This window comes from Delphinapterus leucas, chromosome 11 (assembly GCF_059928025.1).
Source record: "Delphinapterus leucas isolate spDelLeu-1000000601 "Yukka" chromosome 11, BTC_Dleu_Yukka2, whole genome shotgun sequence".
NCBI lineage: Eukaryota > Metazoa > Chordata > Mammalia > Artiodactyla > Monodontidae > Delphinapterus > Delphinapterus leucas.
In genome coordinates, this window is record NC_143139.1 from 28,809,128 (window position 1) to 29,097,485 (window position 288,358).

Below are 288,358 nucleotides of genomic sequence, written 5' to 3' on the forward strand. Positions count from 1 at the left end.
ACTGGTTATTTAGTAGCCTATTTTTTTAGCCTCCATGTGTTTGTGTTTTTATTTTTTTTTTCTATATTTGATTTCTAATCTCATAGAGTTGTGGTCAGAAAAAATGCTTGATATGATTTCAATTTTCTTAAATTTACTGAGGCTTGATTTGTGACCCAAGATGTGATCTACCCTGGAGAATGTTCTGTGTGCAATTGAGAAGAAAGTGTATTCTGCTGCTTTTGGATGGAATGTCTGATAAATATCAATTAAGTCTATGTGATCCAATGTGTCATTTAAGGCCTGTGTTTCCTTATTGATCTTCTGTCTGGATGATATGTCTGTTACTGTAAGTGGGGTGTTACATTTCCTCACTATTATTGTGTTAGTGTCAATTTCTCCCTTTATGGCTGTTAATATTTGCCTTCTATGTTAAAGTGCTTCTATGTTAGGTGCATATATATTTACAATTGTTCTATCTTCTTCTTAGATTGATCCCTTGATCATTATGTAGTGTCCTCTCTTGTCTCTTGTAATAGTGTTTATTTTAAAACTATTTTGTCTGATATGAGTATTGCTACTCCAGCTTTCTTTTGATTTCCGTTTGCATGGGATATCTTTTTACATCTCCTCACTTTCAGTCTGTTTGCCTCCATAGATCTGAAGTGGGTCCCTTGTAATCAGCATATATTGGATCTTGTTTTTGTATCCATTCAGCCAGTCTGTGTCTTTTGGTTGGAGCATTTAATCCATTTACATTTAAGTTAATTATCAATATGTATGTTTCTATTACCATTTTCTTAATTATTTTGGGTTTTTTTTTTTTTTAGGTCTTTTTATTCTCTTGTGTTTCCCTCCTAGAGAAGTTCCTTTAGCATTTATTGTAAAGCTGGTTTGGTGTTGCTGAATTCTCCTAGCTTTTGCTTGTCTGTAAAGCTTTTGATTTTTTCATCAAACCTGAATGAAATCCTTGCTGGGTAGAGTAATCTTTTTTGTAGGTTTTTCCCTTTCATCACTTCAAATATATCCTGCCACTTCCTTCTGATCTGCAGAGTTTCTGCTGAAAAATCAGCTGACAACCTTATGGGGATTCCTTTGTATGCTATTTGTTGCTTTTCTGTTGCTTCTTTTAATATTTTTTCTTTGTATTAATTTTTGTTATTTTGATTAATATGTGTCTTGGCATGTTTCTCCTTTGGTTTATTCTGCATGGGACTCTCTGTGCTTCCTGGACTTGGTTGACTATTTCCTTTCCCACGCTAGGGAAGTTTTTTACTATAATCTCCTCAAATATTTTCTCAGACCCTTTCTCTTTCTCTTCTTCTGCTGGGACCCTTATAATTCGAATATTTGTGTTTTTAATGTTGTCCCAGAGGTCTCTGAGATTGTCCTCATTTCTTTTTATTCGTGTTTCTTTATTTTGCTCCTTGGCAGTTATTTCCTCTGTTATTTCTTCCAGCTCACTTACCTGTTCTTCTGCCTCCATTATTCTGCTATTGATTCCTTCTAGTGTGTTTTTCATTTCAGTTATTGTGTTGTTCATCACTGATTGTTCTTTAGTTCTTCTATGTCCTTGTGAAACATTTTTTGTATCTTCTTGATCCATGCTTCCATTCTCTTTCCAAGATCTTGGATCATCTTTACTACCATTACTCTGCATTATTTTTCAGTAGATTGCCTATTTTCTCTTCCTTTATTTGGTCTTATGGGCTTTTACCTTGCTCCTTCATCTGTAACATATTTCTCTGTTGTTTCATTTTGTCTAACCCTCTGTGTTTATGGTCTCCTTTCCACAGGCTGCAAATTGTAGTTCCTCTTGCTTCTGTTGTTGTCCCCTGGTGTGTGAGGTTGGCCCAGGGGTTTGTGTAGGCTTCCTGTAGTGAGGGACTGGTATCTGCGCCCTGGTCAGTGGAGCCGAGTCTTATCCCCCTCTGACGGGCAGGGCCCCTTCAGGTGGTGTGTTTTGGGTTCTGTGAGCTGTATGACTTTAGGCATCCTGTCTGCTGATGGGTGGAGCTGTGTTTCTGTCTTGCTGATGGTTTTGCATGAGGTGTCCAGGACTGGAGTCTGCAGGGGGTTGGGTGAATCCAGGTTTTGGTGTCAAGATGAATACATCTGGGAGAGCACCTGCCAATTGATATTCCCTGGGCCTGAAAACTATCTGGCAGTCCAGCATCCTGGATTGGTGCTCCCACCCTGGAAGCCCAGGCCTGACCCCTGCCTGGGGCACCAAAAACCCACAAGCCATGCAGCACAGCCAGGGAAAAAAAGAGAAAAATAAAAGGAAAAAAAACAAAGAGACAAACAAAACACAAGACAAATAGCAAAAACAAAAACAAACAAACAGCAACAACCATCACCACAAAACACATGCACAAAAAATAAAGAAAACACAGAGACAAACCAAACCCAAGTCAAATGATAAAAGCAAAACCAAACAGAAACAAAGAAGCAGAAAGTAAAGAAAAAAGAGAGAGAGAGAGAGAGAGAGAAAACAAACAAAAGAACTCAAAAGTGAAAACAATTAATAGGGACTAAACTAACAAAAACAAAAATGAAAAACACAACAAAAACAGAAAGCAAAAAGCAAATAAATACAAAACAAATACATAAAAGTGATGAAAAAGAACAAAACCAAGAAAAAACACAAAACAACAACGAAGTAAAGTAAAAATAGAGAATTTTAAAATACATTAAAAAATTAGAAATTAAAAAAATAAAAACAACAACACCAACAACTGAACAAAATAAAACAAACAGAAAAGAATAATACTAATAAGAATATTTCCTGGTGTCTCTTTTGTCAGTGTCCTTGCCCCCGCAGTGAGCCACAGCCAACCCCCACTTCCCCAGGAGGCCCTCCAATACGTCTCAGTAGGTCTTGGACTCTGACCTGACCCAACTCCTGCATGTAATTGACCCCAAAGTCCACTGCTGCTAGAGCTACACCTTCTCATTGTGGGAACACTTGTCTATTCAGATTCTCCAGACTCAGGATTTACCAAGCTGATCATGGGGATTTAATCCGCAGCTTGTGCACCTGCATAGAGAGATTTCTGTTCCTCTTCCTTAGTTGCACAGTCCCTGGGGCTCAGCTTTGGTTTTCGCCCCATCTCTGTGTGTGTGCCACCCTCAGGCATCTGTTCCCCACCCAGGCGAGAGGAAAGTGAAACCAGCAGCTGATTGGGGCACATTTACTCAGTCTGTGGAGGGGTGTGGCAGCCACAACTGGGGATATGTGTGAAGTGCCTGCAGTGGTGGAGAGCAGTAGGCAGTTACAACAAACTGGGGTGTGCTCACTCTGGTGGGGCTCCCTCACAGTGCCCACAGAGGCAGGGGATGACATGTGGGTGTGAGGTGGCCCTGACCCTTGTGCACCACCCAACAATGGTGCCTCATTTTCTAGGCAGACCATGCTTCCTCTAGGGGCATTTCCTGCCATGGAGCCCCTCACTCTTGTCCCCTCTGTTGTATCTGCACAGCCAACAGCAGTCCTCTCCCCAGATCCTCTCTCTTAATCCCATACTTTAGCACTTAGCCCCTACCAGCACTGGCAGATTCCGATCTCAGACAGGGCTGCTCAGGGCTGACTCCAAAGGAGGCTTTTGGATGGGTGGTGTTAAGGACCCCAGAGCCTACACGGGAGGAGGAGGCCTTGGCTTGAGGGGTGGGCAAGTCTTCTCCTATGGGTGTCTTTCCCAGTGCCTGCAGAGGCCGAAGCTTGTGGGTGGGGAAGGGGGTTGCAATGGCAGCCCCACCCTTGCACACCACTCAACAATGACACCTTCCTTCTATGCTGTTCCAGGCTTTTTCCTCAAACTTTCCCACTTGTGGAGTTCCTTACTCCTGTCCTGTCATTTCACAGCCAACAACTATCCCCTCCCTGGGTCCATGCTCCAAACCCCACTTTCCAGCATCCAGCTCCTCTCCACAACAGGAGACACATGACTCAGGCTGGGGTATGTAGGGTTGTGACACAGACCATGTGCACATTTCTTACTTTGTCCTGCCTTCCACAGACCATGCACTGCATTCTCCTTAAATCCCCCAAAGGTCCCTTTCTGTCCCAGCTGATTTCCCCACCATGAAGGGGTTTTTCTGAGTGTGGGAACCTCTCCTCATCTTCAGCTTCCTGCCATGTTTGCTGGTCCCTTTTTAGATTTCTCTTTTCTTTCTTTTATCTTACCCAGTTGTGCAGGGATTTTTCTTGCCTTTTTAGGTGCCCCAAAATCTTCCACTAATGTTCAGCAGGTGCTCTGTGAGTATTGTTCCATTTGTAGATGTATTCTGGATGTACTTATGAGGAGAGATGCATTCTTTGTCCTCCTATTCTGCCATCTTGACTCCTCTTCTATAGTCCTTGTTAAAGATGATTTAGTTATTCATGAATTTTCATTTTTTCAATCAAATTTTTAACGTGGTTATTAAGTTTTTCAAAACTCCATCTGGAAATTTCATTGCATTAATGTATAGATTTATTTGAGGAAAAGTGTTATATTTATAATATTATGTCATCCCATCCAAGTGCATGGAATGTCACATATTATCCAGATCATCTTCTGTGTCCTTGATTAGAGTTTTAAATTTTTCTGCCTAAGGGACTTTTGTATTTTTAGTTATGTTAATGTCTATATAGTGGTTTCATTGCTATTATACTTATAAAATTAAATTTTATGAATTATATTTAATGCTTTAAAAGAGAGGATTATAAACTTTTAAAAACATGACATTTATCTTCAAGTATGCATTGTTGTTACAGAAAATGTTTATTTCCAAATAACAAAAATCAAAATGTCTATAGACATTATACTTTCTCTTTTTAACATTGTTTTTTTGAATTTCAAGAGATTTTCTGAATTTTGAATAAAAATTTGATCTAATAAACAAAAGGCAAATAATCTGGGAAATATTATTTTTAGATGAATTTGAAGTAATTTTTTCATTCCACAACATTTATTTTTCATTTTTACAATCTGCATTCTTTTTTCTTCTAACTTAAGCTAAAAAACCTTTATGAGTATAGGTTAAACAATATATAAGAATAAAAATAATGTAAATCCTTATAATACTTAAAACTACTCTGAGTGGTAATGTAAAGGAGCACCCAAGTCCTGAGTATGTTCCCTTCATCTCCTCTGACCTTGACTTCCAATTCATCATATATACTCACTCAGTACAGACTTTCACACTGTTTCAATTTTAAAAGAGTACAAAATCATCAGTGGCTTTGTTAGTTTTTATTACTAGAAATTAAACAGATGCTACTGACAACTTTAATTCATGAACCCATGAGAACACCTTTTCACACACCTGGGAATTTATGAGTCACCAGGTGGAAACTCCAGGCTTCCTGAAATTTACAAACCATCACCTGACTGTGGGGTCCCTGAGCCTGCCAAAGACAATCCTTTGGCCTGGGTTACACGTGGGAAATAGTTGTCCTTAATACTTGAGTTTTCCAAACTTGGTATTTTCAATTCAATTCACCAGATTCCACAATAAGTACAATTTAGAATTTGAGTACTATGAAAAAAATATGCATTCACATTAAAAGGATATTGCAAAATGAAAGATTTATATTATTTAGCTTGTGAGATTAGGAATTTTGTATTATTATTAATTATTTTAACAACAGTAATTTTTCAAAAGTCCAGAATGCAATGTAATTAATTCAATACCTATGCTATTTAATCAGTCATGAATATTTATGTAAGACATGATGAAAGGCTCTTATCTGATAAGTAGAAGTGAACATACAGTCAAGTTTATAGTTCTAATCCTACTTTGCAAAATAAGTACTATTAAAATTTGCCAACAAAGAACCAAAAATCTAGACACTTGTTACTTGCCCATATTCTTCAAACAATTTTTCACTGTTATTAAACTTGTGGGTATGTTTTCTTTTCTTGGAAATGTCTGCAAGTCTCCAGGGAAACTTCACAACTAAAAAATATTATAAAAGAAAAGGGAAAACTCTCCCATTCCTTCTTCTTCCCTCCCTTCTTCTCCCCTCCCTCTACTCCCCCCTTATTCCACTCCATCTCACGCCTCCTCTTCCCAGCCTTCCCCAACCCACACTTTCATATAAAGGAAAAAAATTAATTGATCCTTGACTTTACTCCTTACTTTTTCCAGAAATCCTAAAATGAGATTAGGAAAAGTCTTTAAAATGATGGTCTCTGACAATACCAAATGCTGACAAGGATGTGGAGCAACAGAAGCTCTCATTCACTGCTGGTGGAAATGCAAAATGGTACAGCCACTTTGGAAGACAGTTTGGCAGTGTCTTACAAAACTAAGCGTACTCTTACTCTACAGTCCAGCAATCATGATCATTGGTATTTACCCAAAGGAGTTGAAAACGTACATCCACACAAAAACCTGCATATGAATGTTTATAGCAGCTTATTCTTAAGTGACAAAACTTGGAAACAACCAAGGTCATCTTCAATTAGTTATTAGATAAATAAACTGTAGTACATCCATACAATGGAATGCCATTCAATTCTGAAAAGAAATGAGCTATCAAGCCACAAAAAGACCTGGAGAAAGCTTAAATGCATATAACTAAGTGAAAAAAAATGAAATGACTACATACTTTATTATTCCAACTACATGACATTTTGGAAAAGACAAAACTATGGAGACAGTAAAAAGATCAGTGGTTGCCAGAGATTTGAGAGAACAGAGAGATGAATAAACAGAGACAGAGAATTTTTATGGCAGTGAAACTATTCTGTAGGATATACTCTCTAATGATGGATATATATCATTATACATTTGTCAAAATCCATAAAATGTATGAAAGTGAACCCTAATGTAAACTATGGACTTTGACTGATAATAATGTGTCAGTATAGTTTTCATTGAATGTAACAAATGCACCACTCTGGTTTGGGATGTTGATCCCCAGGCAGGTTCTGTTTAATGGGGGAGGAGGAGGAGAAGAGGAGGAAAGGGGGAATGTGAGAACTTTCTGTGTTTTCTGCTAATTTTGTTGTGAACCTAAAACTACTCTTTAAAAATGTCTATTAATGTCTACAAAACTTTAAAGCCTAAAAAGGATATACAGAACATGGTGTGCTTGAACACATTGGCTAATACATCCTACTGACTATGGGGTCTGAGAGCAATGTAAAATATGTTTACACCAGTGATTGAGAGCAAATTAACAGGCAGTAAACACCAATTTTTAATATAATTAAAATATTATATATACACAAACCAAAACCACAAAAAAGTATTTAATGTGTTAACAAGCTATAAATAAAAAACAAAAATAAACTGAGGAAGTGAAAGAGCAAATCACGTTAAATTCAATTTGTAAAATCAATATCTATCATAGAAAAGAGGTTACAGTGATTTTGCATTTTAATGCTAATTTCCATTGGGGAGTCCTTCTGATTCTATTGATTGGGGAAAATATCAAAAAGAAATAGAAATTTTTGATGGCAAGATATGGATCCTGCTTACCTCAACTCGGGACATTTAAAAAATAAAGGTGATGGGGCTTTTTCTTATAAGAAAGAGCAAAATTCATTTTCTTTATAAAACTGTTGACAGCCTTTATTTTTCATGTAGTTGAACTTGATTCAGCCACACCAAACAATGCTGCTGAACTCAACTTTTCCAACCTTCTAGAAAAAGAAGAGTGCATGCTGATTCTTGCATGCTTGAATCCATACTTGTATTCTTCATTTATATCCCCTTGGAGTATAGAGGAAACTTTTCTATTTCTTTGGGAAAAGAAAAATCCATTATCTATTTTGTAAGCCATTGTCATCAAATAGAATTGTGAGGCAGCAAACTGTACTAAATGTATACGGGGACAAAAGAGAGACAAATAAAAAGATAAAATTAATTAAAGAAATTCTAAAGAAAAATGTGGAACATAAAAGCAATCAATGTGACTTAAACAAGCATTTTATTCAAGGCTTAAAAAAAAAAAAGAAAACCCCTTGACTGGCAAAGTTAGACAAAAAAGGGTCCTCTGGCACTAAAGGATAAAAGAAACAATTGTCATTTGCTTTGGGAATTTATAGAACTTTTAAGATTTTGATCCAATACAAGTCAGTTCTTTGAAATTAACAAGGGCTTACTGAGGCCACAGAAGAGTCTTACTACATTTAAAGGAGATGCATAAACAACTTTATTCACTCTGCAAGTGATTTCTTGAGCATCTTATATGTATCAGGCCCTTGGGATTTATCAGTGAACACCTTCCCCCCATAAAATTCCCTGTCATGGTAGAGGTTATGTTCTACTTGGAGGAAGGCAGAAAATGAACCCTAAGCATAACAAATAATTATATGTTAGAAATTGAAAATGCTATAGGAAAAAACATAGTAGACGTAGGATGACCAAGATACAGGTATTGGGATGAGGGAAAAGTGGGTTGCAACTTACATAAATGTGTCCAGTGCAGACCCCCTTGGGAATGGGACATTTGTAACTTTTTTCTTTAATTTATTTAACTTATGGCTGCATTGGGACTTTGTTGTTGTGTGCGGGTTTTCTCTAGTTGCTGCAAGCAGCATCTACTCTTCATTGCAGTGCATGGGCTTCTCATTGCGGTGGCTTCTCTTGTTGTGGAGCATGGGCTGTAGGCACACAGGCTTCGGCAGTTGTGGTGCTCAGGCTCAGTAGCTGTGGCTCACAGGCTTTAGAGAGTAAGCTCAGTCATTGTGGTGCATGGGCTTAGCTACTCCATGGCATAAGAGATATTCCCGGACCAGGGTTCAAACCTGTGTCCCCTGCATTGGCAGGCAGATTCTTAACCACTGCACCAGAAAAGGGGACATTTGAACACAGATCTGAATCAGGGAGGAAAGAAGTTCCTTGTAAACAGCCAGTGCAAGGATCCGAGGTTAGAGCATGCCTGATGTGTACTGAGAGGGTCCCAGTTCAGAAAGACTACAGTTTTTGGGAAGGCTAGACATACACCCTGAATATAAGAGATCAACCAGTAACTAAATACAAAAACAAAAATGATCAATTTCAAAACCAATGAAATAGAGTAAATCTCAGAGGATTTCTGAAAGCACTGAGGAAGAGGTGAGAGTTTAAATGGATCTTGAAATATTTCTGATGTTTTTCTTCCCATGGGAGTGAAGTTGATGATCATAAACACATAAAATTTACAAAGATGAAAGAACCCATCCCACTAAATGCTTAAAAACAAAAATGTTAAGTTATTTTCAAGTCTTTTGCATTCTAAAATGATTCAGCCCTCTTCCATGCAACTTCCTTTATGATTGGCCCAGCCATCTCTTCTGGAAAGTGAATCTAGTTTATTGCTCCTTTCTCACTCTTCCTCTACGTGTTTTAATCCACTGAATCTGGCTTAGGTCCCACAGTTTGACAAAAACTGTTTTTGTCTTGCTTGCATATCCAGTGTACACATTTCATTACTTTATCTTGCTTACTTATTGTAATTATTAGCTACTATTAAACATAGCCACCTTGCAATTTTATTGTCCTTTAGTCTGTCTCTTGCTTCTCTCTTCCTACCATTTTGTTCTTTCTTCCTCCATCAGTTCCATAAATACTGAGCTGTGTTCTCAGCTCTCAGTGTTCTCCAGTACTCACTGTCTCCAATATCTCTTCTCTTCTTTCTTAAAACCACAAAAATCAGGGTTTTGCTCTACTATTTCACCTAACTTACTAGGTAACTAGTAGTTCCCAGTTTCCCCCTATAAGCTGAGTTTGCTCCAGTTGTCACAACAATAATAATAGTGTCCTTTTCATTTTCACATTTTTATCCCTATTTATGCAATACAATATATGGTCTCCTGATCTATGTCTCCCACTGGAAAATCCCGTGGTCATTTCTCAGTATTTCAGTCCTCATACTGTGTTCCAAACTCCCTAAAGCACCACAGCAAACTCGCAAGACCCCAAAGGATATTTTAAATTTTCAAGGGAATGGACTTGAGGACACAGGGAGGGGGAAGGGTAAGCTAGGACAAAGTGAGAGAGTGACTTTGACATATATACACTACTAATGTTAAATAGATAGCTAGTGGGAAGCAGTTGCACAGCACAGGGAGATCAGCTTGGTGCTTTGTGGCCACCTAGAGGGGTTGGATAGGGAAGGTGGGAGGGAGATTCAAAGCAAGAGGGAGAGGATATGGGGATATATGTATACATATAGCTGATTCACTTTGTTATACAGCAGAAACTAACACAACATTGTAAAGCAATTATACTCCAATAAAGATGTTTAAAAAAATTTTTTTAATAAAATTTCAAGGGAAACACATCATCAAATAAAGCAAAAAGTGCATATTTAAGTTAGTTCACAGTTTCAGTGTGAGACTGCACTTCTTTCCTTCCAATGATGTCATATCTTTGCAAAGCTGGGTTTTTGGTGTCTGTTGAGATAAAAAGTAAAGACTTTGCTAAAATCAGAGTGAACCAGTTCATGAGTGTGGTAGTTCCCAAAGACATTCCAAGATTTACAAGCTGTGCAATGCCCAACTGGTACACATATCTGATTAGAAAGTAATTGTGGTTATTTGATAATGAAATTAAATGCTAGCTTTTTCTTTCATTTTAATTTGTGTGTGTTAAGTTTTCAATCACTTCTAAGTTAAAAGAACATAAATATTTATTAAGCAGTTTGGGCAAGACCACTTAATAAACAAAACTGTTAGGTATTTCTTTTGGCCTAGGATGTCCATAAAAGTGTACTGAGACACTAAGGATGGCATGAACCAAGAAAGTCTGGGAGCCTCTGTTTCAGTTCTTGTCATAACTGACCTACAGCAGTACTTGCACGGTTGATCACATCCTCTTCCATTTTTTTTAACATCTTTATTGGAGTATAATTGCTTTTTTATTGAAGCATAGTTGACATACAATATTATGTTAGTTTCAGGTATACAACATAGTGGTTCAACATTTAAATACATTACAAAAATATCACCATGATAAGTCTAGTAACCATACGTCCTTATGCAAATTTATTACAGTCGACCATATCCTTATGCTGTATACTACATCCCTGTGACATTTTTTTTCTTTCTGGAAGTTTGTACCTCTTAATCCCCTTTGCCTATTTTGCCCAGCAACCCCCATGTCCTGCCAACCACTAGTTTGTTTTCTGTATCTATGAGTCTGTTTCTATTTTGTTATGTTTATTTATTTTGTTTTTTAAATTCCACTTGTAAATGAGATCAGATGGCACTTGTCTTTCTCTGGTTTGATTTATTTCACTTAGTATAATGTCTGTAGGTCTATCTATGTTGTCACAAATGGCAAGATTTTATTCTCTTTTATGGCTAAGTAATATCCCAGTGTATACATATAGTACATCATTTTTTAAATTGAAGTATATTTGATTCAGAACTGTGTTAGTTTCAGGTGTACAGCAAAGTCATTCAGTTATATATTTTTCATATTATATTTCATGATAGGCTATTACAAGATATTGAATATCATCCCCTGTTCTATACAGTAAACTCTTGTTGTTTATATCTTGTTTATCCATTCACCTATTGATTGACACCTAGGTGACTTCAATACCTTGGCTATTATAAATAATGCTAGAATGAACACAGAGGTGCATTTGAAAAGAATGTTTTCTTATTGATTTTCTGTCTAGATATAACCATTGATTTAAGCGGGGTGTGAAGTCTCCTAAAATTTTTGTACCACTGTCAATTTATGTATAAGTGCCTGTATGTTGGGTGCATATATATTTACAAGTGTTATATCTTCTTATTGGATTGATCCCTTTATCATTATGTAATGTCTTACTTTGAGTCTTGTTACAGTCTTTGTTTTAAAATCTATTTTTTCTGATAAAAGTATTGCTACTTCAGCTTTCTTTTCATTTCCTTTGGCATGAAATATCTATTCTATCCCTTAATTTCAGTCTGTGTATGTATTTAGATCTGAATCAAGTCTTGTAGAGAGCATATAGTTTGGTCTTGTTATTTTACTCATGCATTCACCCTAGGTATTTTCTTAGTTGAAGTATAGTTGATGTACAATATTATATGTTATAGGTGTATAATATAGTGATTCACAATTTTTAAAGGTTATACTCCACTTATAATTTTAAACTATTGGCTATATTCCCTGTATTGTACAATATATCCTTGTAGCTTATTTTATACTTAATAGTTTCTACCTTTTAATGCCCTACCCCATATTGCGCCTTCCCCCTTCCCTCTCTCCACTAGTAACCACTAGTTTGTTCTCTATATCTGTGTATCTACTTCTTTTTTGTTTTATTCACTAGTTTGTTTTATTTCTTAGATTACACATATATATTATATCATACAGTATTTGTCTTTCTCTGTCTGGATTATTTTACTCAGTATAATACTTTCCAAGTCCAATTTGTTTTTGCAAATGGCAAAATTGTGTTCTTTTTTATGGCTGAGAAGTATTCCATTATATATATTCCATTGTATGTATGTATACATATAGCACATTTCTTTACCCATTCATCTGTTGAGGACACTTAGGTTGCTTCCATATCTTGGCATTTGTACATAGTGCTGCTATGAATATTGGGGTGCATGTATCTTTTCAAATGAGGTGTTTTTTGTTTTTGATTTTTTTTTTCTGATATATACCAAGGGTAGAAATTCTGGGTAATACATTCCTATTTTTGCTTTTGGAGAAACTTCCATACTATTTTCCACAGTGGCTGCACCACTTTGCATTCCCACCAACAGTGTATGAGGATTCCCTTTTACCACATTCTTGCCAATATTTGTTATTTGTTTTCTTTCTGATGACAGATATTCTGGCAGATGTAAGGTGATATCTCATTGTAGTTTTTTTTTTTAATTAATTTATTTTTGCTGTGTTGGGTCTTCGTTTCTGTGCGAGAGCTTTCTCTAGTTGTGGCAAGGGGGGCCACTCTTCATCGTGGTGCATGGGCCTCTCACTATCACGGCCTCTCTTGTTGCAGAGCACAGGCTCCAGACGCGCAGGCTCAGTAGTTGTGGCTCACGGGCCTAGTTGCTCCACGGCATGTGGGATCCTCCCAGACCAGGGCTCAAACCCATGTCCCCTGCATTAGCAGGCAGATTCTCAACCAATGTGCCACCAGGGAAGCCCTCATTGTAGTTTTGACTTGCATTTCCATCATGATTAACAATGTTGGGCATCTATTCATGTGTACATTGCCCACTTGCATTTCCTCTTTGGAAAAATGTATCTTCAGTTTTTCTGCCCATTTTTAAATTGGGTTGTTTGTTTTTCTGATGATGAGTTGTATGTGTTGTTATATATATGTTGGATATAAACTCCTTATCAGTCATATCATTTGAAAATATTTTCTCCCAGTCCATAGGTTGTCTTTTTGTTTTGTCTACGGTTACCTTTGCTGTGCAAAGGCTTTTATGTTTAATTTGGTTCCATTTGTTTATTTTTGTTTTTATTTCCTTTGTTTTAGGAGATGGATCCAAAAAATATTGCTGTGATTTATGTCAAAGAGTGTACTGCCTGTATTTTCCTCTAGGAATTTTATGGTATCTGGTCTTATATTCAGATCTTTAATCCATTTTGAATTTATTTTTGTATACTGTGTTAGAAAATGTTCTAATTTCATTCTTTTCCATGTACCTGTCCAGTTTTTCCAGCGCCACTTATTGAAGAGACAGTCTTTTCTCTATTGTATATTCTTGCTTCCTTTGTCATAGATCAATTGATTGTAAGCACATGGGTTTATTTCTGGGCTCTATTTTGTTCCATTCATCTATTTGTCTGTTTTTGATACTGTATTTCATACTGTTTTGATTATTGTAGCTTTGTAGTGTAGTCTGAAGGCAGGGAACCTGATTCCTCCAGCTCCATTTATCTTTTGCAAGATTGCTTTGGCTATCTGTGGTCTTTTGTGCTTCCATAAAAATTTTTAAATTTTTTGTTCTAGCTCTGTGAAAAATGCCATTGGTAATTTGGTAAGCATTGCATTGAATCTGTATATTGCCTTGGGTAGTATGGTCATTTTAACAATATTAATTCATCTAATGCTAGAACACAGTACATCTTTCCATCTGTTTGTGTTGTCTTCAATTTTTTTTTCATCAGTGTCTTATAGTTTTCTGAGTACAGGTCTTTTACCTCCCTAAGTAGATTTATTTCCAGGTATTTTGTTCTTCTGGATGGAATTTTAAATGGGATTGTTTCTTTAATTTCTCTTTCTGGTCTTTCATTGTTAGTGTATAGAAATGCAACAGACTCAAAAGAATATTAATTTTGTATCCTGCAACTTTACTGGATTCATTGATAAGTTCTAGTAGTTTTCTGGTTCTGTCTTTAGGATTTTCTATGTATAGTATCATGCCATCTGAAAACAGTGACAGTTTTACTTCTCTTCCAATTTTGATTTCATTTATTTCTTTTTCTTGTCTGATTGCTGTGGCTAAAATTTCCAAAGTTATTTTGAGTAAAAGTGGTGAGAGTGAGCATCCTTGTCTTTTTCTTGATCTTAGAGGAACTAGCTTCAGCTTTTCATCATTCATTATGATGTTAGCTTTGTTTTTGCCCTTTGTATGGCCTTTTTTATGTTGAGGTATGTTCCCTCTATTCATACTTTCTGAAGGTTTTTTTTATCATAAATGGATGTTGAATTTTATCATAAGCTTTTTCTACATCTATTGATATGACTGTTAGATTTTTATTCTTCAATTTGTTAGTGTGATATATCATATAGACTGATTTGTGGATATTGAAAAATCCTCAAATCCCTGGAATAATTCCCACTTCATCATGGTGTAACATCATTTTTATGTATTGTTGGATTTGGTTTGCTAATATTTTGTTGAGAATTTTTGCATCTATATTCATCTGTGATATTGACCTGTAATTTTCTTTTTTAATGATATCTTTATCTGGCTTTGGTGTCAGGATGATGCTGACCTCATAGAATAAGTTTGGAAGTGTTCCTTCCATGTAATTTTTTGCAATAATTTAAGAAATATAGCTGTTATCTCCTCTCTAAATGTTTGGTAGAATTTGCCTGTGAAGCCATCTGGTCCTGGACTTTTGTTTGTTGGGAGTTTTAAATTAGTGATTCAATTTTATTACTGATAATTGGTCTGTTAACATGAACAGTCCAATTACCAGTAATGAATCAGATTCCTGGTTCAGTCTCAGGAGGTTGTACATTTCTAAGAATTTCTCCATTTCCTCTAGGTTGTCCATTTTATTGACAGAGTTTTTCATAGTAGTCTCTTATGATCCTTTGTGTTTCTTTGTTGTCAGTTAACTTCTTTTTCATTTCTGATTTTATTGATTTGGATCCTCTCCCTTTTTCTTCTTGATTAGTCAGCTAAAGGTTTATCAATTTGATTTATCTTTTCAAAGAATCTTCTTTTAGTTCCACTGATCTTTTCTATTATTTTTTAGTCTCTATTTCATTTATTTCTGCTCTGATATTTATAATTTCTTTCCTCATCACAACTTTGGTTTTGTGTGTTCTTCTTTTTCTAGTTGCTTTAGATGTAATGTTAGGTTGTTTATTTGAGATTATTCTTGTTTCCTGAGGTCAGTTTGTATCACTATAAACGTTCCTCTTAGAACTGCTTTTGCTATGTCTCGTAAGTTTTGGGTGTAATGTTTTCATTTTCATGTCTCTAGGTATTATTTGATTTCCTCTTTGATTTTTTCAGTGAACCATTTGTTGTTTAGTTGCATATTGCTTAACTTGTTTTTATGTTTTTGCATTTTTTTTCTTGCAGTTGTTTTATTTATTTATGTTTTTGTCTTATAGCGCTATGGTCAGAAAAGATGTTTGATATGATTTCAATTTTCTTAAATTCACTGAGGCTTGCATTATGGCCTAGCATGTGATCTACCCTGGAGAATTTCCCATGTGCACATGAAAAAGAATATGTATTCTGCTGCTTTCCAAAGGAATGCTCTGTCTAGATATCAATTAACTCTATTCTAATGTGCCATTTAAGGTGTTTCCTTATTGATATTTTATCTGGATGATCTCTCCAGTGATGTAAGTGGGGTGTTAAAGTCTCCTACTGTTATTGTGCTACTGTTGATTTCTCCTTTTATGTCTGTTAATATGTGCCTTATATATTTAGGTATTCATATATTGGGTGCTTATATATTTACAATATTATATCTTCTTCTTGGATTGATCCCTTGATCATTATGTAGTGGCCTTCTTTGTCTCTTGTAACAGTCTTTATTTTAAAGTATATTTTGTCTGATATAAGTATTGCTACTCCAATTTTCTTTTGCCTTCCACTTGTGTGGAATATATGTTTCCAGCCACTCACTTTCAGAGTGTGTCCCTAGATCTGAAGTGAGTCTCTTGTTGGCAGAATATATATGGATCTTGTTTTTGTATCCATTCCACCACTCTACATCTTTTGACTAGCACATTTACTCCACTTACATTTAAAGTAATTATTGATATGTATGTTCTTATTGCCATTTTGTTAATTGTTTTGTGTTGTTTTTATAGGTGTTTTTTCCCCTTTCTTCTTTTGTCCCCTTCTCTTGTGATTTGATTACTGTCTTCAGTGTTATGTTTGGAGTCCTTTGTTTGTGTGTGTGTGTGTGTGTGTGCATGCATGTGTGTCTATTATGGATGTTTGGTTTGTGGTTTCCATGAGGTTTTTATATAGCTATCTATATATATACATGATTGTTTTAAGTTGCTGATATCTTCATTTCAAATGCATTTTAAAACCCTGCATTTGTACTCTTCTTCCCTCATGATTATTGTTTTTGATATCATATTTTACATTTCATTGTTTGGGGTATCCCATAACTGTTTATTGTGGATCTAGATAATTTTACTATTTTTGTCTTTTAAGCTGTCTATTAGCTTTGTGCATGGATGACTTCCTACCTTTACTGTATGTTTGTCTTTACCAATGAGCTTTTTCATTTTGTAATTTTCTTGTTTCTTTTTCACCTAGAGAAGTTCCTTTTACATTTGCTGTAAACTGGCTTGGTGGTGCTGAACTCTTTTAGCTTTTGTTTCTCTGTAAAGCTTTTGATCTCCCCATTAAATCTGAACAAGAGCCTTGCTGGATAAAGTATTCTTGGTTGTAGGTTTTCCCTTTTCATCACTTTAAATATATCATGCTAATCCCTCCTGCCTGCAGAGTTTCTGTTGAAAAATCAGCTGATAGCCTTATGGGATTTCCCTTGTATTTTGTTTTTGGTTTGTTTTTTGCTTTTAATATTCTCTTTTTATCTCTAATTTTTTTTCATTTTAAATACAATGTGCCTTGGTGTGTTCCTCTTTGAGTTCATCCTGTATGGGACTCTCTGCACTTCTTGGATTTGGGTGACTCTTTCCTTTCCAAGTTTAGGGAATTATTCAGCTATTATGTCTTCAAGTATTTTCTCAGCTTTTTCTTTGCTCCTTCTGGGACCCCTATAAATGTGAATATTAGTGTTCTTGATGTTGTCTTAAACTGTCCCCATTTCTTTTCATTCTTTTTTCTGTTTAGCATCAGTGATTTCCACTACTCTGTCTTTCAGCTCTCTGATCTGTCCCTCTGTATCTTTTACTCTACTGTTGATTCCTTCTAGTGTATTTTTCATTGCAGTTTTTATTCTTCATCTCTGATTGGTTGTTCTTTATATTTTCTAACCCTGTTAAAAACCTTTAACTTCTCATTCTGTACATTCATTTTTCTCCTAAATTCTTTGATCATCTTTATGATAATTATGCTGAAATCTTTCTCAGGTAGATTGCCTCTCTCCACTTCACTTAGTTCTTCTTCTGGTGTCTTATCTTATTCCTTCTTCTTGGATATGTTCTTCTGCTTCCTCTTCTTGCCTAAGTTGCTGTTTATATTTTTATATATCTCGTAGGTTAGTTATGTTTCCCAACCATGAAGAATTGGTCTTCTGAAGGACACATCTTAATTGTCCCAGCAGCACACTTCCCTCACATCACCCAAACTATATGCTCTAGGGGTTCCCCCTATAAGTGCTGCATGGGTCCTTCTGTTGTGTTGGGCTGACTATGTGGGTGGTCTGGTAGCCTTTTTTGGTCCCTGGTCTGACCCTGCCTTGTGTGGAGGCTGACAGCTGCTGGTCGATGGGGCCCAATCATGAGGCAACTGACTCCAGTACTACAAGGAGCTTCAGGGCTAGTGCTGGCTCACTGGAGGGCTGAGTCAGAAGATTCCATGGAAATTGCCCATCCACTTATGGGAAAAGCCATATCTTGGGGCTAGTGCTGGACTATTAGTAGGCAGAGCCAGGTTCTGGAGGGATCCCAGAGTTACAGTCTGATCACCGGTGGGAGATGGCTGGTTCCTGACACAGTTGGGTATAGGGTTCAGGGTGTCCCAAAGCTTGTTTCAGTCTGAAAGTGGGCAGGGCTGGGGCTCAACTAGTCCCAAGGCAGGGTCTGGCCTGTTGTGGGCAGTCTGGGTCCATGGACTGCAGAATTGTGGTTCTCTTCCATCTGATTTCTGTCTCCTGGTGGGTAAGGTGGGTAAGGTTGGTCCAGAGGCTAGAGAAGGCTTCCTGGAAGGCAGGGCCAGTGCCTGTCCACTGGTAGGTAGAGCTGGTCCTGGCCTTCTGGTATGTAGTGTTGTGTCTAGGGGCATGTGCAGAGGTGACTGTGGTCTCAGGAAGTATTTAGGCAACCTTCCTTCTAGTGGGTGGTCCTATGCGCCCCCACCCCCCGCATTTAGTTTCTTGGCTTGAGGCATCCCAGCACTGTGGCCTACAGGCTTTTAGGTGGGGCCAGGTCTTAGCCCTTGAGCTAGAGGGAGGGTTCCACAATGGCACCCACCAGCACCAGTGTCCGTGCAGTAGAAGAAGTTCTCAAGAATGGTTGCTGCCACAGTCTATGTCCCCAGGCTGAGATGCAGCCACACACTGCCTATCCAAGAGACTCCCTAAAACTAGCAGGTAAGTCTGGCTCAGTCTTCTATTAAATTACTACTTTTGGCCTGGGTCCTGGAGAGTGTAAGATTATGTGTGTGCCCTTTAAGAATGAAGTCTATTTCTCTCAGTCCTATGGACTCTTGAAATTAATCCCCACTAACTTTCAAAGCCAAATGCTCTCAGGGCTCATTTTCCAATTGCAGGACACCCCCACTCCAGCTGGGGAGCTTGAAGGGATGCTCAGAACTCTCACTCCTATGGGAGAATGTCTGCAATATAATTATTCTCCATTTTGTGGGTCACTCACCCAGTGGTATGGGACTTGATTATATCACAAAACCACTCCTCCTACCCATCTTGTTTTGGTTCCTTCTTTATGTCTGAAGTTGTAGAAGATATTTCCTGATAGGTTCTGGTCTTTTTCATTGATGGTCATTCTGCAAATAGTTGTGGTTTTGGTGTGCTTTTGAGAGGAATTGAGCTCAGGGTCTTTCTACTCCACTATTTTGACTGATCTTCATCTTTCTCAGTCACAAAATCACAAAACCAAGTGAGGATCAGGGTCTGAGCCTGAGGAATTTAGCTCCAGAGCCCATGACAGAACTGTATATGGAGGTTTCCAGTAAACTTTCTGCAATGGTGTCCCAGCTAAATAAGTGTAATAGGAAAACTCTCCACCTTATAGTTCTGTATGTCAGATGTCCAACACAGGTTTAATTAGCCTAAAATCAAGATGTTGACAAGGCTTCATTTCCTTCTAGAAGCTGTAGGGAAGAATTTGTTTCCTTGCCTTTTACAGCTTCTGGAGACTGCTGGCATTCTTTTTCTCAAAGACCCTCTCTTCCATTTTCAAATCCAACATCAGGTTGAGTTCCTTTCACATCCTATCATCCTCCACCCTATATCTTTTGATTTGAGCATTTAGTCCATTTACATTTAAGGTAATTATTGATAGACATGGACTTAGCCTTTTTATTAATTGTTTTGGGGTTGTTTTGTAGTTCTTCTCTGTTCCTTTCTTCATCTCTTTTTCTCTTACCTTGTGACTTGAAGGCTATCTCTAGTGTGATATTTAGATTTCTTTCTCTTTAATTTTTGTGTATCTATTATGGGTTTTTGGTTTGTGGTTACCATGAAGTTCATATAGAACAACTTATGTATGAAGGCATTTATTTTAGGTTGATAATCTCTTAATTTAGAAGGCATTTTAAAAGCCGTACATTTTTACTCACCCTCACACATTTTATGTGTTCACCATCATGTATGGTCAGGCCACTCAAGATGGTGGCTGTTTTCTTACTTTCTGTACATCCCCTGCTCAACCAGTGCCTGTTTCACCTATATCCTACTCACACGACTGACCTTCCTACATACTTGCCCCCACTCCTTATCAAAGGGGCAGTGAGTGGTGTGCCACTCTGCTAGTTTCCCTGGTAACCAAGGAGCCAACCTGATGTCAATTCCCCTCAGGAGTATAGACTGCCACCATGTCCTGCCTCACTGTCCACAGCACATGGTGGGGAGTCGCTCCAGGACTTTGCTTTAAATGTGTAAGTTCCCCCCCATCCATTAAGCCATTGATTTCGCTGTTGCTGACTCTGAGCTCTTTCTTCATCTTAAAGTTGGGTTTGTACAGGCCTTGTAGGCCTGCAGGGTGCAGCCCAGCACATCATATTTTACATCTTTTTATTTCATGTATCTTTTAACTACTTATTTTAGATATATGATGATTTTACTACTTTTGCCTTTTAACCTTCCTACTAACTTTATAAGTGGTTGATCCATTACCTTTACTATATGTTTGCCTTTATCCAAAATATTTTCTTTTGTAATTTTCTTATTTCTAGTTTTGGTCTTTTCTTTTCCACTTAGAGAAGTCCCTTCAACATTTCTTGTAAGGCTGGTTTAGTGATGACGAATTCTTTAGACTTTTGTTTGTCTGTGAAACACTTCATCTCTCCTTCAATTCTGAATTATAGTTAACCTTTTTGGGAAGAAGATTTCTGGTTGTAGTTTTTTTCCTTTCAGCACTTTATTTTATTTTATTTTTTGCGGTACACGGGCCTCTCACTGTTGTGGCCTTTCCCGTTGCGGAGCACAGGCTCCAGACGCACAGGCCCAGCGGCTATGGCTCACGGGTCCAGCCGCTCCGTGGCATGTGGGATCTTCCCGGACCGGGGCACGAACCCATGTCCCCTGCATCGGCAGGCGGACTCTCAACCACTGCGCTACCAGGGAAGCCCTCCTTTCAGCACTTTAAATATACCATGCCACTCCCTTCAGACCTGCAAAATTTCTGCTGAAAAGTCAGCTAATAGTCTGATGAAAGTTTCCTTATACAGAACTACTTGCTTTTGTCTTGCTGCTTTTAAGATTCTCTCTTTATGTCTAATTTTTGACATTTTAACTATAATGTGTCTTGGTGTGGACCTGTTTCAATTCATCTTTCTGGGCACTCTCTGTGCTTCCTAGACCTGCAGGTTTGTTTCCTTCTCCAGGTTAGGGAAATTTTCTGCTATTGTTTCTTCAAATTATTTCTCTGCCACTTTCTCTCTCTGTTCTCTTTCTGGGACCTCTATAATGTGAATGTTAGTATGCTTGATGCTCTTCCAGAAGTCCCTTAAACTATCCTCATTTTAAAAAATTCCTTTTTCTTTTATTCTGTTCAGCTTGTGTGATTTATACTATGCTGTCTTCCAGTTTACTATGTATCATTTCTATGTATCATCTAATCTACTTTTGATTTCTTCTTTTGTATTTTTTATTTCAGTTATTATATTCTTCAGCTTTGCTTCATTATTCTTAATATTTTTTAACTCTTTGTTAAGCTCTTTATTAAGTATTCATCCTTTCTTCAATCAAGTTAGTTGAGCATCTTTTTGATTATTATCTTGAACTTTTTATTGGGTAGTTAATTATTTTCCTGAGGTTTTTGTCTTTCTCCTTCATTTGGAACGTATTTCTCTGTGTTCTCATTTTGCTTAATTCTGTTTGTTTATGTTAAGTAGGGCCTTAATCATCTCCTGATCTTGGAGAAGTGGCCTTATGTAAGAAATATCCTATGGGGTCCAGCAGCATACTCCCTCCTGACCACCAGAGCTATATGCTCCTGTTGTCTCCCCTGTATGGGCTGCATGCACATTTCTTATGACATGACTGACTACTGCAGGTGTGTTAGTAGGCAGAGCTGGCCCCCAGTAGGGCTGGCTGTGAGTCCCTGCCTTGTGCATTTGCTGGGTGCAGTCTTTGGCATCACAGGGTCCCACTGTAGCTAGCTCTGTGTCCCAGTGGCATGCTATTGCTGCAGGCATGTTGGTGGGCAGGTTAGGTAGTCCTCCAGCATGGCTGGTTTCAAGGCCTGCTGGTGTCTGACTACTTCAAGGGTGTTAGTGGGTGGGGCATGCCTCTGACTTGGGTTCATACTACCTTACCAGTACTGGCTGCCCTTATCTCTCAGTAAAAGTCCTGTTAGTCCTCCCATGATCAACCCATAATCTATGGAGCATCCTTGTTTTTCCCAAGATGGATCAAATGTTTATTTTTTGTACAAGGCACTTTATACTTGCTCTATTAGAGACATTATTGAATTGTAATTGCTTGTTTGCATATCTTCCTCCCACTGACTTCTTCCAGTGACTTGAGGCCTGGACTCACGTGTTATCGATCTTTGTATTGCCAGTGCCTATTACAGAGCTAGGCCTCAATACAGGTTTATTCAACGACTGAATTAATGAATTGGGTCAGTGAAGTTCACTCTCAAATTTTTCTCCTCTGACAATTATTCTTCCAACAAATCAATAAGTCCTTTATTCTTCTGCCTTATTAAGAATGGAAAGTAAGTAGTATTAAGTATAGTTTCCAGTGTTTTTACTTTTTTAAAAATGTAATAAGAATTACCTAAAATATCAAAACTTTATATTTTCTCAGGACAGCTCAGTGAGTTTTCAAATGGTCACTCATACCAATTAAAAAACTAACCTATGATAATGTGAAACACAGTCATAAAATTTATAAATGTTGACATTCTCAGGTTAAAAATAAATTGAATATATTTCTGAAAATGCATTGGCTTAATATTTTTAAATCAATTTTTGAATGTCCTAAGCATATAATGTTAACCATGCATCACTGATTTTCAACTTAATATACTACATTAAAGAACTTACAAAAATTTGAGCTTCAGAGTGTTTACACATTCAAGCATAAATTGAATGAATTATGGAACATTTACTTAAAGTTTAAAAGTTGTAAGAAGGATAAAAATGGTTAACCTGTAAGAATTCTAAAAAATTAGAACGATTAAAGAAACATTTTAGGAGAGATCAAATAGGCTACCAGACTAAGAGACCCCCAGACTAAACCAATAAAGTACAAATAGAAAAAGAAAAATGATTGCAAATGACAACAAAGCACTGTATGTAGTACATATAAAATAAACATATCAAATTAAAATCAAGAAATAAACTAACCTAATAATATATGTAAACATATAGGAAATGTGCAGAACTAGTGCGTGAGTACTGCAATGAATTGTCACACATTCCCATCACCATATAGTAAACTGTCACACATTCTCATCACCATAATCATACAATTTCAAATGTGTTTTTCATATTAGAAGAAAACTAATTCTTATATATTATTTTTTATATATATTAAGTCACAAGGACAGACTCTGACCAATACTTTTGTACTGGTCAGGGTAAACTTATAAAAACAAGACAAAACAAAACAACCACAACCAAATCTCTGTAGCTTAAGAAATAAAAGTTTATTTCTCTCTCACACATCACAGTTCAATGCAGGTCATACATACACTGGAGTGTTTGACATATAATAGGCAATGAATATGTGTTAAAAGATAAAATAAATAAATAGAAGGAAAGGAAAAAGAAGGAAGGAAAGAAGGAAGGAAGGAAGGAAGGAAAAAATGTTCTGTTTGACCTTGCTTAAACTATTTAATCTGTCCTAGCCTCAGTTCTCCCATCTGTTACATGGGACAATAGTGACCTATATCACCTGGTGGTTACAATGATTAAAGTGTAATAATATAGGTATTATTATGTATAACATAATATAACAATGTATAACATAATAACCTACTATTTTATGTAAGAATTGATTCCTATCGTCAGGATAAGCTTGAGGCACAACTCAAATTTTCCTTAGCTATCCACCTTCCTATTTTCTCTTACTCCCATTTTTCTCTCATTTTCCTCAGATGCTAATGGTACACATGCAGAGTTCCATTAAATCTACTTTCAGTTTGCTTCCAATCAGGAAGACATTTGCATCAGCTGATACTTCATTCCTCAAAAAGTGAAGAAAAATTCAACAAAATAGAATAGAGACAGCAATTGAACTTGCCCTTGATAGAAAAATATCAACAGCTAGAAAATGGGGGTAGGGTGGATTTCCAGATTGAATCATCAACTGCTGAGAGAATGGACAATTGTAGATGTTTTAGTCCATTAGATCTGTCATACCAAAACACCATAGACTGGTTAGCTTAAACAATAAACATCTATTTCTCACAGTTCTGGAGGCTGGGAAGCCCCTGATCAAGGGGCCAGCAGATTCAGTGTCCAGTGAGGGACTGCTTCATATTCATAGATGGCCATCTTCTCACTCTGTCCTCATGTGGTGGAAGAGGCAGGGAGCTCCCTAGGGTCTCTTTTATAAGGGCACTCATGAGGGCTACACCCATATGACAATCACCTCCCAAAGGCCCCACATCCAAATACCATAAAATTGAGGGTTAGGATTTAATGTGTGAATTTTGAGGAGACACAAACATTCAGTCTATGGCAATGGAAAAAGAGAGTATGCATAGTGAGTGAGGGAAATTAGGTGAGAGAAAGATGGAGGTCAAATTACTATTAACAAAAATAATAAGAAATTCATGTGTTTGATAACATTAACATTATTCTATAAATGTATCTTACTGATATTGTCTTATTGATGTTGCTGATTATAGGAGATACTTGGCAATACGTACTGCCAGACTGCCAAATTAGAATGAGTACTGGATTAAGCACTGGAATGAGTTCTGAATTCTAGCTCTGTTACTAACTTACTTGTGTAATTTTCAGTACTCACCTAGTCTTCATTTCTCACATATGTAAGATGAGTAGGTTGGCCTGGGTAAGTTTTTGTTACTTTTTCAACTATGTAATTTTATGAAAGAGAAACTTCATTAAGATCATAGGGCAGAACTAGTCTTTAGGAAACTTACATTGAACAAGGACTAATTCAGAATAACATGGAGTGAGTACCTTTCGCAACTTTATCTGACATTCCAAAACTGAGTTTATCTGACATAATAGGAAAAGGCCTGTCTTAGTCAGCTTGGTCTGGTCAGTTATAATATATTACCGTAGACTGGGTAGCTTAACAAATATTTATTTCTTACAATTCTGGAGCCTGGGAAGCCCAAGATAAAGGTGCTGGTAGATTCAGTGTCTGCTGAGAGCCATTTGCAGATGGCAACCTTCTTGCTGTATTCTCACGTGGCACAGTAAGAGAGAGAGGTGGCTTATCTCTTTCTTTTATCAAGTCACTAATCTCATTGTGAGATCCCCAACCTCATGATGCCGTCTACACCTAATTACCTCCCCAAAGCCCCACCTCCAAATGCCATCACAGTGGGGGGATTAGAGCTTCAACATATGAATTTTGGAGGATATAAACATTCAGCCTATATCAAGGCTCCTTTGAGGTACTCACACAATCTCCACCTCACAGCTCCTTCAGGGTCTTCTTCAACCATTCTGGTGCAGTTCACATACATGACTGACTGACAAGTGGATATAAAATTTATTCAGTTGAATCTAACATGGGACACTGATAAGCAATTCTTTTTCCAGAGCTCCTGGACAGATTCACCAAGGCTTTGCCAGGCCTGAATCACAGTTCAGAACTTCATATTCTGCCTAATTATACTTTGTCTCCTTATCTTTCACAAGTGTTAATCCCTAATAAATATTTTACACCTCAGAGTCTATCTTAGTGTCTAATTCCTCTAAGCCAATTTGCCATAGTTGAATGAGAGACAAGTATAATTAGAGAAAAGTGACCTACAACTCCCCCATGGCATAAGACAAAGTGATTTATACATTTTAGCTCCTCAGAAGAAATGCCATATCCCTATTTCTTTTTCTGGTCTGAAATATAATCTCCATACAGTTTTGTGGGACACAAAGATTTTGCCAATTTAAAAGTCTCACTGAAGCCTGTTGATGTCATCCTCCAGAATTAGCCATATTCAAGAGTTTTTGATACCCTCTTAATTCAATATAAAGTAAGGCAATTTTATTATTCTGTTTGTAACTTCGATTTAGATTACGTTCAAGATCTACATTTGTCATTATAATATTGTTGCACTGTCTTCTGTTGGGTTTTAGTACCAAATCCACCCTGCTGTAACCACTCTGTCACTGTTCCATCCAGCTAATGAATATTCACCATCACCAAATATATAGCAGAGGTAGTACTGCCATCTGGTGGAAATACAGAAGACTATACTGAGACCGTCTCCCAAAGAATGAAATTTTTACGGGTGGGCTCACAATGCAGCTTGAGAAGTAAAACAGTGAATCCAGAAAACTGTACTAATTTCTGGGTCTTGACATTCAGTGTGTTGTGTATTTCCCTAATTCTGCTGCTTCTTATCTTTATCACAAACTAATTCAGCCATCCTCAAATCTTTAAAACTCTGATCCACTAAGACAGAGGCCTCATCATGCAATGTATTTAACAACAAAGCTTCCAATCTCCTTTTCAGATAGGGGTAAAAGAGAGAAAAACAATCCAGAAACAGCAAAACACTAAAAAAATAAGTTGTATGGAAAGATATTCTTACTTTAGTTCTTCATATGAATTCTGTTTTCTGGACATATGCCAATAGACAAATATTTGAATTCTGTTGCCTTTTCTCCTCTCTACTAGATAATTCTATTAAAACAAAGAATAAGAATAAGTCATTTATGTGTCTGTTTTATGTGCCTGCTTTTGGCTGAGAGCACATACTTTCTTCATATGTGGGTGAAATAGCATAGAAGGTCATACAGATAATTAAATTTTTAAGAACTTCTGTCCATTTCTTTTGTCTACTCTGCCTTCTTACTGTACAGAGATAAATGTTAAGCAACCATGTCTTTAATTAAAGAGAGATAGTATACACACATAGTCAAATCAAACTACAGAGTAAGGAGCCAGACAAACTTGGGTTTCAACCTTGACTCTGGTCCTTAATTTCTCTGAGTCTCAATTTCCCCATTTGAAAAATAGGAACAATTGTACTTTAAGGAGTTGTGGTGAGCATTAAATGAGATAGTATATATAGAGCTTAAGCACAGTGCCTGACACATTTTAAATGCTGAGAAATTTGCTATTATTGTTTCTAGTCAGTAAAAGAGATAGCATATATATATATATATTATATATATATATATATATATTTTTTTTTTTTTTTTGGTACATGGGCCTCTCACTGTTGTGGCCTCTCCCGTTGCGGAGCACAGGCTCAGAACGCACAGGCTCAGCAGCCATGGCTCATGGGCCCAGCTGCTCCACGGCATGTGGGATCTTCCCAGACTGGGGCACGAACCCGTGTCCCCTGCATCGGCAGGCAGACTCTCAACCACTGTGCCACCAGGGAAGCCCAAAACCATATATTTTTTATGTGCCCCAAAGCACAGTAAAATTTTTTAAATTGATGTAGAGTTGACTTAAAATATTAGGTTAGTTGCAGGTGTACAACATAGTAATTCAATATTTTATAGGTTATACTCCATACAAAGTTATTACAAAATATTGATTATATTCCCTGTGCCGTATATTAAATCCTTGTAACTTATTTATTTTATACCTAGTAGTTTGCACCTCTTAACTGCCTTCACCTGTTTTACCCCTGTCCCCACCATCTCCCCTCTAGTAACAACTGGTTTGTTCTTTTTCTGTATCTGTGAGTCTGTTTCCATTTTGTTATACTTGTTCATTCCACAGATAATTGAAAACATATGGTATTTGTCTTATTCTGTTTGACTCATTACACCAAGCATAGTACCCTTCAGGTCCATCCATGTTGTCACAAATGGCAAAATTTCATTGTGTGTATGTGTGTGTGTGGGGGTGTGTGTGTGTGTGTGTGTGTGCATATATATTATACATTCATATACATATATTTGTATGCACATATATATGTATATGTATCTCACATCTTCTTTATCTGTTCTTCTGTTGGTAGACACTTAGATTGCTTCCATATCTTGGCAATTGTAAATAATGCTGCTATGAACATAGCAGTGCATAGACCTTTCAAATTTGTGTTTTTGTTTTCTTCAATTAAATACCCAGGAGTGGAATTGCTGAATCATATGATAGTTCTACATTTAATTTTTTTTGAGAAACTCCCATGCTGTTTTCCGTAGTGGCTGTACTAATTTACACTCTCACCAAATGTGCATGAGAGTTCCCTTTTCTCCACATCTTTACCAACACTTGTTATTTCTTGCCTTTTTGATGGTAGCCATTCTGAGAGGTGTGAAGTGATATCTAATAGTGGTTATGATTTGTAATTTGCCTGATGATTAGAGTTGTTGTGCATCTTTTCATGTGCCTGTTGGTCATTTGCATGTCTTCTTTGGAAAAGTGAGTATTCAGGTCCTCTGCACATTTTTAATCAGGTTGATTTGTTTTTGATATTAAGTTGTATGAGTTCTTTATATATTTTGAATATTAACCACTTAACAAACATATTGTTTACAAATATCTTCTCTCATTCAGTAGGTTTCCTTTTAGTTTTGTTGATGGTTTTCTTCTCTGTGAAAAAGTTTTAAGTTTGATTAGGTCTTATTTGTTTATTTTTGCTTTTGTTTCCCTTGCCTGAAGAGGTAGATCCAAACAAATACTGCTAAGACCACTGTCAAAGACCATATTTTCTGTTTTCTTCTAGAAGTTATATGGCTTCAGGTATTACCTTTAGGTCTTCAATTCATTTAGAATTTAATTTTGTACATAGTATGAGAAAAATGTTCTAATTTCATTCTTTTACATGTAGCTGACTAGTTTTCGCAGCACCACTTTTTGAAGAGGCTGTCTTGTATATTCTCTTGTATATTCTTCCCTCCTTTGTCATAGATTAACTGATTATACGTTCATGGGTTTATTTCTGGGCTCTCTATTCTGTTCCATTGATCTATGTGTCTGTTTTTATGGCAGTACAATACTGTTTTGATTGCTGTAGTTTTGTAGTAGTCTGAACTCAGAGAGTGTGATACCTCTAGCTTTGTTATTTTCTCTCAAGATTGTTTTGGCTATTTGGTGTCTTTTGTGGTTCCATATAAATTTTAGGATTATTTGTTCTAGTTCTGTGAGAAATGTCATGGGTATGTTTTAGGATTGCATTAAATCTGTAGATTGCTTTGGGGAGTATGGCCATTTTAACAATATTAATTCTTCCAATACTTGAATAGAGGATATCCTTTTATTTCTTTGTATTATCTTCAATTTCCTTCATCAATGTTTTATAGTTTTCAGAGTATATATCTTTCACTTCCTTGGTTAAATGTACTCCCAAGTATTTTATTTTTATTTGATTATAAATGGGATTGTTTTCTTTTTTCTTTTTTGTGATGTTTTAGTCTGGTTTTAAGATCAGGTTAATGCTGAGCTCCTAGAATGAGTTAGGAAGTATTCCTACCTCTTAAAGTTTTTGGAATAGTTTGAGGAGATTGGGTATTAACTCTTCCTTAAATATTTGGTAAATTCCCTGCTAAAGCCATTTGGTCCTGGACTTCTGTGTGTTGGGAGCATTTTAAATTACTGATTCAATTTCAATACTAATAATCAGTCTGTTCAGATTTTCTATTTCTTCCTCATTCAGTCTTGGAAGGTTATATCTTTCTAAGAATTTGTCCATTTCTTCCAGGTTGTCCATTTTATTGGCATAGAGTTGCTTGTAGTAGTCTCTTAGGATGCTTTGTATTTCTGTGGTATCTGTTGTAACTTCTCCTTTTTCATTTCTAATTTTATTGATTTAAGTCCTCTCCCTCTTTTTCTTGATGAGTCTGGCTAATGGTTTATCAATTTTGTTTATCTTCTCAAAGAACAAACTTTTAGTTTTATTGATCTTTGCTATTGCTTTCTTTGTTTCCATTTCATTTATTTCTGCTCTGATCTTTATATTTCTTTCCTTCTGCTAACTTTGGGTTTTGTTTCTTCTTCTTCCGCTAGTTCCTTTAGGTGTAAGTTTACGTTGTTTACTTGAGATTTTTCTTGTTTCTTGAGGTAGGGTTGCATAGCTATAAACTTCCCTCTTAGAACTGCTTTTGCCACATCCCATAGGTTTTGGATCATCGTGTTTTCATTGTCATTTGTCTCTAGGTATTTTTTGATTTTTTCTCTGATTTCTTCAGTGATCTCTTGGTTATTTAGTAACGTATTGTTTAGCCTCCATGTGTTTGTGTTTTTTACGTTTTTTTCCCTGTAATTCATTTCTAATCTCATAGTGTTGTGGTCAGAAAAGATGCTTGATATGATTTCAATTTTCATAAATTTACTGAAGCTTGATTTGTGACCCAAGACATGATCTTTCCTGGAGAATGTTTCATGTGCACTTGAGAAGAAAGTGTAATCTGCTGGTTTTGGATGGAATGTCCTATAAATATCAATTAAATCTCTCTGGTCCATTTTATCATTTAAAGCTTCTTTTCCTTATTTATTTTCATTTTGGATGGTCTGTCCATTGTTGTAAGTGAGGTGTTAAAGTCCCCCACTATTATTGTGTTACTGTCAATTTCCTCTTTTATAGCTCTTAGCACTTGCCTTATTTATTGAGGTGCTCCCATGTTGGGTGCATATATATTTATAATTGTTATATCTTCTTCTTGGATTGATCCCTTGATCATTATGTAGTGTCCTTCCTTGCCTCTTGTAACATTCTTTATTTTAAAGTCTATTTTATCTGATATGAGTATTGCTACTCCAGCTTTCTTTTGATTTCCATTTGCATGGAATATCTTTTTCTATCCCCTCACTTTCTGTCTGCATGTGTCCCTAGATCTGATGTGGGTCTCTTGTAGACAGCATATAGATGGGTCTTGGTTTTGTATCCATTCAGCAAGCCTGAGTCTTTTGGTTGGAGCATTTAATCCATTCATGTTTAAGGTAATTATCGATATGTATGTTCCTATGACTCTTTTCTTAATTGTTTTGGGTTTGTTTTTGTAGGTCCTTTTCTTCTCTTCTGTTTCCCACTTAGAGAAGCTCCTTTAGCATTTGTTGTAGAGCTGGTTTGGTGGTGCTGAATTTGCTTAGCTTTTGCTTGTCTGTAAAGGTTTTGATTTCTCCATAGAATCTGAATCAGATCCTTGCTGTATAATCTTGGTTGTAGGTTCTTCCCTTTAATCACTTTAAGTATATCATGCCACTCCCTTCTGGCTTGTAGAGTTTCTGCTGAGAAATCAGCTGTTAACCTTATGGGAGTTCCCTTGTATATTATTTGTTATTTTTCCCTTGCTGCTTTCAGTAATTTTTCTTTGTCTTTAATTTTTGCCAATTTGATTACTATGTGTTGGCATGTTTCTTCTTGGGTTTATCCTACCTGGGACTCACTGTACTTCCTGGACTTGGGTGGCTATTTCCTTTCCCATGTTAGGGAAGTTTCCAACTATAATCTCTTCAATATTTTCTCTGGTCTTTTCTCTCTCTCTTCTCCTTCTTGGACCCCTATAATGTGAATGTTGCTCTGTTTAACGTTGTCCCAGAAGTCTGTTAGGCTGTCCTCATTTCTTTTCTTTTTTTTTTTCTTTATTCTGTTCCACAGCCATGAATTACACCATTCTGTCTTCCAGGTCACTTTTTTTTTTTTTTTTTGCAGTACATGGGCCTCTCACTGTTGTGGCCTCTCCCGCTGTGAAGCACAGGCTCTGGACGCACAGGCTCAGCAGCCATGGCTCACGGGCTCAGCCGCTCCACGGCATGTGGGATCTTCCCTGACCGGGGCACGAATCCATGTCCCCTGCATCGGCAGGCAGACTCTCAACCACTGCGCCACCAGGGAAGCCGCAGGTCACTTATCTGTTCTTCTGCCTCAGTTATTCTACTATTGATTCCTTCTAGTGTAGTTTTCATTTCAGTTATTGTATTGTCCATCCCTGTTTGTTTGTTCTTTAATTCTTCTAGGCCTTTGTTAAACATTTCTTGCATTGTCTCAATCTTTGCCTCCATTGTTTTTCCAAGGTCCTGGATCATCCTCACTATCATTATTCTGAATTCTTTTTCTGGAAGGTTGCCTCTCTCCACTTCATTTAGTTGTTTCTCTGTGGTTTTACCTTGTTCCTTCATCTGGTACGTAGCCCTCTGCCTTTTCATTTTGTCTATCTTTCTGTGAATGTGGTTTTTGTTCCACAGGCTCCAGGATTGTAGTTCTTCTTGCTTCTGCTGTCTTCCCTCTGGTGGATGAGGCTATCTAAGAGGCTCTTGCAAGTTTCCTGATGGGCTGGCCTCTTATAAGAGCTCTAATCTCTTTATAGTGGCTCTACCCTCTTGACCTAGTTACATCACAAAGGCCCACCTTCAAATACCATTGCACTGAGAATTATGGTTTCAACATATGTATTTGTGGGGGGCAGGAGGGAGAGAGAGGAAGATGCAGAAACACACAGCCCATAATAGCATGTGTTATGAGCTCTATAATTTAAAATACTTCAGCACAGGCAATGTGATATTCTTTACATATTAGTTTAAGTGACACTCTAGGAGTAGTGTGTTGCCTCATAGTAGGAAGTGACACTCTAGGCCTGAGCTAGCATTTAATCCGAAATATCTACACTTCAGAAGTTGTGACTTTCTGCTATCATTTTGTCTGATCAATACCAATTAACATAGTGAATGCTAGGAACATTATGGTGACAATTTTAGGGCTGTTAATCAGATAACAAATGTTCATAATAGAATTCTCTGTGATAAAACCAAAATATGTGAAATGGCTAAAATAATTTACATTTAAATCAACCCTCAAATGACTGTAAGAATCTAGTGATCCCTTCACTTTTTGGAAAGGTTACCAATGACTGACTCCATAACAGAACTGGTCTCAGTCAATTATTTAAAAGAGTAGGGTTGCCTGATGTGAATTATAAATCTAATTGACTTCTACCTTTATAATGTTGTCACATTTGCCTTGAATAAATATTTCTTCCCCCCAAAATATCAGAACACACAAAGAACACAAAGCTAGGAATTCAGTAAGTGTACAGAATGGATTATATCAGTTGTTTCATATCTACTTGTTAATAGATGTTAACCTATGTCTGTATGCATACCAGCATTTGGTCTGAGATTTGCTTTCTCTATAACTTGATAGGGAGGTTGAAAAGTGAAGGGTGTAGTTAAAACTAACCATCTCTAACTATTGGTATCTATCATTATTTATCATAAGTCCTAGTATCCTATTATCCTAAAGTGGATCTCGTAGTTGTATTTGATCAAATCACTTAGATCAAATCATAGCAAGACTGGAGAGGAATTATGTACATTTCTGGGATACAAAGAGTGTCTAATCCAAACTACCAGCTTCTTTCTTTTCATAGAAGGTCTGATTATCTGTCCTTGGGCTGTAACAAAAGTTATTCTCTATCTTCCATTGGGCTTTCCCAATAGCTTAAAAAAGCAGGGAGGAAAAAACCCCATGAACCTTTAAAGTCAGTGTAGATTCAATTTGCCTTATGGCAATACAGTATGAGATAATATAGTAAGAGTATGTGAAAGGTTTTCATGAAAGAATCATCAATTTCCCCATCTATAATATTTTGTTCAATGTTGTAAATCATTTGTCTTCTTTCTTGTTTGCTCAGAGCTTGTAAACTCTTTATGTTAACATTCCTCCATATTTTATATTTATTTTTAAAAAGGACAGGAAAGGATAAGGAAGGCAAAAAATAAATAAAATCTCTCAGTTGTCCAAACTGATCAATAAAGCCTTACTTAGATGTACAGAGCAAGGTGATTATGAGAAAATCCTGCATTTTCCAGTATTCTTCCTTCAAACATTTCACCCTTTAGAGTATTCCCCATTCCTACAGATCCCCTTTAGAGGGTCAGATAAAGAGTTTAATTATATTTCTGCCTACTCCCTTTAACTCTGTCCTTAAATGGATAAAATCTGGTAAAGCAAAAAAAAAAAAAAATCAAAACAGGTTTGGAAAGGAATGGAGGTCTCCACAGCTACACTACAGTCCAAGTCAGTGAGAGAAGAAGGAGTGCTCTTTGTCTTGCTAACAGAGGACAAGAGGCAGTGCTGAACTCCTCTAGTCCCACCCTTCTTTCTGTCTTTCTTCTTCCTATTTTCAGTGGAGGTTGGGCAAGTTGAGGAGAAGAGTATATCATAGTACAACTATTTTATTAATTCCTGTCACCCTCTTCCCCCTATCCAGAGATGATCACTTACTTATCTGCTGATGACTGCCGCATTAAATGCTGCACCAAACTAGCTGAAGATTTACAATTAACATACCCAGTTAATCCTTGGATGTGTCATTCCTAACTTAGAATCTTTCAATAATTTATCAAGGATCTGCACAGTCTTAAGAAAACCACTTAATTCCTTAATTTAATACTCAAAGCCCTTCATGATCTGACCCCTGACTACCACTCTAGTGGCCTCTACTTCCCCATGTCTTACCTCCTCCCCCACCATAAGATAGTGCCCTTTGGTCCAGCCATGCTGAACAACCTACAGATACTTAAAAACCACAGTGATGCACACTTCTTTGCCTTCATTCATGGGTTTGCCTCCTCTGGTTGGAATGCCTTCTTTTTTTTACAGCCCTTTGTTCTATATTTACAATAGCTATGTGACTCCAGGTAATGGAATTTTGATTCTCAGATCTTATACTTGAATCCATATTTGTGAATAATATGTTAATAACTACATATTGACTCTAATTTTTTTAATCCTTCTTTTATGATGTGATAAAAATGGGGGAAAGACAAAGAAGATGTATGAGCCATCAAACACAGCTTGTTTTCTTTCTGCCATCTTACCCACAAACATGAGAACAAGTAAGTGCCTTGTCACTATCCTAGACACCTGCTTAATGTCACACTATCACCATTCTAGGTTTCACTGATTATGTAATAAAATCTCGAATCCAACTCTCCAGCAGCCTCACTTTAATCACAGAATATGAGACCAAGGGTGACCTTAGAGACTATCTACTCTAACTCCTTAAATTTAATTAAATGTGATTTATCTTCCTTAATACTCTTTTAGAGGAAAAGAATACAAATATAATAAAGATTGTGGTACTCAAAAGTTAGGTAATTTCTAATGAGATAAAACATTTGTGGAAGTCAGATTTTCTTTGGCAAAGGCAAACAATTCACTATTTTCTGAATGATCCAATTTAATAACAAAAGTTTTAGCCTTAGATGATAAGGTGTCTTAGAGTTCACTGCTCTTTACTGATACCGTTTAACAGGAATTAGGCAGAGAAGCCAAGACCAAGGTCAAGTTAGAAAAACTTTCCTTGTTACCCCGGAGAGTTTTGTCATAAAGCTTTTTTAATGAATTGGTTTATAAATAAATATGGGCACTTATACACACAGGCACACGGAGGGCCTCATAATTCCTGGATTGTTGCTGAGATCTTCCAAATATTATAAGTTCTCAGACATTCTCTCTATTCCAGCATCAGGAACATGTTTTCAGGCTGAGTTCTTACTCTAACTGGTCTTCCTGTCAGGTCCATGCAGCAGTTTATTTCCGAATAGTTGTGTGAGGATGGGTTGACAGAGGAGGAAGGGAGAGAAAGAAAACTATCAGATGAAGAGCTAAGACAGGGAAGGAATTTACTTCAAGGCTTTGCAGGTTATGGTCAAAGTAGCTGAAAATTACATATCAAACTTTCTTAGCCACATTCAGTTTCTCCCTTTTGAAATGAGGTTTCTCCATTTTATACCTTGAATTATGTAATGTGTTTGGTAAATATTTTTCATGGAAGGTGTAAAGAAAGGATTGTGTGTGTGTGTGTTTGCACTCGCACACATGCATGCACTTATAGGTAAGCACATATGTAAGTCACTACTTCTGAGCATAAATTATAAACTATGTATATTAAGAGATTTCCAGGACTAGCCTCTGAGAAAGGAGATGCTGACCTATATAAGACCCTTACTTGTGCCTGACCTCATTTATCTTCATTCAGGGTGTTACAGGAGCTGTTTATTCATGGATGTGCAAAGAACAGTGAATGCTTTGAGAGATGAGCTTTCCTATGACTCCACTCATTTCCACCTTCCCACCTTGCCCCGCCCCCACACACAATCACATCCATAATATAAAAACACATGTTTGCATGTGTCAGATTTTATTAGGGTTCTGGAACTGGTATCAGGTACATGAATATTAGAGACTGTGTCTACTTTTTTCACTATTTTACCCCAGATACCTCCCATAATATCCACTGCCCAATGAGGATTTATTGAATAAATGAATGAGTATTGAATACATTGCTGTATCAGGATTCTAATCTTTTGTATTTTATTTCTCCTTTTTTTAAGCTGTGATATTCAAGGATTTATGTCTTTGAGAATTTATTGTTATTTTAAGCTGCATTGTTTTTATAAAAGTAATACACAGTCACTGTAAAAAAATTAAACAAAACAAAAAATAGAGAAGAAAGTTTTAAATAACTTAAAACCCCACAAACCATGTCTATTGGTGAATATTTTTCCAGACATCCCCTATAGAAATACGTTTAAAAAGTAACATATTTTAAATACACATATATATGTATGTCTGTACATTATATTAAGACATTATATGCTAGTGTACATTTTCCTAGATATACCTTTATGAAAATATGTAAATATATAAAATATGAATTGTAAAATATATATAATTTTGCCTAGACATCTATTTATGGAAATATATAAATATGTAAATATTTAAAATAGTATTTTATATTAACAGCTTTACATATTTCTTACATATTTTTTTCTTAACAGTATGTACTTGGTATATTTCCATGTCAATAAACATGATTTGTGCAGCATAATCTTTTTTAGAATACTTCTGTGTCTTAGTCCAGGCTTCTATAACACAATACCATAGACTGGTGGCTTTTAAACAACAGGAATTTGTTCCTCATGGTTCTGGAAGGTGGAAGTCTGAATCAGGGTTCCAGTATGCTCCAGTTCTGGTGAGAGCCCTCTTCCATGTTTCTGACTTCTCATTTTATCCTCACATGGCCAAAGTGAGAGAGCTCTCTGAGATATCTTTCACAAGGGCCTAATCACACCCTAAAGACCCCACCTCTGAATACCATAACATTGGGGATTAGGATTTAAATGTATGAATTTGCAGGGCTCCCAAATATTCAGTCTGCTTTCATAGACTTATTTGCAAAACAGCTAAAGTGCCTGGAGTTGGTTTTAACCTCTCTGAGACTGTGTCTTCACTAGGAAACAGGGCAATAGTAGCATCTACTTTGATTTTTGTGAAAATCATAAATAGTTTCTAACACAATGCTTCACATATAATTTTCACTAAGAAATTGTTAGCCTGTAATTTTTTCAAGGAATTAATGGCATCACATACTCTTCCTGATTGGTTCTCATGTTGAAATGTTAATTTTTACTGATTTGAAATTCCAGCTATCAGTATACACAGGGGAGACTTCAAATCTCATGCCTCATGCTATAGCTAGAAAATGATATTAAAAATATGGAATATGATAGAATTTTGAAATTAAGATTTTTGCTTGAAAATGAGAGACACCCAGTTTGAACTAGAAGATGGGAAGATGAGGAAATTCCTGGTTCATATGACTGGTAACTTCTCCATTTCTATCTTAACTTTCCTCTTTGTTGTCTTCATTCTCAGGAAGAGAAAAGATGGCTACCAACAATTGTAGGTTTATATTATCCTTACAGCTAACCATCCCAGTTAAAAGGGGATTCAGTGTAATGGTAGTTCCAGAAATACTCAAAAGGAGGTGCCTAGTTAGCTTAATTTAACTCACGTGTCAATCTCCTGGAAGGGTGTATATGAGTGCTTGTTGGGCAAAAAACAGCCTAACCTAAACCATGGGAATGACCTAAGAATGGAGGAGAGGTTTTTCCCCAAAGAGATACTGGGCAGACAAAAACCAACCCACTTCATTGGGTCTACCCAATGCTAATATATTGATACTTTAAAACATAGAAATGTGGCTGAGGCATTATGAGACAACTTAATGTATGTGTGTATTATTTTTAATAAAATAAAAATGAACGAGACCTGATAAAAATAAGTAAAAGTTATATGGTATTTGTCATGCATCAGACACTACTCTAAGAGTTTACTTATAGTAACACATTTAAGCCTTTAAACAACAAGAGGCAAGTTTCTATTTTTCAGCGGGGAAAATTGGGACACAGAGATCAAGTGAAGTGACAAAGTTGGGATTTGAATCTAGACAATCTGGCTGCAGATGCATGCCCTTAACGATTGTACTCTTTATTACTCCTTTCCTGAGGTAGATAGGAAATTCTCAGAGGAAATAAAGTTTAGCTATATCTGAATTAATAGTTGTGTTGGTATCTTCCATTTGCCACTCCAAGTACCAGTCTCCATATACCAACTCTCCCTGGGTTCTTCCCACTAATCCCTCCCTCTGCTCCTTCAGGCTTAGAATTAACTTCTTGCTGGTGCTAGCCTTAAGGTATTTTGCTATCCCTTTTCTCTTGTGGATGTCCCATAGCCTTGTAGAGTCCTTTTATAAAATTCCTGAATATTGATCTTGATGGTGTCATCTCCTTCTTTTTATTTCTGGGCTGATACAACAGATACAATTCTGTTATTACTTATTTTAATTTGAAAGAAATATATCCATTATAAAGCTCAAACATAGCTTTTCTCTTTGAATGGGAAGATAAATCATTTTTATGTAAAATGGGAAGAAGTTAATTTTAAGAATTTAAAGTACAAGTTACTTACAAGAGTTATTCTACTATATTTGGATGGGATCCTTGGGATTAGTAAACATCTTTTTCAAAATACAGTTCTTCCTTTGGTGGGATTGCCATATGTACAAAGTAATTTAAACTATATTAATCATATCATACCTAGACCTCTAACATTTTATGGCAATATGAAGAAATTAAATAGGATCTTGCTTCTAAATTTTGTGTTTTGGTAGACCATAAGAATGAACAGTTCTAAGCACAAAACTGGGAACTGACTTAAAGTGGTTGGTCATGCACTATTCTCAGGTTCTGTGGTACAGAGAGATATCTGTCCTCCAAAGATTTGTTCTCCCCTTCCACAGAGTTATTGGTTATTAAGGGAGGTTATTGAAGGCATCTTCCTGGCCATAGACTATATTATTTTAGACCACTTACATCTGGGTAGGACCATATAACTTAATTTTGGCCAATGGTATACAGACAGAGGTAATGTTTGGGACTAAAACCTCTCACATGATTTTTTTCTACTTACTGGATGTTGACAGGGAAACTTTCAAAGCCATACGCTCTCATATCCTGGATGCCTGAAAGACTGTGTGGGGCAGGAGCCTCTCCCACCTCCAGCTATCATTTTTTACCTTATGTGAGTAAGAAATAAAATTCTACTGTGTCAACTTACACTTCTACATTAACGCGTTAAGTCAGTTAATGTTACCCTTAACTCATACAAGTTTTGGGTTTTTTTTTTTAGAAAATAATGGTAGTGGCCTAAAAATGGGCTGCTGCTCCACAACCAGGTTGTAAGCAAAACAATTTTCAGACCAAATTCTGCCACATTTGTTAAACCAACATTCCTTAGCAAGCAAGAACAAAAACAATTCATATAACCTGTTTCGTAATCTCAGTTGAGTCTGAGATGTTTGTCCCTTTACATATTCCAACCACCACATTTCATGAAAGCTTTACTGAAGGCAGTCACAACAATGTTCCAGAGCAGGATTCTTTTTCCCTCAGGGTCAGCATCAGGTAACGAGAAATCCTCTACATCAGTTGCTAGACACAGGACCATGTGGAGTTCAACCTTGCAAAGGTCTATGTTACAGGGCTTGCTAGCTTATTACCCTCTGTTTCATGCATATGCATATTTAAAATATTTTAGCCAATCCTCATATCTTGAATACCCTTAACTTCACCAATTAGAGCCTATTTATAACATTTATCTTGTTAATTATCATCAATTTCAACAATAAAAACCCAATTCTGACATTAGTATGCCAATTAACAAAGCTTCAAATGTCAATCAACCTGCTTGATCAGCACATTAAAATGAGGCTTTTCTGATATCAGGTTAGCTGTCAATCTTGTACTGAGCCTTCACATTTTGAATGGGTTGTAGCTTAGTCCATTCCACACATTATGTTCTTACATAAATTAAAGAATTTCTAAGTAAATGCAGATACACTAACAGTAATGGAGTGTAAGTCTAGATTCAATATATCAGCACACAATCTGAGCACAATGTTTCTGAGACTATACCACAATTGTGTAATTACTATTTTCCATATTAGACTGGAAGGAAAGCAAACATTGTATCTATGGTGTTAATCATTGTTCTTCCCCAGGACCTAACATAACACCTGGCACATACGAGTCACTCAATAAATATTGGCTGAATTTTTAAATGAAATTTCTGTGAACTGAAATAGTGCAGGAATGTCTTCCTGTTAGGGAAGGTAGGGGAGTGTGCACATATCTTTCTCTAAAATGTGTCTTCCCTGTATTTCTCCTTCTTAAAGGGTATATGGTAAAAAGGATACCAGCTCATTATCTAACTATGGTAAGTGTTCGATAAACAGTTAATGGAAGAATGAAATGTGCAAATGTACCTACTTCTATTTTCTGACAGCACTCTCCTTTAACCTTTACTGAAGTGAAGCTGTATATTTTACTCACAGCACACTCAAGTGTGCAAAGAAAATAATGAGGTGGTGTGGCATTGGCCTTTGGTCTTGAAATTCTCACTTCCTCTGGTCTGGGGTCTACACTGCTCCCCTCATTCTCTCAGCAACTCTCCATCCTTTCCACTGGAGTAAAAGGCACTCCTCAATCCCCTGCTTTCCATTTACAGGCCATCAGAGTGGGAGTAGGGCCTCAGGCTCTTATACTTTGTCTCTTTCTTTCTTAAACATTCACTCTCACTCCATTAAAGTTAGATGCAGTGTTGAGCCAAATGAACAAATTCTGCTGAAGGGCTGCAACTCCCCTCAGGCTATGCCTGAGAAAATGTACCATCTTTTCAAGTGTTCCTGATTTCTCAGTGCCTTTTTGAAGTTTCTACCACATCAAAGTCATTCAAAGTGGGACCTGTGAGAGCAAAAAAATGCTGACATGGGATCTGCCCTATTGCCCTCTTAGCTGACTGTTGGAAAAGAAGTTTTTCTCTCTCATAATAATGTACTGAGTTCTCTCTGGTATTCCTTTCTCTTGTACTCATTTTTGGCACCATAGGGAAATTTTTGAAAAGCTGAAGTGGACAAAATATTACCTTGAAGCCCTAACCCCTAGCACTTAAGAAAGTGACTGTAGGGCTTCCCTGGTGGCGCAGTGGTTGAGAGTCTGCCTGCCGATGCAGGGGACCCGGGTTCGTGCCCCGGTCCAGGAAGATCCCACGTGCCGCGGAGCAGCTGGGCCCGTGAGCCATGGCCACTGAGCCTGCTCATCCAGAGCCTGTGCTTCGCAACGGGAGAGGCCAAAACAGTGAGAGGCCCGCATACCGGAAAAAAAAAAAAAAAACAATGTGACTGTATTTGGAGATGAAGCCTTTAAAGAGGTGACTAAGTTAAAATGAGGCTGTTTGGGTGGGCCCTAAACCAATCTGACTGATGTCCTTACAAGAAGAGGATATTTGGACATACAAAGAGACATTCTTTGTGGACATGCTCTCACAGAGAAGAAACCACGTGAGGATACAGTGAGAAGGTGGACGTCCACAAACAAAGGAGAATGGCTCCAGAAGAAACCAAACCTGCCAACACCTTGATGTTGAACTGTGGTCTTCAGAACTATGAGGACAAGGACAAGCACCTACACGTCCCACATCAGAACTACTCCTTTAACCTGGGTTAACATTAGACAGACCGGGAAGCTAAGTGAAGCCACATCAGTTAACTTGTAGTTGCCAACATGTACCAAGAGAATAAATGCTTGCTGTTGTAAAACACATGCACACATAGAGTAGAGCTGTGTGGAATATACTTTTTGCCTGAGTGCCAAAGGGCAAAGAGTTAAAATCAATATTGCACCACAGCCTAACTACAGCTGAATCACCATCACGGAAGGAACCTCTGGAATACAGAAATAAATCTGAAATTTGATATAAATTTTTCATTGTCATTATTACCATTTGATTATTACACATTGTAGTGGTGGCCAAGGTTATGGATTTGACATTACAATACAGGAAAAATGATTTCTCAGCCCTATCAGCTGCCTGACTGCACCCACGGTTACTGAAGGCACTTTAGAAAAACAAAATAGAAGTGCAGTTTCAGTTGCCTTGGGGAGGGGAGCGATTTGGCTGGCTCTGAGGTACAGAGTGCTGCTAATGGTAAGTTGCCACAGAGTGATTAAGCTTTTCTTCCTCTTCATAATAACCAAAATAAATCCTCCATGGGCTCAAAACAATAAGAAATTTTCTAAAAGCATTCTTGTGAAGCCTGTTGTTTTGAAGTTTGAGTTGAGTGAACAAAACGTGTTTTCATATGTGTTTTGTTATAACCCTTTTCCTCTAACACTTGCAAGTTTTACTTTTACAATAATGGATCTATATTTATATATCAATGGACTGTTAGAATTTCAAGAAATAAAGGTTTTCTTCCTGCCTTTGAAATTTTTATTATTTTTGGATCAAAGATATATATCCTAGATGTTTTACAAATGAGTTTGAGGTCTTTCCAACTCTTTTTTTTTTTTTTTTAAACATCTTTATCGGGGTATAATTGCTTTACAATGGTGTGTTAGTTTCTGCTTTATAACAAAGTGAATCAGTTATACATATACATATGTTCCCATATGTCTTCCCTCTTGCGTCTCCCTCCCTCCCACTCTCCCTATCCCACCCCTCCAGGCTGTCACAAAGCACTGAGCTAATATCCCTGTGCCTTGCGGCTGCTTCCCCCTAGCTATCTACCTTACTACGTTTGTTAGTGTGTATATGTCCATGACTCTCTCTCGCCCTGTCAAAGCTCACCCCTCCCCCTCCCCATATCCTCAAGTCCGTTCTCCAGTAGGTCTGCGTCTTTATTCCTGTCTTACCCCTAGGTTCTTCATGACATTTTTTTCCCCTTAAATTCCATATATATGTGTTAGCATATGGTATTTGTCTTTTTCTTTCTGACTTACTTCACTCTGTATGACAGACTCTAGGTCTATCCATCTCATTACAAATAGCTCAATTTCATTTCTTTTTAAGGCTGAGTAATATTCCATTGTATATATGTGCCACATCTTCTTTATCCATTCATCCGATGATGGACGCTTAGGTTGTTTCCATCTCCGGGCTATTGTAAATAGAGCTGCAATGAACATTTTGGTACATGACTCTTTTTGAATTTTGGTTTTCTCAGGGTATATGCCCAGTAGTGGGATTGCTGGGTCATATGGTAATTCTATTTGTAGTTTTTTAAGGAACCTCCATACTGTTCTCCATAGTGGCTGAACCAATTCACATTCCTACCAGCAGTGCAAGAGTGTTCCCTTTTCTCCACACCCTCTCCAGCATTTATTGTTTCTAGATTTTTTGATGATGGCCATTCTGACTGGTGTGAGATGATATCTCATTGTAGTTTTGATTTGCATTTCTCTAATGATTAATGATGTTGAGCATTCTTTCATGTGTTTGTTGGCATTCTGTATATCTTCTTTGGAGAAATGTCTATTTAGGTCTTCTGCCCAGGTCTTTCCAACTCTTAAAAATTTTAGATAGCTAGGTTGATAGTCTATTTTTTTTAACATCTTTATTGGAGTATAATTGCTTTACAATGTTGTGTTCGTTTCTGCTATATAACAAAGTGAATCAGCTATACGTATACATGTATCCCCATATCCCCTCCCTCTTGTGTCTCCCTCCCACCCTCTCTATGCCACCCCTCTAGGTGGTCACAAAGCACCAAGCTGACCTCCCTGTGCTATGCAGCTGCTTCCCACTCGCTATTTTACATTTGGTAGAGCATAAATGTCAATGCCACTCTCTCACTTCATCCTGCTTACCCTTACCCTTCCCCGTGTCCTCAAGTCTATTCTCTATATCTCTGTCTTTATTTCTGTCCTGCCCCTAGGTTCTTCAGAACCATTATTTTTTTTAGATTCGATATATATGTGTTAGCATATGGTATTTGTTTTTCTCTTTCTGACTTCACTCTGTATGACAGACTCCAGGTCCACCCACCCCTCTACAAATAACTCAATTTCATTTCTTTTTATGGCTGAGTAATATTCCATTGAGTATATGTGCCACATCTTCTTTACCCATTCATCTGTCGATGAACACTTAGGTTGCTTCCATGTCCTGGCTATTGTAAACAGAGCTGCAATGAACATTGTGGTACATGACTCTTTTTGAATTATGGTTTTCTCAGGGTATGTGCCCAGTAGTGGGATTGCTAAGTCGTATGGTAGTTCTCTTTTTAGAATTTTAAGGAACCTCCATACTGTTGTCCATAGTGGCTGTATCAATTTACATTCCCACCAACAGTGCAAGAGTGTTCCCTTTTCTCCATACCCTATCCAGCATTTATTGTTTGTAGATTTTTTTTTTTTTTGGCTGTGTTGGGTCTTCGTTTCTGTGCGTGAGCTTTCTCTAGTTGCAACGAGCAGGGGCCACTCTTCATTGTGGTGCATGGGCCTCTCACTGTCACAGCCTCTCCCATTGCAGAGCACAAACTCCAGACGTGCAGGCTCAGTAGTTGTGGCTCAGGGGCCTAGCTGCTCCGCGGCATGTGGGATCTTCGCAGACCAGGGCTCGAACCCGTGTCCCCTGCATTGGCAGGCAGACTCTCAACCACTGCACCACCAGGGAAGCCCTGTTTGTAGATTTCTGGATGATGGCCATCCTGACTGGTGTGAGGTGATACCTCATTGTAGTTTTGATTTGCATTTCCCTAATGATTGGTGACGTTGAGCATCGTTTCATGTGTTTGTTGGCCATCTGTATATCTTCTTTGGAGAAATGTCTGTTTAGGTCTTCTGCCCATTTCTGGATTGGGTTGTTTGTTTTTTTGATATTGACCTCCAAGAGGTGTCTATATATTTTGGAGATTAATCCTTTGACAGTTGCTTTGTTTGCAAATATTTTCTCCCATTCTGAGGGTTCTCTTTTCATCTTGTTTATGGTTTCCTTCGCTGTGCAAAAGCCTTTAAGTTTCATTAGGTCCCATTTGTATATTTTTGTTTTTATATCCATTACTGTAGGAAGTGGGTCAAAAAATATCTTGCTGTGATTTATGTCCAAGAGTGTTCTTGCTATGTTTTCCTCTAAGAGTTTTATACTGTCTGGACTTACATTTAGGTCGTTAATCCAATTTGAGTTTCTTTTTGTGTATGGTGTTAGGAAGTGTCCTAATTTCATTCTTTTACATGTAGCTATCCAGTTTTCCCAGCACCACTTATTGAAGAGGCTGTCTTTTCTCCATTATATATTCTTGCTTCCTTTATCAAAGATAAGGTGACCATATGTGCGTGAGTTTATCTTTGGGATTTCTATCCTGCTCCATTGATCTATATTTCTGTTTTTGTGCCAGTACGATACTGTCTTGATTACTGTAGCTTTGTAATATTGTCTGACGTCACGGGGCCTGATTCCTCCAGCTCCATTTTTCTTTCTCAAGATTGCTTTGGCTATTTGGGGTCTTTTGTGTTTCCATACAAATTGTGAAATTTTTTTTCTAGTCCTGTGAAAAATGCCATTGGTAGTTTGACAGGGATTGCATTGAATCTGTAGATTGCTTTGGGTAGTATAGTCATTTTCACAATGTTGATTCTTCCAATCCAAGAACATGGTATATCTCTCCATCTGTTGGTATCATCTTTAATTTCTTTCATCAATTTCTTATTGTTTTCTTCAAAGAGGTCTTTTGTCACCTTAGGTAGGTTTATCCCTAGGTATTTTATTCTTTTTGTTGCAGTGGTAAAAGGGAGTGTTTCCTTAATTTCCCTTTCAGATTTTTCCTCATTAGTGTATAGGAATGCAAGAGATTTCTGTGCATTAATTTTGTATCCTGCTACTTTACCAAATTCATTGATTAGCTTTAGGAGTTTTCTGGTAGCATCTTTAGGATTCTCTATGTTTAGTATTATGTCATCTGCAAACAGTGACAGTTTTACTTCTTCTTTTCCGATTTGGATTCTTTTCTTTCTTTTCCTTCTCTGATTGCCATGGCTAAAACTTCCAAAACTATGTTGAATAACAGTGGTGAGAGTGGGCAACCTTGTCTTCCTCCTGATCTTAGTGGAAATTGTTGCAGTTTTTCACCATTAAGAACGATGTTGGCCATGAGTTTGTCATATATGGCCTTTATTATGTTGAGGTAAGTTCCTTCTGTGTCTACTTTCTGGAGGGGTTTTATCATAAATTGGTGTTGAATTTTGTCAAAAGCTTTTTCTTCATCTATTGAGATGATCATATGGTTTTTATCCTTCAATTTATTAATATGGTGTATCACAATGATTGATTTGCATATATTGAAGAATGCTTGCATTCAAGTGGGGACAAACCCCACTTAATCATGGTTTATGTTTATGATATCTAGTGTCATAGCATTGTGGTCAGAAAAGATACTTGATATGATTTCAATTTTCTTAAATTTACCAAGGCTTGATTTGTGACCCAAGATATGATCTATCCTGGAGAATGTTCCATGAGCACTTGAGAAGAAAGTGTATTCTGTTCTTTTTGGATGGAATGTCCTATAAATATCAATTAAGTCCATCTTATTTAATGTGTCATTTAAAGCTTGTGTTTCCTTATTTATTTTCATTTTGGATGATCTGTCCATTGGTGAAAGTGGGGTGTTAAACTCCCCTACTACTATGTGTTACTGTTGATTTCCCCTTTTATGGCTGTTAGCATTTGCCTTATGTACTAAGGTGCTCCTATGTTGGGTGCATAAATATTTACAATTGTTATATCTTCTTCTTGGACTGATCCCTTGATCATTATGTAGAGTCCTTCTTTGTCTCTTGTAATAGTCTTTGTTTTAAAGTCTATTTTGTCTGATATGAGAATTGCTACTACAGCTTTTTTTGATTTCTATTTGCATGGAATATCTTTTTCCATCCCCTCACTTTCAGTCTGTATGTGTCCCAAGGTCTGAAGGGGGTCACTTGTAGACAGCATATATACGGGTCTTGTTTTTGTATCCATTCATCCAGTCTATGTCTTTGGGTGGAAGCATTTAATCCATTTACATTTGAGGTAATTATTGATATGTATGTTCCTATTACCATTTTCTTAATTGTTTTGGGTTTGTTACTGTAGGTCTTTTCCTTCTCTTGTGTTTCCTGCCTAGAGAAGTTCCTTTAGCATTTGTTGTAAAGCTGGTTTGGTGGTGCTGAATTCTCTTAACTTTTGCTTGTCTGTAAACATTTTAATTTTTCCATTAAATCTGAATGAGATCCTTGCTGGGTAGACTAATCTTGATTGTAGGTTTATCCCTTTCATCACTTTAAATATGTCCTGACACTCTCACTTCTGGCTTGCAGAGTTTCTGCTAAAAGATCAGCTGTTAACCTTATGGGCATTCCCTTGTATGTTATTTGTTGCTTTTCCCTTGCTGCTTTCAATATTTTTCCTTTGTACTTAATTTTTGATAGTTTGATTAATATGTGTTTTGATGTGTTTCCCCTTGGATTTATCCTGTACGGGACCCTCTGTGCTTCCTGGACTTGATTGACCACTTCCTTCCCCATATTCGGGAAGTTTTCAACTATAATCTCTTCAAATATTTTCTGAGTCCCTTTCTTTTTCTCTTCTTCTGGGACCCCTGTAATTCAACTGTTAGTGCATTTAATGTTGTCCCAGAGGTCTCTGAGACTGTCCTCAATTGTTTTCATTCTTTTTTCTTTTTTCTGCTCTGTGGTAGTTATTTCCACTATTTTATCTTCTAGATCATTTGTTCGTTCTTCTGCCTCAGTTATTCCACTATTGATTCCTTCTAGAGAATTTTAAATTTCATTTATTGTGTTGTTCATCATTGTTTGTTTGCTCTTCAGCTCTTCTAGGTCCTTGTTAAACATTTCTTGTATTTTCTCCATTCTATTTCTAAGATTTTGTATCATCTTTACTCTCATTACTCTGAATTCTTTTTCAGGTACACTGCTTATTTCCCCTTCATTTGTTTGGTCTGGTGGGTTTTTACCTTGCTCCTTCATCTGCTGTGTGTTTCTCTGTCTTCGCATTTTGCTTAATTTACTGTGTTTGGGGTCTCCTTTTCACAACCTGCAGGTTCGTAGTTCCTGTTGTTTTTGGTGTCTGCCCCCAGTGGCTTAGGTTGGTTTAGTGGGTTGTGTAGGCTTCCTGGTGGAGGGGACTAGTGCCTGTGTTCTGGTGAATGAGGCTGGATCTTGTCTTTCTGGTGGACAGGACCACGTCTGGTAGTGTTTTGGGGTGTCTGTGACCTTATTATGATTTTAGGTAGCCTCTCTGCTGATGCGTGGGGTTGTGTTCCTGTCACTAGTTGGAGCTGGGAGGTCTCTTGTGGACCAATGTCCTGAACTCAGCTCTCCCACCTCAGAGACACAGGCCTGACACCCAGGCAGAGCACCAAAACCCATCAGCCACACGGCTCAGAAGAAAAGGGAGAAAAAAAGAAAGAAAAAAATAAGTGAAAAAGTAAGTTATTAAAATAAAAATTATTAAAAATTAAAAAGTAATAAAAAAGAAAGAGTGCAACCAAACCAAAAAACAAATCCACCAATGATAACAAGTGCTAAAAACTATACAAAAAAAAATGGACAGACAGAACCCTAGGACAAATGGTAAAAGCAAACCTATACAGAAAAAATCACACAAAGAAGCATACACATACACACTCACAAAAAGAGAAAAAGGAAAAAAAAAGATATCTTTTGGGAAGTCTGAGGTCTTCTGCCAGCGTTCAGTAGGTGTCCTGTAGGAGTTGTTCCACATGTAGATGTATTTTTGATGTGTTTGTGGGGAGGAAGGTGATCTCCACATCTTACTCATCTGCCATCTTGAAGGTCTCCCTGTAGAACCACTTTTTAAGGTAGGCATTGTTGAATCCCATTTAACAATTAAGAAAAATGAGGTACAGAGGCTGAATAGCTTAGTTAAATCAGCATAAGTCTGCAACTGAGAATTTTAGCTGAGGACTCAACCTCTTAGTTGAGTGCTTTGAAATGTGGTGCGTTAAAATAGAGGCTTGTTCAAAATAGTGGAGATAGAGTTACTAAGGCAAAAGCACAAGTAGAGATGCTAAGGCCCAGGGAAATCAGAAAACTATTGTGCTTGCCTACAGTGTCCTTGAAGTGGAAGCTCATGGGAAAATCGGAGATGCCTCCACATCTGGCCACCAAAGAGTAAAATGGTACTTGCAGAGAAGTCTGAAAATCTACCATTTCTGGTCATCCAAGCCACAAAATAGGAGCTGAAAGAGATGTCTGAGATGCCATCATGAGTGCGAAGTTTCAATAATCTCCTGAGAATAACAGCCTTTTTTTCTCTGTACCTTCCAAGTATTGTTCAAATACCTATCATTGGAAAATCCTAACTCATAACTATCTTGTAAAGAAATCTTGTTCAAATATGCTTCTTGAAAGCAGAGAAAACCTTAGAAAAGAGTGAGCAGTGCAAAGTTGACAACCAAAATCCTGCCCAACTACTTTTTTTAGGGAAAAGTCAGCCCTGGGACCATTGGGACTATATGTGTCCCTGTAATTATAGAATGACACTTGACCTTAATCACACTAGCATATTACATTTCTCCCTATTGAGTTGATGTTCCAAGCAAGGTATAAGAACCCTTCCAGAATTTCTCCTATTATCATGATACGTCTTCCTAAAAAGTTACCTATCCATGGATATATGGTTACCATTGAGTTCAGCATATGTTTAAAAGTTATTCTTGGGCTTCCCTGGTGGCACAGTGGTTGAGAGTCCGCCTGCCGATGCAGGGGACACAGGTTCGTGCCCCGGTCCGGGAGGATCCCACATGCCGCAGAGCGGCTGGGCCCGTGAGCCATGGCCGCTGAGCCTGCGCGTCTGGAGCCTGTGCTTCGCAACGGGAGAGGCCACAACAGTGAGAGGCCCGCGTACAGCAAAAAAAAAAAAAAAGTTATTCTTGCTATATTTTATACAGTGAAGCTCTCTTTCACATTCATGCTTATATTCTGGAGCCTATGAAATACAAAAATAATTTATTAATGGTGCTAGAATATTCAAATAATTGAAAATATAAGTTGTTATTCATAAATAAAAATAAAATAGAGGCCTATTTTAGTGAATAATTCCTTTTTTAACATCTTTATTGGAGTATAATTGCTTTACAATGTTGTGTTAGTTTCTGCTGTATAACAAAGTGAATCCGCTATATGTATACATATATCCCCATATTCTCTCCCTCTTGTGTCTTTCTCCCACCCTCCCTTAAAGTGAATAATTCTTAATACTAAAATTCAAAACTGTGACAGAGACTTTCATTACAAAAATATAGCTTAAATCTGAATTCTTAAATATCTTACTAGTCAAGGGTTCTTGGGCAAATAATTTCATCTCTCTTAGCCTCTACTTCCCCATTTGTAAAATAGTGACAATAACACACCCTTTATTGTGGAGATTAAATGAGATAACCTATGTGAAAGCACCTAGGTGACACATGTAAAATTAGTAATACTAATTAGTAATACTAATTAAATAAATGTGAGATTCTTTTTTAAAATAAAAGGGAAACTATGGTCCATGCTTTAAATAAAACAAATAAGAAGAACACACACACATGCAGAAAACCAAAAAACAAAAACTTTATTTTGGCTTTCGCCCAATCACAATACTAAATCACCCCCATGCTATTACTTAAGTTAATATAATTATGTACAAGGAAAGGAAGAGGCATTTATTAAGCATATAATGCATGAGAACATGACCTCTGCTAATTCATTGGATCCTGAAAGCAATTTAGGTTTGGTTTTACACCATATGCAACCTCTCAGACTTCAGAAGCTTTGAATCAGCACTGTACCACCTTGTCATAGATTAGGCACAAGTATAAAAATAAAGAGAAAAATCAAACCATAACTCTGGACTCTATCCAGGGTCTTGTCTTGAAGTTAAAGTCTTAGAAAATGTCTCTCTTTGGCAAAATAAAGGAGTAATCATATCCTTGCCCATGTGGGACCTCTACAGTCTCTTCAAGGTTGTCCTGCTCTACTGTATCTCCCTGACCCCAAATCGTGACCCCTCTGGTCTTTGTGATGTTCTTCCCCTCTGGCTTCAATAGTATATCCTCACTCCCTTCAGTTTAATCAAACATTTTCATCTCTTCCCTTTTATTCCAATCACCCATCAGCAGCAGTAGCTGTTTCACAAGTGTCTAATATCCAGCATACAAAACAGGACAACTGAACACTATCACAAAGGGAAATATTGAAAATTGAACTTTAGTAAAATTAAGAACTTCTGTTCATCAAAATATATCACTAAGACAGTGAAAAAGCTACAAAAATGTATTTGCATTATATAAATCTGACAAAGAACTTAAATTCAGTTTTTTTTGAAATCTACTTTATATTAATAGGAAAGGACAACCCAAGTTTTTTAAATAGGTAAAAAACTTTGATAGTTCATAAACGAGGAAATCTAAATTCCAATAAGCACATGAAAAGATGCTCAACATCACAAGGCATTAGAGAACTGCTGATTCAAATCACAGTCAAAAAGTTCTACATACCCATTAAAATGGCTAAAATTTAACAGTAACAATGGAATGGATCAGTGTTAGAGAGTATAGGGAACTGGAACTCTCCTTTCTCACTGGTGGGAGTGAAAATTGTCACTACTTTAGAAACTATTCGATGCTATCTACTAAACCTGAAGAGACACACATATTCATTACCCAGCAATTCCTCTCCAGGGTATATTCCTAATAGAAAGGAATGTGTCCACATAAGAGAAAAGGGTATATTTAAGAATATTCAAAGCAGTCATTGTAATAGCCAAAAATGAGAAAACAATGCAAAAGCTCATAAACATTGGAAAATAAAATCATGGTGGTAGATTCATATGATAGAATATCAAACAACAATAAAAAGGAATAAACTACTGCTATACACAATGGCATGGATGAACTTCACAAGCATAATAGTGATCAAAAATACATGTTCCATGATTCCTTTTTTATAAAGTTCAAAGAGGGGGAAAACTAATCTAGGGCAATAGAAGCCAACAGAGTGGTTACCTTTGGTGGAGGAAGGGGCTGACCAGGAGATGCATGGGGATATTCTGTGGTATGGGCAACATTCTCTGTTTTTATCGGGAGTATCACTTGAGTATTACACAAATACGTTCACTTTAGGTAAAAGCTAATCAAGTTGTAACTTAAGATTTGTTCAGTTTACGAAATGTACTTTACACCTCCATAAAAAATACACACAAAAAAATCCACATCCTTCTTCACACCTCTAATTAAGACTCATGGAGTCCATATAACCAACTCTGTGACTTTAGAATAAACATAAGTATGATTGGAATTCACCCATCCACACAGAACATTTTCATACTCCATACCCACAAGACCACCTTTTTCCAAAAAAACACTTATAAATATAAGCTGAACTGTCTGCAGTTCAGCTTTCTCTGGTCAATGCTTTGTGGAAATCATCATGTAAAGAAATGGAAAGCAAGAGGTCAAGAGTTTCTAAAACAGTCATCATAATAGTGGCAAACATGAACAGATTATTTACTCTACATTAAGCAATGTGCTAAGGCCTCTAGGTGTATTATTTCATTTAATCCTCACAATAAACATTTGAAATAAATACCATTAGTACTCCCATTACAGAGGCCAAGGAAAGTGAGATACAGAGATGTTAAGTATCTTATCTAGGTCCACACAGCTGACAAGCAGCTAATCAGGATTTAAACCCAAATATGTCAACTTACCCTGTCAACTCTGTGGACACTGGCCTACTCTGCCCTCCTCCTTGGGAAACAATGAGACAGAGGAGGTGGGAGATAAATTCTCTCCTCCCTCTCTGCCCAGGGAAGAACTTCACAGTTAGGAAACACAAAGAAAATAGTGTAGATATTTCAGCTTCAGAGCTCCACTCTGGCCAGGAGCACATAGTCTGGGACTGGGGGTGTCCTCCTTGTGGGAGGCATTTCTGCACAATGGAATGGAAAGAGAATACCCAGCCTTTGGAGTATGAGAGATCTCAGAGCTCTACCTCTTGTATGCTCTTGAACAAGTCTGTTTCTTTATCCACAAAATGAAGATGATCTATCTTTTTCATAAAGTTATTAAGTGAAAGAAAACATTGGTTATCTTAAACCACTGCAATTTGGGGAGTTTTGTTTGTCTGTTTACCACAATGGAGCAGAGCCTATGTTGTCTAGGACATTTTCCTTTCTGATGTCTCTACTAATCCTCATCACAGTCCTGGAATGTATTGCAGAGAGGTGATTAACTTAAAGACCATGCAGTTTTTAAGCTTAGGTCCTTTCCTATGCTTAGCCACTGTACAAACTGCCCTAAATTCCTTTTCTCCTTCTTTTTATGTGACCTAACCTGGGAAATTTGGAAGAACACTCAAGTATCTTTATTTCTCTCCTTTTAAATTTAGAACCAAAACTAAAATGTTAATTACTGCTTCCTTCAATCCAGATCTTATTTTGATCCTTTTCAGCAAATGAGAATCAAATAATTATAACTACCACTTCAGCATCACCTTCTTTAGGACAGATCTAAACCTCCGATCATTTTTGCCCCAAACTTTGTTGCTCTTTCCACTCCTTTTTTTTCACAGTGTGCTGACATCAACGACACAGGTCCCCAAAATTCATATCCTCAGTTATCTTTCATCCTCTTCTCCCCTTCAACCCATAATACATTGTTTCAAGATAGATTGAGTTTAGCCCCCTGCCTCAAACCTTTCCTACCACTGGTAGTTTCGGAGAGCTGGAACTTTTTACCTTATAATTGTATGTACCATCTTCCCAACTGGTCCCTCTGTTTCTACCTCTCCTTTCTCCTTGTTTAGGGATCTCTCATCTACATTTCCTGTAGAATAAACTCCAAACTCCTTAAATGACACTCTCTTGACCTTCTTTTCCAAGTGCATCTAGCTCACTTCTCTTATCACAGTCTATACTTCTGCCAACCTGACATCAGCACCATTCCTTTCATGATCCTTTGTACAAGCTGCTCTTCCGTCCTCTTCCCAATCCTACTCCATCTGTCAATCTCTTACACATTCTTCAAAATACTGCTAAATGTAACTTCCTCTACAAAAGCTCTTTTTTCCCACTCCCAGCAGCCCAGTTGGTTGATTTCTACTCTGAGTTCCCACAGCACTTGATACATTGAATTGTGATATCTATTTTTCAATTCCTGCCATTCCTCAGGAGTAAAAGTTGTGTTATCTTTATCTTTGTAACCCCAGTGCTTGGCACTTTACCTGGCATACATAACTTTTATGAAGATTAGAAAAGGTATCTGAAGGAAAGTATACATAGCATGAATTAAACAAATGTAAAAGTTGCAAAGGAGAATAAGAATCTGATTTGGAGAAATAGCACTGCATTAATAATCCATACACCTGAGCGTTACTCCATCTATGCCGTTCACTAGCCATGTGGCTATAAAGGTGTAAGTTTACTCCTCAGTACTCTTAAACCTAAGGATCTCTGACATCACTTCCTATTCTAACATACTATAGGGCTTGAAAGAGATCAACAAGCTAACCAATGACGTAAGTCTCTGTGTGCTGCAAGAGTTAATTCACATGCTAATGAAGTTCTAGGGTACAAGAATCCCTTTCCTAACCGAGGCCAGGAGGAAAGAGCCACAGCATTTCTAAGCAACAGCTTTAAAGACATAAGAAAAAGAAATATTGGCTCAGAAACAATATAAAAGGATATTCTCTGGATGTGGGACAAACCACATGAAGTAAGAGGAAATACTTTTTTTATGAGGAGATTCGAGCCAACCCCTCAAAACAAAACAAAACAAAACTCAGACAAAGTAAAAGTCCATTCCAATGCAAAGCAGTTTCATTTAGGGGAAGGCAAATGGTGCAAGGTTCTCGCCAAGTTGGACCCAGAAGCTCCACTCTCAAAATAGACAGGAATTTTAACTTTACATGTGTGGTTTTGCTATTGTCAATTACGATATTTGTAATTAGCCTTTGTTGTCCTTTCTGGCCTGTGTTAGAACATTTTGTGGTTTCAAGAACAGGGACATACTGGTTCATATTTTGGAAAGGGGAAGGGATGGCACTGAAAGGACGCATAGAAGGAAGACTGATGAGGATCTTATCTGTGCTACCAGCATTAGGGAGAGCAAGGAAGAGGGGAAGTCAAGTTTCATGGGAACCCAGGAAGAACCACCATGACGGCCTCACCAAGATCAGGATATACATAGATTTCACTTAGCAACATCTCTAGTAGTCAAGTAAATTGCTTGTATTTTCAGCAGCCCAAGTTTGCTACACCATGCTCTATTAACCACTGTTAGCATGGCTCAATTATATCCTTTGCCCCTTTTTCTGTGTGACTTTCAACTTCTGCAAACTCATTACATTATCTCCTCATGTATCTAGGTCAGATATTTTCCAGGGAGGATCTGAACACTCCAGTGGTAACATCTTGTCTGATTAACAAAGCATTTACACAATGCCACTAAGTAGGCTGCTGGCCAGCCTGAAGATTGCTCACACTTGAGTCTCTACCATGATTCTATCAGCTTTGGCCAGAGTAAACTGGTCAAATGAATCAACATCAATGTTTACAAAAGAAATCCCTGGGAATGATATTTTGGGTGATGCAGGTACTCTCAAATTTGGTCTGTCCAGGACATAATAACAAGGCCCATTTAGACAGTAGGGGATAGCTTTCCTTGTTTTAAATTGGAAGAAGCTGCCAGTAACTCCAGAAACCTCTGAACATATCTTAGTGTTCAGCAGTCACTTGAATGACCCAGTTACTCAGGCCAACAGAAGGCCACTTTTCAATGAGTTTTCTGCATCAATCAGCTGTATTGATTAAACTTCTGTTACCAGTTGGCTGAGCTGTGCTGTAGTAACAATGGACCCCAAAATCCTAGTGACTTACAGAGGGTGATTTCTCTCTCATGTGTGTCCATTACGGGCCGGCTCTGGCCCTGCTCTCTGCCATCTTCTCTCCAGAAACCAAGCTGACAAAGCAGCCTCTAATCTGGACTCCACATTCCAGTTTATCCAACACAGTCCTAGCTTATGTCTATGTCCCAGAGTAATTATTAATAGCTTATCTTTTCACTCTCAGGAGTTCATCTTCTCACTTTCAAAAATGCCTGGTTTGGACAATAAATTATATGTCACTTTTCCTATCTGGGTTATTGATGATTTCCTGGCAAAGAAAAAAAGAGATGTTGCAAAAACACAAGCTGGCTCTTAAAAGTTTCTGTTCAGAAATGATGCATGTCACTTCTGCCCACCTTTCTTTGGCTAAATCAAGGTCTCATATCCACTCCTGAGTTCAGTAGGGTGAGAAAGTATAATTGCCCCCAAGGAGGGGCAGCAAGTATTTTGAATAAAATACAATCTTCCACAGTGGACAACGGCAAACATAAAGAAAAAATAAAATGATATAAATGGTGTGCCTAAGGCATGTGTGTGGAAGAGATAAAAGGGTACAGTTAAAGTTATTATGATTGGGGGCTTCTATAATTTTATCAATTCCCTAGTCTTGCTCAATGCCCTCATTTTTTGAGAGGAAAAGAACTGAAGCCCAGGGAGGAGAAGTAACTTGCTCAAGGTCCTGAAAGTCTGTGGACTGGTACATAATCTGCTAATGTGTCAGTTAAGGAGTGTGGTGAAAAGAAAGGAAGGTCTGGTGTTAATATAAATCATATATGTCTAAATATAAAGCAATCCCAAGCCTGAATTTGCATAGCATTAAGACAGATGTAAAATCAACATCGCACAAAACACAGCAAATGAGAGAGTGGCCAATAACATGAGAAACTTTGTAAGGACTGGAACATAATCCTTCCTCTTTTAGGAGGGATGATTTTGGAGAAACTTCTCCCCTTCTATTCAGACATTTATGGCATATGAGTCTCACTTCCTTCTTGTCACTAGGTGACAAGTCACTGACTACCTCCTTCTACTCCAGGGCCCAGCTGCCCAGAGATCAGTGGTTCCCAACCTCGGCTGTAACCCTCAACCCTGGTCCCCAACCCTCTTCCAAGATTCTGATTCAGTTATTGGGAGAAGAGGTGTTGAGGATTAGTACTACATAAAAGCTCCCAGGTTATTCTAATTTACATCCAAGACTGAGAATCGCTAACATAGGATTTTTTATAATATTCCATGGACCAGGATAATAGACATAATTTTTGGTCTAGCAAACCACCCTGAAAATAAGGAGATTTACATACTATTTGTTATGGACTGAATGTTTTTGCCCCCCGCAAAACTCATATATTGAAGCCCTAACTCCCAACATAATGGTATTTGCAGATGGGGCCTTTGGGTGGTTAATTAGGGTTGCATGAGGTCATGAGGTGGGACCTCCAAGATGGAATTAGTACCTAATTAGATGAGGTCATGAGGGTGAGGCATCCACGATGGGATTACTACCCTTATAAGAGACACCAGAAAGCTTGCTTTCTCTCCCTCTCCACACTCCCACAAATAAAGAGGTCATATGAGCACAGAGAAGGACAATGACCATCTACAAACCAAGAGAAGAGGCCTCAGAATGAAACTACCTGTTTGCACCTTGATCTTGGACTTCCCGGCCTCCAGAACTGTTAGAAATAAATATTTGTTATTTAAGCTACACAATCTATGGTACTTTGTTATGGCAGCCCAAACTGATTAATATACACCAGTTCTCTTCAAAACTTCTCAAGTCCTATTTCTCACTGCTAGTACTTCCCAAATACACACACACACACACACACACACACACATATGCACAAACACAAGCACTTAGTATGTTTTACTTGTTTGCCTATAATGCATTTTTTTAACATATAAGTAACATATAATTTATCACCCAAACCAGACATTTTTGAAAGTGAGGAGGTATACTATTTCATTGGTGTTTTTAGCTTGAAGATCCAGTGTCTCTCTAATGAGTATAATAAGGCTACAGGTTAGGAGACCTTTGGTCTAGAGTTGGTTCTGCTACTTAACTGGCTTGGACACTGGCTGAGTCACTTCACCTCTCTGGATGTCACTTTCCCATCATAAAGGAGAGAAACAACACAGACACTTTTGTAAGGTCCTCTCTTCCAGGGCAGGAGTCACACAGCCAACCATAAGGCAGAAGTTCTGATCCACTTTATAAAATTTATTGAGCTTTCCAAAAATGCCAATACCCAGGACTCTCCTCTTCTCCCCAAACTGATCATTGGTCCAGGGCAGATGAAACCATTCATTGTATTGGTGGTTTTTAAAAAAACTTCTAACGAGCAGCCAGGATTGAAACTATGAGCTATTTTACAAATTTTTAACCACTGAGAATACAGACTCAGGTGAAGTCATTTGCTCAAAAGCACGTATCTTTCAAGTGGCAAAAGCAGAACACAAACTCAAGTTGTCTGGCTGCAAAATTCCACCCACTGCCTGTGGTACAAGAACTCCTGACACATTATCAAGTGCCTGATGCTATTTCCAGAGCTTTGGCTGCTCGTATTTGAAAAGTTGCTTAGCTGACTGATCAGCCACACTCACCTGTCAGCTGCTGCAGGTGTCAAGCACAAAAACTGGTTTCATTGTGAAGCTGGGATAGGGATATTTTTCCATCTGTGCCCAGTTGGATATACTGGTCTTCCATATCTGTGGTTCAAAGGAGAACAAGATGCACAGAGATTAACTGTGAATTATAATTAGGAATGTTTATAGATATAGAAACGCTCTGGCTTGCATTTCCACATAGAAACTTTCTGGTACACTATATGGACCTTTTGATTAATGTTACATTCTTGGCTCGTTCTTCAGTTACTGCAACACACAGATTTCCGTCTACATGTACTATTAACTGTCATCTGAGCTTCCCACTCAATACAGCTGATAATTACACATTCTGGAAGCTGAGTGTCACAACCAATTAACTTGACAGGCTTCACTGATTCGGGTAGAAATGGAGACTGTACAACTCTGTTTTGTAGTATCTCGGTAGATATAAAGAAGTGATTAAGTCCAAGGACTACAATAAAATAATACTGGCTTAAACCCAGGAACATGAGGAGTGAGTAGAACGATTTTGAGCTTTGGAGCCAAAGAGACCAAAGTTCAAATCCCAGTTCTGCGACTTCCCTGTAACTTCAAAAGGTTACAGTCAGCGCCCCGTATCCGCGGTTGCAGAACCAGCAGATAAAGAGCGCCTTCTGTACTGTGTCATTGCATAAAAGGGACTTGAGCATCCTCGGATTTTGGTACCTGTTAAGGGTCCTGAAACCAATCCCCCGCCAGCCAAGGGATGAGTGTACTTAGCCCTACTTTATCTTAAACTATATATTTACCCAAAAATGCGTTTTTAAAGGTGTGTGCTTCTTCCCCGTCCCCGGCGACAGGGTGGGGCAGGTGGGCGGTCAGGCCTGCTGTCAGCGCTCCACTGTCCCCGTCGCCACCACCGCTATGGCGGCCGCCGCCGCCGCGCGCAACCTCTGCGGGAGAAGGGGTCTCCTCGTGGGACAAAATACAGCAGCGCTCAGCCCTTCGCCCGCCGTAGCCCGGGAGGTGGAAGGGGAGGAGGAAGAGCCCTGCTTCTTAAAGGAAATAAATAAATTTCTGTTAAACCTACCAGCTTAAGAAATGGAACTGACCAGTACTCTTTCTTTTGGAGGGGGCAGTCAGTAGTCGTGGCTCGCGGGCTGTAGAGCGCAAGCCCAGTAGTTGTGGCGCACGGACTTAGTTGCTTCGCGGCATGTGGGATCTTCGTGGACCAGGACTCGAACCCGTATCCCCTGCCTCTGCAGACGGATTGTTAACCACTGCGCCACCATGGAAGCCTGTATATAAGGGTTTAAATCACTGATTTAAGAGATAGATTGAGTGATGAAGGAATGATCACACTTCAGACTCTGATTCTGAATTCAGACTTTATGTATTAACGATTCTGTACTATGTGACTGCACTTGAACTACGTGTGTGTAAAGGACAGTTTATCATCCTCTACCAGAAGAGTCTGAAACATGAGATTTGAAATGGTTTGACTCTACCTAAGACTAGAAGAAAGTCCACCTTCTTTTTTAAATTTTTTATTTAATTTTATTTATTTTTGTATACAGCAGGTTCTTATTAGTCATCAATTTTATACACATCAGTGTATACATCTGACCAGTATTCTTGAAGATCCTAGAACTTGACCCATTCTCATATTCCCTTCCTCCGTGGTGGTAACTCCAAGCCTCTCTTAATCATTCCCTTCCCTTCCTCACCCCTGTATGTATCCCTAAATACACTTATAGTCGGCTTACCTGCTCTGAACTGTAGAATAATGTTATGTGTGCCTTATTGCACTTGTTCCACACTGTGTCTAGAATTAGTTCACATTGATGTATGTGGCTGGAGATCACTTCTTTTCACTGCTATCTAGCATTCCACCGACTGAATATAAAACAACATATGTAACCATTCTACTGGTGATGTGGCCATTTGAGATCCTTGTTCTTATGAACAGTATTAAAAGAAGCACTTCTGTACAGCTTCTCCCAGTCAGTTGTTCTAGAGCAGGAGTCAGCAAATTACATCCCAAGGGCCAAATCCAGGCTGCCATCAGTTTTTGTAAATAAAGCTTTATTAGAAAATAGTCACATTCATTGATTTACATATCATCTACGGTTGCTTCCCACCACTGTAACACAGGATCCCATTTGCTCTCCTGAATGGTGCCTCCTTCCCCCAGACCGCAACACAAAATCTCTGTATCCCTCCAAACAGTCTAGTTTTTTCCCTTTTTTGAAAAAAATCACCATCTTTATAGTCTCTTAAAGAACCACCCGGAATTATTAGCAATTGCTTTTAAAAAATAATTCCCTTTTCTTGAAAGCAAGAACATTAAATTTCAAACACTCTGAAAGGTAAAGTGAAATCCTTGTGTTCATCTTGGGGATAGTAATTTAGACATGACTGAGAGGAATGTTTATGCTGTTTAGAAATAAAACGTTGTTCTTTTTACAGATTTCTACCTCCTGCTTCCTATACTTCATACTCATTCTCACTCAGAGGCAATACTTTCTAGGAATAATTCTATTCCATCTCCCTGAAGCAACTTGGTCTAGAAACAATCAAAAGATGATTCTTTAGGAAACCAAATGTGTGGGCTAGTTGCCAAGAATCTCTCACATCATGTGAGCTTTCGGAAGGAAATTCACTGCCTCCCATCTTTGCAAGTGACTCCAATCCCATGCCTCAGAGCTTCACTGGGCAGTCCCAGAGGTAGCTTCATCTTGAAGCCTGTTATTTGCTTCTGGTAGAAATATGTTGCTCCCTAATAAGTAGTAAATGTGGTTTTTGGAAAATCCTTGGAACTTAATGCCATAGAGACTAGACCTTGGGCTATCTTATTTCCCTTGATAGCCAGCCTTCTCAGATGGGTTCAAAGCCTATTTTCTGCTTTGACATGTTTTAATTAAGCAAGTTACTTCACTACTCATTTTCATGGTTTTTTCAACAAGCATTTTAAAATAGGCAGCAACTAGGAGAAAGGCATAGTGCTGGTACAGATAAAGATGAATCTGAAATAGCCCTTCTCCGTATGGACAGCACCACTTACAATATTTGCAGAACTCGGTGCAAAATGAAAATGCAGGACCACTTGTTGGAAAATTCTTAAGATTTTCAAGATGGTGATAACATAACATTCAACTAAGTGTGAGGTCCTTCTAAACACGGGGTACTGTGCAACGCGTGTCCATGGAAGCCAGCCCTCATAATCTAGTGGATGACATAGACACAACTTAGCTACCTGATAAAGCAACAAAGAACTTATGTTAAATATCTGAACAAGTAACAACTTATCGTATAGACATGTAATTCTAAACGATAATCAGGGTAAGCAACTGACAATAGGAAGTAGTTAAACTGGACTTTAAATGAGTGAAGACATTTTTATAGGGAAAGAGGGTGACCAAATGCATACTTGGCTGGGAAACTACACAAGAAAAAATTTGTGATGTGAGAATGTTGGCTTTGATAGAGGAGAGGCAGGAAAGCTACAGTGGTTAGAATGCAGAGTGCTGTAGGTGACGTGGTGGTGATGAACCCAGAAAGGTCATTTAAGGTCAATTGCTGGGGTGTCCTGGGAGCCTGAATTCCTTAAATTTGGACTTTATCTTGATTTGGATATACTAAACATTCCAAGGTTTTTAGGTAGGAGAATTATATAATCAGTTCTAGGATTCCAGAGAGAAAAATAACTCCAATTGTAATGTGGCAAATGGATCAGAGAAGAAAGGGACCAGAGACAGGGAAAACTATCAGGAAATAGTTAATAACGTCCAAGGGTAAGAAGTTGGGGCTCCAGGTTACAGATAGAAAGGAGACAGATGGAAGACACTGCAGTGGCCTTACTTCTTTGAAAATGGAAAAGAATTGCCAAGAGTGCACATATTTCTTTTCTTGTTTTTTTTTTTTTGCTGTACGCGGGCCTCTCACTGTTGTGGCCTCTCCCGTTGCGGAGCACAGGCTCCGGACGCGCAGGCTCAGCGGCCATGGCTCACGGGCCCAAGCGCTCCGTGTCATGTGGGATCCTCCCAGACCGGGGCACGAACCCGTGTCCCCTGCATCAGCAGGCGGACTCTCAACCACTGCGCCACCAGGGAAGCCCACATATTTCTTTTTTTTTAATTTTTAAAAACCACTTTATTGAGAGGTACGATTGACATGTAAAGATCTGTATGTATTTAATTTACACAACATGACGAGTTTGGGGATAAATATATACCCCCGAAAGCATTAAGGCCATAAACACATCCATCACTTCCTGAAGTTCCCTCCTGCCCCTCTTTAGTAGCGCGTGTGTGGTGTGTGTGTGTGTGCACCCGTGCGCTAAGAAAACTTAACAGGATATTTACCCTCTTAGGAAATTGGGTGGATGGCTTATAAATATTCATGCAGCTCTCCTGGAGAATTCAATGCCAAGATTAGAAAGATTGTTCTTGTGCCTTGCCAAGCAATGAACAAACACAGACCCCCACTAACAAGATCCACAGGGGAGCTGTCAGCAAGGTACAATCATGGCTGCCATGGTGGAGAACAGAAGGACCTACCCTGAGCTGCCCATGTTTGTTTCAGTCAAACTGCTGGGCTGCTGAGGTGTAGATGGGTCTGAAACACCTAATCCTTGCCAAGAGCTGGGCAAACTGGGTAAACTCACCCAGAAAATCTTTTTACATAATTTCCATAAAAGACTAAGGAAAGCATCAGTTTTTAAATTGATAGATGGGTAGGAAGCAGGAAAAAAATTTTTAATGCCCTTGCAGGATCTGTTTAAATACCCAAAGCATCATTTGTCTAGGAGGAATTTTTTTTTAAATCATAAAATTTTTGATACAAAAATATATGACAATTATTAAAACACTGGTTTCTGGCCATAATTCAAATCAATATAACTGCAGCATTGGAACAAAGTTGTATAGAAAGATTTTGGTTCAAATCATCATTCTGCAACTTACTATTAATCTGATCTGAGACAAGTAATTTAGCTTCTCTGAGATTTTGTTTCCTTGAAAATGAACATAATTTTATTTGCTTTGCAAACTTCCCAAAATCATTATATGGGGCAGGAGATGAACAAGTACACAGCAAGCCTTGAGGGGCTCCAAAGTGCTCTAAAAATCAAAGATCTTATTAGCAGTGCTACATACCTTAGTGGTCTGTAATTTTTAATCCTACAGAATTAATTTACTTCCTTATAGCAAATATACTCCCAGAAAAATGTGGATTAGAAACCACTTGAATTGTCATCCTTGTGTGTATGTGTTTTGTTGTTGTCAGTTTTTGCACAAACGTATAACAAATATTAGCAGACATCATAACAAGGAGTAAATAGGAAAACCTGCCAGAGCCTTCAGTATGTAACCAAGAAAATATATTCCATGTATGCTGTCTTCTGAGCATATGGGAAATGTTAAAATAAGTGAACCCAACAAATACTTGTAAATCACATTTGTTTTTCTTGCTTCCCTGCCCCCAACAACAAAAAAACACTCATAAATCATCCATTTTATGTATAAGCACAGTGGTTACCTCCTACTAGGCTGCTTCTGATGGTGCAAACTGGCCATGTTAACTCCACCTGTTCTGGCATAAGGAATTCGGCTGGCTCTGGCTTGGATATTCCTTAGGTTCACAAGGTGTATATGTGCCCCTCTCCCACTAGAAAGAAAAGACCTTCAGGGCAGGGACTGACTTCTTCCTTGTTGTATCTTCAGCATCTAGTTCAGCGCTTGACACACAGTAGGTGCTCATTCAATGATGAAGGAATGAATGAGAATTTAAGAGTTCTCGTAACAGGATGCACAGCCAGTTTTCTTCTCCATGTGATTATCCAATTTTCATGGGTAGATTTTTTCCTCTGATGTGGGTATTTTTCCAAAGACCACACACACTAAGGCATCCTTTTGCATTTTTTAATAACCCAATTTCACCTAATGTACAGTTCTTGCAGTGAGTATGAAATGAGTTTACACATGTAGGGAGTTTAGCGTTTACATGATATGTACTCAATAAGCTAAATATTACATTATTTATCTACAAGAGGCAGAAGAGTGACTCTGAAGCCAGATCACCTAGAATCATATCCTAATTCTTTCATCATTGCTATGTGACCCACATGTAACTTAACTGCTCAATGCCTTATTACTTTAGCTCTGTACTAGGAAAACAATACAGCTCACTTTACAGCATTGCTGTGAGGTTCACATGAGATGCTATGTTTGAAGATAATGCACGAAAATGGAACACATGTATGGTGGTGGGAACACAGTAAATAATAAATACTAGAAAATAAAAAAAGCTGAAGAAACAGTTGTTAATCACCTGCTGTATACCAGAAACTCAGCTAGCTGCTGTGGAAGAGAGACAAGACCCAATCCCAACCCTCATAGAATTTAGATTCTAGGCAGAAAGGATCTCAATCTGGGTAACAATGATAACAGGGATAGTTACACTTTCCCTCCATTGTTCCTTCAGAGCTCTGGACCAGCACACAATTGAGAGAAAAAGAATTTTTACAGCAGCCATGTAAATGGACTGTTAAGTGGCTTCTAACTCTTCAGCTCTTGGATGTAATTTGGATACAGATAATAATAGTAATAATAATAACCTTACCATGCTGAAAATTCTATATTTGATCTCATTTAATCCTTACAACAAAATTGCAAAACAAGTATAGTTACCCTCTATTTACAGATTGAAGTTCAGAAAAGATAAATAATTGCCCGAGGTCACATATCAAGTGTATCCCATAACTGCACTAACCATGCCTGGATACTTTCCCTGGCCTTTTGCTGGAACTTGGCAGCTAAGCCAATAAGCTCAGCAGGAGTATACTCTCTCATCATGAACACTTCCTGAATTAGGGACTGCCCTGTTGGCTGGCATGGTTGTTGCTGTGCTTTTGCTTTCCTTTGTGTTAGAAATCAGATGGCATGGGGCCAGCACAGCATCTTCCTCTTTGTTCTCACTTTCCCAGGAATTCCACCTCCTGGCATCCCAGTCAGGCTGTGTCACAAGGGCTCAGACCTTAATCCGAGCAGCTTTCGCCCTCCTAGCTTTGCAAAATGGCACACCAAGGTCTCTGACTTATCAGCCTGTTCCCCCACCTTGTCTGCCAGCCCAAAGCTAGCAGAGCACTGGACACTGCAGGTCCTTCTCCAACCTCAGCTTTTCTTCCAATCTTCTCACAAGATCTTCAGCCTCTAGCTGGGCATCAGTGGCCACAGAACTGCCCACAGTGGAGGTCAGCCCACTGCCCAGCCAGGCATTTCCCTTCTTTGCCTTCCTGCAAAGAAGTTCTTGAAGTTCCTCAAACAAGCACGTCAAACCAGCCAACATTTTTGGGACATCCCAATACCTGCTCAGCGGTCCACAAACATCTGACATACTGGCCACCCCTCTCCACATAGAGGTTGATGGCCAACTCGGGATTTCCCCTGTGGGTGCATCTATCCCAAGACCCATTTCTTGTCTCCTGGCTGAAGGAATTCAATTGCTGGTTCACAACCTCGGGAACTTCTTGGGTAAAATCTGAAAGTGACCCCATATATGGAGGACAAAGGGAGACCAAAGAAAGAGACAGAGCCCTCCAGATTGGTAGGTGGCAGGTGTAATAATCAAGGGAACCTACACACAAGGCTCATCTTGGGTGGCTACAAGACGCGTAGATCTCAGCACCCGCCTTCCAAAATCTTAAAAGTTTATATATATATATATATATATGTATGCAGAGAGAGGCCTTAACCAGTTTCAGTCACATATACCAGGCAGATAGTCCCGATACCTAAATTCTCTCAAGGCTCAGTCCTTGAAATGGCTCCAGTTATGGGAACTATGGGTGGAACGCATATTTCAAGGACAGAGAAGTGAGTGAGGAGCCTCCGATTGCCCGGGTCCAGCTCTCTGGTCAACCAGCAGTCGCATCCTCTTGATAACTTCCTCCAACTTTAAGTGTAACCAAGTTACATATCAAGTGTAACTGCTCTAACAAATAAACTCGAAGTTGTGTAATGTCACAAACACAAGAGAAGTTTCACTCTTGCTTACATAATAATACTGAGTAGGCAAACAGGAAGGCATAGACACAGGTTGCCAGAAGCTCTGTCAACATGTATATTTTAATAAAATAGGGAGGAGAAAGAGGATTTAGACAGGTACATGGGAGATTTAGTGGGCCAGACCTGAAAGTGGTGCACATCCCTTCTGCTAATTTTCCGTAGTCTAGAATTTAGACACGTGGTCACTCTTAACTCCAGGGAGAAATGGGGAATGTAGACCCTGGCTGGGCAGCCACCTCCTGCGCATAATTCTGTCCTATGGAATGAAAGCGCAAATATTTGTGTCTCCAGTCTTCTCTAGACAAAAAGTAAGTACCAAAGACATGATTCCAATCCAGGTCTGTCTGTCTCCAGAGTCCATGCTTCTAAACACTGGTAATCACAAAGCCAGCCAAGAGCTCAGTATTGCCCCTATGCAATGTTTCAAATCACTTCATCCTCAAAACAACTCTATGAAGTGAGTCCTATTATTCGATAGACAAAACATGACCCAGAAGGGTCAAACAGCTTGTTCTGTGTGACCTTGGGCAAGTCACTGAACTTCTCCACTGCTCAACATTCTTATCTTTAAATGGGCTTTATAATAACACCCTTTAGAGTGTGTGTCTGATCAGAACCTGCCCCCCCACCCCCAGTCCCTGATCCTGACAACTTCCCAGGACCCTTCCAACTCTGCGTGCAACCCTAAAGCCAAGTTCTGAGATCAGCCTCAAAGGATATCTTCTACCAGTTATCCCAGTAGCAGAATTGAGCTCTCCCCCAGGATGCCAGTCTTTGCTGGCCAGACAACCTATGGGCTGTTATTTTGGCTTGTATGATGCTGTCTCTAGATTATCTCACTTTCTAGATAATCCTTGCTGTGGGTTATCCAGGAATTCCACAATAAAACACCCTACTGAGAGAAAAAGGTTTTTGGCTTTTGACCCAAAGATTTAATGTCCTTGCAGCTTTTGGAACGCAACATTTCTCCCTAAAAGTTTACCATCAAATGGTGACATCTGTCAAGAATAAAAAGCTATAATTCTATTCATATACTACTTTGAAGTTGAAAACTAAAATTACATTTACTGGACATAGATTTAAAAACTTCTATTTTCAAAGTAACCACAGACCAATTTTTTACAGTGAAGCCTCATATCAGAGTAAATTTCACAGTGGTGGCTGCTTCTGAAAGGATTTCATGGCATTGTGCTTACAAGCCCAGGCATTGGAGCCAAGTTGCATATGCTTAAATTCCAGTTCTGTCATTCCTGCTAGCTGTGCAACAAGGGCAAAGGGATTTACTTTCTCTAAGCCAGTATTTCCCAATCTGTAGAATGGGGACAAATCCAGTGCCTGTTTTAGACTGTTGCTGTGGAGATTAAAGGACTGAGGGTAACCGATGTGATCACTCAGCATAATGCTTGGTAAGCACTCCCTGGATTGTGTAAGGTAAGAAGACATTTTATTTTCCCATTTGTTTTCTTAGATTTAGGGCCTGCATAATGGATCAGACAGAAATTTCCTCTTTCTAATATCTTGAGCCCATCAATCACTACAGTATGATGATCAATCTGTGGGTAGAATCTGCCTCTCATCCTATATCACGAGGGTGGCCCATGGCTCCAGAAAGTATATCCCCCCAAATAGGTTTATCCTGTTCACCCAGCACGTGATTAGTGTGATGCTAATTTGTACCTCCAGAGCTAAAAGAGGGGAAAAGGCTTTATAGTACAGTTGTTAAAAGCTTAGCTTTGGAGCCAGATAGACAAATATTAAGAATCCCACATTCTGTGTGGCCTTGGGCAAGTCACTGAACTTCTCCACTGCTCAGCATTCTTATATTTAAATGAACTTTATAACAATACCACTTTTATAGGATTACTGTGAGGATTAAATCTGATGTGACAGACACTGTGCTAAACATTTTATAAACGTAATAAGTCTTCGGTGAGTACAGAAATCCTTTAAGCCTTGTAACGGATTCTCATTTTTTCTTCAAATAAAGACATGGTCAATGTAAACGTAAAATGATGCAATCACTATGGAAAACAGTTTGGCAGTTCCTCAAAAAGTTAACTATAGGATTGCTATGTGATCCAGCAACTCTACTGCTAGGTAAGTACTCCCTCCAAAATGAAAACGTATGTCCACACAAAAACATGTACACAAATGTCTGTAGGAGCTTGAGTCATAATATCCAAAATGTGAAAACAACCCAAATGTCCATCAACTGATGAATGAACACTATCAAATACTATTCAGCAATAAAAAGAAATGAAGTACTAATACATTCTATAACATGGATGCTAAGTGAAAGAAACCACACACAAAAGACCACATATTGTATGATTCCATTTTCTTTTAACTGAAGAATAGTTGATTTACAATGTCATGTTAGTTTCAGGTGTACAGCACAGCGATTCAGTTATATATATAAAGGTTTTATATACATCCTTTTTCATATTTTTTCCCTTATAGCTCATTACAAAATATTGAGTATAGTTCCCTGTGCTATACAGTAGGTCCTTGTTGGTTATCTATTTTATATGTGGCAGTACGTACATGTGTGATTCCATTTGTATGGAATATCCAGAATAGGCAAGTCTACAGAGATTGGAAGTATCTATAGATTAGTGGTTGCCAAGAACTAGTGGCGGGGAGATGAGGTGTAAACTGGTGCGAGGTTTCTTTTGGGGGTAATGAAAATATTCCAAAATTCTATTGTGATGATGGCTGCGTAACTCTGTAAGCACACTAAAAACCATTGAATTATACACTTAAAACGGGTGAATTGTATGGTATGTAAATTACATCTCAATAAAGCTGTCTACGAAGAATATATAGGCACACTACAGAGATATTTCAAGCTTGGTTCCAGACCACCACAATAAAGTGAATATTACAATAAAGCAAGTCACATGAATTTTTTGGTTTCCCAGTGCATATAAAAGTTACGTTTCCACTATAGTAGTCTGTTAAGTGTGCAATAGCACTGTGTCTAAAAAAAGAATATATGTACCTTAATTAAAAACAATTTATTGCTAAAGAATGTTAACCATCATCTGACAACTCAGGGTTGCCACAAACACTTAATTTGTAAAAAACCGCAATATCTGTGAAACACAATAAAACTAGGTATGTGTGTATTGAATGGTAACTACACCTACTGTAGGTTCCTGGCTGGGATGTTGAATATATTGGTTTGTGTGTTATGAACATTCAAAATGTAGCTATTGAATGAAGAGCAAAATAGAGAAGCCTAACTTTTCCTCTGAAATGTCCTGCCATTGCCAAAGAGTCTTCCTTCCCCTCCTAGCCAGAAATCAAGTTGAATCAAGTGCCAAAGCCAACCTAAAGAAGTTGAAAGTGGGGACATTTTTCTTGCAGTAGGTATTGGTGTAGGAACTAGACCGCTTGCTGGCTGGCTCTTTGGTCTAAATAAGCAATAATCTCTCACCTACAAATACACACACTCTCTTCCATACACAACCAAACAGTCTGAAGATCAGACGTTGTTTTAACAAGGTGACCAGACTAAAAGATTTTAATGATTTATTCAGTCACACCATTGTTTGAATGAATTTTTCCTCTGTGTTTATGGGTTGTTTAAGAAAAGAAACATAACATAACTTATTCATTCATTTAGTTAATATTTTTAGATCACCTACTCAGTGCCAAGCACTAGTCCAAGTGTTGCATATACTCAGATTATTGATCTACTTGGACAACATCAAACAGAAGCATTTTATCTCCTCAAGATGACTCTCATGTGCTCCTGGAGATCAAATAGGAATGCAAATTTAATTAAATTAAGGTCTGGTCAGCTATCCAGGAAAAGTAAAAAGCATACTCTAGTTGCTTAAGATCTTTAAGCAAAGAATGATGACACTTGACTGTCCATTGAGAAACCATTTCTTATTACTCTGGTCCTATGTCTTCTGTACACACTAAAGTATTTATCCAAAGAGAATGTTGAAAGGAATTTATTCTCCAATGAATAACCTGATTCTCCAAACACGAGTTTCACTACAGTTTCCAACACAAGAAAGAGGGAGAAATGGCGCAGAAGGCGATAGCATGACACACTGAGGCACCAAACTTGAGTCCTCCAGCCTCCTCTGTGCTCGAAGTTTTACCTTGGCTGTTCCCCTCAGCTTTCAACTGGCTTCAATTACCTCTAGATTTAGCTTCAACAAACAACCAAGTACTGAAAACTCAATTTTCCATTCTTCAAAGTGCATTACCAGAAAAAGTGAAATGCAAGGCAACAAAGAGCATTTAACCATTAGGATCTTGCCCCTTGCTGTGGTGAAACCACACGGCTTGGCCCACTTCCAAGGCTAGCATTAATGAATGAGCAGGATTCTCAGGGAAAGCCTTTAGCTACAGTCTGCTTAGCCCACAGAGCCTGCCCCTTTATTGCTCTTGGCATGTCTGCCTCTGTTTCTAATGGATCACCTTCCCGGGGTAATACGCACAGGGGGAAAGGTGCAGCCTTATGAATTCCTGTTTCCGTTTCTTTTCTTCTCTTTAGAAACAGATTTAAGGAGATTTAATTATGCTGAAGCAGAAAAATCTTGAGTCTTAAGACTAAGACAGCAATCAACTGTGTTCCCTCTCTGCCATTTCTCAGCTGTGGGGAATTTGACACTTGCTTGCAGCCATGCTCCTAGGCTACAGTATCCCAATATCCAACCTTCCTTCAGCTCGGACCTCATGGGCCTCACAGCATCAGCATCACAGATCCCTGTACCTATACTCTACCTTCTTGAAGAGGCAGTGTGTTGTTGAGTCAGGGTCAAGGGCAATGCTGGCTACATACTAGGGCTGGAACTTCATTAGATAAGCTAGGTTAAGAGCTTTTTGGCTTCTATTCTAGGTCTCCTCTCCTGATTGCTTCTCTCTGTTGGGCCAGCCTAAAGCTAGAGCAGGAAAACAGGCCTGAGGATGCTTTGTGACATTTATTGTATGTAGGCTACCCAATAATCATATCCTTCTTCTTATACGAATGTCACCTCAATAGGCTTTTAAGGAGTTCCATCTACCCTCTCTAGACACAGACTGGCAACTGGCAACGAATCACCCTGCCCACCTCTAACCAATGGGTGAGCACATGACATAAGCTGGGGCCAAATACCCTCCCTCCCCCAAATTTTACTCTTCAGCAGGATGATTAGAAAAACTGAACACAGATTTTTTTCTTGAGGAAGAGGACTGTTTAGGGGAAGACCCATTATCAGTTCCTGCTCTAAAGAGTCCACTTATCCACCTACTGCCCCCAGCACACACAGACGCATGCTGTTGTCCTGTTCATCAGCCTCCCTTCTGTTCCATGAGTAATTCCACATCCTTCCAATAAATTCCTTCTTTGCATCAGTTAACCAGAGTCAGTTTCTGATACTTGAAACCAAGCAGCTGCATAATAGGTTCATTTTTTCTCAGTTTAATAAAGCCAACTCAAGGATGTAACTGGTCTCTAAAGATGGTCTATGCTTCCAATCTTCAAGGAAATCTTTGTAAATGTACATTATATTTGTGTGGTACTTCCCAGGCTTTAAAGTACTCTCTCTCTCTCTACACACACACACACACACACACACACAGCATGTGCATATATATAAGTACGCATTCATATATACACGTGCGTGTGTGTGTGTATGTGTGTGTGTGTGTGTGTGTGTGTGTGGAGAGGGATAGAGAAAGAGAGAATCATTCTCAACTGAGACTAAAATAAAACGAACAGCTCTCCAACTCTGTGACATAAATAGCTATTGAACACAGAAAAAAGTGAAATGAGGTGCTTAGAAAAAGAATGGCATTGTAAATGTCCTCAGATTTTCTGGCTCCAGCCCAGAATGTTTTTAAGTAAACAACACACAAAAGCATAAAACCAAATGCTTTAACACTTACTAATGAAGTATTATAGACCCCTTATCTCATTGAATCCTCTTCATAGCCATCTGGGATACTATTAGGCTTATTTAACACTATGAAGTAAATGAGAATTTCAAGTAAATTGTCTTGTGTCTCAGCTAACAAATTAGAAAAACAAGATGATGCAACACCAGATCGTTTGGAATGCCAAGTCTATGTTCTTTACCCCACATCATATCCATCCTCTGCAATGGGGGAAGAAACATACCCTTAATGGACTTAAATCAGAAAACACTTTTAATAAACATTACTTGATAATAAACGGTTTAACTATGGGAGGGAGGGGTAAATTTCTGCCACTGAACATATATCAACATAAATTCAAGGTAGATTAAAGAGTTCAATGTTTAAAAATGAAGCAATAACCAAGTAGAATAAAATATAGGTAAGATTTTTCTGATCTCAGGGTGGGGAAAACCTTTCTAAGCTAAACAAAGGAAGCATCTTAAAAGACATTATTGATATATTTGACTGCATACCTATTAAAAACATCTGTAGCACAAAAAGTACTATGAATTGAATCCAAAGACAAACAGGAAAAATATTTCCAAAATACATTATGCAAGATAAATAGTTTTAGTATATACATATTTCTTCTGAAATAAAAATATTAATCAACACTTCAATATAAAAATATACTCAACAGTCGTACAGTCAAATCATAGAAGTAATAGATAGGGGAAGAATACATCTAATTTAAAAATACAGGTTCTCTAATAATGAAAGAAATACGAATTAAATAAACTATGAGTTTCTATTTTCACATACCACATTGACAAAAGTTTTTTAGTTGTATCAATATTATTACAACACTGAATGCACTGAGTAATTCTGTAGCAAACACTTTAATAATATGTAACAATCACCTTAAAAAATGTCATTATAACTTGTCTCAGTGGGGAAGTGTTTCAAAAGTACATTACATTTATATGATAAAACTCAAGGCAGTTATTAGGTGATAGGATGATTTTCATCTTCTTTGTTTACATGTATACATGTAAACATGTTTACATGTCTATATTTTCCAAATTTTTACAGTGAGTATCTACAGGACAATGTGTGTGTATGTACATACATATAAACACATATATTGCTATACATACACACATGTATATATATATACATACACATAAATGATTTTTTAAATTTTGCACATTTAAGTTTGTATGTATTCGTGTGTGTGTTTATTGAGAATTTTAAACTCAATGGGGCATAAATAAGAAATCATTTCATTCTTATTTTGTCAAATCTCCCTTTTCCCTCCCATGTTGATACCCTAGGCAGAGTCCATAATTTCTGGATTCTTTCAGTGATTTGGAAACTCAGTCTTTTCATTTTAAAACAGTCTGTTCTCTGCTTTGGGGCTCTCTCCTGCTCCAACCCCAGGCATTGCCCCAGCTTAGAGGCCCTCAGATGGAGAGGGGGCCGTGGTCTGCACTTGCTCTTTCTAGGTTGAGGTGGGGAAGGACGTGGTGGCTCCTGGGATTCCCCCTGCTCTCCTTCTTATGGACGCAGATTTTCCTTTCTGAGGGGCAAGGAGCTCAGGAGGCTCCATTGGTGGAACCCGCAGAGCCCTCTTCACATGACTCCCTGGTTTGCAAGATCCGCCTGTACAGCCACTTCTTCTGCACCCTTTCTCCTCTCCGCCACTCTGATGTTGCCAGAGCCTTTTGTTTCTGAGGCTTCTATCCGAGCAACTAAGCCATTCAGGATAGAGGTCTCCGGGGCTTACCTGTCATGGGGAGTGGAGAAAGAATACAGAGGAGGCAACTAAATGCCTCTGGACACCTCAATTTCTCTTCATTCCTGTCCCCATGAGCTCTCGCCTTCCAGCTCCCTGCCTCCCACTCTCCTCCAACTCATTCTCCACCCTGCAGCCCAAGGACTCCTTCTAAAACCCACACCCAATTGCTTAAAAACCTTTCAGTGATTTCCCGCACCCTGAGGGTAAGCTCTAAAGCTACTCACGGGGCTGTGAAATGGCATCTGGTTTCTCCTTAGTGCCTACCTTCATTTGGTCCTCCACTTCCTCTCCCATCTTAGCTGCACTGAATGTTTACCTATCTCCAACTAGCCGCACTCTCCACATTAGGTCTCCACACACGTGTTCCCTTTTTCCAACATACGCTCCGCCATGCCCAGTCCTATCACATCTGCCTCCCCCTTCACCTAATCAGTGTCTGCCCATTCTTCAGATTGCAGTCTAATCTATTACAATCCCTCAGGGAGGTCCCCCTCCTGAGACAGGGCAAGGGCCCCATGGACCCTTCCATCACCTGTCATACACTCATTATACTATTTTGCGATCACTGATTTAATTTCTGTGCTCTCTCATAGGCCATGGTTCCACTGAGAGTTAGAATTGCATCTGCCATATTTACATGGGTTTATATCCTCAAGACCTAGCACCTAGTCACTTAACCCAGAATAATAAATACATAATGAGGATTTAACTATAAACGAATTCCTAAACTTGGATTGAAGGCTGCTTAAGGGTATCTGCCATGGTCCTCTGCAGGACACAAGCTGAATAATCAAAAAGAACTGAATAAAAGGTGTATTTTTTCCAAACTGTGGGCACAGCCTAAGGAAAGCAGCAAGGGTGGAACAGCATCCTAAGACATGTACCTAAGGAAGCACTTACCACCCCAAGGCACAAAGGGGAACAGAAGGGAGCCTCGGTCAGGATCTACTCAGAGATAGGGCTGCACAGAGAAGGATACCTGAGCAGAAGAAAAGCTGATATGAACCTGCAATTCAGCAGAGAGTCAGGGAATGAATACCTGAACTTCTCCCTCCTCTCCACCCCCATCTCCTGTTGGTGTCTTCCATTGCCTGAAAAAATCCAAAGCCACAGGACAAGGAAGTACAGTGATGTGGTCCATCTAAACCAGGTTTCCAGGGTGCAGAGCAGGGTGGAGAAGAAGGGAGGGTAGATTTGGAGTGGTACCAGCACCAGCAGAGGTTTTCCTAGCTCTACATTTCTTTGCATCCCCCTCAGTGCCCGGCACAGAAACAGTGGGCCATAAACACCCATGAAAATGGATCCACTAAATTGAATTGAATGAAACAGAATGGAATTGAATTGCTTTGAACTGAATGGAGCGAACCAGACTGCTAAGTAGTTTCCAAGTCAAGAGTTGTCTTATCTTTATGGTATAATCATGGATCTTGCACCCCTGAATTCCAGTATGGTCTCTCTAAGCCTCCTAGTTTAGCAGAGTTTGGAATGCACAACATCCCGTGTTCCGAGCAATTCCAGTGAATCCTGCAATTCACTGTTACATGACATTGTATGTAACTTCATATGTTATCTTTAATTCCTGGGTCTCCCTCCCCACTAAGTTTATAAGGCATGGTAAATTGGGCAAAGAAATATTGTTTGTCTTTAGGGTTTCAAACCCTAAGAGGTAGTAGACTGTTAGAGGTTTATACACATGCATTAAAAAATGAAAAAAAGGAAAGTGCCACTTTTACGTGGGATTTCCAACATTTTGCAGCAGCATCTGTACAAGCCTCCAGCTGCTGGTATTGGCTTGTAGAGAGCAGCACCTTGTGAACACGAAGCTGGTAATTTACCTGGTGCAGCGTCTGGGAGCACAGAGCCATTTGAACAGCAGCTGACGCTGGGGCAGGTGGTGTGCCCAAGGCATTACTGGCATCCCTTTAGGAGAGCAGTTAGAGTCCTGGAGTTAGAAGGGTCACACGGGCTGAGTCAGGCTGACTCTAAAATAACCTATCGAAAATCAGTCATTTTAGTGGAAACAATTGCCAAACTCTTAAAGTAACAATCAGATGATTAGATAGTCCCCTGTTTACCCAATCATGTTATTGATATTTTGCCATAGGCCCAGTCTTTTAAAAAGACAATTTAAACCCAGTAATTAAACTTGAACACAATGTGGGACTTCCCTGGTGGCACAGTGGTTAAGAATCTGCCAGCCAATGCAGGGGACACGGGTTCGATCCCTTGTCCGGGAAGATCCCACATGCCGTGGAGCAACTCAGCCCGCAAGCCACAACTACTGAACCTGCATGCCACAACTACTGAAGCCCACACTCCTAGAGCCCATGCTCCACAACAAGAGAAGCCACTGCAACAAGAAGCCCGCGCACCCCAACAAAGAGTAGCCCCCGCTCACCACAACTAGAGAAAGCCTGCGCACAGCAATGAAGACGCAACGCAGCCATAAATTTTAAAATAACTAAATTAAAAATAAAAGAAAACTTGAACACAATGCAAGTCCAAAGTGTCTAGTTGGACTAGAGGGTCTTTTATGACTCTGGTAGTGGAACAGAACCCAACCTAGCTGCTATAGGAAAATTACTCTTTGTCAGATTTTTGGTATAATAATGAAAATCATAATAATTTCACCCACAGTTAAAACAGTCTGTGTAATTAAATCATGGTATAATGGGATTATACGGCTATACACAGGCTGAAAAATCACTGATCTTGATGTCAAGATCTGACAGAACACAAAACAGAAACCCACAAAAACCTCACAAAAGTAGTGTTTATAGAGTCAACTATAAAATAGCACAGTGATGTGATCAGTTGTGTAATATGGAAACAAAAAAAAAAGTTACATCATTCATTAAAACCTACCTAGTCTGTTCATTCCAAAAGACAAGTCATTTTAAATTAGGTTAAAATAGCATAAAGGGAGGTGGAGATTTGAAAATGATAAGGACACACTTTAAGCCAAAAGATTTTACGTCACTTTGCTGTGCAGCAGTGATCGGCACAACGTTGTAAATCAACTCTACCTCAATAAAAAAAGATTTTTAAAATAGCTATCCACTAATGAAAAATCTGAAAGACAAATTAAGGAAACACTCCCATTTACCACTGCAACAAAATGAATAAAATACCTAGGTATAAACCTACCTGGGGAGACAAAAGACCTGTATGCAGAAAACTATAAGACACTGATGAAAGAAATTAAAGATGATACCAACAGATGGAGAGATATACCATGTTCTTGGATTGGAAGAATCAATATTGTGAAAATGACTATACTATCCAAATCAATCTACAGATTCAATGCAATCTCTATCAAGTTACCAATGGCATTTTATACCGAACTAGAACAAAAAATCTTAAAATTTGTATGGAGACACAAAAGACCCCGAATAGCTAAAGCAGTCTTGAGGGAAAAAAAATGGAGCGGGAGGAATCAGACTCCCTGACTTCAAACTATACTACAAAGCTACAGTAATCAGACAATTTGGTACTGCCACAAAAACAGAAACACAGATCAATGGAACAAGATAGAAAGCCCACAGATAAACCCACGCACCTATGGTCAGCTAATCTATGACAAAGCAGGCAAGGATATACAATGGAGAAAAGACGGTCTCTTTAATAAGTGGTGCTGGGAAAACTGGACAGCTACATGTAAAAGAATGAAATTAGGACACTTCCTAACACCATACACAAAAATAAACTCAAAATGGATTCCAGACCTAAATTTAAGACTGGACACTATAAAACTCTTAGAGGAAAACATAGGAAGAACACTCTTTGACATAAATCACAGCAAGATCTTTTTTGATCCACCTCCCAGAGTAATGGAAATAAAAACAAAAATAAACAAATGGGACCTAATGAAACTTAAAAGCTTTTGCACAGCAAAGGAAACCATAAACAAGATGAAAAGACAACCCTCAGAATGGGAGAAAATATTTTCAAATGAATCATCAGACAAAGGATTAATCTCCAAAATATATAAACAGCTCATGTAGCTCAATATTAAAGAAACAAACAACCCAATCCAAAAATGGGCAGAAGACCTAAGTAGACATTTCTCCAAAGAAGACATACAGATGGCCAAGAAGCACATGAACAGCTGCTCAACATCACTAACTATTAGAGAAATGCAAATCAAAACTACAATGAGGTATCACCTCACAGCAGTTAGAATGGGCATCATCAGAAAATCTACAAACAACAAATGCTGGAGAGGGTGCAGAGAAAAGGGAACCCTCTTGCACTGTTGGTGGGAATGTAGATTGATACAGCCACTATGGAGAACAGTATGGAGATTCCTTAAAAAACTAAAAATAGAATTACCATATGATCCAGCAATCCCACTACTGGGCATATACCAAGAGAAAACCATAATTCAAAAAGACACATGCACCCCAATATTCATTGCAGCACTATTTACAATAGCCAGGTCATGGAAGCAACCCAAATGCCCATCAACAGACGAATGGATAAAGAAGATGTGGTACATATATACAATGGAATATTACTCAACCATAAAAAGGAACGAAATTGGGTCATTTGTTGAGAGGTGGATGGATCTAGAGACTGTCATACAGAGTGAAGTAAGTCAGAAAGAGAAAAACAAATATCGTATATTAACACATGTATGTGGAACCTAGGAAAATGGTACAGATGAACTGGTTTGCAGGGCAGAATTTGAGACACAGATGTAGAAAACAAACGTATGGACATCAAGGGGGGAAAGCCATGGGGGGGTTGGGATGGTGGTGGGATGAATTGGGTGATTGGGATTGACATGTATACACAGATGTGTATAAAACTGATGACTAATAAGAACCTGCTATATAAAAAAACAAATAAAAGAAAAAAAATAGCTATCGAAAATCACTGACCACCCTGAAACATTTTGAAACCGAGAGAACAAGGGCAAGATGGGAGAAGCAATTATTAAGGTGCTGAAAAGTCCAGAGACAGGGACTGGACCCCAGAGAACAAAGAACAAGATGGATGAACCCACTTCAGAGACAATTGTATCATGCATTGCTCAAGTCAAGGATCTGAAAACCCAGAGGGCGTCTCTGATAGAGCCATCTTGGGAAGGTCAGTGTGACACCAAGCGTGTGACACCCTCCTGCTCTTCCCCATCTGCTCGTCCTGGACCCAACAACTGGAGAAGAAAGAAGAGAATCTGATAGGCAGCAGAATCGAGGGTGTGGTGCCTCTACCCGTCATATGACCGTGGACCACAGAGCAAGTCTGAGCTTGATGGAGGGGAAAGGGAAACAACTCTGATTAGGATATAAGATTGAAGTCTTGACTTGGACCAGACTATATTTTTCAGTACCTGAAATCAGACTGTTTCTTTCTGTTAAAGTGACTTGGCAGCTATGGGATTTTTTCCAAGCTGTTATCAAGGGACAGGGAAGAAAGACACATCAAAGAAGGCAGCAGTAGGCAGAAAAGAATGTTATTTCCTCTCTGTATTCAATTAATTCAATCAAGAAAACAGTTATAAAAAAAAAAAAAAGAAAACAGTTATTTGTGGAACTAAGTGTTTACAAACCCCAATCACGCTAATATTAATGCCCCCCACCGACACACAAAGTATTTTAAGAGGCATAGAGCCCACACAGAAAAGTTTGTCTGATTAGTCAGTCTGAGTCACTTACACATTCTCAGATTGAAGGAGACCAAGCCCCAGGATTGAGGGTCCTGATGGTCCTACCATAATTATGTAAAAGCGGTAAAGAACATTTCCCCTAAGGAAGGGATGCTGGAAAAGAGAAACAAACAAAAAACAAACAGTGGATGGACATTACAGTACCAAAGTGGAGCATATCACAGCAGCTGACCTACATGTTTTGGTTTTGTCTCAGTTGTCAGTAATCATCTCCTTCTGTCTTTTTCATTAATCTACTTTTAAACTTCTCTCTTGAATATTAGGATTGATTAAAGGAATCAAAGAGCAGGACATCTGTGAGGCAGAGGGAGTGTGGGGTAGACTTCAGGTCAGCGGGTTCTTCCTGGAAGCTGTATGAACTTGGGACAAATGACCTCATAACTTTTAAGCCTTAACACTCCTTTAAAAATTTACAAAATTGACCTAACAAAGGAAAAAAAAAAAAACAGTCAATGGTCACATGAGTGACTTCAGAAGCAACTTAATTAGGTATTGGTTTTCCTTAGAGGAATAAATATATAATCTATATTATGGTGCATCCAGTGGGTTTTAAAGATAAGATCAAGAAACATGAAAGTCACCTTTTATGTTAAACAATAAAGAGATTTATATAATAGACTGCCCCGGTAATAAATAAAGGTCTAAATAGAAGGGAAAAAAAAGAGGATAGAAGAGAAATAGAAACGGAGAACAAAAATTTCAAGGAAAAGGCAGAGGCAGAGACACAAACAAATTACAAAGAAAGAAAAACCAGGCAGGGTGAGCGAAACAAGCTGGGGGTGGGGGGGGGTGGGGAGCGGGAAATACAAGCTAATGTCTGTATGATAGGAGCGCCATCTTGTGGCGTAAAAGCTGTGCAGCTGATGGCTGTGCAGCTGATGGCTCCTGACGCCCTCTTCCTCTCTCTCAACTGCACAGTAACTGCAAACAGTAACTTCACTTTCTTGGTACATTTGCAACGAACCAAGTGAAATTAAATAGCGGGAAAAGCCCAATGTATGGACTGAGGTTTCCCAATTCTTCCGAGGGGAAACAATGGCTCATAGAACATTCCAAACATTACAAAGATGAGATACACCTGAAAACATTCAGAACAAATCTAAAAATAATGACATTTGTAAGTAAAGTTTTCTTAATATTAAGTTTCCTGTGACTTCTGTTTCATTTACCTCAATTAATTCATTTATTCATTCAACAAAGAATATTTATTGAACATACATGATGTGCCCCAAATAGCACTCTGTGGGTGGGAGATACAGCAGCTCCTGACCAATGAAACTTCTGTTTCAGTGGAAGATAAACAATCCAGAAATAAACAAGTAAATATAAAGTGCCAATTGGGATTGGGTGCTACAATGCTAACCAAAGCAGGATGTGGCAGATAGGAAACATGGGGGTGAGAGAGGGCATTACTGTTTTATCTGGGACGGATAGAATGAAAATGAGCAGAGACATGAAATGAGGGAGTTAGTCATGTGGCTTTAGGGGGAAAACAGACCCAAAGGGGACTAAGAGACAGAGGCACTCAGGCTCTGGAGTCAGACACACTTGAGCTAGAACCCCAGCTTATCATTTACCAACTCTGTTACTTGATCTCTCCAAGCTTGCATTTCTTCAACTACAAAATGAGAATTAAAATGCTTTCTTTGTTATACTCTTGGAAGATCAAATGGGGATAAAATGTTGCAAAGGTTATATGCATATAAAGTGTTTTGCACAGTGCCAGGCACGTGGCTTGTATACAAAAGTGGGGGCGGGAGGGATAAATTAGGAGTTTGGGATTAGCATGTACACACTACTATATATAAAATAGATAACCAACGAGGACCTACTGTGTAACACAGGGAACTCTACTCAATATTTTGTAATAACCTATAAGGGAAAAGAATCTGAAAAAGTATGTGTATATATATATATATATTTATTTATTTATTTATTTATTTATTTATTTATATGAATCACTTTGTTGTATACCTGAAGTTGACACACTGTAAATCAACTATCTTTCAATAAATAAAAACCAATAAACATTAGCTATTACCTATGTCAGTTTTTTTTTTTTTTTTGCGGTGTGTGGGCCTCTCACTGTTGTGGCCTATCCCATTGTGGAGCACAGGCTCCGGACGCGCAGGCTCAGCCGCCATGGCTCACGCGCCCAGCCGCTCCGCGGCATGTGGGATCTTCCCGGACCAGGGCACGACCCCATGTCCCCTACATCGGCAGGCGGCCTCTCAACCACTGCGCCACTAGGGAAGCCCCCTATGTCAGTTTTGATCCATGTGACGTTATAGACACAGATTTGAAAACACCTTGATTCTTACGTTTTTATGGGATTGTTCAATAATAATAGCTACTATCGAGTGCTTACTCTCTTCACCTTATGTTAAATCGTCCCAATATGTCAAAAAGGGGTAATATTATTTCCATTTTACAGATGAGGAAACTGAGGCCCAAAGAAGTTAAGTAGCTCGCCCATGTTCATTCATGCAGTCTGTGTGAGCCAGAAGTCAGACCCAGGCAGTCTGACTGCAGAATCTGTGTTCTTAGTCACAACAGGAAACTAGCCCTCAGTTAGCTGTGCACAGAAGGCAAGTGTTGGAAGCCAGAATCCGAACCCAGGCTTCTCATTTCTTCCCCTCCATGTACCTCTCATTCAGAATTACTTGATTTAATCTCTGTGATTCAAATTTGATCATTACACCCAAACTGCACCAATATGATGCCAAAACAATTGATCAGTGAAAAATAAGATTTCAAATCACCTACCCAGTTGTTTTTCATATTAGGGGAAATAGCAACCCATTAGGGAGTTGTAAAACCAATTTGGTCAGTGGTAATCAGCTTCTTTTAAAAAAATGAAATAGGGCTTCCCTGGTGGCGCAGTGGTTGAGAGTCCACCTGCCGATGCAGGGAACACGGGTTCGTGCCCCTGGTCCTGGAAGATCCCACATGCCGCGGAGCGGCTGGGCCCGTGAGCCATGGCCGCTGAGCCTGCACGTCTGGAGCCTGTGCTCCACAACGGGAGAGGCCACAACAGTGAGAGGCCCGCGTACCGCAAAAATAAATAAATAATAAATTAAAAAATTAAATAGATAAAATGTAAAACACCATATAGGTACACATAGTAAGGATATTTTCAAGTAAACCTTTGTTTCACGCGCGCACGCGTCTATTCAAGTCCTCAGCACTCTCTGTATTGTGATGTAAAATGCATTTCTTACAGTGCGCCTCAATCTAAATATCTCATAAAACACTGATTTAGGTGATACTCTTTAATCTTCTCAAAAAGATGATTAGTTGCTCAATTATACTTTTTGGTTTCCAATCTAGCCTGTTGAAATCAGGTATGTACATCATAAGATGAATTACCAGAATGGAATTTTCATGCCTTGTTCAGATATGTTGCTGTCATGGACAAACCAAGTCTTTACCTATATGTTATCAGCAAATCTGGAACAAGAGTACAATTTTTACTCTTTAGTGTTTATTATTCTTCCCAAAGACTTGTTGGATTTTTTTTCTTTCATTGAGGAGACAAGTCATTTTATCCCCCAACACATACTGCCTCATTTTGCTAATCATAAAATTTATGTCACACACTGAAAAAGAATAAACAAATTACAAGCCTTAAAGAGACAGGGTGTATTTTCAACCAGTAGGTGAGCTTATAGACCATATATTCAGCCATCCTCAGGCATTTTTCAAAGTTGGAAATGTCAGGCATTTATATGGTTTATTTGTAAAGCACTAACAATAATTATGGTCTTATTATTTGCCAAAGAAACTTATTTAAGCAATTCAAGTGGTTGAAGGTTAAGGGTGTAGAAAAATGTCATGTGACACCACATAAAATTTTATTACTGTTTTTGCACTTACATAACTTAGAAACACCCACTTAAAATAAATAAATAAATAGCTTCCTCCCTTATGACAAAAGTTTAATCTTAGCTCACACTTTTAGAGACATGACATAGGGCAAATGATGTTTTGATAGCTTTAGAATTTTCTGTACAAAATATGATTTGGAGCCAAAAATATCAATACGCAAAACTAATCAGTAATCAAAATATCAATCAGTTCTCGTAGTATGGACTTCGAGGCAAAAAACAAACAAAAAACAGAAAACCTTCAATGTGTCTGATATTTTAGTTCCATGGTTGGCTTTCCTTGGTGTCCTTCAGTCAGTATCAGAGAAATTTTTGAAATTGAAGAACAGAGATGATCAGAGCTCCTTCTCTACTCACCTTCCATATCACCACCATCTCTATCTAATGCTACCACTTCCACCATTACCAGACCTACAAAGTCTAGAGCCCTCTATGGGGAAAGCAATGAGTTCCTAAGTCTTGTCATCAGCCCACCAGCCTTCACGTAATAATCATTTGCTTCCCTATCTCTCTGCATCTCCACAGTTCTATTCACCAACCACAGAACAACTGATTTCCAAGAAAAGACTTAACACTTCTATGGCCCTGATTTTCCTGATCATCTCTGGTTTTGAATACTTAGTCCTCCAATCCTCAGAAACAGGGTTAAAATTGTGCCACACCTCCATTGTTGCAGCCTCTGTGACAGGTATCACTTATCGCTCTTTCCTGCTGAGCCCAGACACAGCTTCAGAATCCTCCTCAACCCTGCAACTGGGGCAACCACTAGCAGCTAAACAGAGTTGACATGAGATTGAATGCATTTGACCGTCGTGTTACACACCATCATAATGTCTAAAACCAACACTTTAACATTCAAACACTATATCTCAGACCGTCCCTGGCATTTGAGAGGGGAAGAAAAACCAATGTCAGACAACATGTTTGATTTTAAGGTTTGGAGGAAAGGGTTGCAGAATTTTGCATAATAAGGAAACGAATAGCTTCCAGGGAACAAAAATGGCCATGATTAATATGACCAAATAATGGGAAATCTAGTTCATCCCCATGTCTAGCATTTTGCCCCATTGATCAACCCAAAATCAAACCTTTTGTCAAATAAAGAGCTGTTAGTTTTTAGATTTAAACAAAATTGACACTACAGCTATGACAATGTATTCCCATTCTCGAGGACATTTGCAGTAGAAGTCACATCTCAAAGGGGAACCAAAGGACTTCACTTTAAAAGGATTTGACTTTAAAGAATTTCAGCCAGGAGAAAACTGGAAATCTTTGGTTATGGCAAGATAATATATGTAATATATTAATTTATGTCTTATACTAGTCTAAACTAAGGTACTTATCCCACTCTGGACTCAAACAGGAGCCAAGCTTTCACTTTTTTCCCCATGGAAAGTGGGCAAGATCCCCACAAAAGACATAGAGTATCATCTGAAGAAAATATCTGATCTACCCAGACATCAGCATTAAGCTGAGAGGAAATAGTATTTGAGTTTCTTTTAGAAGGGATAGATTTAATTGAAAGAACATATGTTGGAGGCTCGCTTCGGCAGCACATATACTGAAATTGGAACAGTACAGAGAAGATTAGCATGGCCCCTGAGCAAAGATGACACGCACGTTCATGAAGTGTTCCATATTTTTAGAATCTGAAAAATAATATATATACATATGTATAACTGAATCACTTTGCTGTACACCTTAAGCTAACACAACATTGTAAATGAACTAGACTTCAATAAAAGAAAAAAATTGGGTAAGTTGGGTGGGGGGAGCAATTGGATCCCCTTCCCCCAATTAATGACATTAAATGCAGGAAACTGACAGGCTTCTTTAGTAAAATAAACATAACTAAGTTAAATAACAGCTATGCAACATAACACACTGTGTTTGTAGTCAATGCATTTAATCGGAGTTTTTGGAGTCTTCATACTAAAGTGGAATAAAAATTGTTTTGAGGATTAGAGATGGTATACACAAAGTCCTTAGCACATAGTAGGTGCCCATGTAGTGCAGTCAGGGCAGCTTCAGGGGCTGATGTCTTCATGGTCATGACATCCTTTGTTTACTGATATAGCAGGTGACATTATTTGTCCAAAGTAGAGAGAGGAAAAATATATTGGTGACATGTGGGACTGTTGAGGTTGTTTCCTCAGGAATTGGTGGGTATTGATCCTACTCTAGCACCTGCCATGAAGGAAACTTACTGTCTTCAGCTGATATGAGCCCCTAGGGGATATGTTAGCATCCCATTGACACAGGGTTATTCTTCCCAAAGATAATGGGCTCAAAATGCAGAGCTAGAAAATCAAAGCCCAATGTTGATCTACCTGGCACCAATCAGTAGGTACAAATGGTGTTTAGGGAGTTTGCAGCTTTCCTATCACCCTTAAAATGACATCATATAATCAGTAAGTCTTAAGTCTACCCATATTCCAGGGAACAGAAAATCACCCCAGGTCTTTACTTCATCCTGCATTACTACATATCACCATTAGATGACAGCAGTTGGCAAATAACTGCGCAGTCCAGGCTGGGACTGATTTTTTTTTTTTAAGGCAGAGCCGGGTCCACACTTGGGAAAGTAAAGCGTGGAAGGTGAGTCACACGAAACAGTCTTTCAGTAGGCTTCAATTTTCATTTTTCTCCATTGTTCCCCATCTGATAGCCCATTTGGAAAAAAATGCCCCTGGGTATTCAGTATGTGAGGATTCCAAAGAACAATAGAACAATATCCCCTGAAGAACAGAATGCTGTCAAAGTGTTCTTCCATTGCTGTATTACAGGCCTTTGACTATTCAAGTGATACTGGAGGTATAAAGAAAGTACTGTAGCAAATATGGCCTTGCAGTAGACCATGCATCTGATTTAAGATTAGGTAAGTAATGATTTTAGGTAACTCAAGGATACATTGGGTGAAATGTTACCTAAGTAACATTTTGACATGTATAGACTTAACAAGACTTTAAGTTTGCTCCCTTTGAGTGGAACCAAGGACGATGTTACAAGAGGAGAAGGGAGACATTTTCAAAAGTAAAGCTGGAACGAAATAAAATAAGGCCCGCTTGAAGAAGAAAAACAGCCAGTGTAAAAAGAGAAAAAGTGATTTATCCAAAAGATCAAAATCGGTAACTGCTGTTTCACTGATTTGGGCTGAGTTCTCTTAGCCAGCGTTCTGCTCTAATTGACCAATCACAATCGTCCCTCTGAGAGAGAAACTAGTATGCAAATAAAGCCTATGTAAAAACAAGGACACAACCCCTGGCTCCTATTCTCTCTGAATGAAGAGATCCACAAGTTGTCTCTGGCCTTGGGAAAGCTCTGCAGGCATTGGATGTGCTAAACACTTGAATTCCATCAACTCACCTGATACTCCTGAGGACAGCATGTTAGAAGCAGGGGTTATGGGTTGGATCCCTGGTCCGCGGAGCTAAGATCCCATACGCCTCCCAGCCAAAAAACCGAAACATAAAACAGAAGCAATACTGCAACAAATTCAATAAAGACTGTAAAAAACAAGGAAAAAGAAATGCAGGGTCCAAGACCAAGACTCTTTCCTCCTCCAGGGCAAGACGTGGCAAAGTGAGAGGAGATAACACCAGCCACTGAGGGCTCTGAATTCAGCGCAGGCACCTGCCCCTCTCCTCCGATAGGTGGTTCTCCATTCGGTTCCGCTGACGGAAAGAATCAGAAGAGTGGGAGGTGGAGAAACGTGGGTCCTACCCGCTGCCAAACTGAGACCACAGCCTGCAACTGTTCCCTACCACCACCCACGATGATTGGGCAGCTCACGTCTGTGTTTACAGCAGAGACAGCCATTTCTGTGCTACAACCTTGTCTGTTGTAGTAATAAAACTGCTTGCTATTTGTTTTGTTTTGAGCATCACATGGCCACTTCCATCGTAAAGTTTCTCATAGGTCTTCACTTAATGGTTTTGGCAGACATTGATGACTGGGATGGAGTCATCAGAATGGAGGGTCTTTTTTATTTCCAGCTTTATAGAGATTTAATTGACATATAACGTTCTGTAAGTTTAAGGTGGATGCCTGTTGAATTGATACATTTGTATGTTGCAGAATGATTTCCACCAAGAATGGAGATTTTTTAATCCTATCATTCCTCCTGCATTTATTAGCTAGAATTATCCAATAAAGAATGTTCTCTCAACAATTGTTGAATTACCTGAAACAAAAGAGGCGGTGTAGATGCTTCTTTCTTACCGTCTATTTGTCTGTTTTCAGAATAGTGAACTGGTGCCCACACAACCTCCAAACTAACTTGTTGATTTTACATACTTGATGTGTTTCAAAGTGTTGTAATCATTATTTGTTTTTACATTCTTCCCAAATTTGGCCAGTGGGAAGTCCTTCAAGTTGGCTCATATAATCTTGCTCTGAGGCATAATAATATGCCCCTAATTCATCTCAAACACTTTCTTCCCCAGAAGTAAAATTAGGCATTTTTCTAAGGAGCCCTGTTCCCTTTAAGATGGAAGTGGTACTTAGATTTTACATTCTGGGTACCCAGAGTGATCATTTAAACTGAGTTGGTCATGCTTCTAGGCCTTTTCAGTGGACAGGACTGGGAAATTTGTAGTTTTTAGAAAGAGAAAAATAAATCATAAATACTGATATTTCTAATCCAAATCAAAGATTACAGAATTTTTACTTCAATTCTTTTATTTTGTTTGTCTTTTTTTACTCTGAAAACCTTATCTCCTAAGTGTATTAACTTAATTTCTTAGTTGCTTTATCTTGCTCTCTATATAATGGTATTTAAAATAATAATGTGAATATTACCACGAACAACTAGCTGAAAGAATTCAATCTAAAAGATCTTTTTAAAAATTTATTTTATTGAAGTATAGTTGCTTTACAATGTTGTGTTAATTTCTACTGTACAGCAAAATCAGTTATATATACATATGCATTCTTCCATATTATTTTCCATTATGGTTATCACAAGATATTGAATATAGTTCCCTGTGCTATACAGTAGGACCTTGTTGTTTATCCATTCTCTATATAATAGTTTTCATCTACTAACCCCAAACTCCCAATCCATCCCTCCCTCACCTCCCCTCCCCCTTGACAACCACAAGTCTGTTCTCTATGTCTGTGAGTCTGTATCTGTTTCGTAGAAAAGTTCATTTATGTAAGAGATCTTTATACTTTCTTTTTGTCCTTAGGATATATCTCCCTAGGAATGTAAAATCGAAATATGTCTTTTAAAATCAGTTGAAATAATTCTTGAGATGGTTATGCCACAGAATTGATACAAAGTTAAGTTCACTTCTTTCCAGTTTATTTTAAAGTTTTAGGGCTTGCTGTGTTTTGGTTGCTTTTCTCTTTGATTTAACTTTGTTTTTAATTATGTAAAATATTTACATGATTCCAAAGTCAAAAAAACAAAATAAATTTCATAGAGAAGTCTATGTCCCCTCCATATCCTCTAATTCCTTGTTCCCTCCATCCCATTTTTAATTAATTTTTGGTTTATCCAGCTACTGAAATTATAAATAAGTATGTATTTACTATGTCTCCTCCTTTCTTATCTAAACTATAGCATTGTGCAAACACTGTGATGCATTTTGTTTTTGTTACTTAACAATATGTCTCAGCCGTCACTCTATATTACGACGTAGAGGTCTTCCTGATTCCTTTTCACAGCTACATAATATGGTATTGTGTGGATGCTCCAAAGTTTATCTAACTAGCCTCCCTTCAATAGACATTTGGGTTGTTTCTAGCTTTTTGCTAATTGGTTCTCTACATTTGTCTTATTTTGCCCGCCCAAGAGCCCAGCTGGTTTGGCTTAGTCTTATTTTATAGAAAAAGAAACTACTGCATAAGTAGTTAAGGACTTGACCAAAAGTCACAGAGTTAAGTAGGGAGAAGGGAACCAAGGATTCTCCCGCTTCCATAATTTCTGTTCTTTGCACAAATCTATATAATTCATACTTCGGTGTAAATAGCTGGTAACACCTTTGTTTTAGAGTGAGAAGGAAGGGGAGGAAGTGAGAAGCACATGCTTTAGGGTAGATTGTGGAGGAAAATTTAGCCTTAAGTTCAAGGCTGGAATTTCAGGTCTCAGCCAGACTGTGGGAGGAGTATTTGAGGGAAGAGCTGGCCTCTCTGGCATTGTCCCCAGTCAAGGGAATGCCACACATCCACAAGCAGGTGGGTCTATTTTTGGCAGAAGGACCTTCTCAGTGCCTGCTAAAATCACATCATGTCCCCTTCTATCGCAGGGCACTTTGCTGTCCTGGTAAATCCCCTCAAGACTCCCTTTAAAGGATATAAAACAGTCCCTTCTCAACTCTTCCCTCATCTGTGACTACCCCCTTTGTCTTCTTTTGTACTCTACAGACCAGGGGGAAAATGTTACATATACTAAACCACACAGAGCAAGCCCAGTTCTGATAAGTAAACATCATTTTACAGTCTTCTTATGGGAGAAATTAAGCTGATATTTACAGGAAGGCTTAAAGACTTGGAACAGATTCTTTCATTAATTTTCCCTTTTCCCATCACTCTATTTTTTTAAGGGACAGTGTCAATTCTGAAGGAACATAAGCCCATATCATAATGTTATTTTAAAATGAGCATCTCAAGGTAGTGCCTCATCTAAGAATATGTTTAGCTCAATCTCCTCCCACCTTCTCCTCTCTGAAATAATCATATTTAGAATAAAGCACGGAGACCACTGTAAGACAGGAGGATCAGCAGCTTTTCAACTTCAAGACACAAATCATATTCACTGCACAGTCCTTCCCAAGGCGAAACAGTGGCCACTACATCTTATAGAGATTTTCCAAAAGGGTTTAAACAAAGGAGCTTTCATCTCTGCCTGAGTAGTCGGAATACGCCATTCCCTCAGTAGTCTTGTTAATAAAGGTTGTATTGTGCCATTGCTACACTTCTGAAACCAAACAGCACAAGTAAATTAGGCACATTATCATTGTACTGCAGACGAGGCAGCAGGGGGGATCTGATCTGACCACGTGAGGATCTGACCTCATCATGGATCTGACCAGCTTTCAAAGCTAGTCTGGCTCAGGACTCTCCCCAGCTCAGCTGGGTGGACCCACTCAAGTAAAGCCAGTACCCCATAACTCTGACCTTTGTCTTGTCAAGACCCCATAACTCTGACCTCTGTCTTGTCAACTTTGACATGTGAGTCAATGCCTGAAACTTCACTCACTCAGCATACATGAAGTTACTTTCTGCCATGTGTCAGAGATGAGGAAGAAAGTTGTGAGCAAGACACACACACTCCCTGTTATCTGAGAGAAATGGGGAGAAATAGGGATATAGAAAGACAAATCTATACAAGTTAAGTGTTACAGCAGGACCTTGGGTACATTTTTAAGCTCTTTGTGCCTGTTTGTAAAGGAGGATGACAAAAGTAGCTAAATCACAAGGTTGTTATGAAGAGTAAAACACCTAGTATCAGGCACAGGGTAGGTGCTCCATAAATGTTAGAGTTAGTTATTAAGTGAATTTAAAGGTAATGTAAAGCTAGGTCTTCTCCCTATCCTTTCTGAAGTATATCTTTCTCCTCCAGAGTTTCATTTAATGAACCCAACAAGCCTGTAACATAGATGCTACCCACATTTGGAGAAGTTGAGGCCACAGAGATGAATGGGCTTCTCCAAGTCTTACACGTCACATAAAGTAGTGGTGGAACCCAGATCAACTCATATCAATTCAGTCCCCAAATTTCCTTATGCTTTTAATCCATACTTTATGCTACATTCCCTGTGAGAATCAAAACTATGAATAAATACCCAGAAGAGAGAGAGATTAACTCTATCAGGAGGCATCTAGAGAGGCTTCCTGAAGAAAGAAAGTGGAGCATGCACTGCCTTGCTAATCCACCCATGGCTCCTTACTGCTTTACAATAAAGTACAAACCCTTTACCAAAGCCGGAAATCCTCTTTTCCTTTCCTTTTCCTTGAGTCCCCAACAAGTCCTATAAGTTATAGCCACGAATTTTATCCCAATACATAATTTCTTTCTATCTATCTACTGCTACCACCTTAACCCAAAGTACCACCATCTCATGTTCAGTTTGGTTTCCCTACTGATCTCCCTGCACCCCTTTCTGCCAACCTAAAATCCATTCTCTGCACAACAGCAAGGGTAAGCTTAAAATGCAAATCCAACTGTGGCACTCCCCCACTTTAAAGTCCTCCAGTAAATATCATTTGTATTTAGAATTAAATCTAAATTCCTTTCCGTGACTCTACGTATACATGATCTGGTGTTTGCTTATTTTTCCCACTTCATCTAGTCAATGTCTTCTCTCCACTCATTATCCTGCAGCCATAAATGCCTCCTTTATTTTATCCAACAGAAAACATTTTTGATCTCATCTCATGGCTTTGCACTTGCTGTTTTCTCTGCCCAGGATGCCATGGTCTTTTCTTCCAGACTTGTTCCTCCTTATTGTTCAGATCTCAAATATCACCTCCTTAAAGAGATCTTCCCAAGACACTTCATTTAAAATAGGACCCCATTCCTTCTGCCCCTCCCACCCGCCCCGTTTTTTTCTATTACTGCACACTGTTTAATTCCTTTAAGGTGCTAATACACTCTATAATTTTTAATGACATATTTATTTGTTGACTGGATCCCCATTGAAATGTAAAACTCCAAGAAGATGGGGATTTTTGTCTATATTGCTCCGTATGATATCCTGGGCTTATAGTAGACATTCACGACATAGTTATTAAAAGGATGCAAGGAAGGGAGGAAAAGAAGTTTCAACAGCATTTTTTCAGAAGCATAAGACTTGAGCAGGTAAATGTATAAGGAAAGTAGGGAGGCAATTCATAGCAGAAGGAACAGCTTGAACACAAATCTTGAGTCAGATGAGTTCAAGATTTGTTTAAAGAAAGACACGTGTACTAATGTGCCCAGAAAGTAGCTGTATAAGGAAACTAGCATCTTCAATCAGTTTACAAATGCTTGTCAAATGCCTGTGATGTCACAGATACTATGCTGGAGGTTCCCGTTACATACTGCTGCATAGCAGATTATCCTAAAACTTAGTGGCTTAAAACAATCACAATCATTTATCTTCCTCACAAAGCTGCAATTTGAGCAGAGCTCAGCAGGGGCAGCTCATCTCTGATCCACGTGGCATTGGCTTGGTAGACTCAACTAGGGGCTGGAAGATTGACTTCCAGGATGGTTCACTCACATGGCTAGTTAGCACTGGCTATCGCCTGGGAGATTGGCTCCCACTGTGAGCTGGGGCCCATGCTTCCTCTCCCTGTGGGCATTTCTACAGATTGTTTGAGTTTCCCCACAGCACAGTGGTTGGATTCCAACAGCAAGGGTATAAAGGAGAGAAGCAAATGTGCATGGCATTTCTATGACCTACCTTTGGAAATAACATATCATCCCTTCAGCTCTACTGTTTGAGACAGTCACAAAGTTCCATCCAGTTTCAAAGGGAGGAGACAGGGAATCCACCTCTGGATGGGGAAGTGACAAGGTTCTAGAAGAATACTTGAAATAGGAGATATTGTTGCAGCCATCTTTGTGAAATAGCAATACAATCTACTACTCAGGGATACAGCAGTGAGCTCGGAATTACAGTACCTGCCCTCAGGAAGCTCGGACTATAATGAGGAAGACAAACCCATATGGTTTTGTAAAGTGTAAGTTCAGTGATGCAGGAAAAATAAAGTGTTAAGCTGAGACCAAATGACCTGTTGCTCCGCTCAAAATTTAACAGCTTAAGATAATAATCAGTTGGTTTCTCCCAGTTCCAGTGGGTTAGGAATTCAGGAGTGACCTAGGCGGTTCTGGTTCAGAATCTCTCATGAGGCTGCAGTCACCACATCAGACTGGACTGCAGTCGTTTAAACTCTTCCGCTTCCAAGATAGTTGCTGGCAGGAGGCCTCAGTTTTTTGCTACATGGACCCCTCCACAGTGCTGCTTGAGTGTTCTCACAAAATGATAGCTGGCTTCCCCTAGAGTGGGTCATCCAAGAGAGAGGGCAAGGAAGAAACTGCAACTCCTTTTATGGCCTAGTCATGGAAGCCACACACCATCACTTCTGTTATATTCTATTCATTGAGCCCATACTCAAAGCCAGAGAATTAAGCTCCACCTCTTAAAGGGAGAAGAATTTGTGAACATGTTGAAAGCCATCACAGACCTTATCTATTATGCAATGGAAAGAAATTTAGGAAGAAGTAATAATTGGGTCAGACATACTTTAGATAGATCACCCTGCTGGTGATACGCTGGATAGATTTGAGAAAGGTAAGACTGAAGGTCTGCAGACAAATTAGAAGAATCCTGAAATATCCCAAAAAGAGATCAAACAAGTCTAAGTGACTTGTAGCAATAGAGGATGAGATGGGTTTAAAAAATGCTAAGGGGGCAAAATTGTGTTATGAAAGAAATAAAAGCATTCAAAAATTAAATGTCATATTTTAGACTTGAGTGTCTGATTGGAGTAATGGTTACCAATCAAGATGGAAAATCCATGAGACAAAGCAGATTGAGGAGAAAGAGAAAATTCAGCATTAGATATTTTGAGTTTGAGCTTCCAGTTTTAGTGAATGAATAGTAGTAGGTTTTTGCTTTTGTTTTTTTTCTTGCCACTGCAGCATTTATTTTTGTCTTATTTTGTTAACAGCCTCATTTTTACAAGGTGATCCTATCCTCACCCACTCTGCTTGGACAGGGCCGTACCCAGTGATGTGCTGGTAAATGATGTCTCCAAAATAAGTAAACAAATAAAGCCCTAGTTTGTAGTGTGAAGACTCCCACCTTTTCAAATTAATTCTCCCAACAGTTTAACAACCAACTCAGAAAATTACTGGAATGTTATAATCAACTGGCCCTGGTACAATGGGACTATATCTCTGGTTTAGCGATGAATCACATGACACAGATCTAAGCCAGTCAGCACACTGAATTTCTTCTTAACATGGTGACTGGTTCAGAGATGGACATTTTAGCCAATCAGAGCCAATGAGATGCAAAGAGATTCTTGTTATGCATCTGGGAAGATACTTTTATTTTTCCTTGATACTTGTAATTAAGATATAATGCAACAGAACTATTACACCATGTGAAGCTGCAGAATGGAGCCAGCCCGCCCTGTGCAAAACAGAACTGAGAGATGGAAAGAAAGTAAATCTAGATGACATTATTTAAGCCATAAATCTAGCTGTAGCTAAAACTAACTCTATTCATAGACTTTCCAATTAAGTGAGCCAATAAGTTCTATTTTCCTTTTTCTTCTTTCTTTCTTTTTTTTCTTGTGTAAGTAAATTTTGTTTTTCCTTTCCTTTACATTCAGAGTTTCTCAGCTGATATTATGTGTGACATCCAGATCCTTGGTTATATAAATCTGAAGCTCAGCAGACAAGTTCAGGATTGACAGAATTTTGTGAAAATTTAATCGATGAGAAGAAAAAAATTCACCAAGGGAGAGAACAATCTTGCTAATCATAATTTTCTTAAAATTCTATAGAATGAGAGATATGGGAACAACGTTAGAGATCATCCAGTCAAACTCCTTCACTTAACAATTATGAAAACTGTGTCTCTAAAAGGTTCAATACTTTGTCCAAGATTACTTGGCTCTTTAGTCTTTAGAGCCAAGACGAAAACCCTGATTTCCTGACTCCTATGTATCCCTTTTTTCCAATCATGGCAAATTCTGAGTTATAGGATCTAATTTAGCTGAGCAAGTACATATCGTATTTATATTATGAATAAGTAAATGTATCATATACTACTTTTCAGTTTAATGGATAGCACTTTACTATTTCAGAGCACCTTGTATAATTTAACTTTCTTGCCAACACTGTAAAGTAGGTGGGACAAGTATTTTAGAGATAAGAAAATCTAGGCTTGGACTATTTGAATGACTTTTCAAAGGTCAAATAGCCAGTGAATAATAAAGTCAGTAATAGAATCCAGGACACTTGATTCCTTCCTCCAATGCTCTTTCTTCTGCCTCTCTTTCAACTTAGTGATGTTTCATTGCGAATGCTTAAGGTGTAATTTAGATAGCACAACTTCCCTGGATTTGAGATGGCTTCTCATAATCGTCAGAAATATATATTCTAAGATGTTCGCTCTCTGCACTATTTCTGTAATTCTCCAGGCTGCTAAGACTCAATCTGTTTAGTAATCAAGGTGTCAGCACAGATGGTTTCACAAGAAATGTATTTGTTTCCAGGGCTACTGTAACAAATACCACAAACTTGTTGGCTTGCAAAAATGGAAATTTATTCTGTCACAATGCTGGAGGCCAGAAGTCCACAACCAGGGGTCATACTCCCTCCAAAGGCTCTAAGGAAGGATCCATTCCATGTCTCTTCCAGCTTCCAGTGATTGCTGGCATTCTCAGCTTGTGGCCACATATCACACAAATCTCTTCCTCCATCTTCACATAGACTTCTCATTGTGCCTGCCCTCTGCATATCTCCTATAAGGATACTCGGCATTGGATGTAGGGCCCACCCAGATAATCCAGAATGATCTTCTCATCTCAGTATCTTTTACCTTAATTACATCTACAAAGACCCTTTTGCCAAATAAGATAACCTGCCCAGGTTCTGGGGATTAAGACATGGATATATCTTTTGGGGGGTTACCATTGAGCACACTATGAGAGGCAAAGGAGAAGGATTATTTATTTATTTATGTGCTGACAGGAGAAGAGTTATTTACCCAAAGGTCAGAAGGCTTACAAGTGGAGTGAATCAAAGATCTGCTGCACCACCAATGATGACAAAGCACTCTTTTCCAAAGGTGACCTTCAACTCATTTACAAATTTTGAAAAGATCTAAGTGGTCCATAACACATTCTCTGAAAAGATGCCTTGCCATCAGCTTTGTCAGCTAACTGTGGGTCATGGGCTAGAGGGTGAAAATGTATCCAAGTAGTGACTGGCTTACATGCTTAGGCATGTGCCCTGTTTATACGATACCCTCTGCCAGAGTTAGCTTCATGCCAAGAGGCAAACTTGAAAAGCCACTATTGAAATAAAAGCTCCTGTTTTTGTCTGACCAGAATATCAGATTCTTTGCATCATTCACTCTCTTGGAGAATCAACCACTAGACCATCTGTGTTTCTCCCATTGTCCTTTAAATAAAGATTAATATGTGTTTGTTTCCAACTCCAGGGCTATGTCTGTGATGTGTCATAATCTATAGACATCACATATAAGGCACAGTCTTTCAGAGGCTAGTGGCAGCTCTACTGTATGCTTATTCTTCCAACGGAAAGACACCTTCTTGTTTACAGTCTCCGAAAGAGAAAAAGAAAGGAAATACGCTTACTGAGCATGCTGGGCATGTTCCATTTGCCCCCAGATCCACTCTCCATCTCTCTCTACTCTGCTCCCCAGATCACTTCCTGTGACCTTAATGGACTCTCTTACCAAATGGCTTCAAGTTGGGTTTGGCCACTAGATAATTCTGAAGGAATTGGAGGGAGAGAAAGCAAGAGGGAGGAAGGGAAGCTACTCTGTTCATTTCCCAGGCCCCCAGTTGTTGCCAAGGGCTGGCAATATCTCTCACGGAGGTTTCAGCACCTCTCTGGCAGCTCCCTCGGCACAGCTTTCTCCGTCTCCAAGTCCCAGGAAGCACCGCTTTTACCCAGACTTTCAGGCCTGGAGCTGGTATCCCTAGAGTATTGCACTATCTTATTTTTTTATTGAAGTATAGTTGATTTATAATGTTGTGTTTGTTTCAGGTGTACAGCAAAGTGATCCAGTTACACATATACATATATATATTCTTTTTCAAATTATTTTCCATTATAGGTTATTACAAGATATTGAACATAGTTCCCCGTGCTCTACAGTATGTCCTTGTTGTTTGTCTATTTTATATACAGTAGTGTGTATCTGTTCATCCCAAACTCCTAATTTATCCCGCCCATCCCACCCCATCCCACCTCCTGCTTTTCCCCTTTGGTAACAATAAGTTTGTTTTCTGTCTGTGTGTCTGTTTCGGTTTTGTAAATAAGCTGATTTGTATCATTTTTTAGATTCCACATATAAGTGATATAATATGATATTTGTTTTTCTTAGTACAATAATCTCTAGGTCCATCCATGTTGCTGCAAATGGCATTATTACATTCTTTTAAAGGCTGAGTAATAGTCCATTGCATGTATGTGTGTGTGTGTGTGTGTATATATATATACACACACACACACACACACACACACACACTACATCTTTACCCATTCATCTGTAGTATATATATATATATATATATATATATATAAATATACATATACATACTACATCTTTATCCATTCATCTGTTGATGGAAACCTGAGTTGCTTCCATGTCTTGGCTATTGTAAATGGAGTATTGCATTATCTTTTGTGGTTTTCCTACATTTTACGTATACATTTTTAAAATAGTCCTGCTACTACACTTTCCTCAAATTTTCCTACTTTGAATGGACCACCTGTTTCCTAAAGGGACTCAGGCTGATGAAGCCCAATCCTTTCAAGGTTTACTTCCAGATGTCCCTTTATTTCAGTGTTTACAACAGTCCTACAGGGTAGGTACTCTTAACCCCATGTTACGATGAGGAAATTGAAGTTTACTGAGGCAACATAACTTGTCCTAGGAGACAAGCTAGCAAGTGAGGAGTTAGGATTCAAACCCAGATTTGTCTAACTTCAAAGACCTTGGATTTTTAGCTATTTCTCCTCAACACTGAAGAAATGTCTTTTTTATTATTGAGTTATAATTGACATATGATATTAGTTCCAGGTGTACAATATAGTGATTTCATATTTTTACACATTGCAAAATGATCCCCATGGTAAATCTAGTTACCATCTGTCACCATATAGGGATATTACGATATTATTGAGTATATGCTCTATGCTGTACAATACGTCTCGTTACTTATTTATTTAATAGCTGGAAGAAATGTCTTAAAGGATGCCTGGAGAAACAAAGCATTTTAAGGCACAAAAATGCCAGAATGGCTTAAATGCTTTATCAAAGTTAAACTTTATAAAGCCATTCTGAGGACCCATCTCTCCTTAGTATTGCATAAGGAAAAAAAAGAAAAAAGACCGCCCTACCCATCAGCCACAATAATTGGAATGTAATTGACATCTTTACTGTATTCTCCTAAAAAGAGGCCAGGAGTAAATTACATTTTCAATGCAGAGCCATACTTCTTAAAAGCCTCTTTCTTTCCTTCATCATTTTTTCTATGTATTCCATATATGGCAGCTACTCACAAAATCTTTTCCAACCCACCCCAAGCTTTCAAGATTTCTCTCAACAGGCTCCCTGTCTGCATCTTTTCTGGATTCCTTTATCCTTTCTGGATGTTTTCCCTCCTACCAGTAACTCTGCCTTTCCAATGAAAATCCCTGTTGTCTCTTCCAGGCTTTTCCAGATTTCCCTTTGGCACCATGTCCAATTAACACAGCTAAAGAGCTGGATTGATTTATCAATCAGAGCAGCACAAGCATCTTCTGGGGAGAGTGGGAGTTACGTTAAGATTTCAAATAATTTTTTCTCTATATAATATAGATGTACTCAGTTTTCAAGCAGAAAAGATTTTGGTAGCACATATGAAATCTATACTAAGGATGAAGGATAAACTATAAGTACTGGAGCATGGGAAGGGTAATGAGAGGGGTAAAGGGAATATTCAGTTCACATCTTATTCATTCCCTCAACTTCCCAGTGGGCTGCCAATGTAGTACAAATATTTGTTTCAGTTCAATTGTGTGAAACGCCAGACATATTTTATTTGAGAAACAGCATTATGGCTACATATTTTATCCATCATAAATTGTGTTTGCACTTAAAATTATAATTATTAATAATGATATTTATTCCCCTATCAATCGATTTACCATTAGTTCTTCTGTGTCCCAATTTCTTACCAGGTAACTACACAGTCATCCCAGCAATACCCCCAAAGCAACTTCTACCTCCTGGAGAGTGATTGTAAAATCCACTATCTTTCACATCTTTCCTTAAACACCTTAACTGATGGAAATTTAGGAAAAGATAGAATGGGTCTACAGTCAAGACAAGCTATTTGCAGTAGGTGCTTTTAAAAAAAATCATTTATGGGTTGAAAGTAGTTCATCTGGAAGTATTCTCTTCGGCTAGCCAAAAAAAAAAAAAAAAAAGTTGATTAGCTCTGGGACTTAAAACACAGACAGACCCTCACAGGAACATTAGACAATAACCCAATTCATCCTGAATCCACAGTTCATAAGATGACAAGGATCTTCATTTTTCTGGCCTCAAGAAAGGCATCAACCAAACTGAAAAGGAGACAGTTTGTTCTTTTTCTAGAGCCCGGTAGGGTAAGGGAGTAGAGGAGGTGAGAAAGCTATCATTTGCTGAGCCCTGCTGTGTGTGAGACACTATTGCACAAGTTAATAACTTACCCTAGGGCACAAAATAAGAAAAGAAAGCAAATACAGAGGCCAAGAGTTAAGGAGTATTTGTATGTTCATTATCTGGTCTCTCCACCTCCACTGTTCTAGAAGTTGTAACATCTAGGGGAGCAAGCAGTTTTTCAGTCTGTTGCTGAATCCCCAGAGTGTCACATAGCACTTGACACATTAAAAGGAGCTCAATGAACATATGCTAAGTAAATGAGCAAATGAATGAGTTCTTTCTTACTTCATAGCCCAGGGTTATCCTACTCCACCTTACTTGTGGCTAGAAAAACAAAACTCAAAAGGCACTTGCTCTGAGATTTTAAGATGTCTCCCCTGTGGTGTATTGATATCAGGATAGAGTTTCTTCCTTTACAAACCAAACCTCCCCGTCCAGATAAATTATCATGGAAAATGGCACAGTACTATCAAATTGGAAACGAAAACCACAATTCCTGTTTGCAAACAAACACAATACCCTTAATGGTCATGAGAACACCTAACTTCGACTCCCACAGTTAACTTGAGAGCAAATTGGAAAGGTCAGCAGAAAAATTACATTATAATGAAAATTCCCATGAACTAATGTTGCTTTAGGTTTGCTTTGGCTGTATTTGCAGCCAAAACCCAGTCAATCAACCAATTGTTCACCCTACACTATACCAAAAGAGTGGTTTGTCTGATTTTTTTTTTTTGTCATTGAATTGATGAATTGCTTTGGCATCATGTAGCCAGCTTTTATCTTGGGAAATAATAATTTTCTACTGGGAGAGCTATTCAACTGTGTGGTAGTACTTTATCACCAGCTGCGCATAAGTGGTGCTGTTTGCAATTTGATAAACGGGCACAGAGGCTCAGAGGTCCCCAAACACGAGTCTGATATGTAAACATAATCAAATCGTACTATTAACCAGGGGATCGAGTTGTGATTGCTCAGCCTTCTCTTTCTTTTTCAACTTCTCGGTAAAACATCCTCATACCTCATTCTGCACAGGCGAAGGGAGGGATATTTTTCAGTCTTAGATGGCACTAGAATGAGAGTTAAGTATTTTCCACCTGTTCTAAACTGAATTTGTGATTGGAGAAAACCACATCAAAACAATTTCATAAGAAAATGGAGCACTTCCAGAGGCTTTTAAGCTCATTTCAAAATACTGAGCAGTACCTAAGGAATGCAGAATAGATTATTCTTTCAACTTTTCTCTACAAAGACTTTGGAATCATAGAATTTCAGGTTAAGAGGAACTAGAAATGCCAAACACACACACACAAATAATACACACACACACACACACACACACACACCTCCTTTCTAGACAACTAAGAACTAAAGTTAATTATTTAATTTAAGCCTTGCCAACAATTATGCCTTTTCTTCACTTTAAAGATTATGAAACTGAAGCAGAAAAATGAAGCAACTTACTATGTGTCCTATACTTGGTAAGTGCCAAAACTGGAACTCAATTCCATCCCTAAGTCCCAACTAATACACTGCACCACTTTGTTTCTATGATACTGCTGCCAACCTACGCTTGACTTCCTTTTTTGGCCATGAACTCAGTCTATCCAATCCTCAGACATCTCTGTTTGAGTATTCTGCTCTGTGTTAAAAGTTGCCTTTCTATAACTCCTACCTATTGAACCTAGATGTGGCCACACTGAATAAGTGTAATCTATCTTCCAAGTGACAGGGTTTTGAATATTTGAAGCTGACAATCGTGTCACATGGAGCGCTCTTTCTTGTGGGTTAATATTCCCAGATCCTTCAGCCATCCTTCATATAACATGGTTCACTCTCTTAATTGCTTTCTACTTTAAACATGTTCCTCTTCAACTGTCATCTGGCCTCACCAAGAAGACCAGAAATCTCACCATCTTCAATCTATTAATGCAGCAAAAATCGAATTAAGATTTCTCCATTCTGCACCAATCCTATGTTTTGAAACCTCCATTTTATGGGCACCCAAACTTGCCTCAGAGTCTCGCAACCCTCACACAGAGTGTGAAACCTCTAACAATGCTCGTCTGAAAACACTAAGCAAAACCTCTATGAAATTAATCAGAGATCCCAATGGGACTCTGTATTATGCATACTAATCCACTTGAACGTCCTGTCTCTCTCCTCAAAGCCTCATGGTCCAAGGATACCCTATCTCTAAGGAGTTCATAAATTCTTAAGTGTCTGCCACAAACCCAGTCACTCTTCTAGGAAAGTGGTCCCAGGTGGCCTTCCTTGCCAGAGTTGTCATTAATGTCAATAAGGTATAGTCACCTGTCACCCTTGCCATTGCTGACAAGGCTGTCCCAAGGGGCTGTACAAGGTCTGGTTACCTTTGGAGCAACTATCATGAACTACAGGGAAAATGATGAGATTCTTATCAAATGGTGCCAAAAAAACCTCATTATATACTCTCCTTAGAAAATATGTCAGAAAGATAGTCTCCAAGCTCAAATGTGTGAGAAATATGTTTGTTTTAATTTCTTGACTTTATTTCTATTGCAATTTCCCAGATTACTAGAGGTTTAATCTTAAGAAATTGAGGAGTCCCTGTCCTCTGAAAGGGGTTACCTCTAATTTGAGGGGATTTTATGGAGTGCTACTGTATCCTGCATGGTTGGGATGAGGGCATCTGATTTGGTTTATTTAACCTCACAGGCATCAACTGAGCTGTCTCCCTTTTTAGGTTCCCTTTCCTGTCTTCAATCATTGATTCAATCATGTTTGGAATAGATGGTCTCCATTCTTTATTTTTTTAATTTATTTTGGCTGTGCCGGGTCTTAGTTGCGGCACGTGGGATCTCCGTTGCGGCATGCGGGATCTTTTAGTTGCGGATTGTAGACCCTTAGTTGTGGCATGCAGACTTCTTAGTTGCAGCATGCACGTGGGATCTAGTTCCCCAGCCAGGGATCGAACCTGGGCCCCCTGCATTGGGAGCACAGAGTCTTACCCACTGGACCAAACAGGGAAGTCCCTATGGTCTCCATTCTTGACTCTAGGCTTTCTCCTGGCTAACTTCCTAAACACTCAAGGTCATTCTTTGTACTTATGCCAGACAGAACTACAGAAAACTCACTAGGGCTGTTTATGACTCTTTCCTCCTTTGCATTTTCCCAAATCTCTGGGATAGTCTGTTCATACGCATCCTTTCAGATTCCCTCTGAATGCTTAGACTTTTGAAATACAAATATCAAGGAAAAACTCTTTCTTTCACCTTCTGATGTGCCATCATATTCCTGAGACAAAGAGCTCAGAACCTCTTTCCTGTTACATAATAGCAGAACGAAATTCTAGGAATAAAAACGTTTAAAATGACATTCCAAAAAGCATTAGTCTTTTGCAAGTAGAAGATGAGGGCACACAAAATGATGGAAAAATCACTCAAACTCAGTAGCTGCCCCAAATGAGAATACAGGAAGTTTTCTGGTTACCATTACTATCCTTATTTCATAGGTGACCAAACTAAGATTACGAGAGGTTAAGAAACATGTGCACAGTCACCTACCTAGTAAATAGTAGAACCAGGATTTGAGCCCAAAAATCTGACCCCAGAGTAATGCTCTTAACTACTTCTGTGACAAGGAAAAGAGGCAGGAAGGAAAACCATAATGAAGTGCAATAGTGAACTAATGTTATGAAGAAACAGAAAATGTATAGTACCACAGAAGTGTGTAATGAGGGCCAAAGGAAGAATGCGGGGATCTGATCTAACCTGAAGCTTAAGAATAGATCTCTCTGAAGAAGTGACCTTTGGGCTGAGATCTGAAAGGTTGCCCAGGAGCTAACTGGTCACCAGGAAGAAAGAATAGCACGTGCAAAGGCCCTGAGGCAGGATGAGCACAGCTTTATGTAGACCTGAAAGGAGGCCAGGACGCCTGGAGCAGAGGGAGTGTCAGGGAGACTGGCAAGCGATGAGGTTAGAAAAGGAAACAGAAGTCACTTCTGGCTGGGCCTTTTAAACTATGTTAATGAATTTTACTAGAAATGGCCATCCCATCAGAAGAACCTCAAGTCCTGCGTTTATATTATCTCTTCAAGCATTCATCATGAATGAACTAACAAGACTTCGAACTCACAAGGTGTAAAATCTGATTGGTTCAACTTGGCTGACGTAGTCCCCACTTATCCAATCAGCAGGAGGGGCAGGATCACATGGTCTTCAGAGCCAATCATCATGAGGAAGAATGGGCATTCTAATGCAAACAAATATATGTATCTGGGCACAGGTTGCTGCATTGACCAGCATCTCTGAAATTACAAGATCCCCAGACATACTCAGGTTTACCCTGGGCAGTGGGTTTTATTGTAAAGATAAAACGGGACATTAAGTAAAACCTGATGTTCATTCAGAAAACATTAGCTCTAGCAATGCACTGCACACAGCAAAAGCACTAGCCATTCCATCACGTGATCAGCTTCTCAGCAGCAGGCCTCCAGTCTGAATGCGCTGCCATTAAGGTTTCTTGGCATTAAGTCTCAGGGTCTGCTTCTTCTCCTCCTGTTATTATGACATAACTCTCTGTATCTTCTGGTCCACTTCCACAAAAGCGAGGGTCTGACTGAGCCGAGCAGTCACCTTCTAGTATTAGGCTTCCATGTTGAAGAGCATGCTTCCCACGGGTCATTTCTGGGCAAAAGCTAAAGAGACCTGCCATCACCCCAATGACATTTCCTCCCCGGAGAGCAGAAGGCGGCACAGTGGTGCTGTGGGTGGAGCATGAAAACTTACACAGTGTTGTTTTTAAGTTAATTAGAAAGATTAACTTAAAAACATTTTTAAATAGAAAGCTTTCATGTAAAATTCCAGATTTCCAGCTGCCCTTGAAAATTTGGAATATCAGACAACACTAGCCACAGTCAACAGATACTGAGTAGTGAGTGACCCGTGACCCCTTTAGAGACCCATAAGCTCTCAGTTCAACATAGTCTGCAATATCCCTACTGTCAACCAGCTTCACTGATTTACTTACATGCCTGACCCTTGTAGGCATCTGAGTTGGCAAGCACTAAAGTATGTAATTACGTGCACTTTTCTCAAAAGGGAGTTCATGGTGAGGCAGGCACTTAAAGAGTCACTGACTACAGGACTGTCACAATATGAAGTTCAGAAACTCTACCCTAGTATAATTTCACTGCTACTGGCAACCCCCGAAACAATTTTGAGATAGTCTCTGAACACAGTTAACTGGGGTCCCTGCCAACTGCTGCCTATAAGGCAAGTGAACCTTCACTCTACTATGATAGCCTAACCAGACTCGACCTGATGATTTTGAGAAAGGTTAAGGATAGAGGAATGGCTCCTAGACATTGGACCAATTCCATTCCACATCTTAGGTCATCCCGCTCTGCCCTAATAATACCTGTTACAAAACACAGTAATAGGATCTCCTTGCCAAGCTATGTGATCCTCCTGGCTATCAGATGGCCCAGAGGAATGGATATTCATGCTGGTAAAATTGGGCACTTAGCCCCTAAACTAGCACGTTCAGGCTAGCATGTAGCATGTCTCAGTCTTGAGATGCTATGGCTTGTGGTAAAAACGCATCTTACGGGCCAAACTGGTGTCCACCTACCGGCCAACCACGTGACCTTGGCCGAGCCCCCTTCATCTTTTTCAGGTTCAATTTCTTCATCCACAAAATGTAGATAATAATACGGACCTCTGAATATTTTGAGGATTAAAGGCAGTGATGGGTGTCTTCCTTCTTTACCCAGGTAGGGTATAAAATAGCTTCAAACCCAGCTATTTGAATTAAATTAAACCTCTCTAACCACCCCCAGCCCCCTCACCTTATCATCTTAAGAAGTTTCTTCTGGCCTCTTTCAGGTTACCATTCCTCCCAGGGCTTTCCCCAGTTCAAATATTTAGCCCTTGTTTTACAGAGAGAAAAGCTGCTCAGTCCCACAGGTGGCTGCATACTTTCAATGAGGATGCAGCTGCCACTGTTTCAGAGTAAAAGCCGCCTGCCCCCCTTGGCTAATTCACTACCAAAGCATCCCACTGTACTGCCACATGCCCCTGACCACCAAACCCACAAGGCCAAGATGGGGCCCGGCTCAGTGCAGCTGCTGTGGTCAGCAGGTGCGCAGCATGGGTGCAGAAAGAAACTCTGTGGATGATACAGGAGGGACCTGTCTCCCCTGGAGGCATATGTTGCTATGGAAGCTTCATTTGCCTATCCCATCTCTTGGGTCAGTTTTCATATTACTAACGTTTAGGCTATCTGGCTGATGTTTAGGTTATAACTGATGTCTTCTCTCCCCTATCCCTGCCTTAACCAAGAATTGGTTCAGTCAGCACTGATTCTCCTTTGCTTTACTCTAGCATAGAGACAATAAAACTAAGTATTCAATTTTCCTAGCTGCAATCTAGCTAGCAGTGGTGATGTGACACAGTTCTGCCCAATGATATGTAAGTTTAGTGACACACACTCTCAGCCACTTTCCCAAAACAGACCTCCCATCCAGCATGGCTGAGTTGGAAAGCATTTCTGACACAACATCACCCTGTGACAGAACCATTCTTTCTCACGACTCCCTTAGTCTCCCAGGTCCCTGGAGGTAGAGAAAGACCTTCCATGTCACACTCTCCAGCCCGTCTCCTACAACGGGATGAGTTTGTTTCATCCATGAGAAAACATCACAAACGGATAAAAGTCCTGGTCCAGCAGCAGGCACAGAGTGGATGCTCCTCTTGACCTTTTGATACTATTTGAAAATTCAACTATGAGCGTATACTATTTTCCTGACTAAAAATTTACTATCATTAGTGTCTAACTGAGGCTTTTTCATTATGTTATTAGAAAGAAGCAACAGAGCATTTAGAGGGAAATATGTAACTGTCCCAAGCATTTTGTGTCTGAAACAAATACTTCAGGATTTGGATAAGTAGGAGGAAATCTAGATTCTATTTCCAATGAACACAATGCTTGACTAATCCATAGAATCAAGGATGTAAGCTGTCTGGACTTAGAGTACTTTACTCCCATTTTGGACACAATGCCCAGTATGTTTTTGGCCTTCAACCTGGGCAAAAGGCAATGTCTGTGACCCATTTTGAGTCACGACAGCTTATTGGCTCATACTGAACAACATCTCTTCTATTCTTAAAAAGTGGATTAATGTGGAATTTGCTGTCTCTGCTATGATCCCTTAAAAGGGCTACAATTACGGAGCCAAGCAAGGCCATCCGAGGTGGAGGCTCATTCTTGCTGTGTGTGCACTTGACAGTTTTCTCTGAGTGGTTCCCCAGTCCCATGCCTCTAAGGCCACAAGTGTGCTATCCTGCGGGGCCCAGCCAAAGAACTCCGGGTCGTGCCTTTCATCAGTACATTCAAGGCCAACGCCACGCGAAATTTATTTCAGCTGTCTCCCAGCTCAGTTCTCACTTCTACAGAGAGAAGAATCCGCTAATGGAGACATTTGGTTTCAGTGTCAGTATGAGATTGTGCTGAAAGAAGAGACTCTTTAATGTAAAAATAGAGAGAAATTATTTAATTCATCATCAATCAGCAACTTTTCTTTAAGAGTTTGCTGAGTACCCGGAGCAGAGCAACATGTGAGTGCAGTGATAAATAACATGGGCCCCGGAATCAGAAAGACTGGGGTCTGAGTCCTGCTTCTGTCAGATATTTAAGGTTGAGCCACACGATATTTCCAGCATTCAGTCATTCTGAAATGTAACTCTAGGCAATGAGGAGGCACATTCTCTCTTAGCATAGCAAAACCAGATGATTTGTTTATATGAAATGGGTTCTGTGTTATGGTAATAGGAAGAAAACTAATCTCTAATGAAGGATAATAAAAGTTTTTTCCTGAATGAACCTTTCTGCCTGTCCGGTATCATTTAATATCCATTCTACGGTATTGTTGGGGACCAGGCTTTTTCTATCCTCTGGTTCCACCATCCTTATGACATGACTCTCATCCTCATGATGATGGCAGGAGATGTGTTGCACCTTCAGCCATCATGCCTGCTTCCCAATCAAGAAGAAGGTAGGAGGACCACAGGTCTTCTACCTAATGGAAGCCCTTCCCATCAGACTAAATTTACATACCATTGGTCAGAACTGTGTCATATCTCCACCGCTAGCTGGATTGCAGCTCGGAAAATTGAATACTTAGCTTTCTTGTCTCTGTGTTAGAGCAAATCAAAGGAGAATCAGTGTTGAGTGAACCAATTCTTGATTAAAGCAAGGATGGGAGAGAGAAGACATCAGTTATTTAATGAGCTATTCATTTATGTTATGTTTATTTCCACAGTCAGATGAGGGACTAGGGTTCAGGGAAACTGCAACAATTACCCAAAACGTAAAGGTAGGAGTCCAGCCCAAGTCATTCCAACTCCAACATTTTTGCTCTTGAAAAGAACTTTCCTTGCTTTGGACAAGAATGTACAGTTTCCCTTTAAGCACCTCAAGCCAGAGTACTGGTCTCCCCGGGTCCCCACTTCGGGCCGGTGGGGGTGGCCGGGGGCAGCCGAAGACGTGCGTGCGTTCGTGCGTGCGAGCGTGCGAGTCCGCGGGGTGGGCCGCGCGCACCGCGAGTGTTCCAGCCAGGCCCCATGCTCGTTGTGCTCGCCTCACGCCGGCCCGAGTTGGCGGCAGCGCTGGAGGCCCCGGGCCTGTGACCACAAAAAGGGAGCCGAGGTCCGGGTAGGAGCGCGGTGGCGGCAGCTGAGGCCCAGGCCAGGCCCCCTCCCCTCAGCCTCCCGCCTGCCCGTCTGCCACGCCCCCGCCGGCGGCGCCGCGCCCCTCCCCCAACCGCCAGACTAGCGCGGTGCGGGGGCCGCGCGCGAAGACATGGGGGAGAAGCTGGAGCTGAGGCTGGAGTCGCTCTTGGGGACCGAGCCCGCCGTCTACCCGTGGCCGCTGCCGGTCTACGTAAGTGCCGCCCGTTCCCTCCTCCCGGACCCCCGCCCCTCTTCCCCCACGGCGCGCGCTGAGCCCACCGAGAAACGGAGCGACTCGAGTCTCCAGACCCTCTTTGGAGCCCCCCTTCCCGCCCCGCCGTGGTTCTCCGCGGCAGTTTCCAGCCCCCGCGCGCAGGGTGGGCAGAGGGGAGCCGGCGCCGGTCGGGGGCGCAGCCTCGGCCGCGGGGACCCCGCGCTTCCGAGGGGCGCCCGAGCCGGTCTGCGGTTGGCTCTGCAGGGCTGGGGACCCCGGTCCCCCCGGGCCTGGACTGCCGGCGGGCTTGCCCTTCTGTACTTTAGGATCTGACATGTAGGGTTTCTTTTTCCTGGTAGTTTATTCTTAGCGCTGTCAACGTGCTTAGTTTTTTTTTTATTTTTCAGGGCACCCTTTCCTCCCGCACTCCAGTTTTTTTGTGTTTCTGTTTTGTTTTAGTTAGGCATTTTGTCCCTCTGACCTTGAGTGGGTGGGCTGGCAGGACACTTGGAGAGGAGGCGTTCTGTCCCCTGATCTTGAGTGGCCTTTGGAAAATGACAGGCCAGACGGAAATTTACACAGGCGTCCAGTGATTCCAGAAATGCAGTGTGTCCGGCTAGGTGGGCGCTCGGCCTCTCGTCCGCCGTGGCGGCGTGGTGCGCGTGTTCCTTGTCTCAGAGTTTACGCTTGGGCCCCGCAGCCCACCTTCCGGAGGGAAAGCGCAGTGGGCGCCTTGGGCCGGCGCCTTTGGGGCGCCCTTTCGTGCGTTCGGCTTGCGGGGGACCGGCCTCCAGGCGACCCGGCGGGGAAGCCCGCGCGACCCGGCCCTCGCGCGGGCTCCGTGTGTGTCAGTTTGTGGAAAGTGTGTCGCGGCCGGGGTCGGGGTCGGGGTCGGGACGCTGGGACGGCCTGGGAGCCGATGTTGACTCCGGGCCCCGATTCTCCGCAGTTATCTGAGGTCCGAGAGTTTCCAGCCCGCCACCGCGCACTGGCGCTTTCTATTTTTGCCCTTCCTGTGCCCCTCCGGAGGCGCGGCTGAGCCTGGGCTCTCTGGCTTTTCCGGTTGGGTAACTCCGGGTGGCCCAGGTGGGCGGCCTGAGCAGTGGGCAGGGCGGGGAGACATCCCAGGGGAGGGAAACTGAAAGTGGGGAGAACCTTCAGAACTCCAGCTGATCCGCTTGCCTCGCCTCCCCGCCCCTCTTACTGCACTTGTCATGCACGGGTTGGCTGGCCGGCGCAGTTTTCAAAATGTAATCATTTGTTTATCCTTAGTAGCCGTGAAGCATAGTTCACTTGTAGTGCACAGTTGTAGGAGTTTTGATAGATGATCGCCGTCAGGCGGCAGAGCAACCCTGTCATCCCATTTGCTGCCCTTTGGCGCCAGCGCGCCTCTATCCACTTGGACACTAATCTCCTCTTTGTCCCTAAGGTTTTGGCTTTTCCAGAAAGCCAGATAAACGGAACAACAGCATGTAGCTTTTTGATTCTGGCTGCTTTGGCTCAGCAAGACCTATGCGAAATTCATCCCGGGTTTGTTTTTTGTTGTTGTTGTTTTAAACATTGATTTAGCTAGTTATTTACTTGGCTGTGCCGGGTCTTAGTTGCGGCACATGGGATCTTCATTGGCGCGTGCAGTATGTTTTAGTTGCAGCGTGCGGGATCTAGTTCCCTGAGCAGGGATGGACCCCGGGTCCCCTGCATTGGGAGCGTGGAGTCTTAGCCACTGGACCACCAGGGAAGTCCGTCATCCCCGTTGTTGCGGGTATGAGAAGCCACTCCTTTTTCTGTCTGTGTTGTATTCCATGTTCCGTTTGTCCATTCGCCTGCGGGTGGCAGGACTTGTGGGATGTTTCCAGTTTTGAGGGGATCAGGAATAAAGCTGCTGTAAACATCCCAGGGCAGGTTTCCATGTGAACTTGGGTTTGTACCTCACTTGAGAAAATACTCAGGAGTGGGACTGGGATCTGTGCTAAGTGTATGTTTAGCAATGCTTCTGCATCTTAGAAATTGGTATTTTTGAGTATTGGAAGAGTTTAGAAATGCACTGTGACCCAGCACCCAGGCACTTGAAACGAAGTTGAAAGTTCATCTGGAGATGGTCCCGTTGTCCCCGTCTCTGTCTTTTATTCGAGGCAGAGCAAGGCCACAGATTTGTAACCCTTGTAAGGAAGGCCTCGTGTGTCCAGGCCCTGGCAGGACCTGGCTTTCTAGTGGTGGGCGGTTCTGAAGTGGAGAGAGCGTCTTTCCATTGCTGACCAGACCTCGCTTGGCAGGGTGCGGGGTGTGCTGCCTGCCTGGCCGGGCGCTCTTTCTGTTGGTCAGCAGCCGTTCCTGGTGTGTCTGTCCTACTACCAGGCAGGCGGTCAGGGGCCCTAGTGAAGTGCTCAGCGAACCGCCGCCTTCCCAAAGCTTTGTGGGTAATGTCTGCTACCCTCCCATTTCCGTGCTGAGGAATTTTGCGTTCTCATGGGAAGTGAGGGGGCAGTACTTTATAAGAGTTCATATTTTGTGATGACTCGATGCTGAATACGTTAAGAAAATGGGCTCCTTCCAGAAGCTTAACTTCATAGAAGGTCAGATTACTCATGTGACCGCACGTTTGAAATGAGTGAGCTTGTTTGTTCATTGATTCATTCATTCTGCAAGCACCTCCTGGATATTTAGAGTGAGTGTTCCAGGGGGTGCGGAGGACAGTAGACAGTATCCTTTTTTTTTTGATTTTTGAATTTAATTTAATTTATTTTTTTATACAGCACGTTCTTATTAGTCATCAGTTTTATACACATCAGTGTATACATGTCAATCCGACTCGCCCAGTTCGGCACACCACCATCCCCACCCCACCCCACCCCACACCACCCCCGCGGCTTTCCCCCTTGGTGTCCATAAGTTTGTTCTCTACATCTGTGTCTCAACTTCTGCCCTGCAAACCGGTTCATCTGTACCATTTTTGTAAGTTCCACATATATGTGTTAACGTACGATATTTGTTTTTCTCTTTCTGACTTACTTCACTCTGTATGACAGTCTCTAGATCCATCCACGTCTCAACAAATGACTCAATTTCGTTCCTTTTTATGGCTGAGTAATATTCCATTGTGTATATGTACCACCACTTCTTTTTCTATTCATCTGTCGGGCATTTAGGTTGCTTCCATGACCTGGCTATTGTAACTAGTGCTGCAGTGAACATTGGGGTGCGTGTGTCTTTTTGAGTTATGGTTTTCTCTGGGTATATGCCCAGTAGTGGGATTGCTGGATCATATGGTAATTCTATTTTTGGTTTTTTAAGGAACCTCCATACTGTTCTCCATAGTGGCTGTATCAATTTACATTCCCACCAGCAGTGCAAGAGGGTGCAAGAAGCTAACCTTGTAGCTTCTTTTTGTTCCTTGATTGTAGTTAAGCTTCATCTTGCCTCAGGGCCTTTGTATTTGTTTTTCCCATGTTTTGGAAATATTATTTCCAGAAAAATTGTCCATAAATGATTCCTTTCTATTCTTTGGCACTCATCTCTTAAAGATATTTTTTCCTTGATTGTCCTACCGGCCTAACTTAGTCCCAGTTTATCAGATTACCTTACTTCTTTCACAGAATAATCATAAAAACAAATATTATCTTTGGTGTCTCTTTGTATTTAGATGAGCTTCTTCCCAAAGAACACAAGCCCCACAGTGACAGAGGTTGTTACCTTTCTTATCCCTTATTCTGTGTGAACTGTGTCTGGCATTTAGTAATCACTAGAGGTCTGTTGACTGTGTAAAGAATATGTGAGTAGATGAACAGATTTGGAGTTTTTTAAGGTCGCTCTTAATGATGGCTGTTGTTGGTGATTAAATTAAAATTGTAGGTTTTAGAGTTGGAAGTGATCTTGCTGAGTCTCAGAGCTACAGCAAAACTCCCCTACTGTAGCATCCCTGACAGATGATCAAGTCTGAGCTTGAATCACTGTATATGAAAGACCCTAACCAGGGCAACCTCGTAGCTTTCTTCAAACAGATCACAGCCTTCCATGGGAGTTTGCTCCCTATTAGCTGCAATTAGGGGAAAACGGTTTGATTTACCCAGAATCATCTTCTCTCAGTCTCCTCGTTCTAGTTCCTAGAGGATAGACAGGACAGAGTTTCCTCTAAATTACATCCTTTGGGTTTGCACTCCTGCTTGTAACAAAATAAGCACCACGCTATGGCAAAATCCCCCTTGATTGTCTGCCGCTTGTTGCTACATTCCTTGTTAGTGTTTACAAACAATTTGTATTAATGTTCCACATTTATAATTGATGGAGTACAGAAATAAAAGAGGTCTCGGGGTTATGTCAGAAGCAATCAGTTATTTTAACTTACCCTTTTAATGTATTTAATGCTGACACTGTGAGAAATTGAGCAGTATAGTCACTGCGTTATTGCCATTGCGGAGAAAATGCATTTATGGTGAAATTTATGGTCACTTTGAAAGCATTAGCTGATGGGGGGAATTGTCAGCTACATCTTAGAGCTCTGAGCATTTCTCAAAAAGTTGTGATACGAAACACCCCTGCCTTTTCTTGTATTTCTGTTACATTCAACTACTTCACAAAAAGCATTCGTCATATTCTTGAAATAATGATGGGCTTAGTTGAGATTCTTTTGGGTCCTAAGGGACCAACATGTGTGCATAATAGTGTCGAGTTACACAGAGCCTGGATGTTTGGCTCCAGACTGAAAGCCCCATGGAGTCGTTTTTTCACATCTGTTCACCAATGTGTATGAATGGGAGAAAACCAAAGTTCTGGTTTGTTTGATCAAGGGGAGCCACACTCCTTTTACTTTGGCTGTGACAAACAAGTAAAGAGGTGTAAAATATCTGAAAAGAGTCTCTTAAGGTTTGGTAGAACGCTTAAGTGGGATGTAGAGAATATAAAACAAAAAGAAAAGCAAGTGAGTACTGCTGGCAAACTTTTTCAAGGACAGCTAACAAATTAATAATAGTAGCAACAACAATAGTAAGATTGATTTTCAAAGACTTAAGGGTGGCGTGGATTCCTAACCACTCTACATGTATTAACTCCGCGCCACAGTCCTGTAAAATGGGTGAGGTTATTAAGCCCTTCATTTTCAAAGAGGAAGTGGAACACAAGGAAGTGCCACTCCTGAACTCCCACCACTAATAAGTGGTGGAGCTGGGGAAAAAAGATCCAGGCAAATTAATTTTAGAGTTAGTGCTCTTCACCCGTAGGTTATATCCCACAGGTAATATTTGCACATTTTGAAATCACTTTACGAATACTATTTTTACCCCTAAAGTACACAGGGAATACCCAGGGAAATTGGCATTCTAATTATTTTTATATCTTTGCCAATAATCTGTTAACTAAAATGTTCCCTTTTTTTCTGATACTTTTACAAGTCATTAATTAAACGTTGCTCACTTTTAAGGCCAATCTGTGAGACATTATTTAACTTGTCTACTCTAAAGTTTCCAGCATTAACTCAGGTGGGGCTTCACCAAGTTCTGATCATGTGACCTTGGCCTCTCATTGCCTCAGTTTTCTCATTTGTAACATGGGTATAATAATAGGCTTATTTCATACGCCTATGAGGAGGAAAACTATATATATATATGTGTGTGTGTGTGTGTGTGTGTCTATATATATGTATTTAAACAGTGTCTTAGAATAGTGTCTGGCATGTGATAAGCATTATCGAAGTATTGACTGCTGCTACTACTACTGTTATTATGAGAACTAACTGTTGAGAATAATCCTTCATATAGTGGTTTATTCCACTGAAGATAAAGGAAACTCATAGAATATTAGAAATCAGATTAAACACGGAAAGCCAGTAAAATATACCAGGACAGAAGATGATGAGAGTGTGAAAGCATAGAGGAAAAATAATGGTTTTTGTTTTTCTTTTTCTTTTTTAAAGAAGGAAAGAGCCTAGAAATAGGACAAAAACTATTCATTGGCTATACTGACATGGAGATCGCTGGTGACCTTCATAAGTAAAATTTCAGGACAGTGGGCAGAGAGATTACGGTGAGAGAAGTCAGATGGATGTAAATTATAGAGTAAATGGGATGTGAGGAAATGGAAACAATATATGAGGATAACAATTTTGAAAAGTTCAGACATGAATTGGCTAAAGAAGATATGCAGGGATTAGAAGAGGAGGGAGGCTTTCATGTTACACGTATAGTTTTTAACATTTTAAGTTGGAGTTACTAGTCTAGAATGAGGTTGAATTTTGGCAAGAATCATTCATAAGGAGTAGATGGGTTGTAGAAAATGCAGTGCTGTGAAGAACTTGAGAAGATGAGAGAGAATGAAATGCTATCTGTAGTGCACGTGGCCTTTTAACTTTAACTCCTGTAGTGAAAGGGAATACAAAGATCAATGCAAATGCTAATGAATTAACGGATTTGGCAGTGGACTATTTACTGACTTCTGTGTTCCTAATGAGTTATGAAGCGCCTCACCAGCTCAGAGTGAAGGAAGTAGAGAGGATGGAGGAAAATTTGAGGAGAGTAGGTAAAGCTTCTAAGAAAATAGTCCTTAAGGAGAATTAGAAAGAACTTACTGTAAGTCAGAGCAATATTTCCAGTCTTGAAAATCCATTTGAAGTTGGTGATTATTAATTTATTGGAATACCAATTTGCCCTGCCACATGATTTTTCTCCAGCTACCTGGATATAAGTTACACAGAGGCAGAAAGGATGAGAGATAACAATCGAGGGAAAATACAATTAGTATTTTTTTTACCTTTTTCCACTTCCCCGCTCCAACTCTGGGGAGCCTTCATGGACATGGCTGCCCTCCCAGCCTCCAGCAGCACTCTGTTATCAAAGAATTCAAAGAAATGGAACATAGGTTTCCAACTTATTAATTTAGCAAAATCAAAAATTGTATATAATGTTTTCTGTTGGCAAAGATTTTTGCAATATAATTTGGTTCCATCTTTTGACAAGTAATTTGGCAATGTCTCGCAAGATAAAAATGTTAATAGCTTTTTACACATTGATTCTAATTCTGGAAGCTTATGCCGATAAATAATTTATAATCCAGAAAATTATTATATAAAGATGCTCATTGTCATGTCATTTGTAATAACAAAAAATTGGAAACACCTTTAATTGTTAACAATAGGAAAACCGTTTAGGAATTTATATCCACTTAGTAGAAAATGACACAGTTACTATATTATACTTACAAGATGATGGAGCAAAATAAAATAATGCTTAATAAAGAATGAATGAAGAAAGCTGACCTAAAATTGTGACAGTAATTATGTAAACATATCAGTAATTGATATGTTACATTTTACATATCAGTAAAATGTGAACATATCAATATTTATTAAAACTTAAAACCAAAATAAAGTTTTAAAAGCTCTGTACCAGTAATGGGGATTTTATGTTTGTTTCAAAATATTTTTTAACATACCTCTTATAATTTTGTTTTGTCTACTCCTTTTCTTAAGAATTTCTGATTATTACCTCATTTTTCATTTCATAGTTTCAAATAAAGTCAGCAATTTTATCATCAGAGAAGATTAGACTTATTTGACAGTTAATAATTCCAAGTTATTTGGTAAAAAAAGACCGTATACACTTGTAGGTGCTTTCAAAATAAAATTTTGAGAATTTTTTTTTTTTGCCTAGTCTTTCCTAGTATGGAGATTAAGCAAACTACCTAAAATTGCTAGCCATTCTTTTTTCATTTTTCTCATTTTATTGATTTATCTTGCCCTTCACAGAAATGATAACAAATGAGTCTGCAGTTGCATCTGCCAATTTCTTAAATCCTCTATTATCCACATTATGAAATCATACTAGTATGAATGCTTCCAGTATTTTCAGAGCTCTTTAGTTAGTATACTTTAGCATTCTGTATGAAGTATCTTATGTAAGTGTAAAATTTAGACTCAACTTCTGGAAGCTTTTGATTTCTTAGTTCAAAAGTGAGAGATCCTTAGTTCAGCCATATGATTAACAATTACTTGTATAGTAAGAAGCTCCTAAATTATTGTTTTATGGATACCTGGCAGTTTTCTTGCCATTTCTCAGAAGTTCTCTATTAAACACATTCTCTCTCTCTCTCTCTCTCTCTGTCTCTCTCTCTCTCTCTCACTCACACACACACACACACACACACGTTGTGATTAAAAGCACAGATTTTGGCATTATGAAATCTAAGGTTCAATTTCCAGTTCTGTAGTTTCTGGGCCACTTCACCTTAGGCAAGTAACCTAATGTCTCTGAACCTTGTTATTTTCATCTGTAAAATAGAAATTACAATTATATCAGACAATCCTCAAAACATCCGTAATGATTTTAGAGTTTCAGAGTCAGGTAAAAGCAGGCACTCAGTAAATGGCTAGTAATTTTATTACCTTATTATTATTTAGGTCTTGGTTTTCCTTGAGTCTGTGAGTCCCCATAATGAAATGTAATTTCCAGTAGGTTGAGTAACACCTGTTTTCACCAAAAATTTTAACTGAGTTCATTACTTTCTGTGCAACCCAGATTAGTTTTCTGCCTCTTTTTCTGTGCCGTATGTAGGTGTTCAGTAGATTTATTTAATAAATGTGTGAATGCATGAACGCGTAGATGAATTTTTAAATGCTTCTTTTTGAGAAGGTAGAACAAATGTGACACAGTACAACAGATAAGAAAATAATCCATGGAAAAAATGGCAAAGTCATGTATGTGCCCAGGGCCAGCCTAAGAAGAATTGCTTTTTTTTTTTTTTAAGGAAAAATGTGTTGAATAGCTTATTTTAATTATTTTGAAAAGTTAAGTACAGGGACTTCCCTGGCGGTCCAGTGGTTAAGACTTCGCCTTCCAATGCAGGGGGTGTGGGTTCAATCCCTAGTCGGGGAGCTATGGTCCCACATCCCTCGCAGCCAAAAAACCAAAACATAAAACAGAAGCAGTATTGTAAGAAATTCAATAAAGACTTTAAAAAGTGGTCCACATCAAAAAAAAAAGTTAAGTACAAAAATTTGCTGATGATTTACATATTTAGGACCAATAAGATAATGTGAGATTAGCTGTACTAAAACAGAATGTTGAACTACATTCACATTAAGTGACATTATATAGTCTAAATTTATGGAAAACTTCTGAGATGGCTGAAAAAAAGTAAGATGGTGAGTGACCTTTGAGCAGAAAAAGACAGAAGGAGAAATGGCCTTTTCTACATTCTCTTGTGCCTCTAAGTAAAATGCGTGGTAATCTAGCTACAAAGCTATATGTCATTTGGCTTTAGGCACCTACTGTGATTTACCTTGTGAAGATCAGATTTTGCCATGGAGAGGATTTGTAAAAGTATCGCACATTCCAGTACCCTTGGCAACCACAGCTACCCAAAACTCCAATTTAAATTGATGAACCTAATATCAGATGATAGTATCATTTCCTTGTGGGTGTTCTGGGAAAAGGTGGGTAGGAAATGTATAAAAGTGAATACTTTATTGACTGGAACAACAATTCATCATTTTGAAAACATAAAATACATTAAAGTTGTTATAGCATCATACATTAATATTTCGCTGTATTTTAGACATTGCCTACAAGCAATGTTTTCTGCCCTTTGAAAGAGAACCATGCTTGTGGTATGCATTAATCATATAAAAGATTAAACACTGAAAAGCAATTCAGCCTTTAAAGACAATTTGCTTTGATTTATTCAGTGGGTTCTCCTAAAAAGTTAACACCAAGAATTATTGCTTGTTAAATTGGAGTTACAAATTCTTTCAGAGTTACTTAGTATTTTCTTTAATATCAGTATCAAGGAAGGCAAAGCAAATTTACATATTTATTAGAAAATACAGGCACATAATCATAAAACAAGAAAACGCAACGTTTTTATAGACTTTATTTTTTAGAAGTGTTTTAATTTTACAGAAAAATTGAGAAGATAGTATAAAGTGTTTCCATATACACTATACCCATTTCCCTCTATGATGATCAACTTATATTAGTATGCTACATTGTTACAATCAATGAACAAATATTGATACATTATTGTTTACTATAGTCCATACATTAGTCCCGTTCCTTAGTTTTTACCTAATGTCCTTTTTCTATTCGAGGATTTCATCCAAAGCATCACATTACATTTAGTTGCCATGTTTCCTTAGGCTCCTCTTGGGTTTGATAGCTTCTCAGATTTTCCTTGCATGACCTTGGCAATTTTGAGTAGTTAGGTTTGTGTAGGATGCCCACTACTAGAATTTGTTTGATGCATTTTTCATGATAATATTGGGATTATGTGTTTTGGGGAGAAAGACCACAAGAGTAGAAGGGTTATTTTGTCAGATCACATCAAGTGTACAAAGTATCAATATGCATTATGAATGCTGAGGTCGACCTTGATCACCAGGCTGAGGTAGTGTTTTTCAGGTTTCTCCATTGTAAAATTACTGTTTTCCCTTTTCCATATTGTACTTTTTGGAAGGAAGTCAATATGCTCAGCCCACAACTAAGGAATAGAGAGTTATGCTTAAGATGGAGTACTACATAAACTATTTGGAATTCTTTTGCACTGGAGATTTATCTATTCTCCCGCATTTATTTATGTATCCAATTATTTATTTATATCAGAAGAACTCATGGATTTTTATTTTATACTTTGGGTTATAATCTAATTCTACGTTAGTTACTTTGTTCCTCAAATTGCTCTAGTCCTGACCCTTGTGAACTCTTTTCAGTTCAGTGGCTCGTGTGCCACTCTGAGGTATCCCCATCCTATATATTTTTTTGGAACTTCCTTACTTTCTGACACTATAAGATGGTCTTGTATATAAATCTTGTATATTTACTGCCCCAGTCCTAGAATCAGCTATTTCTTCAAGGATAACTAGGTCTTTTTAGTGGAGAACAGTATTAGACGGCAGGATCTGGGTGTGGGGTATGCTAATTGCTGCCCGGATGTCATGGCTTCTAGGTCTTCTCAGCTGACAGAGCAAAGAGATAATATGTGTGTACATTACCCATGTATATGCACATATCTATAAGTATCTCTCTACATAACCATGTGTATTAAGGCAATATGAAGCAATATTAAGCTAAACATGAATGTATATTGATGTTTCCAACTTTAATCTGTTACCACTAGATCATCTTAGCCTCATCTCTTGCTTATCTTTAAATTTCAACTCCAGCAAAACACTTGACTTTTAGAAGTATGAAAATCAAATTGTAGCTACTTTGGGAAGCCACATCATCCAGCAGAATAATTCTTAAAGGGCAAGGTGTATATCATCAAATTTTAATTTACAGTCAGCAGTACTTTGTAACATCCATAGGCCTCCAGACCTCTGCTTCCAAGAAGATGAAGTAGCCCGTTTCTCCCAGGTTCTTCCACTTAAAACTAAAGCCCTGAACATAACAACAAACAAACATAGGAAGACACTGAAAGGTGGAAATGAGAAGGCAGACTTAACTAGGGACTTTGGGACTTGAGGAATAACATGGTGGTGAGTCCCCTGTCTTTCCTGTTGCTTCCCATACATCCTGGAGAGGGTATTACAGGAACCCCCAATCAACAACCACCAACAGAACAACAGACAAAAAAGCTTCAGGAAAGAAAACACAAAAGCCCCGTTCCCCCTAGCCAAGGTATGAGGAAAGGGGTTGCCAAAGACAGAAAACCATTTGAGCAATAATAGACACACTACTCGAGCCAAGTGCCAGTGGAATATTGCACCCATCCCCTATGTCCTGTGGTTTCAGTTGGGCCAAGCTAGGATTTGATCTTCCACACCACCCCACTCCTGCCCTCCAGAAGAGGGAGCGCTGTGATTCCCCACCAGGGCTGTTTCAGTGTGGTGCAGTGGTGAGCTGAGCCTCCACCCCTTTGCATTAGCAAAGAGACTTTCAAAGGTGGTGCCTGACAGGTTAGTTAACACTAGGCTGCCCTCACACAGTCGTGGGGTCCAGTGGTGGGACCTAGCCTCCGTCTCTCCCTGACATCAATAAGAATAGGATGTTACAGGTTGGAGGGAGTAGGCACCCCACTAACCCCCAACACATGGTGTCAGTGAGACCCAATGGAGTGCTGAATCCCCATAACCGTCCTGAGGCAGTAAGACAGAATGAGATGGCACAAGCAGGGCTAGTTGGCAGTTCTCTTCCTCTTACCCTGGTGTCAGTGGGGCCAGCAGGTAGCTGACCCTCTACCCACACCCGGCATCAACAAGAAGGAATGAAGTGGGAGGAAGGACAGCAAACACTTCACTTCTCCCCTGCCCTGGTGTCAAGAAATCTACTGGGGAGATGAACTTGCACTCCTACTAAAAGGCAACACAATGATATTAATGTTCCCACTTTTGGGGGGAAGGTGTCAGAAGGGCCAATAGGATAGCTGAACTTCTACTTGATCTGTCTGCAGTGAGACAATGTAAGTGCCCACTTTTGCTGGGGTATTGACAGTAGGGCCCAATGGAAATCTGTACGTAACCCCCCAGTCCTCATACTACACCTCCAATAGGATGACTTCCTTCTAAAAAGTAATAATAAAATTAAATGGGATACAGAGTCATATAATAACTCACAATGTTTAGAATACAATTGAAAAATACTCATGGCACCAAGAACCAGGAAATCACAGAATAAATGAGAAAAGACAATAAACCTACACCAGCACTGAGAGAAAACATCTATTGAAATTATCAGACAAGGATTTTAAATAAGCTGTCACATAAATGCTTCAATTAGCAATTATGTGTTCCTTGACAGAAATGGGAAAAATAGAAAATGTAAACAAAGAACTAGAAGTTATAAGAATAAAAACATGAGAACAGTAGAACTGAAAAATACAACAATCAAAAGACTGCTCAAGAGTAGAGTGGAGATTACAAAGCATAGAATCATGAACTTAGAAGAGATCACTACAATGCACCAAATGTACAGAGAAAAATAGACTGAGGGGTAGAGATGGGAGAAAGAACAGGATCTCAAGAACCTGTAAACAGTAACAAAAGCACATTCATATCATCAAAGTTCCAGAATGAAAAAAGTGAGCAAGTAGGACTGACAGATTATTCAAAGAAATAATGACTGAAAAGTTGCCAATTTTTTAGAAGACATAAATTCAAGAATGTGAGCAAACCCAAAGAGGAAAAACACAAAGGTATCCTTGTCAAGACGCGTCATAATTAAACTTCTGAAAAGTAGAGACAAAAAAGATCTTGAAAGTGGACAGGCAGAAACAATGCATCACTTATTGAGAAACCAATTCCAATGACAGCATATTTCTTGTCTAAAACTATGGAGTCAGAAGCATTGACATAACATTTTTCAAGTACTAAAAGAAAAGAACTCTCAGCCACAAATTCACACTTTTTATATCCACTTTCTTGTTTGACTTATATTAATGGACTACTAACTCATCTTTCTATGTCCGGGCCTGCCATCACACTTCTCCAAAAATCTAGTCACAGTATTTCCAGAGTGATCTTTCTGAAAAAGAAACAGATTTTCCTTATAAAAATACCTGATTGTGTTATGAAACTTTTCTTTCTTCTAAGTTACCAGGTAAAATCCTTCAATGGATTCCCATCTTTCTTGGAGTAAAATCTCACATCCAAACTCTCTTTGTCCTTTTGGGCTGCTGTAAGATTATACTGCAGGTTGGGTGGCTCATAAACAACAGGAATTTTTTTTCTCACGGTTCCGGAGGCTGCAAGTTCAAGAATAGGGTGCCAGTATGGTCAGATGAGGGCCCTCTTCTGAATCACAGACTTGTCATTGTATCCTCACATGGCAGAAGAGCTTAGGGAGCTCTGTGGGGTCTCTTTTATAAGAGCACTAATACCATAATGATTTACCAAAGGCCCCACCTACTAATACTATCAGCTACGGAAATTAAGATTTCAGCGTATGAATTTGGAGGGGAACACAAAGACTAGACCATAGCACTTACTATACATACATGGACCATGCATGATCTGGCTTCTACCACCCTCTCCATTGTCTTCTTTTCTTACACTCCAGTGAGCATTTCTCTCTTTTTTTTTTTTTTTTTTTTTTTTTTGGTACGCGGGCCTCTCACTGTTGTGGCCTCTCCCGTTGCGGAGCACAGGCTCCGGAGGCGCAGGCTCAGTGTCCATGGCTCACGGGGCCTAGCCGCTCCGCGGCATGTGGGATCTTCCCGGACCGGGACACGAACCCATGTCCCCTGCATCGGCAGGCGGACTCTCAACCACTGCGCCACCAGGGAAGCCCCAGTGAGCATTTCTTATACTGATTATGAATGGAACTCCTTTCTGGACTGATGCTTAACCATTCATTTTCTGGCAACCATGAATTTATCTTCTCTTTTCCTCAAAACTTCACCCTTCCTTCATGTTACATATCCATTTCAATTGCCTTCTACAGGAAGCCCTACTGATATCGCCCATATACTACTGTCCACAGCATGAATTAAGGTCTTACCGTGTCTTCCTATAGCACTCTGTAACATCTTTTACGGTAACTATGGATTTTCTTATTTGAGTGTCACAATACATTGAATTCTAGGTGGCACTATAATGATTTTAGTAACAGTAACACTGGTGCCTAGTTTAACCCATGACATACGTTAGGTGTTCAATAAATGTTTGTTGAATGAGTGAATGAATGAATGGTCAATTTGAAATCTTAATTTCAAAAATCTTTTCAAAAATCTGTTAAAAGATACCACAGTTTTCCAGAAGATTAGGGAGTTAGGACCTTAAACTTGATTTAACAGAGGAAATTTTTACTCATACATCATGCTTAAATACCTCAAAGTAAAACCATAAACCCAGGAATTTAAGGTTATCCATTTGGACTTTCAAGCCAATAATTAATATCTCCTGCCCCGACTGTATTAGATGGTTTCGATGCTCCACTCATATCTCCCCAGCACTCATCATTCCAGTATATGCTGATAGAATCATGCTGCCACCTGCAATTATCCACCTTAGGGCAGGCCAGAAGTGTACAGGAGTTAATGTATCTGGGTGTAGCTTTCAACCAAGGACAGAGGGGACTGGAAGATAAGTACTTGAAGTTTCTCACCGATTCTTGGGATAACTCTGAGACATGTTCTGTAGAGTTTCACAGAACTCCCCTGAAGTACTGGCAGCAGTTCCCTGCAGGAGTAATTTATTCGGTAATGTACCTCTGTTGGCTTCCTTCCATGCCTCCATTCTCAATTCCCACTCCACTTCTGAGTTTTCTGGAAGCACCTCCCAGATGAGCAGTTTGCATTCAAATTATTGCCTCAAGTTCTGCTTCTAGGGGAATTCAATTGATAGCCTCCTAACAATCCAGTGCTCCTTACAGAGCCGTCACTGGTTCAAGTACCAAGGCACGGCACATTACGTATCACTCCTCCTAAATCCTAATATTTTTAAACAGATAGGAAAGAGCATGACCTTGAAGAGAAAAAGAGTTTATATGAGGATGGCCAATGGATAAAGGGAAGGAGAGACAGTGCCATTTGTTTTCCATTAATGACAGTGTGAAATTTATGGGCAGATGGTCTTACAGGTGTGACTGTAATTTGAGGAGCCTGCTCCCTTGGTTACAGAAGACTGGTATTATTATTATGGAACCACAACCTCATGACTTTATTGTTTCACTTGATGTAACCTTCTCCTTTACCGTTAAATCTTTGTACATCACTGAATTGCAGCCAATAGATTTATTTTCTCCCTATGGCTCCATCACAAAAAAAGACACACATGTGCACACACACACACATACACACACACACACAGAGTTTTGTGTATGCCAGTGCTAGAAAAGACAAGCTCATGGTGCGTGTATGCAATGGATATTGTACATTACAGGTCTCTGTGAAATAGTCTTCTGCAGGTTCCTATGTTTATTTTATGAATAATTAACTTTAGTAAAGTTAATTTCCTGAAGATCTTGTTGAAGACTGAAGAAAGGAAGTAAGTTGTAAAGAAAAAGACTTCAAAACTTGCCCTTTTTGCCCTCTCTTTGTGTCTTAATGAACAAAGGATAACTGGGCCTTTTTTGAAGTCTTTGCTTGAGTTGAAGACACAAAATGCAACCTGTACTCTTATCATAATATGTTCAGTTTATGAGTACACAAACTTATAAACCGTGAATTTCCCTAAAGTTATTATACCATTTAGAAGATGCTTGCTTGGACGTTTACTTAAAACCAAACAATTGAGGTCTATATGTCCAAATAATTTCCTTCTCTCTTGCTGTCTCCATTTCAGTTTCCTGAGTTTCTGGGAAGGCCTGGTTTCCCCAAAGGAATGATTTCTGGTAGAAGTTTGAAGGTCTGACCCAAGAAAAAAAAATCCAGTACAGCCAATGAATTGAGGACAAGAAGGTTTCCAATCAGGTAGGAACATTTAATCTCATACATTACGATCACCTTAAGTAAGGTGTGCTGATAGCTGGATATGGTTTAACTGCTTGGAAAAAGATGCATATATATTATATAACCTACCCCACAAGGAAGCTGTTCTCAATTCCCTTAGAGGTTGTGGTGTTTATCAGAGAGTGCCTTGGGGGAAAATGAATACAATAACAGTATGATGCTTTTTTTTTTTTAATTTTTAGCTCATTGTTGCCAAGTACACTTGGTGATCTTGGTGCCTGTGGTTTAATCCCAGGAGGTTAGACACGTGGAACAGCACATTAACCCTCTTTAGTATTTTCTCCGAAGACAAATCATTTTTATAGGTTGTCTCCATGGTCTTCTAGTTGCTTATCAAAATTAAGCATCAAGTCTTCTAAGTGAGCAATAGCCCCAGTCAGTGTGAGGAAATCAGCTTGGTTCTTATTGGGTCACAGCTTCTTGGTCTTGGCACAAAGTGAGTTCACATAGGGAGTTAGAAGGAGGAGAATGGGGCATGCAAAAGGGGAGTTCTGTGTTCTCATTTACCTATGCATGTTGAAACTCCACTAACAGCTTTATTTTCATTAGCAATTTGTGATAAAAACTTAGGGTAAAGGGAATAATGAAGCTGACCCATTATATGGCAGGACAAAAGATAGTAGTGACATCAAAATCAGGGCCTATCCATCTCGTTTGCAGTTATATACTGAGTGTTTAGCATAGCATTTGACCCCTCATCAGTATTCAATAAGAGGATGCGTGTTGAATGACTTAGGGATGAATTAATGAATGAAAAAAGGTAATATGGTAGAAAATGTGTTTTATCCTTGTATTTTCGTGTGTTGACTTCTGTATTTCAAGACCCAGCACTGTAACTGACACACAGAGTATAAGCAATAAAATTTGTTGAAAGAATGAATGAGTCCCCACAATTCTAAGAATAATTTTAAGACCAACCCAGACCGCATATCTGCCAAGGTCTATGACAGAAGTATCCAGAGGTGAAAGCCTGGATCTCAGCTAGTGGTAGAGCTGACAGAATTTATCTAGTTTTAGTAATTTACAGCTCATCCCATTACATTTAGGCATAGTACCTACATGAGCCATACAATTAAATGTTGACTGAATAACAATGCACAACCTAGAAGTTGAGAATTATGTTTTGTGGAGGAAATACTGAGGACTTAAGTCAGGAGACAGCCTCTCAGATAGCTCTGAGGGACTGTTCTGAAGAGGTAAGGGAGGGCACAGGGTATTTAGGGGTTCTTGCCAAAAACAATCCAGGTAGTTGGAACATCAAAAGATTACTGTTAATTAAAGAAACTAGACATCTTAAGTTAATAAATTTAGCACTTTTCTATATATGGTGAGATACAACAATCTGGTCTCATGGAAATCAGTCCCTTGATTTGCGCTTTAATTATCTAGGGCCAGTATCCTGTTTTCTCCATCCTGAATGCCCTCAGGGTGCGGCTTTGGGTGTGGCTTCAGTGGCTGATGGCTTGATGGCTGTAACATCCTGTGTTACCGATAAGGCTGGCTACATTCTTTCTCCACATAAATGACTTGAATATGGATAGTAAATCTGTGGATTTGCAAAACGTAATTCTTGGAGCATTTTTATAAGGACAAAGTTAAGGGCATCTTCAGAATCACTAGCGGCTAAAATTGCTATTTATACTTTTGCACTGGTAGGTAGTAATCTGCTGTTGCTGTCTTCAGTATTCCCAAGGGATAACAAAAGCCATTTAATTCAAGAAAAAAATGTAAAATTTAGCAAGATGCAGCTTTCACAAAACCAAACACACAAACACACACCCAACTCTCATAGATATGAAGTAGTAATCTAAAATAGAATCCTGGAACTAATTGCAAAACAAGAGCAAATGTACTCATATTGGATAATTTTATTCTTTTATTAATGTTTGATATATATATGTATTATTAAAGTTCAAAGTTGCTATATGGAGAAATAGCTTTGTACCAATATTGTCTTTGTATGTGTTTATCAATAATGTATGAGATTGCCTCCTATGCTCCTTTTCCTTTATTGGGGGGGGAGGGGGTGTGTCAGGCTACCTCAAGGTCCGGAGTCGAACCCGCCACGACTGGCCCTGAGGGGTTTACCCAGGTCCCCGCTTTGGCCGGTGGGGGTGGCCAGGGGCAGCCGAAGACGTTCGTGCGTGCGTGATTGCGTGCGAGTCCACAGGGCGGGCCGCGCGCGCCGGGAGTGTTTCAGCCCGGCCCCCCGGCTCATTGTGCTTGCCTCACGCCGGCCGGAGTTCGCAGCAGCGCTGGAGGCCCCGGGCCTGTGACCAGAAAGAGGGAGCTGGGGGCTGGACGGGAGCGCGGCGGCGGCAGCTGAGGCCCAGACCAGGCCCCCCTCAGCCTCCCGCCTGCCCGTCTGCCACGCCCCCGCCGGCGGCGCCGCGCCCTCCCCCAACCGCCAGACTAGCGCGGTGCGGGGGCCGCGCGCGAAGACATGGGGGAGAAGCTGGAGCTGAGGCTGGAGTCGCTCTTGGGGACCGAGCCCGCCGTCTACCCGTGGCCGCTCCTGGTCTACGTAAGTGCCGCCCGTTCCCTCCTCCCGGACCCCCGCCGCTCTTCCCCCACCGCGCGCGCTGAGCCCACTGAGAAACGCAGCGACTCGAGTCGCCAGACCCTCTTTGGAGCCCCCTTCCCGCCCCGCCGTGGTTCTCCGCGGCAGTTTCCAGCCCCCGCGCGCAGGGTGGGCAGAGGGGAGCCGGGGCCGGCCGGCCGGGGCGCCGACTCGGCCGCGGGGACCCCGCGCTTCCGAGGGGCGCCCGAACCGGTCTGCGGTTGGCTCTGCAGGGCTGGGGACCCCGGTTCCCCGGGCCTGTACTGCCGGCGGGCTTGCCCTTCTGTACTTTAGGATCTGACATGTAGGGTTTCTTTTTCCTGGTAGTTTATTCTTAGCGCTGTCAACGTGCTTAGTTTTTTTTTTATTTTTCAGGGCACCCTTTCCTCCCGCACTCCAGTTTTTTTGTGTTTCTGTTTTGTTTTGGTTTGGCATTTTGTCCCTCTGATCTTGAGTGGGTGGGCTGGCAGGACACTTGGAGAGGAGGCGTTCTGTCCCCTGATCTTGAGTGGCCTTTGGAAAATGACAGACCAGACGGAAATTTACACAGGCGTCCAGTGATTCCAGAAATGCAGTGTGTCTGGCTAGGTGGGCGTCCGGCCTCTCGTCCCCCGTGGCGGCGTGGTGCGCGTGTTCCTTGTCTCAGAGTTTACGCTTGGGCCCCGCAGCCCACCTTCCGGAGGGAAAGCGCAGCGGGCGCCTTGGGCCGGCGCCTTTGGGGCGCCCTTTCGTGCGCTCGGCTTGCGGGGGACCGTCCTCCAGGCGACCCGGCCCTCGCGCGGGCTCCGTGTGTGTCAGTTTGTGGAAAGTGTGTCGCGGCCGAGGTCGGGGTCGGGACGCTGGGACCGCCTGGGAGCCGATGTTGACTCCCGGGCCCCGGTACTCCGCAGTTGTCTGAGGTCCGAGGGTTTCCAGCCTACCACCGCGCACTGGCGCTTTCTATTTTTGCACTAACTGTGCCTGGAGGCGCGGCTGAGCCTGGGCTCTGGCTTTTCCGGTTGGGTAACCCCGGGTGGCCCTGGTGGGTGGCCTGAGCAGTGGGCAGGGCGGGGAGACATCCCAGGGGAGGGAAACTGAAAGTGGGGAGAACCTTCAGAAGTCCAGCTGATCCACGTGCCTCGCCTCCCCGCCCCTCTTACTGCACTTGTCATGGACGGGTTGGCTGGCCGGCGCATTTTTCAAAATGTAATCATTTGTTTATCCTTAGTAGCCGTGAAGCATAGTTCACTTGTAGTGCACAGTTGTAGGAGTTTTGACAGATGATCGCCGTCAGGCGGCAGAGCAATCCTGTCTTGCCATTTGCTGCCCTTTGGCGCCAGCGCGCCTCTGGCTTCTTGGCTGCTAATCTCCTGTCTGTCCCTAAGGTTTTGGCTTTTCCAGAAAGCCAGATAAACGGAACAACAGCATGTAGCTTTTTGATTCTGGCTGCTTTGGCTCAGCAAAACCTATGCGAGATTCATCCCGGGTTTGTTTTTTGTTGTTGTTGTTTTAAACATTGATTTAGCTAGTTATTTACTTGGCTGTGCTGGGTCTTAGTTGCGGCACATGAGATCTTCATTGGCGCGTGCAGTATGTTTTCGTTGCAGCGTGCAGGATCTAGTTCTCTGAGCAGGGATGGACCCCGAGCCCCCTGCATTGGGAGCGCGGAGTCTTAGCCACTGGACCACCAGGGAAGTCCGTCGTCCCAGTTGTTGCGGGTATGAGAAGCCACTCCTTTTTCTGTCTGTGTTGTATTCCATGTTCCGTTTGTCCATTCGCCTGCGGGTGGCAGGACTTGTGGGATGTTTCCAGTTTTGAGGGGATCAGGAATAAAACTGCTGTAAACATCCCAGGGCAGGTTTCCATGTGAACTTGAGTTTTTACCTCACTTGAGAAAATACTCAGGAGTGGGACTGGGATCTGTACTAAGTGTATGTTTAACAACCCTTCTGCATCTTAGAAATTGGTATTTTTGAGTATTGGAAGAGTTTAGAAATGCACTGTGACCCAGCAACCAGGCACTTGAAACGAAGTTGAAAGTTTATCTGGAGATGGTCCCGTTGTCCCCGTCTCTGTCTTTTATTCGAGGCAGAGCAAGGCCACAGATTTGTAACCCTTGTAAGGAAGGCCTCGTGTGTCCAGGCCCTGGCAGGACCTGGCTTTCTAGTGGTGGGCGGTTCTGAAGTGGAGAGAGCGTCTTTCCCTTGCTGGCCGGACCTCGCTTGGCAGGGTGCGGGGTGTGCTGCCTGCCTGGCCGGGCGCTCTTTCTGTTGGTCAGCAGCCGTTCCTGGTGTGTCTGTCCTACTACCAGGCAGGCGGTCAGGGGCCCTAGTGAAGTGCTCAGCGAGCCCCAGCCTTCCCAAAGCTTTGCGGGTAATGTCTGCTACCCTCCCATTTCCCTGCTGAGGAATTTTGCGTTCTCATGGGAAGTGAGGGGGCAGTACTTTATAAGAGTTCATATTTTGTGATGACTCGATGCTGAATACGTTAAGAAAATGGGCTCCCTCCAGAAGCTTAACTTTTTAGAAGGTCAGATTACTCATGTGACCGCACGTTTGAAATGAGTGAGCTTGTTTGTTCATTGATTCATTCATTCTGCAAGCACCTCCTGGATATTTAGAGTGAGTGTTCCAGGGGGCGCGGAGGACAGTAGACAGTATTCTTTTTTTTTTTTTTTTTTTGAATTTAATTTAATTTATTTTTTTATACAGCACGTTCTTATTAGTCATCAGTTTTATACACATCAGTGTATACATGTCAATCCGACTCGCCCAGTTCAGCACACAACCATCCCCCCCCGCCCCCCCCCACGGCTTTCCCCACTTGGTGTCCATACGTTTGTTCTCTACATCTGTGTCTCAACTTCTGCCCTGCAAACCGGTTCATCTGTACCATTTTTGTAAGTTCCACATACATGCGTTAACGTACGATATTTCTTTTTCTCTTTCTGACTTACTTCACTCTGTATGACAGTCTCTAGATCCATCCACGTCTCAACAAATGACTTAATTTCGTTCCTTTTTATGGCTGAGTAATATTCCATTGTGTATATGTACCACCACTTCTTTTTCTATTCATCTGTCGATGGGCATTTAGGTTGCTTCCATGACCTGGCTATTGTAACAAGTGCTGCAGTGAACATTGGGGTGCGTGTGTCTTTTTGAGTTATGGTTTTCTCTGGGTATATGCCCAGTAGTGTGATTGCTGGATCATATGGTAATTCTATTTTTGGTTTTTTAAGGAACCTCCATACTGTTCTCCATAGTGGCTGTATCAATTTACATTCCCACCAGCAGTGCAAGAGAGTTCCCTTTTCTCCACGCCCTCACCAGCATTTGTTGTTTGTAGATTTTCTGATGAAGCCCATTCTAACTGGTGTGAGGTGATAACTCATTGTAGTTTTGATTTGCATTTCTCTAATAATTGGTGACGTTGAGCAGATTTTCACGTGTTTCTTGGCCATCTGTATGTCTTCTTTAGAGAAATGGTTATTTAGCTCTTCTCCCCATTTTTGGATTGGGTTGTTTGTTTGTTTTGTATTGAGCTGCGTGATCTGTTTTTATATTTTGGAGATTAATCCTTTGTCCGTTGATTCGTTTGCAAATATTTTCTCCCATTCTGTGGGTGACAGTGTTCTTATTCTCAAGACTTATGAACTAAGGACTGTAGGTGATCTATAAACACAGAAGTTTAGCTGAGGTGTAGTGCCCTGTGTATGGGATCAGCTGAGGTCCCAGAGAGTGGGGCTGCCAGATTTGCCCTGGGGGAGGTATGCATGGCTTCTCTGAGGAGGGGGCACCCGCAGGAGGAAGTGCAAACAGCCACAACCGCCTGTACGTGGAAATGTCCAGCCTCCAAGATGGGCTTTTGCCCAATTGACAAATAGGAGGGCGGGGTGCAGGACGAGTTTTGTTCCTTCTGTGACTGAGAGTTCCCAGATATCTACTTATAGCTCACCGTGGCATTTCTAAAGCAGGATGGTCCTTCTTTTGGTGGGAAAACCGGGTCTCAGCTCAGGAGGAAGCAGGTGGTATCTTCGGCTGCCTGATGGCAGGGCAGGAGCCAGCGAGGGCGTGCAGTGGTCCTTCCCCTCCGTGACTCACTGAGGCTGTGGGCGTGGAGCGGCCCCAGCGTGAGTGTCCCCGCCTGCTTCTGGCTTCCTCCTGAGACCCCATGAGTCTCTGATGAATACCCCCTGAGCAGTCACGCCCTTCACTCCACAGTGGGTAGTAGCTGAAGTGGGCGGCTGAGTGAGCCATCCCTCCCCCTGACTCAGAAAACATTTTCTGATCTGACCTCTGCTGGTGTGAGTCCTGCCTAATCTGAGCTCAGGTGGAAGGCAGGTTAACCCTTTGAGGACTTTCCGTGGGTGAAGTAGCCTCTTTAAAGAGGAAGGGATCACCGGGAAAAGCCTGGTATTCCGTATGCACGTGGCTGTTAGCTTTCATACTTTGGTCCCTAACATCCAAATGCCGCCTGTATGCTCTGTTACTGGTGGGAGGAGATAGAGGCAGCCAGCCGGCCCTTTGGATATTCACTAGGCAGGAGGCTGCTGGGAGCTGCAGGGGACCCGCCCCCAGCCTACCTTTAGGAGCTGCGTCCTTTTTTCCTTAATTAAATTAAACTTTTTATTTTGAGATTATCGTAGATTCTTGCACAGCCGTCAGAAATAGGTCGGACACATCCCACGTTCTCTTTACTCAGTTTCTCCCGATGGTGGCATCTTACAAAGCTGCGCACCGATGTAATGATTTCATTGGCATTGATACAACCAAGATACAGAGTGTTTGGTGTCCTTTTTGGATTCGGGGAGCTGTAGGGTGGGACTGGCTGTGTCTGCGCATCCCTGGGTCCCGGGCCCGGCGCACGTCTCCCAGGAAGCCCCTCTCCTCCCTCTTTCTTTCTGCCATGTCCTCCTCTTGTGGTCCTGGCACTCTTCCCCAGTGCGTGTGCCTTCTCTCCCTGGCTGTGGGATGACAGTCCTGTTTCCTTCTTCCCACTCAGGGTGCTGCCTGGAGGCCTCTTTGGCATCTTCTCTGTCCCCTCAAGCTGTCCCTGCCGTTCCCACCAGCCGGGTCTCCTGCCATGCCCGTGGCGTCGAGCGGTCCCAAGGGTGTTAACAGAGGACGTGCCGGGTGCCTGTCCACGGTCCTCCGCAGCTCACGCATGGCTCTGTACTGCCTCCCTCACCGCCCGCCTTTCTTGTTCCTTCCCAGACTCTCTCTCCCCACCCACGGCCACTGTCGCGGTGCCTAGCCCGGGGCTCTGTTCCTCGGCACCCGTGTTTCAGACCGGGCCCTCTTCCTGTCCAGTGCCTGGCAGGGCTGCCGAGTCACAGGTTCCCGTGAGCTGCAGTTGGGAGTTCGGAGGCTGTGTGCTTCACTGAGTATTGACCTTGGATGACGATGCCTCCTCATCTCTGAGGGACTTCCGTTTGAATCCCCTCAGTCATGGGGTGCACGGCCGATATCGGGAAAGAGCATCAGACTCACAACAGGTGCACGGGCAGCCGGTGTGTGAGAGAGGTTACCTCTGAGAACGCTGGTCCTTTAAAAACCTGACGCGTCTTTTCCTGGGTGGGGAAGGGGTCTCTGCAGGCTGTGTGCCCAGGGGTCGGGGGGGGGGGAGGGGGGAAGGGACCACCACGGGGTGGTGCCCACCGGGACGGCGGGAGTCATGGGGCTTGGGGCAGGGAGCTCTAGGGAAGGATTTGCACGTCCCGTGGTGGTGGTGGCTCACGTTTCCCCTGGTGTGCAGGTGGCTCCCTGGCGTCTGCTCTGTGCTCACCCTGCAGGCTGAGTGAGGCTCCCACCGGGGAGCAGGTGCTGGGGCCGCAGGACACGCTGGGCCCACACTTGGTCTGGGACAGACACCAGATGAAGGGGCAGGAGAAGGGGAGGAGGAGCTGTGCTGGGTCTTGTGGGTTTTGTGTCTTTTTAAATAACAGCTTTGTCGAGATAGCATTCTCACACCACAGAACTCACCCATATGATGTGTACAACTTAATGGCTTTTACTATATTCACAGAGCTGTGCAGCCTTCACCTCTAATTCCAGAACATTCCATCAGCGCAAAGGGCCGGCAGTCCCGTGCCCCAGCCCCTGACACTCTGTGTCTGTGGGTCTGCCTGTTCTGGACGTTTCCCATCAATGGAATTCCACTGTATTCTTCTGTGTCTGGCTTCTCTCACTGAGCATCGTGTTCTCAGGGTCCGTGCACGTTGTGAGTGTCAGGGCTTCACCCCTTTGCATAGCTGAGTGATGCTCCCGTGTGCGTGGCGCAGGTCATGGGGTCTTGAGGCCCCTGGAGAGGCGTTCGTTTGGCTTGGTCCTGGGGTGGGGTGACGCCAGTTGCACTGATACGGTGCTAACAGGATCCCTTGCTGGAGTGGGAGACAGTTGGAAGGCTGGGGGCGCGGCTCGCCTTGGCCTTTGAGACCGCTGGGTGGAGGCCGTGCTGCCGCTTGTTGCTCGGGGAGTGCGGGCGAGTCCCTCTCCAGCCGTTCCCCCTCGGAAGGGCTTCCTCCATCCCTGGACTTTCCCTCCCTTGCCGTCACGGCCTCGGCCTCAGGCCGGACTGCTCTGTGGCAGTAAAGCATTTTCTTTGGTGAGGGCGAGAAAAGTTCTGGTGGTGAACTTTTGGTCGTCGCGTTCCCCCATCCCACCGGGGTCACTCCATGACGGCCCCTCCACGCACACGCCCGGCGTCAGGCCCTCAGCACTTGCAGCGGCTCCTTGGGTGGCTGGGCGGCCTCTTACAGGTGGGCTAGTTTGGATTGAAGCAGCTGAAATGGTCTTGTCACCCCTGGAGCCCCCGTGGTACCCCGTCCTCCTGTGGACACACCCACGCCCGTCCTGCAGAAGGACGGCTGCCCGGACAGCAGGACGTCCAAGCCGGTCCTGGCTCTGCGCAGACTGTCTTCCGTGAGCTGCGGACCCAGGCGTGGAGCTCAGGCTCAGGGTCAGGTCTGGAAATGCTCCCGCAGGTGGGGCGGTAGGTGAGGGGGCACACGAGCCACACGCGTGCCCTCGTGGGAGCCAGGTGATGAGTCAGAAGGAGGAGGCGAAGTATGTTTTCATAGCATTGTACGTAACCGAGTATAGCCCAGACACGACGTTTTCAACGTGCCATTTAAAGCATTACTAAAGGGCAGTTTTACTTTGTGCGTGCGCACGCACTCTGTCTTAGAAATCCGCGTGCATCTTGTGCTCACTGGAGTGGCACCAGCGCGCACCATTGCCCCTCGTCCAGGTGGCCAGGGGCCGCTGTGGGCACAGTGAGGCTCTAGACCCCTCTCCCTCGTGGTGGCTCCTTCCTTGGACCCTGATCTTCGGGGCCCCTGTGTGCACAGCGGGTCCCACCCGCCCTGGTCAGGGCCACGGGTCCACCGTGTCTGTGGCCCGGGAGCCACGGGCCCGCTCCCTCTTCTCTCTTCCTTCTCCAGCTGGACTTTGGCCTCATGGGGTCCCGGCAGCCCCTTCCTGTTTTCCCATGTTGACTGTTCTTGCAGTGCCGGTCTCGCGGGCAGGGTTTTGCGACGCGGCTCAGTCCCGAGACCAGCCTGGTTTGTCAGCCTGGCCCTGTGGGGAGCGGGCCAGGTGCGCGGTGGGAGGAGAGCCTCCTTCCTGGCTCTCTCCTTTGCATCGCTTTACCAGGTGGTTCCCATCCTTGGCCTGCCTTGTCCTCAGGTACGGTCCTGGGACCAGGCAACACCCCCTTGCTGGGGGCCTGCGGACATCCGGGGCTGACTGTGGACGAGACCTATGTGATGCTCCACAGCCAGTCTCTCTGCCACCCCCACCCCTGTGTGAAATGCACTCATTTTCAAGTGAAAACCTGTTCACTTCTTGAGTACTCAGGCCCACCGCAGGCGCTGGCCCTCCCCCTCCCCCTTCACCCCCTGCTCCCTCTCCCTCTCCCTGGCGAGTGGCTGCTCCCCAGCGGGGCTGCAGGCTGAGAGATGCTCCCCAGCGGGGCCGCAGGCTGAGAGGTGAGGCTGAGCGCCTTCGCTGGGCCTCGGGGCCCTCTGCTCACCCGCTTGGCTTGCCTCCCAGATGGAGAGACTTCTGTGGATTTTCCACTCCTCCAGCCGGATCTCTGCTCTCAAAGCCCGGCCACTGGGAGAGGCAGAGAGACAGCCGGCGGACCACCCACCATGTTCCATCTCCCCTGCCTTTGATTCCTCCCACTGTGCTTCTCCACTTTGGGAAGCAGTGCATGCATCCCACCCTGGCCGCTCTGTCCCACTTGCCTTGGCCCCCACCCCAGGGCTCCGGAGGTTGCAGAGCCTTGGGGAAGAAGGCAGCGACCCCCAGCCCGCAGGCAGTGCCCCCTGCAGCCTGCTGGGGAGTGGGGACCACGGGCAGAGTCCCAGGGTGCTACCCCTCGGCACCTGCTGGACACTTGTGCCCTCAGCAGACGGTGATAGAGCAAGAGTCCTTGCTTGCTTCAGGCCGGTGGTTCTCTGAGCGGGGCCCTGGGCCAGCAGCCTCCCCACCAGCCGGAACTGGTTAGGAATGCGGGTTCCTGGGGTCCAGACCTGCTGATTCTGAAACTTTGCGGGTGGGCCCCAGAACTGCACTCTGACCAGGGATTCTGATGCTCGTCCCGGTGTGATGCCCCTTCCTCGGAGGCCCCCTGGGTCCCGGCGTCTTCCTGCTGCAAGTGGGAAGAGGAGGACGGAGTCCACGTCTTGTCTCCTCCCTAGTCTCTGCCCCCTGCCTCTCGCCGGGTCCTCCAGGGACGATGTCTCCAGATATCGTGCCCCTGTCACCATGAACCAGCCTGCGTGCTCAGGGGTGGGCTGTGCCCTGGCAGCGAGCACCCAGGAGGCCTCCTGTCCAGGCTCCTCACGCCGGGCGCAGGGCCTGCGGGGACGAGCAGGGGCAGAGCCAGACCCGCGGGCGTCTGGGTGGAGTTCCTGTTCCCACACCTGTCCTCACGGTCAAGGAGGAGGCAGGGGCCTGCCGAGTGGGACAGCCAGGCTCCCCAGCCCCGTGGGCGGCTCCCGCCCTCACCTGAGCTGGGCAGGGGAGGGGAGCAGACGGGACGGGCTTGGTGGTGTCTCAGGCCTGATGACAGCCCCCGGCTTGCGCACAGCGTGCTTTTTCAGGCAGGAATGGTTGTGCTTATTGCAGCTGTTTTCCCAGGACCCCGGAGTGAGGCCGCCGGCTCTGTGGTGAGCAGCATTCCGCTAAGCCTCTGCGTGGCTTCCTGCGGAGGCTCTGAGGCTGTCAGTGAGAAGAGCCTGGGTTAGTCAGTGACTCAGCAAGCAGCCAGCAGTGGGCCGGGGCTGTGGCTGGGACGGGGAGGCCAGGCGTCCCGTGCAGCGAGACCAGGGCTGGCCTCAAACCCCGGAGTTCCAGGGCTCCCCCGAGGGAGGAGGTGTGGGTGCTCCTAAGCGTGGGCTTCCTCAGGGCTGTTCTCAGTCGGACCTTTCTGGGTCGGCTTCTGGCGTCGCTCTGTTCTGAAGACCTGTGAAGCAGAAGAAGAGGCCACAGCCGAGAAGCTGTGAGAGCTTCTGAATCATCGATGGTGATCGGGGCATCTTAAATCATACGACTCAGGATGGTCGCTGGAAGCTGGCCAGTTCCTAAAGCAGCATCCTGAGACTGTAGGAGGCACATCGTAAACTGTTTCCTTCCTTTCGTTCTGGCTTTAAAGCTTGGGAAAGCTTGAGTTCATCTCATCACGGATGAGACCACATTCCAGGCCCCTGTCTTCCCAGGTCTGTGTGATGCGGCCTGAGATGCGGTGGCTCAGCCAGGGCTGCGGCCCACGTGCCATGAAGGTCCCTGCCGCCCCTGCAGGAGGAGCGTCTCTGGGGCACGTCCAGCCTCCTGAGGGGGCCGAGGGAGGGAGCGCAGTCCAAGCCGGCACGGGGCTGCCACGCGGCGCACGCTCAGGCACACGCGCGTGCTCACGGGGCCCTTTCAGAGCGCGCACGCTGTTTTGTAACTCCACAGTGGTGACCGGAATGAGACTCTTCTGGGTACTGTCACGTCCTCCCGTGGCTCTAAGACTTGTTCTTACGGGCCGTGCTCACAGGGTGTAAGGTATCGGCCTAAACGCAGACATGAATTTAGCAGCTTGAGACGACGCACACTGATGACCTCCCGTGGTTTCTGAGGGCTGGGATTCAGAGCAGGCGGGCCAGGGGATTCCGGCCGAGGGTCCCTCAGGAGGCTGCAGTAGGGGCTTCAGCCGTGGCTGCCCCATCCGAAGGCCGGACCGGGCGGGATGCCTGGCTTCCAGGAGGCCCCACCCGTGGCTCCTCTAAATGTGGGCCCCGCAGGGCTGCTGAGGCTCCTCAGTGCACGGGGGCCGGCTCCCCTCGGGAGGAGTGTGATGCGGGAGAGCGTTGCTGGAAAGTTCTAGACCCTCCTCCTCGTCCTGTGGCTACCTCAGCGCCTTGTACACTGTGCTGTGTGCGTTTGTCTCTGAGCAGACCCTGCGGGAAGTGTGGCGTCTTCTCTGCTTTCAGTGCCCAGGGAATTCAGGGCTGCCAGGGCTGTCTCTCTGGAATCACTGAATGTTGTGGACCAGGAACAGAGTCCAGGAACTATCATACGATCCAGCAATTCCACTAGTTGGTATTTGTATGAAGGAAACAGAAACTATTAATTCATAATGAAATCTGTACCCCCATATTCATTGCAGCATTATTTACAGTAGCCAACACTTGGAAAACCCTGTGTTCGTCGATGGATAAATGGATAAAGGACATTTGGCATATATATATGCCAAATTATTTTTATATATATATATAATTCAGCCATGAGAAAGAAGCAAATCCTGCCATTTGTGACAACATGAATGGACCGTCAGGGTGTTATGCTAGGTAAAATATGTCAGGCAGAGAAAGAAAAATCCTGTATGATCTCACTTTATATGGAATTTTTAAAAAAGCTCATAGAGGCAGGGCGTGGAGGGTGGTTGAAATGGGTAAAGGTGGTCAATATGTACAAACTGCCAGTGATAAATAAGTCCTGGGGATGTGACTATAGTTAATAATACCGTATTGCATATTTAAAATTTGCTAAGAGAGTAGATCTTAAAAGTCCTCATAAGAAAAAAAGATTTCTACCATGTATGGTAATGGATGTTAACTAGACGTACTGTGGTGATCATTTTTTAAATTGAAGTATAGTTGATTTACAGTATTACATTGTAATAACAATATATTAGAAGCCAATGATTCCATATTTTTATAGATTATACTCCATTTAAAGTTATTATAAAACATTGGCTATCCTTATAGCTTATTTTATGCATAGTAGTTTGTGCCTCTTCATCCCCTCCCCTCCCCCTATCTTGCCCCTCCCCCCTTCCCTCTACCCACTGGTAACCACTGCTTTGATGTCTACATCTGTGCGTTCATTTCCTTTCTGTTACATTTATTGTTTATTTTTTAGATTCCACATGCGAGCCGTATGTCTTTCTCTGTTTGACTTATTTCACTAAGCATAATAGTGTTGCAGCAAAAATAGAAATGAAGTTTTTCCTCTCCTGAAAATAAGGAAAGTAAAGGGGACAGTGAACAGGCTAGAGAAGACACATAAACTGGCCTGAAAGGGTTAATCGATCCTAGTTTTATTTAAACTGTTACTAATCTGCAGTGTCTGTAACTAGATGTATGTTTCACAAAGCTAAATTACATCCTGTTCCTATCACTCCCTAGCTGTCAATGTAAATTACATCCTGCATCTGGTGCTTAAGCTCCCTGCACTGTCTTGTAGCAAATCACCCTGTGTAGCTGTTTGCATTTCAGGAAGCAGATGGCAGGCAGATAAGGCAGAGGCAAATGAACCCAATTACCAGTCCGCGGGACCCAGTTACCGGACTGCCTGACGCCAGCGATGCCGGTTTTGAAATAATGCAAGAAGAAGAATGCAGGACCTTTACCACTTTGATCTTGATTACCACTCCCTGGACTGTGATGGCCGCCCGAGGGGCCGGGAGGCCAGCTGGGGCTTCCAGGCGTGTATGGGCATCATGTGTGCAGCCATCATCCCCGAGGCCTCGCTCGGCTCATCATCACTGAGTGAAGGTGCGCCGCGACAGCGCGGCTGACTTTCTTCTGGCGCTGTGAGGACCTGTGTGCATTGCAGGATTCGGTGCCTCTGCCCGCCGTGGGCGCCTCCCTGCGGGAGGGCCTGCTGGACTTCAACGGGCACCGCCTGCGCAGGGTGGACGGGGCGCCGCCCCTGAGCACCCTCTGCCCCCGATCTGTATCCAGAGCTTCTTCGAGCCATGGCTTGGCGAGACGGGTTTGTACTTTCCGCTTCCAGGGGCTCTCGTGTCGGCGCTGCGAAGCGGAGTTTTAGATGGTACAAGGTGGAGGGTGGGCACTAGAACCGGTGCCCAGTGCCCGGGTGTGCGTGCACTAGACGGGGCGTGCGGCCTACGACTCCTGCCGGCTCGGTGACCCCGGCCGAGTGCCTTAAGGCTTCTAGGTCTCTTTTCTCAACTGTAGCATGGGCTTCACAGGACCCACTCTCTGTGGCGGTTACAAAGTCACACTCTGTTAATGCTTGTAGACTCTACAATGTAGAACACTTAGCACAGTTTGGAGCATGGTTCATTGTTCCACAGATATTACCTGGCCTGTTGAATGACTTTGCCTGGTACACGCCAAAGCGATTAGGAAATTGATATATACCAGCTTCATTTCCTTTTCATTAAAACAGGGCTCAGGAAAAAAAAATTTTTTTTCAATAGTCCTATCATATAATGGAAAGAGCACTGGTGTGAAGGCAGCTTAGGGTTTGAATTCCAGAGTTTATGCTCTCCGTGGCCTGGGCAGGTTTCTTTTGCACTACAATCCCTACACTTATAAAATGACATTAAAAACCACCCTTTCTGTGGGTTCTTAGAGTTAATTACGCAGGTTATGTGTGTAAAGTATCCTGGCACTTGAATGAGTGGTCAGAACCAAGGGCTGCTGGAGAGGGTGCTTCTGCCCTAGGTAATCTCCCCTTCTACTGGGCGGCAAGTAAACATAAGCACAGTAGTCCGTGCTCTGGAAGAAGTGGGTTCTGGTGCTACAGAGCACAGAATCTTGTTTTTTTAATTTAATTTTTATTTTATATTGGAGCATAGTTGATTTACAATATTGTGTTAGTTTCAGGTGTACAGCAAAGTGATTCCGTTATACATATATCCATTCTTTTTCAGATTCTTTTCCCATACAGGTTGTTACAGGATATGGAGTAGAGTTCCTTGTGCTATGCAGTAGGTCCTTGTTGATTATTTATTTTATATAGAGTCGTGTGTATATGTTAATCCCAAACTCCTAATGTATCCCTCCCCACTACCTTTCCCCTTTGCAGAGCACAGAATCTTGGAAGGGAAAGTTCAGGGTAGGCTTCTTGGAGGAGGTGCCATCCTTTCTAAGGATATGTAGAAGCTCCTGGGGTGGCAGGAGGGAGCAGTGTGTGTCAGAGTTGGAGAAATATAAGAAAATATGGCAAAACTAAGATACAGGACTGGAACTCAGGGTTTGGGAAAGAAATGAGAGTTGATACTGGAAACCTAGTGGGGCCCAACAGAAAGGGGCCTTGTTTGTCCTGTCAGAAGTTTAGATGTTTACCCTGAAGGCTGTGGGAAACCCTAAAGAACAGTGAGATGGACTTCTGGCTTAGAGACTCACTCAGACCTCCATGTGGAAGGCACTTGATTGGGTGCAGGGTGAATTGTAATCTAAGGGTCCCACTTAAGTTATAAAAGCTTGAACTGGATTTTGCAGATCCGAGAGAGAATGGGTGGGGCCTGGTGACCAGTTAGAAAAGGAAGGGCAGCAAGTGTGGGTGACAGTTTACAGCTGCACCTTTTTGTGAGATACAGAGCACAGTAGGAAGGGATTGGGGGTGGGGAGAGGATCTTACTTCATCTTCAGTGCTTTAGAGGGGCCTGGTAGATGGGTCTGGGCCCAAGGTACAGATCTGGGCTTTTTGGGAGGACAGGTATTTGCAGGCATTGGGGATACTTAGGTTACCCACAAGAAGAGCCAAAGAATCATAGGTCTGAGGGCTTTTTAAGTGGGTATATTGAGGATGTTTATAAGCTGAAGGAAAGTAGCCAGCAGAGAAAGGGTGTTAAGATCTAGGAGAGGAAATGATTGTTCATTTGTTTTCAAAAAGCTGAATACTTATCGTGAGCCTGGCCCTTTTCTAGGATCTGGGGTTCACACCATGTGTTATCTCTTCTGCAAGGACAGTTCAACTCATCCCCTGGTGAAGAGAAATCAGATTTTTCTTTGCATCCCATTCAGGTGTAGGAACTGTTCCGTACCTCTGAAGGGACTTTACTTAACCAGAGTAATAAGTTAGAAATCAAAAGAAATTAGAGCTGGACGGGACCTTAAAGGCCACTGTACTTAATTTTGCCTAATATTTTACATTGATTGTAAGAAAAATTTATTGCAGAGCCCATTCTCTTCAGAGTTCCTTCACTGAACTTTCTTCATGTCTTGCATCCAGGGGGGCTAGCTTGTAGATTTTGGCCTGCTCCTAAATTTGCTTCTTCATCCACATTGCATTTTGCCCAGACTATGGCAGAAGCTCCTGGGTGGTTTCACGGCCCCTGGACTCAGTTCCTCTAAATTCATCTGCCTACTGTGGTTGAGTGATCTTCTAACATGAAAAGATACGCCTAAAATAATGCTGCTAATGGCTTGCCCACACAGAGTTAGTGCATACTAGCCGCCCAGCGTGTGCTCTGCCCAGAGGCGTGTAGTCTGAACTGTGCTCTACCAAGCCTCCTGGGGCTCTTTGGCCCTGAGGAAGGGGAGCTTTTTGTGATCACTCCCTTTATCGAACTGGTCCTTCAGCAGCAGGGTGCCTTTTGCTAATCAGCGGAGGCACCCTTACTCAGCCAGTGGTAGCCCCGGGCCTCATCACCTGTGGGATACAAGCCATGCTCTCTCCCAGGCTTGATTCGACCAACATCTCTATTTTCTGTCCCTTCTCACACTTGGACCCCTGGCCTTTAGTCATCCCCACCTGCAGTATTTACAGTGCCCAGCAGGAGTCAGGCTTGAGTGTCTTTGCACAGGTGCTCACTCTGCAGTTAATGCACCTCCTCCTCCAACTCTGCATAGCCTCATCTTTCTCGATTGTACTTCAGGGTTATCATGAAGCTGTCACTTAGACATAACTTTTTGCCTCCATAGGAACCTCTGTGCATAAAGGTTATGGTTCTTTATCTCATGTGATTGAAATTTTGAGTTTATACATGTCCCTCCTTAATGAGGCTTTAAGGGCAGGAGTCGTTTCTAATCCTTAGCACAGAGCAGATGCTTTTTTTTCTTTTTAGATGCTTTTTAACGGTGATAAATGTATGGTTTAAATCACTCATTTTACAATAATTTTGCTTTAGGTTCTGACAGAAATAAAGTTTCCAGAAGTTGTGTTCCTGCAATAAGAAATAAAGATGTGACCTTCCAGTTGTGTAAAGCTCTTAGACGCTGTGTAAGTGCGTCGGGTGCGCTAAGGAACCTGGAGCTAAGTGGGCTAGTTGTGAGAGAGAGAGACGTAACTATGTTAACAAAGGTAAGCCTTCATTGTGTCCTGCCAACATTTGATAGTTGCTTTTGGGGCAAACTAAAGGGGTAAAATTTTAGACTGTTCCTCCCCATTAAAGGGATTGAATAAATCGGCCACTTTGGGGCACCTGTGTCTTGTGAATTGTCCAATTGGAGATGGAGGTTTAGAAAGTGAGTTTCAGTCTTGTTTAAGTCTCTTCCCATCAGACTGGTCTCATGATTTCCTACACACCATGTTACTTCCTGTCTACCTTTTCTTGGTGTTGTTCATGCCTGGATTGTCTCCTGTACCTGCTCAAACCTTGGTCCATTCTCATTTGTACCATGGATATTGGTATGGATACATGTACCATGGATACATGTCATGCTGGGTATTGTCAGAATTAATATTACTTAAGTTTGTGTTAAGCCACAAACCACATGTTTTGTATATTTTCTGTTTTTTGTGTTTGTTTATATTTTTATGGTTTCTCTTCAAGAAATATTACGGGAAGGGAAATAGCAAGATGTAAAGAGCAAAAAAGTCATCATGATCTTTAAATTGTTAGAACATGTATCTACAATCATAATTATAATGCACTGTGGTATGTGTTAAAATAGGAAATATATGTAATGTCCTGTAGGAGCAGCAAATTCAGTGGTGTTGGTGAGGGTGTGTCATGGAAGTAATCACAAAGCAGGTGACTCTTGATTGGGGTCCTGAAACAGTGTGTGTTCCCTGTGTCCAGTAGTGGTCTGGAGGGGTCAAGAAGCCTGCCTTTCAATTTGAGGGAACAGAGGGTTTGAGGTCCTCTCTCTTCTATTGCTCTAGTATACTGCATAACAGCTAATAAAATACTGGGTTTATAGTTGACATTTAAGTCGCTGATTGATCATCAAGATTGGCATGTATCATTGGAAATGAAAATCGGAAGAGTCTTATGCTTTTTAGGTTTTTCTTTTTTTTCCCTTTGTCTCAAAAGTATGTAGTACTTTACTGAGTGGTTGGGAATAAAGTTTGCAGTATTCAGTGTATTCAATTTTAGTACCTAAATAGAATTAAACTGTTGCTGTAAACTGGAATAACACTTTGTTACTGACAAGTTTTAGAATGCATCAGCTCATCAATTACCTGTTTGGGAAGATTGCAGTTAATGATTTTAAGAATGTGGCTATAAACCTCCAATTGACTGAAGAAAAGCAAATAAATCAAGATTGACAAATGTATAGGCTCTTCATCTTATTGTGTGTGTGGGTTTTTATTTTCCTTTTAGTTATTTGTCAAGGTAAAAAGAACTCTGTCACTCTTAAGACAGTAAACTTCACAGGGTATAATCTGACATGGCAGGGAGCAGATCACATGGCCTAGATCTTAAAGGTGATTTTATGTTTAAACTTTCATGAAAACATGTGATTGAAGCACATTAACATATTGATACAGATGGCAGTTAATTTTTGTCTTTTAATACATGTGAGTGCATCTTCTGTTTTGTTGAAAGAATCTGACCAAATGGTAATGTGAATTGCTGTTGCATAAAGAATAGTGTTGAATCCCCAGTCTTTGCACTTGAGTTTAACAACTCTGTGGTTTTCTATCTTCTTCCTGAGACACTTAATCTCAGGTCCATCCTCGTCACACAGAGTGGTAAATTAGAGAACGATTAATATCACCATTTACAGAAGTGAGACTGAAATCTCAACCATCCTGAACATAGGAACTGAAGGGGCCTCTCAGCAGTTCAGAGAGTTATTACCAAGCTAGTCAGCTGAATTCTGTTCAGTTTTCTCCGTAGCAGAGCCTTCCAGGTCCTTCTTTTGAGCTTATTTATTTTTATACACAATTCTGTATGGATACTGTACACAATAGTAAATAGTTGTATTAACTGGGTTTAACTGGTGATGTATTTACATCAAGACCTAACTTCGTTTTGTTGATATCTTTTTAGGGGCTTTCCATTCATCAAAGCTCGTGATGTATGTAGTCAGTTGCTGGTGTGTAGCTATCATATTTATGATATATAGGGCTTGAACTGGCAAAGGTGGGTGGTCATTCTTCTTGCTTTTTAAACTGACAGAGCCTTACAAGAAGCATTTCCCTCTCTGAAATAAATCCATGTAAAACATGTTTGGTCACTCTCCCAATGCAACTGTGTAGTTGTGTGGATTTGGCACACAACTGGCAGCCTTGTGGTTGTCTGTAAACAAGGAAGCCTGTTCTCCAGTCCACAAATCAGCTGTTAGCCAGTGAAACGAACTTGACTGCCATTTCTGACCCCTCACATGGAGCTGTCATACTCAAGAATGTTCATATGTTTTCAAGAAAAGTTGTTTGTGGGCTATATGTACAAATTCCTGATCTGAAAGCCAATATAAAGCAACATCTCCCAAACCTCTGCTCTCTCACCAAGGCCACACACATTTCCTCGCTTCTGGCCTCATGGCAAGCTAATACTGTCAGTATCAGATTCTCCTTCCCAGTGGTTCTGGGAGACTGCATAGTTGCTCTGTGAAAGGCACCACTGCTGAGGTTGAGAGAAGAGCATCTTGGGTGTCAGTCCTGCCCTTGCATGCCCAGAGAGAAGGGTGTGAGCCTCGTTCTCCTGTTGGGATTTTCCTATGCTGCAGGTTTGCAGCTTGTTGTCAAAATGATGTCCTAGTGACTTGTCTTCTGTGTAGTTACATAATCCCAGCACACTTCTTTATGATCTGTAGACTTTTATGGGCTTGTGGCCAGATCAGGTTTTAAATGTTTGGAAATGTCCAATTGAACAACATTGCAGTGGCAGTGAAGCTTGACAGGAGAATTGTATTACTGTTACCCTAGTTTTGGCTTAAGGGTGATGAGAAGATGAAATTTTTGATGGGTCAGTTTTAGTTATGTATGTGTAAGTGATTTACTTTTTAAAATTCTAACATCTGTTATATACAGCTTAGATATATTGACTTTCTGATTATTCTTCTGATTCTTTATCAGTCCCTTTACTGATGTATTTTCCTCCAAGAAACTACATTTTCTTCCAGACTGTTTTTGTCTGATAGTGAAAAATAAATTTTTCATTTGCAGTCTAAAGTTGATCTGAGAAAAAATGGTTACCTTGGATCTTCCCTTGGCTTCTGTGAATGAAACTTAATAAAATAATATGGGCAATTCCCATTACTAATCCTAACCATGTACAACAGAGGTCTGTACAGTAACATAGCAAAAATAAGTTACTGTACTTTTAATTAGTCATTGCCTGTTTTAGACTAAGGAGCAGGGAGAGACGTTTATAAGTAATGATACCTCAGATCACTTTTGTTAAATGTCCTCTAATATTTGCATATTTGGTATCTGGCTTGTGTTGTCTTTTATACAATCTTGTCTTCTTTCTTTGCACTGTAGTTTAACAACTCTGTGGTTTCCTATCTTCTTGTGACGCTCAGGTCCATCAGAATTTCCTGTGACTGTGACAGTGGAGAGTCCTTCCTCCTCAGAAATCGAAGAGGTCAGTGATTCCTCAGAAAGTGTTCAGGAAGAGCCAGAGAAAATCAGTTTGAAACAAGAAGCATTGCCGGGACAAAGGTATCACTTTAAAGCTATAGAGAAGATTAAAACGGAAGCCTGATTGCAACATGGCACAGCTTGTGTGAGGGTTCTGTTTTCTCCTCCCATCTGCATTGTATCCCCTTGACTGGTTAAGCTTAGACCAAGGTGAATGGTGGACATTTGAACTCTTAAGAAATAAAAATCAAAACATGTCGTTAGTAATATATTTTCCTTTCCTTAGAACCTTAGTATATTAGATTTAGGGAGAACCTTAGTGATCATACGATAAAGAAATTGAGTTCTGAATGAATGTAGTCAGCTGATTCAGTGCTCTTGTTTTACAGATGAGAAAATTGACAGTTCTAGTTGAACTCTCTTTTTACAAGAGGAAAATATGTCCTCATTTTAAATAAAAATAAAGTTGAAAAAGTTTTGATGTTGATATTCTCCTTTCCTAAAAAAAAAAATATCAAGAAGCTACATTCTATTACCAAATAAACCTGACCTCTAATGTCATTCCATACTTTTGTTTGTATGGACAGAAAAGAAAAATTGATTTTCGTAAGAAATTTTTGCATCTCAAAAATAATATATTTATTTTATTTCAACTTTACTGAAGAGCTGAACATTTCTAGTAAATAAAGGAACACCATTTGGGGGGGACCTTGTCTTTGTGCTACAAAGTCCATGTTTAATTTTTAAAAATCATTTAATATGATTTTCTTTTCGTATGAAACATGACCGGTTTCAGAACTAATTATCCCATTATTGCAGGACTATGGGAATTAACTCTTTGATTTTCAAAAGAGAAAGTTAGATTTTTATTTTTTTAATTAAAATTAATGACAATATAGAGAAATTTTAAGAAAAAAACTTAGAAAATTATGAAATGTTAGAGTAGGAGAAATCTATAGTTCATGTAGAGTTACCCTCTTTCATTTTATAAATGAGCACCTACAATTTGTAGCACATAAGTGGTTTATTAGTAAATTGCAGAGTACGACAAGACCCTAGAGCATCTGATCCGCATTCCTTGTCATTTTAGGTGTGTTGTATTCATTTCCTTCATGAGTAGACTAGGAGATTGTATTTCTAATAGTAATGATAGACACTGGGGAAGACCAAGAAGTTTACACACTGGGACCACAGAATAGCAGATTCAAAATGCACTGAGAACCCTTTCAGCTCTTCTCCGTTTTGACAAGACACTACAAGGATGGTATCAAAGCGTTTAAGTATATAAGCCCACAACAATCAAGAGATTTCAACAGTTTTGAAAGACGGAAGACAAGTGGAAGAGTGTGAAACTGAGGCAGTAGAACAGAGGAAAAGCATCAACTAGAATATGCACGGGGACCACCTGCAGCTGAGGAGGATTCTGACCCCACCTGCAGAAGTAGCCCCATGCTCAGATGCACATGTAGGAGAGAGGGTGGAGTTAGTTAAAAGTGTGACTGAAATAGGGGAGCTCATTGAAGGGTTGTGTTTGGAGGAGTGGACTCCCAGACCCGCCCTTACGCTCCTGAAATGAGATGCTTTCATTTTGAAAACAGTGAAACCGGCGAGAACTAGGGCAGCTAGTGTGAGTTTTCACACCCTAGAAAATTGTGTTTGCAGGGGATCCTATTACAGTTACTCCCCGCTTCTTCCTGCATAAGAAACCAATCAATCGTTGACTTCAGGGAGCTTTCTGCACTCATTCTTAAATAGAAAATAACTGTCATTTGCCTGATAGTTGAGTAAAGCTTACAACATGAGAGAGGGGGACAAAGTGTGAAAACATATCCTGGTAGGACCGGGGACAATTTAGGGAACAAAATAATTTAAGAAAAAACCCTAATTAGTATTCTAAGGGAGATTTAAAAAGGGCTAGCAACTATAAAATTAGACTAGGGTGTTAATTAAAAAGAGAATGGTCAGAAAGCAAGAGAGGTCTCTTGGAAATGAAAATATGGTTGCTGAAATAACTTCAGTAGGAATTTAAAAAATTTCTCATTATATAAATAAGAAAGACACAATGGAAAATGTGATAGCAATATGTTAGAGAGGCTGCATCTGGGAGATGCAACATGTAACTATTAGAAATTCCAGACCCAGAAAAAAAATGGAGGGAAGCTGTCAAAGGGCAACAAAATTCCCCACAGCTGAAAGTAGACATCAGGCCTCTGACTGAAAATAGTTACTCAAGTTTTGAGCAAGATGAACAAGAATAGACTCATACCTAGGCACCCTTCATTATGAAACTTTAAAATACTGAAAAAATAAATTAACATAGAATAAAATACTGACAGGATACATCCATTCCAGAGAGAAAAATACTGGTCACCTAAAAAAAAAAAAGTTAAAATCTGACTTTATCATACTTGTCATCAGCACCATGGATCCTGGAAGGCATTAGAAAGATACCTCCAAAGTTTTTCAGGCACATAATTTTCACCCTAGGGGTTTGTATCCAGCCAAACTATCAGTCATAAGTGGAGGCTGAAGAAGATATTTTGTACAGAAAGAAATTTGAAAAATTGACCTCCTGTGCTACACCTTAAGCTATTTATAGAAATAATCCAGCAAAATGAGGCAATAAACCAAGAAGGAAGGTAATAGGGGATTCAGTGCAGAGAGCAGCTAGTCTAGATTGAAGAGGCTGCTATTGATTGTGTGATTGAGAGCTTAGAAACACCTTGAGGCATATCGTACTTACTAGGCATTAGGCACTGTTGGAAGGGAAGAGGGAGAGGAAGAGGAGAAGGAACTTGAACTCCAGAGGAAAAAAGGCTATACTGACATAAACCTGAAGCAAACTAAGCTATGGTTGATTTTTAACCTGCTATTGGTGAGGAAGAGAAGAATCCACTTAAACTTGACACTATAGATGTCCCCCTTTTCAGCGACACACGGGGGTAATGACCACCTATCTAATTTGTTGTCCAAACCAGAACTTGTCCAAACTCCTTACACTTCAATAGTGTAAGGAGGCGCTCTAATGCTGTAACATCAGGACAACAGGTATAAACTGGAACAGCCCAAGGCGGCTTGGGGTATGTGGTCAGCCTGCACAAGGGCAGTGACACTGACACAGTATGGAACGAGGTGTAGTCTATACACAGAGACAGTACATCTGCAGTGGGCAATATTAATTTCATTGTAATAATGGCAGTACTGTCTTGGTTTGCAGCTTTTATTGTCAACTTGCATGTAATAACAAATAACTAACCTAAACTATACTTAGTATGTATTTGCATTAACTTGGTATGTACTGAAATGTGCTAGTATGTACTTAGTATATATTAGGCTCTAAGTGTTTTTGCATATATTAACTCATTTAATCCTCTGAATAGCCTTATGAGGTTGGTGCTAATATCATTCCCACTTTTGTGAAAAGGAAGCTAAAACAGGGAAGGAACTTGCCCAGGCTGTACCTAATTTAGGGTTGGATCGAGGCTTTGAGTTTAGGCTCTCTGCCTGTTGTCTTAAACCTTACTCCTTACTGACTCTCAAATAACAGAAGACTTAACTGCACATAGAACAGAATATAAATTTCAACTTTGACAATGTAAAAGCTAGGTTTGGAAGGTAGACAGGAGGTAGAAAAAAGGGAAGATGGTATGAATGTCCTCATTTTACAAAGCGTGACGTTGAGAGAGTTTATAGTTGATCAACAATGTAGGTTTTTAAGTATATCACTACAAGTCAAAGAGATCACGAGCAGTGGAATAACTAATGATGACATAACTTTACTGAGCAGTGTGGACATAGGAAGAGTGTAAAGGAACTAAATCCTTACTTAGTAAAATAGAAAGTGAACAGATAATGCCTCCAGTTTAGTCAGAAAATGGTCATGTAAGAGTATTACTTGGAGAAGAATTCAAAATAACAATAGTTGGACCTCCCTGGTGTCGCAGTTGTTAATAATCTGCCTGCCAAGGCAGGGGACACGTGCTCGAGCCCTGATCCGGGAAGATCCCACATGCCGCAGAGCAATGAAGCCTGTGCACCACAACTACGGAGCCTGCGCTCTAGAGCCTGTGAGCTGCAACTACTGAGCCCACGTGCCGCAACTACTGAAGCCCACCCGCCTAGATCCTGTGCTCCACAACAAGAGAAGCCACTGCAATGAAGAGTAGCCCCCGCTCACCGCAACTAGAGAAAGCCTGCACGCAGCAACAAAGACCCAACTCAGCCAAAAATAAATAAATAATAATAAAAAATAACAATAGTTGACATAAACCTCATAAAAAAGGAAATCCAAACAGCCAGTAAACACAGAAAAGTGTAGGACTTCATTAAGTAATAAGAGAAAAGTGAGTGAAAACCTATGAAACTACATACCAATCAGTTTGACAAATAAAGTGTGGTAGTATCAGGTATTGTAGACCTGGAGTACTGTGGGAATCTTCTACCCTGCTTATACTGGAGTATAAATCGACACAACTACTTTGGAAAGCATTTAGCACTCTCCATCAACTGAAGGTATATAAATAGCCTGTGACCCAGCAGCCCTCACCCCCGCCCTGTGTAAATGCACCAGAATAACTGGTACAGCAGGATTCCTGTCCATGATTTGCATTAGCACAAACTGAAAACAAACTAAATGTCCATTAAGAGTCAAAAATTAAATAAATTATGTGTATTCGTACAGTGGGAAAACTATCAAGCAATAAAATTGAACGAACTAGAGCTACAGGCTGCAATGTGGATGAATTTTTTAAACCAATGTTGAGTGAAAGAAATACGATAGAAAAGACTTCATATACTATGATCCTGTACATAAAGTTAGATGTTGACAAAACTGAACTCTTTTGTTAGGGATGCATGCAGGTTAAAGGAAAGGATTGTCAAGAAATGAGGATGGTGTTTTAACTGGGAAGAGGGAAGGAGATTGTGATGGGAAAAGGATATGGGGGGTTTTTGAGATGCTGACAAGTATCAATACTTTCAGATTCGAGTACTGGTTATGTAAGTATTCTCTTTTTATTTGTCACATTGACAGTTTTGTTCTGTGCACGTCTCAGTACGCCTATCGTATTTTACAATTAAAAACCTGAGTAAAGAATTGGTCACTTCATGAGTGCCGAATGTGGGAGTGGGATGAGACTATTTCATTTTAAGCCCTTCGCTACTGTTTGCATTCACATGTTATTCATTCAGCATTAATTGAACATACGCTGTGTACCAAGCACTCTTCTAATTTTATATGTGTTTTAACTCATGTAATCCTCACGAGAGCTCTGTGATATGGGAGCTTATCTCCATTTTATAGATGAGGAAGTTGAGGCCTAGAGTTATAGAACTTGTCCAAGATTATATAGCTAATGGGTAGTGCCAGGCCCATTTGCCTCAGAGAATCTGAATTTTTACAATATAATCTAAAAGAGAAATTAAATTGCTAATTATAAGAAAAAAAATTGCACATTAAAGAAAATGACAAGTTTTCATCTATCCAGTTAGAGAAAAACACACAGTCTGTATTTCACACACGTACATCTTGTATTGGCAGGGATTTTCCTTATTAAGCAATTATTTATTGACCGCCCACGTTGTGCTAGGCATAGGTGCTGGGGATAAACACTTAATAAAATACACCCCCTATCTTCAAATAACTTGCACTCTACGTGAGGAAATAAGCCAACAGTTGTAGTAGACGTTATATACCAAGTGATACATCGCTGATGGCAGTATAAAATCTCAGAAATCTTTTGGAAAGAAGTTTGGAGATAGGTACCTCAGAGCCTTAAAAATGTTCATTTGCTTTGACCTCAAACTCATTTTTATGGATTTATTGCAAGAACGTTATTCTCAATATGGAAAAAAGCCTTCATGCATAAAAACGGTTATTTTGTCTTATAATATTGAAAAGTTGGAAAGAATTTAAATGTGTAAAGTGGTTAACCAGTAAACCCAGTCAGTGGAATATTTTGTAGCCCACACAAAAAAAATCAAGGTTATGAATCCCCTGATTATATGAGAAATGATTGATTTCAATGTTAAATGGAGAAAGGGTGAACATAAAATTTGATATCCAATATGATGGGAGCTTTGTCCCAGAAAAATCACCCTAGCCAGTGTACAGAAGGGAGGAAGGGAGAGCAGATGACAGGAAGGAAAATTATTCCAAAGCCTTATCATTAGTCTTAAGTAATAGAATATCAAGCAATTTTACTTTCTAACTTTTTTGGTTCCATATTTCCATGTAAGGGACATGAATTATTAATACTTTGTGGGAGGAGGGTACACTTTTCCACAAAAATTTAACACTGTGTTCTAATTCCCTCCACTAGAGGAAGAAACTATTTCATGTAATTGCACTTTGATGTGCTATTTAGAACCAGTCAGGAAGTTTTACTCTACTTTCCTCTGACTGTGGTGAGAGTTTGTTTATTTGCTTATTTGTTTAGAAATTCTTTGAAATCGGTTTTAGAAGATTTATTAAACCATTATATTGAAAGTAGAGGAAGTTTGCAATTTTTCCCCCTTTTTCCCCATTGAAAATTTGGCTGGCTTTAGTAGTGAAACATTAAAGAATTTGAAGTTCTTAGACTGTCAGTTTTTTAAACATGATCTGAATATAAAAATATATGTTCATTGAGTAAATTTTTGAAAACAGTGAACAACTCATTGAAGGAAATAAAAGCCACTTCTGCATGTACACACACCTGGTCTGCTCTTTTGTCTGAAAAAAGTATGAAAAATATTTTGTCTTATCACTAAATACTCTTCTACATCAGAGAATTTGATTAAGCTTATGCACCATCTCCCAGGTAAAACGCCCAGATATATTTTGAATGTAGAACTCCTGAAGCCCATTCATTAACTCTGGTTGAGACCTGTTGTCATTATTTTCTTAGTGGCTTCATAGTGCATTCCTTCATTCGGTGATCTGTTTTTGTTTAAACCAATCCCAATTTGGAAGCTCTTAGCCTTCTTCTAGGGTTTGGTTATAAACAATCTTATGACATCACGTTGGTAGATAAATCTTTGCCCACATCTTTGATTTCCTTAGGGTAAACCCCTGATGTAGGATTGTTGTTAGGTACCAAGAGCTACTCTCCAGAAAGTGATACCAGCTCCTCTGCCAATGATGGCATATAATAGAGTTCCTCATTCTTTAAGTGATTGTTCAAAGCAGCTAAAATGTATAAATATACCTTACTGTTTCCATAAGTGTAGGTATTCTGATTGTTTATCGCTGCATAGGAAACCACCCTGAAACAGTGGCTTAAAACAATGAAAATCGTTTATTTTGTTCATGAGCCTGGAGGTTGAGTAGAATATTAATTCTTCTACTACACTCTTACTGACTGAAAACAGTACCTATTTGACTACCTCACAGTTCTGTAGGTCAGAAGTCCAGGCACAGCGTGACTGGGTTTCCTGCTCAGATATACACGGGAACATGTGGGTTCTCTCCCGAGAGTGTTAAAGCACGTGAAATTTAAGTGTAAGACATTGAGTCCCAAACGTTGGATGTTCACCATAGTTTGTGTGGGTCACAGAGCTGAACAAGATTTCAGTCTGGCTGTGTTAGCATCCCGAGGCTCTGGGAAAGAATGCCTCCAAGCTTCTTCGGCTTGTTGGCATAATTCAGATTCTGCAGTTGCAGGACAGAGGTCCCCATTTCCTTGCTGACTGTCAGTCGGGGGATAGTCTCAGGTCCTAGAGGCCTCTCGCTTGCCTTCCCTGCCGCAGCATTGGACTTCTTCAGAGCCAGCAATGGAGAGTCTCCCTCTTGTCCCTTTTGTACTTCAATTCAGGAAGAGTTCAGGTCCTTTTCATGGGGTGCCTGAGTAGGTCACATCCACCTAGAATAATCTCCCTATCTTAAAACATCAACTGATTTTGAACCTTAATTCCATCTGCAGAATCCCTTCACTACAGCACCTAGATTTAGAGTTTGATTGGATAAGTGGAAGGTTTGTGTACTTCAGTAAGTAGGAATGTTGGGGCCTCTGTTAGAATTCTGCCTATTGCAAGCAGTGTCCCCACTTCAAGGACCGAAGTGTCTTAGTTCCTAAAACTCCTAAGAGAGTTTATCAGTGTTCATTTTATTTCAGTGACCTTGGTGAATGGGAAGACTACCACCTCCGTGAACAGGAATGGCACCCAGCTTCCTGAGTCCACAGTGTGGCTCTGCTACTTAGTGGTGTGACCTTGGCTGTGCTGCTCTACTTATTCTACTTCTCTGCCTCTGTTTCCCTCATCTGTAAAATAGCGCTTCCCTGGTGGCGCAGTGGTTGAGAGTCCACCTGCCGATGCAGGGGACACGGGTTCGTGCCCCAGTCCGGGAGGATCCCACATGCCGCAGAGCGTCTAGGCCCGAGAGCCATGGCCGCTGAGCCTGCTTGTTCGGAGCCTGCGCTCCGCAATGGGAGAGGCCACAACAGTGAGAGGCCTACGTAACGCAAAAAAACAAACAAAAACCATGGAGTTAGTGATCGTTCTTTCCTCGTAGGGTTTTTTTAAATACATTTATTTATTTATTTTTGGCTGTGTTGGGTCTTCGTTGCTGCTCGCGGGCTTTCTCCAATTGCGTCGAGCGGGGGGCTACTCTTCGTTGCAGCGTGGTGGCTTCTCTTATTGCGGGGCACAGGCTCTAGGCGCACAGGCTTCAGTAGTTGTGGCACGTAGGTTCTAGAGCGTAGGCTCAGTAGTCATGGTACATGGGCTTAGTTGCTCCGCGGCATGTGGGCTCTTCCTGGACTAGGGCTCGAACCCGTGTACCCTGCACTGGCAGGCAGATTCTTAACCACTGTGCCAGCAGGGAAGCCCCCTTTTAGGGTTTTGATGATTAGATTATTTCATACCCAGGGAACTCCAGGAACAGTGCTTGACTGTGAATTGCTTTAGAAGTGAGTACTTCTTAAAAACATGCTTTTGAATCTGCAATTAGGCAATTCAGGTATGTTACGCATGTTCATTAATAGGACTTCCTACTATAAGGAGACCCACAAATAAAAATAGAATTTTTCTTTCTGGGTCTTAACTTCTTATTTCTGACTTACTATGTTATTTATATGCATATACCTTTTATGGTGGGCTACCACAAATTTATGTTGGAAAGAGTGGAATTTAAATAAATCTTACCTATGCTAACTTGATAGATTTTGATAATTCATTTCACTAGCATGGTATGATATTACCAGTAGCAGACTAAAATCTGAGTTCACTTCTGGCTCTGCCCCTAAATCCTGATGAGACCAATAGCTGGAAAGGCTTTGGGATATTATACTATGAATTAGTTATAATATTGACTCTGTTTAGGAAAACCTGGAGGAGTGCCTAAAGCAGTTAAAGGAGGAAAGAGTAATAAGACTGAAGGCTGATAAACGAGTCAGTGAGGTAAACAAGTTTCTTCTTCTGCTTTAGAGAGTGTTTTGGTTTTATTTTGATTTGATTTTAAGCCATATACACATAATTTGTAAGATTTAAAACTGTAATATGTTGCAAATTTGTTGTATCATGTGGACTTTTGCATTTACTGGTATTTAGTGATCATATGATCTATATTCCAGGAAGCATGTTTTTAAAAATGTGAAAATCTGGTTTTGTGTGTGTGTGTGTGTGTGTGCGCTTGCGCGTGCGCGCTTTTATATGACATTAGCTTATTTCCTTTTCATGATTCTTTGATTCAAGAAGGCACTTTTGTGCATATACTGTATATACAGTAACATAAAAGACACGATGAGACTCTCCTGGCAATGAATTAGGAAAGTGAATCGTTTAAATAAATTTAAGATATTGGAAAACTTCTAAGAATGCAATGAAAGATAAAAATATATACTATGAGAATTACATTAGGTAATGTGCATGAAAGCAGGGCATAATCTAAAAAGTTCTGTCTAAATATAATTTATCACAGGATGAGTGTAGGGAGGAATTTTTGAAAGTGCATCCGTTGGATTGGCAGACACTCATTCAATAAATGTTGAGCACCTGCTCATGTAAGGCAAAAGGGGCATCATGAACATTAATGGCCTTTCTGAGAAATACTAGAGTTGAGCTTACAGGGGGTTTTAAGTGCATAGATGATGAGCGGAAGGGGAAGAGTGCATGGGGGGAATATTTTCAAGAAGCCAAAGAAAATATTGGTGATTGTACATTTAATAAATTGGGTTGGGTATGATTTAGGACTTTTAAACGTAAGCATTAGATATTTTGCTCACTAAAGTTAATTCTTAACATTCAGCAGAGTTGTAATATGTTTTATTCAAATCAGATTCTATATTTCATTTTCTAATTTAAGAGAAACTTAAAGCAGGTAATTTTCTAATGTGGAATAAGGCTCCATTATGAATTGACTAGTTATAAATGTGATCTTTTGTGAAAGATCATTAATAAAACGGTAACTTTGGTTTATTTATATACCACCTAAGTGTTATATAGGAAACTTTGTTGGGTGCCTGTGGGTTTTGGTTACTATGTGATATGGTCTCCGTCTTTACTGGTGGAGAGTTAGGTTAATTACAAATTAGTTACATTTTGAGTGTTTTAGTTTTGTTCCTTGAAAATAGGCAAGACTACTTTTGATGACAATGAGAAAAAATCATGTCAGACATTTTTAGTCTTCTTTTATAGCTGGAACATGAAAATGCCCACTTAAGAAATATGAATTTCTCTTCGTCTGAAGCCCTTCATGCCCACTCATTGACAAGCATGATCCTGGACGATGCAGGTGTTTTGGACAGCATTGAGAATTCTATTCAGAAGTTCCATGCTTTCTTGGATCTCCTTAAAGATGCTGGGTTAGTTCATTTCTCTTCATGGCGTTCTTCTCTTTGCGACTGTAATTGTAGTTTGCTGAGGAACTGGAGCAATTTTCATCACTTGCGTGGCCATATTTAGTGTAATTATAGGTAATATAGTTGACTTTTTAAAATGAGGAATTAAATTTTTTAAGAAATGCAAATAGGGAAGCCTGCTTTGGTAGAGTGGGGAGCTCATTATAAAAGAGTAACCTGTAGATAGAGTAATTAGTAGGTGTCGTTTTTTGTAAAGACTAAATTGAAGGCAGTTTTCATTGAAAATATTTGGGAATGCATAAGAATTTTCCTATCTTTCACTTATTTTGCTTGTTTGATAAGTCTGAATTAAAGTTATTTTTGCCTTAGACATAAAAATTATTATTAATCTGCAGAGGAGATATAGGTCAGTGGTTCTCAACTGGGAGCAATTTTGCTGGAAGAGGGAAGTGGAGATTGATAGTTGATGGAGTGGTGTTTAGTCAGTGAATGAATTGGTGTTGGTGTTGGGAAGGAAGGAACAAACACATTCTTGGAGACTGGAGGAAATGTGGTAAAGAAGTGTGGGAATAGAGGTGTGAGAGGTAGTGGACGAGGTGCGTGGTAGATGTTGAAGCTGCTAGTCAGACAGTGTTTAAAATGGAGCGGTAATAGGTAAGGAGATGGGATGTGTCCTAGAGGATGAATCTGGAAAGGGCTGAGAATTTGGGGGAGAGAGAGGCTTGTAGTCTGGCGTAGGATGTTGGCTTTTAAGATTTTAGAAGTATTTCATGATTGTAGGTCTGGGGAAATCTAAACTGCTCTTATGTGATTATAATAACCTTTGTCTTTTCTCCTTTCCTCCTCTGGTCCAGGCTTGGGCAGCTGGCCACAAAGGCTGGTATAGATCAGTCAGGTTTTCATTTACTAGGTCGTCCCCAGATGAATTCTACCGTTAGTAGTCCACGTAAAGAAGAAAAGAAGGCACTTGAAGAAGAAAAGTCAGAATCAAAACAGGGTGCCCCAGGACAAATGAAAAATATCCAAGTAAGTGGACAGAAAGCACTTAATGATTCTAAGAGTGATTAGCAAAAAGGAAATGACCAAGTCAGGGAGAAAACAATAATGATCAGTCTCTAATAGTTCACATGCTCAGGAGCTAGAAGATTCTGGAATCCTTTCCAAATCTGAGATTAGTAAATGTGTGCCCATTTCATGATACTGTATTGTTGTAAATAAGGAGGCTGGAAGTTCTTTAGAAAATTTATGAGTTAAAGCAAACTATCCTTAATGAAGAAAGAAAACATTAGAGAAAATATTCCAGATTTTAAATTGTATAAATGTCTATTCTATTCATATTTTATCTAGGTTTCTATTTGTATGCAGTCAGCTTACAATGAAGGAACACTAATGAAGGTACACATACTGATATAATTTTTAAAATAAGTAATCCAGACATAGCTAATAGGTAACATATTACAGTGAATCACTGGTTATAGGAATGGGAGGGGAAAACCTGTCAGCTTTTCCTCTAGCCTTACTTGGAGCCCCCATCAACCAATCTCAGACTGGTCTTGGGAACTGACAGCTTGAGAACACGGTTTGGTCACAAGCTATATACTGTTTGCATGTGCCTGGAGGATAGGAAAGAAATTAATTATCTTACAGAATAGGGTTTTATTTTTAGTGAGGGAAAGGAAATGGGTAATAACTACCCCAGTCACCAAAGTCTGAAAATGTAGCGGACATAGCCTTGGATATAGCTACGTTAAGCTGAGAATCACTTGGCAAGATATAATTAGAAAAAAACTGGCTCTGAAATCTTCTGAATATTGACTGTTAATAATAAGGTCACAGAGTAACACTGAAGTTTTGAACTCTACTTTTTAATGGTTGGCTTTGTTCATCACTGAATTTTTGTCTTGTCTTTTGTTTTTCCGTCCAGTTTCAGAAAATTACAGGTGATGCTAGGATTCCTTTGCCTCTCGACTCCTTCCATGTCCCAGTGTCTACTCAGGAGGCCTTAGAAACTTCCAAAGACAACCTGGGGGTCCCAGTCACAGAGCAGCGGCAGGAGTCTTTTGAAGAGTTCATTGCTAGAACATGGTCTCCCCTCAGCAGACATCATTTCTGGAACTGGAAGTCAAAGAAAAGAAGAGGAATTATCTAGAAATAGCAGGTCTTCTTCAGAGAAAATGAGCAAAGCAGGTGAATATACCAAAAAATTCTCTGCTAGGAAACAACCTGGGAAGGACCTGCATTCCTGCTCTGACTCACCTGTAAAGCATAAAAGCAAAGGAATTGGGCAAAATAATTCTTTGGTTAATAAACCAATTAAAAGTGAGTCTTCAAAAAAACACATTTCTGTTAAAGAGAGTAGAATAGTGACTGTTTCATCAAAGACAACTAAAAGTAAACTCAATCTGCTAGAACATTCTGAAAGTGATACTCCTGGATCTGATTGTGAATTTCAAGAAAGCATCCATACTCTATCACGCCTAACATAGGTCTAAATCATTTAAAATTAAGTTTTTGCCTTCAAATTTTAATAAATTACTTATGTTTTTATTATAGCTTATGGTGGTTTCAGTTACTTGACTGGAAGCCATTAGAGAAAGATTTACCTATACTTTTTTATTATAATGAAAGTTTTGGTGTACTTTTCCTTGTGACACTTTGCACCATTCATTCAGCTAGTGTTTACTGAGGGCTTCATATGTACAGTACTTTTCTGGGTGCTATTCAGCAGTGAACAAAATAAAGCCTTTGCTCTCCTGGAACTAGCACTCTGTGTTGGGAGAAAACATAAACAACAAAGCAGGGTGTAAGGGTTAAAAAGATATGGGAATAATAAACGGAATAGTTTTACCATTTGGTTAAACATCAAACTATTATAAATCACATGGCCAGAAGCCATTGAGGTATTTTAATTCACAGTAACCAGAGAGCCTCAAACATTTACCAAGGCACTTACCGTGTTTATGGACTACAGCAACGCTCTGAGGTAGGGAACTGTTACCATCCCCGTTTATAGATGAGGAGTCTGAGGAGACATTTTGTGAGTTGCCCAGAATTACACAGCTGTAAGTAAGTGGGAAGCTGCGATGTGACCCGAACCCATGCTCTATTTTTTTTTTAATGTATGGACTTTATTATGTTTCATTTGTTTCTGATTTATGTGAATATTTTCTTTAAAGATTTTTTCTGATGTCGACCATTATTAAAGTGTTTATTGCATTTGTTACAGTTTTGCTTCTGTTTTATATTTTGGTTTTTTGGCCGCAAGGCATGTGGGATCTTAGCTCCCCCACCAGGGATCGAACCCTCACCCCCTCCATTGGAAGGCGAAGTCTTAACCCTGGACCACCAGGGAAGTCCCCCTTATGTGACTATTTTTATGGCAATTTTTTTAAATTTTATTTTTTTATTGACGTATAGTTGAATTACAGTGTTGTGTTAATTACTGCTGTACAGGAAAGTGACTCAGTTACACATTTATATACATTCTTTTCCGTTACGGTTTATCACAGGATATATAGTTCGCTGTGTTCTACAGTAGGACCTTTTTGGTTTTTTAAAATACATCCACTTTTTTTTAAATAAATGTATTTACTTTTAAATTTTTGGCTGCATTGGGCCTTCGTTGCTGCATGCAGGCTTTCTCTAGTTGCGGTGCGTGGGCTTCTCATTGTGGTGGCTTTTGTTGTTGCAGAGCACGGGCTCTAGGTGCATGGACTTAAATAGTTGTGGCATCGGGCTTAGTTGCTCTCTGGCATGTGGGATCTTCCCAGACCAGGGCTCGAACCCGTGTCCCCTGCATTGGCAGGCGTATTCTTAAACACTGCGCCACCAGGGAAGTCCCATGTAGGACCTTTTTGTTTATCCATCCTGTATATACACCAATTTGCATCTGCTAATCCCAAACTCCCAATCCAACCCTCTCCCACCCCCTCCCCCTTGGTAACCACCAGTCTATTCTCTATGTCCTTGGTTATGTTTCTGTTTCACAGATAGGCAGAACCCAGGCTCTTAATTACTTTGTTATCCTGTTTCCTTGTTAAGAGAGGAAGGGTTTAAGGAATGCACTGAGAGAGAAGGCAGTGAGCACTAGAACTGCAAAACAGTGGGACTGTCAGAAAGCACACCTGTCTCCTTCCCCCATCGTGAGCAGAATTTTTAAACGGCAGAGTATGTAAGAGTATGTGATGACACATCTCTGGATTAAATTACGTCTCCCTGGTAAAACATGTACAGATAAGTCTTTAGTTCATTCAGACTGAAAGGTGAGAGCAGAGAACAGCTGGAGTGTCAGATTTCTTCTAGAAGTTCCTGCCTGATTGTTACAAAGAGGGCTACTACAGTACTAGTTAGTTCATTAGTCATGCATTGGGTGTTAGAGCAGTGAAACAATGAGCAAGATGTAGCGTTGGCCCTTTAGCAGTGGGGTGAGAGGGGAAGACGCACAGCAGATGTCTCATCCTGCACATGACATGCTGTGACGGGCATATTCAGGGCGTTTGGTCAGTGTTTGTGGAAGAAGAGGGGGAGCTGTGAGGCAAAGAAAAGTCATCGAAAGAGGCAGTCCCTAAGCTAAGTCTTAAAGGACTCGTGAAAAACTGGTGAGTCAGCCGGTGAAGGGAAAGGACACTCAAGGCAGAGAGGACAGCGGAAGTCCAGAGCTGTGAGTGTGTGAGGGGTGTGTTACGGAGCCACAGGCACAGGCTCTGGAGGATCAGTGCAGTGTCACCAGGCAGTGGCAAGTGCCCCTAAAGGAGGCCGTGAGGAGGAGGAGAGCGGGTCTTAACCACCCATGTGCGTGGAGCTGGTTTCCTCAGAAAACAGCTAAATATGGAAAAGACAAGTTCAGGTGGCATTTTAGACCACTGACGTCAGTATGGATGAGGAATTTGAAGAAGCCTGGAGACAATTATGCCCCACTCTTCTGAGGAGCAGTGTTTTTTATTTTCAAGTGGGACTTTCACGCTGCCACCTGCTCTGCAGTCCCTACTGAAAGGTTTATAGGCCGGCAGAAGGGAGAACCTGGCTTAAGTAAAGTTAATCAGGTTTCTTTACTGTACAGCTTCTCGGAGCTGCTGTAGGCTAGTGTTCATTCTGGATCGTCACAGCAGGTGTATGGTACACAGCCATCCTCAAAGCTATTTGACTCTAGAGTCCTTTTTTAACAGAAGTGTCTTAACAACTGGTTCCACCAAACAGCAATTTGGTAACTTCTAGACCAGGTAATAGCAAGAAGAAAGGGGTCTGAAATAAGGTATAGTTGAAGGGAGGAGATAAGTTCTAATTCTATTTAGGAAATTACAAGCAAGACTTGATCTTGGGAAGTAAGGAAGAAGTAGGAGGTGGAGGCTGAACCCCCATCTGTGTGACTAAGGTTGGGTGGTGGTATCATTGAGTTTGGAAATAGGGGATAAAGAACTGAATTGGGAAAAAGACTTTAGTTCTGGACATGTTGAATTGTAAAGCACCTGTAGAATTCAGGAGACAGACTGGTAGATAACTGGACATGCACGTGAAGACATGGAAAGATAAAAATTTAAATGTCATCAGCACATATCAGCAGTCATTAAAATCATGAAAATGGATGAGATTTCAGAGAATTGTGAGTACTGACAACGCTCAAGTAATAAGCAGAGAAAGAATTCTGGGAAGGAGTGAGGTGATAAAGTTTCAAGAAGGAGGAAGTAGATGACAGTGTCATCCTTCAGAGAATGTGAGTGTCCATTGGATTTGGGCAGTTAGGTCCCCAGTGACCTTAGAGCAGTTCAGTGAGGTGGTGGACAAAAAGCCAGATGGCAATAAATTGAAGGTGTAGGGCTGCCTGTGGGGGCCGGGCGGGGCTAGTGAAGACAGTGGGAATAGGCTACTCTGAAGGAGTTTAGATGAAAAGAGAAAATAATTAGCAAAAAAGAAATTTTTAGAATAAGAAGGACTTAAATTTTATATGTTGAAATGAAGGAACCGATAAAGGAGATCCTGAAGATGTAGATAATAATTTAGAGAATTGGGGAAATATGGACATATGAATAAGAAAAAAACTTTGCACAGTATATAAAAATCACTTGTATCCTTCGAGTTGGATGGATACTGGTAAGTTTGGGAGGAAATAAAGGTAAGAAGAGATAGAAGTTAAATGAGTTTCTACTGATACCCTCAGTTTTCTTTGACACAGATTTTTCAGAGACACATATATACACATACATAATTACAGTTTTAAAATTCTTTCATAGTTACATGTTTTATTAATCACGTCTGAGAAAAGTCATTGATTTTCATTTTGTACCCCATTATCTTGTAAGGACAAGATACAGTGACAGCTTCCAAGCTTTTTGCATATCAGAGCTGAAACGGAAAGTATCTCCATAATTGAATTTTCACTTCTTATTTGTAGTAAGTTTATCCTTAGGAGGATAATTTCATAGTGTTTGATCACAGATGAGTTTGGGCATTGCTGTCACTCAATAATGTTAAGCATCTGTCAGGTTCTCTCCTATACTCTCCTATATTAATTTTTTCCCCGTTAAGCAAATATTTTTTGGCGGCCTGTGGGAATAAGATACACCTAGGTCCTCTTTCCTTGGTATATTCACAAAAGCCTCTGAAACTAAATTTCCAAGTCAGGCCATACTAAGGCCTGGCATAATGTTTTCATCGTTAACAGTTTTTTTGTGTTTGTGGGATTTTTTTGTTTTTATTTTTTTGAAGCAAGGATAAGACACTGTCTTAACTCAGTAGTTGTCCATTGATTAATAAGTCAAAGAAGACATTGATGAAGCATGGTATTTTGAATATCCTTTCCGCAGAATAGGTAATGGGCCATCCTGAAACTCTGGTGAGATGCTTATCATTTTCAGATTTTGGAGTGGCATAGAAAACCCTATTACACCTTGAATTATCACTAGAAATGAATTCAGCCAAATAAAAACAGTGCCTCTGCCTACTGAGGTTGTCAATTTCCATCTCAACAAAAGTGAACATTTCTCCTTTAGATTAAAATCAAGAAAATTCCCTCTGTCCAGGATGCAATAATGGAGTGCACAAAAGAGGAAAACTGAAGCTATTCCCTCTTTACACCTGAACAGTGAATTCATTCTGATATCAAATATTTTTTATGATTCTCTTATGACCAGGTGCTTTATTGTTTAGAGATCAAGTTACTGTTCATTCTTGGTAAGTAAGAAAAATCCATTTTTTAGGACTCTGAATAGTAACTTTATATATTATATATATATATTAAAAATAAATATATATATTATATGTAATATATATTCCACCTATTCAACAAAATTGTAATTTTCATCATCTCTAATGAATGATGAACTGTATTCTCTCTTTGGAAAGGGCTTATAGGGAATTAAATTCTCCATATACATTTTATATAAGAGCATGGAAACCAAATTCTCAACTTGGAGCAAACTTAGGTTTTGCTATGAAGGTTTATGCTTGCCTGGCCTTAGAGTGATAGGCCACGAACTCAAGGTGGAGTATTTTTCCTCTAAGTTACTTTCATTGATGCCACCCTGAAAAAATTTGGAGGGAGTATTTTTTGAAATAGCTTTATCTCAGTAACCCTTTAAAAATGCTTCAGGGTATGGGGAGCATAACTGTCAAAATGTTCAAGCAACTCTTGTTGATTTAAGTGTAATTGATCAGGAGCAATACAGGAAGGAGCTGGGTACAAAAGACCCGAGGCTATTTCATGTATTGTTTTTGGCTTATTGTACAAAACAGAGAAAGCCTCATACACTCAGGCAGCCAAGGTCCCCTACTGTTCTCTCCTTTTAGTAAAAATAAAAGAAAGCTAGTTTCTCAATAGCAGCATTCTATCCTTAAGTGGGTACACAGTGATATTCTAATGGTCTGTGGAGCAGAGGATAATTCCGTGGCAGCTCTGACCTCCAGTCACCGGGTTCTCTGTAACTTAGTCTTTAATGGCCAAGGACTATAATCATTATTTCCATTTGTATTTAGCATCTCAAAATTGAAAGCATTCCATGGACAACAAAATAGGAAGTGATTTCATGAAGTGTTTTAGTATGGATAAAATAATAAACTATAAAAATACAAATCATCACTAAAGCTTTTTCTTTCTGGAGAACTATATTCAGAAATTAAGCATCTAAGGTGCGCATGTGTTTTTTCACCCACGATGTTTGTGTGTGTGCATTCCACTGCTACAGGAGACATGCAAAATAATATCAGATTTGCTACAATATGAAGTTCTGCTTTCTCCCAAGAACTGTGTGCTCGCAAAGTTCGTTCAGGAAGGTGAGTGCCCTACCACCACATCGCAGTCATATCTCATCACCTTCGGCAGGAATAATTCACACTTTAACCTTACATGCTAGTGTATTAAATTAGTATTACTCATCAGAACTTGCTTATTAATAAAACAAGCTGAATTAGCCACTGGCAAATCATATTTGGAAATTCAATGACAATTTTACATTTTTAATACAGGCTCAAATATTATTGCAGAGCAGGTGGTACAGAAAACTGTGGTCAAATTTGACATTCATTAATAATTGAAGTGTGGAACATGACAGGTGAAAATTGCTATTGATTTCTTTCCTCTAGGATTTGGAAGAGTTCTAAAAGGTAAATAAAATGAGATAACAAGACATATCAAGTCTCACTGATTTCTTTGATCAACTCCCCCCCACATATCACTCCTTCGCCTACCATGTTTTGAATAATTCAATGCCCATAGCCTTTCCAGTTCAGTGCATTATAAAACACACTCAAGCTGGGTTTCAATCATATTAGACTGAAAGTTGAACTTTTTGTGGAGGATTGTTTAAAACCAAATGCGTCTTGAGCCCAACAGCCTTTGAAAACAAACGATCCTGGGAGTTCAGTAAGGAAATGTCAACACTGTGGAGAACTTTTAGATTCAGAAAATTCAGTAATCCTATTTGATGTATGTTAACCGTATGAATATTAACAAACTTCTGCTTGATTTCAGCACTGATTGAGAGCTGAGTTACTACTGATCTTGTATTTTAACCAGTTGTGAAAGCACTGAGAGAGCTGTTCTTGGGTTGAACTTGACCTGCCTCTGGGAATGCTGTCTGTTCTATCCATCTTGAAAAGCTTTATGCAAGTGCATTTCTCTGCCTGCCTTCTTCTCATCTGCACCCCTTGGGTAAACGAAAGATGCTCAAATATAGATGTGAACACTGCAGATGCTCTGTTTGGCAATGGTGTCTTTCAGCTTCCCAATAAAATTTATATTGCTGACCACCCATTTGACTGAAAAGTGACTCATTTTACTGACAGATATCTGGCTTGAGATGCCAAAAGAAATAGGTCATTTCAAATTTCCTTTTTAATTTTAAGTCATGGCTTTTTGTTGCAACACTACTTGTTCAAAAGTTAGATCATGAAGGTACCTTCCTATGACCTCCAAATAATTAATCAAAATGTTCTTCAATGGGCTATATAAAAAGCAAGCAGAATATTCCTAATTATCAGTCTTTCTCTTGAGTCATATAGTTCTTGTAATTTCAAGGAAGAGAAACTCAAATGTAAAGTGTTACAATAGCCAAGCCTACCAGCACTGTTATCTAACCATTCAGCAATATTCTCTGCCAAGTCACTCTGAACCTTAGACTACTGAGAATGTGTTTTTAATTAATTTTTAAGGTTCTCCTCTTTTGAGTAAAAAAATGGTCACAATTTTATTAGTAAAATTAAAGAAAAAACACAAAATAGAACATCTGAGATATTTGCATTAGGCATTTTATATATATATATATATACATAATTTTAATATATATACATATATAAATGCACTGGGATAAATCTCCCTCTTCTGTGTCAGTCGGACATAGGTCCATTTTCTTAGGAATAGGGAACTTTCACAATGGAAGTGAGGAAATTGGCTGGACCATCCTTGAATATAATTCCATGAAGCCACCATTTAAGGTCGTCTGGATCTTGGTTCCTTCTAGCAATCTACTACTACAACAGTGTCTACTTCATCAAATTCAGGTCTTTCTGAAGCCAGGCTAGAAATACAAAGTGAGGTGGACGACTAAGGTAACTGACCAAAAAGGAGGAAAGGAAGACGAGCAAAACAATTTCCCAATTTCATTTTTTCCCATATTCTCTGTGCTTGACAAGGGAAGAAATATTCGGGTCTGAGTTCCTCTCATTCTTAGCCATTGTTGGTTCAAAGTCTGAGGAAAAAAAAAAAAAAAGGTAAAAACGAAAATATGGAGTCCAGAATTCCGTTAGCTCTCTTGCATGTAATATCGCAACTTAAAAGGCCTTCCAAAATGGAGGGATAAACTTTTAAAAATATAGCCCAATCTTTTCAATCTAAACAAGTAAACACTAAAAATATATTTTAGAAATCCAGCAAACACACTAACCACAGTCAAAGCAAAGGAAGGCTTATGGCTTACCAAATGACAGTGGCTGTCTACAAGAGAGAGAAAGAATACTCCAAAATTCTATCTGACCTGGCAGAGCTCAGCACAGCTACTATTATTCTTTCCTAAAATCAAGGCATAAAGAAATTGAATAAAACTTGCCAAAATGTCACCCGGTGCCTCCAAAAGCAGATTAAAGAAGGGAGTGTCCAGAAATCAGGATGAAGAAAACTACTTAGAGAAGCCCCTTCTCCTATCAGTGGGCTACCAGGGTTTATCTGGGTAATAAAATGATAATAGGCCTTTCTGTCATCTTCTTTTTATAATTTATACATTTAAATTTCAGTTAATATTTTAAAAATATCCAATCAGAATGACAGGCATTTCCAGAAGTATCAGTTATTTTAATCCTCACCCTTTCACAAATGTGAAAACTGAGGCTCAGTATAGCTGTCAAGGGATTTTCCTAAATCATTGAAGCTGTAAATTTGGGACCTAAGTCTAAATCAGTTTCTCATTTTATCTTGGGTAACTTCTTAAAATTCTGTTTAGGGACATAGGGAGGGGGAAGGGTAAACTGGGACGAAGTGAGAGAGTGGCATGGACATATAGACACTACCAAATGTAAAATAGATAGCTAGTGGGAAGCAGCCAAATAGCACGGGGAGATCAGCTCGGGGCTTTGTGACCACCTAGAGGGGTGGGATAGGGAGGGTGGGAGGGAGACGCAAAAAGGAGGGGACATGGGGATATATACATATGTATAGCTGATGCGCTGTTATACAGCAGAGACTAACACAACATTGTAAATCAATTATACTGCAATAAAGATGTTAAAAATATAAGAAAGCTATACTATAAAATAGATACAGTGATAATATATCTGAGAGGTGGAATTATGGCTGCCTTTTAATCTATTTTTGGATTATTTGATTATATGATTTCTCTATAAAAAATATGAATCTCTTGTGTAATAAAAGTTACTGAAAACCAAAAAAAAAAAATTCTGTTTAGGAAGAGAGGATAGAATGAAGGTTTGAGCATAGAAATCATGTAGAAATCACTGAAGATAGTGGGTCTGTAGTGCAGTTTTATTTGTAGTGGGTTTGGCTGACATTCTTATATTTAGTTTTATTTCTATACAACTATCAAAGAAGGAGAAAGAAGTTGGGTAATATTTGCATTTGCAACTAATCAAAGCGAATTGCTTTTAGCTTTAACAAAAAGATCCTTCTGTGATCTCAGATTAACGTCTTTATTCTTAAATGGAGCATAAATAACATTTATTGGCTAAGATTATTTGCAATAAACAAGACTGTTTACTGTTTACCACCTAGCAGATGACTATTTGTAAGTCTCACTGAGTATGCTAAAACATTATACTGAGCTCTCATTTTACCAGAGTGAATTTAAATTAACTTCAGCAGCCAGAATTAATGAAACCGGGTAAATGATGCAAAGATATTCCACAGGGTATTCTGTTTTAATTAGAGATAGAAAATGTGAGTCATTAGAGGTTTTAAGAAATGTTGCATTCTATTACTTTCTCATATTTTAAATCTAGGAATATAGATGAAAACTGAAAAATGGTAGCCACTTTAGTTCAGTTTTAATGTATATCAGCTCTGAATTTATATTGAGTGAATAGTAAAGAGTCTGAATGAAGAACATAGTCTGGGGGCATTCAGGTACAAGCCCTAAATTTTATTAGAAGTTGAGTATCTGTTAATTAGGCAGCTATATAACTTAACTATAAAGCCACTACAATTCAAACATTGTGTGTAGCATTACTACATGAATGAACACATGTACAAATTAAACAGAAAAAATATCCACAAATAGTTCTTAGTACGTCTGGGAAGTTTGATTGTGATAAAGTCAAGTTATAATCTTTAAAATTGATGCCTAGAAAACTACACACCCATTTAAAACTAAAGTCTGTACCTCACACTACATACCAAAATAAATTACACCAGTTGCACATGTAAGAAGCTTGCAAGTTGCCACTTTACCCTAACAAGATGCGTCTTTTACAAATGTTTTCTCCCACTCTGTGGCTTGTCTTTTCATTATCTTGATAGTGATTTTCACAGAGCAGAAATTTTCTATTTTAATGAAGTCTAGCTTATCAATTCTTTCATGGAGTGTGCCTTTGGTGTTATATTTTAAAAGTCATTGCCATACCCAAGGTCATCTAGGTTTTCTCCTATGTTATCTTCTGGGAGTTTTACAGTTTTGTGTTTTACATTTAGGTCTGTGGTTCATTTTGAGTTAATTTTTATGAAGGATATAAAGTGTGTGTCTCGATTTTTTTTTTTTTTTTTACTATGGACATCCAGTTGTTTCAGCACTATTTGATGAAAAGACTATCTTTCCTCCATTGTATTGTCTTTGTTCTTCTGCCAAAGATCAGGTGATTATATTTATGTGGGTCTATTTTGGGGCTCTTTATTCTGTTCCATTGATCTGTTTGTTCTTTCACCAATATCACCCTTTGATTACTGCACCTTCATAATAAGTCTTCAAGCTGGGTAGTGTCATTCCTTAAACTTTGTCCTTCAGTGAGGTGATAGCTATTCTGGGTCTCTTGCCTCTTCATATGGACTTTAGAATCACTTTGCCAATATCCATAAAATAACTTGCTGGGATTTTGATTGGGATCGCACTGAATTTCTGTAGATTAAGTCGGAAAGAACTGACATTTTGATAATACCGAGTCTTCCTATTCATGAACATGCAATATCTCTCCATTTATTTAGTTATTCTTTGACTTCATTCATCACGGTTTTGTAGTTTTCCTCACATAGAGGTTGTACATATTTTATTAGATTTATACAGAAGTATTACATTTTTGGCAATGCTAATGTAAATAGTGTCGGGTTTTTTTTAAGCCTATTCCACTTGTTCATTATTGGTATATAGGAAAGCAATTGCCTTTTGTATATTAGCCTTGGATCCTGCAACCTTGCTGTAATCACTTATTAGTTACAGGAGTTTTGGGTCAACTCTTTAAGATTTTCTACATAGATGATCCTGTCACCTGTGAACAAAGACAGGTTTATGTCTTCGTTCTCAATCTGTACACCTTTTATTTCCTTTTCTTGCCTTTTTGCATTAGCAAGGACTTGCAGCACAATATTGAAAAGTTATAATAAAGGAGGACATCCTTGCCTTGTGCTTAATCTTACTGGGAAAGCATTGAGTTTCTCTCCAGTAAGTGTGATGTTAGCTATTGGTTTTTTTGTAGATCGTATTTATCAAGTTAAGAAAGTCCCTCTCTATTCCTAGTTTACTGAGAGTTTTTCTCATGAGTGCACTCTGGACTTTGTCAAATGCTTCTTCCGCATGTATTTATATGTTTTTTTCCCTTTATTTGTCTTGGTTGGATTATATTAATTAATTTTCAAATGTTGAACCAGCCTTACATACCTGACACAAATCCCGTTTGGTCCAACAAGAAAAACATCAATTACTGAGCCCTGGCCCCCAAAAAGAGTCTGCTTCCTTTTGATGGAGCATGTGCTTTCTTTCCTAAATCCAGCCTGTTTCATCCATTGGTTTTAGTGACTTGACCCTTGTTGGCATTTGATTTTTCTACCTTTGCTATAAGTCTATTGTGGGAGCTTTGTATTATGTCAGTTTAGCTAAATTGGAACTACAATTCCCAGAATTCCTTTTTCTGCATGTTTCAGAGTCAGGGTTTGGCAATAGAGAAATCTGCCTGAGATTTACAAGGCTGAAATACCCAGCATCTATGTTTACTTTTGAAAGGTGTTGGATCAAGCACTGTTGCAGCTCACTAGCTGGTCTGTTGGCTCACTTTGTTGGACAAGACAGCAGCCAGAACTGCAGCTCTCCCAGATCCTACTACATCTCCTCCTGCAGCTTCTCCAAATCCTGTACGAGGTTCATGTACGGCTGTGGTGACTCATACTACCGCTTGAAATTGTTACTGAGTGACCAATGTAGGTTCCAGTCTGTCCTCATGGGTTGCACCTCATCTTCTCGGGTTTCAGTTAGCTCTCCCAGACTCTCCCTGATCACCAACCCCAGTGACTTCTGTCTGCAGCCCCTGAAACTGAGCTAAGAGACATACTTATACATAAGCTTTTTTTTTTTTTTGTGGTACGCCGGCCTCTCACTGTTGTGGCCTCTCCCATTGCGGAGCACAGGCTCTGGACACGCAGGCTCAGCGGCCATGGCTCACGGGCCTAGCTGCTCCGCGGCATGTGGGATCTTCCCAGACTGGGACACGAACCTGTGTCCCCTGCATTGGCAGGCAGACTCTTAACCACTGCGCCACCAGGGAAGCCCTAATTTTTGTTTTTTGATGTTATGTTATTAGTGTATAATTAAGGGGGCTCTGTATTAGTTTGCTGTGGCTGTCATAACAAAGTACTATAAACTGGGCAGCTTGAACAACAAAAATTTTCTGAAAGCAAGGTACCAGCAGGCTTGGTTCCTTCTGAAGACTGAATGAATGATCTGATCCAGGCCTCTCTTTCTGGTTGTCTTCATGTCAAATGGCATTCCCCTGTGTGTGCCTACATCCAGATTTTCCCTTTTAATAAGGACACTAATCATATTGGATTAAGGGCCCACCCCTACGACCTCACCTTAACTAATTACATCTGCAACTACCCTGTTTCTATATAAGGTCAAATTCTGGGGTGCTGGGGGTTAGGACTTCAATATGTAAATTTTGGAGGGGACATAATTCAATCCATAATAAGTGCTATAACAAGCAGTCATAGGAAATTGGAGTTTATTTCCTGGGTGTATATTTTTAGTATTTTCTCTTATGATGTCTCTCAAGAAAAAACTTTTATTTTTTAATGCCAGTATAAACTTATGTTTCCTCAGCAACTTATCTTGCTGACATTATGAACATTATAACTGATCCCATGTCTCTTTTGCTACAAAATCTTTTTTATATATTTCTGTACATAGCACTATCCTTGCTTCAACTTTTTAATCTTTATCTTGATGTCCTTATCTATTTTTACCCTATTATCGTTTAAAGAACTCAAATCATTTCAATATGAATAGAGAGGAAAAGAAGGAAGGAAGGAAGGAAGGAAGGGAGGGAGGGAGGAAAGGAGGGAGGGAGGGAAAATAGGAAGGCAGCAGTAAAGAACACCAATGTTCAGAATTTAGAGCCCCTAGAATTATATGTATAATAGCATTTTAGAAAACATCAGCATTAATTTTTCAGGTTTAGCAATATTCTACATAACTCTACAGCTTTTCCATTTATTTGTAATAGACATATAGGGTTAAAATATAAAATTTAAGAAAGATTTAGTAAAAATACAATAAACTATTGATTCAGATTAATGGATGAAAATGAAATGAAATGGTGACATTCTAATTGTGGTGTATTCACAAAAGATAGCTCTTTTCCTTTCAAGTCCCTGTAGTATCTTGAAATAGGACAGCAAAGTTTAGCAAGTAGAGATTCCTTGAAGACATGTTTTAATGAATACACAGGAATAGGTTTCAGTTAAAATATCAAACTAATTTATAAGTGAAGGTTAAAGTGTTTGGAAAGTAGATTATTTTAAATTGAAATAACAAGAACCACTAAAATTTACTGAACACTTTCTGTATGCCAGCAAATACATACTAAGTACTTCATAGAAGCCTTAAAACAAGCCTATGATATATGTTTTACCATCATTATCATTTTACAGATAAGGATATAAGGCTCAACTAGTTAAGTTTCTTCCCAAAGTCACTGAGCTAGAAACCAGCAAAGTTGGGAATAGAACCAGGGTCTGTGTGACCCCAAAGCCCATGCTCTTAAAATCATACATTTCTCCCAAATGAAAGGTCATTCTATGGTTTTTACTATTCTCGGTCTCCTTTCTAAATTACGATACATTTTGATTAAGTGCATATTTTATAATATTTTTGGAAGCTCATAATTAAGTAAACTAGAGATGATTTAGGAACATCAAACTTGGTGAAAAACATTCATATTTTCTTCATATTTTAAGAAAAATAATATACAAAATATTAAGGAAAATATTACATATTGAAGTCATACAAAATCTTCAAATAAAATCTTTTCAAATTATGAAATACAAAATGAGTTCACTTCATTAACATATTTTTATAGTAGGTTTATGTCTGATATGGCACTCTGTTTTTTTGTTTGTTTTTATTAACCTATTGCAGCATAGGAAATTACCCCAAAATGTAACTACTTAAAACAACAAACATTTACTCTCTCACAATTTCTATGGTCAGAAATCCAGAATGGGCGAAATTGCACATTTCTGGATTAATGCCTCGCATGAGGTTGCAGTCAAGCTGTCAACCAGGGCTGCGGTCTCATCTAAAGCATCAGCTGGGGGAAGGTCCATTTATAAGCTCACCTATGTGGTTGTTGGTAGGATATAGTCCCTCTCAGGTCGTTGAATTGAGAGCCTCAGTTCTTCTATGGCTACTGGTGAGAAGCTTCCCTAAGCTATTTCCCAGGTGGGCCTCTCCATTGAGCAGCTCACAGTAAGGCAGCCAACTTCCCTCTGAGCAAGCAAACAAGAAAGCAAGAGAGGATGGCAAAGATGCAAACCAGTCTTTTTGCAATGTAATCTCAAAAATGCCGTCTCATCCTGTTTGCCACATTCTATTTTTTAGTAGTGAATCAATGAGTCCAGCCCACACTCTACAAAAGGGGAGTAGATGAAGGTGTGAATACCAGGAAGTGAGGATCACTGGGGGCCATCTTAGAGGCTGCCTAGCACAATGACTCTACACCAGTCATAATCTAAGGCTCACTGATTATAATCTTCTTGAGTCATCACCGACAAAAAAACCTCATTCACCCAAGTAGTAAATAAAACATTTTAAACCAACTTTATAACTGTTCAAAAGTGTATAACAGTTGAAATTACATTTCAAGATTCTAATAGTTGTTTTGATAAATGCCATGTTGAAAAATTGGGGGATACTTCAAAAGAACTTTGACTCCAAACTTTTCCCTCACATTTTTTTTCCCCTCACACCTTTTTAAACAATGAAATATCTTGAACTTGCAAAATGTGCATGAATTTTGCAAATGAGAATGGATGCTAGTAGATGGGCACACTAGCTGCAAATACACAACAGGGGCCAATATATGAGAAGGCAAATATTTGTGGCTGCCTCATGGAGTGTCACCCACCCGGAGCTCCTGCCTGAATTCACATCGCACTTCAGCCAGTCATGCAGCACATATTATCTGTGCACCATATTCGCTGGGCACTTGGGACATGAAATTCTCCAGCAGCTCCAGGATCTCTCATTTATGGTGGCAACTCTGAAGCTTGCTGCTGGAATATGGCCAAGAGGCAAAGCACTTATTTGAGCATGTTCTACACTAGTGTTTCTCTAACTTTATTGTTGATACAAATCACCCAGGCATCTTGTTGAAACCCAGATTCTGATTAAGTAAATACAGCCTGAGGCCTGAGATTCTACATTTCCGTCCAAGTTCCCAGGTGATCTGATGCTGGTGGGTAGCATGTCTCTATACAATAAAGTTGAATACTAGAGACCACATATTGCTCAGCATATTTTTTGCTGCCACTGGGAACAGTGAGGGAGTACCGCCAGACCCCACTCCTCAAGACTACAACCAGAGGATATAATAGAGACTTTAGTTGTCCTACCTTGAAACCCTTAGATCTCTTTTATAGTTCTGTTCCCATCTTCCTACGTCTATGGGCTTTGCTTCTTAGGGCTCACACCCTGCACATTTATTCAGAGGATTACCCCTGAGCTACTGTGCTGTTTTACCCATACTGCCCTCACTTACCAGAGCCAGTGGTGCTTGGTAAATTGTGTCTCTCAGGGGCAGCCTACAGCCAATGACTGACTTTTGCAGGAGTAGGAAAGCTCAGCTTTCTTACTTTAAGGTGGGACAAAATCTGAGCTGTATTTTAAGCTCCAGAGTTCCCAGAAAAATCAAGCTGAGTCTGGCACTTCACTAAGAAATTTCCACCTGCTCAGCTTCTGTCCCTTCTATATCCTGCTTCCCCCACTCTTTTGCAGGTTTCTCCTTACACACAAAAAATCACTTATACACAAATTCTTGTCACAGGTATACACATTGGAGGAGGATGCTTGCTGTTTGAAACAAGGCACCCTGATTAGGCCACCTTAGGCCCTGCCTTCTTCCCCAGGGCCCAAGGATATCAATATCTATCTATAGCACATATATAACTGATACACTTTATGGAAAGCTCTGGGTTAGAGAACCAATTTTGTACATATACACTGTGTGGCAAGAATCATGGAACACAAAAGATATTCACCTGTTTCTAAATTTGTAGACCTCATGTTTTTGACACGAATGTCACAGAACCACCACATCTTCATTTGTAAATTTAGAAAAGAAAAAATGTATGACAGATGTAATACTATTTGTAGACTCTTTCAAGTCACTTTTGCCAATGATTCCTAATTTTTTTCAGGAAACAATTTTAGTTGGCATGTGTCCTCCAGCCTTTGCAGTTTGGACTGCAGTGTGTGAACAAGGATGATGAAAACATTAACAATTTTATTTAAAGTAGTTGTATTTTACTTTAAAGACAAAACAGGAAGTCCTTGATTTTGCTGGCAGACTTTTGGTGTTTGAATTCTGTTTAAAGTGAATTATGAAAAAAATCTTATGTTGGGAAAGAAGCTACAAATAGCTTATAAGCCTTGTATAATAGACCAACATCTCATTATTCTGATAGGAGTTTGTTCCAACTAGTGGATAATTCAAAGCAGCTGCTAGTTCCCTTAAATGCCTTGTTATTCTTTAATAAAAATAGCTAAACCTTAGTTCACTGAGACTCACTTATTTTTAGTTTTTATTCCCTGCTCACCTTATTCATTATTTTTCATCATAAAGTTAAAATAAAGCTAAGGATTATGAAAACCAAAAATCAGTAATAATCTGAGAACTACAGCTTAAATGTAACTATACTTCCCCCTCTTTGAATAAGCAGCTTTGGACCCACTCTGTTCCCTGCTGCAGGTTTTAATAATAGTAGTTAAGTTGGGTGTTTCTTTCTGCAGTTAACCAAAACTACTTCCCAACGAGACTGAATTTAGCTTTTCCATGTTTAAACTGCAGATGTTTTTCATATGTTGGTGTTCCAGGAAGGATCTGCAGTCTCCCACCCCCAGGAGAAGGTGGGCAGAGTATGAGAAAGTTCTGTCTTCCACTGTTTCCTGCCTTTTCTGTTCCTGGAACAGGCAAAACAAAATAAGTAGTTTTGTCCTTAAGAAAGCTCTTCCCTCCATCTTTTTTCTCTGTCTAAGCAGTTTAAACACTCAGCAACCAATTTTTTGGCTACTCATATCTCCTGAGGGGAATAAGTGCTAAGGAATATTTTCTGTTATATTCAAGCTTTTGTTATAATAATGTGACATAGGCAGTGACAGAAAACAATCACTTCTTTCATTCAAAAGATGCTTATCCAATGCCTATCATGAGTCTACAGGCTAGCACAGAGGGAATAGAGATGAGCAAGGCTACTTCCTTCACTTGACAAGTTCATGATTTTGTTGCAGTAACAGACAAATAAGCAAGTATTTTCAAAACAATGAGATTAACTGCTTATAAGAAATATATGGGACTTGAGTATAGAGGTTAAGTAATTTGCCCAAGTCTCATATTTTTAAAAGTGACAAACCATGAACCTGATCCCAGTAACACTCCCAAGCCCATGCTTTACTTTGTTCATCTCTGTATCCTCTGTGTGTCTCAGTTTCCAAATCTGGGAAATAAGGATAAGGCTAGAGTACCTTGATTTTAAAGCATCATTGGTTTTAAAACACGTTGTTTAATAATTCGTTATAAGGAAAGGAAAAAACTACTAATTAAATGTACACATGATTGTAAAACTCCATAATTACTAAAATACTAAAATGTAAAAAATATTAATATAAATACAAAAGAAATATAAGCAGTGCCTCAGGAGATGTTGTCAAGAGCATTTATAAAGTACCTTATTCATTGTCCAGCCCATAACAGGTGTCTTATAAATGGTAGATCTTACTGCCATTAGTGTTACTGAATTAAGAATAGGATAGGGGGCTTCCCTAGTGGCGCAGTGGTTGAGAGTCCGCCTGCTGATGCAGGGGACACGGGTTCGTGTCCCGGTTCGGGAAGATCCCGCATGCCGTGGAGCGGCTAGGCCCGTGAGCCATGGCCGCTGAGCCTGCGCGTCCGGAGCCTGTGCTCCGCAACGGGAGAGGCCACAACAGTGAGAGGTCCGCGTACCGGAAAAAAAAAAAAGAATAGTATAGTACTTAAATGTGAAGAAAGGACTTAACTATCTGACCCTTAACATAGAGTTTTACACTAGAGATAATACTTAAGCTGACTCTTGAAGATTTACTATTCAAGAAGATAAGGAATGGAACTGAATTTGAAGCAAAGGGAACAACAGACACAAAGACACACTAGTATGTTGTTTTCTAGGAATCTAAAATAGTTTGCCAAAGTTAGACTGCAAGGCATGCATGCAAAAGTGATGGCACACACAGCTGGAGCTGTAAAGCAGTGCCAGATCAGGAAGGGCCTTTGATGGACCTTGGATGGCATGACATGGAATTTGGTCTCCCAAATAAAAAAATGAACATAGGGTGAAGAATACTTGAAATAGAACTTTGCTACAAATTTCATTTGTTGCCATTGAGAAAGAAAATTCATTCTTCATTTCATTTCCCAGATGGAGACATCGTAAAAGTTCTATAGTTTCAACACATTTAACAGTATGGTATTCCCACAGCAAACTGATGCCTTCCCCATCTAGTGGGCTTGAGAAATCACAGAGCTCTTTCTTGCCAGAAGCTCATTTGATTCTGTGGGATGGGAAGAACAGAATATATTATAACTTGTTTCTGAAGACTCCGATACTGAGCAGATGACTAAATGACTTGCTCAATATCTCATAGCTAGTGAGTGGCAAAGACTCACATCTGTGTCTTTGGACTTGAGATCAGAAGCCTCTCAGGGCTCTTTGGAAAAACTCTCCTTAAATTTCAGTTATATAGAGTCAGATTAGATTGGGCTGGCCTCTTCCCAGACACAGTTCACCCCTGGACCTTTTCTCATACAGATCCTCCTGCCTAGAATGCCCCTTAGCCCCCTCCTCATGACTTTCTATCTATCCAAAATCTTACCACCAGAAAAGAGCGAACTGAAGTCCTTCCTCATCTGAGAAGACTGCTCTGCTCCCTCCAGCCCGTAGAGGACTTTCTCTGGGGCACCTTCCTGTACTTTTATATAGCAAGACCAAATTCTTATCATATTAAACTTTGAACTTTCTTTTCCTTCATTTTTGTCCCAATAATTTTATCCTGGTCATTCAGAGGCCTCAATCTTACCTTGAGTAAAAGTAGGATTCTAGAACAAGAATGAAGAATTTAAGAAAGACTTATTGTTTCTTCACATTTGTATACTTCAAAATAGGCTTTTGAATCTAAAGAAAGTACTAAATAAAATATAGGCTATTATAAATAAAATTGAAAATAGAATGAAAAAGAATCAGATAATCCACTTCTTAATTCCTGCATCTGTACTCAAGGGAAAATATGGGTGGACCACATGGAGATATCAGCAGAGCCAGCATCTTGGGATTGTTACCCAGCTGAATGGCCAGGACCAAGGTGATATGTGAATATTTTGGGTCATTCAAGGATGTACCATATGTCATCCTAAAGAAGAAGCTAAATTAGAGTGGCTTCATGGTAGTAGGGTATGGACCATCTGTCAACTGCCATCTTAGCTGCCAATGAATCATCGAGAAGAAGGAAATCCACCAGGCCCTGGGGCTTTCCTGCACACCACTAGAACTGATCATCACCCTTCGTCAAGGGTCGAAGACAATATGAGAACTGTAGCTTGGAGTTGCATGATGCTATGAAATTGGCCCAGAAGGAAGGATTCCCTCCCTTCATTCAAATAAATGGAAAAAAATAAAAGGATTTTTTAACCTTAATTCCCAGGAGATGATGTGGAGAGTTGTGCAATGTAAAGTTCAGTTATAGAAACTGGGTGGGACTGGAGAATGGTGAAACCCAATCACATTATAGTTTTTAAATTCCATATGGTTATTAAATATTTGTATATTTATGTCTTCACTCTACAACTGGAGTATGGTTAATACGAGTCATAGTTTTGTGTATCTCTAAAGCACATAGAAACTAGATGTGTAAAAGTATTGATTAATAACAAGGTAACTTTTCCAAAGTCACTTATATAGTAATAGATTACAGTATCAAACTTTAAATTTGGGGACTTCCGGCCTTTTTAAAATAGTTTCTCCTAAAGCCCATATTAACTCATGAGGTAAGTTAAGCACTGGTAGCTATTACACACATTTTACACCACCAGAATTATTATAACTTTTAAAAACATCCACATGCATTTTTGTCCTTAGCATTTACTCCCTCAGGGTTAGAAGTAAATGGGAAAAACACTGGGCAATGAATTTTTGGGATAACACTTTTATGAAGTATTTCTTGACCAGCTACACTCACAGGGAGGAAAAGTCTTTCTTAATGCCCCCATTTTACCCTATTGGTTTTTCGACCATAGCCCCTATTATAACATAACCCTTCCCTAGCTATACATTTCACTCTCCCTCTCTAGAATAGTGGTTCTAAACAAAGACACATTTAGCTATGACTGGAGAATTTTGGTTGTCACAACTGGTGTGTGTGTGTGTGTGTGTGTGTGTGTGTGGCAGGGTCTGGGGGAGGCAGGTGTGGGGGTGATACTGGCATCTAGTAGGTAGATACCAAGGATGCTGTTAAACATCATACAATGCATAGGATAGGCCCCACGACAAAAAATTATCTGGCCCAAAATGTTAGTAAGTCTGAGATGAGACCTTGCTCTAGGATATAAACCTCTTGAAGGCAGGGATCATGGCTTATTTACCTTTAATCTTAAATGCTTGTAATATCAATAGTGTCTTAATAAACGAATGCAATAAACATTGTCATAAAGAGAACTTCCTTCAGGTCTCAAGAACTGTTTCTTCACTTGGGCCAGTTACCTGTTACTCTTTTGCAGACCCCTGAGTTTTATTTATCTTCTAAAGAAGACCAGCAATATGTATTAAGTGCTTAATTATGTGCAAGCAGTGTTCTCAGACCAGGGATAAGGCAAGAACAGAAAAAAAAGAAAATCCCTGCTCAAATCCTCTGCTTTTTAAAACTTATTAATTTAAGGTGTTTTTTTTCCTTCTAATGATTACAGAAAAGAGCAAGCATAGCAAACATACTGTTAAATATAAAAGAATAGTTTTAAAAGATAAATTAGACAAGAACCTTTGCCTGCGTGCTCCTTCTTGCATGCTTTCTCCCTCCTTACACTCAGCCCTAGGCTGAGCTGAATTCTGAGAAACCCTCGGCTTCGCATTCCACCTAGGACCTCCTGCCTGAAGTCACCAGGCCTCCCAGAGATAGTCGGCTTGCGTTCTTGCTGCAATTTAAGTCCCGTTCTTCCTGTGGCACTGCAGGCTTTTGAATAGCGACAGGCCCAGAGGAGCAGCTGCGGCGTTCCCTGGTTGAGGCAGTTCGCTTGATGCAGAACACCCCACTTCGAGAGGATGATACGGGGAAGGAAACACAGGGTAAGCTGTGTCTCTTTGGGCTTGTTAGAAAGCACAGGGGTGTATGCTGAGTGTGCCCATGGAAACGGGGGACTGTTGGAGCTAGCCTTGCTTTCCCATTTTGAAGGCTGCATTCACGCTGCCTTGAAGACACCTTACATTCCCTGCCCTTGAAAGGCCTGTAAACCCTGTAAGAGTGCTTCGGGAAAAAATATGAGTGTGCTCTGTGTAAACCAGGTGCTTCATTGGCCGCGGTTGGGGTCCGCCTGAGCAGCTCTAGAGCTAAAGGCAATCTCAACGTGAAGAGTTGCCTCCAGGTTAGGCCCCTAGTAGCCGTGCAGAAAGGGAGGCAGGCAGCTGTTTCCATGAGTTCTTAGTCGCTTATATGTTTACTTTCAAGGAAGTACTCTTTTCAGGACTCCTAAGCCTCTCTGGTATGCATCAGTTTCCCTCCGAGTTCACTGAGTACCTCCAGATCCCTGTGGGCCGGCTGTGCAGCTTCGAGGCCCATTCGTTGATCCCTCCGAGGCCCTCTGTGCGTGCCGAGTGATGGGCAACACGCTGTACGTTCCTTGAGGAGCGCTACATTTCCAGAGTCCTCGAACAGCCTCAGAACAACACTTCTGGTGAGTCCGACTTTGCCATGGCCCTTGTGTGAGCTGCCATGAGAAAACACTGTGCTTTGAATAGTTCGAGGAACTCTTGGCTGAAGTCACTCTGCTCGAGTAGAAAGTCAGCATCGTACCATGCAGTGTCGCTAACGGCACACCCAGCATGAACACAGGCCTGGAAGTAAGGCCCTGATTTTCCGTGCAGAAGGGGAGGCGTGCAGCTGTTTCCAGTGGGCGGTGGCCTCGGGTCTGGGTACCTTCAACGGTAGCAGAGTCTTCTGGACACCTAGGAGGCTGGCGTGGGCACCCTGCTCCCGGCAGGAACACTGAGTGTCGCCAGGGCCACCTGGGTCTGCTAAGCAACATCCACGCCCGTAGCTCTTTAGAGGCCCTCTGTGTACGCGGAGCGTAGGGAAACGCACTGCACTCTCTTTGGGAGCAGCTTAATTTCCTCAGCACTCGCACACGTTCACGAACACCGTTCTGGCACATCCCACACGGCGTCGAAATCTTTCGCATTGCCCTAGGCTGAGCTGAACTCTGAGAAACCCTCGGCTTCGCAATCCCCCTAGGACCGCCTGCCTGAATTCACCGTGCCTCCCAGAGATAGTCGGCTTGCGTTCTTACTGCAATTTAAGTCCCGTTCTTCCTGTGGCACTGCAGGCTTTTGAATAGCGCCAGGCCCAGAGGAGCAGCTGCAGCGTACCTTGGTTGGGGCAGTTCGCTTGATGCAGAAAACCCCACTTCGAGAAGTTGATTCGGGGAAGGAAACACAGGGTAAGCTGTGTCTCTTTGGGCTTGTTAGAAACCACAGGGGTGTATGCTGATTGTGCCCATGGAAACGGGGGCCTGCTGGAGCTAGCCTTGCTTTCCCATTTTGAAGGCTACACTGACGCTGCATTGAAGACACCTTACACTCCCTGCCCTTGACAGGCCTGTAAGCCCTGAAAGAGTGCTTCGGGAAAAAATATGAGTGTGCTCTGTGTAAAGCAGGTGCTTCATTGGCCGTGCTTGGGGCCCGCCTGACCAGCTCTAGAGCTAAAGTGAATCTCAATGTGAAAAGTTGCCTCCAGGTTAGGTTCCTAGAAGCCGTGCAGAAAGGGAGGCAGGCAGCTGTTTCCATGAGTTCTTAGTCGCTTATATGTTTACTTTCAAGGAAGTACTGTTTTCAGGACTCCTAAGCCTCTCGGGAATGCATCACTTTCCCTCCGAGTTCACTGAGTACCTCCAGACCCCTGTGGGCCGGCTGTGCAACTTCGAGGCCCATTGGTTGATCCCTCGGAGGCCCTCTGTGCGTGCCGAGTGATGGGCAACACTCTGTACGTTCCTTGAGGAGCGCTACATTTCCAGAGTCCTCGAACAGCCTCAGGACAACACTTCTGGTGAGTCCGACTTTGCCATGGCCCTTGTGTGAGCTGCCATGAGAAAACACTGTGCTTTGAAAACTTCGGGGAACTCGTGGCTGAAGTCACTCTGCTCGATGAGGAAGTCAGCATCTTGCCATGCAGTGTTGCTAATGGCACACCCAGCATGAACACAGGCCTGGAAGTACGGCCCTGATTTTACGTGCAGAAGCGGAGGCGTGCAGCTGTTTCCAGGAGGCGGTGGCCTCGGCTCTGGGTACCTTCAACGGCAGCAGAGTTTTCTGGCCACCTAGGAGGCTGGTGTGGGCACCCTGCGCCCGGCAGGAACACTGAGTGTCGCCAGGCCCACCTGGGTCTGCTAAGCAACATCCAGGCCCGTAGCCCTTTAGAGCCGCTCTGTGTACGGCGAGCGTAGGGAAACGCACTGCACTCTCTTTGGGAGCAGCTTAATTTCCTCAGCACTCGCACACGTTCACGAACACAGTTCTGGCACGTCCCACACGGCTTCGAAGCCTTACGCATTGCCCTAGGCTGAGCTGAACTCTGAGAAACCCTCGGATTCGCATTCCACCTAGGGTCTCCTGCCTGAAGTCACCGTGCCTCCCAGAGATAGTCGGCTTGCGTTCTTACTGCAATTTAAGTCCCATTCTTCCTGTGGCACTGCAGGCTTTTGAATAGCGACAGGCCCAGAGGAGCAGCTGCGGCGTTCCCTGGTTGAGGCAGTTCGCTTGATGCACAACACCCCACTTCGAGAAGTTGATTCGGTGAAGGAAACACAGGGTAACCTGTGTCTCTTTGGGCTTGATAGAAAGCACAGGGGTGTATGCTGAGTGTGCCCATGGAAAGGGGGCCTGCTGGAACTAGGCTTGCTTTCCCATTTTGAAGGCTGCATTCACGGTGCCTTGAAGACACCTGACACTCCCTGCCCTTGACAGGCCTGGAAACCCTGTAAGAGTGCTTCGGGAAAAAATATGAGTCTGCTCTGTGTAAAGCACGTGCTTCATTGTCCGCGGTTGGGGTCCGCCTTACCAGCTCTAGAGCTAAAGGGAATCTCAACGTGAAAAGTTGCCTCCAGGTTAGATCCCTAGTAGCCGTGCAGAAAGGGAGGCAGGCAGCTGTTTCCATGAGTTCTTAGTCGCTTATATGTTTACTTTCAAGGAAGTAGACTTTTCAGGACTCCTAAGCCTCTCGGGTATGCATCACTTTCCCTCCAAGTTCACTGAATACCTCCAGACCCCTGTGGGCCGGCTGTGCAACTTCGAGGTCCATTGGTTGATCCCTCGGAGGCCCTCTGTGCGTGCCGAGTGATGGGCAATACACTGTACGTTCCTTGAGGAGTGCTACATTTCCAGACTCGTCGAACATCCTGAGGACTACACTTCTGGTGAGTCCGACTTTGACATGGCCCTTGTGTGAGCTGCAATGAGGAAACACTGTGCTTTGCATACTTCGAGGAACTCGTGGCTGAAGTCACTCTGCTCGATGAGGAAGTCAGCATCTTGCCATGCAGTGTCGCTAACGGCACACCCAGCATGAACACAGGCCTGGAAGTACGGCCCTGATTTTACGAGCAGAAGCGGAGGCGTGCAGCTGTTTCCAGGAGTCGGTGGCCTCGGCTCCGGGTACCTTCAACGGCAGCATGGTTTTCTGGACACCAAGGAGGCTGGCGTGGGCACCCTGCTGCCGGCAGGAACACTAAGTGTCGCCAGGCCCATCTGGGTCTGCTAAGCAACATCCAGGCCCGTAGCTCTTTAGAGCCCCTCTGTGTACGCGGAGCGTAGGGAAAAGCACTGCACTCTCTGTGGGAGCAGCTTAATTTCCTCAGCACTCGCACACGTTCACGAACAACGTTCTGGCACGTCCCACACGGTTTCGAAGTCTTACGCATTGCCCTAGGCTGAGCTGAACTCTGAGAAACCCTCGGCTTCGCATTCCACCTAGGACCTCCTGCCTGAAGTCACCGTGCCTCCCAGAGATAGTCGGCTTGCGTTCTTACTGCAATTTAAGTCCCGTTCTTCCTGTGGCACTGCAGGCTTTTGAATAGCGACAGGCCCAGAGGAGCAGCTGCGGCATTCCCTGGTTGAGGCAGTTCGCTTGATGCAGAACACCCCACTTCGAGAAGTTGATTCGGGGAAGGAAACACAGGGTAACCTTTGTCTCTTTGGGCTTCTTAGAAAGCACAGGGGTGTATGCTGAGTATGCCCATGGAAACGGGGGACTGTTGGAGCTAGCCTTGCTTTCCCATTTTGAAGGCGGCATTGACGCTGCCTTGAAGACACCTTACACTCCCTGCCCTTGACAGGCCTGTAAACCCTGTAAGAGTGCTTCGGGAAAAAATATGAGTCTGCTCTGAGTAAAGCACGTGCTTCATTGGCCGCGGTTGGGGTCCGCCTGACCAGCTCTACAGCTAAAGGGAATCTCAACGTGAAAAGTTGCCTCCAGGTTACGCCCTTAGTAGCCGTGCAGAAAGGGAGGCAGGCAGCTGTTTCTATGAATTCTTAGTCACTTATATGTTTACTTTCAAGGAAGTAGACTTTTCAGGACTCCTAAGCCTCTCGGGTATGCATCACTTTCCCTCCGAGTTCACTGAGTACCTCCAGACCCCTGTGGGCCGGCTGTGCAACTTCGAGGCCCATTGGTTGATCCCTCGGAGGCCCTCTGCTCGTGCCGAGTGATGGGCAACACCCTGTACGTTCCTTGAGGTGCGCTACATTTCCAGGGACCTCGAACAGCCTAAGGACAACACTTCTGGTGAGTCCGACTTTGCCATGGCCCTTGTATGAGCTGCCATGAGAAAACACTGTGCTTTGCATACTTCGAGGAACTCGTGGCTGAAGTCACTCTGCTCGAGGAGGAAGTCAGCATCTTACAATGCAGTGTCGCTAACGGCACACCAGCATGAACACAGGCCTGGAAGTAATGCCCTGATTTTCCGTGCAGAAGCGGAGGCGTGCGGCTGTTTCCAGGAGGCGGTGGCCTCGGCTCTGGGTACCTTCAACGGCAGCAGAGTTTTCTGGCCACCTAGGAGGCTGGTGTGGGCACCCTGCTCCCGGCAGGAACACTGAGTGTCGCCAGGCCCACCTGGGTCTGCTAAGCAACATCCAGGCCCGTAGCCCTTTAGAGCCCCTCTGTGTACGCCGAGCGTAGGGAAACGCACTACACTCTCTTTGGGAGCAGCTTAATTTCCTCAGCACTCGCACACGTTCACGAACACAGTTCTGGCACGTCCAACACGGCTTCGAAGTCTTACGCATTGCCCTAGGCTGAGCTGAACTCTGAGAAACCCTCGGCTTCGCATTCCACCTAGAGTCTCCTGCCTGAAGTCAACGTGCCTCCCAGAGATAGTCGGCTTGCGTTCTTACTTCAATTTAAGTCCCGTTCTTCCTGTGGCACTGCAGGCTTTTGAATAGCGACAGGGGCAGAGGAGCAGCTGCGGCCTTCCCTGGTTGAGGCAGTTCGCTTGATGCAGAACACCCCACTTCGAGAAGTTGATTCGGTGAAGGAAACACAGGGTAACCTGTTTCTCTTTGGGCTTGATAGAAAGCACAGGGGTGTATGCTGAGTGTGCCCATGGAAAGGGGGCCTGCTGGAGCTAGCCTTGCTTTCCCATTTTGAAGGCTGCATTCACGCTGCCTTGAAGACACCTGACACTCCCTGCCCTTGACAGGCCTGGAAACCCTGTAAGAGTGCTTCGGGAAAAAATATGAGTCTGCTCTGTGTAAAGCACGTGCTTCGTTGGCCATGGTTGTGGTCCGCCTGACCAGCTCTAGAGCTAAAGGGAATCTCCACGTGAAAAGTTGCCTCCAGGTTAGGTCCCTAGTAGCCGTGCAGAAAGGGGGGCAGGCATCTGTTTCCGTGAGTTCTTAGTCGCTTATATGTTTACTTTCAAGGAAGTACTCTTTTTAGGACTCCTAAGCCTCTCGGGTATGCATCAGTTTCCCTCCGAGTTCACTGAGTACCTCCAGACCCCTGTGGGCCGGCTGTGCAACTTCGAGGCCCATTGGTTGATCCCTCGGAGGCCCTCTGTGCGTGCCGAGTGATGGGCAACACACTGTACGTTCCTTGAGGAGCGCTACATTTCCAGAGTCCTCGAACAGCCTCAGGACAACACTTCTGGTGAGTCCGACTTTGCCATGGCCCTTGTGTGAGCTGCCATGAGAAAACACTGTGCTTTGAATACTTCGGGGAACTCGTGGCTGAAACTCTGCTCGATGAGGAAGTCAGCATCTTGCCATGCAGTGTCGCTAACGGCACAGCCAGCATGAACACAGGCCTGGAAGTACGGCCCTGATTTTCCGAGCAGAAACGGAGGCGTGAAGCAGTTTCCAGGAGGCGGTGGCCTCGGCTCTGGGTACCGTCAACGGCAGGAGAGTCTTCTGGACACCTAGGAGGCTGTCGTGGGCACCCTGCTCCCGGCACGAACACTGAGTGTCGCCAGGCCCACCTGGGTCTGCTAAGCAGCATCCAGGCCCGTAGCTCTTTAGAGCCCCTCTCTGTACGCGGAACGTAGGGAAACGCACTGCACTCTCTTTGGGAGCAGCTTAATTTCCTCAGCACTCATACACGTTCACGAACACCGTTCTGGCACATCCCACACGGCGTCGAAGTCTTTCGCATTACCCTAGGCTGAGCTGAACTCTGAGAAACCCTCGGCTTCGCATTCCACCTAGGACCTCCTGCCTGAAGTCACCGTGCCTCCCAGAGATAGTCGGCTTGCGTTCTTACTGCAATTGAAGTCCCGTTCTTCCTGTGGCACTGCAGGCTTTTGAATAGCGCCAGGCCCAGAGGAGCAGCTGCGGCGTTCCTTGGTTGGGGCAGTTCGCTTGATGCAGAACACCCCACTTCGAGAAGTTGATTCGGGGAAGGAAACACAGGGTAAGCTGTGTCTCTTTGGGCTTGTTGGAATGCACAGGGGTGTATGCTGAGTGTACCCATGGAAACGGGGGCCTGCTGGAGCTAGCCTTGCTTTCCCATTTTGAAGGCTGCATTCACGCTGCCTTGAAGACACCTGACACTCCCTGATCTTGACAGGCCTGTAAAACCTGTAAGAGTGCTTCGGGAAAAAATATGAGTGTGCTCTGTGTAAAGCAGGTGCTTCATTGGCCGCTGTTGGGGTCCGCCTAACCAGCTCTCGAGCTAAGGGAATCTCAACGTGAAAAGTTGCCTCCAGGTTAGGCCCTTAGTAGCCGTGCAGAAAGGGAGGCAGGCAGCTGTTTCCATGAGTTCTTAGTCGCTTATATGTTTACTTTCAAGGAAGTACTCTTTTCAGGACTCCTAAGCCTCTCGGGTATGCATCACTTTCCCTCCGAGTTCACTGAGTACCTCCAGACCCCTGTGGGCCGGCTGTGCAACTTCGAGGCCCTTTGGTTGAACCCTCGGAGGCCCTCTGCTCGTGCCGAGTGATGGGCAACACCCTGTACGTTCCTTGAGGTGCGCTACATTTCCAGACTCGTCGAACATCCTGAGGACTACACTTCTGGTGAGTCCGACTTTGACATGGCCCTTGTGTGAGCTGCAATGAGGAAACACTGTGCTTTGCATACTTCGAGGAACTCGTGGCTGAAGTCACTCTGCTCGATGAGGAAGTCAGCATCTTGCCATGCAGTGTCGCTAACGGCACACCCAACATGAACACAGGCCTGGAAGTACGGCCCTGATTTTACGAGCAGAAGCGGAGGCGTGCAGCTGTTTCCAGGAGTCGGTGGCCTCGGCTCCGGGTACCTTCAACGGCAGCATGGTTTTCTGGACACCAAGGAGGCTGGCGTGGGCACCCTGCTGCCGGCAGGAACACTAAGTGTCGCCAGGCCCATCTGGGTCTGCTAAGCAACATCCAGGCCCGTAGCACTTTAGAGCCGCTCTGTGTACGCCGAGCGTAGGGAAACGCACTGCACTCTCTTTGGGAGCAGCTTAATTTCCTCAGCACTCGCACACGTTCACGAACACAGTTCTGGCACGTCCCACACGGCTTCGAAGTCTTACGCATTGCCCTAGGCTGAGCTGAACTCTGAGAAACCCTCGGCTTCGCATTCCACCTAGGGTCTCCTGCCTGAAGTCACCATGCCTCCCAGAGATAGTCGGCTTGCGTTCTTACTGCAATTTAAGTCCCGTTCTTCCTGTGGCACTGCAGGCTTTTGAATAGCGACAGGCCCAGAGGAGCAGCTGCGGCGTTCCCTGGTTGAGGCAGTTCGCTTGATGCAGAACACCCCACTTCGAGAAGTTGATTCGGTGAAGGAAACACAGGGTAACCTGTGTCTCTTTGGGCTTGATAGAAAGCACAGGGGTGTATGCTGAGTGTGCCCATGGAAAGGGGGCCTGCTGGAACTAGCCTTGCTTTCCCATTTTGAAGGCAGCATTCACGCTGCCTTGAAGACACCTAACACTCCCTGCCCTTGACAGGCCTGGAAACCCTGTAAGAGTGCTTCGGGAAAAAATATGAGTCTGCTCTGTGTAAAGCACGTGCTTCGTTGGCCCTGGTTGGGGTCCGCCTGACCAGCTCTAGAGCTAAAGGGAATCTCAACGTGAAAAGTTGCCTCCAGGTTAGGTCCCTAGTAGCCGTGCAGAAAGGGGGGCAGGCATCTGTTTCCGTGAGTTCTTAGTCGCTTATATGTTTACTTTCAAGGAAGTACTCTTTTCAGGACTCCTAAGCCTCTCGGGTATGCATCAGTTTCCCTCCGAGTTCACTGAGTACCTCCAGACCCCTGTGGGCCGGCTGTGCAACTTCGAGGCCCATTGGTTGATCACTCGGAGGCCCTCTGTGCGTGCCGAGTGATGGGCAACACGCTGTACGTTTCTTGAGGAGCGCTACATTTCCAGAGTCCTCGAACAGCCGCAGGACAACACTTCTGGTGAGTCCGACTTTGCCATGGCCCTTGTGTGAGCTGCCATGAGAAAACACTGTGCTTTGAATACTTCGGGGAACTCGTGGCTGAAACTCTGCTCGATGAGGAAGTCAGCATCTTGCCATGCAGTGTCGCTAACGGCACACCCAGCATGAACACAGGCCTGGAAGTACGGCCCTGATTTTCCGTGCAGAAGCGGAGGCGTGCAGCTCTTTCCAGGAGGCGGTGGCCTCGGCTCTGGGTACCTTCAACGGCAGCAGAGTTTTCTGGCCAGCTAGGAGGCTGGTGTGGGCACCCTGCTCCCGGCAGGAACACTGAGTGTCGCCAGGCCCACCTGGGTCTGCTAAGCAACATCCGGGCCCGTAGCCCTTTAGAGCCGCTCTGTGTACGGCGAGCGTAGGGAAACGCACTGCACTCTCTTTGGGAGCAGCTTAATTTCCTCAGCACTCGCACACGTTCACGAACACCGTTGTGGCACGTCCCACACGGCTTCGAAGTCTTACGCATTGCCCTAGGCTGAGCTGAACTCTGAGAAACCCTCGGCTTCGCATTCCACCTAGGTCCTCCTGCCTGAAGTCACCGTGCCTCCGAGAGATAGTCGGCTTGCGTTCTTACTGCAATTTAAGTCCCGTTCTTCCTGTGGCACTGCAGGCTTTTGAATAGCGACAGGCCCAGAGGAGCAGCTGCGGCGTTCCCTGGTTGAGGCAGTTCGCTTGATGCAGAACACCCCACTTCGAGAAGTTGATTCGGGGAAGGAAACACAGGGTAAGCTGTGTCTCTTTGGGCTTCTTAGAAAGCACAGGGGTGTATGCTGAGTATGCCCATGGAAACGGGGGACTGCTGGAGCTAGCCTTGCTTTCGCATTTTGAAGGCGGCATTGACGCTGCCTTGAAGACACCTGACACTCCCTGCCCTTGACAGGCCTGGAAACCCTGTAAGAGTGCTTCGGGAAAAAATATGAGTCTGCTCTTTGTAAAGCAGGTGCTTCATTGGCCGCGGTTGGGGTCCGCCTGACCAGCTCTAGAGCTAAGGGAATCTCAACGTGAAAAGTTGCCTACAGGTTAGGCCCTTAGTAGCCGAGCAGAAAGGGAGGCAGGCAGCTGTTTCTATGAATTCTTAGTCACTTATATGTTTACTTTCAAGGAAGTAGACTTTTCAGGACTCCTAAGCCTCTCGGGTATGCATCACTTTCCCTCCGAGTACACTGAGTACCTCCAGACCCCTGTGGGCCGGCTGTGCAACGTCGAGGCCCATTGGTTGATCCCTCGGAGGCCCTCTGCTCGTGCCGAGTGATGGGCAACACCCTGTACGTTCCTTGAGGTGCGCTACATTTCCAGAGACCTCGAACAGCCTAAGGACAACACTTCTGGTGACACCGACTTTGCCATGGCCCTTGTATGAGGTGCCATGAGAAAACACTGTGCTTTGCATACTTCGAGGAACTCGTGGCTGAAGTCACTCTGCTCGAGGAAGAAGTCAGCATCTTACCATGCAGTGTCGCTAACGGCACACCCAGCATGAACACAGGCCTGTAAGAAAGGCCCTGATTTTCCGAGCAGAAACGGAGGCGTGAAGCAGTTTCCAGGAGGCGGTGGCCTCGGCTCTGGGTACCGTCAACGGCAGGATAGTCTTCTGGACACCTACGAGGCTGTCGTGGACACCCTGCTCACGGCAGGAACACTGAGTGTCGCCAGGCCCACCTGGGTCTGCTAAGCAACATCCAGGCCCGTAGCTCTTTAGAGCCCCTCTCAGTACGCGGAACGTAGGGAAACGCACTGCACTCTCTTTGGGAGCAGCTTAATTTCCTCAGCACTCATACACGTTCACGAACACCGTTCTGGCACATCCCACACGGCGTCGAAGTCTTTCGCATTACCCTAGGCTGAGCTGAACTCTGAGAAACCCTCGGCTTCGCATTCCACCTAGGACCTCCTGCCTGAAGTCACCGTGCCTCCCAGAGATAGTCGGCTTGCGTTCTTACTGCAATTGAAGTCCCGTTCTTCCTGTGGCACTGCAGGCTTTTGAATAGCGCCAGGCCCAGAGGAGCAGCTGCGGCGTTCCTTGGTTGGGGCAGTTCGCTTGATGCAGAACACCCCACTTCGAGAAGTTGATTCGGGGAAGGAAACACAGGGTAAGCTGTGTCTCTTTGGGCTTGTGAGAAAGCACAGGGGTGTATGCTGAGTGTGCCCATGGAAACGGGGGCCTGCTGGAGCTAGCCTTGCTTTCCCATTTTGAAGGCTGCATTCACGCTGCCTTGAAGACACCTGACACTCCCTGATCTTGACAGGCCTGTAAACCCTGTAAGAGTGCTTCGGGAAAAAATATGAGTGTGCTCTGTGTAAAGCAGGTGCTTCATTGGCCGCTGTTGGGGTCCGCCTAACCAGCTCTCGAGCTAAGGGAATCTCAACGTGAAAAGTTGCCTCCAGGTTAGGCCCTTAGTAGCCGTGCAGAAAGGGAGGCAGGCAGCTGTTTCCATGAGTTCTTAGTCGCTTATATGTTTACTTTCAAGGAAGTACTCTTTTCAGGACTCCTAAGCCTCTCGGGTATGCATCACTTTCCCTCCGAGTTCACTGAGTACCTCCAGACCCCTGTGGGCCGGCTGTGCAACTTCGAGGCCCATTGGTTGATCCCTCGGAGGCCCTCTGTGCGTGCCGAGTGATGGGCAACACACTGTACGTTCCTTGAGGAGAGCTACATTTCCAGAGTCCTCGAACAGCCTCAGGACAACACTTCTGGTGAGTCCGACTATGCCATGGCCCTTGTTTGAGCTGCCATGAGAAAACACTGTGCTTTGCATACTTCGAGGAACTCGTGGCTGAAGTCACTCTATTCGAGGAGGAAGTCAGCATCTTACCATGCAGTGTCGCTAACGGCACACCCAGCATGAACACAAGCCTGGAAGTAAGGCCCTGATTTTCCGAGCAGAAACGGAGGCATGCAGCAGTTTCCAGGAGGCGGTGGCCTCGGCTCTGGGTACCTTCAACGGTAGCAGAGTCTTCTGGACACCTAGGAGGCTGGCGTGGGCACCCTGCTCCCGGCAGGAACACTGAGTGTCGCCAGGCCCACCTGGGTCTGCTAAGCAACATCCAGGCCCGTAGCTCTTTAGAGCCCCTCTGTGTATGCGGAGCGTAGGGAAACGCACTGCACTCTCTTTGGGAGCAGCTTAATTTCCTCAGCACTCACACACGTTCACGAACACCGTTCTGGCACATCCCACACGGCGTCGAAGTCTTTCGCATTGCCCTAGGCTGAGCTGAATTCTGAGAAACCCTCGGCTTCGCATTCCACCTAGGACCTCCTGCCTGAAGTCACCGTGCCTCCCAGAGATAGTCGGCTTGCGTTCTTACTGCAATTTAAGTCCCGTTCTTCCTGTGGCACTGCAGGCTTTTGAATAGCGCCAGGCCCAGAGGAGCAGCTGCGGCGTTCCTTGGTTGGGGCAGTTCGCTTAATGCAGAACACCCCACTTCGAGAAGTTGATTCGGGGAAGGAAACACAGGGTAACCTGTGTCTCTTTGGGCTTGTTAGAAAGCACAGGGGTGTATGCTGAGTGTACCCATGGAAACAGGGGCCTGCTGGAGCTAGCGTTGCTTTCCCATTTTGAAGGCTGCATTCACGCTGCCTTGAAGACACCTGACACTCCCTGCCCTTGACAGGCCTGGAAACCCTGTAAGAGTGCTTCGGGAAAAAAAATGAGTCGGCTCTGTGTAAAGCACGTGCTTCATTGTCCGCGGTTGGGGTCCGCCTGACCAGCTCTAGAGCTAAAGGCAATCTCAACGTGAAAAGTTGCCTCCAGGTTAGATCCCTAGTAGCCGTGCAGAAAGGGAGGCAGGCAGTTGTTTCCATGAGTTCTTAGTCGCTTATATGTTTACTTTCAAGGAAGTACTCTTTTTAGGACTCCTAAGCCTCTCGGGTATGCATCAGTTTCCCTCCGAGTTCACTGAGTACCTCCAGACCCCTGTGGGCCGGCTGTGCAACTTCGAGGCCCATTGGTTGATCCCTCGGAGGCCCTCTGTGCGTGCCGAGTGATGGGCAACACACTGTACGTTCCTTGAGGAGAGCTACATTTCCAGAGTCCTCGAACAGCCTCAGGACAACACTTCTGGTGAGTCCGACTTTGCCATGGCCCTTGTGTGAGCTGCCATGAGAAAACACTGTGCTTTGAATACTTCGGGGAACTCGTGGCTGAAACTCTGCTCGATGAGGAAGTCAGCATCTTGCCATGCAGTGTCGCTAACGGCACAGCCAGCATGAACACAGGCCTGGAAGTACGGCCCTGATTTTACGTGCAGAAGCGGAGGCGTGCAGCTGTTTCCAGGAGGCGGTGGCCTCGGCTCTGGGTACATTCAACGGCAGCAGAGTTTTCTGGCCACCTAGGAGGCTGGTGTGGGCACCCTGCTCCCGGCAGGAACACTGAGTATCGCCAGGCCCACCTGTGTCTGCTAAGCAACATCCAGGCCCGTAGCCCTTTAGAGCCCCTCTGTGTACGCCGAGCGTAGGGAAACGCACTGCACTCTCTTTGGGAGCAGCTTAATTTCCTCAGCACTCGCACACGTTCACGAACACAGTTCTGGCACGTCCCACACGGCTTCGAAGTCTTACGCATTGCCCTAGGCTGAGCTGAACTCTGAGAAACCCTCGGCTTCGCATTCCACCTAGGACCTCCTGCCTGAAGTCACCGTGCCTCCCAGAGATAGTCGGCTTGCGTTCTTACTGCAATTTAAGTCCCGTTCTTCCTGTGGCACTGCAGGCTTTTGAATAGCGCCAGGCCCAGAGGAGCAGCTGCGGCATTCCCTGGTTGAGGCAGTTCGCTTGATGCAGAACACCCCACTTCGAGAAGTTGATTCGGGGAAGGAAACACAGGGTAACCTGTGTCTCTTTGGGCTTGATAGAAAGCACAGGGGTGTATGCTGAGTGTGCCCATGAAAATGGGGCCTGCTGGAACTAGCCTTGCTTTCCCATTTTGAAGGCGGCATTCACGCTGCCTTGAAGACACCTGACACTCCCTGCCCTTGACAGGCCTGGAAACCCTGTAAGAGTGCTTCGGGAAAAAATATGAGTCGGCTCTGTGTAAAGCATGTGCTTCATTGTCCGCGGTTGGGGTCCGCCTGACCAGCTCTAGAGCTAAAGGGAATCTCAATGTGAAAAGTTGCCTCCAGGTTAGGTCCCTAGTAGCCGTGCAGAAAGCGAGGCAGGCAGCTGTTTCCATGAGTTCTTAGTCGCTTATATGTTTACTTTCAAGGAAGCAGTCTTTTCAGGACTCCTAATCCTCTCGGGTATGCATCAGTTTCCCTCCGAGTTCACTGAGTACCTCCAGACCCCTGTGGGCCGGCTGTGCAACTTCGAGGCCCATTGGTTGATCCCTCGGAGGCCCTCTGTGCGTGCCGAGTGATGGGCAACATTCTGTACGTTCCTTGAGGAACGCTACATTTCCAGAGTCCTCGAACAGCCTCAGGACAACACTTCTGGTGAGTCCGACTTTCCCATGGCCCTTGTGTGAGCTGCCCTGAGAAAACACTGTGCTTTGCATACTTCGAGGAACTCGTGGCTGAAGTCACTCTGCTCGAGGAGGAAGTCAGCATCTTACCATGCAGTGTCGCTAACGGCACACCCAGCATGAACACAGGCCTGTAAGAAAGGCCCTGATTTTCCGAGCAGAAACGGAGGCGTGCAGCAGTTTCCAGGAGGCGGTGGCCTCGGCTCTGGGTACCGTCAACGGCAGGAGAGTCTTCTGGACACCTAGGAGGCTGTCGTGGACACCCTGCTCCCGGCAGGAACACTGAGTGTCGCCAGGCCCACCTGGGTCTGCTAAGCAACATCCAGGCCCGTAGCTCTTTAGAGCCCCTCTGTGTATGCGGAGCATAGGGAAACGCACTGCACTCTCTTTGGCAACAGCTTAATTTCCTCAGCACTCACACACGTTCACGAACACCGTTCTGGCACATCCCACACGGCGTCGAAGTCTTTCGCATTGCCCTAGGCTGAGCTGAACTCTGAGAAACCCTCGGCTTCGCATTCCACCTAGGACCTCCTGCCTGAAGTCACCGTGCCTCCCAGAGATAGTCGGCTTGCGTTCTTACTGCAATTTAAGTCCCGTCCTTCCTGTGGCACTGCAGGCTTTTGAATAGCGACAGGCCCAGAGGAGCAGCTGCAGCGTACCTTGGTTGGGGCAGTACGCTTGACGCAGTACACCCCACTTCGAGAAGTTGATTCGGGGAAGGAAACAGAGGGTAAGCTGTGTCTCTTTGGGCTTTTTAGAAAGCACAGGGTTGTATGCTGAGTGTGCCCATGGAAACGGGGGCCTGCTGGAGCTAGTCTTGCTTTCCCATTTTGAAGGCTGCATTGACGCTGCCTTGAAGACACCTGACACTCCCTGATCTTGACAGGTCTGTAAACCCTGTAAGAGTGCTTCGGGAAAAAATATGAGTCTGCTCTGTGTAAAGCAGGTGCTTCATTGGCCGCGGTTGGGGTCCGCCTGACCAGCTCTAGAGCTAAAGGGAATCTCAACGTGAAAAGTTGCCTCCAGGTTAGGTCCCTAGTAGCCATACAGAAACGGAGGCAGGCAGCTCTTTCCATGACTTCTTAGTCGCTTTTATGTTTACTTTCAAGGAAGTACTCTTTTCAGGACTCCTAAGCCTCTCGGGTATGCATCACTTTCCCTCCGAGTTCACTGAGTACCTCCAGACCCCGGTGCACCGGCTGTGCAACTTCGAAGCACATTGGTTGATCTCTCGGAGGCCCTCTGTGCGTGCCGAGTGCTGGGCAACAAACTGTACATTCCTTGAGCAGCGCTACATTTCCAGAGTCCTCGAACAGCCTCAGGACAACACTTCTGGTGAGTCCGACTTTGCCATGGCCCTTGTTTGAGCTGCCATGAGAAAACACTGTGCTTTGCATACTTCGAGGAACTCGTGGCTGAAGTCACTCTATTCGAGGAGGAAGTCAGCATCTTACCATGCAGTGTCGCTAACGGCACACCCAGCATGAACACAAGCCTGGAAGTAAGGCCCTGATTTTCCGAGCAGAAACGGAGGCGTGCAGCAGTTTCCAGGAGGCGGTGGCCTCGGCTCTGGGTACCTTCAACGGTAGCAGAATCTTCTGGACACCTAGGAGGCTGGCGTGGGCACCCTGCTCCCGGCAGGAACACTGAGTGTCGCCAGGCCCACCTGGGTCTGCTAAGCAACATCCAGGCCCGTAGCTCTTTAGAGCCCCTCTGTGTATGCGGAGCGTAGGGAAACGCACTGCACTCTCTTTGGCAGCAGCTTAATTTCCTCAGCACTCACACACGTTCACGAACACCGTTCTGGCACATCCCACACGGCGTCGAAGTCTTTCGCATTGCCCTAGGCTGAGCTGAACTCTGAGAAACCCTCGGCTTCGCATTCCACCTAGGACCTCCTGCCTGAAGTCACCGTGCCTCCCAGAGATAGTTGGCTTGCGTTCTTACTGCAATTTAAGTCCCGTACTTCCTGTGGCACTGCAGGCTTTTGAATAGCGCCAGGCCCAGAGGAGCAGCTGCGGCGTTCCTTGGTTGGGGCAGTTCGCTTAATGCAGAACACCCCACTTCGAGAAGTTGATTCGGGGAAGGAAACACAGGGTAAGCTGTGTCTCTTTGGGCTTGTGAGAAAGCACATGGGTGTATGCTGAGTGTGCCCATGGAAACGGGGGCCTGCTGGAGCTAGCCTTGCTTTCCCATTTTGAAGGCTGCATTTACCCTGCCTTGAAGTCTCCTTACACTCCTTGCCTTTGGCAGGCCTGTAATCCCTGTAAGAGTGCTTCGGGAAAAAATATGAGTCTGCTCTGTGTAAAGCAGGTGCTTCATTGGCCGCTGTTGGGGTCCGCCTGACCAGCTCTAGAGCTAAAGGGAATCTCAACGTGAAAAGTTGCCTCCAGGTTAGGCCCTTAGTAGCCGTGCAGAAAGGGAGGCAGGCAGCTGTTTCCATGAGTTCTTAGTCGCTTATATGTTTACTTTCAAGGAAGTACTCTTTTCAGGACTCCTAAGCCTCTCGGGTATGCATCACTTTCCCTCCGAGTTCACTGAGTACCTCCAGACCCCTGTGGGCCGGCTGTGCAACTTCGAGGCCCATTGGTTGATCCCTCGGAGGCCCTCTGTGCGTGCCGAGTGATGGGCAACACACTGTACGTTCCTTGAGGAGAGCTACATTTCCAGAGTCCTCGAACAGCCTCAGGACAACACTTCTGGTGAGTCCGACTATGCCATGGCCCTTGTTTGAGCTGCCATGAGAAAACACTGTGCTTTGCATACTTCGAGGAACTCGTGGCTGAAGTCACTCTATTCGAGGAGGAAGTCAGCATCTTACCATGCAGTGTCGCTAACGGCACACCCAGCATGAACACAAGCCTGGAAGTAAGGCCCTGATTTTCCGAGCAGAAACGGAGGCATGCAGCAGTTTCCAGGAGGCGGTGGCCTCGGCTCTGGGTACCTTCAACGGTAGCAGAGTCTTCTGGACACCTAGGAGGCTGGCGTGGGCACCCTGCTCCCGGCAGGAACACTGAGTGTCGCCAGGCCCACCTGGGTCTGCTAAGCAACATCCAGGCCCGTAGCTCTTTAGAGCCCCTCTGTGTATGCGGAGCGTAGGGAAACGCACTGCACTCTCTTTGGGAGCAGCTTAATTTCCTCAGCACTCACACACGTTCACGAACACCGTTCTGGCACATCCCACACGGCGTCGAAGTCTTTCGCATTGCCCTAGGCTGAGCTGAATTCTGAGAAACCCTCGGCTTCGCATTCCACCTAGGACCTCCTGCCTGAAGTCACCGTGCCTCCCAGAGATAGTCGGCTTGCGTTCTTACTGCAATTTAAGTCCCGTTCTTCCTGTGGCACTGCAGGCTTTTGAATAGCGCCAGGCCCAGAGGAGCAGCTGCGGCGTTCCTTGGTTGGGGCAGTTCGCTTAATGCAGAACACCCCACTTCGAGAAGTTGATTCGGGGAAGGAAACACAGGGTAACCTGTGTCTCTTTGGGCTTGTTAGAAAGCACAGGGGTGTATGCTGAGTGTACCCATGGAAACAGGGGCCTGCTGGAGCTAGCGTTGCTTTCCCATTTTGAAGGCTGCATTCACGCTGCCTTGAAGACACCTGACACTCCCTGCCCTTGACAGGCCTGGAAACCCTGTAAGAGTGCTTCGGGAAAAAAAATGAGTCGGCTCTGTGTAAAGCACGTGCTTCATTGGCCGCCGTTGGGGTCCGCCTGACCAGCTCTAGAGCTAAAGGCAATCTCAACGTGAAAAGTTGCCTCCAGGTTAGGTCCCTAGTAGCCGTGCAGAAAGGGAGGCAGGCAGTTGTTTCCATGAGTTCTTAGTCGCTTATATGTTTACTTTCAAGGAAGTACTCTTTTTAGGACTCCTAAGCCTCTCGGGTATGCATCAGTTTCCCTCCGAGTTCACTGAGTACCTCCAGACCCCTGTGGGCCGGCTGTGCAACTTCGAGGCCCATTGGTTGATCCCTCGGAGGCCCTCTGTGCGTGCCGAGTGATGGGCAACACACTGTACGTTCCTTGAGGAGAGCTACATTTCCAGAGTCCTCGAACAGCCTCAGGACAACACTTCTGGTGAGTCCGACTTTGCCATGGCCCTTTTGTGAGCTGCCATGAGAAAACACTGTGCTTTGAATACTTCGGGGAACTCGTGGCTGAAACTCTGCTCGATGAGGAAGTCAGCATCTTACCATGCAGTGTCGCTAACGGCACACCCAGCATGAACACAGGCCTGGAAGTAAGGCCCTGATTTTCCGTGCAGAAGCGGAGGCGTGCAGCTGTTTCCAGGAGGCGATGGCCTCGGCTCTGGGTACCTTCAACGGTAGCAGAGTCTTCTGGACACCTAGGAGGCTGGTGTGGGCACACTGCTCCCGGCAGGAACACTGAGTATCGCCAGGCCCACCTGTGTCTGCTAAGCAACATCCAGGCCCGTAGCCCTTTAGAGCCCCTCTGTGTACGCCGAGCGTAGGGAAACGCACTGCACTCTCTTTGGGAGCAGCTTAATTTCCTCAGCACTCGCACACGTTCACGAACACAGTTCTGGCACGTCCCACACGGCTTCGAAGTCTTACGCATTGCCCTAGGCTGAGCTGAACTCTGAGAAACCCTCGGCTTCGCATTCCACCTAGGACCTCCTGCCTGAAGTCACCGTGCCTCCCAGAGATAGTCGGCTTGCGTTCTTACTGCAATTTAAGTCCCGTTCTTCCTGTGGCACTGCAGGCTTTTGAATAGCGCCAGGCCCAGAGGAGCAGCTGCGGCATTCCCTGGTTGAGGCAGTTCGCTTGATGCAGAACACCCCACTTCGAGAAGTTGATTCGGGGAAGGAAACACAGGGTAACCTGTGTCTCTTTGGGCTTGATAGAAAGCACAGGGGTGTATGCTGAGTGTGCCCATGAAAATGGGGCCTGCTGGAACTAGCCTTGCTTTCCCATTTTGAAGGCGGCATTCACGCTGCCTTGAAGACACCTGACACTCCCTGCCCTTGACAGGCCTGGAAACCCTGTAAGAGTGCTTCGGGAAAAAATATGAGTCGGCTCTGTGTAAAGCATGTGCTTCATTGTCCGCGGTTGGGGTCCGCCTGACCAGCTCTAGAGCTAAAGGGAATCTCAATGTGAAAAGTTGCCTCCAGGTTAGGTCCCTAGTAGCCGTGCAGAAAGCGAGGCAGGCAGCTGTTTCCATGAGTTCTTAGTCGCTTATATGTTTACTTTCAAGGAAGCAGTCTTTTCAGGACTCCTAATCCTCTCGGGTATGCATCAGTTTCCCTCCGAGTTCACTGAGTACCTCCAGACCCCTGTGGGCCGGCTGTGCAACTTCGAGGCCCATTGGTTGATCCCTCGGAGGCCCTCTGTGCGTGCCGAGTGATGGGCAACATTCTGTACGTTCCTTGAGGAACGCTACATTTCCAGAGTCCTCGAACAGCCTCAGGACAACACTTCTGGTGAGTCCGACTTTCCCATGGCCCTTGTGTGAGCTGCCCTGAGAAAACACTGTGCTTTGCATACTTCGAGGAACTCGTGGCTGAAGTCACTCTGCTCGAGGAGGAAGTCAGCATCTTACCATGCAGTGTCGCTAACGGCACACCCAGCATGAACACAGGCCTGTAAGAAAGGCCCTGATTTTCCGAGCAGAAACGGAGGCGTGAAGCAGTTTCCAGGAGGCGGTGGCCTCGGCTCTGGGTACCGTCAACGGCAGGAGAGTCTTCTGGACACCTACGAGGCTGTCGTGGACACCCTGCTCACGGCAGGAACACTGAGTGTCGCCAGGCCCACCTGGGTCTGCTAAGCAACATCCAGGCCCGTAGCTCTTTAGAGCCCCTCTCAGTACGCGGAACGTAGGGAAACGCACTGCACTCTCTTTGGGAGCAGCTTAATTTCCTCAGCACTCATACACGTTCACGAACACCGTTCTGGCACATCCCACACGGCGTCGAAGTCTTTCGCATTACCCTAGGCTGAGCTGAACTCTGAGAAACCCTCGGCTTCGCATTCCACCTAGGACCTCCTGCCTGAAGTCACCGTGCCTCCCAGAGATAGTCGGCTTGCGTTCTTACTGCAATTGAAGTCCCGTTCTTCCTGTGGCACTGCAGGCTTTTGAATAGCGCCAGGCCCAGAGGAGCAGCTGCGGCGTTCCTTGGTTGGGGCAGTTCGCTTGATGCAGAACACCCCACTTCGAGAAGTTGATTCGGGGAAGGAAACACAGGGTAAGCTGTGTCTCTTTGGGCTTGTGAGAAAGCACAGGGGTGTATGCTGAGTGTGCCCATGGAAACGGGGGCCTGCTGGAGCTAGCCTTGCTTTCCCATTTTGAAGGCTGCATTCACGCTGCCTTGAAGACACCTGACACTCCCTGATCTTGACAGGCCTGTAAACCCTGTAAGAGTGCTTCGGGAAAAAATATGAGTGTGCTCTGTGTAAAGCAGGTGCTTCATTGGCCGCTGTTGGGGTCCGCCTAACCAGCTCTCGAGCTAAGGGAATCTCAACGTGAAAAGTTGCCTCCAGGTTAGGCCCTTAGTAGCCGTGCAGAAAGGGAGGCAGGCAGCTGTTTCCATGAGTTCTTAGTCGCTTATATGTTTACTTTCAAGGAAGTACTCTTTTCAGGACTCCTAAGCCTCTCGGGTATGCATCACTTTCCCTCCGAGTTCACTGAGTACCTCCAGACCCCGGTGCACAGGCTGTGCAACTTCGAGGCCCATTGGTTGATCCCTCGGAGGCCCTCTGTGCGTGCCGAGTGATGGGCAACACACTGTACGTTCCTTGAGGAGAGCTACATTTCCAGAGTCCTCGAACAGCCTCAGGACAACACTTCTGGTGAGTCCGACTATGCCATGGCCCTTGTTTGAGCTGCCATGAGAAAACACTGTGCTTTGCATACTTCGAGGAACTCGTGGCTGAAGTCACTCTATTCGAGGAGGAAGTCAGCATCTTACCATGCAGTGTCGCTAACGGCACACCCAGCATGAACACAAGCCTGGAAGTAAGGCCCTGATTTTCCGAGCAGAAACGGAGGCATGCAGCAGTTTCCAGGAGGCGGTGGCCTCGGCTCTGGGTACCTTCAACGGTAGCAGAGTCTTCTGGACACCTAGGAGGCTGGCGTGGGCACCCTGCTCCCGGCAGGAACACTGAGTGTCGCCAGGCCCACCTGGGTCTGCTAAGCAACATCCAGGCCCGTAGCTCTTTAGAGCCCCTCTGTGTATGCGGAGCGTAGGGAAACGCACTGCACTCTCTTTGGGAGCAGCTTAATTTCCTCAGCACTCACACACGTTCACGAACACCGTTCTGGCACATCCCACACGGCGTCGAAGTCTTTCGCATTGCCCTAGGCTGAGCTGAATTCTGAGAAACCCTCGGCTTCGCATTCCACCTAGGACCTCCTGCCTGAAGTCACCGTGCCTCCCAGAGATAGTCGGCTTGCGTTCTTACTGCAATTTAAGTCCCGTTCTTCCTGTGGCACTGCAGGCTTTTGAATAGCGCCAGGCCCAGAGGAGCAGCTGCGGCGTTCCTTGGTTGGGGCAGTTCGCTTAATGCAGAACACCCCACTTCGAGAAGTTGATTCGGGGAAGGAAACACAGGGTAACCTGTGTCTCTTTGGGCTTGTTAGAAAGCACAGGGGTGTATGCTGAGTGTACCCATGGAAACAGGGGCCTGCTGGAGCTAGCGTTGCTTTCCCATTTTGAAGGCTGCATTCACGCTGCCTTGAAGACACCTGACACTCCCTGCCCTTGACAGGCCTGGAAACCCTGTAAGAGTGCTTCGGGAAAAAATATGAGTCGGCTCTGTGTAAAGCACGTGCTTCATTGGCCGCGGTTGGGGTCCGCCTGACCAGCTCTAGAGCTAAAGGCAATCTCAACGTGAAAAGTTGCCTCCAGGTTAGGTCCCTAGTAGCCGTGCAGAAAGGGAGGCAGGCAGTTGTTTCCATGAGTTCTTAGTCGCTTATATGTTTACTTTCAAGGAAGTACTCTTTTTAGGACTCCTAAGCCTCTCGGGTATGCATCAGTTTCCCTCCGAGTTCACTGAGTACCTCCAGACCCCTGTGGGCCGGCTGTGCAACTTCGAGGCCCATTGGTTGATCCCTCGGAGGCCCTCTGTGCGTGCCGAGTGATGGGCAACACACTGTACGTTCCTTGAGGAGAGCTACATTTCCAGAGTCCTCGAACAGCCTCAGGACAACACTTCTGGTGAGTCCGACTTTGCCATGGCCCTTGTGTGAGCTGCCATGAGAAAACACTGTGCTTTGAATACTTCGGGGAACTCGTGGCTGAAACTCTGCTCGATGAGGAAGTCAGCATCTTGCCATGCAGTGTCGCTAACGGCACACCCAGCATGAACACAGGCCTGGAAGTACGGCCCTGATTTTACGTGCAGAAGCGGAGGCGTGCAGCTGTTTCCAGGAGGCGGTGGCCTCGGCTCTGGGTACATTCAACGGCAGCAGAGTTTTCTGGCCACCTAGGAGGCTGGTGTGGGCACCCTGCTCCCGGCAGGAACACTGAGTATCGCCAGGCCCACCTGTGTCTGCTAAGCAACATCCAGGCCCGTAGCCCTTTAGAGCCCCTCTGTGTACGCCGAGCGTAGGGAAACGCACTGCACTCTCTTTGGGAGCAGCTTAATTTCCTCAGCACTCGCACACGTTCACGAACACAGTTCTGGCACGTCCCACACGGCTTCGAAGTCTTACGCATTGCCCTAGGCTGAGCTGAACTCTGAGAAACCCTCGGCTTCGCATTCCACCTAGGACCTCCTGCCTGAAGTCACCGTGCCTCCCAGAGATAGTCGGCTTGCGTTCTTACTGCAATTTAAGTCCCGTTCTTCCTGTGGCACTGCAGGCTTTTGAATAGCGCCAGGCCCAGAGGAGCAGCTGCGGCGTTCCCTGGTTGAGGCAGTTCGCTTGATGCAGAACACCCCACTTCGAGAAGTTGATTCGGGGAAGGAAACACAGGGTAACCTGTGTCTCTTTGGGCTTGATAGAAAGCACAGGGGTGTATGCTGAGTGTGCCCATGAAAATGGGGCCTGCTGGAACTAGCCTTGCTTTCCCATTTTGAAGGCGGCATTCACGCTGCCTTGAAGACACCTGACACTCCCTGCCCTTGACAGGCCTGGAAACCCTGTAAGAGTGCTTCGGGAAAAAATATGAGTCGGCTCTGTGTAAAGCATGTGCTTCATTGTCCGCGGTTGGGGTCCGCCTGACCAGCTCTAGAGCTAAAGGGAATCTCAATGTGAAAAGTTGCCTCCAGGTTAGGTCCCTAGTAGGCGTGCAGAAAGCGAGGCAGGCAGCTGTTTCCATGAGTTCTTAGTCGCTTATATGTTTACTTTCAAGGAAGTAGTCTTTTCAGGACTCCTAATCCTCTCGGGTATGCATCAGTTTCCCTCCGAGTTCACTGAGTACCTCCAGACCCCTGTGGGCCGGCTGTGCAACTTCGAGGCCCATTGGTTGATCCCTCGGAGGCCCTCTGTGCGTGCCGAGTGATGGGCAACATACTGTACGTTCCTTGAGGAACGCTACATTTCCAGAGTCCTCGAACAGCCTCAGGACAACACTTCTGGTGAGTCCGACTTTCCCATGGCCCTTGTGTGAGCTGCCCTGAGAAAACACTGTGCTTTGCATACTTCGAGGAACTCGTGGCTGAAGTCACTCTGCTCGAGGAGGAAGTCAGCATCTTACCATGCAGTGTCGCTAACGGCACACCCAGCATGAACACAGGCCTGTAAGAAAGGCCCTGATTTTCCGAGCAGAAACGGAGGCGTGCAGCAGTTTCCAGGAGGCGGTGGCCTCGGCTCTGGGTACCTTCAACGGTAGCAGAGTCTTCTGGACACCTAGGAGGCTGGCGTGGGCACCCTGCTCCCGGCAGGAACACTGAGTGTCGCCAGGCCCACCTGGGTCTGCTAAGCAACATCCAGGCCCGTAGCTCTTTAGAGCCCCTCTGTGTACGCGGAGCGTAGGGAAACGCACTGCACTCTCTTTGGGAGTAGCTTAATTTCCTCAGCACTCGCACACGTTCACGAACACCGTTCTGGCACGTCCCACACGAGGTCGAAGTCTTTCGCATTGCCCTAGGCTGAGCTGAACTCTGAGAAACCCTCGGCTTCGCATTCCACCTAGGACCTCCTGCCTGAAGTCACCGTGCCTGCCAGAGATAGTCGGCTTGCGTTCTTACTGCAATTTAAGTCCCGTTCTTCCTGTGGCACTGCAGGCTTTTGAATAGCGACAGGCCCAGAGGAGCAGCTGCGGCGTTCCCTGGTTGAGGCAGTTCGCTTGATGCAGAACACCCCACTTCGAGAAGTTGATTCGGGGAAGGAAACACAGGGTAAGCTGTGTCTCTTTGGGCTTGTTAGAAAGCACAGGGGTGTATGCTGAGTATGCCCATGGAAACGGGGGACTGCTGGAGCTAGCCTTGCTTTCGCATTTTGAAGGCGGCATTGACGCTGCCTTGAAGACACCTGACACTCCCTGCCCTTGACAGGCCTGGAAACCCTGTAAGAGTGCTTCGGGAAAAAATATGAGTCTGCTCTTTGTAAAGCAGGTGCTTCATTGGCCGCGGTTGGGGTCCGCCTGACCAGCTCTAGAGCTAAGGGAATCTCAACGTGAAAAGTTGCCTACAGGTTAGGCCCTTAGTAGCCGAGCAGAAAGGGAGGCAGGCAGCTGTTTCTATGAATTCTTAGTCACTTATATGTTTACTTTCAAGGAAGTAGACTTTTCAGGACTCCTAAGCCTCTCGGGTATGCATCACTTTCCCTCCGAGTACACTGAGTACCTCCAGACCCCTGTGGGCCGGCTGTGCAACGTCGAGGCCCATTGGTTGATCCCTCGGAGGCCCTCTGCTCGTGCCGAGTGATGGGCAACACCCTGTACGTTCCTTGAGGTGCGCTACATTTCCAGAGACCTCGAACAGCCTAAGGACAACACTTCTGGTGACACCGACTTTGCCATGGCCCTTGTATGAGGTGCCATGAGAAAACACTGTGCTTTGCATACTTCGAGGAAATCGTGGCTGAAGTCACTCTGCTCGAGGAAGAAGTCAGCATCTTACCATGCAGTGTCGCTAACGGCACACCAGCATGAACACAGGCCTGGAATTAATGCCCTGATTTTCCGTGCAGAAGCGGCTGTTTCCAGGAGGCGATGGCCTCGGCTCTGGGTTCCTTCAACGGCAGCATGGTTTTCTGGACACCAAGGAGGCTAGCGTGGGCACCCTGCTGCCGGCAGGAACACTGAGTGTCGCCAGGCCCACCTGGGTCTGCTAAGCAACATCCAGGCCCGTAGCCCTTTAGAGCCGCTCTGTGTACGGCAAGCGTAGGGAAACGCACTGCACTCTCTTTGGGAGCAGCTTAATTTCCTCAGCACTCGCACACGTTCACGAACACCGTTCTGGCACGTCCCACACGGCTTCGAAGTCTTACGCATTGCCCTAGGCTGAGCTGAACTCTGAGAAACCCTCGGCTTCGCATTCCACCTAGGTCCTCCTGCCTGAAGTCACCGTGCCTCCGAGAGATAGTCGGCTTGCGTTCTTACTGCAATTTAAGTCCCGTTCTTCCTGTGGCACTGCAGGCTTTTGAATAGCGACAGGCCCAGAGGAGCAGCTGCGGCGTTCCCTGGTTGAGGCAGTTCGCTTGATGCAGAACACCCCACTTCGAGAAGTTGATTCGGGGAAGGAAACACAGGGTAAGCTGTGTCTCTTTGGGCTTGTTAGAAAGCACAGGGGTGTATGCTGAGTATGCCCATGGAAACGGGGGACTGCTGGAGCTAGCCTTGCTTTCGCATTTTGAAGGCGGCATTGACGCTGCCTTGAAGACACCTGACACTCCCTGCCCTTGACAGGCCTGGAAACCCTGTAAGAGTGCTTCGGGAAAAAATATGAGTCTGCTCTTTGTAAAGCAGGTGCTTCATTGGCCGCGGTTGGGGTCCGCCTGACCAGCTCTAGAGCTAAGGGAATCTCAACGTGAAAAGTTGCCTACAGGTTAGGCCCTTAGTAGCCGAGCAGAAAGGGAGGCAGGCAGCTGTTTCTATGAATTCTTAGTCACTTATATGTTTACTTTCAAGGAAGTAGACTTTTCAGGACTCCTAAGCCTCTCGGGTATGCATCACTTTCCCTCCGAGTACACTGAGTACCTCCAGACCCCTGTGGGCCGGCTGTGCAACGTCGAGGCCCATTGGTTGATCCCTCGGAGGCCCTCTGCTCGTGCCGAGTGATGGGCAACACCCTGTACGTTCCTTGAGGTGCGCTACATTTCCAGAGACCTCGAACAGCCTAAGGACAACACTTCTGGTGACACCGACTTTGCCATGGCCCTTGTATGAGGTGCCATGAGAAAACACTGTGCTTTGCATACTTCGAGGAAATCGTGGCTGAAGTCACTCTGCTCGAGGAAGAAGTCAGCATCTTACCATGCAGTGTCGCTAACGGCACACCAGCATGAACACAGGCCTGGAATTAATGCCCTGATTTTCCGTGCAGAAGCGGCTGTTTCCAGGAGGCGATGGCCTCGGCTCTGGGTACCTTCAACGGCAGCATGGTTTTCTGGACACCAAGGAGGCTAGCGTGGGCACCCTGCTGCCGGCAGGAACACTGAGTGTCGCCAGGCCCACCTGGGTCTGCTAAGCAACATCCAGGCCCGTAGCCCTTTAGAGCCGCTCTGTGTACGGCGAGCGTAGGGAAACGCACTGCACTCTCTTTGGGAGCAGCTTAATTTCCTCAGCACTCGCACACGTTCACGAACACAGTTCTGGCACGTCCCACACGGCTTCGAAGCCTTACGCATTGCCCTAGGCTGAGCTGAACTCTGAGAAACCCTCGGCTTCGCATTCCACCTAGGGTCTCCTGCCTGAAGTCAGCATGCCTCCCAGAGATACTCGGCTTGCGTTCTTACTGCAACTTAAGTCCCGTTCTTCCTGTGGCACTGCAGGCTTTTGAATAGCGACAGGCCCAGAGGAGCAGCTGCGGCGTTCCCTGGTTGAGGCAGTTCGCTTGATGCACAACACCCCACATCGAGAAGTTGATTCGGTGAAGGAAACAGAGGGTAACCTGTTTCTCTTTGGGCTTGATAGAAAGCACAGGGGTGTATGCTGAGTGTGCCCATGGAAAGGGGGCCTGCTGGAACTAGCCTTGCTTTCCCATTTTGAAGGCTGCATTCACGCTGCCTTGAAGACACCTGACACTCCCTGCCCTTGACAGGCCTGGAAACCCTGTAAGAGTGCTTCGGGAAAAAATATGAGTCTGCTCCGTGTAAAGCACGTGCTTCGTTGGTCCTGGTTGGGGTCCGCCTGACCAGCTCTAGAGCTAAAGGCAATCTCAACGTGAAAAGTTGCCTCCAGGTTAGATCCCTAGTAGCCGTGCAGAAAGGGAGGCAGGCAGTTGTTTCCATGAGTTCTTAGTCGCTTATATGTTTACTTTCAAGGAAGTACTCTTTTTAGGACTCCTAAGCCTCTCGGGTATGCATCAGTTTCCCTCCGAGTTCACTGAGTACCTCCAGACCCCTGTGGGCCGGCTGTGCAACTTCGAGGCCCATTGGTTGATCCCTCGGAGGCCCTCTGTGCGTGCCGAGTGATGGGCAACACACTGTACGTTCCTTGAGGAGAGCTACATTTCCAGAGTCCTCGAACAGCCTCAGGACAACACTTCTGGTGAGTCCGACTTTGCCATGGCCCTTTTGTGAGCTGCCATGAGAAAACACTGTGCTTTGAATACTTCGGGGAACTCGTGGCTGAAACTCTGCTCGATGAGGAAGTCAGCATCTTGCCATGCAGTGTCGCTAACGGCACACCCAGCATGAACACAGGCCTGGAAGTACGGCCCTGATTTTCCGTGCAGAAGCGGAGGCGTGCAGCTGTTTCCAGGAGGCGGTGGCCTCGGCTCCGGGTACCTTCAACGGCAGCAGGGTTTTCTGGACACCAAGGAGACTGGCTTGGCACCCTGCTGCCGGCATGAACACTGAGTGTCGTCAGGCCCATTGGGTCTGCTAAGCAACATCCAGGCCCGTAGCCCTTTAGAGCCCCTCTGTGTACGCCGAGCGTAGGGAAACGCACTGCACTCTCTTTGGGAGCAGCTTAATATCCTCAGCACTCGCACACGTTCACGAACACCGTTCTGGCACGTCCCACACGGCTTCGAGGTCTTACGCATTGCCCTAGGCTGAGCTGAACTCTGAGAAACCCTCGGCTTCGCATTCCACCTAGGTCCTCCTGCCTGAAGTCACCGTGCCTCCGAGAGATAGTCGGCTTGCGTTCTTACTGCAATTTAAGTCCCGTTCTTCCTGTGGCACTGCAGGCTTTTGAATAGCGACAGGCCCAGAGGAGCAGCTGCGGCGTTCCCTGGTTGAGGCAGTTCGCTTGATGCAGAACACCCCACTTCGAGAAGTTGATTCGGGGAAGGAAACACAGGGTAACCTGTGTCTCTTTGGGCTTCTTAGAAAGCACAGGGGTGTATGCTGAGTATGCCCATGGAAACGGGGGACTGCTGGAGCTAGCCTTGCTTTCCCATTTTGAAGGCGGCATTGACGCTGCCTTGAAGACACCTGACACTCCCTGCACTTGACAGGCCTGTAAACCCTGTAAGAGTGCTTCGGGAAAAAATATGAGTCTGCTCTGTGTAAAGCACGTGCTTCATTGTCCGCGGTTGGGGTCCGCCTTACCAGCTCTAGAGCTAAAGGGAATCTCAACGTGAAAAGTTGCCTCCAGGTTAGATCCCTAGTAGCCGTGCAGAAAGGGAGGCAGGCAGCTGTTTCCATGAGTTCTTAGTTGCTTATATGTTTACTTTCAAGGAAGTAGACTTTTCAGGACTCCTAAGCCTCTCGGGTATGCATCACTTTCCCTCCGAGGTCACTGAATACCTCCAGACCCCTGTGGGCCGGCTGTGCAACTTCGAGGTCCATTGGTTGATCCCTCGGAGGCACTCTGTGCGTGCCGAGTGACGGGCAATACACTGTACGTTCCTTGAGGAGCGCTACATTTCCAGAGTCGTCGAACATCCTGAGGACTACACTTCTGGTGAGTCCGACTTTGACATGGCCCTTGTGTGAGCTGCAATGAGGAAACACTGTGCTTTGCATACTTCGAGGAACTCGTGGCTGAAGTCACTCTGCTCGATGAGGAAGTCAGCATCTTGCCATGCAGTGTCGCTAACGGCACACCCAGCATGAACACAGGCCTGGAAGTACGGCCCTGATTTTCCGAGCAGAAGCGGAGGCGTGCAGCTGTTTCCAGGAGTCGGTGGCCTCGGCTCCGGGTACCTTCAACGGCAGCAAAGTTTTCTAGCCACCTAGGAGGCTGGCGTGGGCACCCTGCTGCCGACAGGAACACTGAGTGTCGCCAGGCCCACCTGGGTCTGCTAAGCAACATCCAGGCCCGTAGCCCTTTAGAGCCCCTCTGTGTACGCCGAGCGTAGGGAAACGCACTGCACTCTCTTTGGGAGCAGCTTAATTTCCTCAGCACTCGCACACGTTCACGAACACAGTTCTGGCACGTCCCACACGGCTTCGAAGTCTTACGCATTGCCCTAGGCTGAGCTGAACTCTGAGAAACCCTCGGCTTCGCATTCCACCTAGGGTCTCCTGCCTGAAGTCACCGTGCCTCCCAGAGATAGTCGGCTTGCGTTCTTACTGCAATTTAAGTCCCGTTCTTCCTGTGGCACTGCAGGCTTTTGAATAGCGACAGGCCCAGAGGAGCAGCTGCGGCGTTCCCTGGTTGAGGCAGTTCGCTTGATGCAGAACACCCCACTTCGAGAAGTTGATTCGGTGAAGGAAACACAGGGTAACCTGTGTCTCTTTGGGCTTGATAGAAAGCACAGGGGTGTATGCTGAGTGTGCCCATGGAAAGGGGGCCTGCTGGAACTAGCCTTGCTTTCCCATTTTGAAGGCGGCATTCACGCTGCCTTGAAGACACCTGACACTCCCTGCCCTTGACAGGCCTGGAAACCCTGTAAGAGTGCTTCGGGAAAAAATATGAGTCTGCTCCGTGTAAAGCACGTGCTTCGTTGGCCCTGGTTGGGGTCCGCCTGACCAGCTCTAGAGCTAAAGGGAATCTCAACGTGAAAAGTTGCCTCCAGGTTAGGTCCCTAGTAGCCGTGCAGAAAGGGAGGCAGGCAGTTGTTTCCATGAGTTCTTAGTCGCTTATATGTTTACTTTCAAGGAAGTACTCTTTTCAGGACTCCTAAGCCTCTCGGGTATGCATCAGTTTCCCTCCGAGTTCACTGAGTACCTCCAGACCCCTGTGGGCCGGCTGTGCAACTTCGAGGCCCATTCGTTGATCCCTCGGAGGCCCTCTGTGCGTGCCGAGTGATGGGCAACACACTGTACGTTCCTTGAGGAGCGCTACATTTCCAGAGTCCTCGAACAGCCTCAGGACAACACTTCTGGTGAGTCCGACTTTGCCATGGCCCTTGTGTGAGCTGCCATGAGAAAACACTGTGCTTTGAATACTTCGGGGAACTCGTGGCTGAAGTCACTCTGCTCGATGAGGAAGTCAGCATCTTACCATGCAGTGTCGCTAACGGCACACCAGCATGAACACAGGCCTGGAATTAATGCCCTGATTTTCCGTGCAGAAGCGGCTGTTTCCAGGAGGCGATGGCCTCGGCTCTGGGTACCTTCAACGGCAGCATGGTTTTCTGGACACCAAGGAGACTGGCTTGGCACCCTGCTGCCGGCATGAACACTGAGTGTCGTCAGGCCCATTGGGTCTGCTAAGCAACATCCAGGCCCGTAGCCCTTTAGAGCCCCTCTGTGTACGCCGAGCGTAGGGAAACGCACTGCACTCTCTTTGGGAGCAGCTTAATATCCTCAGCACTCGCACACGTTCACGAACACCGTTCTGGCACGTCCCACACGGCTTCGAAGTCTTACGCATTGCCCTAGGCTGAGCTGAACTCTGAGAAACCCTCGGCTTCGCATTCCACCTAGGTCCTCCTGCCTGAAGTCACCGTGCCTCCGAGAGATAGTCGGCTTGCGTTCTTACTGCAATTTAAGTCCCGTTCTTCCTGTGGCACTGCAGGCTTTTGAATAGCGACAGGCCCAGAGGAGCAGCTGCGGCGTTCCCTGGTTGAGGCAGTTCGCTTGATGCAGAACACCCCACTTCGAGAAGTTGATTCGGGGAAGGAAACACAGGGTAACCTGTGTCTCTTTGGGCTTCTTAGAAAGCACAGGGGTGTATGCTGAGTATGCCCATGGAAACGGGGGACTGCTGGAGCTAGCCTTGCTTTCCCATTTTGAAGGCGGCATTGACGCTGCCTTGAAGACACCTGACACTCCCTGCACTTGACAGGCCTGTAAACCCTGTAAGAGTGCTTCGGGAAAAAATATGAGTCTGCTCTGTGTAAAGCACGTGCTTCATTGTCCGCGGTTGGGGTCCGCCTTACCAGCTCTAGAGCTAAAGGGAATCTCAACGTGAAAAGTTGCCTCCAGGTTAGATCCCTAGTAGCCGTGCAGAAAGGGAGGCAGGCAGCTGTTTCCATGAGTTCTTAGTTGCTTATATGTTTACTTTCAAGGAAGTAGACTTTTCAGGACTCCTAAGCCTCTCGGGTATGCATCACTTTCCCTCCGAGGTCACTGAATACCTCCAGACCCCTGTGGGCCGGCTGTGCAACTTCGAGGTCCATTGGTTGATCCCTCGGAGGCACTCTGTGCGTGCCGAGTGACGGGCAATACACTGTACGTTCCTTGAGGAGCGCTACATTTCCAGAGTCGTCGAACATCCTGAGGACTACACTTCTGGTGAGTCCGACTTTGACATGGCCCTTGTGTGAGCTGCAATGAGGAAACACTGTGCTTTGCATACTTCGAGGAACTCGTGGCTGAAGTCACTCTGCTCGATGAGGAAGTCAGCATCTTGCCATGCAGTGTCGCTAACGGCACAGCCAGCATGAACACAGGCCTGGAAGTACGGCCCTGATTTTACGAGCAGAAGCGGAGGCGTGCAGCTGATTCCAGGAGTCGGTGGCCTCGGCTCCGGGTACCTTCAACGGCAGCAAAGTTTTCTAGCCACCTAGGAGGCTGGCGTGGGCACCCTGCTGCCGACAGGAACACTGAGTGTCGCCAGGCCCACCTGGGTCTGCTAAGCAACATCCAGGCCCGTAGCCCTTTAGAGCCCCTCTGTGTACGCCGAGCGTAGGGAAACGCACTGCACTCTCTTTGGGAGCAGCTTAATATCCTCAGCACTCGCACACGTTCACGAACACAGTTCTGGCACGACCAACACGGCTTCGAAGTCCTACGCATTGCCCTAGGCTGAGCTGAACTCTGAGAAACCCTCGGCTTCGCATTCCACCTAGGGTCTCCTGCCTGAAATCAACGTGCCTCCCAGAGATAGTCGGCTTGCGTTCTTACTGCAATTTAAGTCCCGTTCTTCCTGTGGCACTGCAGGCTTTTGAATAGCGACAGGCCCAGAGGAGCAGCTGCGGCCTTCCCTGGTTGAGGCAGTTCGCTTGATGCACAACACCCCACTTCGAGAAGTTGATTCGGTGAAGGAAACACAGGGTAACCTGTGTCTCTTTGGGCTGGATAGAAAGCACAGGGGTGTATGCTGAGTGTGCCCATGAAAATGGGGCCTGCTGGAACTAGCCTTGCTTTCGCATTTTGAAGGCGGCATTCACGCTGCCTTGAAGACACCTGACACTCCCTGATCTTGACAGGCCTGTAAACCCTGTAAGAGTGCTTCGGGAAAAATAAGAGTGTGCTCTGTGTAAAGCAGGTGCTTCATTGGCCGCTGTTGGGGTCCGCCTAACCAGCTCTCGAGCTAAGGGAATCTCAACGTGAAAAGTTGCCTCCAGGTTAGGTCCCTAGTAGCCGTGCAGAAAGCGAGGCAGGCAGCTGTTTCCATGAGTTCTTAGTCGCTTATATGTTTACTTTCAAGGAAGCAGTCTTTTCAGGACTCCTAATCCTCTCGGGTATGCATCAGTTTCCCTCCGAGTTCACTGAGTACCTCCAGACCCCTGTGGGCCGGCTGTGCAACTTCGAGGCCCATTGGTTGATCCCTCGGAGGCCCTCTGTGCGTGCCGAGTGATGGGCAACATTCTGTACGTTCCTTGAGGAACGCTACATTTCCAGAGTCCTCGAACAGCCTCAGGACAACACTTCTGGTGAGTCCGACTTTTCCATGGCCCTTGTGTGAGCTGCCCTGAGAAAACACTGTGCTTTGCATACTTCGAGGAACTCGTGGCTGAAGTCACTCTGCTCGAGGAGGAAGTCAGCATCTTACCATGCAGTGTCGCTAACGGCACACCCAGCATGAACACAGGCCTGTAAGAAAGGCCCTGATTTTCCGAGCAGAAACGGAGGCGTGAAGCAGTTTCCAGGAGGCGGTGGCCTCGGCTCTGGGTACCGTCAACGGCAGGAGAGTCTTCTGGACACCTACGAGGCTGTCGTGGACACCCTGCTCACGGCAGGAACACTGAGTGTCGCCAGGCCCACCTGGGTCTGCTAAGCAACATCCAGGCCCGTAGCTCTTTAGAGCCCCTCTCAGTACGCGGAACGTAGGGAAACGCACTGCACTCTCTTTGGGAGCAGCTTAATTTCCTCAGCACTCATACACGTTCACGAACACCGTTCTGGCACATCCCACACGGCGTCGAAGTCTTTCGCATTACCCTAGGCTGAGCTGAACTCTGAGAAACCCTCGGCTTCGCATTCCACCTAGGACCTCCTGCCTGAAGTCACCGTGCCTCCCAGAGATAGTCGGCTTGCGTTCTTACTGCAATTGAAGTCCCGTTCTTCCTGTGGCACTGCAGGCTTTTGAATAGCGCCAGGCCCAGAGGAGCAGCTGCGGCGTTCCTTGGTTGGGGCAGTTGGCTTGATGCAGAACACCCCACTTCGAGAAGTTGATTCGGGGAAGGAAACACAGGGTAAGCTGTGTCTCTTTGGGCTTGTGAGAAAGCACAGGGGTGTATGCTGAGTGTGCCCATGGAAACGGGGGCCTGCTGGAGCTAGCCTTGCTTTCCCATTTTGAAGGCTGCATTCACGCTGCCTTGAAGACACCTGACACTCCCTGATCTTGACAGGCCTGTAAACCCTGTAAGAGTGCTTCGGGAAAAAATATGAGTGTGCTCTGTGTAAAGCAGGTGCTTCATTGGCCGCTGTTGGGGTCCGCCTAACCAGCTCTCGAGCTAAGGGAATCTCAACGTGAAAAGTTGCCTCCAGGTTAGGCCCTTAGTAGCCGTGCAGAAAGGGAGGCAGGCAGCTGTTTCCATGAGTTCTTAGTCGCTTATATGTTTACTTTCAAGGAAGTACTCTTTTCAGGACTCCTAAGCCTCTCGGGTATGCATCACTTTCCCTCCGAGTTCACTGAGTACCTCCAGACCCCTGTGGGCCGGCTGTGCAACTTCGAGGTCCATTGGTTGATCCCTCGGAGGCCCTCTGTGCGTGCCGAGTGATGGGCAACACACTGTACGTTCCTTGAGGAGAGCTACATTTCCAGAGTCCTCGAACAGCCTCAGGACAACACTTCTGGTGAGTCCGACTATGCCATGGCCCTTGTTTGAGCTGCCATGAGAAAACACTGTGCTTTGCATACTTCGAGGAACTCGTGGCTGAAGTCACTCTATTCGAGGAGGAAGTCAGCATCTTACCATGCAGTGTCGCTAACGGCACACCCAGCATGAACACAAGCCTGGAAGTAAGGCCCTGATTTTCCGAGCAGAAACGGAGGCATGCAGCAGTTTCCAGGAGGCGGTGGCCTCGGCTCTGGGTACCTTCAACGGTAGCAGAGTCTTCTGGACACCTAGGAGGCTGGCGTGGGCACCCTGCTCCCGGCAGGAACACTGAGTGTCGCCAGGCCCACCTGGGTCTGCTAAGCAACATCCAGGCCCGTAGCTCTTTAGAGCCCCTCTGTGTATGCGGAGCGTAGGGAAACGCACTGCACTCTCTTTGGGAGCAGCTTAATTTCCTCAGCACTCACACACGTTCACGAACACCGTTCTGGCACATCCCACACGGCGTCGAAGTCTTTCGCATTGCCCTAGGCTGAGCTGAATTCTGAGAAACCCTCGGCTTCGCATTCCACCTAGGACCTCCTGCCTGAAGTCACCGTGCCTCCCAGAGATAGTCGGCTTGCGTTCTTACTGCAATTTAAGTCCCGTTCTTCCTGTGGCACTGCAGGCTTTTGAATAGCGCCAGGCCCAGAGGAGCAGCTGCGGCGTTCCTTGGTTGGGGCAGTTCGCTTAATGCAGAACACCCCACTTCGAGAAGTTGATTCGGGGAAGGAAACACAGGGTAACCTGTGTCTCTTTGGGCTTGTTAGAAAGCACAGGGGTGTATGCTGAGTGTACCCATGGAAACAGGGGCCTGCTGGAGCTAGCGTTGCTTTCCCATTTTGAAGGCTGCATTCACGCTGCCTTGAAGACACCTGACACTCCCTGCCCTTGACAGGCCTGGAAACCCTGTAAGAGTGCTTCGGGAAAAAAAATGAGTCGGCTCTGTGTAAAGCACGTGCTTCATTGTCCGCGGTTGGGGTCCGCCTGACCAGCTCTAGAGCTAAAGGCAATCTCAACGTGAAAAGTTGCCTCCAGGTTAGATCCCTAGTAGCCGTGCAGAAAGGGAGGCAGGCAGTTGTTTCCATGAGTTCTTAGTCGCTTATATGTTTACTTTCAAGGAAGTACTCTTTTTAGGACTCCTAAGCCTCTCGGGTATGCATCAGTTTCCCTCCGAGTTCACTGAGTACCTCCAGACCCCTGTGGGCCGGCTGTGCAACTTCGAGGCCCATTGGTTGATCCCTCGGAGGCCCTCTGTGCGTGCCGAGTGATGGGCAACACACTGTACGTTCCTTGAGGAGAGCTACATTTCCAGAGTCCTCGAACAGCCTCAGGACAACACTTCTGGTGAGTCCGACTTTGCCATGGCCCTTTTGTGAGCTGCCATGAGAAAACACTGTGCTTTGAATACTTCGGGGAACTCGTGGCTGAAACTCTGCTCGATGAGGAAGTCAGCATCTTGCCATGCAGTGTCGCTAACGGCACAGCCAGCATGAACACAGGCCTGGAAGTACGGCCCTGATTTTACGTGCAGAAGTGGAGGCGTGCAGCTGTTTCCAGGAGGCGGTGGCCTCGGCTCTGGGTACATTCAACGGCAGCAGAGTTTTCTGGCCACCTAGGAGGCTGGTGTGGGCACCCTGCTCCCGGCAGGAACACTGAGTATCGCCAGGCCCACCTGGGTCTGCTAAGCAACATCCAGGCCCGTAGCCCTTTAGAGCCCCTCTGTGTACGCCGAGCGTAGGGAAACGCACTGCACTCTCTTTGGGAGCAGCTTAATTTCCTCAGCACTCGCACACGTTCACGAACACAGTTCTGGCACGTCCCACACGGCTTCGAAGTCTTACGCATTGCCCTAGGCTGAGCTGAACTCTGAGAAACCCTCGGCTTCGCATTCCACCTAGGACCTCCTGCCTGAAGTCACCGTGCCTCCCAGAGATAGTCGGCTTGCGTTCTTACTGCAATTTAAGTCCCGTTCTTCCTGTGGCACTGCAGGCTTTTGAATAGCGCCAGGCCCAGAGGAGCAGCTGCGGCATTCCCTGGTTGAGGCAGTTCGCTTGATGCAGAACACCCCACTTCGAGAAGTTGATTCGGGGAAGGAAACACAGGGTAACCTGTGTCTCTTTGGGCTTGATAGAAAGCACAGGGGTGTATGCTGAGTGTGCCCATGAAAATGGGGCCTGCTGGAACTAGCCTTGCTTTCCCATTTTGAAGGCGGCATTCACGCTGCCTTGAAGACACCTGACACTCCCTGCCCTTGACAGGCCTGGAAACCCTGTAAGAGTGCTTCGGGAAAAAATATGAGTCGGCTCTGTGTAAAGCATGTGCTTCATTGTCCGCGGTTGGGGTCCGCCTGACCAGCTCTAGAGCTAAAGGGAATCTCAATGTGAAAAGTTGCCTCCAGGTTAGGTCCCTAGTAGCCGTGCAGAAAGCGAGGCAGGCAGCTGTTTCCATGAGTTCTTAGTCGCTTATATGTTTACTTTCAAGGAAGCAGTCTTTTCAGGACTCCTAATCCTCTCGGGTATGCATCAGTTTCCCTCCGAGTTCACTGAGTACCTCCAGACCCCTGTGGGCCGGCTGTGCAACTTCGAGGCCCATTGGTTGATCCCTCGGAGGCCCTCTGTGCGTGCCGAGTGATGGGCAACATTCTGTACGTTCCTTGAGGAACGCTACATTTCCAGAGTCCTCGAACAGCCTCAGGACAACACTTCTGGTGAGTCCGACTTTTCCATGGCCCTTGTGTGAGCTGCCCTGAGAAAACACTGTGCTTTGCATACTTCGAGGAACTCGTGGCTGAAGTCACTCTGCTCGAGGAGGAAGTCAGCATCTTACCATGCAGTGTCGCTAACGGCACACCCAGCATGAACACAGGCCTGTAAGAAAGGCCCTGATTTTCCGAGCAGAAACGGAGGCGTGAAGCAGTTTCCAGGAGGCGGTGGCCTCGGCTCTGGGTACCGTCAACGGCAGGAGAGTCTTCTGGACACCTAGGAGGCTGTCGTGGACACCCTGCTCCCGGCAGGAACACTGAGTGTCGCCAGGCCCACCTGGGTCTGCTAAGCAACATCCAGGCCCGTAGCTCTTTAGAGCCCCTCTGTGTACGCGGAACGTAGGGAAACGCACTGCACTCTCTTTGGGAGCAGCTTAATTTCCTCAGCACTCATACACGTTCACGAACACCGTTCTGGCACATCCCACACGGCGTCGAAGTCTTTCGCATTACCCTAGGCTGAGCTGAACTCTGAGAAACCCTCGGCTTCGCATTCCACCTAGGACCTCCTGCCTGAAGTCACCGTGCCTCCCAGAGATAGTCGGCTTGCGTTCTTACTGCAATTGAAGTCCCGTTCTTCCTGTGGCACTGCAGGCTTTTGAATAGCGCCAGGCCCAGAGGAGCAGCTGCGGCGTTCCTTGGTTGGGGCAGTTCGCTTGATGCAGAACACCCCACTTCGAGAAGTTGATTCGGGGAAGGAAACACAGGGTAAGCTGTGTCTCTTTGGGCTTGTTAGAAAGCACAGGGGTGTATGCTGAGTGTGCCCATGGAAACGGGGGCCTGCTGGAGCTAGCCTTGCTTTCCCATTTTGAAGGCTGCATTCACGCTGCCTTGAAGACACCTGACACTCCCTGATCTTGACAGGCCTGTAAACCCTGTAAGAGTGCTTCGGGAAAAAATATGAGTGTGCTCTGTGTAAAGCAGGTGCTTCATTGGCCGCTGTTGGGGTCCGCCTAACCAGCTCTCGAGCTAAGGGAATCTCAACGTGAAAAGTTGCCTCCAGGTTAGGCCCTTAGCAGCCGTGCAGAAAGGGAGGCAGGCAGCTGTTTCCATGAGTTCTTAGTCGCTTATATGTTTACTTTCAAGGAAGTACTCTTTTCAGGACTCCTAAGCCTCTCGGGTATGCATCACTTTCCCTCCGAGTTCACTGAGTACCTCCAGACCCCTGTGGGCCGGCTGTGCAACTTCGAGGCCCATTGGTTGATCCCTCGGAGGCCCTCTGTGCGTGCCGAGTGATGGGCAACACACTGTACGTTCCTTGAGGAGAGCTACATTTCCAGAGTCCTCGAACAGCCTCAGGACAACACTTCTGGTGAGTCCGACTATGCCATGGCCCTTGTGTGAGCTGCGATGAGAAAACACTGTGCTTTGCATACTTCGAGGAACTCGTGGCTGAAGTCACTCTATTCGAGGAGGAAGTCAGCATCTTACCATGCAGTGTCGCTAACGGCACACCCAGCATGAACACAAGCCTGGAAGTAAGGCCCTGATTTTCCGAGCAGAAACGGAGGCGTGCAGCAGTTTCCAGGAGGCGGTGGCCTCGGCTCTGGGTACCTTCAACGGTAGCAGAGTCTTCTGGACACCTAGGAGGCTGGCGTGGGCACCCTGCTCCCGGCAGGAACACTGAGTGTCGCCAGGCCCACCTGGGTCTGCTAAGCAACATCCAGGCCCGTAGCTCTTTAGAGCCCCTCTGTGTATGCGGAGCGTAGGGAAACGCACTGCACTCTCTTTGGGAGCAGCTTAATTTCCTCAGCACTCACACACGTTCACGAACACCGTTCTGGCACATCCCACACGGCGTCGAAGTCTTTCGCATTGCCCTAGGCTGAGCTGAATTCTGAGAAACCCTCGGCTTCGCATTCCACCTAGGACCTCCTGCCTGAAGTCACCGTGCCTCCCAGAGATAGTCGGCTTGCGTTCTTACTGCAATTGAAGTCCCGTCCTTCCTGTGGCACTGCAGGCTTTTGAATAGCGCCAGGCCCAGAGGAGCAGCTGCGGCGTTCCTTGGTTGGGGCAGTTCGCTTAATGCAGAACACCCCACTTCGAGAAGTTGATTCGGGGAAGGAAACACAGGGTAACCTGTGTCTCTTTGGGCTTGTTAGAAAGCACAGGGGTGTATGCTGAGTGTACCCATGGAAACAGGGGCCTGCTGGAGCTAGCCTTGCTTTCCCATTTTGAAGGCTGCATTCACGCTGCCTTGAAGACACCTGACACTCCCTGCCCTTGACAGGCCTGTAAACCCTGTAAGAGTGCTTCGGGAAAAAATATGAGTTTGCTCTGTGTAAAGCAGGTGCTTCATTGGCCGCGGTTGGGGTCCGCCTGACCAGCTCTAGAGCTAAAGGGAATCTCAACGTGAAAAGTTGCCTCCAGGTTAGGTCCCTAGTAGCCGTGCAGAAAGGGAGGCAGGCAGTTGTTTCCATGAGTTCTTAGTCGCTTATATGTTTACTTTCAAGGAAGTACTCTTTTTAGGACTCCTAAGCCTCTCGGGTATGCATCACTTTCCCTCCGAGTTCACTGAGTACCTCCAGACCCCTGTGGGCCGGCTGTGCAACTTCGAGGCCCATTGGTTGATCCCTCGGAGGCCCTCTGTGCGTGCCGAGTGATGGGCAACACACTGTACGTTCCTTGAGGAGAGCTACATTTCCAGAGTCCTCGAACAGCCTCAGGACAACACTTCTGGTGAGTCCGACTATGCCATGGCCCTTGTTTGAGCTGCCATGAGAAAACACTGTGCTTTGAATACTTCGGGGAACTCGTGGCTGAAACTCTGCTCGATGAGGAAGTCAGCATCTTGCCATGCAGTGTCGCTAACGGCACACCCAGCATGAACACAGGCCTGGAAGTACGGCCCTGATTTTACGTGCAGAAACGGAGGCGTGCAGCTGTTTCCAGGAGGCGGTGGCCTCGGCTCTGGGTACATTCAACGGCAGCAGAGTTTTCTGGACACCTAGGAGGCTGGTGTGGGCACCCTGCTCCCGGCAGGAACACTGAGTATCGCCAGGCCCACCTGTGTCTGCTAAGCAACATCCAGGCCCGTAGCCCTTTAGAGCCCCTCTGTGTACGCCGAGCGTAGGGAAACGCACTGCACTCTCTTTGGGAGCAGCTTAATTTCCTCAGCACTCGCACACGTTCACGAACACAGTTCTGGCACGTCCCACACGGCTTCGAAGTCTTACGCATTGCCCTAGGCTGAGCTGAACTCTGAGAAACCCTCGGCTTCGCATTCCACCTAGGACCTCCTGCCTGAAGTCACCGTGCCTCCCAGAGATAGTCGGCTTGCGTTCTTACTGCAATTTAAGTCCCGTTCTTCCTGTGGCACTGCAGGCTTTTGAATAGCGCCAGGCCCAGAGGAGCAGCTGCGGCATTCCCTGGTTGAGGCAGTTCACTTTATGCAGAACACCCCACTTCGAGAAGTTGATTCGGGGAAGGAAACACAGGGTAACCTGTGTCTCTTTGGGCTTGATAGAAAGCACAGGGGTGTATGCTGAGTGTGCCCATGAAAATGGGGCCTGCTGGAACTAGCCTTGCTTTCCCATTTTGAAGGCGGCATTCACGCTGCCTTGAAGACACCTGACACTCCCTGCCCTTGACAGGCCTGGAAACCCTGTAAGAGTGCTTCGGGAAAAAATATGAGTCGGCTCTGTGTAAAGCATGTGCTTCATTGTCCGCGGTTGGGGTCCGCCTGACCAGCTCTAGAGCTAAAGGGAATCTCAATGTGAAAAGTTGCCTCCAGGTTAGGTCCCTAGTAGCCGTGCAGAAAGCGAGGCAGGCAGCTGTTTCCATGAGTTCTTAGTCGCTTATATGTTTACTTTCAAGGAAGCAGTCTTTTCAGGACTCCTAATCCTCTCGGGTATGCATCAGTTTCCCTCCGAGTTCACTGAGTACCTCCAGACCCCTGTGGGCCGGCTGTGCAACTTCGAGGCCCATTGGTTGATCCCTCGGAGGCCCTCTGTGCGTGCCGAGTGATGGGCAACATTCTGTACGTTCCTTGAGGAACGCTACATTTCCAGAGTCCTCGAACAGCCTCAGGACAACACTTCTGGTGAGTCCGACTTTCCCATGGCCCTTGTGTGAGCTGCCCTGAGAAAACACTGTGCTTTGCATACTTCGAGGAACTCGTGGCTGAAGTCACTCTGCTCGAGGAGGAAGTCAGCATCTTACCATGCAGTGTCGCTAACGGCACACCCAGCATGAACACAGGCCTGGAAGTAAGGCCCTGATTTTCCGAGCAGAAACGGAGGCGTGCAGCAGTTTCCAGGAGGCGGTGGCCTCGGCTCTGGGTACCTTCAACGGTAGCAGAGTCTTCTGGACACCTAGGAGGCTGGCGTGGGCACCCTGCTCCCGGCAGGAACACTGAGTGTCGCCAGGCCCACCTGGGTCTGCTAAGCAACATCCAGGCCCGTAGCTCTTTAGAGCCCCTCTGTGTATGCGGAGCGTAGGGAAACGCACTGCACTCTCTTTGGGAGCAGCTTAATTTCCTCAGCACTCACACACGTTCACGAACACCGTTCTGGCACATCCCACACGGCGTCGAAGTCTTTCGCATTGCCCTAGGCTGAGCTGAATTCTGAGAAACCCTCGGCTTCGCATTCCACCTAGGACCTCCTGCCTGAAGTCACCGTGCCTCCCAGAGATAGTCGGCTTGCGTTCTTACTGCAATTTAAGTCCCGTTCTTCCTGTGGCACTGCAGGCTTTTGAATAGCGCCAGGCCCAGAGGAGCAGCTGCGGCGTTCCTTGGTTGGGGCAGTTCGCTTAATGCAGAACACCCCACTTCGAGAAGTTGATTCGGGGAAGGAAACACAGGGTAACCTGTGTCTCTTTGGGCTTGTTAGAAAGCACAGGGGTGTATGCTGAGTGTACCCATGGAAACAGGGGCCTGCTGGAGCTAGCCTTGCTTTCCCATTTTGAAGGCTGCATTCACGCTGCCTTGAAGACACCTGACACTCCCTGCCCTTGACAGGCCTGGAAACCCTGTAAGAGTGCTTCGGGAAAAAAAATGAGTCGGCTCTGTGTAAAGCAGGTGCTTCATTGGCCGCGGTTGGGGTCCGCCTGACCAGCTCTAGAGCTAAAGGGAATCTCAACGTGAAAAGTTGCCTCCAGGTTAGGTCCCTAGTAGCCGTGCAGAAAGGGAGGCAGGCAGCTGTTTCTATGAGTTCTTAGTCGCTTATATGTTTACTTTCAAGGAAGTACTCTTTTCAGGACTCCTAAGCCTCTCGGGTATGCATCACTTTCCCTCCGAGTTCACTGAGTACCTCCAGACCCCTGTGGGCCGGCTGTGCAACTTCGAGGCCCATTGGTTGATCCCTCGGAGGCCCTCTGCTCGTGCCGAGTGATGGGCAACACCCTGTACGTTCCTTCAGGTGCGCTACATTTCCAGAGACCTCGAACAGCCTAAGGACAACACTTCTGGTGAGTCCGACTTTGCCATGGCCCTTGTATGAGGTGCCATGAGAAAACACTGTGCTTTGCATACTTCGAGGAACTCGTGGCTGAAGTCACTCTGCTCGAGGAGGAAGTCAGCTTCTTACCATGCAGTGTCGCTAACGGCACACCAGCATGAACACAGACCTGGAAGTAATGCCCTGATTTTCCGTGCAGAAGCGGAGGCGTGCGGTTGTTTCCAGGAGGCGGTGGCCTCGGCTCTGGGTACCTTCAACGGCAGCAGGGTTTTCTGGACACCAAGGAGACTGGCTTGGCACCCTGCTGCCGGCAGGAACACTGAGTGTCGCCAGGCCCACCTGGGTCTGCTAAGCAACATCCAGGCCCGTAGCCCTTTAGAGCCCCTCTGTGTACGCCGAGCGTAGGGAAACGCACTGCACTCTCTTTGGGAGTAGCTAAATTTCCTCAGCACTCGCACACGTTCACGAACACCGTTCTGGCACGTCCCACACGGCTTCGAAGTCTTACGCATTGCCCTAGGCTGAGCTGAACTCTGAGAAACCCTCGGCTTCGCATTCCACCTAGGGTCTCCTGCCTGAAGTCACCGTGCCTCCCAGAGATAGTCGGCTTGCGTTCTTACTGCAATTTAAGTCCCGTTCTTCCTGTGGCACTGCAGGCTTTTGAATAGCGACAGGCGCAGAGGAGCAGCTGCGGCGTTCCCTGGTTGAGGCAGTTCGCTTGATGCAGAACACCCCACTTCGAGAAGTTGATTCGGGGAAGGAAACACAGGGTAACCTGTGTCTCTTTGGGCTTGATAGAAAGCACAGGGGTGTATGCTGAGTGTGCCCATGAAAATGGGGCCTGCTGGAACTAGCCTTGCTTTCCCATTTTGAAGGCGGCATTCACGCTGCCTTGAAGACACCTGACACTCCCTGCCCTTGACAGGCCTGGAAACCCTGTAAGAGTGCTTCGGGAAAAAATATGAGTCGGCTCTGTGTAAAGCACGTGCTTCATTGTCCGCGGTTGGGGTCCGCCTGACCAGCTCTAGAGCTAAAGGCAATCTCAACGTGAAAAGTTGCCTCCAGGTTAGATCCCTAGTAGCCGTGCAGAAAGGGAGGCAGGCAGTTGTTTCCATGAGTTCTTAGTTGCTTATATGTTTACTTTCAAGGAAGTACTCTTTTTAGGACTCCTAAGCCTCTCGGGTATGCATCAGTTTCCCTCCGAGTTCACTGAGTACCTCCAGACCCCTGTGGGCCGGCTGTGCAACTTCGAGGCCCATTGGTTGATCCCTCGGAGGCCCTCTGTGCGTGCCGAGTGATGGGCAACACACTGTACGTTCCTTGAGGAGAGCTACATTTCCAGAGTCCTCGAACAGCCTCAGGACAACACTTCTGGTGAGTCCGACTTTGCCATGGCCCTTTTGTGAGCTGCCATGAGAAAACACTGTGCTTTGAATACTTCGGGGAACTCGTGGCTGAAACTCTGCTCGATGAGGAAGTCAGCATCTTGCCATGCAGTGTCGCTAACGGCACACCCAGCATGAACACAGGCCTGGAAGTACGGCCCTGATTTTACGTGCAGAAGCGGAGGCGTGCAGCTGTTTCCAGGAGGCGGTGGCCTCGGCTCTGGGTACATTCAACGGCAGCAGAGTTTTCTGGCCACCTAGGAGGCTGGTGTGGGCACCCTGCTCCCGGCAGGAACACTGAGTATCGCCAGGCCCACCTGGGTCTGCTAAGCAACATCCAGGCCCGTAGCCCTTTAGAGCCCCTCTGTGTACGCCGAGCGTAGGGAAACGCACTGCACTCTCTTTGGGAGCAGCTTAATTTCCTCAGCACTCGCACACGTTCACGAACACAGTTCTGGCACGTCCCACACGGCTTCGAAGTCTTACGCATTGCCCTAGGCTGAGCTGAACTCTGAGAAACCCTCGGCTTCGCATTCCACCTAGGACCTCCTGCCTGAAGTCACCGTGCCTCCCAGAGATAGTCGGCTTGCGTTCTTACTGCAATTTAAGTCCCGTTCTTCCTGTGGCACTGCAGGCTTTTGAATAGCGCCAGGCCCAGAGGAGCAGCTGCGGCATTCCCTGGTTGAGGCAGTTCGCTTGATGCAGAACACCCCACTTCGAGAAGTTGATTCGGGGAAGGAAACACAGGGTAACCTGTGTCTCTTTGGGCTTGATAGAAAGCGCAGGGGTGTATGCTGAGTGTGCCCATGAAAATGGGGCCTGCTGGAACTAGCCTTGCTTTCCCATTTTGAAGGCGGCATTGACGCTGCCTTGAAGACACCTGACACTCCCTGCCCTTGACAGGCCTGGAAACCCTGTAAGAGTGCTTCGGGAAAAAATATGAGTCGGCTCTGTGTAAAGCATGTGCTTCATTGTCCGCGGTTGGGGTCCGCCTGACCAGCTCTAGAGCTAAAGGGAATCTCAATGTGAAAAGTTGCCTCCAGGTTAGGTCCCTAGTAGCCGTGCAGAAAGCGAGGCAGGCAGCTGTTTCCATGAGTTCTTAGTCGCTTATATGTTTACTTTCAAGGAAGCAGTCTTTTCAGGACTCCTAATCCTCTCGGGTATGCATCAGTTTCCCTCCGAGTTCACTGAGTACCTCCAGACCCCTGTGGGCCGGCTGTGCAACTTCGAGGCCCATTGGTTGATCCCTCGGAGGCCCTCTGTGCGTGCCGAGTGATGGGCAACATTCTGTACGTTCCTTGAGGAACGCTACATTTCCAGAGTCCTCGAACAGCCTCAGGACAACACTTCTGGTGAGTCCGACTTTCCCATGGCCCTTGTGTGAGCTGCCCTGAGAAAACACTGTGCTTTGCATACTTCGAGGAACTCGTGGCTGAAGTCACTCTGCTCGAGGAGGAAGTCAGCATCTTACCATGCAGTGTCGCTAACGGCACACCCAGCATGAACACAGGCCTGTAAGAAAGGCCCTGATTTTCCGAGCAGAAACGGAGGCGTGAAGCAGTTTCCAGGAGGCGGTGGCCTCGGCTCTGGGTACCGTCAACGGCAGGAGAGTCTTCTGGACACCTAGGAGGCTGTCGTGGACACCCTGCTCCCGGCAGGAACACTGAGTGTCGCCAGGCCCACCTGGGTCTGCTAAGCAACATCCAGGCCCGTAGCTCTTTAGAGCCCCTCTGTGTACGCGGAGCGTAGGGAAACGCACTGCACTCTCTTTGGGAGCAGCTTAATTTCCTCAGCACTCATACACGTTCACGAACACCGTTCTGGCACATCCCACACGGCGTCGAAGTCTTTCGCATTACCCTAGGCTGAGCTGAACTCTGAGAAACCCTCGGCTTCGCATTCCACCTAGGACCTCCTGCCTGAAGTCACCGTGCCTCCCAGAGATAGTCGGCTTGCGTTCTTACTGCAATTGAAGTCCCGTTCTTCCTGTGGCACTGCAGGCTTTTGAATAGCGCCAGGCCCAGAGGAGCAGCTGCGGCGTTCCTTGGTTGGGGCAGTTCGCTTGATGCAGAACACCCCACTTCGAGAAGTTGATTCGGGGAAGGAAACACAGGGTAAGCTGTGTCTCTTTGGGCTTGTTAGAATGCACAGGGGTGTATGCTGAGTGTGCCCATGGAAACGGGGGCCTGCTGGAGCTAGCCTTGCTTTCCCATTTTGAAGGCTGCATTCACGCTGCCTTGAAGACACCTGACACTCCCTGATCTTGACAGGCCTGTAAACCCTGTAAGAGTGCTTCGGGAAAAAATATGAGTGTGCTCTGTGTAAAGCAGGTGCTTCATTGGCCGCTGTTGGGGTCCGCCTAACCAGCTCTCGAGCTAAGGGAATCTCAACGTGAAAAGTTGCCTCCAGGTTAGGCCCTTAGCAGCCGTGCAGAAAGGGAGGCAGGCAGCTGTTTCCATGAGTTCTTAGTCGCTTATATGTTTACTTTCAAGGAAGTACTCTTTTCAGGACTCCTAAGCCTCTCGGGTATGCATCACTTTCCCTCCGAGTTCACTGAGTACCTCCAGACCCCTGTGGGCCGGCTGTGCAACTTCGAGGCCCATTGGTTGATCCCTCGGAGGCCCTCTGTGCGTGCCGAGTGATGGGCAACACACTGTACGTTCCTTGAGGAGAGCTACATTTCCAGAGTCCTCGAACAGCTTCAGGACAACACTTCTGGTGAGTCCGACTTTTCCATGGCCCTTGTGTGAGCTGCGTTGAGAAAACACTGTTCTTTGCATACTTCGAGGAACTCGTGGCTGAAGTCACTCTGCTCGAGGAGGAAGTCAGCCTCTTACCATGCAGTGTCGCTAACGGCACACCGAGCATGAACACAGGCCTGGAAGTAAGGCCCTGATTTTCCGAGCAGAAACGGAGGCGTGCAGCAGTTTCCAGGAGGCGGTGGCCTCGGCTCTGGGTACCTTCAACGGTAGCAGAGTCTTCTGGACACCTAGGAGGCTGGCGTGGGCACCCTGCTTCCGGCAGGAACACTGAGTGTCGCCAGGCCCACCTGGGTCTGCTAAGCAACATCCAGGCCCGTAGCTCTTTAGAGCCCCTCTGTGTATGCGGAGCATAGGGAAACGCACTGCACTCTCTTTGGCAACAGCTTAATTTCCTCAGCACTCACACACGTTCACGAACACCGTTCTGGCACATCCCACACGGCGTCGAAGTCTTTCGCATTGCCCTAGGCTGAGCTGAACTCTGAGAAACCCTCGGCTTCGCATTCCACCTAGGACCTCCTGCCTGAAGTCACCGTGCCTCCCAGAGATAGTCGGCTTGCGTTCTTACTGCAATTTAAGTCCCGTCCTTCCTGTGGCACTGCAGGCTTTTGAATAGCGACAGGCCCAGAGGAGCAGCTGCAGCGTACCTTGGTTGGGGCAGTACGCTTGACGCAGTACACCCCACTTCGAGAAGTTGATTCGGGGAAGGAAACAGAGGGTAAGCTGTGTCTCTTTGGGCTTTTTAGAAAGCACAGGGTTGTATGCTGAGTGTGCCCATGGAAACGGGGGCCTGCTGGAGCTAGTCTTGCTTTCCCATTTTGAAGGCTGCATTGACGCTGCCTTGAAGACACCTGACACTCCCTGATCTTGACAGGTCTGTAAACCCTGTAAGAGTGCTTCGGGAAAAAATATGAGTCTGCTCTGTGTAAAGCAGGTGCTTCATTGGCCGCGGTTGGGGTCCGCCTGACCAGCTCTAGAGCTAAAGGGAATCTCAACGTGAAAAGTTGCCTCCAGGTTAGGTCCCTAGTAGCCATACAGAAACGGAGGCAGGCAGCTCTTTCCATGACTTCTTAGTCGCTTATATGTTTACTTTCAAGGAAGTACTCTTTTCAGGACTCCTAAGCCTCTCGGGTATGCATCACTTTCCCTCCGAGTTCACTGAGTACCTCCAGACCCCGGTGCACCGGCTGTGCAACTTCGAAGCCCATTGGTTGATCTCTCGGAGGCCCTCTGTGCGTGCCGAGTGCTGGGCAACAAACTGTACGTTCCTTGAGCAGCGCTACATTTCCAGAGTCCTCGAACAGCCTCAGGACAACACTTCTGGTGAGACCGACTTTGCCATGGTCCTTGTTTGAGCTGCCATGAGAAAACACTGTGCTTTGCATACTTCGAGGAACTCGTGGCTGAAGTCACTCTATTCGAGGAGGAAGTCAGCATCTTACCATGCAGTGTCGCTAACGGCACACCCAGCATGAACACAGGCCTGGAAGTAAGGCCCTGATTTTCCGAGCAGAAACGGAGGCGTGCAGCAGTTTCCAGGAGGCGGTGGCCTCGGCTCCGGGTACCTTCAACGGTAGCAGAGTCTTCTGGACACCTAGGAGGCTGGCGTGGGCACCCTGCTCCCGGCAGGAACACTGAGTGTCGCCAGGCCCACCTGGGTCTGCTAAGCAACATCCAGGCCCGTAGCTCTTTAGAGCCCCTCTGTGTATGCGGAGCGTAGGGAAACGCACTGCACTCTCTTTGGCAGCAGCTTAATTTCCTCAGCACTCACACACGTTCACGAACACCGTTCTGGCACATCCCACACGGCGTCGAAGTCTTTCGCCTTGCCCTAGGCTGAGCTGAACTCTGAGAAACCCTCGGCTTCGCATTCCACCTAGGACCTCCTGCCTGAAGTCACCGTGCCTCCCAGAGATGGCTTGCGTTCTTACTGCAATTTAAGTCCCGTCCTTCCTGTGGCACTGCAGGCTTTTGAATAGCGACAGGCCCAGAGGAGCAGCTGCAGCGTACCTTGGTTGGGGCAGTTCGCTTGACGCAGTACACCCCACTTGGAGAAGTTGATTCGGGGAAGGAAACACAGGGTAAGCTGTGTCTCTTTGGGCTTGTGAGAAAGCACAGGGGTGTATGCTGAGTGTGCCCATGGAAACGGGGGCCTGCTGGAGCTAGCCTTGCTTTCCCATTTTGAAGGCTGCATTCACGCTGCCTTGAAGACACCTTACACTCCTTGCCCTTGGCAGGCCTGTAAACCCTGTAAGAGTGCTTCGGGAAAAAATATGAGTCTGCTCTGTGTAAAGCACGTGCTTCATTGGCCGCGGTTGGGGTCCGCCTGACCAGCTCTAGAGCTAAAGGGAATCTCAACGTGAAAAGTTGCCTCCAGGTTAGGTCCCTAGTAGCCGTACAGAAAGGGAGGCAGGCAGCTGTTTCCATGACTTCTTAGTCGCTTATATGTTTACTTTCAAGGAAGTACTCTTTTTAGGACTCCTAAGCCTCTCGGGTATGCATCACTTTCCCTCCGAGTTCACTGAGTACCTCCAGACCCCTGTGGGCCGGCTGTGCAACTTCGAGGCCCATTGGTTGATCCCTCGGAGGCCCTCTGTGCGTGCCGAGTGATGGGCAACACACTGTACGTTCCTTGAGGAGAGCTACATTTCCAGAGTCCTCGAACAGCCTCAGGACAACACTTCTGGTGAGTCCGACTTTGCCATGGCCCTTGTGTGAGCTGCCATGAGAAAACACTGTGCTTTGAATACTTCGAGGAACTCGTGGCTGAAGTCACTCTATTCGATGAGGAAGTCAGCATCTTACCATGCAGTGTCGCTAACGGCACACCCAGCATGAACACAGGCCTGGAAGTAAGGCCCTGATTTTACGAGCAGAAACGGAGGCGTGCAGCAGTTTCCAGGAGGCGGTGGCCTCGGCTCTGGGTACATTCAACGGTAGCAGAGTTTTCTGGACACCTAGGAGGCTGGTGTGGGCACCCTGCTCCCGGCAGGAACACTGAGTATCGCCAGGCCCACCTGGGTCTGCTAAGCAACATCCAGGCCCGTAGCCCTTTAGAGCCCCTCTGTGTACGCCGAGCGTAGGGAAACGCACTGCACTCTCTTTGGGAGCAGCTTAATTTCCTCAGCACTCACACACGTTCACGAACACAGTTCTGGCACGTCCCACACGGCTTCGAAGTCTTACGCATTGCCCTAGGCTGAGCTGAACTCTGAGAAACCCTCGGCTTCGCATTCCACCTAGGACCTCCTGCCTGAAGTCACCGTGCCTCCCAGAGATAGTCGGCTTGCGTTCTTACTGCAATTTAAGTCCCGTTCTTCCTGTGGCACTGCAGGCTTTTGAATAGCGCCAGGCCCAGAGGAGCAGCTGCGGCATTCCTTGGTTGAGGCAGTTCGCTTGATGCAGAACACCCCACTTCGAGAAGTTGATTCGGGGAAGGAAACACAGGGTAACCTGTGTCTCTTTGGGCTTGATAGAAAGCACAGGGGTGTATGCTGAGTGTGCCCATGAAAATGGGGCCTGCTGGAACTAGCCTTGCTTTCCCATTTTGAAGGCGGCATTCACGCTGCCTTGAAGACACCTGACACTCCCTGCCCTTGACAGGCCTGTAAACCCTGTAAGAGTGCTTCGGGAAAAAATATGAGTCGGCTCTGTGTAAAGCATGTGCTTCATTGGCCGCGGTTGGGGTCCGCCTGACCAGCTCTAGAGCTAAAGGGAATCTCAATGTGAAAAGTTGCCTCCAGGTTAGGTCCCTAGTAGCCGTACAGAAAGCGAGGCAGGCAGCTCTTTCCATGAGTTCTTAGTCGCTTATATGTTTACTTTCAAGGAAGTAGTCTTTTCAGGACTCCTAATCCTCTCGGGTATGCATCAGTTTCCCTCCGAGTTCACTGAGTACCTCCAGACCCCTGTGGGCCGGCTGTGCAACTTCGAGGCCCATTGGTTGATCCCTCGGAGGCCCTCTGTGCGTGCCGAGTGATGGGCAACATACTGTACGTTCCTTGAGGAACGCTACATTTCCAGAGTCCTCGAACAGCCTCAGGACAACACTTCTGGTGAGTCCGACTTTTCCATGGCCCTTGTGTGAGCTGCCCTGAGAAAACACTGTGCTTTGCATACTTCGAGGAACTCGTGGCTGAAGTCACTCTGCTCGAGGAGGAAGTCAGCATCTTACCATGCAGTGTCGCTAACGGCACACCCAGCATGAACACAGGCCTGTAAGAAAGGCCCTGATTTTCCGAGCAGAAACGGAGGCGTGAAGCAGTTTCCAGGAGGCGGTGGCCTCGGCTCTGGGTACCGTCAACGGCAGGAGAGTCTTCTGGACACCTACGAGGCTGTCGTGGACACCCTGCTCACGGCAGGAACACTGAGTGTCGCCAGGCCCACCTGGGTCTGCTAAGCAACATCCAGGCCCGTAGCTCTTTAGAGCCCCTCTCAGTACGCGGAACGTAGGGAAACGCACTGCACTCTCTTTGGGAGCAGCTTAATTTCCTCAGCACTCATACACGTTCACGAACACAGTTCTGGCACGTCCCACACGGCTTCGAAGTCTTACGCATTGCCCTAGGCTGAGCTGAACTCTGAGAAACCCTCGGCTTCGCATTCCACCTAGGACCTCCTGCCTGAAGTCACCGTGCCTCCCAGAGATAGTCGGCTTGCGTTCTTACTGCAATTTAAGTCCCGTTCTTCCTGTGGCACTGCAGGCTTTTGAATAGCGCCAGGCCCAGAGGAGCAGCTGCGGCGTTCCTTGGTTGGGGCAGTTCGCTTGATGCAGAACACCCCACTTCGAGAAGTTGATTCGGGGAAGGAAACACAGGGTAAGCTGTGTCTCTTTGGGCTTGTGAGAAAGCACAGGGGTGTATGCTGAGTGTGCCCATGGAAACGGGGGCCTGCTGGAGCTAGCCTTGCTTTCCCATTTTGAAGGCTGCATTCACGCTGCCTTGAAGACACCTGACACTCCCTGATCTTGACAGGCCTGTAAACCCTGTAAGAGTGCTTCGGGAAAAAATATGAGTGTGCTCTGTGTAAAGCAGGTGCTTCATTGGCCGCTGTTGGGGTCCGCCTAACCAGCTCTCGAGCTAAGGGAATCTCAACGTGAAAAGTTGCCTCCAGGTTAGGCCCTTAGTAGCCGTGCAGAAAGGGAGGCAGGCAGCTGTTTCCATGAGTTCTTAGTCGCTTATATGTTTACTTTCAAGGAAGTACTCTTTTCAGGACTCCTAAGCCTCTCGGGTATGCATCACTTTCCCTCCGAGTTCACTGAGTACCTCCAGACCCCTGTGGGCCGGCTGTGCAACTTCGAGGCCCATTGGTTGATCCCTCGGAGGCCCTCTGTGCGTGCCGAGTGATGGGCAACACACTGTACGTTCCTTGAGGAGAGCTACATTTCCAGAGTCCTCGAACAGCCTCAGGACAACACTTCTGGTGAGTCCGACTATGCCATGGCCCTTGTTTGAGCTGCCATGAGAAAACACTGTGCTTTGCATACTTCGAGGAACTCGTGGCTGAAGTCACTCTATTCGAGGAGGAAGTCAGCATCTTACCATGCAGTGTCGCTAACGGCACACCCAGCATGAACACAAGCCTGGAAGTAAGGCCCTGATTTTCCGAGCAGAAACGGAGGCATGCAGCAGTTTCCAGGAGGCGGTGGCCTCGGCTCTGGGTACCTTCAACGGTAGCAGAGTCTTCTGGACACCTAGGAGGCTGGCGTGGGCACCCTGCTCCCGGCAGGAACACTGAGTGTCGCCAGGCCCACCTGGGTCTGCTAAGCAACATCCAGGCCCGTAGCTCTTTAGAGCCCCTCTGTGTATGCGGAGCGTAGGGAAACGCACTGCACTCTCTTTGGGAGCAGCTTAATTTCCTCAGCACTCACACACGTTCACGAACACCGTTCTGGCACATCCCACACGGCGTCGAAGTCTTTCGCATTGCCCTAGGCTGAGCTGAATTCTGAGAAACCCTCGGCTTCGCATTCCACCTAGGACCTCCTGCCTGAAGTCACCGTGCCTCCCAGAGATAGTCGGCTTGCGTTCTTACTGCAATTTAAGTCCCGTTCTTCCTGTGGCACTGCAGGCTTTTGAATAGCGCCAGGCCCAGAGGAGCAGCTGCGGCGTTCCTTGGTTGGGGCAGTTCGCTTAATGCAGAACACCCCACTTCGAGAAGTTGATTCGGGGAAGGAAACACAGGGTAACCTGTGTCTCTTTGGGCTTGTTAGAAAGCACAGGGGTGTATGCTGAGTGTACCCATGGAAACAGGGGCCTGCTGGAGCTAGCGTTGCTTTCCCATTTTGAAGGCTGCATTCACGCTGCCTTGAAGACACCTGACACTCCCTGCCCTTGACAGGCCTGGAAACCCTGTAAGAGTGCTTCGGGAAAAAAAATGAGTCGGCTCTGTGTAAAGCACGTGCTTCATTGTCCGCGGTTGGGGTCCGCCTGACCAGCTCTAGAGCTAAAGGCAATCTCAACGTGAAAAGTTGCCTCCAGGTTAGATCCCTAGTAGCCGTGCAGAAAGGGAGGCAGGCAGTTGTTTCCATGAGTTCTTAGTCGCTTATATGTTTACTTTCAAGGAAGTACTCTTTTTAGGACTCCTAAGCCTCTCGGGTATGCATCAGTTTCCCTCCGAGTTCACTGAGTACCTCCAGACCCCTGTGGGCCGGCTGTGCAACTTCGAGGCCCATTGGTTGATCCCTCGGAGGCCCTCTGTGCGTGCCGAGTGATGGGCAACACACTGTACGTTCCTTGAGGAGAGCTACATTTCCAGAGTCCTCGAACAGCCTCAGGACAACACTTCTGGTGAGTCCGACTTTGCCATGGCCCTTTTGTGAGCTGCCATGAGAAAACACTGTGCTTTGAATACTTCGGGGAACTCGTGGCTGAAACTCTGCTCGATGAGGAAGTCAGCATCTTGCCATGCAGTGTCGCTAACGGCACACCCAGCATGAACACAGGCCTGGAAGTACGGCCCTGATTTTCCGTGCAGAAGCGGAGGCGTGCAGCTGTTTCCAGGAGGCGGTGGCCTCGGCTCTGGGTACATTCAACGGCAGCAGAGTTTTCTGGCCACCTAGGAGGCTGGTGTGGGCACCCTGCTCCCGGCAGGAACACTGAGTATCGCCAGGCCCACCTGTGTCTGCTAAGCAACATCCAGGCCCGTAGCCCTTTAGAGCCCCTCTGTGTACGCCGAGCGTAGGGAAACGCACTGCACTCTCTTTGGGAGCAGCTTAATTTCCTCAGCACTCGCACACGTTCACGAACACAGTTCTGGCACGTCCCACACGGCTTCGAAGTCTTACGCATTGCCCTAGGCTGAGCTGAACTCTGAGAAACCCTCGGCTTCGCATTCCACCTAGGACCTCCTGCCTGAAGTCACCGTGCCTCCCAGAGATAGTCGGCTTGCGTTCTTACTGCAATTTAAGTCCCGTTCTTCCTGTGGCACTGCAGGCTTTTGAATAGCGCCAGGCCCAGAGGAGCAGCTGCGGCATTCCCTGGTTGAGGCAGTTCGCTTGATGCAGAACACCCCACTTCGAGAAGTTGATTCGGGGAAGGAAACACAGGGTAACCTGTGTCTCTTTGGGCTTGATAGAAAGCACAGGGGTGTATGCTGAGTGTGCCCATGAAAATGGGGCCTGCTGGAACTAGCCTTGCTTTCCCATTTTGAAGGCGGCATTCACGCTGCCTTGAAGACACCTGACACTCCCTGCCCTTGACAGGCCTGGAAACCCTGTAAGAGTGCTTCGGGAAAAAATATGAGTCGGCTCTGTGTAAAGCATGTGCTTCATTGTCCGTGGTTGGGGTCCGCCTGACCAGCTCTAGAGCTAAAGGGAATCTCAATGTGAAAAGTTGCCTCCAGGTTAGGTCCCTAGTAGCCGTGCAGAAAGCGAGGCAGGCAGCTGTTTCCATGAGTTCTTAGTCGCTTATATGTTTACTTTCAAGGAAGCAGTCTTTTCAGGACTCCTAATCCTCTCGGGTATGCATCAGTTTCCCTCCGAGTTCACTGAGTACCTCCAGACCCCTGTGGGCCGGCTGTGCAACTTCGAGGCCCATTGGTTGATCCCTCGGAGGCCCTCTGTGCGTGCCGAGTGATGGGCAACATTCTGTACGTTCCTTGAGGAACGCTACATTTCCAGAGTCCTCGAACAGCCTCAGGACAACACTTCTGGTGAGTCCGACTTTTCCATGGCCCTTGTGTGAGCTGCCCTGAGAAAACACTGTGCTTTGCATACTTCGAGGAACTCGTGGCTGAAGTCACTCTGCTCGAGGAGGAAGTCAGCATCTTACCATGCAGTGTCGCTAACGGCACACCCAGCATGAACACAGGCCTGTAAGAAAGGCCCTGATTTTCCGAGCAGAAACGGAGGCGTGAAGCAGTTTCCAGGAGGCGGTGGCCTCGGCTCTGGGTACCGTCAACGGCAGGAGAGTCTTCTGGACACCTACGAGGCTGTCGTGGACACCCTGCTCACGGCAGGAACACTGAGTGTCGCCAGGCCCACCTGGGTCTGCTAAGCAACATCCAGGCCCGTAGCTCTTTAGAGCCCCTCTCAGTACGCGGAACGTAGGGAAACGCACTGCACTCTCTTTGGGAGCAGCTTAATTTCCTCAGCACTCATACACGTTCACGAACACCGTTCTGGCACATCCCACACGGCGTCGAAGTCTTTCGCATTACCCTAGGCTGAGCTGAACTCTGAGAAACCCTCGGCTTCGCATTCCACCTAGGACCTCCTGCCTGAAGTCACCGTGCCTCCCAGAGATAGTCGGCTTGCGTTCTTACTACAATTGAAGTCCCGTTCTTCCTGTGGCACTGCAGGCTTTTGAATAGCGCCAGGCCCAGAGGAGCAGCTGCGGCGTTCCTTGGTTGGGGCAGTTCGCTTGATGCAGAACACCCCACTTCGAGAAGTTGATTCGGGGAAGGAAACACAGGGTAAGCTGTGTCTCTTTGGGCTTGTGAGAAAGCACAGGGGTGTATGCTGAGTGTGCCCATGGAAACGGGGGCCTGCTGGAGCTAGCCTTGCTTTCCCATTTTGAAGGCTGCATTCACGCTGCCTTGAAGACACCTGACACTCCCTGATCTTGACAGGCCTGTAAACCCTGTAAGAGTGCTTCGGGAAAAAATATGAGTGTGCTCTGTGTAAAGCAGGTGCTTCATTGGCCGCTGTTGGGGTCCGCCTAACCAGCTCTCGAGCTAAGGGAATCTCAACGTGAAAAGTTGCCTCCAGGTTAGGCCCTTAGTAGCCGTGCAGAAAGGGAGGCAGGCAGCTGTTTCCATGAGTTCTTAGTCACTTATATGTTTACTTTCAAGGAAGTACTCTTTTCAGGACTCCTAAGCCTCTCGGGTATGCATCACTTTCCCTCCGAGTTCACTGAGTACCTCCAGACCCCTGTGGGCCGGCTGTGCAACTTCGAGGCCCATTGGTTGATCCCTCGGAGGCCCTCTGTGCGTGCCGAGTGATGGGCAACACACTGTACGTTCCTTGAGGAGAGCTACATTTCCAGAGTCCTCGAACAGCCTCAGGACAACACTTCTGGTGAGTCCGACTATGCCATGGCCCTTGTTTGAGCTGCCATGAGAAAACACTGTGCTTTGCATACTTCGAGGAACTCGTGGCTGAAGTCACTCTATTCGAGGAGGAAGTCAGCATCTTACCATGCAGTGTCGCTAACGGCACACCCAGCATGAACACAAGCCTGGAAGTAAGGCCCTGATTTTCCGAGCAGAAACGGAGGCATGCAGCAGTTTCCAGGAGGCGGTGGCCTCGGCTCTGGGTACCTTCAACGGTAGCAGAGTCTTCTGGACACCTAGGAGGCTGGCGTGGGCACCCTGCTCCCGACAGGAACACTGAGTGTCGCCAGGCCCACCTGGGTCTGCTAAGCAACATCCAGGCCCGTAGCTCTTTAGAGCCCCTCTGTGTATGCGGAGCGTAGGGAAACGCACTGCACTCTCTTTGGGAGCAGCTTAATTTCCTCAGCACTCACACACGTTCACGAACACCGTTCTGGCACATCCCACACGGCGTCGAAGTCTTTCGCATTGCCCTAGGCTGAGCTGAATTCTGAGAAACCCTCGGCTTCGCATTCCACCTAGGACCTCCTGCCTGAAGTCACCGTGCCTCCCAGAGATAGTCGGCTTGCGTTCTTACTGCAATTTAAGTCGCGTTCTTCCTGTGGCACTGCAGGCTTTTGAATAGCGCCAGGCCCAGAGGAGCAGCTGCGGCGTTCCTTGGTTGGGGCAGTTCGCTTAATGCAGAACACCCCACTTCGAGAAGTTGATTCGGGGAAGGAAACACAGGGTAACCTGTGTCTCTTTGGGCTTGTTAGAAAGCACAGGGGTGTATGCTGAGTGTACCCATGGAAACAGGGGCCTGCTGGAGCTAGCGTTGCTTTCCCATTTTGAAGGCTGCATTCACGCTGCCTTGAAGACACCTGACACTCCCTGCCCTTGACAGGCCTGGAAACCCTGTAAGAGTGCTTCGGGAAAAAAAATGAGTCGGCTCTGTGTAAAGCACGTGCTTCATTGTCCGCGGTTGGGGTCCGCCTGACCAGCTCTAGAGCTAAAGGCAATCTCAACGTGAAAAGTTGCCTCCAGGTTAGATCCCTAGTAGCCGTGCAGAAAGGGAGGCAGGCAGTTGTTTCCATGAGTTCTTAGTCGCTTATATGTTTACTTTCAAGGAAGTACTCTTTTTAGGACTCCTAAGCCTCTCGGGTATGCATCAGTTTCCCTCCGAGTTCACTGAGTACCTCCAGACCCCTGTGGGCCGGCTGTGCAACTTCGAGGCCCATTGGTTGATCCCTCGGAGGCCCTCTGTGCGTGCCGAGTGATGGGCAACACACTGTACGTTCCTTGAGGAGAGCTACATTTCCAGAGTCCTCGAACAGCCTCAGGACAACACTTCTGGTGAGTCCGACTTTGCCATGGCCCTTTTGTGAGCTGCCATGAGAAAACACTGTGCTTTGAATACTTCGGGGAACTCGTGGCTGAAACTCTGCTCGATGAGGAAGTCAGCATCTTGCCATGCAGTGTCGCTAACGGCACAGCCAGCATGAACACAGGCCTGGAAGTACGGCCCTGATTTTACGTGCAGAAGCGGAGGCGTGCAGCTGTTTCCAGGAGGCGGTGGCCTCGGCTCTGGGTACATTCAACGGCAGCAGAGTTTTCTGGCCACCTAGGAGGCTGGTGTGGGCACCCTGCTCCCGGCAGGAACACTGAGTATCGCCAGGCCCACCTGTGTCTGCTAAGCAACATCCAGGCCCGTAGCCCTTTAGAGCCCCTCTGTGTACGCGGAGCGTAGGGAAACGCACTGCACTCTCTTTGGGAGCAGCTTAATTTCCTCAGCACTCGCACACGTTCACGAACACAGTTCTGGCACGTCCCACACGGCTTCGAAGTCTTACGCATTGCCCTAGGCTGAGCTGAACTCTGAGAAACCCTCGGCTTCGCATTCCACCTAGGACCTCCTGCCTGAAGTCACCGTGCCTCCCAGAGATAGTCGGCTTGCGTTCTTACTGCAATTTAAGTCCCGTTCTTCCTGTGGCACTGCAGGCTTTTGAATAGCGCCAGGCCCAGAGGAGCAGCTGCGGCATTCCCTGGTTGAGGCAGTTCGCTTGATGCAGAACACCCCACTTCGAGAAGTTGATTCGGGGAAGGAAACACAGGGTAACCTGTGTCTCTTTGGGCTTGATAGAAAGCACAGGGGTGTATGCTGAGTGTGCCCATGAAAATGGGGCCTGCTGGAACTAGCCTTGCTTTCCCATTTTGAAGGCGGCATTCACGCTGCCTTGAAGACACCTGACACTCCCTGCCCTTGACAGGCCTGGAAACCCTGTAAGAGTGCTTCGGGAAAAAATATGAGTCGGCTCTGTGTAAAGCATGTGCTTCATTGTCCGCGGTTGGGGTCCGCCTGACCAGCTCTAGAGCTAAAGGGAATCTCAATGTGAAAAGTTGCCTCCAGGTTAGGTCCCTAGTAGCCGTGCAGAAAGCGAGGCAGGCAGCTGTTTCCATGAGTTCTTAGTCGCTTATATGTTTACTTTCAAGGAAGCAGTCTTTTCAGGACTCCTAATCCTCTCGGGTATGCATCAGTTTCCCTCCGAGTTCACTGAGTACCTCCAGACCCCTGTGGGCCGGCTGTGCAACTTCGAGGCCCATTGGTTGATCCCTCGGAGGCCCTCTGTGCGTGCCGAGTGATGGGCAACATTCTGTACGTTCCTTGAGGAACGCTACATTTCCAGAGTCCTCGAACAGCCTCAGGACAACACTTCTGGTGAGTCCGACTTTTCCATGGCCCTTGTGTGAGCTGCCCTGAGAAAACACTGTGCTTTGCATACTTCGAGGAACTCGTGGCTGAAGTCACTCTGCTCGAGGAGGAAGTCAGCATCTTACCATGCAGTGTCGCTAACGGCACACCCAGCATGAACACAGGCCTGTAAGAAAGGCCCTGATTTTCCGAGCAGAAACGGAGGCGTGAAGCAGTTTCCAGGAGGCGGTGGCCTCGGCTCTGGGTACCGTCAACGGCAGGAGAGTCTTCTGGACACCTAGGAGGCTGTCGTGGACACCCTGCTCCCGGCAGGAACACTGAGTGTCGCCAGGCCCACCTGGGTCTGCTAAGCAACATCCAGGCCCGTAGCTCTTTAGAGCCCCTCTCAGTACGCGGAACGTAGGGAAACGCACTGCACTTTCTTTGGGAGCAGCTTAATTTCCTCAGCACTCATACACGTTCACGAACACCGTTCTGGCACATCCCACACGGCGTCGAAGTCTTTCGCATTACCCTAGGCTGAGCTGAACTCTGAGAAACCCTCGGCTTCGCATTCCACCTAGGACCTCCTGCCTGAAGTCACCGTGCCTCCCAGAGATAGTCGGCTTGCGTTCTTACTGCAATTGAAGTCCCGTTCTTCCTGTGGCACTGCAGGCTTTTGAATAGCGCCAGGCCCAGAGGAGCAGCTGCGGCGTTCCTTGGTTGGGGCAGTTCGCTTGATGCAGAACACCCCACTTCGAGAAGTTGATTCGGGGAAGGAAACACAGGGTAAGCTGTGTCTCTTTGGGCTTGTGAGAAAGCACAGGGGTGTATGCTGAGTGTGCCCATGGAAACGGGGGCCTGCTGGAGCTAGCCTTGCTTTCCCATTTTGAAGGCTGCATTCACGCTGCCTTGAAGACACCTGACACTCCCTGATCTTGACAGGCCTGTAAACCCTGTAAGAGTGCTTCGGGAAAAAATATGAGTGTGCTCTGTGTAAAGCAGGTGCTTCATTGGCCGCTGTTGGGGTCCGCCTAACCAGCTCTCGAGCTAAGGGAATCTCAACGTGAAAAGTTGCCTCCAGGTTAGGCCCTTAGTAGCCGTGCAGAAAGGGAGGCAGGCAGCTGTTTCCATGAGTTCTTAGTCGCTTATATGTTTACTTTCAAGGAAGTACTCTTTTCAGGACTCCTAAGCCTCTCGGGTATGCATCACTTTCCCTCCGAGTTCACTGAGTACCTCCAGACCCCTGTGGGCCGGCTGTGCAACTTCGAGGCCCATTGGTTGATCCCTCGGAGGCCCTCTGTGCGTGCCGAGTGATGGGCAACACACTGTACGTTCCTTGAGGAGAGCTACATTTCCAGAGTCCTCGAACAGCCTCAGGACAACACTTCTGGTGAGTCCGACTATGCCATGGCCCTTGTTTGAGCTGCCATGAGAAAACACTGTGCTTTGCATACTTCGAGGAACTCGTGGCTGAAGTCACTCTATTCGAGGAGGAAGTCAGCATCTTACCATGCAGTGTCGCTAACGGCACACCCAGCATGAACACAAGCCTGGAAGTAAGGCCCTGATTTTCCGAGCAGAAACGGAGGCATGCAGCAGTTTCCAGGAGGCGGTGGCCTCGGCTCTGGGTACCTTCAACGGTAGCAGAGTCTTCTGGACACCTAGGAGGCTGGCGTGGGCACCCTGCTCCCGGCAGGAACACTGAGTGTCGCCAGGCCCACCTGGGTCTGCTAAGCAACATCCAGGCCCGTAGCTCTTTAGAGCCCCTCTGTGTATGCGGAGCGTAGGGAAACGCACTGCACTCTCTTTGGGAGCAGCTTAATTTCCTCAGCACTCACACACGTTCACGAACACCGTTCTGGCACATCCCACACGGCGTCGAAGTCTTTCGCATTGCCCTAGGCTGAGCTGAATTCTGAGAAACCCTCGGCTTCGCATTCCACCTAGGACCTCCTGCCTGAAGTCACCGTGCCTCCCAGAGATAGTCGGCTTGCGTTCTTACTGCAATTTAAGTCCCGTTCTTCCTGTGGCACTGCAGGCTTTTGAATAGCGCCAGGCCCAGAGGAGCAGCTGCGGCGTTCCTTGGTTGGGGCAGTTCGCTTAATGCAGAACACCCCACTTCGAGAAGTTGATTCGGGGAAGGAAACACAGGGTAACCTGTGTCTCTTTGGGCTTGTTAGAAAGCACAGGGGTGTATGCTGAGTGTACCCATGGAAACAGGGGCCTGCTGGAGCTAGCGTTGCTTTCCCATTTTGAAGGCTGCATTCACGCTGCCTTGAAGACACCTGACACTCCCTGCCCTTGACAGGCCTGGAAACCCTGTAAGAGTGCTTCGGGAAAAAAAATGAGTCGGCTCTGTGTAAAGCACGTGCTTCATTGTCCGCGGTTGGGGTCCGCCTGACCAGCTCTAGAGCTAAAGGCAATCTCAACGTGAAAAGTTGCCTCCAGGTTAGATCCCTAGTAGCCGTGCAGAAAGGGAGGCAGGCAGTTGTTTCCATGAGTTCTTAGTCGCTTATATGTTTACTTTCAAGGAAGTACTCTTTTTAGGACTCCTAAGCCTCTCGGGTATGCATCAGTTTCCCTCCGAGTTCACTGAGTACCTCCAGACCCCTGTGGGCCGGCTGTGCAACTTCGAGGCCCATTGGTTGATCCCTCGGAGGCCCTCTGTGCGTGCCGAGTGATGGGCAACACACTGTACGTTCCTTGAGGAGAGCTACATTTCCAGAGTCCTCGAACAGCCTCAGGACAACACTTCTGGTGAGTCCGACTTTGCCATGGCCCTTTTGTGAGCTGCCATGAGAAAACACTGTGCTTTGAATACTTCGGGGAACTCGTGGCTGAAACTCTGCTCGATGAGGAAGTCAGCATCTTGCCATGCAGTGTCGCTAACGGCACACCCAGCATGAACACAGGCCTGGAAGTACGGCCCTGATTTTACGTGCAGAAGCGGAGGCGTGCAGCTGTTTCCAGGAGGCGGTGGCCTCGGCTCTGGGTACATTCAACGGCAGCAGAGTTTTCTGGCCACCTAGGAGGCTGGTGTGGGCACCCTGCTCCCGGCAGGAACACTGAGTATCGCCAGGCCCACCTGTGTCTGCTAAGCAACATCCAGGCCCGTAGCCCTTTAGAGCCCCTCTGTGTACGCCGAGCGTAGGGAAACGCACTGCACTCTCTTTGGGAGCAGCTTAATTTCCTCAGCACTCGCACACGTTCACGAACACAGTTCTGGCACGTCCCACACGGCTTCGAAGTCTTACGCATTGCCCTAGGCTGAGCTGAACTCTGAGAAACCCTCGGCTTCGCATTCCACCTAGGACCTCCTGCCTGAAGTCACCGTGCCTCCCAGAGATAGTCGGCTTGCGTTCTTACTGCAATTTAAGTCCCGTTCTTCCTGTGGCACTGCAGGCTTTTGAATAGCGCCAGGCCCAGAGGAGCAGCTGCGGCATTCCCTGGTTGAGGCAGTTCGCTTGATGCAGAACACCCCACTTCGAGAAGTTGATTCGGGGAAGGAAACACAGGGTAACCTGTGTCTCTTTGGGCTTGATAGAAAGCACAGGGGTGTATGCTGAGTGTGCCCATGAAAATGGGGCCTGCTGGAACTAGCCTTGCTTTCCCATTTTGAAGGCGGCATTCACGCTGCCTTGAAGACACCTGACACTCCCTGCCCTTGACAGGCCTGGAAACCCTGTAAGAGTGCTTCGGGAAAAAATATGAGTCGGCTCTGTGTAAAGCATGTGCTTCATTGTCCGCGGTTGGGGTCCGCCTGACCAGCTCTAGAGCTAAAGGGAATCTCAATGTGAAAAGTTGCCTCCAGGTTAGGTCCCTAGTAGCCGTGCAGAAAGCGAGGCAGGCAGCTGTTTCCATGAGTTCTTAGTCGCTTATATGTTTACTTTCAAGGAAGCAGTCTTTTCAGGACTCCTAATCCTCTCGGGTATGCATCAGTTTCCCTCCGAGTTCACTGAGTACCTCCAGACCCCTGTGGGCCGGCTGTGCAACTTCGAGGCCCATTGGTTGATCCCTCGGAGGCCCTCTGTGCGTGCCGAGTGATGGGCAACATTCTGTACGTTCCTTGAGGAACGCTACATTTCCAGAGTCCTCGAACAGCCTCAGGACAACACTTCTGGTGAGTCCGACTTTTCCATGGCCCTTGTGTGAGCTGCCCTGAGAAAACACTGTGCTTTGCATACTTCGAGGAACTCGTGGCTGAAGTCACTCTGCTCGAGGAGGAAGTCAGCATCTTACCATGCAGTGTCGCTAACGGCACACCCAGCATGAACACAGGCCTGTAAGAAAGGCCCTGATTTTCCGAGCAGAAACGGAGGCGTGAAGCAGTTTCCAGGAGGCGGTGGCCTCGGCTCTGGGTACCGTCAACGGCAGGAGAGTCTTCTGGACACCTACGAGGCTGTCGTGGACACCCTGCTCACGGCAGGAACACTGAGTGTCGCCAGGCCCACCTGGGTCTGCTAAGCAACATCCAGGCCCGTAGCTCTTTAGAGCCCCTCTCAGTACGCGGAACGTAGGGAAACGCACTGCACTCTCTTTGGGAGCAGCTTAATTTCCTCAGCACTCATACACGTTCACGAACACCGTTCTGGCACATCCCACACGGCGTCGAAGTCTTTCGCATTACCCTAGGCTGAGCTGAACTCTGAGAAACCCTCGGCTTCGCATTCCACCTAGGACCTCCTGCCTGAAGTCACCGTGCCTCCCAGAGATAGTCGGCTTGCGTTCTTACTGCAATTGAAGTCCCGTTCTTCCTGTGGCACTGCAGGCTTTTGAATAGCGCCAGGCCCAGAGGAGCAGCTGCGGCGTTCCTTGGTTGGGGCAGTTCGCTTGATGCAGAACACCCCACTTCGAGAAGTTGATTCGGGGAAGGAAACACAGGGTAAGCTGTGTCTCTTTGGGCTTGTGAGAAAGCACAGGGGTGTATGCTGAGTGTGCCCATGGAAACGGGGGCCTGCTGGAGCTAGCCTTGCTTTCCCATTTTGAAGGCTGCATTCACGCTGCCTTGAAGACACCTGACACTCCCTGATCTTGACAGGCCTGTAAACCCTGTAAGAGTGCTTCGGGAAAAAATATGAGTGTGCTCTGTGTAAAGCAGGTGCTTCATTGGCCGCTGTTGGGGTCCGCCTAACCAGCTCTCGAGCTAAGGGAATCTCAACGTGAAAAGTTGCCTCCAGGTTAGGCCCTTAGTAGCCGTGCAGAAAGGGAGGCAGGCAGCTGTTTCCATGAGTTCTTAGTCGCTTATATGTTTACTTTCAAGGAAGTACTCTTTTCAGGACTCCTAAGCCTCTCGGGTATGCATCACTTTCCCTCCGAGTTCACTGAGTACCTCCAGACCCCTGTGGGCCGGCTGTGCAACTTCGAGGCCCATTGGTTGATCCCTCGGAGGCCCTCTGTGCGTGCCGAGTGATGGGCAACACACTGTACGTTCCTTGAGGAGAGCTACATTTCCAGAGTCCTCGAACAGCCTCAGGACAACACTTCTGGTGAGTCCGACTATGCCATGGCCCTTGTTTGAGCTGCCATGAGAAAACACTGTGCTTTGCATACTTCGAGGAACTCGTGGCTGAAGTCACTCTATTCGAGGAGGAAGTCAGCATCTTACCATGCAGTGTCGCTAACGGCACACCCAGCATGAACACAAGCCTGGAAGTAAGGCCCTGATTTTCCGAGCAGAAACGGAGGCATGCAGCAGTTTCCAGGAGGCGGTGGCCTCGGCTCTGGGTACCTTCAACGGTAGCAGAGTCTTCTGGACACCTAGGAGGCTGGCGTGGGCACCCTGCTCCCGGCAGGAACACTGAGTGTCGCCAGGCCCACCTGGGTCTGCTAAGCAACATCCAGGCCCGTAGCTCTTTAGAGCCCCTCTGTGTACGCGGAGCGTAGGGAAACGCACTGCACTCTCTTTGGGAGCAGCTTAATTTCCTCAGCACTCACACACGTTCACGAACACCGTTCTGGCACATCCCACACGGCGTCGAAGTCTTTCGCATTGCCCTAGGCTGAGCTGAATTCTGAGAAACCCTCGGCTTCGCATTCCACCTAGGACCTCCTGCCTGAAGTCACCGTGCCTCCCAGAGATAGTCGGCTTGCGTTCTTACTGCAATTTAAGTCCCGTTCTTCCTGTGGCACTGCAGGCTTTTGAATAGCGCCAGGCCCAGAGGAGCAGCTGCGGCGTTCCTTGGTTGGGGCAGTTCGCTTAATGCAGAACACCCCACTTCGAGAAGTTGATTCGGGGAAGGAAACACAGGGTAACCTGTGTCTCTTTGGGCTTGTTAGAAAGCACAGGGGTGTATGCTGAGTGTACCCATGGAAACAGGGGCCTGCTGGAGCTAGCGTTGCTTTCCCATTTTGAAGGCTGCATTCACGCTGCCTTGAAGACACCTGACACTCCCTGCCCTTGACAGGCCTGGAAACCCTGTAAGAGTGCTTCGGGAAAAAAAATGAGTCGGCTCTGTGTAAAGCACGTGCTTCATTGTCCGCGGTTGGGGTCCGCCTGACCAGCTCTAGAGCTAAAGGCAATCTCAACGTGAAAAGTTGCCTCCAGGTTAGATCCCTAGTAGCCGTGCAGAAAGGGAGGCAGGCAGTTGTTTCCATGAGTTCTTAGTCGCTTATATGTTTACTTTCAAGGAAGTACTCTTTTTAGGACTCCTAAGCCTCTCGGGTATGCATCAGTTTCCCTCCGAGTTCACTGAGTACCTCCAGACCCCTGTGGGCCGGCTGTGCAACTTCGAGGCCCATTGGTTGATCCCTCGGAGGCCCTCTGTGCGTGCCGAGTGATGGGCAACACACTGTACGTTCCTTGAGGAGAGCTACATTTCCAGAGTCCTCGAACCGCCTCAGGACAACACTTCTGGTGAGTCCGACTTTGCCATGGCCCTTTTGTGAGCTGCCATGAGAAAACACTGTGCTTTGAATACTTCGGGGAACTCGTGGCTGAAACTCTGCTCGATGAGGAAGTCAGCATCTTGCCATGCAGTGTCGCTAACGGCACACCCAGCATGAACACAGGCCTGGAAGTACGGCCCTGATTTTACGTGCAGAAGCGGAGGCGTGCAGCTGTTTCCAGGAGGCGGTGGCCTCGGCTCTGGGTACATTCAACGGCAGCAGAGTTTTCTGGCCACCTAGGAGGCTGGTGTGGGCACCCTGCTCCCGGCAGGAACACTGAGTATCGCCAGGCCCACCTGTGTCTGCTAAGCAACATCCAGGCCCGTAGCCCTTTAGAGCCCCTCTGTGTACGCCGAGCGTAGGGAAACGCACTGCACTCTCTTTGGGAGCAGCTTAATTTCCTCAGCACTCGCACACGTTCACGAACACAGTTCTGGCACGTCCCACACGGCTTCGAAGTCTTACGCATTGCCCTAGGCTGAGCTGAACTCTGAGAAACCCTCGGCTTCGCATTCCACCTAGGACCTCCTGCCTGAAGTCACCGTGCCTCCCAGAGATAGTCGGCTTGCGTTCTTACTGCAATTTAAGTCCCGTTCTTCCTGTGGCACTGCAGGCTTTTGAATAGCGCCAGGCCCAGAGGAGCAGCTGCGGCATTCCCTGGTTGAGGCAGTTCGCTTGATGCAGAACACCCCACTTCGAGAAGTTGATTCGGGGAAGGAAACACAGGGTAACCTGTGTCTCTTTGGGCTTGATAGAAAGCACAGGGGTGTATGCTGAGTGTGCCCATGAAAATGGGGCCTGCTGGAACTAGCCTTGCTTTCCCATTTTGAAGGCGGCATTCACGCTGCCTTGAAGACACCTGACACTCCCTGCCCTTGACAGGCCTGGAAACCCTGTAAGAGTGCTTCGGGAAAAAATATGAGTCGGCTCTGTGTAAAGCATGTGCTTCATTGTCCGCGGTTGGGGTCCGCCTGACCAGCTCTAGAGCTAAAGGGAATCTCAATGTGAAAAGTTGCCTCCAGGTTAGGTCCCTAGTAGCCGTGCAGAAAGCGAGGCAGGCAGCTGTTTCCATGAGTTCTTAGTCGCTTATATGTTTACTTTCAAGGAAGCAGTCTTTTCAGGACTCCTAATCCTCTCGGGTATGCATCAGTTTCCCTCCGAGTTCACTGAGTACCTCCAGACCCCTGTGGGCCGGCTGTGCAACTTCGAGGCCCATTGGTTGATCCCTCGGAGGCCCTCTGTGCGTGCCGAGTGATGGGCAACATTCTGTACGTTCCTTGAGGAACGCTACATTTCCAGAGTCCTCGAACAGCCTCAGGACAACACTTCTGGTGAGTCCGACTTTTCCATGGCCCTTGTGTGAGCTGCCCTGAGAAAACACTGTGCTTTGCATACTTCGAGGAACTCGTGGCTGAAGTCACTCTGCTCGAGGAGGAAGTCAGCATCTTACCATGCAGTGTCGCTAACGGCACACCCAGCATGAACACAGGCCTGTAAGAAAGGCCCTGATTTTCCGAGCAGAAACGGAGGCGTGAAGCAGTTTCCAGGAGGCGGTGGCCTCGGCTCTGGGTACCGTCAACGGCAGGAGAGTCTTCTGGACACCTACGAGGCTGTCGTGGACACCCTGCTCACGGCAGGAACACTGAGTGTCGCCAGGCCCACCTGGGTCTGCTAAGCAACATCCAGGCCCGTAGCTCTTTAGAGCCCCTCTCAGTACGCGGAACGTAGGGAAACGCACTGCACTCTCTTTGGGAGCAGCTTAATTTCCTCAGCACTCATACACGTTCACGAACACCGTTCTGGCACATCCCACACGGCGTCGAAGTCTTTCGCATTACCCTAGGCTGAGCTGAACTCTGAGAAACCCTCGGCTTCGCATTCCACCTAGGACCTCCTGCCTGAAGTCACCGTGCCTCCCAGAGATAGTCGGCTTGCGTTCTTACTGCAATTGAAGTCCCGTTCTTCCTGTGGCACTGCAGGCTTTTGAATAGCGCCAGGCCCAGAGGAGCAGCTGCGGCGTTCCTTGGTTGGGGCAGTTGGCTTGATGCAGAACACCCCACTTCGAGAAGTTGATTCGGGGAAGGAAACACAGGGTAAGCTGTGTCTCTTTGGGCTTGTGAGAAAGCACAGGGGTGTATGCTGAGTGTGCCCATGGAAACGGGGGCCTGCTGGAGCTAGCCTTGCTTTCCCATTTTGAAGGCTGCATTCACGCTGCCTTGAAGACACCTGACACTCCCTGATCTTGACAGGCCTGTAAACCCTGTAAGAGTGCTTCGGGAAAAAATATGAGTGTGCTCTGTGTAAAGCAGGTGCTTCATTGGCCGCTGTTGGGGTCCGCCTAACCAGCTCTCGAGCTAAGGGAATCTCAACGTGAAAAGTTGCCTCCAGGATAGGCCCTTAGTAGCCGTGCAGAAAGGGAGGCAGGCAGCTGTTTCCATGAGTTCTTAGTCGCTTATATGTTTACTTTCAAGGAAGTACTCTTTTCAGGACTCCTAAGCCTCTCGGGTATGCATCACTTTCCCTCCGAGTTCACTGAGTACCTCCAGACCCCGGTGCGCCGGCTGTGCAACTTCGAGGCCCATTGGTTGATCCCTCGGAGACCCTCTCTGCGTGCCGAGTGATGGGGAACACACTGTACGTTCCTTGAGCAGCACTACATTTCCAGAGTCCTCGAACAGCCTCAGGACAACACTTCTGGTGAGTCCGACTTTGCCATGGCCCTTGTGTGAGCTGCGTTGAGAAAACACTGTGCTTGGCATACTTCGAGGAACTCGTGGCTGAAGTCACGCTGCTCGAGGAGGAAGTCAGCATCTTACCATGCAGTGTCGCTAACGGCACACCCAGCATGAACACAGGCCTGGAAATAAGGCCCTGATTTTCCGTGCAGAAAGGGAGGAGTGCAGCTGTTTCCAGTGGGCGGTGGCCTCGGCTCTGGGTACCTTCAACGGTAGGAGAGTCTTCTGGACACCTAGGAGGCTGGCGTGGGCACCCTGCTCCCGGCAGGAACACTGAGTGTCGCCAGGCCCACCTGGGTCTGCTAAGCAACATCCAGGCCCGTAACTCTTTAGAGCCCCTCTGTGTACGCGGAGCGTAGTGAAACGCACTGCACTCTCTTTGGGAGTAGCTTAATTTCCTCAGCACTCGCACACGTTCACGAACATCGTTCTGGCACGTCCCACACGAGGTCGAAGTCTTTCGCATTGCCCTAGGCTGAGCTGAACTCTGAGAAACCCTCGGCTTCGCATTCCACCTAGGACCTCCTGCCTGAAGTCACCGTGCCTGCCAGAGATAGTCGGCTTGCGTTCTTACTGCAAATTAAGTCCCGTTCTTCCTGTGGCACTGCAGGCTTTTGAATAGCGCCAGGCCCAGAGGAGCAGCTGCGGCGTTCCTTGGTTGGGGCAGTTCGCTTGATGCAGAACACCCCACTTGGAGAAGTTGATTCGGGGAAGGAAACACAGGGTAAGCTGTGTCTCTTTGGGCTTGTGAGAAACCACAGGGGTGTATGCTGAGTGTGCCCATGGAAAAGGGGGACTGCTGGAGCTAGCCTTGCTTTCCCATTTTGAAGGCTGCATTGACGCTGCCTTGAAGACACCTTACACTCCTTGCCCTTGGCAGGCCTGTAAACCCTGTAAGAGTGCTTCGGGAAAAAATATGAGTCTGCTCTGTGTAAAGCAGGTGCTTCATTGGCCGCGGTTGGGGTCCGCCTGACCAGCTCTAGAGCTAAAGGGAATCTCAACGTGAAAAGTTGCCTCCAGGTTAGGTCCCTAGTAGCCATACAGAAACGGAGGCAGGCAGCTCTTTCCATGACTTCTTAGTTGCTTATATGTTTACTTTCAAGGAAGTACTCTTTTCAGGACTCCTAAGCCTCTCGGGTATGCATCACTTTCCCTCCGAGTTCACTGAGTACCTCCAGACCCCGGTGCACAGGCTGTGCAAATTCGAGGCCCATTGGTTGATCCCTCGGAGGCCCTCTGTGCGTGCCGAGTAATGGGCAACACACTGTACGTTCCTTGAGCAGCGCTACATTTCCAGAGTCCTCGAACAGCCTCAGGACAACACTTCTGGTGAGTCCGACTTTGCCATGGCCCTTGTGTGAGCTGCCATGAGAAAACACTGTGCTTTGCATACTTCGAGGAACTCGTGGCTGAAGTCACTCTATTCGAGGAGGAAGTCAGCATCTTACCATGCAGTGTCGCTAACGGCACACCCAGCATGAACAGAGGCCTGGAAGTAAGGCCCTGATTTTCCGAGCAGAAACGGAGGCGTGCAGCAGTTTCCAGGAGGCGGTGGCCTCGGCTCTGGGTACCTTCAACGGTAGCAGAGTCTTCTGGACACCTAGGAGGCTGGCGTGGGCACCCTGCTCCCGGCAGGAACACTGAGTGTCGCCAGGCCCACCTGGGTCTGCTAAGCAACATCCAGGCCCGTAGCTCTTTAGAGCCCCTCTGTGTACGCGGAGCATAGGGAAACGCACTGCACTCTCTTTGGGATTAGCTTAATTTCCTCAGCACTCGCACACGTTCACGAACACCGTTCTGGCACGTCCCACACGACGTCGAAGTCTTTCGCATTGCCCTAGGCTGAGCTGAACTCTGAGAAACCCTCGGCTTCGCATTCCACCTAGGACCTCCTGCCTGAAGTCACCGTGCCTCCCAGAGATAGTCGGCTTGCGTTCTTACTGCAATTTAAGTCCCGTTCTTCCTGTGGCACTGCAGGCTTTTGAATAGCGCCAGGCCCAGAGGAGCAGCTGCGGCGTTCCTTGGTTGGGGCAGTTCGCTTAATGCAGAACACCCCACTTCGAGAAGTTGATTCGGGGAAGGAAACACAGGGTAACCTGTGTCTCTTTGGGCTTGTTAGAAAGCACAGGGGTGTATGCTGAGTGTACCCATGGAAACAGGGGCCTGCTGGAGCTAGCGTTGCTTTCCCATTTTGAAGGCTGCATTCACGCTGCCTTGAAGACACCTGACACTCCCTGCCCTTGACAGGCCTGGAAACCCTGTAAGAGTGCTTCGGGAAAAAAAATGAGTCGGCTCTGTGTAAAGCACGTGCTTCATTGTCCGCGGTTGGGGTCCGCCTGACCAGCTCTAGAGCTAAAGGCAATCTCAACGTGAAAAGTTGCCTCCAGGTTAGATCCCTAGTAGCCGTGCAGAAAGGGAGGCAGGCAGTTGTTTCCATGAGTTCTTAGTCGCTTATATGTTTACTTTCAAGGAAGTACTCTTTTTAGGACTCCTAAGCCTCTCGGGTATGCATCAGTTTCCCTCCGAGTTCACTGAGTACCTCCAGACCCCTGTGGGCCGGCTGTGCAACTTCGAGGCCCATTGGTTGATCCCTCGGAGGCCCTCTGTGCGTGCCGAGTGATGGGCAACACACTGTACGTTCCTTGAGGAGAGCTACATTTCCAGAGTCCTCGAACAGCCTCAGGACAACACTTCTGGTGAGTCCGACTTTGCCATGGCCCTTTTGTGAGCTGCCATGAGAAAACACTGTGCTTTGAATACTTCGGGGAACTCGTGGCTGAAACTCTGCTCGATGAGGAAGTCAGCATCTTGCCATGCAGTGTCGCTAACGGCACACCCAGCATGAACACAGGCCTGGAAGTACGGCCCTGATTTTACGTGCAGAAGCGGAGGCGTGCAGCTGTTTCCAGGAGGCGGTGGCCTCGGCTCTGGGTACATTCAACGGCAGCAGAGTTTTCTGGCCACCTAGGAGGCTGGTGTGGGCACCCTGCTCCCGGCAGGAACACTGAGTATCGCCAGGCCCACCTGTGTCTGCTAAGCAACATCCAGGCCCGTAGCCCTTTAGAGCCCCTCTGTGTACGCCGAGCGTAGGGAAACGCACTGCACTCTCTTTGGGAGCAGCTTAATTTCCTCAGCACTCGCACACGTTCACGAACACAGTTCTGGCACGTCCCACACGGCTTCGAAGTCTTACGCATTGCCCTAGGCTGAGCTGAACTCTGAGAAACCCTCGGCTTCGCATTCCACCTAGGACCTCCTGCCTGAAGTCACCGTGCCTCCCAGAGATAGTCGGCTTGCGTTCTTACTGCAATTTAAGTCCCGTTCTTCCTGTGGCACTGCAGGCTTTTGAATAGCGCCAGGCCCAGAGGAGCAGCTGCGGCATTCCCTGGTTGAGGCAGTTCGCTTGATGCAGAACACCCCACTTCGAGAAGTTGATTCGGGGAAGGAAACACAGGGTAACCTGTGTCTCTTTGGGCTTGATAGAAAGCACAGGGGTGTATGCTGAGTGTGCCCATGAAAATGGGGCCTGCTGGAACTAGCCTTGCTTTCCCATTTTGAAGGCGGCATTCACGCTGCCTTGAAGACACCTGACACTCCCTGCCCTTGACAGGCCTGGAAACCCTGTAAGAGTGCTTCGGGAAAAAATATGAGTCGGCTCTGTGTAAAGCATGTGCTTCATTGTCCGCGGTTGGGGTCCGCCTGACCAGCTCTAGAGCTAAAGGGAATCTCAATGTGAAAAGTTGCCTCCAGGTTAGGTCCCTAGTAGCCGTGCAGAAAGCGAGGCAGGCAGCTGTTTCCATGAGTTCTTAGTCGCTTATATGTTTACTTTCAAGGAAGCAGTCTTTTCAGGACTCCTAATCCTCTCGGGTATGCATCAGTTTCCCTCCGAGTTCACTGAGTACCTCCAGACCCCTGTGGGCCGGCTGTGCAACTTCGAGGCCCATTGGTTGATCCCTCGGAGGCCCTCTGTGCGTGCCGAGTGATGGGCAACATTCTGTACGTTCCTTGAGGAACGCTACATTTCCAGAGTCCTCGAACAGCCTCAGGACAACACTTCTGGTGAGTCCGACTTTTCCATGGCCCTTGTGTGAGCTGCCCTGAGAAAACACTGTGCTTTGCATACTTCGAGGAACTCGTGGCTGAAGTCACTCTGCTCGAGGAGGAAGTCAGCATCTTACCATGCAGTGTCGCTAACGGCACACCCAGCATGAACACAGGCCTGTAAGAAAGGCCCTGATTTTCCGAGCAGAAACGGAGGCGTGCAGCAGTTTCCAGGAGGCGGTGGCCTCGGCTCTGGGTACCGTCAACGGCAGGAGAGTCTTCTGGACACCTACGAGGCTGTCGTGGACACCCTGCTCACGGCAGGAACACTGAGTGTCGCCAGGCCCACCTGGGTCTGCTAAGCAACATCCAGGCCCGTAGCTCTTTAGAGCCCCTCTCAGTACGCGGAACGTAGGGAAACGCACTGCACTCTCTTTGGGAGCAGCTTAATTTCCTCAGCACTCATACACGTTCACGAACACCGTTCTGGCACATCCCACACGGCGTCGAAGTCTTTCGCATTACCCTAGGCTGAGCTGAACTCTGAGAAACCCTCGGCTTCGCATTCCACCTAGGACCTCCTGCCTGAAGTCACCGTGCCTCCCAGAGATAGTCGGCTTGCGTTCTTACTGCAATTGAAGTCCCGTTCTTCCTGTGGCACTGCAGGCTTTTGAATAGCGCCAGGCCCAGAGGAGCAGCTGCGGCGTTCCTTGGTTGGGGCAGTTGGCTTGATGCAGAACACCCCACTTCGAGAAGTTGATTCGGGGAAGGAAACACAGGGTAAGCTGTGTCTCTTTGGGCTTGTGAGAAAGCACAGGGGTGTATGCTGAGTGTGCCCATGGAAACGGGGGCCTGCTGGAGCTAGCCTTGCTTTCCCATTTTGAAGGCTGCATTCACGCTGCCTTGAAGACACCTGACACTCCCTGATCTTGACAGGCCTGTAAACCCTGTAAGAGTGCTTCGGGAAAAAATATGAGTGTGCTCTGTGTAAAGCAGGTGCTTCATTGGCCGCTGTTGGGGTCCGCCTAACCAGCTCTCGAGCTAAGGGAATCTCAACGTGAAAAGTTGCCTCCAGGTTAGGCCCTTAGTAGCCGTGCAGAAAGGGAGGCAGGCAGCTGTTTCCATGAGTTCTTAGTCGCTTATATGTTTACTTTCAAGGAAGTACTCTTTTCAGGACTCCTAAGCCTCTCGGGTATGCATCACTTTCCCTCCGAGTTCACTGAGTACCTCCAGACCCCGGTGCGCCGGCTGTGCAACTTCGAGGCCCATTGGTTGATCCCTCGGAGACCCTCTCTGCGTGCCGAGTGATGGGGAACACACTGTACGTTCCTTGAGCAGCACTACATTTCCAGAGTCCTCGAACAGCCTCAGGACAACACTTCTGGTGAGTCCGACTTTGCCATGGCCCTTGTGTGAGCTGCGTTGAGAAAACACTGTGCTTGGCATACTTCGAGGAACTCGTGGCTGAAGTCACGCTGCTCGAGGAGGAAGTCAGCATCTTACCATGCAGTGTCGCTAACGGCACACCCAGCATGAACACAGGCCTGGAAATAAGGCCCTGATTTTCCGTGCAGAAGGGGAGGAGTGCAGCAGTTTCCAGTGGACGGTGGCCTCGGCTCTGGGTACCTTCAACGGTAGCAGAGTCTTCTGGACACCTAGGAGGCTGGCGTGGGCACCCTGCTCCCGGCAGGAACACTGAGTGTCGCCAGGCCCACCTGGGTCTGCTAAGCAACATCCAGGCCCGTAACTCTTTAGAGCCCCTCTGTGTACGCGGAGCGTAGTGAAACGCACTGCACTCTCTTTGGGATTAGCTTAATTTCCTCAGCACTCACACACGTTCACGAACATCGTTCTGGCACGTCCCACACGAGGTCGAAGTCTTTCGCATTGCCCTAAGCTGAGCTGAACTCTGAGAAACCCTCGGCTTCGCATTCCACCTAGGACCTCCTGCCTGAAGTCACCGTGCCTCCCAGAGATAGTCGGCTTGCGTTCTTACTGCAAATTAAGTCCCGTTCTTCCTGTGGCACTGCAGGCTTTTGAATAGCGCCAGGCCCAGAGGAGCAGCTGCGGCGTTCCTTGGTTGGGGCAGTTCGCTTGATGCAGAACACCCCACTTGGAGAAGTTGATTCGGGGAAGGAAACACAGGGTAAGCTGTGTCTCTTTGGGCTTGTGAGAAACCACAGGGGTGTATGCTGAGTGTGCCCATGGAAAAGGGGGCCTGCTGGAGCTAGCCTTGCTTTCCCATTTTGAAGGCTGCATTGACGCTGCCTTGAAGACACCTTACACTCCTTGCCCTTGGCAGGCCTGTAAACCCTGTAAGAGTGCTTCGGGAAAAAATATGAGTCTGCTCTGTGTAAAGCAGGTGCTTCATTGGCCGCGGTTGGGGTCCGCCTGACCAGCTCTAGAGCTAAAGGGAATCTCAACGTGAAAAGTTGCCTCCAGGTTAGGTCCCTAGTAGCCATACAGAAACGGAGGCAGGCAGCTCTTTCCATGACTTCTTAGTTGCTTATATGTTTACTTTCAAGGAAGTACTCTTTTCAGGACTCCTAAGCCTCTCGGGTATGCATCACTTTCCCTCCGAGTTCACTGAGTACCTCCAGACCCCGGTGCACCGGCTGTGCAACTTCGAGGCCCATTGGTTGATCCCTCGGAGGCCCTCTGTGCGTGCCGAGTAATGGGCAACACACTGTACGTTCCTTGAGCAGCGCTACATTTCCAGAGTCCTCGAACAGCCTCAGGACAACACTTCTGGTGAGTCCGACTTTGCCATGGCCCTTGTGTGAGCTGCCATGAGAAAACACTGTGCTTTGCATACTTCGAGGAACTCGTGGCTGAAGTCACTCTATTCGAGGAGGAAGTCAGCATCTTACCATGCAGTGTCGCTAACGGCACACCCAGCATGAACACAGGCCTGGAAGTAAGGCCCTGATTTTCCGAGCAGAAACGGAGGCGTGCAGCAGTTTCCAGGAGGCGGTGGCCTCGGCTCTGGGTACCTTCAACGGTAGCAGAGTCTTCTGGACACCTAGGAGGCTGGCGTGGGCACCCTGCTCCCGGCAGGAACACTGAGTGTCGCCAGGCCCACCTGGGTCTGCTAAGCAACATCCAGGCCCGTAGCTCTTTAGAGCCCCTCTGTGTACGCGGAGCGTAGGGAAACGCACTGCACTCTCTTTGGGAGCAGCTTAATTTCCTCAGCACTCACACACGTTCACGAACACCGTTCTGGCACGTCCCACACGAGGTCGAAGTCTTTCGCATTGCCCTAGGCTGAGCTGAACTCTGAGAAACCCTCGGCTTCGCATTCCACCTAGGACCTCCTGCCTGAAGTCACCGTGCCTCCCAGAGATAGTCGGCTTGCGTTCTTACTGCAATTTAAGTCCCGTTCTTCCTGTGGCACTGCAGGCTTTTGAATAGCGCCAGGCCCAGAGGAGCAGCTGCGGCGTTCCTTGGTTGGGGCAGTGCGCTTGATGCAGAACACCCCACTTCGAGAAGTTGATTCGGGGAAGGAAACACAGGGTAAGCTGTGTCTCTTTGGGCTTGTGAGAAAGCACAGGGGTGTATGCTGAGTGTGCCCATGGAAACGGGGGCCTGCTGGAGCTAGCCTTGCTTTCCCATTTTGAAGGCTGCATTGACGCTGCCTTGAAGACACCTTACACTCCTTGCCCTTGGCAGGCCTGTAAACCCTGTAAGAGTGCTTCGGGAAAAAATATGAGTCTGCTCTGTGTAAAGCAGGTGCTTCATTGGCCGCGGTTGGGGTCCGCCTGACCAGCTCTAGAGCTAAAGGGAATCTCAACGTGAAAAGTTGCCTCCAGGTTAGGTCCCTAGTAGCCATAAAGAAACGGAGGCAGGCAGCTCTTTCCATGACTTCTTAGTTGCTTATATGTTTACTTTCAAGGAAGTACTCTTTTCAGGACTCCTAAGCCTCTCGGGTATGCATCACTTTCCCTCCGAGTTCACTGAGTACCTCCAGACCCCGGTGCGCCGGCTGTGCAACTTCGAGGCCCATTGGTTGATCCCTCGGAGACCCTCTCTGCGTGCCGAGTAATGGGCAACACACTGTACGTTCCTTGAGCAGCGCTACATTTCCAGAGTCCTCGAACAGCCTCAGGACAACACTTCTGGTGAGTCCGACTTTGCCATGTCCCTTGTGTGAGCTGCCATGAGAAAACACTGTGCTTTGCATACTTCCAGGAAGTCGTGGCTGAAGTCACTCTATTCGAGGAGGAAGTCAGCATCTTACCATGCAGTGTCTCTAACGGCACACCCAGTATGAACAGAGGCCTGGAAGTAAGGCCCTGATTTTCCGAGCAGAAACGGAGGCGTGCAGCAGTTTCCAGGAGGCGGTGGCCTCGGCTCTGGGTACCTTCAACGGTAGCAGAGTCTTCTGGACACCTAGGAGGCTGGCGTGGGCACCCTGCACCCGGCAGGAACACTGAGTGTCGCCAGGCCCACCTGGGTCTGCTAAGCAACATCCAGGCCCGTAGCTCTTTAGAGCCCCTCTGTGTACGCGGAGCGTAGGGAAACGCACTGCACTCTCTTTGGCAGCAGCTTAATTTCCTCAGCACTCACACACGTTCACGAACACCGTTCTGGCACATCCCACACGGCGTCGAAGTCTTTCGCATTGCCCTAGGCTGAGCTGAACTCTGAGAAACCCTCGGCTTCGCATTCCACCTAGGACCTCCTGCCTGAAGTCACCGTGCCTCCCAGAGATAGTCGGCTTGCGTTCTTACTGCAATTTAAGTCCCGTTCTTCCTGAGGCACTGCAGGCTTTTGAATAGCGCCAGGCCCAGAGGAGACGCTGCGGCGTTCCTTGGTTGGGGCAGTTCGCTTAATGCAGAACACCCCACTTCGAGAAGTTGATTCGGGGAAGGAAACACAGGGTAAGCTGTGTCTCTTTGGGCTTGTGAGAAAGCACTGGGGTGTATGCTGAGTGTGCCCATGGAAACGGGGGCCTGCTGGAGCTAGCCTTGCTTTCCCATTTTGAAGGCTGCATTGACGCTGCCTTGAAGACTCCTTACACTCCTTGCCTTTGGCAGGCCTGTAATCCCTGTAAGAGTGCTTCGGGAAAAAATATGAGTCTGCTCTGTGTAAAGCAGGTGCTTCATTGGCCGCTGTTTGGGTCCGCCTGACCAGCTCTAAAGCTAAAGGGAATCTCAACGTGAAAAGTTGCCTCCAGGTTAGGTCCCTAGTAGCCACACAGAAACGGAGGCAGGCAGCTCTTTCCATGACTTCTTAGTTGCTTATATGTTTACTTTCAAGGAAGTACTCTTTTCAGGACTCCTAAGCCTCTCGGGTATGCATCACTTTCCCTCCGAGTTCACTGAGTACCTCCAGACCCCGGGGCACCGGCTGTGTAACTTCGAGGCCCATTGGTTGATCCCTCGGAGGCCCTCTGTGCGTGCCGAGTAATGGGCAACACACTGTACGTTCCTTGAGCAGCGCTACATTTCCAGAGTCCTCGAACAGCCTCAGGACAACACTTCTGGTGAGTCCGACTTTGCCATGTCCCTTGTGTGAGCTGCCATGAGAAAACACTGTGCTTTGCATACTTCCAGGAAGTCGTGGCTGAAGTCACTCTATTCGAGGAGGAAGTCAGCATCTTACCATGCAGTGTCGCTAACGGCACACCCAGTATGAACAGAGGCCTGGAAGTAAGGCCCTGATTTTCCGAGCAGAAACGGAGGCGTGCAGCAGTTTCCAGGAGGCGGTGGCCTCGGCTCTGGGTACCTTCAACGGTAGCAGAGTCTTCTGGACACCTAGGAGGCTGGCGTGGGCACCCTGCACCCGGCAGGAACACTGAGTGTCGCCAGGCCCACCTGGGTCTGCTAAGCAACATCCAGGCCCGTAGCTCTTTAGAGCCCCTCTGTGTACGCGGAGCGTAGGGAAACGCACTGCACTCTCTTTGGCAGCAGCTTAATTTCCTCAGCACTCACACACGTTCACGAACACCGTTCTGGCACATCCCACACGGCGTCGAAGTCTTTCGCATTGCCCTAGGCTGAGCTGAACTCTGAGAAACCCTCGGCTTCGCATTCCACCTAGGACCTCCTGCCTGAAGTCACCGTGCCTCCCAGAGATAGTCGGCTTGCGTTCTTACTGCAATTTAAGTCCGTTCTTCCTGAGGCACTGCAGGCTTTTGAATAGCGCCAGGCCCAGAGGAGACGCTGCGGCGTTCCTTGGTTGGGGCAGTTCGCTTAATGCAGAACACCCCACTTCGAGAAGTTGATTCGGGGAAGGAAACACAGGGTAAGCTGTGTCTCTTTGGGCTTGTGAGAAAGCACATGGGTGTATGCTGAGTGTGCCCATGGAAACGGGGGCCTGCTGGAGCTAGCCTTGCTTTCCCATTTTGAAGGCTGCATTGACCCTGCCTTGAAGACTCCTTACACTCCTTGCCTTTGGCAGGCCGGTAATCCCTGTAAGAGTGCTTCGGGAAAAAATATGAGTCTGCTCTGTGTAAAGCAGGTGCTTCATTGGCCGCTGTTGGGATCCGCCTGACCAGCTCTAGAGCTAAAGGGAATCTCAACGTGAAAAGTTGCCTCCAGGTTAGGTCCCTAGTAGCCACACAGAAACGGAGGCAGGCAGTTCTTTCCATGACTCCTTAGTCGCTTATATGTTTACTTTCAAGGAAGTACTCTTTTCAGGACTCCTAAGCCTCTCGGGTATGCATCACTTTCCCTCCGAGTTCACTGAGTACCTCCAGACCCCGGTGCGCCGGCTGTGCAACTTCGAGGCCCATTGGTTGATCCCTCGGAGGCCCTCTGTGCGTGCCGAGTAATGGGCAACAAACTGTACGTTCCTTGAGCAGCGCTACATTTCCAGAGTCCTCGAACAGCCTCAGGACAACACTTCTGGTGAGTCCGACTTTGCCATGGCCCTTGTGTGAGCTGCCATGAGAAAACACTGTGCTTTGCATACTTCGAGGAACTCGTGGCTGAAGTCACTCTATTCGAGGAGGAAGTCAGCATCTTACCATGCAGTGTCGCTAACGGCACACCCAGCATGAACACAGGCCTGGAAGTAAGGCCCTGATTTTCCGAGCAGAAACGGAGGCGTGCAGCACTTTCCAGGAGGCGGTGGCCTCGGCTCTGGGTAACTTCAACGGTAGCAGAGTCTTCTGGACACCTAGGAGGCTGGCGTGGGCACCCTGCTCCCGGCAGGAACACTGAGTGTCGCCAGGCCCACCTGGGTCTGCTAAGCAACATCCAGGCCCGTAGCTCTTTAGAGCCCCTCTGTGTATGCGGAGCGTAGGGAAACGCACTGCACTCTCTTTGGGAGCAGCTTAATTTCCTCAGCACTCGCACACGTTCACGAACACAGTTCTGGCACGTCCCACACGGCTTCGAAGTCTTACGCATTGCCCTAGGCTGAGCTGAACTCTGAGAAACCCTCGGCTTCGCATTCCACCTAGGACCTCCTGCCTGAAGTCACCGTGCCTCCGAGAGATAGTCGGCTTGCGTTCTTACTGCAATTTAAGTCCCGTTCTTCCTGTGGCACTGCAGGCTTTTGAATAGCGACAGGCCCAGAGGAGCAGCTGCGGCGTTCCCTGGTTGAGGCAGTTCGCTTGATGCAGAACACCCCACTTCGAGAAGTTGATTCAGGGAAGGAAACACAGGGTAAGCTGTGTCTCTTTGGGCTTCTTAGAAAGCACAGGGGTGTATGCTGAGTATGCCCATGGAAACGGGGGACTGCTGGAGCTAGCCTTGCTTTCGCATTTTGAAGGCGGCATTGACGCTGCCTTGAAAACACCTGACACTCCCTGCCCTTGACAGGCCTGGAAACCCTGTAAGAGTGCTTCGGGAAAAAATATGAGTCTGCTCTTTGTAAAGCAGGTGCTTCATTGGCCGCGGTTGGGGTCCGCCTGACCAGCTCTAGAGCTAAGGGAATCTCAACGTGAAAAGTTGCCTACAGGTTAGGCCCTTAGTAGCCGAGCAGAAAGGGAGGCAGGCAGCTGTTTCTATGAATTCTTAGTCACTTATATGTTTACTTTCAAGGAAGTAGACTTTTCAGGACTCCTAAGCCTCTCGGGTATGCATCACTTTCCCTCCGAGTACACTGAGTACCTCCAGACCCCTGTGGGCCGGCTGTGCAACGTCGAGGCCCATTGGTTGATCCCTCGGAGGCCCTCTGCTCGTGCCGAGTGATGGGCAACACCCTGTACGTTCCTTGAGGTGCGCTACATTTCCAGACTCGTCGAACATCCTGAGGACTACACTTCTGGTGAGTCCGACTTTGACATGGCCCTTGTGTGAGCTGCAATGAGGAAACACTGTGCTTTGCATACTTCGAGGAACTCGTGGCTGAAGTCACTCTGCTCGATGAGGAAGTCAGCATCTTGCCATGCAGTGTCGCTAACGGCACACCCAACATGAACACAGGCCTGGAAGTACGGCCCTGATTTTACGAGCAGAAGCGGAGGCGTGCAGCTGTTTCCAGGAGTCGGTGGCCTCGGCTCCGGGTACCTTCAACGGCAGCATGGTTTTCTGGACACCAAGGAGGCTGGCGTGGGCACCCTGCTGCCGGCAGGAACACTAAGTGTCGCCAGGCCCATCTGGGTCTGCTAAGCAACATCCAGGCCCGTAGCACTTTAGAGCCGCTCTGTGTACGCCGAGCGTAGGGAAACGCACTGCACTCTCTTTGGGAGCAGCTTAATTTCCTCAGCACTCGCACACGTTCACGAACACAGTTCTGGCACGTCCCACACGGCTTCGAAGTCTTACGCATTGCCCTAGGCTGAGCTGAACTCTGAGAAACCCTCGGCTTCGCATTCCACCTAGGGTCTCCTGCCTGAAGTCACCATGCCTCCCAGAGATAGTCGGCTTGCGTTCTTACTGCAATTTAAGTCCCGTTCTTCCTGTGGCACTGCAGGCTTTTGAATAGCGACAGGCCCAGAGGAGCAGCTGCGGCGTTCCCTGGTTGAGGCAGTTCGCTTGATGCAGAACACCCCACTTCGAGAAGTTGATTCGGTGAAGGAAACACAGGGTAACCTGTGTCTCTTTGGGCTTGATAGAAAGCACAGGGGTGTATGCTGAGTGTGCCCATGGAAAGGGGGCCTGCTGGAACTAGCCTTGCTTTCCCATTTTGAAGGCAGCATTCACGCTGCCTTGAAGACACCTAAGACTCCCTGCCCTTGACAGGCCTGGAAACCCTGTAAGAGTGCTTCGGGAAAAAATATGAGTCTGCTCTGTGTAAAGCACGTGCTTCGTTGGCCCTGGTTGGGGTCCGCCTGACCAGCTCTAGAGCTAAAGGGAATCTCAACGTGAAAAGTTGCCTCCAGGTTAGGCCCCTAGTAGCCGTGCAGAAAGGGGGGCAGGCATCTGTTTCCGTGAGTTCTTAGTCGCTTATATGTTTACTTTCAAGGAAGTACTCTTTTTAGGACTCCTAAGCCTCTCGGGTATGCATCAGTTTCCCTCCGAATTCACTGTGTACCTCCAGACCCCTGTGGGCCGGCTGTGCAACTTCGAGGCCCATTGGTTGATCACTCGGAGGCCCTCTGTGCGTGCCGAGTGATGGGCAACACGCTGTACGTTTCTTGAGGAGCGCTACATTTCCAGAGTCCTCGAACAGCCGCAGGGCAACACTTCTGGTGAGTCCGACTTTGCCATGGCCCTTGTGTGAGCTGCCATGAGAAAACACTGTGCTTTGAATACTTCGGGGAACTCGTGGCTGAAACTCTGCTCGATGAGGAAGTCAGCTTCTTGCCATGCAGTGTCGCTAACGGCACACCCAGCATGAACACAGGCCTGGAAGTACGGCCCTGATTTTCCGTGCAGAAGCGGAGGCGTGCAGCTCTTTCCAGGAGGCGGTGGCCTCGGCTCTGGGTACCTTCAACGGCAGCAGAGTTTTCTGGCCAGCTAGGAGGCTGGTGTGGGCACCCTGCTCCCGGCAGGAACACTGAGTGTCGCCAGGCCCACCTGGGTCTGCTAAGCAACATCCAGGCCCGTAGCCCTTTAGAGCCGCTCTGTGTACGGCGAGCGTAGGGAAACGCACTGCACTCTCTTTGGGAGCAGCTTAATTTCCTCAGCACTCGCACACGTTCACGAACACAGTTCTGGCACGTCCCACAGGGCTTCGAAGTCTTACGCATTGCCCTAGGCTGAGCTGAACTCTGAGAAACCCTCGGCTTCGCATTCCACCTAGGTCCTCCTGCCTGAAGTCACCGTGCCTCCGAGAGATAGTCGGCTTGCGTTCTTACTGCAATTTAAGTCCCGTTCTTCCTGTGGCACTGCAGGCTTTTGAATAGCGACAGGCCCAGAGGAGCAGCTGCGGCGTTCCCTGGTTGAGGCAGTTCGCTTGATGCAGAACACCCCACTTCGAGAAGTTGATTCGGGGAAGGAAACACAGGGTAAGCTGTGTCTCTTTGGGCTTGTTAGAAAGCACAGGGGTGTATGCTGAGTATGCCCATGGAAACGGGGGACTGCTGGAGCTAGCCTTGCTTTCGCATTTTGAAGGCGGCATTGACGCTGCCTTGAAGACACCTGACACTCCCTGCCCTTGACAGGCCTGGAAACCCTGTAAGAGTGCTTCGGGAAAAAATATGAGTCTGCTCTTTGTAAAGCAGGTGCTTCATTGGCCGCGGTTGGGGTCCGCCTGACCAGCTCTAGAGCTAAGGGAATCTCAACGTGAAAAGTTGCCTACAGGTTAGGCCCTTAGTAGCCGAGCAGAAAGGGAGGCAGGCAGCTGTTTCTATGAATTCTTAGTCACTTATATGTTTACTTTCAAGGAAGTAGACTTTTCAGGAATCCTAAGCCTCTCGGGTATGCATCACTTTCCCTCCGAGTACACTGAGTACCTCCAGACCCCTGTGGGCCGGCTGTGCAACGTCGAGGCCCATTGGTTGATCCCTCGGAGGCCCTCTGCTCGTGCCGAGTGATGGGCAACACCCTGTACGTTCCTTGAGGTGCGCTACATTTCCAGAGACCTCGAACAGCCTAAGGACAACACTTCTGGTGACACCGACTTTGCCATGGCCCTTGTATGAGGTGCCATGAGAAAACACTGTGCTTTGCATACTTCGAGGAAATCGTGGCTGAAGTCACTCTGCTCGAGGAAGAAGTCAGCATCTTACCATGCAGTGTCGCTAACGGCACACCAGCATGAACACAGGCCTGGAATTAATGCCCTGATTTTCCGTGCAGAAGCGGCTGTTTCCAGGAGGCGATGGCCTCGGCTCTGGGTACCTTCAACGGCAGCATGGTTTTCTGGACACCAAGGAGGCTAGCGTGGGCACCCTGCTGCCGGCAGGAACACTGAGTGTCGCCAGGCCCACCTGGGTCTGCTAAGCAACATCCAGGCCCGTAGCCCTTTAGAGCCGCTCTGTGTACGGCGAGCGTAGGGAAACGCACTGCACTCTCTTTGGGAGCAGCTTAATTTCCTCAGCACTCGCACACGTTCACGAACACAGTTCTGGCACGTCCCACACGGCTTCGAAGCCTTACGCATTGCCCTAGGCTGAGCTGAACTCTGAGAAACCCTCGGCTTCGCATTCCACCTAGGGTCTCCTGCCTGAAGTCACCGTGCCTCCCAGAGATACTCGGCTTACGTTCTTACTGCAACTTAAGTCCCGTTCTTCCTGTGGCACTGCAGGCTTTTGAATAGCGCCAGGCCCAGAGGAGCAGCGCGGCGTTCCTTGGTTGGGGCAGTTCGCTTAATGCAGAACACCCCACTTCGAGAAGTTGATTCGGGGAAGGAAACAGAGGGTAAGCTGTGTCTCTTTGGGCTTGTGAGAAAGCACAGGGGCGTATGCTGAGTGTGCCCATGGAAACGGGGGCCTGCTGGAGCTAGCCTTGCTTTCCCATTTTGAAGGCTGCATTGACGCTGCCTTGAAGACTCCTTACACTCCTTGCCTTTGGCAGGCCTGTAAACCCTGTAAGAGTGCTTCGGGAAAAAATATGAGTCTGCTCTGTGTAAAGCAGGTGCTTCATTGGCCGCGGTTGGGGTCCGCCTGACCAGCTCTAGAGCTAAAGGGAATCTCAACGTGAAAAGTTGCCTCCAGGTTAGGTCCCTAGTAGCCACACAGAAACGGAGGCAGGCAGCTCTTTCCATGACTTCTTAGTCGCTTATATGTTTACTTTCAAGGAAGTACTCTTTTCAGGACTCCTAAGCCTCTCGGGTATGCATCACTTTTCCTCCGAGTTCACTGAGTACCTCCAGACCCCGGTGCGCCGGCTGTGTAACTTCGAGGCCCATTGGTTGATCCCTCGGAGGCCCTCTTTGCGTGCCGAGTAATGGGCAACACACTGTACGTTCCTTGAGCAGCGCTACATTTCCAGAGTCCTCGAACAGCCTCAGGACAGCACTTCTGGTGAGTCCGACTTTGCCATGGCCCTTGTGTGAGCTGCCATGAGAAAACACTGTGCTTTGCATACTTCGAGGAACTCGTGGCTGAAGTCACTCTATTCGAGGAGGAAGTCAGCATCTTACCATGCAGTGTCGCTAACGGCACACCCAGCATGAACACAGGCCTGGAAGTAAGGCCCTGATTTTCCGAGCAGAAACGGAGGCGTGCAGCAGTTTCCAGGAGGCGGTGGCCTCGGCTCTGGGTACCTTCAACGGTAGCAGAGTCTTCTGGACACCTAGGAGGCTGGCGTGGGCACCCTGCACCCGGCAGGAACACTGAGTGTCGCCAGGCCCACCTGGGTCTGCTAAGCAACATCCAGGCCCGTAGCTCTTTAGAGCCCCTCTGTGTACGCGGAGCGTAGGGAAACGCGCTGCACTCTCTTTGGGAGCAGCTTAATTTCCTCAGCACTCACACACGTTCACGAACACCGTTCTGGCACATCCCACACGGCTCGAAGTCTTTCGCATTGCCCTAGGCTGAGCTGAACTCTGAGAAACCCTCGGCTTCGCATTCCCCCTAGGACCTCCTGCCTGAAGTCACCGTGCCTCCCAGAGATAGTCGGCTTGCGTTCTTACTGCAATTTAAGTCCCGTTCTTCCTTTGGCAGTGCAGTCTTTTGAATAGCGCCAGGCCCAGAGGAGCAGCTGCGGCGTTCCTTGGTTGGGGCAGTTCGCTTGATGCAGAACACCCCACTTCGAGAAGTTGATTCGGGGAAGGAAACACAGGGTAAGCTGTGTCTCTTTGGGCTTTTGAGAAAGCACATGGGTGTATGCTGAGTGTGCCCATGGAAACGGGGGCCTGCTGGAGCTAGCCTTGCTTTCCCATTTTGAAGGCTGCATTGACGCTGCCTTGAAGACTCCTTGCACTCCTTGCCTTTGGCAGGCCTGTAAACCCTGTAAGAGTGCTTCGGGAAAAAATATGAGTCTGCTCTGTGTAAAGCAGGTGCTTCATTGGCCGCTGTTGGGGTCCGCCTGACCAGCTCTAGAGCTAAAGGGAATCTCAACGTGAAAAGTTGCCTCCAGGTTAGGTCCCTAGTAGCCACACAGAAACGGAGGCAGGCAGCTCTTTCCATGACTCCTTAGTCGCTTATATGTTTACTTTCAAGGAAGTACTCTTTTCAGGACTCCTAAGCCTCTCGGGTATGCATCACTTTTCCTCCGAGTTCACTGAGTACCTCCAGACCCCGGTGCGCCGGCTGTGTAACTTCGAGGCCCATTGGTTGATCCCTCGGAGGCCCTCCTTGCGTGCCGAGTAATGGGCAACACACTGTACGTTCCTTGAGCAGCGCTACATTTCCAGAGTCCTCGAACAGCCTCAGGACAGCACTTCTGGTGAGTCCGACTTTGCCATGGCCCTTGTGTGAGCTGCCATGAGAAAACACTGTGCTTTGCATACTTCGAGGAACTCGTGGCTGAAGTCACTCTATTCGAGGAGGAAGTCAGCATCTTACCATGCAGTGTCGCTAACGGCACACCCAGCATGAACAGAGGCCTGGAAGTAAGGCCCTGATTTTCCGAGCAGAAACGGAGGCGTGCAGCAGTTTCCAGGAGGCGGTGGCCTCGGCTCTGGGTACCTTCAACGGTAGCAGAGTCTTCTGGACACCTAGGAGGCTGGCGTGGGCACCCTGCTCCCGGCAGGAACACTGAGTGTCACCAGGCCCACCTGGGTCGGCTAAGCAACATCCAGGCCCGTAGCTCTTTAGAGCCCCTCTGTGTACGCGGAGCGTAGGGAAACGCACTGCACTCTCTTTGGCAGCAGCTTAATTTCCTCAGCACTCACACACGTTCACGAACACCGTTCTGGCACATCCCACACGGCGTCGAAGTCTTTCGCATTGCCCTAGGCTGAGCTGAACTCTGAGAAACCCTCGGCTTCGCATTCCCCCTAGGACCTCCTGCCTGAAGTCACCGTGCCTCCCAGAGATAGTCGGCTTGCGTTCTTACTGCAATTTAAGTCCCGTCCTTCCTGTGGCACTGCAGGCTTTTGAATAGCGACAGGCCCAGAGGAGCAGCTGCAGCGTACCTTGGTTGGGGCAGTTCGCTTGACGCAGTACACCCCACTTCGAGAAGTTGATTCGGGGAAGGAAACACAGGGTTAGCTGTGTCTCTTTGGGCTTGTGAGAAAGCACAGGGGTGTATGCTGAGTGTGCCCATGGAAACGGGGGCCTGCTGGAGCTAGCCTTGCTTTCCCATTTTGAAGGCTGCATTGACGCTGCCTTGAAGACTCCTTACACTCCTTGCCTTTGGCAGGCCTGTAAACCCTGTAAGAGTGCTTCGGGAAATAATATGAGTCTGCTCTGTGTAAAGCAGGTGCTTCATTGGCCGCTGTTGGGGTCCGCCTGACCAGCTCTAGAGCTAAAGGGAATCTCAACGTGAAAAGTTGCCTCCAGGTTAGGTCCCTAGTAGCCACACAGAAACGGAGGCAGGCAGCTCTTTCCATGACTTCTTAGTTGCTTATATGTTTACTTTCAAGGAAGTACTCTTTTCAGGACTCCTAAGCCTCTCGGGTATGCATCACTTTCCCTCCGAGTTCACTGAGTACCTCCAGACCCCGGTGCGCCGGCTGTGCAACTTCGAGGCCCATTGGTTGATCCCTCGGAGGCCCTCTGTGCGTGCCGAGTGATGGGCAACACACTGTACGTTCCTTGAGCAGCGCTACATTTCCAGAGTCCTCGAACAGCCTCAGGACAACACTTCTGGTGAGTCCGACTTTGCCATGGCCCTTGTGTGAGCTGCCATGAGAAAACACTGTGCTTTGCATACTTCGAGGAACTCGTGGCTGAAGGCACTCTATTCGAGGAGGAAGTCAGCATCTTACCATGCAGTGTCACTAACGGCACACCCAGCATGAACAGAGGCCTGGAAGTAAGGCCCTGATTTTCCGAGCAGAAACGGAGGCGTGCAGCAGTTTCCAGGAGGCGGTGGCCTCGGCTCTGGGTACCTTCAACGGTAGCAGAGTCTTCTGGACACCTAGGAGGCTGGCGTGGGCACCCTGCACCCGGCAGGAACACTGAGTGTCGCCAGGCCCACCTGGGTCTGCTAAGCAACATCCAGGCCCGTAGCTCTTTAGAGCCCCTCTGTGTACGCGGAGCGTAGGGAAACGCAAAGCACTCTCTTTGGCAGCAGCTTAATTTACTCAGCACTCACACACGTTCACGAACACCGTTCTGGCACATCCCACACGGCGTCGAAGTCTTTCGCATTGCCCTAGGCTGAGCTGAACTCTGAGAAACACTCGGCTTCGCATTCCACCTAGGACCTCCTGCCTGAAGTCACCGTGCCTCCCAGAGATAGTCGGCTTGCGTTCTTACTGCAATTTAAGTCCCGTCCTTCCTGTGGCACTGCAGGCTTTTGAATAGCGACAGGCCCAGAGGAGCAGCTGCAGCGTACCTTGGTTGGGGCAGTTCGCTTGACGCAGTACACCCCACTTCGAGAAGTTGATTCGGGGAAGGAAACACAGGGTAAGCTGTGTCTCTTTGGGCTTGTGAGAAACCACAGGGGTGTATGCTGAGTGTGCCCATGGAAAAGCGGGCCTGCTGAAGCTAGTCTTGCTTTCCCATTTTGAAGGCCGCATTCACGCTGCCTTGAAGACACCTGACACTCCCTGATCTTGACAGGTCTGTAAACCCTGTAAGAGTGCTTCGGGAAAAAATATGAGTCTGCTCTGTGTAAAGCAGGTGCTTCATTGGCCGCGGTTGGGGTCCGCCTGACCAGCTCTAGAGCTAAAGGGAATCTCAACGTGAAAAGTTGCCTCCAGGTTAGGTCCCTAGTAGCCATACAGAAACGGAGGCAGGCAGCTCTTTCCATGACTTCTTAGTCGCTTATATGTTTACTTTCAAGGAAGTACTCTTTTCAGGACTCCTAAGCCTCTCGGGTATGCATCACTTTCCCTCCGAGTTCACTGAGTACCTCCAGACCCCGGTGCGCCGGCTGTGCAACTTCGAGGCTCATTGGTTGATCCCTCGGAGGCCCTCTGTGCGTGCCGAGTGCTGGGCAACACACTGTACGTTCCTTGAGCAGCGCTACATTTCCAGAGTCCTCGAACAGCCTCAGGACAACACTTCTGGTGAGTCCGACTTTGCCATGGCCCTTGTGTGAGCTGCCATGAGAAAACACTGTGCTTTGCATACTTCGAGGAACTCGTGGCTGAAGTCACTCTATTCGAGGAGGAAGTCAGCATCTTACCATGCAGTGTCGCTAACGGCACACCGAGCATGAACACAGGCCTGGAAGTAAGGCCCTGATTTTCCGAGCAGAAACGGAGGCGTGCAGCAGTTTCCAGGAGGCGGTGGCCTCGGCTCTGGGTACCTTCAACGGTAGCAGAGTCTTCTGGACACCTAGGAGGCTGGCGTGGGCACCCTGCTCCCGGCAGGAACACTGAGTGTCGCCAGGCCCACCTGGGTCTGCTAAGCAACATCCAGGCCCGTAGCTCTTTAGAGCCCCTCTGTGTACGCGGAGCATAGGGAAACGCACTGCACTCTCTTTGGGATTAGCTTAATTTCCTCAGCACTCGCACACGTTCACGAACATCGTTCTGGCACGTCCCACACGAGGTCGAAGTCTTTCGCATTGCCCTAGGCTGAGCTGAACTCTGAGAAACCCTCGGCTTCGCATTCCACCTAGGACCTCCTGCCTGAAGTCACCGTGCCTGCCAGAGATAGTCGGCTTGCGTTCTTACTGCAATTTAAGTCCCGCTCTTCCTGTGGCACTGCAGGCTTTTGAATAGCGACAGGCCCAGAGGAGCAGCTGCGGCATTCCTTGGTTGGGGCAGTGCGCTTGATGCAGAACACCCCACTTCGAGAAGTTGATTCGGGGAAGGAAACACAGGGTAAGCTGTGTCTCTTTGGGCTTGTGAGAAAGCACAGGGGTGTATGCTGAGTGTGCCCATGGAAACGGGGGCCTGCTGGAGCTAGCCTTGCTTTCCCATTTTGAAGGCTGCATTCACGCTGCCTTGAAGACACCTGACACTCCCTGATCTTGACAGGCCTGTAAACCCTGTAAGAGTGCTTCGGGAAAAAATATGAGTGTGCTCTGTGTAAAGCAGGTGCTTCATTGGCCGCTGTTGGGGTCCGCCTAACCAGCTCTCGAGCTAAGGGAATCTCAACGTGAAAAGTTGCCTCCAGGTTAGGCCCTTAGTAGCCGTGCAGAAAGGGAGGCAGGCAGCTGTTTCCATGAGTTCTTAGTCGCTTATATGTTTACTTTCAAGGAAGTACTCTTTTCAGGACTCCTAAGCCTCTCGGGTATGCATCACTTTCCCTCCGAGTTCACTGAGTACCTCCAGACCCGTGTGGGCCGGCTGTGCAACTTCGAGGCCCATTGGTTGATCCCTCGGAGGCCCTCTGTGCGTGCCGAGTGATGGGCAACACACTGTACGTTCCTTGAGGAGAGCTACATTTCCAGAGTCCTCGAACAGCCTCAGGACAACACTTCTGGTGAGTCCGACTATGCCATGGCCCTTGTTTGAGCTGCCATGAGAAAACACTGTGCTTTGCATACTTCGAGGAACTCGTGGCTGAAGTCACTCTATTCGAGGAGGAAGTCAGCATCTTACCATGCAGTGTCGCTAACGGCACACCCAGCATGAACACAAGCCTGGAAGTAAGGCCCTGATTTTCCGAGCAGAAACGGAGGCATGCAGCAGTTTCCAGGAGGCGGTGGCCTCGGCTCTGGGTACCTTCAACGGTAGCAGAGTCTTCTGGACACCTAGGAGGCTGGCGTGGGCACCCTGCTCCCGGCAGGAACACTGAGTGTCGCCAGGCCCACCTGGGTCTGCTAAGCAACATCCAGGCCCGTAGCTCTTTAGAGCCCCTCTGTGTACGCGGAGCGTAGGGAAACGCACTGCACTCTCTTTGGGAGCAGCTTAATTTCCTCAGCACTCACACACGTTCACGAACACCGTTCTGGCACATCCCACACGGCGTCGAAGTCTTTCGCATTGCCCTAGGCTGAGCTGAATTCTGAGAAACCCTCGGCTTCGCATTCCACCTAGGACCTCCTGCCTGAAGTCACCGTGCCTCCCAGAGATAGTCGGCTTGCGTTCTTACTGCAATTTAAGTCCCGTTCTTCCTGTGGCACTGCAGGCTTTTGAATAGCGCCAGGCCCAGAGGAGCAGCTGCGGCGTTCCTTGGTTGGGGCAGTTCGCTTAATGCAGAACACCCCACTTCGAGAAGTTGATTCGGGGAAGGAAACACAGGGTAAGCTGTGTCTCTTTGGGCTTGTTAGAAAGCACAGGGGTGTATGCTGAGTGTACCCATGGAAACAGGGGCCTGCTGGAGCTAGCGTTGCTTTCCCATTTTGAAGGCTGCATTCACGCTGCCTTGAAGACACCTGACACTCCCTGCCCTTGACAGGCCTGGAAACCCTGTAAGAGTGCTTCGGGAAAAAAAATGAGTCGGCTCTGTGTAAAGCACGTGCTTCATTGTCCGCGGTTGGGGTCCGCCTGACCAGCTCTAGAGCTAAAGGCAATCTCAACGTGAAAAGTTGCCTCCAGGTTAGATCCCTAGTAGCCGTGCAGAAAGGGAGGCAGGCAGTTGTTTCCATGAGTTCTTAGTCGCTTATATGTTTACTTTCAAGGAAGTACTCTTTTTAGGACTCCTAAGCCTCTCGGGTATGCATCAGTTTCCCTCCGAGTTCACTGAGTACCTCCAGACCCCTGTGGGCCGGCTGTGCAACTTCGAGGCCCATTGGTTGATCCCTCGGAGGCCCTCTGTGCGTGCCGAGTGATGGGCAACACACTGTACGTTCCTTGAGGAGAGCTACATTTCCAGAGTCCTCGAACCGCCTCAGGACAACACTTCTGGTGAGTCCGACTTTGCCATGGCCCTTTTGTGAGCTGCCATGAGAAAACACTGTGCTTTGAATACTTCGGGGAACTCGTGGCTGAAACTCTGCTCGATGAGGAAGTCAGCATCTTGCCATGCAGTGTCGCTAACGGCACACCCAGCATGAACACAGGCCTGGAAGTACGGCCCTGATTTTACGTGCAGAAGCGGAGGCGTGCAGCTGTTTCCAGGAGGCGGTGGCCTCGGCTCTGGGTACATTCAACGGCAGCAGAGTTTTCTGGCCACCTAGGAGGCTGGTGTGGGCACCCTGCTCCCGGCAGGAACACTGAGTATCGCCAGGCCCACCTGTGTCTGCTAAGCAACATCCAGGCCCGTAGCCCTTTAGAGCCCCTCTGTGTACGCCGAGCGTAGGGAAACGCACTGCACTCTCTTTGGGAGCAGCTTAATTTCCTCAGCACTCGCACACGTTCACGAACACAGTTCTGGCACGTCCCACACGGCTTCGAAGTCTTACGCATTGCCCTAGGCTGAGCTGAACTCTGAGAAACCCTCGGCTTCGCATTCCACCTAGGACCTCCTGCCTGAAGTCACCGTGCCTCCCAGAGATAGTCGGCTTGCGTTCTTACTGCAATTTAAGTCCCGTTCTTCCTGTGGCACTGCAGGCTTTTGAATAGCGCCAGGCCCAGAGGAGCAGCTGCGGCATTCCCTGGTTGAGGCAGTTCGCTTGATGCAGAACACCCCACTTCGAGAAGTTGATTCGGGGAAGGAAACACAGGGTAACCTGTGTCTCTTTGGGCTTGATAGAAAGCACAGGGGTGTATGCTGAGTGTGCCCATGAAAATGGGGCCTGCTGGAACTAGCCTTGCTTTCCCATTTTGAAGGCGGCATTCACGCTGCCTTGAAGACACCTGACACTCCCTGCCCTTGACAGGCCTGGAAACCCTGTAAGAGTGCTTCGGGAAAAAATATGAGTCGGCTCTGTGTAAAGCATGTGCTTCATTGTCCGCGGTTGGGGTCCGCCTGACCAGCTCTAGAGCTAAAGGGAATCTCAATGTGAAAAGTTGCCTCCAGGTTAGGTCCCTAGTAGCCGTGCAGAAAGCGAGGCAGGCAGCTGTTTCCATGAGTTCTTAGTCGCTTATATGTTTACTTTCAAGGAAGCAGTCTTTTCAGGACTCCTAATCCTCTCGGGTATGCATCAGTTTCCCTCCGAGTTCACTGAGTACCTCCAGACCCCTGTGGGCCGGCTGTGCAACTTCGAGGCCCATTGGTTGATCCCTCGGAGGCCCTCTGTGCGTGCCGAGTGATGGGCAACATTCTGTACGTTCCTTGAGGAACGCTACATTTCCAGAGTCCTCGAACAGCCTCAGGACAACACTTCTGGTGAGTCCGACTTTTCCATGGCCCTTGTGTGAGCTGCCCTGAGAAAACACTGTGCTTTGCATACTTCGAGGAACTCGTGGCTGAAGTCACTCTGCTCGAGGAGGAAGTCAGCATCTTACCATGCAGTGTCGCTAACGGCACACCCAGCATGAACACAGGCCTGTAAGAAAGGCCCTGATTTTCCGAGCAGAAACGGAGGCGTGAAGCAGTTTCCAGGAGGCGGTGGCCTCGGCTCTGGGTACCGTCAACGGCAGGAGAGTCTTCTGGACACCTACGAGGCTGTCGTGGACACCCTGCTCACGGCAGGAACACTGAGTGTCGCCAGGCCCACCTGGGTCTGCTAAGCAACATCCAGGCCCGTAGCTCTTTAGAGCCCCTCTCAGTACGCGGAACGTAGGGAAACGCACTGCACTCTCTTTGGGAGCAGCTTAATTTCCTCAGCACTCATACACGTTCACGAACACCGTTCTGGCACATCCCACACGGCGTCGAAGTCTTTCGCATTACCCTAGGCTGAGCTGAACTCTGAGAAACCCTCGGCTTCGCATTCCACCTAGGACCTCCTGCCTGAAGTCACCGTGCCTCCCAGAGATAGTCGGCTTGCGTTCTTACTGCAATTGAAGTCCCGTTCTTCCTGTGGCACTGCAGGCTTTTGAATAGCGCCAGGCCCAGAGGAGCAGCTGCGGCGTTCCTTGGTTGGGGCAGTTGGCTTGATGCAGAACACCCCACTTCGAGAAGTTGATTCGGGGAAGGAAACACAGGGTAAGCTGTGTCTCTTTGGGCTTGTGAGAAAGCACAGGGGTGTATGCTGAGTGTGCCCATGGAAACGGGGGCCTGCTGGAGCTAGCCTTGCTTTCCCATTTTGAAGGCTGCATTCACGCTGCCTTGAAGACACCTGACACTCCCTGATCTTGACAGGCCTGTAAACCCTGTAAGAGTGCTTCGGGAAAAAATATGAGTGTGCTCTGTGTAAAGCAGGTGCTTCATTGGCCGCTGTTGGGGTCCGCCTAACCAGCTCTCGAGCTAAGGGAATCTCAACGTGAAAAGTTGCCTCCAGGATAGGCCCTTAGTAGCCGTGCAGAAAGGGAGGCAGGCAGCTGTTTCCATGAGTTCTTAGTCGCTTATATGTTTACTTTCAAGGAAGTACTCTTTTCAGGACTCCTAAGCCTCTCGGGTATGCATCACTTTCCCTCCGAGTTCACTGAGTACCTCCAGACCCCGGTGCGCCGGCTGTGCAACTTCGAGGCCCATTGGTTGATCCCTCGGAGACCCTCTCTGCGTGCCGAGTGATGGGGAACACACTGTACGTTCCTTGAGCAGCACTACATTTCCAGAGTCCTCGAACAGCCTCAGGACAACACTTCTGGTGAGTCCGACTTTGCCATGGCCCTTGTGTGAGCTGCGTTGAGAAAACACTGTGCTTGGCATACTTCGAGGAACTCGTGGCTGAAGTCACGCTGCTCGAGGAGGAAGTCAGCATCTTACCATGCAGTGTCGCTAACGGCACACCCAGCATGAACACAGGCCTGGAAATAAGGCCCTGATTTTCCGTGCAGAAGGGGAGGAGTGCAGCTGTTTCCAGTGGGCGGTGGCCTCGGCTCTGGGTACCTTCAACGGCAGGAGAGTCTTCTGGACACCTAGGAGGCTGGCGTGGGCACCCTGCTCCCGGCAGGAACACTGAGTGTCGCCAGGCCCACCTGGGTCTGCTAAGCAACATCCAGGCCCGTAACTCTTTAGAGCCCCTCTGTGTACGCGGAGCGTAGTGAAACGCACTGCACTCTCTTTGGGATTAGCTTAATTTCCTCAGCACTCGCACACGTTCACGAACATCGTTCTGGCACGTCCCACACGAGGTCGAAGTCTTTCGCATTGCCCTAGGCTGAGCTGAACTCTGAGAAACCCTCGGCTTCGCATTCCACCTAGGACCTCCTGCCTGAAGTCACCGTGCCTGCCAGAGATAGTCGGCTTGCGTTCCTACTGCAAATTAAGTCCCGTTCTTCCTGTGGCACTGCAGGCTTTTGAATAGCGCCAGGCCCAGAGGAGCAGCTGCGGCGTTCCTTGGTTGGGGCAGTTCGCTTGATGCAGAACACCCCACTTGGAGAAGTTGATTCGGGGAAGGAAACACAGGGTAAGCTGTGTCTCTTTGGGCTTGTGAGAAACCACAGGGGTGTATGCTGAGTGTGCCCATGGAAAAGGGGGACTGCTGGAGCTAGCCTTGCTTTCCCATTTTGAAGGCTGCATTGACGCTGCCTTGAAGACACCTTACACTCCTTGCCCTTGGCAGGCCTGTAAACCCTGTAACAGTGCTTCGGGAAAAAATATGAGTCTGCTCTGTGTAAAGCAGGTGCTTCATTGGCCGCGGTTGGGGTCCGCCTGACCAGCTCTAGAGCTAAAGGGAATCTCAACGTGAAAAGTTGCCTCCAGGTTAGGTCCCTAGTAGCCATACAGAAACGGAGGCAGGCAGCTCTTTCCATGACTTCTTAGTTGCTTATATGTTTACTTTCAAGGAAGTACTCTTTTCAGGACTCCTAAGCCTCTCGGGTATGCATCACTTTCCCTCCGAGTTCACTGAGTACCTCCAGACCCCGGTGCACAGGCTGTGCAAATTCGAGGCCCATTGGTTGATCCCTCGGAGGCCCTCTGTGCGTGCCGAGTAATGGGCAACACACTGTACGTTCCTTGAGCAGCGCTACATTTCCAGAGTCCTCGAACAGCCTCAGGACAACACTTCTGGTGAGTCCGACTTTGCCATGGCCCTTGTGTGAGCTGCCATGAGAAAACACTGTGCTTTGCATACTTCGAGGAACTCGTGGCTGAAGTCACTCTATTCGAGGAGGAAGTCAGCATCTTACCATGCAGTGTCGCTAACGGCACACCCAGCATGAACAGAGGCCTGGAAGTAAGGCCCTGATTTTCCGAGCAGAAACGGAGGCGTGCAGCAGTTTCCAGGAGGCGGTGGCCTCGGCTCTGGATACCTTCAACGGTAGCAGAGTCTTCTGGACACCTAGGAGGCTGGCGTGGGCACCCTGCTCCCGGCAGGAACACTGAGTGTCGCCAGGCCCACCTGGGTCTGCTAAGCAACATCCAGGCCCGTAGCTCTTTAGAGCCCCTCTGTGTACGCGGAGCATAGGGAAACGCACTGCACTCTCTTTGGGATTAGCTTAATTTCCTCAGCACTCGCACACGTTCACGAACATCGTTCTGGCACGTCCCACACGAGGTCGAAGTCTTTCGCATTGCCCTAGGCTGAGCTGAACTCTGAGAAACCCTCGGCTTCGCATTCCACCTAGGACCTCCTGCCTGAAGTCACCGTGCCTCCCAGAGATAGTCGGCTTGCGTTCTTACTGCAATTTAAGTCCCGTTCTTCCTGTGGCACTGCAGGCTTTTGAATAGCGCCAGGCCCAGAGGAGCAGCTGCGGCGTTCCTTGGTTGGGGCAGTTCGCTTAATGCAGAACACCCCACTTCGAGAAGTTGATTCGGGGAAGGAAACACAGGGTAACCTGTGTCTCTTTGGGCTTGTTAGAAAGCACAGGGGTGTATGCTGAGTGTACCCATGGAAACAGGGGCCTGCTGGAGCTAGCGTTGCTTTCCCATTTTGAAGGCTGCATTCACGCTGCCTTGAAGACACCTGACACTCCCTGCCCTTGACAGGCCTGGAAACCCTGTAAGAGTGCTTCGGGAAAAAAAATGAGTCGGCTCTGTGTAAAGCACGTGCTTCATTGTCCGCGGTTGGGGTCCGCCTGACCAGCTCTAGAGCTAAAGGCAATCTCAACGTGAAAAGTTGCCTCCAGGTTAGATCCCTAGTAGCCGTGCAGAAAGGGAGGCAGGCAGTTGTTTCCATGAGTTCTTAGTCGCTTATATGTTTACTTTCAAGGAAGTACTCTTTTTAGGACTCCTAAGCCTCTCGGGTATGCATCAGTTTCCCTCCGAGTTCACTGAGTACCTCCAGACCCCTGTGGGCCGGCTGTGCAACTTCGAGGCCCATTGGTTGATCCCTCGGAGGCCCTCTGTGCGTGCCGAGTGATGGGCAACACACTGTACGTTCCTTGAGGAGAGCTACATTTCCAGAGTCCTCGAACCGCCTCAGGACAACACTTCTGGTGAGTCCGACTTTGCCATGGCCCTTTTGTGAGCTGCCATGAGAAAACACTGTGCTTTGAATACTTCGGGGAACTCGTGGCTGAAACTCTGCTCGATGAGGAAGTCAGCATCTTGCCATGCAGTGTCGCTAACGGCACACCCAGCATGAACACAGGCCTGGAAGTACGGCCCTGATTTTACGTGCAGAAGCGGAGGCGTGCAGCTGTTTCCAGGAGGCGGTGGCCTCGGCTCTGGGTACATTCAACGGCAGCAGAGTTTTCTGGCCACCTAGGAGGCTGGTGTGGGCACCCTGCTCCCGGCAGGAACACTGAGTATCGCCAGGCCCACCTGTGTCTGCTAAGCAACATCCAGGCCCGTAGCCCTTTAGAGCCCCTCTGTGTACGCCGAGCGTAGGGAAACGCACTGCACTCTCTTTGGGAGCAGCTTAATTTCCTCAGCACTCGCACACGTTCACGAACACAGTTCTGGCACGTCCCACACGGCTTCGAAGTCTTACGCATTGCCCTAGGCTGAGCTGAACTCTGAGAAACCCTCGGCTTCGCATTCCACCTAGGACCTCCTGCCTGAAGTCACCGTGCCTCCCAGAGATAGTCGGCTTGCGTTCTTACTGCAATTTAAGTCCCGTTCTTCCTGTGGCACTGCAGGCTTTTGAATAGCGCCAGGCCCAGAGGAGCAGCTGCGGCATTCCCTGGTTGATGCAGTTCGCTTGATGCAGAACACCCCACTTCGAGAAGTTGATTCGGGGAAGGAAACACAGGGTAACCTGTGTCTCTTTGGGCTTGATAGAAAGCACAGGGGTGTATGCTGAGTGTGCCCATGAAAATGGGGCCTGCTGGAACTAGCCTTGCTTTCCCATTTTGAAGGCGGCATTCACGCTGCCTTGAAGACACCTGACACTCCCTGCCCTTGACAGGCCTGGAAACCCTGTAAGAGTGCTTCGGGAAAAAATATGAGTCGGCTCTGTGTAAAGCATGTGCTTCATTGTCCGCGGTTGGGGTCCGCCTGACCAGCTCTAGAGCTAAAGGGAATCTCAATGTGAAAAGTTGCCTCCAGGTTAGGTCCCTAGTAGCCGTGCAGAAAGCGAGGCAGGCAGCTGTTTCCATGAGTTCTTAGTCGCTTATATGTTTACTTTCAAGGAAGCAGTCTTTTCAGGACTCCTAATCCTCTCGGGTATGCATCAGTTTCCCTCCGAGTTCACTGAGTACCTCCAGACCCCTGTGGGCCGGCTGTGCAACTTCGAGGCCCATTGGTTGATCCCTCGGAGGCCCTCTGTGCGTGCCGAGTGATGGGCAACATTCTGTACGTTCCTTGAGGAGCGCTACATTTCCAGAGTCCTCGAACAGCCTCAGGACAACACTTCTGGTGAGTCCGACTTTTCCATGGCCCTTGTGTGAGCTGCCCTGAGAAAACACTGTGCTTTGCATACTTCGAGGAACTCGTGGCTGAAGTCACTCTGCTCGAGGAGGAAGTCAGCATCTTACCATGCAGTGTCGCTAACGGCACACCCAGCATGAACACAGGCCTGTAAGAAAGGCCCTGATTTTCCGAGCAGAAACGGAGGCGTGCAGCAGTTTCCAGGAGGCGGTGGCCTCGGCTCTGGGTACCGTCAACGGCAGGAGAGTCTTCTGGACACCTACGAGGCTGTCGTGGACACCCTGCTCACGGCAGGAACACTGAGTGTCGCCAGGCCCACCTGGGTCTGCTAAGCAACATCCAGGCCCGTAGCTCTTTAGAGCCCCTCTCAGTACGCGGAACGTAGGGAAACGCACTGCACTCTCTTTGGGAGCAGCTTAATTTCCTCAGCACTCATACACGTTCACGAACACCGTTCTGGCACATCCCACACGGCGTCGAAGTCTTTCGCATTACCCTAGGCTGAGCTGAACTCTGAGAAACCCTCGGCTTCGCATTCCACCTAGGACCTCCTGCCTGAAGTCACCGTGCCTCCCAGAGATAGTCGGCTTGCGTTCTTACTGCAATTGAAGTCCCGTTCTTCCTGTGGCACTGCAGGCTTTTGAATAGCGCCAGGCCCAGAGGAGCAGCTGCGGCGTTCCTTGGTTGGGGCAGTTGGCTTGATGCAGAACACCCCACTTCGAGAAGTTGATTCGGGGAAGGAAACACAGGGTAAGCTGTGTCTCTTTGGGCTTGTGAGAAAGCACAGGGGTGTATGCTGAGTGTGCCCATGGAAACGGGGGCCTGCTGGAGCTAGCCTTGCTTTCCCATTTTGAAGGCTGCATTCACGCTGCCTTGAAGACACCTGACACTCCCTGATCTTGACAGGCCTGTAAACCCTGTAAGAGTGCTTCGGGAAAAAATATGAGTGTGCTCTGTGTAAAGCAGGTGCTTCATTGGCCGCTGTTGGGGTCCGCCTAACCAGCTCTCGAGCTAAGGGAATCTCAACGTGAAAAGTTGCCTCCAGGTTAGGCCCTTAGTAGCCGTGCAGAAAGGGAGGCAGGCAGCTGTTTCCATGAGTTCTTAGTCGCTTATATGTTTACTTTCAAGGAAGTACTCTTTTCAGGACTCCTAAGCCTCTCGGGTATGCATCACTTTCCCTCCGAGTTCACTGAGTACCTCCAGACCCCGGTGCGCCGGCTGTGCAACTTCGAGGCCCATTGGTTGATCCCTCGGAGACCCTCTCTGCGTGCCGAGTGATGGGGAACACACTGTACGTTCCTTGAGCAGCACTACATTTCCAGAGTCCTCGAACAGCCTCAGGACAACACTTCTGGTGAGTCCGACTTTGCCATGGCCCTTGTGTGAGCTGCGTTGAGAAAACACTGTGCTTGGCATACTTCGAGGAACTCGTGGCTGAAGTCACGCTGCTCGAGGAGGAAGTCAGCATCTTACCATGCAGTGTCGCTAACGGCACACCCAGCATGAACACAGGCCTGGAAATAAGGCCCTGATTTTCCGTGCAGAAGGGGAGGAGTGCAGCTGTTTCCAGTGGGCGGTGGCCTCGGCTCTGGGTACCTTCAACGGCAGGAGAGTCTTCTGGACACCTAGGAGGCTGGCGTGGGCACCCTGCTCCCGGCAGGAACACTGAGTGTCGCCAGGCCCACCTGGGTCTGCTAAGCAACATCCAGGCCCGTAACTCTTTAGAGCCCCTCTGTGTACGCGGAGCGTAGTGAAACGCACTGCACTCTCTTTGGGATTAGCTTAATTTCCTCAGCACTCGCACACGTTCACGAACATCGTTCTGGCACGTCCCACACGAGGTCGAAGTCTTTCGCATTGCCCTAAGCTGAGCTGAACTCTGAGAAACCCTCGGCTTCGCATTCCACCTAGGACCTCCTGCCTGAAGTCACCGTGCCTGCCAGAGATAGTCGGCTTGCGTTCCTACTGCAAATTAAGTCCCGTTCTTCCTGTGGCACTGCAGGCTTTTGAATAGCGCCAGGCCCAGAGGAGCAGCTGCGGCGTTCCTTGGTTGGGGCAGTTCGCTTGATGCAGAACACCCCACTTGGAGAAGTTGATTCGGGGAAGGAAACACAGGGTAAGCTGTGTCTCTTTGGGCTTGTGAGAAACCACAGGGGTGTATGCTGAGTGTGCCCATGGAAAAGGGGGACTGCTGGAGCTAGCCTTGCTTTCCCATTTTGAAGGCTGCATTGACGCTGCCTTGAAGACACCTTACACTCCTTGCCCTTGGCAGGCCTGTAAACCCTGTAAGAGTGCTTCGGGAAAAAATATGAGTCTGCTCTGTGTAAAGCAGGTGCTTCATTGGCCGCGGTTGGGGTCCGCCTGACCAGCTCTAGAGCTAAAGGGAATCTCAACGTGAAAAGTTGCCTCCAGGTTAGGTCCCTAGTAGCCATACAGAAACGGAGGCAGGCAGCTCTTTCCATGACTTCTTAGTTGCTTATATGTTTACTTTCAAGGAAGTACTCTTTTCAGGACTCCTAAGCCTCTCGGGTATGCATCACTTTCCCTCCGAGTTCACTGAGTACCTCCAGACCCCGGTGCACAGGCTGTGCAAATTCGAGGCCCATTGGTTGATCCCTCGGAGGCCCTCTGTGCGTGCCGAGTAATGGGCAACACACTGTACGTTCCTTGAGCAGCGCTACATTTCCAGAGTCCTCGAACAGCCTCAGGACAACACTTCTGGTGAGTCCGACTTTGCCATGGCCCTTGTGTGAGCTGCCATGAGAAAACACTGTGCTTTGCATACTTCGAGGAACTCGTGGCTGAAGTCACTCTATTCGAGGAGGAAGTCAGCATCTTACCATGCAGTGTCGCTAACGGCACACCCAGCATGAACAGAGGCCTGGAAGTAAGGCCCTGATTTTCCGAGCAGAAACGGAGGCGTGCAGCAGTTTCCAGGAGGCGGTGGCCTCGGCTCTGGATACCTTCAACGGTAGCAGAGTCTTCTGGACACCTAGGAGGCTGGCGTGGGCACCCTGCTCCCGGCAGGAACACTGAGTGTCGCCAGGCCCACCTGGGTCTGCTAAGCAACATCCAGGCCCGTAGCTCTTTAGAGCCCCTCTGTGTACGCGGAGCATAGGGAAACGCACTGCACTCTCTTTGGGATTAGCTTAATTTCCTCAGCACTCGCACACGTTCACGAACATCGTTCTGGCACGCCCCACACGAGGTCGAAGTCTTTCGCATTGCCCTAGGCTGAGCTGAACTCTGAGAAACCCTCGGCTTCGCATTCCACCTAGGACCTCCTGCCTGAAGTCACCGTGCCTGCCAGAGATAGTCGGCTTGCGTTCTTACTGCAATTTAAGTCCCGCTCTTCCTGTGGCACTGCAGGCTTTTGAATAGCGACAGGCCCAGAGGAGCAGCTGCGGCATTCCTTGGTTGGGGCAGTGCGCTTGATGCAGAACACCCCACTTCGAGAAGTTGATTCGGGGAAGGAAACACAGGGTAAGCTGTGTCTCTTTGGGCTTGTGAGAAAGCACAGGGGTGTATGCTGTGTGTGCCCATGGAAAAGGGGGACTGCTGGAGCTAGCCTTGCTTTCCCATTTTGAAGGCTGCATTGACGCTGCCTTGAAGACACCTTACACTCCTTGCCCTTGGCAGGCCTGTAAACCCTGTAAGAGTGCTTCGGGAAAAAATATGAGTCTGCTCTGTGTAAAGCATGTGCTTCATTGGCCGCGGTTGGGGTCCGCCTGACCAGCTGTAGAGCTAAAGGGAATCTCAACGTGAAAAGTTGCCTCCAGGTTAGGTCCCTATTAGCCATAAAGAAACGGAGGCAGGCAGCTCTTTCCATGACTTCTTAGTTGCTTATATGTTTACTTTCAAGGAAGTACTCTTTTCAGGACTCCTAAGCCTCTCGGGTATGCATCACTTTCCCTCCGAGTTCACTGAGTACCTCCAGACCCCGGTGCGCCGGCTGTGCAACTTCGAGGCCCATTGGTTGATCCCTCGGAGACCCTCTCTGCGTGCCGAGTGATGGGGAACACACTGTACGTTCCTTGAGCAGCGCTACATTTCCAGAGTCCTCGAACAGCCTCAGGACAACACTTCTGGTGAGTCCGACTTTGCCATGTCCCTTGTGTGAGCTGCCATGAGAAAACACTGTGCTTTGCATACTTCCAGGAAGTCGTGGCTGAAGTCACTCTATTCGAGGAGGAAGTCAGCATCTTACCATGCAGTGTCTCTAACGGCACACCCAGTATGAACAGAGGCCTGGAAGTAAGGCCCTGATTTTCCGAGCAGAAACGGAGGCGTGCAGCAGTTTCCAGGAGGCGGTGGCCTCGGCTCTGGGTACCTACAACGGTAGCAGAGTCTTCTGGACACCTAGGAGGCTGGCGTGGGCACCCTGCACCCGGCAGGAACACTGAGTGTCGCCAGGCCCACCTGGGTCTGCTAAGCAACATCCAGGCCCGTAGCTCTTTAGAGCCCCTCTGTGTACGCGGAGCGTAGGGAAACGCACTGCACTCTCTTTGGCAGCAGCTTAATTTCCTCAGCACTCACACACGTTCACGAACACCGTTCTGGCACATCCCACACGGCGTCGAAGTCTTTCGCATTGCCCTAGGCTGAGCTGAACTCTGAGAAACCCTCGGCTTCGCATTCCACCTAGGACCTCCTGCCTGAAGTCACCGTGCCTCCCAGAGATAGTCGGCTTGCGTTCTTACTGCAATTTAAGTCCCGTTCTTCCTGAGGCACTGCAGGCTTTTGAATAGCGCCAGGCCCAGAGGAGACGCTGCGGCGTTCCTTGGTTGGGGCAGTTCGCTTAATGCAGAACACCCCACTTCGAGAAGTTGATTCGGGGAAGGAAACACAGGGTAAGCTGTGTCTCTTTGGGCTTGTGAGAAAGCACTGGGGTGTATGCTGAGTGTGCCCATGGAAACGGGGGCCTGCTGGAGCTAGCCTTGCTTTCCCATTTTGAAGGCTGCATTGACGCTGCCTTGAAGACTCCTTACACTCCTTGCCTTTGGCAGGCCTGTAATCCCTGTAAGAGTGCTTCGGGAAAAAATATGAGTCTGCTCTGTGTAAAGCAGGTGCTTCATTGGCCGCTGTTGGGGTCCGCCTGACCAGCTCTAAATCTAAAGGGAATCTCAACGTGAAAAGTTGCCTCCAGGTTAGGTCCCTAGTAGCCACACAGAAACGGAGGCAGGCAGCTCTTTCCATGACTTCTTAGTTGCTTATATGTTTACTTTCAAGGAAGTACTCTTTTCAGGACTCCTAAGCCTCTCGGGTATGCATCACTTTCCCTCCGAGTTCACTGAGTACCTCCAGACCCCGGGGCACCGGCTGTGTAACTTCGAGGCCCATTGGTTGATCTCTCGGAGGCCCTCTGTGCGTGCCGAGTAATGGGCAACACACTGTACGTTCCTTGAGCAGCGCTACATTTCCAGAGTCCTCGAACAGCCTCAGGACAACACTTCTGGTGAGTCCGACTTTGCCATGTCCCTTGTGTGAGCTGCCATGAGAAAACACTGTGCTTTGCATACTTCCAGGAAGTCGTGGCTGAAGTCACTCTATTCGAGGAGGAAGTCAGCATCTTACCATGCAGTGTCGCTAACGGCACACCCAGTATGAACAGAGGCCTGGAAGTAAGGCCCTGATTTTCCGAGCAGAAACGGAGGCGTGCAGCAGTTTCCAGGAGGCGGTGGCCTCGGCTCTGGGTACCTTCAACGGTAGCAGAGTCTTCTGGACACCTAGGAGGCTGGCGTGGGCACCCTGCACCCGGCAGGAACACTGAGTGTCGCCAGGCCCACCTGCGTCTGCTAAGCAACATCCAGGCCCGTAGCTCTTTAGAGCCCCTCTGTGTACGCGGAGCGTAGGGAAACGCACTGCACTCTCTTTGGCAGCAGCTTAATTTCCTCAGCACTCACACACGTTCACGAACACCGTTCTGGCACATCCCACACGGCGTCGAAGTCTTTCGCATTGCCCTAGGCTGAGCTGAACTCTGAGAAACCCTCGGCTTCGCATTCCACCTAGGACCTCCTGCCTGAAGTCACCGTGCCTCCCAGAGATAGTCGGCTTGCGTTCTTACTGCAATTTAAGTCCGTTCTTCCTGAGGCACTGCAGGCTTTTGAATAGCGCCAGGCCCAGAGGAGACGCTGCGGCGTTTCTTGGTTGGGGCAGTTCGCTTAATGCAGAACACCCCACTTCGAGAAGTTGATTCGGGGAAGGAAACACAGGGTAAGCTGTGTCTCTTTGGGCTTGTGAGAAAGCACATGGGTGTATGCTGAGTGTGCCCATGGAAACGGGGGCCTGCTGGAGCTAGCCTTGCTTTCCCATTTTGAAGGCTGCATTGACCCTGCCTTGAAGACTCCTTACACTCCTTGCCTTTGGCAGGCCTGTAATCCCTGTAAGAGTGCTTCGGGAAAAAATATGAGTCTGCTCTGTGTAAAGCAGGTGCTTCATTGGCCATTGTTGGGATCCGCCTGACCAGCTCTAGAGCTAAAGGGAATCTCAACGTGAAAAGTTGCCTCCAGGTTAGGTCCCTAGTAGCCACACAGAAACGGAGGCAGGCAGTTCTTTCCATGACTCCTTAGTCGCTTATATGTTTACTTTCAAGGAAGTACTCTTTTCAGGACTCCTAAGCCTCTCGGGTATGCATCACTTTCCCTCCGAGTTCACTGAGTACCTCCAGACCCCGGTGCGCCGGCTGTGCAACTTCGAGGCCCATTGGTTGATCCCTCGGAGGCCCTCTGTGCGTGCCGAGTAATGGGCAACAAGCTGTACGTTCCTTGAGCAGCGCTACATTTCCAGAGTCCTCGAACAGCCTCAGGACAACACTTCTGGTGAGTCCGACTTTGCCATGGCCCTTGTGTGAGCTGCCATGAGAAAACACTGTGCTTGGCATACTTCGAGGAACTCGTGGCTGAAGTCACTCTATTCGAGGAGGAAGTCAGCATCTTACCATGCAGTGTCGCTAACGGCACACCCAGCATGAACACAGGCCTGGAAGTAAGGCCCTGATTTTCCGAGCAGAAACGGAGGCGTGCAGCAGTTTCCAGGAGGCGGTGGCCTCGGCTCTGGGTAACTTCAACGGTAGCAGAGTCTTCTGGACACCTAGGAGGCTGGCGTGGGCACCCTGCTCCCGGCAGGAACACTGAGTGTCGCCAGGCCCACCTGGGTCTGCTAAGCAACATCCAGGCCCGTAGCTCTTTAGAGCCCCTCTGTGTATGCGGAGCGTAGGGAAACGCACTGCACTCTCTTTGGGAGCAGCTTAATTTCCTCAGCACTCGCACACGTTCACGAACACAGTTCTGGCACGTCCCACACTGCTTCGAAGTCTTACGCATTGCCCTAGGCTGAGCTGAACTCTGAGAAACCCTCGGCTTCGCATTCCACCTAGGACCTCCTGCCTGAAGTCACCGTGCCTCCGAGAGATAGTCGGCTTGCGTTCTTACTGCAATTTAAGTCCCGTTCTTCCTGTGGCACTGCAGGCTTTTGAATAG

At 45.6% G+C, this 288,358-nt stretch overlaps 1 protein-coding gene and 1 non-coding gene across 2 annotated transcripts; both read left to right on the forward strand.

Moving 5' to 3' along the window:
- The first annotated feature begins 18,713 nt into the window (after positions 1-18,713).
- On the forward strand, positions 18,714-160,195 carry LOC149747980 (uncharacterized). Its single transcript, XM_089921571.1, has 6 exons — positions 18,714-18,843; positions 127,750-128,193; positions 147,155-147,293; positions 158,845-159,016; positions 159,338-159,385; positions 159,915-160,195. The coding sequence occupies exons 1-6, from the start codon at positions 18,714-18,716 to the stop codon at positions 160,137-160,139; spliced, it is 1,158 nt and encodes a 385-aa protein (XP_089777697.1). The 3' UTR covers positions 160,140-160,195.
- Positions 85,526-85,632, forward strand: LOC149747981 (U6 spliceosomal RNA). Its single transcript, XR_016395102.1, has one exon. It is a non-coding gene; the product is annotated as a U6 spliceosomal RNA (small nuclear RNA).
- Positions 160,196-288,358: the final 128,163 nt, after the last annotated feature.

Excerpts from the sequence above, each read along its gene's own strand:
- LOC149747980 (XM_089921571.1), top strand. The coding sequence starts at position 18,714 with ATGGCACCCACCAGCACCAGTGTCCGTGCAGTAGAAGAAGTTCTCAAG. Across the intron at positions 159,017-159,337 it reads GACAAATGAAAAATATCCAA|GTTTCTATTTGTATGCAGTC; the intron begins GTAAGTGGACAG and ends TATTTTATCTAG. Across the intron at positions 159,386-159,914 it reads ATGAAGGAACACTAATGAAG|TTTCAGAAAATTACAGGTGA; the intron begins GTACACATACTG and ends TTTTCCGTCCAG.